The 288358-nt window shown below is 40.1% G+C and overlaps 1 protein-coding gene and 1 long non-coding RNA gene across 6 annotated transcripts; both read left to right on the top strand.

Moving 5' to 3' along the window:
• The first annotated feature begins 21146 nt into the window (after positions 1 to 21146).
• LOC138739914 (uncharacterized) lies at positions 21147 to 39884 on the top strand. The gene is made up of 3 exons (XR_011342553.1): positions 21147 to 21518; positions 23593 to 23695; positions 39795 to 39884. It is a non-coding gene; the product is annotated as an uncharacterized lncRNA (long non-coding RNA).
• Positions 39885 to 174469: 134585 nt separating this feature from the next.
• Positions 174470 to 271477, top strand: cnmd (chondromodulin). Of its 5 annotated transcripts, XM_069890644.1 has the most exons (11): positions 174470 to 174681; positions 198688 to 198770; positions 206703 to 206782; positions 211822 to 211992; positions 232472 to 232535; positions 233604 to 233741; positions 240280 to 240420; positions 248096 to 248209; positions 257777 to 257930; positions 259329 to 259573; positions 270913 to 271477. In XM_069890644.1, the coding sequence occupies exons 4-11, from the start codon at positions 211838 to 211840 to the stop codon at positions 271135 to 271137; spliced, it is 1236 nt and encodes a 411-aa protein (XP_069746745.1). In that variant the 5' UTR covers positions 174470 to 174681; positions 198688 to 198770; positions 206703 to 206782; positions 211822 to 211837; the 3' UTR covers positions 271138 to 271477. The 5 variants fall into 5 exon arrangements, 3 of the variants coding, with proteins under 3 accessions (XP_069746745.1, XP_069746744.1, XP_069746746.1); XM_069890643.1 differs by lacking the exon at positions 198688 to 198770; XM_069890645.1 differs by lacking the exons at positions 174470 to 174681; positions 198688 to 198770; positions 206703 to 206782; positions 211822 to 211992; positions 232472 to 232535 and adding an exon at positions 233024 to 233142.
• The last annotated feature ends 16881 nt before the right edge of the window (positions 271478 to 288358 follow it).

Raw genomic sequence — 288358 nt, 5'->3', positions numbered from 1 at the left:
TTGACCAAGCAAAATGAACTACTTTCCACTTTTCTGGATTAAACTCCATCTGCCATTTTTCAACCTTTGGATCATTAATCCAGAGATAGAAAGTTGAAATCTGCTATTCAAATAATTAAATAAATATAGATCTAAACATTACTGTCAGTGTTGGTAATGATGAAACTGTCAGGTTGTTGATGTAAACCCACCAGGTTAATCAATGTATTTCACGGAAGAAAATCTGCAATCGTAACACAGTAGACAAATGTGGTTGATTCTTAACTATGCCCTCAATCAGGACCAATCAAGTATGATAATAAATGTTGGCATTGCTAGCAACATCCACATCCAAAGGTTGCTTTAAAAAATCTCATCTCTATGCCTTATTACATGAGCTGAGGCTGTAGCTGATATGCATGTAATGTGCTTAAGGATGTAAATGAGTTTGGGTATAACTTTGAAATGAGTGGAAATAAAAATTGAGAGGAATGTAAACAGGCTGTTGATTTGTTAACATCTGGCTTACATCATTAAATAAATCAAAATAATCCTTTTGAGCTTATATTAAACTGAGGTCCTCCATCAGCCAGCTCCCCACCATGACTACCAGCCCCCCCACATCTCCATCGGGCACACAAAACTCAAAACGGTCAACCAGTTTACCTATCTCGGCTGCACCATTTCATCAGATGCAAGGATCGACAATGAGATAAACAGACTCGCCAAGGCAAATAGCGCCTTTGGAAGACTATACAAAAGAGTCTGGAAAAACAACCAACTGAAAAACCTCACAAAGATAAGCGTATACAGAGCCATTGTCATACCCACACTCCTGTTCGGCTCCGAATCATGGGTCCTCTACCGGCATCACCTACGGCTCCTAGAACGCTTCCACCAGCGTTGTCTCCGCTCCATCCTCAACATCCATTGGAGCGCTTTCATCCCTAACGTCGAAGTACTCGAGATGGCAGAGGTCGACAGCATCGAGTCCACGCTGCTGAAGATCCAGCTGCGCTGGGTGGGTCACGTCTCCAGAATGGAGGACCATCGCCTTCCCAAGATCGTGTTATATGGCGAGCTCTCCACTGGCCACCGTGACAGAGGTGCACCAAAGAAAAGGTACAAGGACTGCCTAAAGAAATCTCTTGGTGCCTGCCACATTGACCACCGCCAGTGGGCTGATATCGCCTCAAACCGTGCATCTTGGCGCCTCACAGTTTGGCGGGCAGCAACCTCCTTTGAAGAAGACCGCAGAGCCCACCTCACTGACAAAAGGCAAAGGAGGAAAAACCCAACACCCAACCCCAACCAACCAATATTCCCCTGCAGCCGCTGCAACCGTGCCTGCCTGTCCCGCATCGGACTTGTCAGCCACAAACGAGCCTGCAGCTGACGTGGACTTTTACCCCCTCCATAAATCTTCGTCCGCGAAGCCAAGCCAAAGAAGATGCATTATTATGCATGTTTATGAGATTATTTATTAAATTGTTGTATGTGAATGAGGACATAGATTCCTGAAGATATGTTCCTGCATAAGAGACAGAAATGGCCATTAAGGAAGTTTACATGTTTTAAAATTGTGGGTGATTACATTTTGCACAATAAACTACTTTTCCACTGAGTGAAGTAATCATTTAATCCTTCATTGTCATTTGTTCAGGTTGTAACCATGCCAGGTACATCTCCCCCATTTACTGCTGTGATTGTTGCCATAGCAGCCAATCATTCGTGCTTAACTCCTTTATTTACTTGTCAATTATAGCTTGAGGTGCTTTGGATATTCAGAAACACAGGATTGATAACAAGCAACAAAATACAAAATATCATGCAAGTGCTCAGAAATACATTGAATTTTTCATTAGGTGCTACGTACTGTTACTTAAACCTATTAAGTTAGATATACAAAACAAAAATCACTGCAAACAGGGACAGTTTAAAGATTGTTGTACAATCAAGACACAAATCTCTATAATTCAGAAACAGATGAGATTTTAATGACCTTCTTACAAGCCAAAGTTTGACCATTTACTGTATGTGCTTTAATTGAAAATTAACTCTATTTCTTCAGATTGAAAGTCAGCAATATAGTAAAAAGTTAACAGGGATGAATTGCATCTGTCAGGCTTTTCTGCAATACAAATAGTGAAACTAAAGTGGATGATTCATCAACGTATCTGAGCTAAAGGAAACCAAGTGATCTGATGTTGATATTATTGACCGACACAAGGATATCTCTGTTCTCCTTAGATTACTGTACTCAGGACATCACTGACAGCCACTCTAAATTCCTCCAAATTCAAGATAAGATGGTAGGGAGAAGGACAAAGTCTTCAAATAATAAGGTGCCAAACTAGGAAAGTGACAAGGAACTTTAAGAGTGCTGTAGACAGAATGAAGTGAACCCACAATCAAAGGATCATATCAAAATTCTGCAGTTGGACAACATAGTTAAACAGCTAATAGACAATGGAATCTCCAAGGACATTCACATCCTCTATAATGGTAGGGCACAGCACGTAAGGGTTAAATAAAAGGTTGATATATATTAAGCTACCTTCGGGCAGAAGTGCAGGGAAAATAACCAATCTGGGCTTCCTCTTGAACACCCCACCATCACAGAAACCAGTCTTCACTCAATTAGATTCAACATGTCCAAAGAAGTAGCTGAAAATTGAGAACGGCAAAAGTAATGGAATAAGATGACATCCAAATGTAATATGAAAATGAGGCAATCTGTTTCAGTCTAATTATAATATTAGTACAATCTATGATATGGAAAAATGCTCACGGTAAGCCTAACCACAAAAAGTAGAGCAATTGCAATTCAACTACCGTATATACTTGGCCCAACAATCAGATGTTTTATTTGTCCCATGTAAAAATTGACCACCTCCACCTCCAATTTTTGGCCCCAGCCACTCACCCATCGAGCTCCTGACCACGGATCATCACACTGATCACCCACCCATCTGAACTCCCGACACCCTGACTGCCCACCCATCCAAGCTCCCGATTGTGGGTCCTTGCCCCAGCCACCTGCACATACTTACTCCCGATGCCCTCGTCACCTGCGCATACTAACTCCCAACCGCTGTTTCTTGGCCCAGCTGCCAAACTCCCCGATACCCTGGCTGTCAGTGCACCCAAGCTCCTGACTGCAGATCCTTGCCCTGGCTGCCCATGCATCTGAACACCCATTGCCCCAACCTAAGATTTACCACCTATTATGAGCTCCCATTTTAGTAAAATGGGATTTTCAATGTAAGGGTAAGGGTCATTCAGCGGGGATTGAATGGTCACAGTTAACATTTAACATTTCACACAAGCACTAAGCACAACAGAAGTCTCAGCCCAGCGATAATTCGATGCATTGGAAGAACTGAGGGAAGGCTTTGTCCAGAATTCAATACATTTGCAAAGACATTGTAATTTTGCAAGGGAGAACCATATGACTGCTGAAGAGGAAACAGCTTTTAGAAGCAGTTCTTGTGGCCAGCCATTTTTTTGTGAAATTCAGGGCAAAACATGCTCTGTGAATGACTGTCCCTTTTTGGTGGATTGACCTGTGCGAAGAGGGTCTTTTTGGGAAGCAAGGTGCTTCATTTTAATTATGATCAACAGCGGAGTCAGTTGGAGAGACTGCTTCATTTTAAGTGTGACTCGCAGTGAAGTTACTTGGAGAGACTGGTGTGAGGGTCTTGGAAGCTTCGTGGAGGCTGCACAGTTCGAGTCTTGCCAGGAGTGTTGTGACCACAGCTCGTATGGATGGACATGTCTTCAAAGGCAACGCAAGGAGAATTCGTGAGTCTGTAGCAACTACAACTCCCGTCTCCCCATCAGTTCATCATTACTTCTGGCCATCAAATTTCAAAATTCAACACTGAATACGAAAGTCGAAACTTTCTAGATTTTGGCCTGGACTGTAATCTCTCTCTCTCACACACACACACACACACACACACACACACACACACACACACACACACACACACACACACACACACACACACACACACACACACACACACACACACACACACACACACACACACACACACACACACACACACACACACAAACAACACCTGCTCATAGCTGGGGATAAATTTAGTTTTAAGGATAGCTTAAAAGTTAAGACTATAGAAATAAAATTAGTGTTTAAAATAGTTCATTGCCTATTGCTGGTCATTATACACAGTTGGTAACACATCAAGACCCAGCCATCTGAGCTCCTGACACCTGAATGATACAGCTATTTCACGAGGTCAAATGTTTTGCGAATGTAAAAGTTGATTTTTTTTTGTCCTGAAAATATGGTCCAAAAAATTTGATAATTACACGAGTATATATGGTAATTATTGTCCCAAATGTCAATGATCAGTCACCAGCAAAGTAATGAAAGATTCTGTTGGCAATGCTATCAAGCAATAATTACTCATCAGAAACCTGTTCTCTGATGCTCAGCTTGGGTCTTGGTCTGATTACTCAGCTTCTGCACTTATTTTGGCTTTGGTCCAAAAATGGAATGAAGGAACACATTCCAGAGACCCAGAAAAAGTCTTAAACATTAAGACAGTATTGGACAGAGAAACTCCAGTAATCTTGAAGTCAATGTGCACCAAAGGGAAAACATTCTCAAGCTTGGAGTCATATCAAGCTCAAAGGAAGATCGGTGTAGTTCTGGGAGGTTTGTCTCCCAGCCCCAAGACATAGAGCAGTGCCTGAGGCCCAACTATCATTAGGATTATGTTTAGAGTCCCCATTTCCAATTTATCTTACCCAGAATGTGATTGCTGATGTCTAGTTATATAGGTTTTGGAAGCTGGTGTTACTCTGTAGCATTATCTTACTGGACCAACAGGAAGAATGAACCAAAGACATGGTTTTAAGAAGAGCACAAGTAACACACCAAAGCAGTTTACTGAGTTTTATATTCAATTGCTATCATATTTCCCTGAATCCCTCATTGAGGTTATTACATTTTCAATGCCATTTGACAAAATTTACTCATGTAAATGTTGATTTTTATCAGTCATTGGAACAAAATCTAAGTATCGCAGATCCATTTATGCAGAACATAATTTATTGCCTAACACTCGAAACATGCCAAATTGAAAACAATTTTCTCCGTTACATTGATGGTGAGTAGTCCTATTCAGCCATTTTTAAAGTTCTGCAGATGTATTTTTAATGCATGCAGATTAATTGGTTAAATCTGTATCTTAATTCCATTTATCACTTTGGAGACATTACTTTCACTGCTCCTACCTGACAAAAATCATCCAATTTTGAGTTTTGAAATTGACAAATAGCTCACACTAAATAGGCTTTTGCTTAAGAAAATTTCAAACTTTCACCACCTTTTTGTGAATAAATGCTCCTTAACAACTCTTGAATGACCCAATTCTAATTTTAAGATTAAATTCCCATGTTTTGAACTTCCCTACGAGAGGAAATAGTTTCTAAATGAACTCATCTAACAAATCCTTTAATCATCTTAAACTTCACAGATAGATCAACCGCTAATCTTCTATATTCAAGGAAATACAAATTTACTTTTATAATTTAATCCTTTTGGCATCAGTGCCACTCTCGTGAATTTGTACAATATGGCTAGAATATCCTTCCTAATGTTCAATGCCAAATGTGAATGCCATTTACTATTTACAAATTACCTAACTTTATCTTTTCTGCACCGAATTCCATTTATTTGCTGACTGCGTTTATCTAGTAAGATTTCTTTGCAACTTTCTGCTTTCTGCAACTGACGTTTAAACTTCATTCGCTTCTCCCAGCCTCACTATTCTGTTCTGATGATGCCATCTTCCAACCAATGTCTTCACTTTTTCCAAGTTCTGTTTTCCACTGCCACACAGTTGACAAGCTTGGAGCCATGTCTCTCTAAATCCCACATTTCTGCTCATCCCTCTCCTCCCAGCCAGAATGCAAATAGTGCTCTACATATCATCCCTTTGCACTCCTTCAACTTCCACATTCAATGGAGTACTTCCATAGCCTCCAAAATGATTGCACAAAAAGACATACATGAATCATTGTTCAATCTCTGTTACTACCCATTCTCACTTGCAAAGTATATTTTCCATAGAACTACATAAGGAAACACTTACCCTTGTGTCATAGTGTTGTAGAATCATGCAGCTTGGAAACAGATCATTCATCCCACCATCTTCAGGCCAACCAGTGAGCCTCCATCTGGGATAGTGTCTTCTTTCAGCACTTAGAATGTTTTGAATGTTCATCTCGAGAAATGTTATCAGATGGTGAATTCCAGGTAGTCATCATTTACCCAGAATCAATATCCACCATGTAGCCTAAGTCTCCTCATTTCCCGCTGATCAGAGTTCCAAGTATACTTCTTAGATGAGCTAATGAATTGCTTGTACTGTTTCCAGTTCTATATATACTTGGGAAATAAATGCAGATTGGATGAATGCTTTGCAGATGAGATCTGTGAAAGTGACACTGAGCACTCAACTGCCAGTTGCAATTAATTCTCCACCACTCCCACTCTTTTTTTGCCTCTTGTACTGCTTCAACAGAGCTCATTTGGAACTTAAGAAATAGCATCTCATCTTCTGACTGAAATGTTACAGATTTCCAAATCAAAACTGAATTCAGCAATTTCAGATAATTAGCTATTCAAGCTTTGCATCCTTTGTCCATGCATTTAGTTTCCCCAACCCATCTTCTGATATTTATATTTCCATTTGTCTCCTTCTAGTTACACCTATCTGAACATACAGTAAATTTTTGTTATTCAGAAGCTTTACCACCAGCTTTCAGCTTTACCATCAGTACTGTTCAATCATTTCTGGTCTCCATAAGTCACAGACTTTTGTTATCTTTTATTCTCTGAGTCCTGTTAAAGTGGACTGAGTTGTTTGAAAACCAGCATGAATACAGCTGCAACACAAATTTTAATCACTTTTTAAAGCATGAGAACTCCGTTACAACAAGAAGCGCTGCCACAAGCAGATGTTCTCACCTCAAGGGAGACTGTCTCGTGGCTCACAGGTTGCATATCTATGGTTACAGATTAATTTTAAGCCCTCCACAACATTCAAACAAACTTTTCCATATAAGTGCATGCTTCTTAGAACTCTTGCAATTCATTAATCAGGGTCGTGTTCCTTATCCAATTATTAATAGTCTTTTACTGTTTTAGCCAAATATGGGGTTGTTGTTATTCTTCAACCTTTCTGCATTATCAAAATATTATTTTGTTTGCTCCTTTAAAACTTATTCTCAGGCCCTCATCCCACTTTAAACAATTTAAGTTTATTTGTCGTATGAGACTTAATACAGTGAGAAAGGATCTTCTGTGAACAGATTATCTCTAACATTCATATTGCCATGGAAAGAGCACAATTTACAGAGTATATCTGGGAAGAAATGGTCTTTAAGCCTGTTGGTGCATGCTTTCACATGCCTTATTCCTGATGCGAGGAGGGAGAAGAGATCATGACTGGGGTCTAATGGGTCCTTCAGTATTGTTGGCTGCCCTTCCTAGTGAAAGATGTATTGGAGTCCATAGAGGGAGGGGAGTCTAAACAATGTTCTGAGCTGTATTCAATAGCTATAATTTCGGCAGCTTCTGCTGATCTTGATGTAATGTAAGATTTAAACTGTGTCTTTTACTTCTGATGCTGCAAGGCTGAGAACCTGCTTGTTTATTAGAATCAGCAGACATAATCTAATTTACACCATGGGGCCCAGGATGCAGTTGAATCAGAAGACATTATCTAATTTACACTATGGGGCCCAGGATGCATTTGAATCAGAAGACATTATCTAATTTACACTATGGGGCCCAGGGATGCATATGAATCAGTAGACATTATCCAACTTCCACCATGAGGCCCAGGGATGCAGTTTTCTTTTGTTGGTCTCCGACTGTCAGGAGACCTTGAAGATAATTAAATCATTTGTTCAAAGAGATGAGATCTGAAGTAAACAACTTTTGGGTAATATAAGCCATGGTCTCACTGCTGAAGTTTGAGACTCTCCAAGAGGTGGCAACATCTCTCAGCAAGAAGAAAAACTTCAAGGTTCCAACCAACGTCCCGGTCCGGGGAGGTGGAGAAGCTGCTACTGGCGCCCAGACAGCCTATTACAAGTGTGCAGTTGTTGCCTTGCTTCGGCAGTTGGGACCAGTCCAGGCATTGATAAGTATAATTGGGAAGGGCTTGCATATTGTAGTGTGAATTCAGCTTTAGATTTAGTAATAAAGACTTGTATTAACTGAACTGCTCTCGTTGTGTGTGTCTATTTTCTTTCGGTAGCTCAAACACTGTGACCAATCTAAAATGAACAAAATGAGAGGTATAAGTTTACCAAGACAATTGGCGCTGCGAGCAGGGTTTGCCTCAAGATGTTTCGCCAAAAGAAAGAGGTGAGCCCTGAGCAGTTCTTGATTCCGGGATGGACTATTAAAGACGATGGGTTTGGCATGTTGGCCAGTACCCTGTCTTTGTTGGGACCACCCATTAGTTGGGATGAGAAGTTAGACCCATCAAGTGCACCTCTGGGAGATCGGGTTGCCCTGGTAAAAAGTCGACACTGACAGACGGTTTTTGGCTGCTGGCCACAGTCTTATGCCACTCCATTCAGCGTGAAGCAGTATCAGTTCAGTGAGAAGTAGAATCTCAACTTAAGAGAGAGCAACTAGAGGAGGAGCTAGAAGCCCTGCGACAACGCTGTTCCATGATGAGTGAGATTGTTTGCACCAGTCAGGACTGACCCAAAGAATGGGAGGATAAGCATGTCCAAACGATTTGCCGTAATATTAAACTCCGGAAGCAGCTCTGTGCAGATAAAGAAAGGCATGGAGTAGAACCTGATCCACATCGTATTCGTGCCATGATAAGGAATGGCAACGATCCTGATGTAATTGATGAATGGGACGGGAATATCTGGAATGATGACCATGGTAATAATGCAGATACACTTCAGCATGTGCCTAACATATTGTCCTCTCCACCTGCTGTTCATGCCCACCCCATAAGACAGCAGACTTCCCAAACAGACAGAAGGGGGGGATGATGCAAGGGTAGAGATTGAAGGGATAGATAGCCCAATCTCCCAAGCGGACCCAGGGGAAAATACCCGAACGCCTGCTTATACTCTATGGCCCACCCCCTCTACAGGATGGCCTAGGCCTCATCCCGTCCACTGGGCAAAGGAGCCTGTGGGCCAAAGTGGGAGCAGAGGTCAAGAGCCGTCAATGATACGTGACTTCTCTATAAAAGAGCTGGCTGCCATTGGAGATCGATTTAGGCCAAAGGCGGGAGAAACTCTGGCAGCCTGGCTCCTGCGTGTTTGGGAGCAAGGAGGGGTTAATGTATATTTAACTCCTGAGGAATTGTTGGGATTAGGAACATTGACTACTGATATCCAGGTCACTGCTGAGCTGCAGGGTAGAGGAAGAGAGGTGGATTACTTACTTGCCACTCTGGGGGATGCCCTGCTACGAGTATACCCATCACCAGTAGATTGGGATTTACATTTACAGAACAATTGGGGCATGCCAGAGGAGGGTATAGCAGTAATTCGTCAACAAGCCCTGGCCTCTGCCTTGTATGCAGGATGTTTGAGGCTGTGGGTACATGGGGGGAGCCCTGATGAAGAGATATTCATGGCCGGAATGCATACCAGATTGGTTCGTTCCACCCAACCCACTGTGCGGGGACTGGTTCTGTCCGTAACTAGTCCGCTAATTGGGCACCCTGTGTCTGAGGCGGTGCACGCCTTATCTGGGCTTAGAGAATTAGAGTTGGGAGGTAAAATCCACTCACATACAACTTAGGTTACATCAGACAAGGAGGATGAAAAGAGAGGGGCTGCTGCTAATAACGGACTGACAAAAAAGGACCTTTTTCTAACCTTGTTAAAGTTAGGCGTACCTAAAAGTGATATTGATGGGAAACCTACTGCGGTCCTTTATGCCCTTTATAAGAGGAAGGCAGGGGAACATCATCCCCAGCTGTTGAGGCCTCCTGGCCCAGCTGTGCCTTCTGCTCCACTGCTGCTCCTATCGAGCCAGCTTCTCTTGCTCCAATTATCCGTGATGAGATACAACAAATGGTTAAAAAGGCTCTTATGGATTATAGTGGCATGTGGGCCTGGAAGTCCCCGAACCCTACTAAAGCATGAGGGTGTGGGCAGGGTCCCCGTGTCTACTCTATTGATACATGGGGACCCGCGGCCCTACATACTGTTAACAATCCATTGGGGTGGAGGTAATGACTGCCAATATTTGGCCTTGGTCGATACCGGTGCGCAGCACTCGGTGATTCCGGGTAACCCTGACCTCTGGACTGGACCAACATTTCGAATAGAGGGGATGGGAGGAGTGATCACCCTGGCAAAGGAAATAAAACTCCGCACCACAGTGGTTGATGGCCCTTCCCCTATATGGTTACATGCCCTGGTGGCTCCCACTGACGAGTGTATCCTGGGTATTAATACGTTGGCCGGTACAGCCCTTAATACTAGCCAAGGGGGATTTGCATTTGGAATTCGGACTATTACTAAAAGATTAGTGGTGGGTCGGGCTAAGTGGGATCCTGGGATGGTCCCTCCCCACTGAAACCAGTATGCATTCCACAATATCGCCTCCCTGGGGGGCAGGAAGAGATTACTGCCACCAACGATGCTCTGCAAGAAGAAGGGGTAGTGAGGCCCGCAACGTTGCCTTTTAATAGCCTTGTTTGGCCAGTCCAGAAGCCAGATGGCTCCTGGAGAATGACAGTTGACTATCGTTTTTTGAACAAACATACCCCACCACTGGCTTCGGCAGTTCCAGACATTGTTACCCTTATTGAAAACGTTGCTACTGGGAACTCAGGAACATGGAATGCTGTCATTGATCTCGCTAATGCCTTCTTCAATATTCTTATAGCTGAAGTCTCACAGGATCAGTTCGCCTTTACCTGGAGGGGGCGCCAATATACCTTCACCTGCCTCCCTCAGGGCTGTGTACACTCTCCCACTATTTACCACAGCTTAATTGTCCATGATTTGGAGACGGTGCCAGTATCGCCTTCCCTCTCAATTCACCATTATATTGATGATGTGATGATCCAAGGGGCCACGGAAGAGATGGTACAGAAAGCAGAACAAGTGGACGCCTGGTTTACTGATGGTAGCAGCCGGTGGGTACAAGTAAAGCAGAAGTGGAAAGCAGTGGCTTACCATCCCAGGTCAGGAACTCACTTATTGGAGGAGGGGGATGGTGGCTCCAGTCAGTATGCTGAGTTGAAGGTGGTCACTTTACCACTAGATCCCTATGATCACCCTCTTCGCTTGTTTACTGATTCCTGGTCTGTGGCTAATGGACTACTGGTATGGATGCCTGATTGGCAAAAGAACGACTGGCTGATACATGACCGCCCTGTATAGAGCAAACAGTTGTTGCAGCTGTTGTGGGATGCTTCCCATCATTCTGAGATAACCGTATATCACGTTGACGCCCATACCAATGCGACAACGAACATGGCACAATATAATGCAGTAACAGATCAGCTTGCCACTATCAGCCGCGTTGATATCGTCCCCCTGGCTCAATGGGCACATGAACAGAGTGGCCATTTGGGGGAGAAGGGATCAGCTCTGTGGGCCCGTACACATGCCTTACCCATCCATCAGGACGACGTCCGCATGGTCGTGTGGACATGCCCAGCATGCCAGCTTGTGAAGTTCCGCACCATTCCTCCTGGACCGCATGGCCGAATAAGATGGGGAGCTCGCTGTACCAGACTGTATAGGTAAATGTTACGTCCTAGTAATGGTTGACACCTTTTCAGCCCTGGTTTTTGCTTTTCCCACAAAGACGGCTGACCAAGCTAGCACTATCCAAGGACTAAACCATTTAATTTCTTGTTATGATGTACCAGAGGAAATCCAGTCTGATAATGGCTCGCACTTCTCTGGGAAGGCAATCTGTGATTGGGCAGCTGACAACAGTATTTTATGGGTCCACCATATTCCTTATTTCCTGCAGGCTGCCGGGTTTGTTGAACGAATGAACGGCTTACTGAAGGAACAAATTCGTTTGTTAACACCATTGGAGACCTTGAAGGGGTGGTGCCATGTGCTGCAGCAGGCAGTCGACAATTTGAATCATCGCCCTTCAAAGGGAGGCACACCTTTCCACCGACTTCTTCATACTTCTGAACTACACCCTATTCCAGAGGAAAAACAGTAATTGCCCCCCATTCCCGAGCTAGAGAATGTCGGACAAAAGGGATGGGTGGCACCAACAGGTAGTGGCCCTCGTGTAAATGGTGAAATAGTGACGCCTGCCCAGGGTAACACTCGGTGGGTAGCTATTGAGAGACAAGATGGTTTAGTTTGTTTAAATACTGAATGCTTACGGCATCGTGAGTGACATATGTCAGGCTTCTTTGTTCCAGGTCCTCCATCTTGTGCTCCTGCTGATCTGGCTTAACCGCTGCTTTGATGCCAGCAATTGGATTTGTAATGTCGAGGACGTTCCGAGGGAGTTGCCCGTGGGGGACACGGACCGATGTATCCACTAATATATCTGATATTGTTCAGCATGTTTCAAAATCTGTTCATGAGCTTCAGTGTCTGGGTATTGTGGCCCACAAGGATAGTTTGAATACTTTTTTATGGTGAAATGGTACATTTAGGGGAGTGGACCACACTATTCTCCACTGGTTGCTTGCATTATTGCTTATTTTTGTGCTTATTATAGTTTTAGTTTCTCTTTTTTGCTCCTTCTGTACTAAAATGCTTGTAGGGTCTCGTAAGTGACAGGCTGCGATTAAGGGGTGGAATGTAATGGAGGATTTAAACTGTGTCTTTTACTTCTGATGCTGCAAGGCTGAGAACCTGCTTGTTTATTAGAATCAGCAGACAATCTAATTTACACTATGGGGCCCAGGGATTCATATGAATCAGTAGACATTATCCAACTTCCACCATGAGGCCCAGAGATGCAGTTTTCTTTTGTTGGTCGCAGACTGTCAGGAGACCTTGAAGATAATTAAATCATTTGTTCAAAGAGTAAGATCTGAAGTAAACAACTTTTGGGTAATATAAGCCACTGCTGAAGTTCGAGACTCTCCAAGAGGTGGCAACATCTCTCAGCAAGAAGAAAAACTTCAATTTTCCAACCAACATCCTGGTCCGGGGAGGTGGAGAAGCTGCTACCGGTGCCCAGACAACCTACTACAAGTGTGCATTCGTTGCCTCGCTTCGGCAGTTGGGACCAGTCCAGGCGTTGATAAGTATAATTGGGAAGGGCTTGCATTTCTTTTTTTTTTGGCTTGGCTTCGCGGACGATTTATGGAGGGGGTAAAAAGTCCACGTCAGCTGCAGGCTCGTTTGTGGCTGACAAGTCCGATGCGGGACAGGCAGACACGATTGCAGCGGTTGCAAGGGAAAATTGGTTGGTTGGGGTTGGGTGTTGGGTTTTTCCTCCTTTGCCTTTTGTCAGTGAGGTGGGCTCTGCGGTCTTCTTCAAAGGAGGTTGCTGCCCGCCAAACTGTGAGGCGCCAAGATGCACGGTTTGAGGCGTTATCAGCCCACTGGCGGTGGTCAATGTGGCAGGCACCAAGAGATTTCTTTAGGCAGTCCTTGTACCTTTTCTTTGGTGCACCTCTGTCACGGTGGCCAGTGGAGAGCTCGCCATATAACACGATCTTGGGAAGGCGATGGTCCTCCATTCTGGAGACGTGACCCATCCAGCGCAGCTGGATCTTCAACAGCGTGGACTCGATGCTGTCGACCTCTGCCATCTCGAGTACTTCGACGTTAGGGGTGTAAGCGCTCCAATGGATGTTGAGGATGGAGCGGAGACAACGCTGGTGGAAGCGTTCTAGGAGCCGTAGGTGGTGCCGGTAGAGGACCCATGATTCGGAGCCGTACAGGAGTGTGGGTATGACAACGGCTCTGTATACGCTTATCTTTGTGAGGTTTTTCATTTGGTTGTTTTTCCAGACTCTTTTGTGTAGTCTTCCAAAGGCGCTATTTGCCTTGGCGAGTCTGTTGTCTATCTCATTGTCGATCCTTGCATCTGATGAAATGGTGCAGCCGAGATAGGTAAACTGGTTGACCGTTTTGAGTTTTGTGTGCCCGATGGAGATGTGGGGGGGCTGGTAGTCATGGTGGGGAGCTGGCTGATGGAGGACCTCAGTTTTCTTCAGGCTGACTTCCAGGCCAAACATTTTGGCAGTTTCCGCAAAGCAGGACGTCAAGCGCTGAAGAGCTGGCTCTGAATGGGCAACTAAAGCGGCATCATCTGCAAAGAGTAGTTCACGGACAAGTTTCTCTTGTGTCTTGGTGTGAGCTTGCAGGCGCCTCAGATTGAAGAGACTGCCATCCGTGCGGTACCGGATGTAAACAGCGTCTTCATTGTTGAAGGGAAGGGCTTGCATATTGTAGTGTGAATTCAGCTTTAGATTTAGTAATAAAGACTTGTATAAACTGAACTGCTCTTGGTGTGTGTGTGTCTATTTTCTTTTGGTAGCTCAAACACTGTGACCAATCTAAAATGAACAAAATGAGAGGTATAAGTTTACCCAAGAAACTTGAGCAGACCATTCTATATCTATAAGCTATAGCTTCTATGGCTTCTGATCTTGAGCAGAGCAGCTCCCATACATCTATCTGCTACAATACATCTAGCAGGTATGCTTTTGATGTTCACCTGTAGAAAATGTTGAGGGAAAAGGGGGGGGGGGGGGGGGGGGGGGGGATGTCAAACTTCCCTTGTCTCCTTAGAAAGTAAAGGTATATGTGGACTTTCATGACCATCATGTCAATGTACTTGTCCCAGGTCAAGTCATTGGAAATGTTTATTTACAGGAACCTGATGCTATCTGTTCTTTCCACTTCAGTGCAATCGATGTGGACTGAAGTGTTGTCTCTAGTCCCTTCTCCTGAAATCAATAAACATTTCCTTTGTCTTATTTATGTTGAGAGAGAGATTGTTATCTTGGCACCATATCACTAAACTTTCAATCTACTTCTTTTATGTTGACAGTGTTATTTGATATCCAGCCTACTACTGTGGTAGCACCAGAAAATTTGAGGATGGAGGTGGAACACTAGTTGTGGGTGTAGAAGGAGTATAGATCCTCTTGGAGTGGTGGTGTTGAGTGTAATCGTGGACAAAATGTTGTTATCCATCTTTACGGATTGTTGTCTGTTGGACATCAATTCTAGAATCTATTTGCAAAGGGAAGCGACACTGAGGGTTAGGATTTGGGAGTGAATTTGCTCTCTCTCTCTCTCTCCCTCTCTCTTACACACACAAACACACACACATGCACTCTCTCAGGGATTCATTTTCTCTCTGACCTCTTGGATTCTTTCTCTTTCACTCAGACTCTATCTTTACTGTTCATCTGCATTAATAGAGCAGCTTACCTTACCAACAATCCTCCAGTTTGTTAGAGAATGATCCTGATTTATGGCATCAGAAATGCTAGTAGATGAAACATGGTGTACCTAAATACTGAAACATTGGGTATAATCCTTAACAATCCTCAACATTTAAGTTAACACGTGGGCCAGACCATAAAGCTTTAAACTTAGAAATCAAATTGTGTCAAGAACACTTCAACCACATTTCGAGGAAAACATTTTTTAATAAAAAGTGGAAAGAATTCAGAGAAAATTTTTGCACTAGATATTCAGCGGCTAATGCAAGATACTTCAGAACCATTAAAGTAAATGTGCTGCAAAATCTCATTGACTGCAAAAGTAGGGAATTACACCCCACAATAAACCTGGAGAATCCATTTGATGCATTGCATTCCAACTAGACTCAAAACCATGACAGATTATTTACTCCTAATTTGAAACAACAATAAATCCTTTGATACTTTCATTGTTGGGCTAAAACTGTTAGTAAATAATTGCAGTTTTGCTCATTTAATTGACTCACTCATCAAAGATTCTAGGAGTCCATCTTGAGGGAAAGAACAACTGAGAGAAATAGAGGTTTTTTTTAAATGAGTGCCTATAGCCCTAGGCCAGGCTAGAAATGTTGAATGGCTAGTGGAAGACACATGGAGAACAAGAAAAATGATAGGACAGGGAATGTATATCCAAGGCTGCTTCCACATGTGCATTGTGCATGATTGGTTGTTCTGGGTTTATCTCTGCTCCTGTCGTCACTATTTCATCACAAGATTCAATGCTTTGTGGCATTGCCCATATGTTAGGTTAGTTGAAGGGGATTGTTGGGGATTATGCCCAGTGTTCCAGCAAATGGCATCCAAATGTAATTGTTGTATCCACTATCATTTCTGACAGATCAGAAAAGAAATGCTTAACAAAAGAATTAAATTGTTTGTATAATGGGCAGAAAAATAATTTCTACAAGCATTAAACATAGTAAAGGACATTGAGAGGCAATGGTGCGGTTAAAATGAGCCTCATATGGACCAATAAAGAAGACCAGACAAACACAATGTACCTGGGTCCAAACTTGGAAGGAACATGTACTATTTCCTCCAGTTTGTAGGGCAATTAGCCCTACAAAGTTCAAACTTAGAATCATCAAACCAGAGATCATCACAGCACAGAGGAAACAGGCCCTTCAGACCTTCTCATCTGTGCTGAACTACAAGTCTGTCCAGTCTCACTGACCTGCACCCAGTTCATATCACTCCATCTCCTCTCATCAACCTACCTGTCCGTATGTTAAAATTGAACCAATATTTGCCTTTTCAGCTGACAGCTTGTCCCATCACTCTTTATGTGAAGTTCCCCTCCAATTTTCCCTATAATTTTGTCCCCTTTCACCCTTAACCCATGTCCTCGGTTAAAAAAAAAGCCTGTTTGCATTTAATCTACTTAGTTGGCATTGATCTATCAAATCTCCCCTCATTCTTCTATGCTCCAGGGAATAAAGTCCTAGCATGTTTAACCTTTCCTTGTAACTCAATTCCTGAAATCACAGCAATATCCTAGTAAGTCTTCTCTGCACTCTTTCAATCTTATTGATATCTTTCCTGTAGTTAGGTGACCAAAACTGCACACAATACTCCAAATTTGGCCTCACCTATGTTTTATACAACTTTACTATAACATCACAACTCCTATATGCAATACTTTGATATTTGAAGGCCAATGTGCCAAAAGCTCTCTTTATGACCTTATCTACTTGTGATGCCAATTTCAGGGAATTATATATTTGTATTCCTGGATCCCTCTGCCCTACCACACTTCTCTGTGCCTTACCATTTAACACATATGCCCTACCTTAGTTTGTCCTTACAAAATGAAACACTTGTTTGCATTGTCTCCCTGGAGCATGTGTGTATCCTCTGAAAACAAACCATCAACCTGAAGGCACTGCAGTTAAAGCCAACAAAACATATGCTGTCTTGTACGACAAGGGCACACTGAACCCAGCTGGGATATGGTTTCTGAAACATGTGAATCAAAAGAATTAAGAGCATCATGTGGCTTTTATTTTAAAGGACCAGAAAGGTGCTAAACATGTTCTTGAAATAGTATATTTCAGTAGGTGGGACTGATCAAGGAACAACATAACAGGATCATGAAGATTGCTTCATTTTAAGTAGTGCCTTTAGCCACACAACTCATGCAGGCATATGTCTTTTGCAGAATGTGGAAGTAAGTATCAAATACCATTTCTTTCTGAATGCCATGAAGTAGCTGGTGATAGACTCCGTAAGGTTGCTCTCAAAGAGAAACTTGAAGTTGAATTGGAGACACTAAATACAGCCTGAATAATTACACTAGTGGACACCGCTACTCCTTAGGTACCCAGCCTGACACACGAGGAGGCAAGCTACAATTTTTTTTGTATTTATAAGACCTTTATGGAACTCAAAAGAGCAGTCACTATTCTAAGAAGGTGGTAGATATTTTGTCAGACCTGAGAAGTGTGCTGGATTCAAAAATTAGGTTGGAAACATAGCGCTTGATGAGGGGAATTTGTACTCACCATTAACCTCCAATTTTAAAAATGCAGACAATGGAAATCTGCAATTCAAGCAGAAAATGCAGGGAATTCACAGCAGTCCACAGCGATATTCCTGAGTTTTCAGCTGTTGTAATTTTAATTCTCCATCCCCCTCCCATTCTAATCGCTTGAGCCACTTATAGTATTTCAGTAAAACCCAACAAAAGCTCATGAAGCAGCATCTCATTTAAATAAGATGAAATGAGCCTGGCTAAATCATAGTAGTTAAAATGGGAGAATATTCTGGGAACTGAGATCACAAGTCTGTAGGTTTTATGATAGCTACTGAAAAGCATTCCCAGGGAAAATGCAAAATAGTGTGAGGGCTAATTTATAAAAGCATTATAGAGGTACTGCGAAGAGTTGATTGGGAACATCTGTTATTGGGTAAATACACCTCTGACATGAGTGGGTTGTTAATGACCAGCTGGTTAGAACTCCAGGCCAGCATAAAGATAGAAGATCAGGACGGAAATGTTCCGGAACCTTGAATAACAAAAAAGAAAATTCATGTTTAAGTCAAAAACAAATAGAGTGCATGGATAAGGATTAGGAAGCTGAAATCAGACCCTTGAGCAATACAAAGCAAACAGAAAAGAAAAACAAGTGGTTAATACACAAAGGTAATGGAGCAATTCAGCAGGCCCCGCAGCATCCATCTGAGGGAAAGATATGCAACGTTTCGGACCTGAGCTCTTGGTCAAGATATGAGCATAAGGTAGGCATCTGAATAAAAAGGTTGTGTAGGAGGGAATTAAGGGCAGGGGAAAGAGTACAGACCAACAGCTAGGAGGCCATAGGTGGACATGCATAGGAAGGCCAGAGAGTAAGATGCAAATTGATTGTGGGAAGGTGGGATAAATTAATTTTAAATTTAAACATACAGCACAGTAACAAACCCTTCTGACCCCACAAGCCTGTGTCCCCAAATACACCAATTTACCTATTATTCTCATACATTTTTAAAATGTTTTGTTATTTTAAATCATATAACATTCATTATAACAAATTCATATAGATATTAATTAATTAATTTCTTAATCCTATAAGTCTGAATTGAAATACACTTTTTTATTTATCAATTCTAACTTTTTTTCCAGATTTTATTTTGTAATTTTTTTCTAAAATTACAATTTCCTTCTCTAATTTATCTACTTCCTTGAAATAAGTTTTCTTAATTTTAGTAAAATAATTTATTATTTGGCCTTGTAAATAAGCTTTTAATGCATCCCATAAAGCAAATTTATTATCAACTAAACTAACGTTTGTATCGAAATACATCTGTATTTGACTGCTCATAAAATCACAAAATTCTACATTTATTAATAATGATGAATTAAATCTCCACCTATAAATTGATTCAATTCTATCAGAATTTAAGCATGGCATCAATAATGGTGAATGGACTGATACAATTTTAGGTTTATATTGTACATACTCAATCCTTCCTTGTAGATGAGCCAAAATTAAAAAAAAAATCTATTCTAGAATAAGAATCAAACTAATAAGAATAAAATGAATAATCTCTCCCTTTAGGATTCAATTTCCTCCAAATATCAACCAAATTTAAATCTTCCATTAACATCAATATTCTTTTAGCCATTTTTGTTTTCATTAAAGATTTTGTAGATTTATCCAAACAACAATTAAAATCTCCATTAATTATTATATTCCCATTTATTTGTACCAAATTAAGAAAAACATCTTGAATAAATTTTTCATCAACTATATTAGAAACATACACATTCATAAAAATCCAAGATTCTGAATAAATTTGACAATTTACCAGCACAAATCTACAAACAGGATCAATAACTGTTGATTTTAATTTAAATTGCTACTCCTCATGCTTTTGAATTAAAAGATGAAGCTATAACTTGACCAACCCATTTTCTCTTTAACTTTTGATGTTCTTTTCAGTTAAATGAGTTTCCTGCAAAAAGCAATATCGACATTCAACTTCTTAATCTGAGCTAAAACACACTTCCTTTTAATTGGATTATTGAGCCCATCCACATCAAATGTTACATAATTGAAACCATGTGTTTCCATAATATTAGAAAAATACTAATGACCCCCAGGTCATCCCAGCTCCACAGCAAACTGTTAAACATAACATCTCCAAAGATAGAAAGCAAGAAACCCCAAAAATAATAAAAATAAAAAAAAGAAAAAGAAGAAAAAAAATCCCCAGAAGTGTTGATTAGGTCAGCAACTAACTCTCTTAATTATAAGAAGTGGCTCTCGCCACTAGTGGCATGGGGCCTCAGAAGAGGAAAGCGGGAAGAAAAGAGTTTGCCTCACCCAGAATCATTTCGCTATCTTGATAACATAAACATTTAGTCAAAATAGAGCATGGCAGCGTCCTGGATACATTTTTTTCTTAAGAGCTCTATGTGCTCTATCAAGTTCCAAACCATTTTGAACATTCTCTGATCCCAAAATTTCAGGAATCCAATTTTGAAAAGATTGTACTGGATTAGTACCCTCAAAGTCCTCAGGCAAACCAACAATTTTTATATTATTTCTTCTACTCTGATTTTCCAATATATCAACTTATTGCAATGTCTTTCTTCTGAACTTCCCACGCCTTAAAATAATCTTCTATCTTGTTAACTTAATCTTTACATTCTTCTTCCTCCATATGACATTCTTGAAATTTTCAAATTTTTAAACTTTAATTTTAATTTTGTCAACAGTTTTTTTACACTTTGCCATATCACTGTTGAAGTCATGGGGTCCTTATGAGGTATGTAGGTAGGGAAGGAATGGACTAGCAGGGAGAAAAAAGGAGTTGAGGTAAGCAGACAAGGAACATCTCGTATTCTGTCGTGCCACCTTCCAATCAAATGGCATTATTATTTACTTCTCCAGTTTCCATTAGCACCCCCTCCCATCCTGACTCTCCTTTTTCCTATCCCTCTGTCTCCTTTCCTCCAGCCCTGATTCACAGTAGGCTTGAGAGTAGATTCTATGCCCTTACATTGGGTGAATTACCCCCACGAATGCTCCCTGGCTGGCTCCCTCTCTGGGGAAGGGTCAATGGCAGAGCATTGTGCTCTACCACCTAGCATGAATGCAAGCAGCTGGCTAGGGGCAGGCTGATGATGTCATAGTGTCATTGTCACCCCTCTCCCTCCATGGCCCCCTCAGGACAGTGGCGGGGGATGGGGGCCATCAGAGCAGGGGGTGCTGGGCCATCAGGGGATGGCTGCAGTGGACTGTGACAGTCCCGCCGGTGCTCCAGCCTCCGGCACCTTACTGGGCGACTTCAGCCTTTGGGGCCACTTGTCGGCACAATACGCTACTGAGCAATGCTTGTCTACCCTACCCATAACCCCCCATGCAGCGGAAACCATTCTGGGAAATGCAGAGCAGTTCCAGCTGCATGGGGGATTATGGGTATTAAAGTAGGCATTGCTCTGCGCATATATATGGTGTCATGGTACCAGAAGCCATGCCTCCTGAACGCCACATCAATGTTCCCCAGCCACCTCCAGGTTGAAAGGGGACATCAAAGAATCTTTTCTGGGCCCACATAAAAAAGGTAAGAAATACCTTTTAATTTGGCTTTTAGCCGGCCTTCATGCGGAGAATGACTATGAAAATGCCTAGAGCTACTCCCCCCCCCCCCCACCCAATTCTCAGGTTTTCTCTCCTGGCCTCCTATTCATGTTGACTATGGCTTCTTGGCTATACTCCTCTATCTCCTCTCTTTCCTTATCTTTTCCACCTTTTTATTCACATGCCTTCCAGTCTGCTTTTTGCTCATGCCTTGACAAAAGGCACAGGCCCGTAATATTGGTTATATATCTTTGCCTCCCATGGACACTGCAGGACTTGCTAAGTTTGTCCAGCACTTTTGTGAGTTAACCACAACAAAAGCATCTGCCAGCATTATTGTTTCATTCCAATTTAAACAAGTAATCAACCGTGCTAAAATGGGCCATGAAATGCCTTTGGCAAGTAGTATTACAGAGAATCCCAAGGTACTTTTACATATATTCTGTAAAGGCTCAATCCACTCGATATATGCCTGGAGCCAGAGAAGATAATAAATTAGTACCTTGCATCAGTATTCATCAAAGAAAAGGACATGAATGATAATAGGATCAGGGAGGCATATGTTGATATTCTAGGGCATATTGATATTAAAAAGAAGGACATTAAAGTACCCAGGACCTGGTGGGATTTATCCCAAGATTCTTAGGAACTAAGGGAAAAAAATTATTGGGGCTTGACGAGAGATCGTTGTTTCTTTTCTAGCCAGGCAAGGTGCCAGACAACTGGAAAATAGCCAATGTTGTTCCTTTGTGTAAAAAGGAAATTTGCGATAACACAGAAAACCATAGGCAGTTGAGCCATGCATTTTAAGGACAGGTTTTATTTATATTCGGTAAATCATGGAAGTAAAATGCAAGTGTATAGCAGATGGTAGCTCATTCAGAAGCATTGCTGAAGAGAGGGATCTTGGGGTGTTAATCCATAGATTCCCAAAAGTGAATAGCATAGTCAAGAAGGCATACAGTATACTTGCCTTCATTGGCCATGCACTGGTTAAAAAAAAGTTGTCAAAAATTTGTAAGTAAAATCCTGGTGTCTGGCACCTATGGGGATTGGTAGATGCTGGACAAGCAAATTTTCCTGTTGCTTGATTATGTGATGTGATCGGTGAACTGACTTCTAGAGGGCACCAATTTTAAACTTTTGTATTATTTACCTATTTAATTTTTGCTATCCTTTTTGTTTGTCAGTTGCTTGAGGCTGCTGTTCGCTTGAATTCCAGATAATGGTGATCTTACTCTATAAAGCTTTTGTTCAGCCACATTTGGAGTATTTTCCCGTTCTGATTGCCACACATCAGGAAGAAGGCAAAGGAGAGGGTGCAAAAGAGATTCCAAACAAATTGCCGGATTGGAGTGTTTAGCTATAAGGAAAGGTTAGACAAACAACCTGGGTTGTTTTTACTGGAGCATAGGAGACAGCCTGATCTGATGGAAGTCGTTAAAATTCTGAGATGCATAAATGGGTAGAAGCCCAGAGTCTTTTTCTCAGGGTGAAAATGTCAAATACAAGAGACCATAAATTTAAAGCAAAATGGGAAAAATTTAAAGAGGATTTGTGAAGAAAGTTTTTAAACACAGAGATGATAATTGCCCAGAACATGTTGCCAGGGGAGATGGTAAAAGCAGATATGATAATATCTTTTTAAGAAATATTTTGACCAACACTTGAACAAGCAGTGAATAGAAGGATTTGGACCTTGTATTAACAAATAGGATACATTTAGACTGGCATCATGCTCGGACCTGCATTCTTCCAAATTCTAGAAGCAGAAAATGTTGGAGACAATTAGGTCAGGCAAAATATGTGGAAAGAGAAATAGTTACTGTTTCAAACTGAAGACCCCTCAACAGAACAGAACTTCTTCAAGGCGGGCAATCTTGGAAGAAAAGTGGCAAAGACATTTCATTTGCCAATCAATCATTTTGCACCCTTTAGAACTGAACATTGAATGCAACAAAATCACATAACAAACCTTTCCACTTTGTGTCTAAAGTAGCCAGTTCCAACAAAAGGTCATCAGTCTGTAATGTTAACCCAATTTTCTCTTTTCACAGATGCTGCTTGGACTACTGGCTATTTCCAGCATTTTCTTCCCTCTGTCCTCATTCATCTGCCTTTAATCTCTTCAGCTGTGCATAACAAGCCAGCACCATCATGGTTTGTGACATTCAGTCTCTCTTTGCTCCTTTATAAGAAATTATTTTTTCAATGAATTACATTGTTGGTTTAGCATAACAGATATCATCCAATATCTCCAAAAGTGACTCTGAAACTATCCTTTCCCCTGCACCTAAAAATATAGAGGTAAAACTTTGCTGAGAGAGAGCGACTGATTTTAAAACTGATCAATTTTTCACCATATGTTAAATGTTCTTTTTTTAAAATTATTCACTAATTAAGTGCTAAGTGTAAAAGAGGGTTAATTGTTAAGTGCTAAGTGTAACAGGGTTAATTGTTTCAGAACTGAACTTTGGCATGAATCTATAGCACTCCTAGTGGTAAATTCTATTATAATTATCCTTGGTCTAATTTGAGCCGCAGCCACGACTACCATTGGAATTCTCTTTTCTCCTTTGATTGTGTTTAACCACTCCCCAATACTCGAAGTGGATGGAACAGTTTGCTCCAGCAGCATGCCCTTTCTCAGGTGGAGGATAAAGATAAGCAGGGCAGTTTCGCGCTGAATAATTATTTTTGTGGCATTGTAAATAGCCTGAGATTGAGAGATACCATTCGCACTGGCACGTCATTGAGGTCAATGTGATATTCTGAGTGTGAAATTAAAATACATGCTGTAATTTCTGTAAAACTAGACATTTTAATAGCATATTTTCATTGGGACAGCTTTCTAACAAAGTGAGGGACAATATATTTTAGAAGATTGGAAGTAGCTGCACTATATTGTCATTATGCTTGACAGAATTGAAAATTGATAAGCCTTAAAAATATATGCTATTAGTTTAAGATAGCATACGATAATGCAGTGATTCTCTTTTCATGTTGAAATAAATATTAATAAATTCTAGTTTTACATATGCATCAATTGTTCTGGAGCATCTCCCCTAAAATAAGCTTTCATTTTTTGTGCTAATTTTTTTAAAAGCGAGATGCGTTACATTAACATTTTCTAATTTAAACTGTACTTACTTTCTGCTCCAATATGTGCAGTGGTGATGGGGAAGGGAGAAACAATGAGAAAGAATATGAGTCTTCCTGATAACCATTAGGCCAATGGTTCTCAACTTTTTCTTTCCACTCAGACACCACTTTAAGTTTTCCCTATGCAATAGGTGCTCTGTGATTAGTAAGGGATTGCTTAAGGTGGTATGTGGGTGGAAAGAAACAGTTTGAAAACCACTTTTAATTACACCAAATTGACTATGTGCACCAACATGCACAGTTTTATAACTCTAAAGGAAATGGGCCAAAAAAAAATTTCTCAAGCAAAATATTTCAGTAACAATTGGGTCAAGAGCAGTGATTCTCAACCTTCCCTTCCCATTCACATGCCACCTTCTTCACACAGAGAGTGGTGGAAGTGTGGAATGAGCTGTAAGCTGAATGTGTGCTCAATTTAAAATTTAAGAAGAATTTGGACAAGAACATGGATGGGAGAGGGAGAGGTATGAAGGGTTACACACTGTGTCCAGGTCAGTGGGACTAGACTACAAAAAATGGTTTGGCACAGACTAGAAGGGCCGAAGGGGCCTGTTTCTGTGCTGTAGTGTTCTATAGTTCTATAGTTCTATATTATGTATAGTGTTTTCGTACAAAATTGCTGTGTTTAGATTTTTTCATAAATTAATTTATACTTTGCAGTCTCTTGTTATTCCCTCTTGCAACTTTGGATTTACTTACTATTTTCCAACTAAACATTTCCCTGTTTTAGGCTAAAGTCTATAAAAAGTGTTAGGTTTCTCATTGGCAAGTTTTAAAATGGTAAATTAATGTATCTTAATTTAATTGGATAGTTTAAGTTACTGCAGTAAGTTACATTGCTGAATGTGGTCAGTTACGAACTAGTATATAATTTCCTGCTAAATATTGGAAGTAATTTGTATCCTCATTTTTAAAAAAAATCCAAGAAGTTGAATTTCATGACACACAACTAGAGACAGGTTTATACAATTTAAACTTGGAAGTGGTGTCTGCCTTGGAAAATTGGTAAGGTGAGTAGGTCAAGAATGTGATAGGGAGAGCTTTGGGAGATCATGGAAAAAAGAATTTTGAAATATCTGGCCACATTTAACTGCAGGTCAACTTTAATTAGTAGACTTTTATATTTGAATACTTCATTTATTTTTTTTTCCATAAATGTAATTACTAAACATTTAAATAAAACAGTAATGATTAAATTTATGAAGTTACAATGATTACATGATGGTTTTTACCTCGCCCTCATCCTCCTGCCCATCCATCCCTCCCTATACCCCCCCCCCCCCCACCCGGCACAAAAACTATATGGAAAAATATAAATGAGATAAATATTTATAGGAGGTATAGAAAAGAAAGAAGAAGAAAATAGTTTCTGGATTGCTCGAAGGATCAATTCACACACTGCAATCCCACAGTGTTTGTACAGTCATTTTAGGGAAGAAGATTAATACAGGTCTCAAGAAGCTGGAAGTATGTTTTCATATTTTTACCCCTAAACTCTACATGTATGGGCTCCAAATTTGCAAAAAAAAGTAACATTTATTTCTTGAATTTTATGTTATTTTCTCCAAAGGAATACAACTTTGAATTTCTGCATTCTATTTCTCCATACCAAAATATGCATCTGATTTCCAAGTCATTATAATATACTTCCTTGCCACAGCTAATGCTACTTTGACAAATCACTATAAAGTAACAAGTCCCTGAGAGAAGATGGCTTCCCACATGAATTTTAGAAAGACTTTAAAGATGTATTGATTCCCATTTTTATTGAAATGTTAGATCAAGCATCAACAACTCATACTCTTCCAGATTCATTTTTGACAGCAGTAATTATTGTAATACCAAAAAAAGAAAGAGCTCCTCCTCACAGATTATCAACACAGGAGCAGTCCAAGGATGGATGCTCAGCCTACTGTTCTACTCGCTATACACCCATAATTGTGTGGTCAGGTACAATTCCAATGTCATCTACAAGTTTCCTTTTGCAGTTCCTTTAAAACCCTCATCATATCTCAGTATTAAATGCAGGCTAAAAAATTCTTGCAAACCTATTGGCAAATAGTTTCTGAATTATTGCCTAAATTAATAAACGTATCATATAGGATTCATGAAAAAAAGTCAATCGACAGACAATGTACTAGGCTAATTAGTATTACATCCTTAGCACAAAGAAGGAAAGATCTGAGTGTAGGAAAGATCTGAGTGTAGCAATGGATCTAGATGCAGAAAAAGTGTTCAATAGACTGGAGTGGGACTTATTGTTTAAAGTGCTAGATAAATTTGGGCTTGGTCAAACCTTTATAAACTGGATTAAGGCACTCTATAATAACCCTAAAGCAAAAGCAGTAGCTAATGGGCAAATGTCCACTTCATTTCAATTGGCGAGATCCAGCAGACAAGGTTGTCCCTTATCCACAGCTCTATTTATTTTAATTAGTATTCTTAAGCAATTTATGACAATTAAGTTAAAAAAATTGAAGGAAAGCAACATTGCAAAATGTGATAAATGAGTGGAAATGTTCTTGCCAATATTTAGGTCAGTGTGACTAGATCATAGTGACCATTTTCACTTTCATTTCTGAGGGTCAGAGTGCACTAGAAATAGCAACAAGCATGCAGGAAGGAGGAAATAGTGTGGAGGTTAATCAGTAACAAGAATGAAGGTGAGATCATAATCATTTGCTGCTGCATTAGAATTGTACATTTGCATTGGCTGGAATAACTGATTTTATGTAGAAGATAAACCAGATAGTGAGACCCCAGTTGCTGTAAAACCTAGGAGCTCAACTGGACAATTCATCACATAGAGTCTGCTCTGCCATTCAAATCGAAGCTGATGGACCCTCACAAGGCAACAGGCCCTGAAGGTGTTCTTGGCATGCTACTGAAAATTTGCACCAACCAACCACCCGAAGTGTTCACAGACATTTTCAACCTCTCATTACAATATTTGGAGGTCCCAACCTGTTTCAAAAGACCATCAATCATCCTGGTACCCAAGAAGAGTAGTTGGGTGGCCTCAATGACTACCACCCAGTAACACTAACTTCTACAGTGATGACATGCTTTGAGAGGCTGGTCATGGCCAGAACTAAAACGTACCTAAGCAAAGATCTTGACAAACTGCAATTTGCCTATCATCACAATTACTTCACAACAGAAGCAAAATCGCTGGCTCTCCACTCAGCTCTGGATCATTTAGAAAACAACCACTCATACATAAAGCTGCTCTTCATTGACTACAGCTCAGCCTTCAATACCATTATTCCCTCAGTGCTGGTGAAGAAGCAACAAACTCTAGGCCTCTGTACCCTACTCTGCAACTGGATCCTTGACTTTCAGAAGACTAATTGGAAATAATGTCTCCTCCTCACAGATTATCAACACAGGAGCACTCCAAGGATGGATGCTCAGCCTACTGTTCTACTCGCTATACACCCATAATTGTGTGGTCAGGTACAATTCCAATGTCATCTACAAGTTTGCTGATGACACCACAGTACTTGGCAGAATCACAGATGGCAATGAGGAAGCAGACAGAAGGGAGATAGATCAGCTTGTTGAATAATGCAATAAAAACAACCTTGCACTCAATGTCAACAAAACCAAGGAGATGATTGTGGATTTCCGGAGGAAGTCAATAGTGGAGACGGTCAAGTGCTTCAAATTTCTGGGAGTCAACATCTCCAAGAATCTCTCCTGGAGCCATCCCATTGATGCAATCACAAGGAAGGCTATATTTTGTTGGGTGTCTGATGAGATTTAGCATGTCACTGGAGACTCTTGTAAACATCTACAGATGTACCATGGAGAGTATTCTGACCGGTTGCATCACTGCCTGGTATGGAGGCATCAGCTCTCAAGACAAGAGTAAACTGCAAAGAGATGTTAACTTGGTCTGCACATTACAGGCACCAGATTTCACTCTATCAAGAATATCTACACGAGGAGGTATCTTAAGAAAGCAGCCTCTATCCTCAAACACCCCCCCAACACCTCTTCCATTTGCTACCATTGGGGAAAAGGTACTGGAGCCTAGAAAAGAGCACTCAGCGGCACAATAATTAATAATTATTTCTCAAATACTATTTTTTTTTTACAGTGATGCAGTAAGATGGTATAAAATGAATGTTACAAGTTGGATGCTGCTGCAAAACACCAAATTTCATGATTTTTTTAATGTCAATAAATTCTGATTCTGATATATTTTTCCTCATAACCATTCTCATGCCTTCTCCATATAACTTTTGACAACCTTATTCATCAAGAGCCTATCAACTTCCACTTTAAATATATTCAATGATGACCAGCACAGCCATCCATGGCCACAAATTCCACAGATTTACCTTCATCTGTCTTAAAAAAAGTTCTCCTTATCTCTGTTCTATAGGGACATCCATTTGTTCTGAGGCTGAGCACTCAGGTCCTAGAATCTCATATCACTGGAAACATCTTCTCTATGTCCACTCTATCCAGTCCTTTCATTATTCATTAAGTTTCAATTAAACTTGCCCCATCCTTCTAAAGTCCAGTAAGTATAGTCACAGAGCTATCAAAGACTCCTCATACAATAACCCTCCATCTGCAGAATCGTTCTCGTAAAAACACAGCCTATCCTTCCCTAGAAATCAGGCCAAGATCCCCCAAAAATGCACCAAATGTGGTCTGATTCATGCCTCATAAAACCTCAGCATTTCATCCATGCATTCATATTCTAATCTAATCTAAATTAATGCTAACATTGCATTTGCCTTCCTTATGCCAACTCAACCTGCATGTTAAACCTGCAGAGAATCCTGCACCTAAACTTCTAAATCCTTTTGGATCTCCAATCACCTAAGATAGCTGTGGCTCTTGATCGTGGAAAGAAGTTGTCGAATTGGGAAAGCCAGTCCAAATTTCAAGGCATCTGGAGTTATGAAATTAAAATATGATGGTTGCTAAAGTGGAGCATATGGGAATGCGAACAGCAAAAAAGTCCATGGGGGAATATGTTGTAGGGAATCTTCAAGACATAGAGGAAAATCTCCTAATCCTCATGAGCAATATACAATGGTGAAAAGACCTATTCCTCATGGATTCAGTTCAGCCCACTCTCTTTCTTTCTTGAGGCATGTGAACCAACTTGTCTGTGGCTAAAAAAATAGTTAAGATGTGAGTATCTTAGGGTTTGGGTAAGCACAAGTTTGGCACAGATGAGTTGGCTGAACTCAATGAAACGATTTCAGATAAAGGGACCAAGTGTGAGTTATTTCATTTCATTGCCTGGATTCCTTCATATTTTCTCAATCTGCCCCTGCAGCTAAAATGAATGTTATATTTTTCCTATGTGCTCTGAGGGAAATTATTTTTTTCACTTTGGCTGTTACATTTTTTTACGTGGTAATTTTTTAAGTTTATAGGTTATGTTCAAATAACATTAATAGTGACGGGAGTTGGGTTGGGAGAATGAAAAGTGGCGCATGTGAAACTTAGTCTTTGCTGAAAGTACAAAACAAAATACAGATGAAATTAGTTTAAACAAGAAAGTCTGCAGATGCTGTGATTGTAGTTTAATAAACAAAAGTGTTGGAGAAACTCAACAGAGACCTATCTCCTCCATTTTTAATTCCCAGCCTTTTTTTGGTCTTCTCACCACCTCTGACCATTTCTCTGTTGCTCTGTGGTATCGGGGAGTTGGTGATCCTCCTGACCACTAGAGAGAGTTAAAGACAAATGTTCTATCTGGGTTTAGATTCAAAATGAACACCCCAATGGGGTTGTGAATTGTTAATAAAATATAATGAGTACAGAAGAACCCATTTCTTTATTACAAGAAAAGAAACATCATATGATACCAGAAGTCAGTATCAGTAGGAGATATTAAATGTGTGAAGCCCTCTGATGGTGTGAATTGGACTGGGAATGTTGATCATAAGTGGCAGTTGTTAAAACAATGATTCATGCTGTATCTGCAAGTCAGTGGACTCAATAGTAAACCGGATGCAGGGAATATTGCACTGGTAATTTCAGTGATGGGACCTCAAGCACTAAATGTTTTCAACATATTTGTTTTTGTCAAGGCAGATGACCAGGGCAAGTTCCGCAAGGTTATCGAAATATTTGATGAGCACAGCTCACCAAAGAAAAATGAAACTTTCAAGAGGTACATGCTTTGCTCATGCATGCAGCAGGAGGCAGAGAGCTACGATACTTTTTTTTAAACAGATTGGAAGTGAAAGCAAGAATGTGCAATTTTGGATTGCCCAAAGATTCAATGAACCATGATCAAATTGTGTTTGAATTATTGACAAGAAACTGAAAGAGAGTTTGCTATGAGTGATGGAGCTTACCTTAGCTAGAGTAGTGAAGATATGCCATGCCAATGAATTAGCTCTGCAGCACATGTAAACATTCAGTGAGAGGGCACGGGCTAGTGAAAATGAAGGCATAACTGCTGTTACAGTGTCTAGATGCACACATAAACAGACAATGAAATATTATTTTTCTCTTTGGCTTGGCTTCACGGACGAAGATTTATGGAGGGGGTAAATGTCCACGTCAGCTGCAGGCTCGTTTGTGGCATAACTGCTGTTACAGTGTCTAGATGCACACATAAACAGACAATGAAATATAGGAAACAACAAAAAGACAGAGAGACATTTAATTGTAAACAATGTGGCACAATATACTCCAAAACAATGCCCAGCCTATGGAAAAGTCTGTAACAAGTGCAAAGGACAGAATCAGTATGAAAAGCAATGTTTTTCCAAAGGGAAATAAAACAGAAGTGAACACACTATAGAAGAAACTGCCATCAGTGATGAATTATTTGTGAACAGGTAACACAGGAAGTTTTCAATCCAACAGGCACTGAACAGCCAAGCAGGACAAGTTGACGAAGCCATTGGATGTAAATGGAGCATATATTCCTTTCATGCTGGACACAGGGGCAAAGGCCAATTTGATCTGTGAGTGCAACATCAGGACAATGAAGGTAAAGCCATTCATCCATCTAAATCCGGTTCAGCTCAAGGCCTACAATGGACAGTGCATTGACATGAAAGGCACATGTAGACTCAAGGTGAAAATTAAGATAAAGAGTACCACCTCATATCTGTAGTATTCCCAAGTGTTCATCACTCACTGCTTGGTGACAAAGCATGTGAAAACCAAGGCCTAGTAAAGAGGGTGTACTGCATTAACAGCACCTATGCACAAGAGAATGTAGAGGAAATACTGGATTAATTTCCCAATCACCTATAAAATACAGTTAAAGGGCACACGGCCAGTAGTGCATGCCCGAAGTCGGGTTCCAGGACCACTAAAAGAAATGCTCAAGCAGGAACTCAACCAAATGACATCACAAGGGGTATTAAAGAAAGTAGAGGAGCCCACAGAATGGGTGAATTCAATGGTATGTGGCCAAAAGAAAAACGGTGACCTACCATGTTCATGAACCCAAAAGACTTAAATGCTCATATAAAGAAAGAAAATTATCAGATTCCAACCAGGGATGAAATTACAAGTGAGATGGCTGGTGCAAAGTTTTTCACTAAATTGGATACATCACATGTTTCTAGCAAATAAAACTGCACAAAGAGAACACAAAATATTTTACATTCAATACATTGTTTTGGAATTTCCTCAGCTCCTGGAGTTGTCCACAGGACAATGTAGCACATCTTAGAAGGCATAAATGGGGTGTATGTACACATGCATGACATGATCCTCTGGGGATCCACACAGGAGCAACACAATGAAAGGCTCATCAATGTGCTACAACACATTCAGAAATATGGATTAAAATTAAACATAGCAAAATATCAGTTTGTTGTGAAGGAAATCACCTTTCCAGGAGATAAACTTTCAGAGGCAGGTATGGAACTAGACAAGAGCAAGGTGAAAGCAATTCTAGAGATGCCCAGACCCACTGACAAAAAGGGCATATTGAGAGTGCTGGGAATAATCAATTTCATTGGTAAATTCATAGTTAAACAGCTGCTTAAGGAAGCACAGGACAGTGAATCAGATCCTTACCTAGCTCTATTGAGTTACAGAACTTCACCATTTGAACATGTCATGTCACCTGCTGAGCTCCTGATGAGATGAAAACTACACACCACATTTCCCTACTCTGCAGACCCAAACAAGGACAGAGATGTCAAATGGAAACAAAAGCATCTGCAAAGGAGACAAAAAGCAAACTATGACAAGTCAGCAAGAAGCTTCAGGCCACTGGCACAATATGACACAGTGAGACACGGAGATTCCATCACCTGGGGCAAGGAGGCTACTGTTCTGGAGGAAGTAAATCCAAGACCCTACACTGTCAGTACAGAAGATGGTCAAATACTGAGGAGGAATCGAAAGAGTCTGCTGAAAACGCAAGTGACGCTGAAAGAACAGGCAAATGAAAAATATCTAGCCTGTACACCACCAGTGCTAGACAGAAGTGGACCAGTGGAGCTGGCACATGAGAAGATCCAAACACATTTGCAAAGTACCCGACAGACTGAATCTCTAAAAGAAAAAGAAATGCACACTTAAAAGTTTGTGCTGCTGACATTGGTGTTTATGTCTGTGTTTAACATTAAATTGAAATTAATACAATATTACCATGTAATGTTGCTAGATTGAACATCTTAAGGAAAGGGGATGTGGTGATTGGGAGTTGGTAAACCTCCTGACCACTAGAGGGAGTCGGAGATGAATGTTCTACCTTGGGTTAGATGCAAAATGGATGCCCCACAGGTCATGGGTTATTAATAAAATATAATTAATACAAAAGGATCCAAGTTTCTTTTTTCCAGTAAAAGAAACATCACAATCCCCCTCCCCCTCACACCTCACATTTATATTCAGGCACCTGCCTGTTTTTTGCTCATACTTTGAAGAGAGGCTCAGGACTGAAACTTTGGTTATATATCTTTGCTACAAAGAATGCTGTGTTACAGTTGATTTTTCCTAGCACTTGTGCATTAAGATGAAATGGAAACTTGTTTTTTTTTTTAATATGATCCAATAAATTCATTAGAAGTGAAAATTGTGAAGTATGTAAAACTTCTGCCATGTTATTGAGCACCAATTCTGTCTCTACTGAATTCTTAAGCATAAGATGTGCTGTAAAGATTCAGACTGAATGGTTGTTGACTGATGTTTCATGAAGACATATGCCCCAAACGTTTGCTAGATAGTGATGCTTCATGGAGCCCAAGCAATTCTTTTAACTTTTCACACTGGCACTTCCACATCTATATCAAGGTTAGCTTGAAGAACTGAATTGCAAAGAAATAATAGAACCGCTCCAAGGGACATTGAGCTGTCCTGTAGAATAAATCACCCAAGTGGGCCAGGGTAGAAGCAAAAGCCCAAAGTGTTAAATCTCTCAGGGCATAATATATGCCACTAAAACAAAAACATTTCCCAACAGATAGGAGCTAACTTCATTAAAAATATAAATAGAAGAATACATTGTCTATCTTTTTTCCTTCCCTGAAGGGAATACTGTTGTGAATGTATGTGCCAATTACTGTAGTGTGAGTAATTACTCATTCATCCTGACAGATTCTGGCCTAAGTAGGTGGTTTCAGGGAATAGAATTAGCTGGTGCTGCTACCTTTGAAATTAACTAAGATAATATGCTTTCTTAATTCTGTCTCTTTCCTTGTAATGTCTGCTTGTTATTATTATAAAGCCAATAACTAAAGGATGTGAATCCAGAGCTAAATCACCAAACTGGAACTCCAGAGAGAGAGGTGAGAGGGGGGGGGGGGAGGGGGGGAATAGGAGCAAAGATTCACAATCATGGAGACAGTTGATACACCTGCAATCGTACATTGCATTTTAGCTTTCAATTTTATAGACCAAAGATCATTATGTAAGTGTAATAGGATGTGAAAATATTTACAATGCACATCAGCATTTTCTTGGTTCATTGCCACCCTAAATGCTAAGAGAAAAATTAGTAGTCCTGGCATGCCACCTTCCTGTTAAACCATGGCAGCAGTAACTCCTTTACATTCTTCCTTGACCACCTTAATTGAATATATGAGTATATTCTCATAATATTTACAATGTCATGAGTCATAAAGCTGGAAAGTTAAACTATGCACATGACAAATGATTGAAATATTGCTGACAGTGCAGTCCTGGCTCAAGTAAATCTCTGGACAGACTGGAAACTATGAAGAAACTAGAATTTAATACACAGCATCAGTTGAAATAAGACATGAAAAGAATCAAACATGCTTTCACTCCATGTTTGTGACCCAGTCATACCAGATCAAACCATCACAAAGAATCTGCAATATTTCTGTAAAAGAGTTGATATCAAACTGTTAATAGGGGCCTGATAACTAAAACATGTAAAATATTCCATTTAATTATTAAAGTGTTGATATTTTGTTCAATGTTGAACTCTTTCGTCCAATAGGGCTTTTTTCTTTATGGAGCAACAAAGGATAAGAGGAGACTTAATTGAGGTGTACAAGATTATGAGAAGCATAGATAGGGCAGACAGTCAGCACCCTTTACCTAGGGTGAATAGGCCAATTCCAGAGGACATCTGTTTAAGGTGAGTGGAGGAAAGTTTAGGGGAGATGTCAAAGGTAGGTTTTTTATATATACAGAGAGTGGTGGGTCCCTAGAATGCATTGGCAGGGATGGTGGTGGAGGCTGATACAAAAGGGGCATTCAAATACTTTGATAGAACATGATGTATGAAAAATGGGTTATAGACTTAAAGGTTGGGAAGTGTTAGGCGGAGGAATAATATGCCTATATAGGGCTGTACTGTTACATTTTTTTAATTTTTACTGTGTTTTTTTAACGTTAAGGTTAGTTTCTTTTGACTGTGAACCTGTTGGCAGTGTAGTCCATATTATGGAAAGATTTGCATGCCTAGAAACCATCCATTTCATGGTTTTCTATAACGCATGCCTCTTTTTTCATTGAATTGCATGTTGTGTGTAGAGATGTGTACCTATGAAAAGTTTTTCTCTTAATAATAATGCCCCGCTGTATGCGCAGTCTATTAGCTATGGAATTCTGATTATATTGTAGACAGAAGAGAAAAAAGTTCTTGCTTTAATAAACTACAAATGTATGTTAATTTGTTTGATGAAGTTGAACAAGTATCAATGGAAGAAATTACTTTGTCAAGTTTCCAAAACAAATCCCTTAAGCGATGTCCCAACTGTGAACTAACATCCGGCATTCTTTGTTGTTGGCAAACTCATACTCTGAATACAGATTGGATTTATAATTTTATATAAACTCTGCGAGAGTGAACTTCTACCGAATACCTCAAATTTTTGGTAGTTATTTATGTATTCAATAAGGATGAATTTCCATTTCTCAAAATACTGCAATGAGACTTTTACTGTAATATTAATACAAGCACTTGAACATGGTTCCTTGCAATAAGCAATGTACTCGTTGAAATGAAATGTTTAATATATCAATAAAAATAGCAAGAAAGGAATTGTCTATTACTATTCAAAATAGTCACTCCCAAGCCAGTGGTGCTTGTTTTCAGGTGCTGTAATGATATTAAGACTTCAATATGAAGAGCATGCCAAGTCATGTTTCAGATTACTTGAAGAAACAGAAGGGCAGGAGAACATACTCAAAAGAATGCTAGAAAGTTCAACCACAGTTCCTACAGTGATATGGTAATGAAAATAAAGGAGAAATGAAGAAAAGTCCTGAATCATGGAGTTAGTTTATGGATGAGGTGCAGGCCAAGTTAGATGAAAGAATTCCAAATGTCATGCATGTAAAATAATGGCTTGTATCATTTATAAGGATTCATCCCCAATAAGTAGGTTCAGGATGAGAATATTACTTTGAAAGCACAAAATTATTCAAGATAGCTTAAAATAAGGATAAATATTTAGAAAAGAAATGATTAAGCATAATGGATTGGAAATTTAAATTAAAATAGATTTAAAGTAGCTGCCTAGAATTAGAAGAGAGATTGGACTGCATTCGGTATTTGGGACATAGAGCAGGAATTAGTGGAAGGAGAAGGCTAGTGGTGGGAACAATGTGGGGAAAGTCGAAGAAATGTTGGGGCAGGTAAGGAGTGGGAGCAATGTTGGCCAGTCAAGAGGTGGAGCAATGTTGGGGAAAGCCTAGGAGTGGGAGCAATGTTAGGGCTGGATTTGCTTGCTTGGGTAGGAGATGAGGGATGAAGTTGTGCTAGATTGGCAAGCAGGCTACAGAGAGGGTAGATAGGTGGTCTTGTGGATGGATTAGTGGGTTAAAGGAATTTTAATGAAGATGGTGAACTGGGGATAGTGGTCTTGAATAGAGGTCTCTAACTAAGGAGGGGTGTTAGATTTTTGTGGAGGAGCTGGTTGTGTATATTATTTAAAGGATTTTTCCTTTAGTTCCTCACTTTCATTAGATTCATGGTTCTCTAACATTTATGAGAAATTTAGCCTTTTTTGAATTATTTTTTTCAATTGTTATTCTATTCCAGTGGTTCTCACCCTTTTTTCTTTCCACTCGCATACCACTTTAAGTAATCCCTATGCCATTGGTAGTATGTGAGTGGAAAGGGAAGGTTGAGAATCACTGCTCTGGACCCAGTTGTTGCTGAAATATTTTGCTTGAGAAAAATTGTCATTGGCCCATTTTCTTTGGAGTTATGAAACCAAGCACATAATGAGTCAATTAGGTACAAATAAAAGAGTGGTTTTCAAACTTTTTCTTTCCACCCACATACCACCTTAAGCAATCCCTTACCCTTAATGATCTCAGAGCACCTATGGCATAGGGGATACTTAAAGTGGTATGCGAGTGGAAACAAAAAGGTTGAGAACCATTGGTCTATTTTCTTATCCTTCAAGTTTTCCCATTTTTGATTGTCGGAGACCTGCACTTAAATTCACGCATATTTGCAGAAACATTTACTGTTCACTCTTATTTTTCCGACCATGTTTGCTCTCATAATTTGTTTTTGGCCTCATTATTAATTTATTTGTCATACTTTGATGAGAACAGCTCAAAATCCTCAGGTTTATAACATTGCTAGGAAATCTTTTAATATCTTGCCCTTTATGTTACTTCACTACAGAATCTTTCATACATGAGAAAGGATTTTGCTCATATAATAAGTAGTGCTTAGCAATTTCCAGATCTGAGGGTACCCTTTGATCTCAAGGCTTTCCACTTTGGATTCACTTACACTATAAATGTATTTTGATTGCACTGAGGATTGATGTGTTTCATGTAATGCTGTATGAACCATGTCATGCTGTGATCACAGAGCTTTCATGCTGATTACTTCAAATAGCTGCATAACACATGAAGTTAGTTGATTGCCTGGATAGCTATCCTGTTTTGTTTGTAATGCCAAAGTTCTGAAGTACATGTGTTTCACCACAAAAGCTTCCAATATTCACAAAACATAGAACAGTACATCCCCTCATCATATTTGTCTATGTTGCACATGATGTCCAAATCAAATTCAAAATCTGCTGTGTGCACTTGATAGATAACTTCCACCCCCTTCATATTCTTGTGTTTATCCAGCACCCTCTTTAACACTTCTATTGTATCTGCTACCACTATTTATTCTGCAGCCTATTTCACACAACTATCACTCTCTGTGTAAAATATTTGCCCTTCACATCTCCCCTTAAACTTTTGCCCATCTTAAATGCATGCCATCTAGTGTATAATGATTTTGCCCTGGGGAAGAGTTCTGAACCTATTAATGCCTTTCCTAATTTTATGCACCTCCATCAGGTTACCCTCCACCCTTGTAGCCTCTCGAAAAAGCAATTCAAGTTTGTCCATACCCTATGTGACTAACCTTATAAAATACTCAGGATCCTGGTAAACTTCTATAACCTTTCCAAAGCCTCCACATCCCTCCTTCAATTATGTTCTCGATTTTTTTCATGCTGACTAAAATATTGATTATCTGTCATATTAGCTATCCCTTCTGTATACACACAAATATATTTTGTGCAAATTGTATGAAGTCAGCAATATATCAGTTATTAAGTGTGGCTTTGCTCCATAGTTTCAAAGGAAATGGTTACCTTCTTCATTCCGTAATTATGCATCACAGTGCACTGCAGGGATTTCTTCCATATTTACATATTTCCAGTCTCCTTTGGTTTAAAGGCAGTGAGGTACGATTTTGTGATACAGGTACTCTCTGATTTATGACCATAATTCAGACCGAAGGGTCAGTTGTATCTCAAAATGGATGGAAGTTGGAATTTTTCCTGTGTGCATGGAGTACCAAAGTCTTAGAGCAAACATTTTAATCAAATTTTTTTTCCATCATACATTTGCCGATAACACCTTAAAGCTTTCTGAATTTGTCAATCAACCTTTCTACATTCAGGTCCATGCTTCCCATGTTGCGAGGTCCCAGGGTCCATAAGCTGGGTGCGCCCATCTTGATTCCTCTATGCTTGCACGAGTGTTCGGTTGGCACATGCACAGTGGATTCGCGTCTTGGAGTTTGGATGCCACATGTGTGAGAGTAATGCACCCTAATAATATTGAATTTGTGCATGTGCCAACCAAACTCCAATATGCTAACCCACTGTGCATATGCCAACCGAAGACTCGCACATGTCTGCATGAATCAAGATGGCTGCACCCAGCCTATGGACCTGGGACACTGACTAACAGGGTAAGTACACACATTTTGGCTCTTATATGGCCTGTATCTGTGCTATCATTTGTCAAATACAACATAATCCATGTAAATTTTATATTTTTTCTTTATTTTTCGGTGGTATGTGCGGATGGTCAAGTTGCATAGGTCGCAAGTCAGGGAGTAGCTGTGTTTGAAATCTATATAAATTTCAAACTTCCTGAGGGCATAACTTTTGAACAATAATTCATTATCCATCCTCACTATTTGCTGAACACTAAAAAAATTATTTAAGTTTGTAATTGGAGTTTTCAAGGATCTTTCCCAGAAAGGGGTAATTCACTATGGTCATCAACAACAAGAAAGGAATGCTCATCATTACGTGGATTCACTTTCAATGGTTCTTGCATCTTTAACATTATTGTTGCTTAACCATGAGATATTGGTTGATTTTTTTGAAATAAGGATATTTTCCTTTGTATCTCCCTTCAGCTTTACCTTCTCCCATACCTTTTGGTTACATGATTGTATTTGGGCAGTGTCTGCTCATGGGCTGGAAGGACTTGTCTCCATAATGTATCTTTAAACTAAAACTAAACTAAACAGTTGTCTATTTTTAATGATTCCTTAATGATCTTTGTGGCAATAACCTCAAATCATTCAAATGCATAATGAATTATATATGTATAAGAAAATTCATGGGTATATAAATCTAATCTTTCCCTTCCTTCCCTCCCTCCCAAGTACTCCTAAGAAAGAACAAAGAAAAGGAAATTATCAAATAAATATATAAATTCAAATAAACTGCTGTGAAACTGAGAACCACCACCAGTACGAGCTATTGAGAGGTTAAATTTTCAAACCAACATATTGTAAATATGGGCTCCATATTTTTTTTAAAGTATTTATCACCTAAACTATGTTACTTTTTCAAGAAGAATACAAGATCTCATTTTGTTATGCCATCTTTACATCCCCAAATCCATACCTGACTTCCAAGTAATAGCTACACATTTCTTTGAAACAGCTAAAGCCAATCATAAAAATTCTATTTGATAGATAGCTAATTTTAATTTTAAACTAAACATCTTATATTTCCCAACAAAAATAACATTGGATCAAGTGGAAGTTTAACCTCTAATATTTTCTCCAAAAATACTTTAATTTGTATCCAAAACGACTTAATTTTATTACACTGCCAAGTCAAATGAAAAAAAAATAACCTATCTCTTTATCACATCAAAAACATAACTTTGAAGATATTAAATTAAATCTTTTTCATTTTTGAGGCATTAAATATAATTGATGCAAAAAATATATTGTACTAATATACATCTTACATAAATAATTTTAGTCATATTATCTTTACATAACATTCTCCAATCATTTTGATCTATTGTTCTACCTAAATCAGTTTCCTATCTTAATCTTGATTTATGAATACTTGTTTTGGACATTTTCCTTTCAAGTAATTTATACATTTCTGAAATAAATTTATTTATACCTCCTTTAGTAACCAAGATTTTTATTTCAGACTGTCTAAGTAATCTTAAACTTTGACCTAATTTATCAATTAAAAAGGCTTTAACTGGATAATAACAAAAAAAAATCTATTATTTGGAAGGTGCAGGATAGATACTTACCAAAAAGAGAAAATATTCAAATGGAAAAATGTCACAACTGTAGCTGTCAAGGGAAGTCAAAGCCAATGTAAAAACTAAAGAGATGGCATACAAGGAAACAAAACAATAGTGTCAAGATAGAGGATCAGGAAGTTTTTAAAAACTTGTAAATGGCAGCTAAAAAATCATAAGGAGGGAAAATATTAAGTTTGAAAGTAGGCTAGCAAATAATATCAAAGAGGATACAAAAAAACCAAGTATATAAAGTTTAAAAGAGAGGTAAGAGTAGATATAGGACCACTAGAAAATGACACTGGATAAATAATAATGGGAGACAAGGAAATGGAAGAGGAGCTGAATGAGTATTTTGCATATGTCTTTCCTGTGAACCACATTAGCAGGGTGCCAGATGTCCAAGGGGATCAGGGAGGGAAGTAAGTGAAGTTACTATTTCAAGGGGGAAGTTGCTCAGAAAGCAACTACTGGACTAGATTGATTGCACCCTTGGGTTCTGAAAGAAGTAGCTGTAGAGATGGTGGAGGCATTGGTAACAATATTTCAAGGATCAATAGATTTTAGCATGATTCTGCAGGATTGGAAAACTCACATATGTCATTCCATCATTCAAGAAGAAAGGGAGACAGCAAAAAGGAAATTATAGCCAGATGTTGGAGTTGATTATCAAGGATGCTTGCCAGGGAGTTCTTGGAGGCACATGACTAGATAGGCCAAAGCCAGCATGGTTTCCTTAAGGGAAAATCTTGCTTGACAAATCCATTGAAATTCTTTGAAAGCTGGACAAAAGAAAGGCAGGGCATGTTGTGCATTGGATTTTCAGATGGTTTTTAAGAAGGTGCCATCACACATAAGGGAACTTAACAAAATAAGAGCCCATGGAATATTCTAACGTGGATAGAGCATTGGGTGATTGGGAAAAATCAGAGAATCAGAATGCAGGGCTTATATTCTGGTTGGCTTGGTAGGTGCCCTGTTTTTTATGTTTTATAATGTTATGGGCCGAGAGGACCCCAAAACCCAGCAGCAATAGAAATTCACCAAGACAAATAGTTTCTTAAACAAAAGTTGTTTTTAATTTTCTTTAAACATAAAACAGGATCAAATGTAAATTTATTACTATTAACTTAATTCCTTTCTAATTCTAAATGCACATGTATGTAATGTGTATATGTTCAGAAAAGTTCTTTGATTCATAGTCCAATCTCACTTCTCATTCCTCCAAGTTCACCGGTGTCAGGCAATTCTTAAACTGTGAACAGAATTTAACATTTATGAATTTTCATCAAGCTCTGGAAAAATTAAGAAGTTGGTTTGAGACAAGAGGGAGGCCTATGCTAAATATTAAAAACAGGAGATTGAGGAGATGTATGATTGTTACTTAGATTGCAGGAAGAATCTTATGAGGGAAATTAGAAAGGCAAAAAGAAGGTATGAGGAGTCCATAACTAAGAAAGTGATGGTGAATCCTCAGGGATTTAACAGATACGTGAACAGTAAGAGGGGGGTTGGGATAGAATAGGTCCACTGGATGATGGGACCAGTGAACTATGTAAGGAACCATATGAGATGGGAGAGATATTGAACAATTTTTTTTCTTGTCTGTATTCACGAGGGAAGGGGACATTGCGCTATATGAGATAAGTGAGGCAAAGAGTTTAGTTATGGTGAGGATAGGAATTAGTAAAGTGAGGGTTTTGGAGCTTCTAGGGTCACTAAAGGTGGATAAGTCTCCTGGACCTGATGGGATTTTCCCTAGGACTTTAAGGGAGGTCAGGGAGCAAATAGCAGGGGCACTGACAGTGACTTTTCAAAGATCACTAGAGGAGGGTGTGGTACTGTGGGATTGGAAGGTTGTGAATGCAGTTCCATTGTTTAAAAAAGGCAAATAGGTGTAGGCCAAGTAATTACTGACCAGTAAGTTTGACTTCGGTGGTGGGGAAGGTTATGGAGGGTATTCTTTGAGATAGCATATATGCATATCTGGATAGGCAGGGATTGATTAGGGGCACCCAGTATGGGTTTGTAAAAGGAAAGTCATGTTTGACGAACCTTGTTGAGATTTTTGAGGAGGTGACAAAAAAAGTGAATGAAGGTAGGGCGGTTGATGTGATCTATTTGGATTTTAGTAAGGCTTTCTATAAGGTTCCACATGGAAGGTTAATAAGGAAGGTTCAGTCACTAGGGATTAGTAGAGAGATTGTGACACGGGTTCAGAGATGGCTGGAAGATAGACAGCAGAGAGTAATGGTGGACAACTGTATGTCAGGTTGGAAGCCTGTGACAAGCAGGGTGCCTCAGGGATTGGTGCTGGGTCCCTTGTTGTTTATCATTTATATTAATGATTTAGAGGAGGGTGTGGTTAACTGGGTAAGCAAATATGTGGATGATACAAAAATAAGGGGAGTGGTGGTAATGAGGAAGGTTTTCTTGGATTACAGAAGGATTTGGCTTGTTTGGAAGAGTGGGCTGAAAGATGGCAGATGGAATTCAATGTAGACAAGTGCAAGGTGCTGCATTTCGGTAAAAATAACCAGAATAGGACATAGGCAGTTAAGGGGAGGGCATTGAGGTATGCAGAAGAACAGAGGGACCTGGGTGTTATGGTACAAAATTAATTGAAGGTGGAATCCCATGTAGACAGGATGGTTAACAAGGCATAAGGTATGCTGGCCTTCATAAATAGAGTATAGGAGCTAGGAAGTGATGCTGCGGCTTTTAGGCATTGGTGAGGCCAGGTTTGGAGTACTGTGCTCAGTTCTGGTCTCCAAATTATAGAAAGGATATAGATAAGGTGGAGAGGGTGCAGAGAAAATTTACAAGAATGTTACCTGTCTTACAGCATCTGGATTACAGGGAGAGATTAAGGAGATGGGGACATTATTCATTGGAACGTAGAAGGCTGAGAGGGGACTTGATAGAGGTATTTAAAATTATGAAAGGAATATATAGACTAGACATAAACATATTTTTTCCCTTGAGGGCAGGGGAGGTTGGAACAAGAGGGCATGAGTTAAGGGTAAGGGGGCAAAACTTTAGGAGAAATATTAGAGGATGCTTTTTCACTCAGTGAGTGGTGGCAGAATGGAATGATCTTCTGAAAGAGATAGTTGTGGCAGGGTCCCTTCTGTCATTTAAGAGAAGGTTGGAGGTGAGGGGGTTGGAGGGTTATGGGCGGAGAGCGGGAGGGTTGAGCTAGTGGAGTTGTTCAAGTAAACCAGTGTGGACTCAAAGGGCCGACATGACCTGTTTCCATGCTGTAAACAGTTATATGGTTAAAGGTAATTAGTTATCACTGGGAGATTCTGGTTGGTTTCAGAGAGAGAGATTTGTTGCTCATTGGACACACAGAAACTGATTCCCTCCAATCAGCCACTTCAGGGTCTTGCCAAAGAAACTTGCCCCATCAGGGTTTTCCAAATGATAACCTCTTCTTCTGCAGGTAACCACAGAGTTCCTCTTGTTTCCCTTATTTCAAGTGAAACACTCTAGCCAGCCATTTCCTCTTATAAGAACCACAAGGGTTTGTCAACAGATTGAACACAGAACTCACAACCTGTCTTAAAAATGGGGTTTAAACAAGCTGCCAACTTGCCATGACTGCAGAAACCAGTTCTCTCTCTCTCTCTCCCTCTTAGAGAAAGCCTGTTTGGTCTCTTCTTTCTCTGCTTGTAAAAGCCAGAACCTCTCTTAAAACTGCAACCAGACAGATTGTGGCACCGGACCCAATCTTCTGAGTCCATTCATCTGTTGCTTTCAAAACAATAATCCATTTACACCTGCTTGTGAAATTCTTTAGCAATGCAGTCTCCTTGTTTTATTGTCTTTGCAATCGTTCTCAGTACCTGTATGGTTCACTTTCAGCCAAGCTCTTGCATTTAAGTGAGATCTGTTTTGTGAAGTGTTTGTGTTTGTTTGTGACTAACATGACCCCATATTCTATCTTCTTCAAAAACATATCTATATACAATATAAAATATGATATAATCGGTCATAATATCAATGATTTTGATTATGAAATGAATGGCCTTGCGACCATGTTTGCAGATGATAGGAAGATAGATGGAGGAGTAAGTAGTATTGAGGAAATAGAAAGGCTGCAGAAAGACTTAGATAGGTTCAGAGAATGTGTTGAGAAGTGATAAATGAAATACAATGTTGGAAAGTGTATGGTCATGCACTTTGGTAGAAGAAATAGATGGGCAGACTATTTTCTGAATAGAGAGAAAATTGAAAATTCCCGGATGCAAAGGGATCTGGGAGTTATCATACAGTATAACCTGAAGGTGAACTTGAGTCAGTGAGTGATGAAGAAAAAAAAACTTTATACATCATTTCTAATTGATTACATAATTCAATTCAATTCATAGTATATAAATAAAACGTATAGATATTGTAATACAGAACATAAACCATCATTATTAGACAACATATTTTGCTCAAAATCTTGGAAATAAGATAGAATTAAGAATCCCATAGAGGAACCAGAAATTTTCATCCTATTCTATAATGTGATCATCATTAATCATCCTCGATAGCCTGGTTTTCTCCAGAAATAAAACAAAATAAAAATATGAAAGAGAATAAAGAAAAAAAAACCCAACCCACTAACCATACCCTTCTCACTCAACAAGATTAACCTGCATATAGTAAGTTGATATGAATCAAATCATGAATCTTGGATATCATACAACTGAATCTTCAAGTGTGATAGTAAATCCATGAACAGGCCCCACATCTTGTCAAATTCAACCTTGACATCTTTAATGCTAGATCTAATTTTATTCAAACTTGGGTAAATCATAATGTCATGCAACCATTTCATATGAGTAGGTGAAGAATTATCTTTCCATTTCATCAGACTTGCTCATCTCACTATCAACAAGGTAAAAGGTAGGATTCGTTTTTTTGTGGTTGAGGTCATGGGTGTAACCTCTTCTTCAGAGAAATCAAACAAAGCAATTAAGAAGCATAGTTAGAATTTGATCTCAACAATCACTGATAATGTTTGGAAAATTTGTTCCCAAATAATTATTTAATTTGTTGCACTCCCAAAACATATGAATCTGTGAAACTTCAAAGATTTTACATTTATCACATAGTGGATCAATATCAGAGGAATAGAATATAAGAGCAGGGATGTGATGTGCATCTTTATAAGGCACTGATGAGACCTCACTTGACATATTGAGCACTTTTGGGCTCCTCATTTAAAAAAAAAGATGTGCTGATGTTAGAGATGGTACAGAGGAGGTTCATAAGGATAATTTCAGGAATGAAATGGTTATCTTATGAGGTTTATTTGATGGGCCTTGGCCTGAACTCATTGTAATTTAGGAGAATGAGGGGGCATTTTATTGAAACATTTTGAATGTTGAGAGGCACAGACAGAATAGATGTAGAAAGGGTGTTTCTCATGTTGGGAGAGTAAAGGACAAGAGGACACAACTTCAAGATTGAAGAATGTCCACTTAGAACAGAGGTGTGGAGAAATTTCTTTAGCCAGAGGGTGGTGCATCTGTAGAATTTGTTGCCACTGGATGTGGAAGCCAAATCATTTGGTATATTTAAAGTAGAGATTGATAGGTTCTTGATTAGCTGGGCATAAAAGGGCATGGAGAGAAAGTCAGGGAGTAGGGCTGAGTGGGAGAATGGCCAGCTCATAATTGAATTGCAGGTCAGACTCAATGGGCTGAATAGGTTGTTTCTGTTCCTGTCTTAAGGTCTCCTTATTTTATAGTCATAGAGTCATACAGCACAGGACATCTTTGGCCAACATCTATGCCAACTAATTGGGTACACTAGGCTAGACCATTGGTCAATATCCTTCTAAGCCCATCCTATCTGTATTTCTGTCTGAGTCTTTCAATCATTATATTTATATCCATTTTCATTGCTTCCTTTGATCCAGATACACTCTGAGTGAAAATAAATATGCTCAGTTCCCTTCTAAATCTCTCCTCTCTCCACTAAAAACCATGCCTTCTACTTCTAACATTGTCTTTCCTTGGAAATAGACTGTGAGCATTCACTTTTTCCATGCCCCTCATCAGGAAAAAAGACTATGCTCTCAGTAATAAAGGGCAAGCCTATCTAACCTCTCTTTTGCTAAAGACTATATACACAACATCCAGTCCCCTGCTCTGGTCATTCCTCTTAGTTATCTCTTTAAAAAACTGTCAGATTCATGAGACATGATCTCCATGGACAAAGCCACGATGTCTATCTCCAATCAGTCCTGTTAATCCAAACACTGTTGGATCCTATACCTCAAAATATCCTCCAGCAACATTCCTCCCATTGACATCAGGACCACTGACCTATGATTCTCTAGCTTATTTATCCTTGCAGCCATTTTTTTAAATAATGGCACAACATTAGCCTTCCTTTGGCACTTTACCTAAGGTCAAAGATGATGTAAATATCTCTCCAAGAGCCTCTGCACTTCTCTCCCTAGCCTCCCACAGTGTGTAAGGATGCATTTGATAAGGCACTAGCAATTTGTCCTCCTTAGTGCACCCCAAGGCCACCAACACCTCTTCCCTGATTCTTCATACATGGTCCAGTGTATTACAATTTGTTTGCTTCATTTTCTTTTCTTCCATGCTCTTTCATTCAGTAAAGAAATGTTCACTTAAAATCTTATCCATTTCCTATAGCTCCACGCAATGATAGATAGATATGTTAATCTTTAATGAGATCAGTTCTTTCCCTGGCCACTCTTAATATACCTGTAGAATCTCTTGGGATTTTCATTTATTTTGCTTGTCTGATTCATCTCATCTTTTTTTTTCTTCTTTTGATTTCCCTCTGCACTAAATTCACAGCACAAGATATGAAGTTGATTCATGAATCATGAATTGATTGCAAATTTTATGCAAATTGTGCAGTGAGTAATGGCATTACAGGAGGGTGTAGCTTTACACTTTAGTGATCAACTTACTGTTATACAGAGTGAAAATCCAACACCCTGCCTATTTGTAGCTTTGATTTCACTTGTTTGGCTCTACATTCAAGGTAATTTAACCAATATATTGTTTTATATTCTTGGAGATCAATTTGAGTGAATGGTTTACTGCAAGGAATGTCAAATTGAGTAACTAGTGGGCAACAATGATCAGTTGGCTTACAGAAAGTAAGTTGGAAGGCTCATAAAATGATGTGAAACAACAACCTGAGTCACAACATGGGCAAGACAAATGAAATGATTGTGTTCTTCAGGAGGATGAAGGTCAACCATTCTTCACTACGGTTGATGGTTCCATCGTGGAGAGCACTAAGTTTCTCCGTGTTCATATGAAGGACCCACATCTCCTTAATCAGTAAGGCGCAGTGGCATTTACACTTTCTAAGGAGAAAGAGGAGGGCTGTATCAGTGTGTGGTATGATAGCTGCAAAGCCTTGAAGGAGTCAATGCAAGGGATCACTAAAATGGCCGAGAATGTCACTGGGGTCTCCCTTTCCTCTATTGATGACCTTTACCTGAAGTGTTGCATAAATAGGGGTCAAAGAATTATAGATGACCCTATCCATCCAGCACACAGTATCGTTGACCCACTACTATCAAGAGGAACAAGAGCATCGAAATCAGGATTGTCAAACTGGGAAATAGCTTATTCCCACAGGTTGTGAGATTGATGAACAATATCCTGCAGCCAAGTATGTGTGTGTGTGTGTGTGTGTATATATATTAAAAAAAATATATAAATTCTATCTTATTATTTTATACTGTAAATTGTATGTGTATGCAGCATGGTATGGAGAAATTATGTTTCCTGAGGGTTCTACATACACAGTCAGATGATAATACATTTGAACATGATAATTTACAAATTCAAAGTTGTTCCTATACAAGCACAGATATCTTTGTCTCTTATAGATGTTGAATAGACCAGCCAAGTTCTTCCAGCATTTTGGTGTATTAACTACAGATGAAAACATCTCAAGTGGTGGTGACATTGGAGAAGAAGGCAGGATCCATAGTTACTCAGTGTCCATGGAGTGTAATGGAGAGATTGTGATTGCCACATGGAGGCACTGCCGGGTTCCTATTCGGAGGATACATCGCATGCCAATCAAGGCCAGACTCATCCCAAGCCATCAAGGTGACCCTTGTGATTGGCCCATTCAAATAATCAGCTATTAACCTGCCTGGACTTAGCCCTGACCTTCACCTAATTGGTCCAGCTGAATCTCTGCCAAGCCCCTGAACTTTGCTTCGAGCCATTGGTGACAGCAGCCAACGGGGCCCAGCCTGCCCCCAAATGATTGGCCTCCCAGTACCTGCTGCAGGATTATAAATGACTGTGGTGGTGTGAGCAGTGGAAGAAACACAACCACCACGTTGAGAATCGATAATGACTGTTTTTATTCAAATTCAGCACGCCCATTTAAAGGCAGCATGAGCTCAGTCACCTGGTGCATTGTGACATCATAATCGCTGCCCAGGGTGCACGCGCATGTCTGCTCACGTTCCCCCTCCAGAAGGGTGTGGACTTGATTAGACACATCCCTGACCCCTGGAAGGCAACATACTAGACAGAATCTCCAATTTCATCCAGAAAACTTAGCTGCTTCTCTTACCAGCAAGTCCCCAACTACAAGACCCTTACTCTTATTCTCCCTTCCCTTCTGAGCCAAGGGTCCAGCCCCTGCACCAGAGACCCAAACACCTTGACTTGTCCCCTGTAGATCATCCCCCAACAATATCCAAATCAGTATACTTGTTGAGGGGAACTCTGCATTGGCTGTCTTTCCCCCCCCCCCTGCTTTCCCTTTCCTCACAGTCACCCATTTCCCTAATTGTTGGGGGGTGACTACCTCCCCATAACTTTTATCTATCACTGTCTCTGCCTCCCTTAGGCTCCACCATTCATCTAGCTGCAATTCCAGTTCTTTAACCCAGTCTTCCATGAGTTGCAACTGGATGTGCCTTTTGCAGGTATCACCATCAGGAACATCTGTACTGTCTCTGACCTCCCACATCCTGCAGTCAAGCACTCAACTGCCCTAACCATCTCCATCACCTGCTCTTTAATTTAGATGAATTTAAAAAATAAACTTACCAAACCTGACCTCAACCTTTACTCACTAAAGCCTTAAAGTCCCACTCATTTACTAGGCCACCCATTTAGCAAGCTCTCCTTTTTATTGGTTCCTGCTAATTTTCTTAATTTCCAAATTAATCCCTGCCACAATATAAATTATCAACAATAATTACCAATATTTGAAGGCTCCTCACCAAGTGAAAAGCAAGGTAAGTTATCCTTCCCTTTTTAAATTTTACCACCTGACCAAAATCACATGCCAGTGCACTAGGTCCCCACCTGACTTTCAATGTCGGTTTGCAAAATTAAATAAATAAATTGACCCATACGATTAGATAAATAAATAAATTGACTACCAATAAATAAATAAACATCAATGACTATTCATGGCTAACCAGTGGCTCTCATGGCTGAAGGCTCCTTGCCAAGTGAACTACAAGGTAAGCAAAATTTTCCAGAACAGTTCCAGCTGGGTGGGAGAGATGGTCATTGTTCTACTGTATTTTGAGCTACTGATGAGCAGTCCCAAAGACTGAGGCAGCCTGGTGAGGTGCCAGAATGGCTGGCAGGGCTGTCATTGGTCCCTGCTAGCCACCCCTGTCATGAGGGGTAATGGAGGTAGAGAGGAGTGAGTGGGTGGGAGAGAGGGAAAATGGGTTGCTGGCTGATGGTGCCATCGTGACATCATCAGACCATCCTAGCCAGCCACTTACAGTGGCTGTACATTCATATGAGGCGGTGGAGCGCTGCAATCTGCCGATTATCCTTCCCCGAGAGGGCTTGCAGTTGGCTCCTTGGAGCTGGCTACGGTGCATTCATAGAGGTAAGTCTCCTGATGTAAGGGCATTTACAGTTTACAGTTGGGCTTTTTCACTGTATAAAAGGGCCTAGAGGGAGAGAGAGATTGGGGTGGGAGAATATATCCAAAATATGAAAAATCAACATTTGTGCCATTTGGCTTAAGATTGTCCAGGAAGAATATGTTGTTGTTCCTCAAGTTTACATTAAGCCTCAACCTGACAATGGATGAGGTCAAAGACATAGGTTCAGTGTAGGAATGGTTGGGGAAGCTCAAATTATTTAGTTTAAACTTAACCATCAAGAACAGAAACAGAAAAACAAGAAAATGAATTAAGCAATTAAGAATTATTGTGCAGTAGTATTTCCTCTATTTCTGCCAAACTTTAGCAGAATTCCTTTCAAAAAAATTATAACATCTATTGTTTTCAATTTACCCTTAAACAGTTTGTGGAGAACTGTTCATTGGCTGAATTTCATGAGGTAATTTTTGCCATGTCTTTTTTGTTATAAAAGTAAATGGTTGAATTAATTAAAACATATTTCAGTTGGTTGTTTCTTTATGATGTTACAACCTTCATTTTGACTTTATACCAAACACATTATTTTTATCATCTCTTGGTTGTGTTAAATACATGTTAACACATTAATAAAGTATTAATAATAAGACTCAACTATTTTAAAAGCAATACACTGTTCATTACTTCAAGTTGTTTGCAAGTTTCTTAATGATTTAAAGATTACCCATTTTGTCAAACATTTAAATGTAATATCTTAATGGAAGGTTGATGCAAATAAATTATGTAATGTAACCAAATGTTTGTAAATGGGGTTTCCATTTACATTTGCAGTCACCGATGGTGGAAAATGTTTCATAATGTTATCCAAATGAAACTGGAAAAATTAAGGCATAGGGGGAAACACTAAAGTCTGCAAAGCTTTGTAGTTAAAAATACATCAAAATGCTGGGCCTGACCCCTTTTTAAATTTTTTTAAATTTTTCACACTATGAACCATATTAACCAAAATACACACAAAAATTTCCCTCTTGAATATACAGTGTCATTTTCTCCCTTTTTTCCTCCTCCCTTCCCTCCTTCCCACCCCCCTCCAAACCCATTAAATGTTCAACATATACAATACAATAAACCCATTAAACAATGTCATCACACAATGAAAATAAACTTTTACACACTGGGTCAGTTCATTTTGTCTTCTTCTCATTCTATCATTTTAGGGGGTGGAGGTCCATGGTAGGCCCTCTCTGTTGTGTTCCATGTACGGTTCCCAAATTTGTTTGAATAATGTGACTTTAATTTTTAAATTATGTTATTTTTTTTCCAATGGAATACATTTATTCATTTCTATGTACCATTGATACAATATAATTGGTTACACAGGCTATATATCACGCCCCAAAAATAAAATAAATGGGACTCAACAGTATCAGATAGATGTTTTTGCTGTAAGGAGGAAAAAGGAACAACAGTACATGCAATTTGGGTATGTGAGAAAGTGGAAAAGTTTTGGGAAGATCTAAATTTGGTATTAAATAAAATCACAAAAAGCAACATACCAAAAAATCCAGAGATCTTTCTTCTAAGTAATATAAGAAGTAAAGACTTAGGCTTCAAACTGAATGAAGCACAAAAAAGATTTATTATGATAGCCTTAGCTGTAGCAAAAAAAATGTATAATGTCAACCTGGAAATCAGAAGAGAGCCTGAGAGCATGGCCTGAGCTGTTCTTTAACGAATAAGCAGCTTATTCCTTGAAGGGCTCAGGCCTGAATCATTCGCAATATATCTTTAACTCCTGTGGAGTTGCAAGGTCAGCTGATTTCCTCCACCATTCTAGACAATTAAGGCAAAAACAAGTTATACATTTTGTACTAATCTCAGTTAATCTGATGCTAATTTTTTTGTTTGTTTTTTGAACATGATCTATTAATTTTGAAAAATATTTAATAGTTGGATTTTTGATTGTTTCAAAGAATTTGGTTTTTTTTGAGTCTGAATATCAGGGATATTAAGCAGCACCTCTGGCTAAACCAGTTGTCAATGCTTTGTATAGCTGTTTCGTATTAATATTTGTTGTGCCCACCCACTTGATGGTCTGATGTCATAAAAGATTTTTCTGCTGAACACCACCACATTATTTAAGATCAGAGCGGCTTCAAGCTCCATGTCAAGACCATTGAATTCAGTGAAGTAAACACTAGCTTAACAAGCATCAAGATTGGGTAACTCAGCATTGGTAAATCGGTTTAAACCTAAAATTTTATGCACAGATTTGTTTTCAATCTCTAGATTCAACATCATATCCTACTGATGGACTCCCTATTAATTCCAAGAATGGTTCTGAATCATTATACAACCATATAAACTGTTTATGGCATGGAAACAGGCCATCTCAGCCCTTCAAATCCACGCTGGTTCACTCAAACAACTCCGCTATTCTCCATCCATAACCCTCCAACCCCCTCCTATCCATGTATATATCCAGCCTCCTCTTAAATGGAAGAATTGACTCTGCCTCAACTATTTCCTCCGGAAGATTATTCCATTCAGCCACCACTCTCTGAGTGAAGAAGCATCCTCTAATGTTTCTCCTAAAATTTTGCCTCTGTGGTGATATGGCTGTATGTACTGGCTGGCCTGCCCTCCGAGGGTCTCCCTACTTTAGCTCCTCCTTTGATCCTTCCCATGTGACCCCTGGCCATAAAGGTCGAGTCCCTTCTCCTTCCCGCTCATTTTCCTAGCCTAGACCCAGGCCAGCAGTCTCTTGCTTAATAAAGACTATCATTCCCCTCAATCTTCTGTCTGCATCATTGTTGGGCTACCGATAGCGCCCAACAGCCCCCTTACCCTCAATTTGAATCCTCTTGTTTCAACCTCCCCTGCTTTCAGGGGGGAAGAGTCTACTTGCAACTAGTCTATCTATTTCCTTCATAATTTTAAATACCTCTATCAAATCCCCTCTCAACTGTCTATGTTCCAATGAATAAAGTCCTAACCTCTTCAATCTTTCTCTGTAGGTATTTTAAACCAGACAACATCCTTGTAAATCTTCTCTGCACCCTCTCCACCTTATTTATATCTTTCCTATAATTTGGAGACCAGAACTGAACACAATACTCCAAACCTGGCCTCACCAACACCTTTAACAGTCACAGCATCACTTCCCAGCTCCTATACTCTATGCTATGATTTATGAAGGCTAACATACCAAATGTAGGTTAATGTTTGATTTTTTTTTTAAATTCATTTTATTAATGTTTTAAATAATCTGCATGCAGAATTTGGACTGAAATTGTGTTTTAAAAATAAAATTTTCATTATTATTTGAAAGCATTTTAAAAATTATAACAGTTTGCAAATTACTGATTATTTGAAAGATATATGAGAGGTCAGGTTCTGGCGAGTGTAGCCAGTTGAGTTGCTGCTATAGCAGTAGTGACCACATCCAATCCTAACCTTAGATGTTGTTCATATGGAGTTTACACATTCTTCCTGTGACTACTTCACTTTCACCTCATTGTGGGTTAGTGGGTTCACAGAAACACAAGTAGGCCATTTGGCCCATCGAGTCTGCTCCACAAATCCACCCTGAGCTAAACTGTTCTTGTATTTCATTTCCCTTGATGCCTTGACTAATTAGATACCTATCAATCTCCCCCAATAATCTGGCTACAGCTGTATGTCACAACAAATTCCACAAATCCACGACCCTCTGGCTAAAGGAATTTCTCTTAATCTATTTTAAATGGGTACCTTCTAAGAGTGTGCCCTCTCTCCTGGATTCACTCACCTCTTTAAATTAACAAACCACTATAAATTGCCTCCTGTAAAATCTCAAGAAAGCTGAAAGGAATGGAAAGGAAGAACAGATTACTGTGAGCTAGCATGTACTTGATGGGCCAAATTGTCTCTTTTTTTAATGGAAATGTAGAGGCAGCTGAACTGGTATTTTAAAATTGAGCACATAATCTAGATTTGACAGTGTTCACTACTGCAGAATTACTTCAATGTCAGAATATCTTTGAGAAAAAGACTTTTTGTTTGGTAAGTTAGATACAAAAAGATTCTGTGTCCTTACCAGAGAAAATCAGAGGAATTCACATGGTATATTCAGTTCACAACTAAAGATTATTTATTTCATTTGTGTGTAAAAGACCTTGTTGTGGACAAAATGGCTGCAGCATTTTCTTCTGTCATGGGAGTAGCTATCATTCAATGTCGAGTTATTTTGAGTAAAACATTTCTTGAGGTATTTGCAGGTTATGTAAGATGCCTCAGAAATTTTTGTTCCTTTTTAGCAGTGAACAATCTTTTTGAGATCATATTAGATAAATTCAAACATCAAACTGTTTCTAAAGCTTGTCAAAATGATTAACTCATTGTTGTGTGTTTAGATAAATAAAATCAAGTGGATTCATTTCAAACCTAGTTTATTAACTAGGGGTAAAACATAGGATTCTGTTGACACTATGGCTAAGTGGGGGAAAAAAAATACAAATGCTGGAGAAACTCAGCAGGTCAAACAATGCATTTATATAGCAAATGTAAAGATACATCACCAATGTTTCAGACTTGAGCCCTTCATCATTATTAACTATGTACATTAGGATGCAAAGTAACAGAATATGACCACTGGAGTGTGCCAGCATAAAGAATCCCCACAGAACCCCAGTAACCCAGATATATATGATCACAGTGACTGATCTACATCCCTTTCCTTAGCTCATGCTCCATACCATGACTAAATTACCTTGTTAAACTTCAGTGCTTACAAAATGTCACAGAATTACCAATATTTAGCAGATACATTCAGTAACTGAAATGACAACCATATTAGGTGAGAAAAATAAGAAAATGCTCTGCTACATACAAGCAATATGAATATCAATTACTGTTGCCAAAACAAATATATTTGCTGTAAAACATGATTTTCAGTTGTTTGAGGGTGGCTCAGCTGGAGGCACCTCAACCTGAAACTGTTCAGTGTCCATCCTTTCTGGTCCTACTCTTGTGGGAGTGTTTATAGTCTTTTGACTCAGGTCCAGCATCCTTATAGTGTCACTTAGGCTGGGCTGGCAGCTTTTCATCTGAGTGAACAAGATGAGATCTGGGCTCCTTGCAAATTTCCATTACTGTGCCTGTCAGGTTGTAACCTCATTTGGGTCTGCAACCTGTCTGTCCATTAAAGATTGAAGTGCTTGATCTGTCATAGCACAACTTTTGTGACAGTCTCTTATTGAGAAGCTGGGATTTTTACCTCTTGTGACTTATGCATATGAGGTTCATGTAGCTTCCTTGAGACAGGGAATGTGGTATGTGTTTGCCTCAGCATTAGCCTTTGTGCAGGAGAACCAGACGTTGAATCTCGTGGCACGTTTCTGAGATTTAGGAGGTTGAGGAAAATATCAGTTCTAACTCTTGTGAGATTGCCTGCTGCTGCGGACAGCTCTTTCAGCTAGCCCATTAGATTGGGGGTACTCTGGGCTGCTGGTGACATGAGTCCTTGAATTGCTGGCTTGTAAGCTGTCCCGTGTTGTCTGAGCACGTGTGGTGCTCCATGAACTGAAAAGTGTCTCTTGAGTTTTGTGATGACCGTTGCTGAGCTAACATCATGAAGCAGGTCAATCTCATACCAGTCTGAACACGATTTCATTAGCACCAAATACTGCTGACAATGCCACTTAAAGATATGTTGCCACGGGCGATCAATGCAGGTCCAGACTGGATGAAGGAGAAGTGGTTTCTTTTGCTGGTGTGGATTTGTGCTGTTACAGACAGAGCATGACTGTATCTCCTTGTTGATGTCATCTGTCATTGTAGACCACTAAGCTTTGCATCTTGCTCTCCGCACCAGGATGCCCCTCTGCGCATAATGCTTTTGTAATGACCCAGGAATGATGGCTTCCTGGCCTTTCATGATGACCCCGTCTTCGATAGTCAATTCGTCTCTGAATGGAAAATAAGGAGGAACTGCAAGTTGAAGACTACACTGTTTGCTGGGCCACTCATGCCTGAGGATAGTGCTGAGTGTCTGCAGGAATGTGTAATCTGCTGTGTGTCTCTTTAACTCCTCCGAGTGAGAAGAGGATATGTAGTTGACTGTCATCACATCAAAGTTGACTCCCTCATCAGCTTGCTGAACTGTGGAACTCCTGGGAACTCAAGACAGTGTCAGCCAGGTACATTTGTTTTCTATGTTTATGAGGGGATGCTGTACTTTGGAAGTTGTGACATCATCCTTTGTAATCTTGCTGGTGCTATATTTATGGGTATCTTCTGTATAGTGACCAGGGACTGGTGGTCCGTTTCTATGGTCACTGGCTTGCTATCAATATATTCATTGAATGTTGAACATGCAAAAACCATTGCCAACAGCTCTTTTTCAATCTGAGTATAACTGGCTTCTGGATCAGTTAGTGCTTGTGAAGTATAGGCTATGGGATTTCCTTCCTGAAAAGAGGCTGCCTCTAGTCCATACTGTGAAGTACCACTGCTAAGTGTCATCAGCTTACTGATGTCGTATTAAGACAGAACAGATGGACAAGGCATGTGCTCCTTTAGGGCTTCATTTTGCTGCTGTTCATGTCAAGTCCATTCAATGTCCTTGGGTAGTAGTTGTTGCAGTGGAGCTGTCAGCTGACTAGAATTTGGAATACATTTTCCAAGATAGATGACCATCCCCAGGAATCTTTGCAGAGCTGGGACATCTCCTGGTACTGACATTTCACTGATTGCTTTTGTTTTGGAGGCTTTGAAGCCTTCACTTGTGAAAACATGACCGAAATAGCTGAGCTGGTTCAGCCTGAACCTGCACTTGTGGGAATTAAGCCTCACATTCATCTCTCTAGCATGGTTGAGCACTTTTCTCAAGTTGGTATTAAGTTCTTCCATGTTTTTTTTCTTCAATGATTGTTGTCAACTATGAATGCACAGGGATATCCAGCAAAAAAAAAATCTGTTTCATGGAGTGCTGGAACACTTCATTGGCAGAGTTGAGTCTGAATTGCATCTGTAGAAATCTGTAGTGACCAAAACAAGTGCTGAAGGTAGTTAGCAATGACAATTTGTGATCAAGTGAAATCTGCCAAAAAGAGTTCCACACATCTGTCACAGAAAACACAGTTCCATTTGACATTTGTGCAGCCACTTATTCCACTGTTCACATAGGGTGATGTTGTAGCGACTGATCACAGCAGCATTACTGAATGAAGTACGTCCACAAAACATGAGGGTGAACCAGTAAATGACTTTATTTGAATCTCTCACACTGCATTTAGGTGATGATCCACTTTCTGTCTGGGGCGTGCTGGTCTAAGAGAGTGACGTCAGCGCATTAGAGAGTCACTGCCTGCCCAGCAATGTGCAACAAAGAAGTAGCGACATCTCCCGGGGGAGATGCTACCAAACGCAGGCTTCTCCTGAGAAGGGAAGGGGGGTCCCACGCCATCTTGTACCAACTGACTGGGGTGGTGATTTGGCCCATCTAACCACACAGTCACTAGGCCCACTACACAACACCCCCCCCCTCCCAGAATCGCTGCCACCCTTTGAGCAGGTCAGAGTACTGTCTTTAGGTGGGCGAACTCTGTGTCTGACCTGGGAAGCCTGGTCTGACCTGAAGTGGTTAATGATAAATGTGTCCTGTGGTCTCTCAAGGTCCAGGGTGAAAAATACATTGTTGCACTGCAACACCCTGAATGGGCCTTTGTAGGGGCATTTGAGGTATTCCTTACTGTCCTCTGTGAATGAAAACAAAAGTCTCTTTACTGCAGATTCCCAGGGATATGGCAGGGCGGAGAGCTGAGTCAGGAAGATGGCAGAGGTTTCAGCTTACCCATTTGTTCCCTCAAGCATTGGAGGATATCTAGAGCACTGGGTTGTGGCCTGCGAGGGTTGAAGTGAATGTCCCCTGGGATGGTAAGTGGGGAGCAGTACACTATCTAGGTGGAAAATCCTGGAAGGTTTTCTTTTGATGCTATGCAAATTCCTAACAGCACCCATGGGAGTTAGTCCATCCAATTCAGGCCTTGTAGTCGAGTTTTCAGGGCTGCTTTCAGATGGTAGTGGAAACATTCAACAAGTTAGTATGCTTGAGGATGGTAGGCAGTGGTGTGGGGCAACTGGCTACCACAGAACTTGGCTAGGTTGGCCCAGAGCAAGGACGTAAACTGGGCCCCTCTGTCCAAGGTGATATGGGTCAGTACTCCAAAGCTTGCAACTCAAATGGACAAGAAAGCTCTGGGACAAGTCTCTGTCACATGTGGGCAGGGGTATCACTTCCAGCCAATGAGTAAAATGGTCAATTATTGTGAATAAATACCGCATACCTTGGCTCACGGGGAGCAGGCCGACTATGTCCACATGCACACTGGTCAAAATGGTGCTGTGCTGGGTCGAAACTCTGGAGCGGGGCCTTGGTGTGTCTGTGCACTTTGGTGCATTGACAGTCCATGTAAATCTTAGCTCACAGGGTTACATCATAGCAGAGGCCGTGCCACATGAACTTGTCAGACAGTAGGTGGACCGTGGACTTTATTGAAGCATGTGACAGACCGTGTATTTGGTTGAACACCAGCCATCACCAGGTCACGGGTAGGATGGGTTTGGGAAAACCTGTGGACATGTTGCACAGTAAAGTCAGGCTCCCCAGTGGAGGACAGAAGTCACTAACCTTCAGGTCCTGTGGTGATGGTGGTCCAGTAGGCCTGGATGACTGCATCCTCTGTGGCTAAGTGAGCAACCTTGAGTCCTCCTGAGATATCGGAATTGGCCAGTCTGGACAAGGCATCATCCACCACGTTAGATTTGCTTGCCGTGTGGCAAATGTCCATTGTATACTTGGAAATGTAGGAGAGGTGTCATTGTTGCCTCATCGTCCACAGGTCCAAATTCTTGCTGAGTGAATGGTTTGTGATCTGTGTAGGTGATGAAAACCCTTCCTTCTAACATGTACTGGAAATTTTGTGGTCGAACGCACTGTACTTGAGTTCTGGTGTCCAGAAATGCTTGTTGAAGAAGGTGGACGTGACTGTTCACCGACCCAGTGTTCCAGCATTGCACCAACCGCTCTGTCCGATGCATCTGTGGTAAGGGCCAGGGGAAGGAAGAGTCTGGATCAGCCAAAAATGTGGCCTCTGCTAGTGTTGCTTTGGTTGCCTGGAATGCTTCAACGATTTTACATGTTCACTGGAGCACCTCGTTGCTGATTTTGATGAGGTCGAATAGGGGTTGCATGAGGGTAGCTGCTCCTGGGAGGAAACGATGATAGAAGTTCACCATCCCTGGGAATTACTGTAGGTCTTTGATCGAGCTCATCCTGGGGAATCATTGGATGGCTTCTACCTTATCCAGCAGTGGTGTGGCTCCCTCGCAGGTGATACGGTGTCCTAGGAAATCAACAGTTTCCAGGCCGAACTGGCACTAAGATGGATTCACTGTGAGTTTGAATTCCTGCAACCTGTCAAAAAGGCAAGTCATGTGCATCCTATGTGTGCTGAAGTCAGGTCTGGCGATGAGAATGTCATCCAGATAGATGAAGATGAAATCGAGGTTCCTACCAACCATGTCCATGAGAAGCTGAAATGTCTGGGCTGTTATCTTTAGTCCAAAAGGCATCCAGAGGAACTTGAAAAGGCTGAAAGGTGTAATAATGGCCATTTTTGGACATCATTAGGATGCACCAGAATCACTTGGTACCCTTTGAGGTCCACCTTTGGAAAAAATCCAGCAGCCCTGGAGCCTTGTAGTGAAATCCTGGTCATGTGGGATGGGGTATCTATCTGGGATTGTGCTGTCATTGAGTGGTCTGAGGTCACGACACAGATGCCAACCGCCGGAATTCTCCTGGGCCATGTGAAGTGGGGATAACCAGGGGCTGTTTGAATGGTGGACAATATCCAACTCCTCTATGGCAGCAGACTCTGTCTTGGCTTGGAGAAGTTTGTCCTGTGGGAGACTCTGTGTCTATGCATACATTGGTGGTCTGGTAGTTTCTATATGGAACTCCACACCATGTGCTAGTTTAGCATCATGTAAATTGGGTGCCAACAGTGACAGGTAACATACTTCATACCTGGGTGCTAATAGCGACAGGATATTTATTATGGTCCAGAGTGTGGATTCCTAACAGCAGAAAGGAATGCTGCCATAGAGTGAGGGGATATGACTGAAATGTGGTAGCATTGACCAAATGGCATCTGTTCATGACCATCAGGAGCTCATGTACCCAGAGGAAATCTGCTCCGAGTAGGGTTTGTCCCATGCACGCAATCATACATATCCATGGAAAATAGTTCCAGTGGCATGGAACAGAGGAGTCATTGGGCTGCCTGTAAGGGGATGCCCTTGGGATTGTCCTCGAGCTTGAAGTACATTAGCAGTATCTCTGCACCTGTGTTAATGAGGAAATCCCTCCTTGTCCACTGGTCCCTGAGGTAGAATAGGCAATTAGTGGCCTTGGCAGTTGGCACACATCATTGGTCCACCTGTTCATTTCCTGTCATCGTGCAGGACTTGGCATTGGGGTACAAGCATGGAGGCACGCATCACTGGGTGTCATGGTCCCAACTATGGTGGTATAAACTGTAATCGATCTGTCTGAGCGCTTGTTACATTCCGGTTGGGCTGTGGCTACTGCTGGAGTGGTGAGCCGGGCACTGACAGCATAGATCGGTTGTACTTGTATCAAGCTCTGCTGTGGGGTGCGGAATAGTCCGTCTGTTTCCTTGGCTACCAGGTGTAGGGTGCTGAAATCCATGTCGGATTTTGCTGAGGAAATGTGCACTGGTAGCTTGGAGAAGACAGCCGCAAACAAAAAGCAGTTTGTGTGTCCGTCTGCTAAGGCACCATTTCATGCACGAGATCAGAGGGGTTTCTCTCGTCCAGGCCTTGCATATTCAGAACGAGGACATGAGTAGTGCTCGTGTTGGCTGAGTTCCAGGGAATTGTGGATGAAATGCTGAAATTGTTCGTACTTGCACTCTATAGGAGGATTTTTCACGAAGGAGCTTTTTTGGCTGCGGTAGCAGCATGCAGGGCTCTGATAATGTACCAGAACTTGGTATTTTCCGAGACAATGCCTCTGATCTGGAACTGGGACTCGGCCAGTTGTAACCAATTCCTGGGCTGATTTGCCCAGAAGAGTGGAAAATGCGCACCCACAGTGTTGGTTGCAGCCGTTGCGACTAGTAGTAGCAGCATCCTGAATTTTGTGTTCGAGATGAATTCCAAAGATGTTGCGTTACGGAGTCCGGAGGACCCCAAAAACCAGCAGCAATAGATATGCCCCACAACACAGGGTTACTTAAACAAAAGTAGTTTTTAATTATATTTGAACAAGAAAACAGAATTAAACTTTAACTTATTACTATTGACTTACTTAACCTACCTAACCTACTTAATCCTTCCTCTAATACCAAGTGCAGGTGTGTGTATTGTATATTTAAGATTAGAAAAGTTCTTTGGATCACAGTCCAATCTCACTGGTTGCAGGCAATTCTTGTACTATGCACAGAAGTTAGCATTAACAAAGTTCATCAGTCTCTGGTGCTAGACAGGCAAATGGTTACCATTCAGGAGGGTTCTTGCTGGCTTTCAGAGAGATTCTTTTCCAGGTCGTCCACAACTGATTCCTTCTCAATCAGTCTTGCTGACGAAACTTTCCCCCTTCAGGGTTCTCCAGGTGATCCTCTTTCTTTCAGGTCACCTTTCAGATCACCAGTCTTCTCCTTCAACCAGGCAGCCTTCCAAAGTTTGCTAGCTTTGTCCTTCTGGAACTAATTTCTGTGTCTCTCCTCTCTGTTTCACTCCCTCCCTCTCTGAGAGCAAAACTGTTCTCTTTTGCCTTCAAATATCACATGCTCTCCCAGGCAAGCTGCTGTTGATACTTTGTTGTCTCCTGCAAAAAGCATTCTGCAAAAGTCCTGTAAATATTTAGTTTTAAAAACCAAACCACCTCTAAATTCTCTGTCACATCTTCCCCTTTAAAGGGAATTTTTACTCTAGTTAGAATTCAGTTATAACTAAACCATCTTAAAAATTACTAAAGAGATAAGCATACACAATATAAAACATGTTATAATACAGTAATTCAATTTTAAAGTATTTTTATACATGATCAATTTTAACATCTTAACAAACAATCGGCAATCACATTATTTAATTTGCAGATCATATTCTTGTAATATCAAACTCCAGTTTAACAATCTTCTGTTTTTATTTTTAATGTTTATTTAAAAAAACACCAGAGGATTGTGGTCAATGAATATAACAGTTGGTTCATGAGAGGTACCAAGATACACGTCAAAATTCTGCAGAGCAAATATGATAGCTAACAGTTCTTTTTCAATAGTGGAATAGTTTTTTTGATGAACATTGATTTTTTTTTTTAATTAGGCAACTGGATGGTCAAATTGTTTTTGCAATAAAACTGCACCTGCTGCTCCCTCACTGGCATCTACTGTTACAAAAAATGGTCTGTCAAAATCAGGAGATTTTAACACAGGGAAATGGCATAGCATCTCCTTTAAATTTGCTAATGCTGTCTGAGAATCTTTAGTCCACACAAATTTCTCCCCTTTGTTCAAAAGATTGGTTAAAGGAAGAGCAATCTGAGCAAAAATTCTACAAATTTCCTGTAATATCCTGCCATTCCTAAAAACTTTCTCACTGCTTTCTTGCCATTGGGAGTATGAAACTCAAAAATTGCATTCACCTTAGCTTGAATAGGTGCAACTTTGCCATTGCCAACTATATAACCCAAGTATGTTACCGTGGTATTTGCAAATTGACTCTTTGTTAAATTAACAGTTAAGTTTGCTTTGGATAATCTTGCAAACAATTTGTCCAATTGCCTTAGATATTCTTCCCATGTGTAACTTTTTGTGAGCAAGTCATCAATATAAGCATCTGTATGAGTTAACCAAATTAATCATCCTCTGGAATGTTGCAGAGGATTATACTTCTATAAACTGCATGGAGTTACAAAAACTGAAATATTCTTTCCTCTCTCAGTTAAAGGCACACACCAGTAACTCATCAACAAATCCAACTTAGTAAGAAATTTAGCTTTGCTAATTTTATCAATACAGTCTTCTATTCTTGGAATAGAATAAGCATTTGTTTTAGTGACTGAATTAACCTTCCTATAATCATACAGAACCTAACAGTTCCATTTGGTTTTGGTACCAGAATACAAGGAGAGCTTCCATTCTGAGTTTGAAGGCCTAATGATGTCATTCCTCAACATAAATTCCACCTCCTGATCCATGATTTTACTCTTTTGAATGTTTATTCTACATGAATGCTGTTTTATGTGATTTGCTTCTCCAACATCTACATCATGGTAAATCATTGTCCTTTTTGGAAGATCAGGGAACAAATTTGTGTATTTCAAAAGTAATTATTTCAACTTCATCTGCTCTTGTACCTTAAGATGGCCTAACTTTTCTTCCAAATTTTCCAAAATTGTTGAGTTAGACAGGCGCACAGGAACCATGGTTTATTTAAGGTTACCCTCACAAGATTGTTTCCATAATATTATGATCCACCACTTCCTCCACTCTGTTAGCAGCCAACACCTCTGATACAGATTGTTCTCCACTACCCTTATTCTCTAAATAAGGTTTCATTAACAATTCACCCTCCGAGTCATATCCACAAGCCATTTCTTTAATCTCCTGTTCAGTTACTGATTTCTCCCTTAAGGTAACAAGATCTGCATCTATTTTCTGTTGCTCAATTAACTTTTTCTTTGACAAATAAATCCTTACTCTCACACTGACCCTGCTCTCTCAAAAGTACTTCAGAAGTACTGGGCAAATCTCTATCAACTGGATCTTCGTCAGCTGTCATTATTTTTTTAGTCACAGATCTAGTTACCGCACGTGCAGGATCTATCTCACCATTCTCTCTAACCACATCTTTACTAGGCCGATTTGTCAATCTTAAAACTGACCCAATTTTATCCTCTGCCAAATAATTCCCCAACAAAAATGAGACACCTTGCATGGTAACTTTGGAATTACTCATACTACAACAAGTCCTTTGACTAATTCTGAATTCAGTACAACCTTGTGAAGCAATATTAACTCTACCTCCCCTCCAACACTTTTAATCAAGTTGTCTCCCCTGTGTCAATCCTTTGAGCCACATTGACCACCGCCAGTGGGCTGATAACGCCTCAAACCGTGCATCTTGGCGCCTCACAGTTTGGCGGGCAGCAACCTCCTTTGAAGAAGACCGCAGAGCCCACCTCACTGACAAAAGGCAAAGGAGGAAAAACCCAACACCCAACCCCAACCAACCAATTTTCCCCTGCAACTGCTGCAATCGTGTCTGCCTGTCCCACATCGGACTTGTCAGCCACAAACGAGCCTGCAGCTGACGTGGACTTTTTACCCCCTCCATAAATCTTCGTCCGCGAAGCCAAGCCAAAGAAGAAAGAAGAAGAAGAAGAAAACACTTTCTAACAACAATGATTGAGCAGCCCCAGTATATCTAAGAATTTTAACTGAAACCTGTGGTTGTCCCTCATCAAAAGGAGGTGCTAGATTTACTTCTCTACTAGCCAAAAACCCCTCCCCAGGAGGTACAGCCTCAGTTTTTTGGCTTTGTCTAATTCCTATTTTCTCGGTTTTTCTGCTTCTTCTGCCTCATATATCCTCTGTCTCTCAACCTCTGCTCTTTGCTTTTCAGCTTCATATTGTTGTCTCTGCAACTCAAAATTACGTTTCTCTTTCTTCTTGCATGCTCAAATTCGCAATGGCACGCTCAAATTCGCAATGGCACGCTCAAATTCGCAATGGCACGCTCAAATTCGCAATGGCACGCTCAAATTCGCAATGGCACGCTCAAATTCGCAATGGCACGCTCAAATTCGCAATGGCACGCTCAAATTCGCAATGGCACGCTCAAATTCGCAATGGCACGCTCAAATTCGCAATGGCACGCTCAAATTCGCAATGGCACGCTCAAATTCGCAATGGCACGCTCAAATTCGCAATGGCACGCTCAAATTCGCAATGGCACGCTCAAATTCGCAATGGCACGCTCAAATTCGCAATGGCACGCTCAAATTCGCAATGGCACGCTCAAATTCGCAATGGCACGCTCAAATTCGCAATGGCACGCTCAAATTTGCAATGGCACGCTCAAATTTGCAATGGCACGCTCAAATTTGCAATGGCACGCTCAAATTCGCAATGGCACGCTCAAATTCGCAATGGCACGCTCAAATTCGCAATGGCACGCTCAAATTCGCAATGGCACGCTCAAATTCGCAATGGCACGCTCAAATTCGCAATGGCACGCTCAAATTCGCAATGGCACGCTCAAATTCGCAATGGCACGCTCAAATTCGCAATGGCACGCTCAAATTCGCAATGGCACGCTCAAATTCGCAATGGCACGCTCAAATTCGCAATGGCACGCTCAAATTCGCAATGGCACGCTCAAATTCGCAATGGCACGATAAAAAACTGCAATGTATGTAGGTGTCCTTCTAGGTAGCCCGGCAACTTAAGCATACCAACCATTTGGATTTTGCTATAAGACTGGTGGATTTAATTCCTGCTCTTATTTGTTCTTCACTCTTTACTCATTCAAATGCCTTTTTTGACAAAACATTACACTTGACTTTCATTTTAACTGACATGCCATTAACTTGTACAGAGACAAAAGCTTCATCATTTTCTTTTATCTGTGCATCAGTTGAATTAACAGCCATTTGCAGAGTTATACCACCAACATAGCATGCCTCATCTCCATCGCTATCAGCTTGGTCTGGTACTATCTGGTGAACAGTTCTCCTAGGTCTCCATCTATTGTGGGTCTGTTGCTTGGACTTGCAGCATTTGTAAAAAAAAAAAAAAAAAATTCCATTTGTTACTGGCATGGCACTGTTGAACAAATGCTGGACATTTGTCTCTTTTAGCTGCATGATCACCATTTCCCAGTTACTGCAGTTAGCAATAAACTGTCACAATTTATTTTTCTGGCTGGTTCTTCATTTATGTCCAATACTTTTGTCTTCTCATGAATCTAGCCTAGACTGCATCAACATTTGTGACTGAGTGTTGTGGAGAAACCAGAGTTTTGTGCTGTTCAGTCATCTCATGAATTTGACAGATGGAGATCACCTTAGCTAATCACACAGTAACACCTTTCTCATATTGTCATTATTAATACCACAGACTAGTCTATCCCTAATAAGGTGCTCACAGAGAACTCCAAAACTGCAGCTTTTCGTTTTGATTCTTAGTCAATCGTTTCACCAGCTTTCTGATTTTGTGTGTTGAACTTGAGTCTTTCCATAGTAATGCTGGTTTGAGCATTGCACGTCTCTCTAAATTTTCTCTTGAGGCATTCAGGATTCTCTTTGGAATGAGGATTGGTCCTCTCTTGCCGAGATCTCTCACTTCTCCCACATATGCAAAGACTGTTCACGTTCAATGACCTCCGGTACCACTAAATTGAGGAGAATATATGCTCGAGTATGGGCTGGTTTATCAGAGTGTGCCACCGCCATGAAAATATCATACTCTTGTTCAAAGATCCTCCAGTTATTGACAATGTTACCATCAAAGACAAGTTGGTCGGGCCTCTGGAATCCATTCCCCATATTCACCATTTAGCTGTGCTGCCAAAACACATCCCGGACAAAAAACATTAACCTTAAAATCAGGGACATCCCACTTCTGACACCATTTTGTGTGTTTAGATAAATAAAAGGAAGTGGATTAACTTCAAACCTAGTTTATTAACTATATAAATCGAGGATGCAAAGTAGCCACATGGCCAGTGAAATACACTAGCATAAAGAATCCTATGGAAACCCAGTAACCTGGATATTCAGGATATGATCACATTGACTGATCTACACTCATATCAAATTTAAAGGAAAGTAAAATTAAAACTTCACACCAAATAAATAATTTTATGAATGGGATCATGAAAACTGTTGCCATTACTTAACAATATACTGATCTTTGGAGGTGCAAAGTGTGACATTATTAATCCGTCATCTATAATTTAAAAAAAACATGCAGCTCTTTAGACTTGGCAATCAAGTTCTTTGATCAAATACTTAATGCCGGTGGCATTTTACAAATCGTTTCAAAGATATGGAAAGTGAACTATTTAATTAGAACATTCTTCTGAGATTAAAGTGCTATGCATTTCACTACAAAAAAACCCAGAAAATTAAAAGTCATGGTTTCATTCGCTTACCCATAATCTGTAACCAATTAAGTGAGGATGCAATGTTGGCAAAATTTAAATGTGGAGCAAAATTTGAATATTGAGTGTAATGGTTTTTAATTTACTCTCTGATCCATGTGCATATACTTGTCATGTAAACCACCCCCACTGATTTATGAAAAGGTGACTAGAACCTGCAATATCAATAGGAAGAGTGGACAGATTAGGAAGCCAATACTTGGGAATGCTGATTTAATATGATTACCTCAAAACTGGATCAGAACAAAACCATCAATAATTCCAGTGGGCAGCTTGTTTTGAAACATGAGGGACCACCCAGATTCCCACCTTATACACTATTGAAACACTCATCATTTATCTGTACGTTCTTTACATAAGAACATAAAGAAAAGAGCAGGAGTAGATTATTCAATCTTTCATTTCTCCTCTGCTCTTCACAGAAGACTTTCTCCAGGTCTCCAATCTTCTTCTGCCTAGGCTCCTCATTGTCCTCTGTTCTTTAAATTTTCAAAAATTGATCCACTTGATCCAATTGATCCTTAAATCATTCACCTATCTAGCTTCCAGAAAAGTTCAAAGTTCAGATTTGTTTTGAATACTTATAAATTTTAAACCACAATATAATCACATTACATTCAATTGTTAACAATTTTTTTTAAGTTATTACATATGCTAATATACTCCCATCCCCCTCAACCCACCCTCCCAAACCCCCACCCCTAAAAAAGAAAAAAACTGGAAAATGCCAAGAAATAAAACATTTATACAGAAGTGAGTTCTTCAGAGAATTAATAATTCTTACAAACTAAAATTTTGTAAGATACTTATCTTGCAAATTATGTAATTTTCTCCAATGGTATACATCTACGAATTTCTGCATGCCATCTTCCAAGTCAAAATCTCTTTCTGATTTTTTAGTTATGAACCAACCAGCTGACTGGAAGTAGAATGCTGTTAACCTCTGGTTTGAACATGGTTGATGAGCAAATAATGTTAATTTTATTACTATTGTGTCATCAACAGACCCCACACTAGTTCTGCTGCCTTGCACCATGACCAGCCTGCCATCAGGCTGAAGTGCCATTTGATGAAGTAGACAAAGACGATGTGGTCAAACAATAATCATGGCTTTTATTAGCAGAAACTCAAGGTACAATAATGAAAGACAATTGATGCATATACAGTTATATCCAAGGGGAGTGTCCTTAACAGTAGAGATAATGCACAGCCAATGTTAGTATAGCAAGGCCCGCCAGAGGGGAGAAAATGGCTGCCGCTCTTCCCCACAAAATGGCCACTGTTCGGCCTTAAAATATTATTACCACCATTATTATTATATACTGTGTACTGACAATAACCACACCAGCAGTGCGAGTATAAGAAAGCTATGGTAAACTAATAAGTACACTAAGAGGTCTTGTTTCTCTGCAAGACGAACCTGGAAGGCTAGACTCTAGCTCTGCTTTATATACAAGGTCACCGGGATGACCTCTGGTGACCTAGTGGTGTAATTACATATCACCACACACTGTATTATATTTAAGATGTTTTAGTGTATTGGGAAGTGTTTTATATGCATATAAAGGTAAAATATATACTATATTATACACTAAGATAAACATTTGGCTAAGACTATGTACTGGTTCTGAATTAAATACAAATTTGAGTTAAAGACCCTGAGTAATGGAACTCGTATTTAATCGGGGAACACTTGTATTGCAAAAAAACTACTCAAAAAAAGATGCATATACAAATGAAGGTTAATGTAAACAAAATGACTGCAATACAAAAAAAATTCAGTAATAAATAATGTGTAAACTAAGAATCCATGACAGTGTCAGATTGAGTTTGTTATTTTATAGTCTGATGGTGGAGGAGTAGCAACTCTTCCTGAACCTGGTAGTAGGTGTCTTGTGGCACCTATACCCCTTTCCTGACAACAGCAGTGAGAAGACAGCTGAGTGGTATGGATCCCAGATGATTTCTGCCACTCTCTGACAGTAGCATTCCATTTGGATTTTCTCAATTGTTTTGCATGTGAGGTACTGGACAAACATTTGCAGGGCTTTGTGCTCCTACAAATAGGTGTCCATATTCCAGGTCATGATGCAGCTTCTACAACACAGCTGTAGAAGTTTAGCAAGGTTCACCCCTAACCTCTGTTGTCTATTTCAAATTTAAACTTTTCCTTCTGCTGCTCCAATTTCTTTCATCATCTCAAAGATGTAGGTAAATTGACCGACCTCTGTGCTTGATCAACTTTGTAGGGAATTGATTGAAATTGTGGGGAGCGAGAATAGATGGATATTAGATGGTATAAAATTAGATTGATGCAAGAGTGTAAATTAGCTATAAATGGCTGTTTCACCATTGTTAGACTAGTCTGTTTCCATGCTGTCTGACTTTTTGAGCTTTTTCATTTCAAATCTCCCAGGTAGTGGAGCCAGGGAGGATTGAGCTGTTTTGGGAGTTAAGATGCTGGGAGCTGAAAACTGAAGCTGGCCAGGCTAATAACACAAAGAAGGATGAGGGAAAGGGGATGAATAAATGCTAATTGGGGAGAAGGTAGTGGTGATCAAAGAGGGGCAGGAGGATGCTCTAGAAATATTTGCCAGAGATTGGGGTGTTTACAGCAGTGTGAAGTAATCCCAGGAAGTTAGTGGGTAGAGATAGCTCCACCCTTTGCATGTACAGGTGGAACAAGCATGATAATCCCACACTTCCATATAAGAATCTCAAATGCTGGTCTTGTTGGAACCATATAGCCTAATGTTTTGATTTACAGACTAGTGCCATCTACCTTGGGATACACTACTCATAAATCACAGAAAGATAGCAGTCAGGTGGAAAGAGTAGTTAAGGGAGCAAACATCCTATTGGTCTTCATCATAAGAGGGTTGGATTAGGGAAGTATAATTATAATTGTGATGCCACATCTGGAGTTTTGGTTTCCTTATTTAAGAAAGGAAAACATTGGAGTCTGTTGAAAAGAGATCCTCCAGGCCAAGAAATGAGAGGACTGTCCCATCAAGAGAATCTAAACAGATTGTATTATATTCAACTTCATTTATTATCACTTGACTGTACATATACAACCAGATGAAATAGCATTTTTCTGGACCATGGTTCACACAAATATGCATATATGCACATTTGATATATTTCTCACAAATTCAGTACATATGTAACAAAAATATAAAGTATTTAAATGTTAAATATCATTTTATTTATAAGAGATCTAAAGTTACAGCATAGCATTCATCAATCTCAGAGCCTACGAAAGAAGTTATTTTCTATCCTGGCAGTCCTGATTTTGATGCTTCTGTACCTCCTTCAGATCTTTAAATGTCATCGATTGGGGAAAGGGAGACCTGTACTGACTTCTGGCCCGATGTTTTACAGCTACCAATACCACACAATGATGCAGCCAGGCAGGACACTCTCAAATCCAGAAGTTTTAAAAATAAAATGAGGGATGATCTGTTGAAAAAATATAAGATTCTAATGGAGAATGACAAGGTAGATGTTGATATGTTTTCACTTGTGAGAGGGTCTTGAATGAGGGGGGGGGGGGCAATATTTTAAGTAAAAGGGACAGTCATTCAAAACCAAGGCAGATGGAAATTTCTTGCAGAATAATTTACCCAAGAGAGTTCTGAAAGATGGATTTTTGAAACACCGGTGGATTCAAGGCTAATGGCATAGTGGAGAGGCTGAAGACTGAGGCAGATCAACTGTTATTGCATTGAATAGCAGGACTGGCTTGAGACAAAAATTCCTTTTTTTTTATTTGCTACTTATGGCATTTTAAAGATGAGATGCAGCTTTCTTCACTCTATCACCATTCCGGACCTCATTGTGAAGTAATAGAAAAATAAATCCCAGAAAATTCATGTCCAGAATAAGTCACATCTGGATATTGAACGTGCTGAACATCTCCTGGATGGAATGTTTGAAGCTTGACGAATCAGGATACTTCTACCATTCACACTATTACACTAGTACTTCAAAAGTAATAATGTGGCAATGGAGATACAATGTCAGTAACTTGGTGAGGTCTGACAGCAGTGATAAAATGCAATGAATCATCTGGTCCATTGCCAAATCTTACGGACAATAGCCAATTGTAACAAAAGACATGAATTTTTTGCAGCAGGTAAGAGTGTGCCCTTTAAATCATGGGTTAATGTCCAAGAAAGAATGATAGAACTACCTTAGAGACCTATGTGAAATTATGAAATAAAGACAAAATGCCAAGAACATTTTAGTAAATCAGGCAACATCTGTGGAAATAATAGCAGAGATAATATTTCATGGCAAAAATCTTTATTCGGTTTATTTCTGTGATCCAATTTAAAACAAACAACCTGTAATTTATCATTAATTCTGGTGGCTGGTACAAACAGGTTAATTGTCACAATGATCCAGTCCCAGTGGGAGAATGATCCTTCAAGGTAGTTTTGTTTAAAATCCATGAGTTGATGTTAACCCATTCACACCTGGCAGGAAGGAAGTGGTTAAAACTAGTTTCACTTCAAGTTCTACTTGTGAGCATGCTGCATTATTTTAACTTCTGATTTAATTTGGATACCCTCTGGATGCTCAATAGATCACCATTAAGTTTGTGAGGCCAGGCCACAGATGATACAACACTTCCAGTGATCCAGCCCTGAGAAAGTTAAAGGAACCTATTTGTATCAACAGTTTTTATTTCACAAAGCCATTCTGTTTTCATTTATATGTGAATGGTGTACAGATGATGTAGTCAAAAGACACTGCAGGCCAAAGTGCCAAATGTGATAATAGTGATTAATTTAATACAAAACAATAATTATCTCTCTCAAATGTCAATCCAAAGTGTTCTTCTTAAAAGGTTTATTAACTCCACCAATGCCACAGGGAACACTCACTGGTGTCTTCAGAAGGCAAAAGGCTGCCATTACTTACTGAGGTTAACAGTTTTGAGTGCTGTGGTGATAAAATCACTGGACTGTCTGTGACTACCTGCACCTGTCCACACTCCTGCCCTGCCTACAGCAGGGGACTACCTATTGTACCTGCTGGGAGGTAACCTGGGAGACTGGCTCCACCTACTCCCTGCCAATCACTGGCCCCATATAAAGGCTCACACTGGCCCTTGGGCAGGAGCGGAGCACACGGAGCCAGAGAGGATACAGAACCTTGTGTGCATGTTTGAAGCTAATTAAAGCCTTTTGTTGTTTGTGCTTGGTTTGTCTGAACTGCAGCACATCACAATTTAATTAGATTAAATTTGAAAGAACCATGGAAAAGTTTCAGTATAGAGAATTTGGATATCAACCAACTCGCCCCCCCCCCCCCCCCCCCCCACCTCCCCAAGCCCGGAATTTCCAGCCCACTGAGATCTGGAAGCATGTGATCGGGGCAATCTTTCGCACTCAGGCGGAGGTCATATACTCAGACCAAAAGAAACTTGTGGTACTGTACACGAAACTGGGCCCATTCGCATTTCAGGTGATCGGCGATGGAACAGAGTTTGAACTGGCGATGGCCATCTTGGAAATCATCTACCAGTCACCAGTGAATGTACTCTACTCCAGGTACCTGCTTAGCACCAGGCTACAACAACCGTGTGAGAGAGTAGAGCCATCCCCCAGACTGTGCACTTATCACACCCCATGCCAACATACCAACCCACTGTGCTGCACAGATGATAATGCCTCCACCATGCTGGCTAATCAGGACTGCATCTACAAACTGCTGTCACCGCCACCACCTTGGAGCAATGAATCAGACCCCGAGATGGTCCTAGCATCCACCACGCTGTTGGACAACATCCCCCCCATGGACTCGGGTGCTCAATGATGGACATCGCTGTCAATGGGAAGGTAATAAAATGCCTGTTTGATAGTAGTAGTACTGAGAGCATCGTGCTCCTGCAAATGGTCCATTAGCTGGTGCTTAAAGTACACCCAGTGAACTTTTGCAACCCAGGAGCACTCCATCACAGTGCTAGGTGCTGTTCTGTAAATTTGACTGTGGTGGGGGGAGGAAAAACGACAAAGGATTCAGGATCCTGGTCATGCCAGAGCTCTACACCCCGATTATCCTGTGTTTTGATTTCCAGTGCCATCTCCGCAGTGTCATGCTGGCCTTCGGTGGCCCACTCCCCCCCACACATCGTCCCTCCCCTTCAATCACCTGATGCCAGACTGCAAGCCCATTACAGCCAAGAGCAGGTGCTACTATGCAGCTGACAGGGCCTAGCAGCTTCTAGCAGAAGGGATTATAGAGCCCAGCACTAGCCCCTGGCGAGCCCAGATCCTGGTGGTCAAAGGAGGAAGTAAACTGAGAATGGTCATCGACTATAGTCAGATCATCAACCAGTACACCCAGCTGGATGCCAGCTCACTATCTCATATTGTCGACGTGGTCAATGACATAGCCCAGTATAGGGTTTTCTCCATCAGTGACCTGAAGTCAGCCTATCATCAACTCCCCATCCATGTCTGGGATATGCCCTATAGTGCCTTAGAGGCTGACAGGAGCCTTCACATGTTCCGCTGGGTCCCTTTTGGGATCATCATCAGTGTTCCAGAGGATGATGGATAATATGGTAAACCAACATAACATGAGAGCAACCTTCCCATACCTGGACAATGTCACCATCTACGGCCATGACTAGCAGGATCATGATGCTGACCTGGAGAATTTCCTCTGGATGGAAGAGGCATTAAATCTTACCTACAATAGGTGGAAATGCGTGTTTAGCACCACCTGCCTCGCCATCTATGTGTGCACCATAGAACATGGTGTCATGGTCCCGACCCTGAACACATGTGCCCCCTGATGGAATTTCCACTCCCCCACATGCTTGAGGCCCTGAGCAGGTGCCTAGGAGTGTTTTCTTACTATTCCCAGTGAGACCCCCAGTTCTCAGATAAGATCCGCCCACTGACGAATGCCACCACCTTTCCCCTCCCCGCAAAAGTGCAAGCAGCCTTGGCGTGCATCAGAAAGGGTATCACCAATGCCACAATGAATGCCGTGGATGAAAACACCCCATTCCAAGTGGAGTGCGATGCCTCTGAATTTGCCCTCGCTGCCACCCTCAACCAAGGGGGCAGACCCGTGGTTTTTTTCTCCTGAACCCTCCCAGCTCAGGCACTCCTCCATCAAAAAGGAGGCCCAGGTGATCATGGTCGCAGTCCGCCACTGGCACCACTACCTGGCAGGCAGGAGGTTCACCCTCCTCACAGACCAGCATGTGGTGGTATTCATGTTCAGCGCCACCCACAGAGGAGCGATCAAAAATGATAAGATATTGCACTGGAGAGTCGAGCTGGCCATATTCAACCATAGCATCCTGTATAGGCTGGGAAAGCTCTCCTGTGGGTGGGGCTGCACCTTTTTGTGAAATCCCTGAATCTCCCCTTCACTGTCCAGGAAGTCCAGACCACAACTGAGTGTAAAGATTAAAACCTTGTGTTTTTAACTCTTAGTTAATTGTGTGTCTATTTAAGTGACTATCGTAGTGTTACCATAGTAATCATGATGTAATATGTCATAATATCCACCCAGATTAACGACTTGCTCATTATTCAACATGTAAAGGAAGTGTGAGCACAAGAAATTTTTCTATGTATCTCTTTAAAGTTTGTGTATTTCTTTAAAAAACTTTATATCTTCATAATACAATAAATGCTTTATTATTCATTGTTATGAAAGTCTTAATGTGAAGCTATGCAAAATGTTTATCCATTTTATCAACAAATTAAAGCTACATATAGTCACAGCCACAGAGTTTCATTTATTGGATTAAAGAGATCGAAATTTGGAATATCATATCTCACGCCTTGAAAGAAGACATTTTGAAATTAGGTTATATTAGAATAAGGGAAATGTCTTCTATATTTTGATTCAAAGAAATATTTAATTATGAACTTAGTTTGGAAGAAAGGCTTGTAAAATTTAAAGGAAGAGCTATCTACACTATAATAATAGGATATTCCAGAAACCATGAGAACCTGTCTGAATTGTGCAGATTGAAATTGAGCCAAGGTCTGGCCAGACACCTGCGTCCTTGAAAAGATAAACCAGAGTTTTGGCAGCAAAATTGGGAGGAAGCCCAGAATGTGTTCTTATAAACAATAAAAATCCAAATTTTTTTTTAACAAAAGCTTGTGTGCAGAATCACAAAGAAAATTCAGCCTGCTGCAACTCTCTTAAAGGGAATAAGATACAAAATGTGTTTACAGTTCCCAGGAAGATAGGGCAGAAGTCAGGTTGCAGTGAGAAGAAACCAAGATGGATAAGAAGTCTCATTGGGCTAAAGATCACAAGCAAACAGCTCCTATCAAAGAACTGTTTGGTTATGAGATAAGCCAGCAAGGTGGACTGACAACGCTTGGCAGATGGTTGGATCCAGTAGCCAAAGAAGAAACAGCTTCAATTACCAAGCAAGAAGAGGACTCTGTCAAGGCACAGCAGGCCTCATTAGCTCATTTAAAAGTTAGTGGTACTGGAACTGATGAATGTATGTTGCAAAGTCCCACTGGTGCTGCACCAAGTGAAATGCAGAAGATAGAGATTCAGAGGTATTGGAATATTCAGGAGTGAATCCTGATGATAGAATTTCCAAAGTTATGAGCTTAGGGAGATCTTCAAAGGCATCTAGACCAAATACAACTTCTTGAGCTTCAAGCACATCAGCTATGCATGCTAAGGCGCAAGCAGACTTGGCTACTGTCTGTGCACAACAACAGTGGTTGGAGAAAAGAAAGGCTTTAGAGGTTAGGGAGGTTCAAATGAAGAATCAGCAACTGAGGCAAGAAGAGCAACTTAAAAGGTTAAAAATAGCTAGTGAAGAACAAAATAGATTATTGAATAGAGAAAAGAAAAGACTAGAGGTTGAGGAACCATATGCTATCAATATGGCCAAAGTGAAAGCATTAGCTCAGGCTTCTGCAAGATTTGTCACTCAAAGTGACATCCCAAAGGGCTCGCACCTAACAATCCAGCAGAGCGATGGGCAACACAGCCACAAGAAACCAATATACCTGAGCAAGGAGCCACGGGTGTCACTGCTAGTGCTCAAATGACAATGACCAATCCCATGGAGAAAACTAGGAACGTTCAATCTCTCCAGAGCACATGATATGTCGATCATTCCAAAAGGAGGGTATTTCAAAAAAAATTCAACCTTGCGAGTTGATCATACTCAACCATCAATGTCTCTTCATGTTGCTGGAAAACCAGTCAAAGATTTTAGTTTTCCTAGGAAGGAAATACCAATTTTCAATAGTGTGGCGGCCTGCTGCCACGGCAATAGTGCTCAGGGCAACAAGCGCAACCAAAGGCCAACAGCCCATGCAGCAGCATTGGCCCCAACAAGTGAATCGGTAGGTGAATGGCAAGAGCAGCTTAAAGGCTAGTGACCCCAAAAATGATGCTGGCCTTGCTGTGGAGCCAACAGACAGGAACAACACATAGGGAAGAAGGGCACTGTTATGCAGGAAAGTACCTGTGCGTGGGAAATCCACATTTGTTATGCATGTTGTGACGTCAACCAAGGGCAGCCACAGCGGGTATAGGGCAAGTATAAAAGTTGAGACTGGGCCCTAATAAAGCTGAGAACTTAACCTGACTACACTGCATGTGTGTCTTTCAAGTAGCATGCAGCTACAATTGGTGACCCTAATAGTTTAGATGGCATCTAAACCCAGCAATGAGCGAACAGATAGCAATCAACGTGATCGCTCTCAAGCTGCTAACCTTCTGGACAAATCAACTACACATATGGTTTGACCAGACTGAGTTACACTTCCAGATCTGGCAGATTACAGCAGAATCCACCTGGTACTACCACGTGGTGAGCACCTGGACGACATCCTGGTGGCGAGCAGAAACCAACAGGAGCATGTGGCACACCTCCATGACCTCTACACCCGACTGAGCAAGTTCAGCCTGCCAATCAACCCAGCCAAATGCCAGTTCAGATAGGAGGCCATCAGCTTCCTGGGCCACACCGCTACCCAGTAAAGTAGAAGTTCCCCAGACCCAACAGACTACAGAAGTTTGTGGGGATGATCAATTTCTATCAGAGGCTCATCCCCTCAGCTACCAGGATCATATGGTCCTTGATTGCCCAGATCAGGCAAGGCAAAGGACGTCACCTGAGATGAGGAGTGAGCAGAAACTTTTGTGATGGCCAAGGAATCCCTGGCGGATGTCGCTTTCCTAGTATATCCCAGCTCAGACACTCCATCGGGCTTGATGGTGGATGACTCAGGAACGGCAATTAGCGGAGTTCTGGAGCAGCAGATCGAAGGAAGTTGCTGGCCATTGGCTTTCTTCAGCAAACATCTGCAGCCTCCAGAACTCAATTACAGCCTAGAGGGCAGATCCTTCGTGGCTTTCACAGATCACAAACCCCTGACTTTCACCTTGGCTAAGATCTCTGACCCCTGGTCAGCTTGTCAGCAACAACACCTGTCTTAAATCTCTGAGTACACCACAGACATAAGGCACATCTCTGGCAAGGTGGCCAACACACTGTACAGGCAAAGTATCCATGCACTATCAGGGAGTGGACTTTGTAGCACTGGTAGAGGAGCAGCAGAAAGATGAGATGCCCCAATACAGGATTGCCATATCGGACTGCAGCTCTACTTATTCTTACTCAGTCGGCACAAGTAACACCACCCTCTTGTGCGACGTGGCTGTTGGTTAGACCTATCGACCTGGTGACTTGGAGACTATAGATTTTTGACTCCATCCACAGACTGGCTCACTCATTCATCAGGATCATGGTCCGGCTGGCCAGAAAATACATGTGGCATGGATTGCAGAAACCGGTCAGTGGGTGGGCGAAGACAAGCTCACAGTGCCAAACAACCAAGGTACAGCAGCACATCAAAACCCCACTTCAGCACTTCGAGTCCAAAGAACAAAAGTTTGACCATGTCCATGTGAACATAGTAGGACCCTTGCCGGTACACCAATGTCTCCATTATCTGTTCACGATGGTTGACTGTTTCACCAGGTGGCCAGAAGCAGTCTCGCTGGCAGATATGTCCACAATCACGTGTGTCAGGGCCCTCCTCTCATCCTGAGTTGCACACTTCTGGTTAGTGTCCCATATGACATCCAACAGTGGGTTCCAATTCAGCTCCAGTCTATGGTCTGACCATGCCAGCCTGTGGGGACCCAGCTGCATCACACAACAGCTTACCACCCAATGGTTGGTGTAGCTCTTCCACAGGCAACTCAAAACCATGCTCATGACCAGACTCCAAGGACTCAACTGGGTAAATAAGCTACCATTGGGCATTGTTGGGCATCTGCATGGCATCCAAGGAGGACCTCAAAACCAGCTGAACTCATCCACGGAGCTCCACTGGTGATCCTGGGAGAATTTGTAGAATCCCCAGGTGGACAGCAGGATGACTCTGCAGCATTCTTCAGCAGGCTAAGGGAAAGAGTCAGCAACCTGGCCCCGATTCCACCTTCCAGGCATGGACATGTGAGGACCAACATACCCAAAGACCTGCAGGTCTGTGAGCATGTTTTCATTCGCAGGAGGCCACATCATTCATCGCTTCAGAGTCCATACGAGGGTCCATTCCAGGTATACTGCAACAATGGGGCCACGTTCGAGCTGGAGGGAGGAAGAAAAAATGGAGGTTTTCACCACAGACAGGCCAAAGCTGGCACACCTGGACCTAATCAAGACACCAGCATCATCCCAAAGAGGCAGTCCACTGAAGGCTGCAGAGACTTTGCCTCTGGGTACCAAAGACATAACAAGGACAATACTGCCAATTCTGCAGGGGTTGGGGGGGTGGGGAAGGACATGTGGTGGCCTGCTGCAGCAATCAAGTTGGTGCTCTGGCTGGTGAGTGCAACCAAAGGCCAGCAGCACTGCCCCAACAAATGAACCGACAGGTGAACGACACGGGCAGCTTAAAGGCGAGAAACCCTAAAATGGCTCTGGCCTTGCTGACAGGGACAGCCATCAGACAGGGACAGTGCGTAGGGAAGAAGGGCATTGTTATGCAGGAAAGTACCCTCACGGGTGAAACCCGCTTTTGTTACGCATGTTGTGACATCAGCCAAGGGGGGCCACGGTGGGAACAGTGCAAGTATAAAAGTCAGGCCTGAGCCCTATTAAAACTCAGAGGTTATCCTGACTATACTACGTGTGTACATCTACTTTCGAGTTGCACACACCTACAAGAGATCCATTACGATATCTGACGTTCATGAAATCCTTTGAACATCACATTGAAAGTAATACTAAAAACGTTAAAGATAATCTGTATTACCTGGAACAGTAAACTGGAGGACAGGTGAAGGAGTTAGTGAAAAGTTGCCAATATATGAATCCAGAACAAGATTTTAAAAGGGGAAAAGAATTATTGCATTATCATTATGGCAAAAACATAAAATCACCAGATTATTTCTTGGTCAGCAATATAATCAGAGGACATAAAGGCTTTGCAAGCATGTGCACTCATTCTGAGAGGGTGTTGTAATACAATATTTGTAAGAGTTGAATTTGCTTGCTGATTTGTCAATTATTATAAATATATTGCCTTATAAGCTGAAGGATTTATGGAGAACCAAGGATGCAGAGCTGAAAATGATTCCCGATTGGACACTACCTTTGGAATGCCATGTGCATGTTAACACTGTACTAGTATTTGGAAATATTAAGGATACTTCAATAGTTCCTAAAGATGTAAAGAAATCTAAGTTATTGTCTCAACCGAAACCAAAGGGAAGAAAACTTTGATACTGTGTCAGATAAAAGCACAAGAAAGAACAAGGAGACAAAGGAAAAGGAAGATCAGACTGTTCAGGAAAGCTATTTGTATTGCAAAGATGAGCATGCTTTAGAAAAATGTTCATGATTGGAGAAAAAATTTGTATGACGATAAATTAAACTTTTTAAAGAAGAATGGAATATGTTTTAGCTGCTTGTGTAAAGGACACAGCAAAACTTGTAATAAGTGACTCAGTTGTGATACATACAGTTTAAAGCATCCCAAGTTACTGCATACTCAACGAAGTTGAGAAGGATGCCAAACAATCTGAATTCAAGACTATCAATCCAGTCAGAGAGTATACTTCAGCTTTGGTTCAGACAAACAGTCCCCCTGGGGACAGAGACAAAGCTCTCTCAATAGATTCTGAGCAGATTAAAGCTAAAATGGGGAGCTTCATACTGAAGACCTACATATTTCTTGATCCAGGACGTACTGTTGAATTAATGAATAAAGTTAATCTTCATGGAAAATCTTCATGAAGACAATGCATGAGGAAAGGAACATTGAACTTGTGTAGTTTCAGGTTTAGAGATTTCTGGGTTGAATAGCAATGAATTTTGTGATCTTCCAAGTGCATATACTCAGAAGTCTATGCCTGTGAATAAGGAGAATATTCAACATCAGGATGATATCAAACAGTGGGCTTATCTAAAAGATATTTGCTTACCCAAGATTGATGCCAAGATTAAGATGTTAATTGGATTAGATGTACCAAAAGCTCTCAAACCTCTAGAAGTACTTAGGAATCAAAATTACAGACCATATGCTGTGAGAATGTTGCTTGAATGGACGATTAACAGACCATTAGGAGGAAAAATGAATAATGATCAGGAGACGCTGAACGTGAATGTCAACAGAATTTCAATTGTCAATGATTAATGATCAGTTTAAAATTGATTTTCCTGAATGTCTGTCTCAACAATATTCAAGAACCTTCAAAGGAGGATAAGCAGTTTCTCGATTTAGTTTCAAATTCTGTGAAACATGTTGATGGTCATTACTGTATAGCATTATCTTTGAAGAAAAGGGAAATTTGTATGCCAGATAATAAAATAATTGCAGAACAACATATGGTGAATTTAAAGAGAAAATTCAAGATAAATTCTTCCTTTCATTTGGAATATACAAATGTCATGTTAGACATGATAACCAAGGGTTACATAGAAAAGGTATCAGGAGATGATTTGGAACATAAAGATGGTTAAAAATGGTATTTACCTCATCGTTGGAGATATTCATCCACAAAAAAAACTACGTGTAGTATTTGATTGTGGAGCATCATTTCAAGAAGTTTCCTTGAATTCTCAACTTCTACGAGGTCCAGACTTAACCAATACTTTAATAGGTGTTCTGATAAGATTTTGTAAAGAGTCTATCGTGATTGCTGCAGATATTGAAGCAATGTTTCTTCAAGTGAAAGTACCATATGGAGATTGTGATTTTTTTTTTTTTACAATTCTTATGGTGGCCTAATGGCGATTACAGTAAAGATGTGATTGAATACATAATGACAGTTCATCTATTTGGAGCAACTTCATCACTGAGTTGTGCAAATTTTGCTCTCAGGAAATGTGCTGAAGATAATGAAGAGCAATTTAGTTCTCAAGCTATAATCCTTATCAGAAATAATTTCTATGTTGATGATTATCTTACTTCAGTAGTTTCAGAAAAAAGAACAGTAGTTTTTTATCACAAGTTAAGAGATTTGTAATAAAGGAGGTTTCTTCCTCACAAAATGGTTTTGTAACAGTTGATGTGTTGGCTGTTATTGCTGAGGCAGAAAGAGCAAAGGAAATTAAACATCTTGACTTGGATTGTGACCTTCTACCTATTGAAAGAATTCTAGGAGTGCAATGGTGTATTTAATCTGATGTTTTCAAATTCAAATTTGTTTTTAAAGAATGGCCTTTAACATGAAGTATTCGATCAATTATAAGATCAATATACGATTCTTTGGGAATATTTGCACCAGTAGTATTAATTGCCAAGAAAATTTTGCAAGGATTATGCAGAAGAAAATTTGGATGGGGTGAAACTATACCAGATTCCATTGCACAAGATTGAGAGTCTTAAAATATTAAAAATTTGAAGACAACAGATGTTTTAAACCAACAAACTTTGTAATTCCTACATTTGCTCAATTACTTTTCTGATGTAATCGAAGGTAATTTTGGTTTCGTTGGTTACTTAGTACTACGAAATAACTAAGAGCAAGTACATTGTGGATTTGTAATGGGAAAAGCCAGAGTGACTCCATTAAAGCCAGGCACCATGCCTCGAATGGAATTGACTGCCGCTGCTATGGCCAGCAAAATGGATACTATGTTAAGAAAAGAATTACAGATGGAATTAGCAGACTGTTTTGGACTGCTAGTACATCAGTGCTTAAATACATTAATAACAAAACCACAAGGTTTCATACTTTTGTACTAACAATGAAATCGAAGGCTTTGCATGCTAATCAATGGAGCAAAGGAAATTAAACATCTTGACTTGGATTTTGACCTTCTACCTATTGAAAGAATTCTAGGAGTGCAATGGTGTATTTAATCTGATGTTTTCAAATTCAACAACAGTGGATGATCCATCTGACATGGCTTCACGAGGATCAAAAGTTCAATCTTTTCAGAAAAGAACCAACACATGGGTGTTTGATTCTCAATTTCTTTCACAATCTCAAGAAGTGTAGCCTCAAAATCCAGAAGAGTTCAAAGAAATTTCAATGGATGATCCTGAAATCCAAAACACTAATGTAAATGATCTAATCACAATCAATTTGCTATCACTCTTCATGGCTTTTTTGAAAAGGGCTGTAGCATGGTTTCTTAGGTTAAAAATTGTTTTTAAGTTGTATTAATAAAGAGAATCTGAAGACTCAAAATAACTGTTGTTAACAGTTGATGAGTTGGTGAATGATAAATAGTCAGAAAAAGGTGTTTGATAACAAGATGCCAAAATTGAAGAAGAATCTGAATATTACAAAATGTCTGTTTACAAGCTAAATCCTATTCTGGTAAGTGATGTATTGAGAGTAGAAAGAAGAATGGAAAAAGCAATAATGCCAGAAGAAGTGAAGCATTCAATTATATAAGCTAAGGAAGTTTTTATTCACAATTTGATAGTTTGACATATACATGAGATAACAGGTCATGGTGGTTATAATCACGTGTTATTAGAACTGCAGCAGAAATATTGGATACTTGGTGCTTCAACATTGACCAAAAGGAATATAGCAAAATGTGTTCATTGTCAACATGCAAATGCTTAACCTGGACAACAACAAATGGCAGATTTGCCACAAGACAGAGTTTCACCTATGAACCCCCAGTCACATACGTGGGAGTTGATTATTTTGCTCCTTTACAAGTAAAACATGGAAGAAGTGTTGAAAAATGATGTGGAACTCTTTTTATTTGTTTGACTATGAGAGCAATTCACATTGAATTAGTGTCATCACTTGATACAGACTCTTTTATCAATGTTCTTCCATGTTTTATCACCAACATGATTCATTACTTCAGAAAAAATTAATTGGATATTTAATCCACCCACAGCATCACATCATGGAGAAAGAATGATTAGATCAATCAGAAAAATTCTTAATTCCATTTTGAATAGTCAAAAACTCAATGATGACCACCTTCAGAGAGTTTTGTGCAAAATCAAAGCTATTTTAAGTAGTCATCCAATAACAAAATTATCTGTTGATTCAAATGACATTGATGCACTTACACCAAATCATCTCCTATTTCTAAAATCTAAACCTTTGATGCCTCCAGGTCAATTTTAGAAAGAAGAAATCTATACAAGATGCAGATGGAAACAAGTGCTATTAATTGCAGATTTATTTTGGAAAAGATGGATTAAAGAATATATTTTATTGTTACAAGAATGACAAAAATGCTCTAAAGCTAAATGCAATTTTGTATGCGAAGATATTGTCATTATCATGAGAAATTCTTCACTAAGAAATTCTTGGTTGCTGGGGAAATCATGGATACAATTCCAGACAAGAAAAGTTTTGTTTGACAAGTGCAGATTAAAACCAAGACTAGTTATTTAAATAGACCTATTACTAAAATCTGTCTTTTACAAGAAGCTGAAAGTTTTGATTTCTAATCTTATACTTACTATATTTACTTTGTGTATCTGTAATTGTAACATGTATATTAGCCATTAATGTCTATCATAATAATTAGGGGCTGGAAAGTAAAGGTTAAAACCTTTATTTTTAACTCTTAGTTAATTTTGTGTGTATCTCTTTAAGAGAGCTATTGCTTGTAGTGTTACCATAGTGACTAAGATGTAATATGTCATAATATATGCCCAATCTAATGGCTTGCTCATTATTCAACAAAATGTAAAGGAAGCATAAGAAATTTGTCTTTGAATTTTTCTATGTATCTCTTTAAAATTTGTGTATTTCTTTAAAAGCATTTTTATTTCTTATTATATCATTATACAGTAAATGCTTTATTTATGCAAAATGTTTATCTGGTTTATCAACAAATTAGAGCTACAAAAATAACAGCCACAATTTCATTTGTTGGATTAAGGAGATTGGAATATCGTAGCTAACGTCTTGGAAGAAAACTCTTTGAAATTAGGATATATAAGAAGAGAAGTATCATCTATACTAAGTCCTGCTGTGTCTGTGTGGAGTGCAAACCGCACTTCTTCCGTCCGGCATAGGCGCAAGTAATAAAGGCCACTTGGCCCTTCAAGCACCTCAGCATCAACTTTAACGGACAACTGCCTTCCATGAACAAGAACATCCATTTCCTCTCAGTTATAGGTGAATGGACCCATTTCCCATGTGCCATCCCTTGTTCCAATACATCCACTGCCTCCATTATAAAGGTGGCTGGCACAGATCTTTACCATGTTCGGATACCCAGCATTCATCCACAGTGACTGGGGGGTCCAACTTCATGAGTGAGGAGTTGCACCAGTACCTGACAATGCAGGCCATCACATCTAGTCACAGGACTAGTTACAACCCCAGGGGCAATGGGCAGGTAAAACAGGAGAATGGGGTAATCTGGAAGGCAGTTCTCCTGGTACTTAGATCAAAAGGATGGTCCACTAACAGCTGGCAGGAGTCCCTTCCTGATGTGCTCCATGACATATGGCCACTCTTATGTACAGCTACCAACCAGACCCCTCATGAATGCCTCTTTTCCTTCCCCAGGAAATTGGTGACATAGCTGATGTCTCCGGGACCAGTCCTCTTCCATAGATATTGGAGAATTCAGTCTCAACTTGGGACCTGACACCAGAAGGAGCCTATCCTCCCATCCCAAGCACCCCTGTCTCCTCCAGAACCCTCCCAGAGCTGACACCCTCCCCCCACCTACTATCAACCATGGGACCCTGCTGCTCACGGACACATCCCAGACCTACATCCCCTCACTACCATGCACCACTTCATCTGCACTGCTGGCAGCCCCGACCAAGCCAACTTTCAGGCGGTCTCGTCTCCACCGACCATTGACCAGGAGCCTGTCCTGCGACATTCCTAGAGGCAATGGCAACCACCAGATTGCCTGAGTTTGTAAACTTGTAAATATGTTTTTTTTTCCCCTTCCATCTACTCTGCATCTAGCAGGCACTCAGCACAATGACGTTGGTGGACGCTCATTTTAAGAAGGGGGTAATACAACTACTGGACTGTCTATGACTGCCGGGTACCTGTCTGCACTCCTGTACCTGCAGGGAGGTAACCTGGGAGACAGGCTCAGTATTCCTAATGACGATAAAAGAATCTGAAAAATTCCATCTCTCTGCTCTTTCTCAACTCTTCTAACAGCATATCTCTTTTTTTTAAAAAAAAAGGTAAATTGGGGATTTGGGGGAGTAGGAAGGAGGGGTGTTGTTTGGAACTTACTTGACACAAAAAAACTCTTCGGAAAATCTTCCAGAAGAAAATTGAATATCTCTTTGAAAACATTTCCATTGTTATCAAGTCTCAGGATTTATTTTTATTTTTAATAAAAAAATATTCAAACACGTATGATCAAATCCAACATATTAATACAAAATATGAACAAATAGCAATCTAAAACTAAATATGTGATTATTATACCCCTCCACCTAAACCCCCCTCCTCAGAATAATCAATATAAGAATAATATATAATATAGTTATCTTTTCTTTGGCTTGGCTTCGCGGACGAAGATTTATGGAGGGGGTAAAAGTCCACGTCAGCTGCAGGCTCGTTTGTGGCTGACAAGTCCGATGCGGGACAGGCAGACACGGTTGCAGCGGCTGCAAGGGAAAATTGGTTGGTTGGGGTTGGGTGTTGGGTTTTTCCTCCTTTGCCTTTTGTCAGTGAGGTGGGCTCTGCGGTCTTCTTCAAAGGAGGTTGCTGCCCGCCAAACTGTGAGGCGCCAAGATGCACGGTTTGAGGCGATATCAGCCCACTGGCGGTGGTCAATGTGGCAGGCACCAAGAGATTTCTTTAGGCAGTCCTTGTACCTTTTCTTTGGTGCACCTCTGTCACGGTGGCCAGTGGAGAGCTCGCCATATAACACGATCTTGGGAAGGCGATGGTCCTCCATTCTGTTATACAGAAGGATAAAAAGGAAAGTCTTTCAGGATTGAACAGAGGAATCATCTTCCAACATACCCACTTTATCAAAATCTTTTAATACATTCTAGGGATTTCTCATGTGTTCAAATGTACAGGCAGCCCAACATTATAGATTTAACCTAATAACTAGGTATTCGGGTGCCAAATTGTAGAAACAAAGCATATTTATATTTTATGTTATATATATTTTTTTCCTAAAGAGATACAACTTTGAATTTTTGCATTCCATTGTGTCATACTCAAACACATATCTGATTTCCAAGTAACTGAAATACATTTTCTTGCCACTGCTAATGCAATTTTAACAAACTCTCATTGGTATATTGATAATTTTAACTTAGGTCTTATTCCTTCAACATTTTCAAATAAAAATAAATCTGGATTTTGCTAATTCCAACAAAAAAGCTCATACTTTGGAACAGGACCAAGTTGAATGTAAAAAAAGTTCCTATTTCTTCAATTTTTGTGATGTAAGATATATGTAAGATATAATTGATGTAGGAAATTATACTGAACTGATCTATATCTTATGTTAAAAGTATTAGTCATACAACCTCTACAAAGATCCATCTAATCCTCACTCATCAAATGTTACATTTAAATCCAATTCCCACTTCTGTCTAGACTTGTGGACTCCACGATTGTAGTAAAAAATATATTGCAGAAGTAAATTTCTTAACAATTCCTCTTCTAATAAAAGAAATTCCACTTCACTGCAGACGGTTAGCAACATGGTTTGTCCTAATGTGTTTCTCAAATATGCTCTCAACTGAAAGTAACAAATGAGAGTATTTTGAAGTATTCCATAATTACTTTTCAGTTGTTCAAATGTCATTCATAAATCTCTTTCATAACAATGCTCAACATTCATAATCCCCTTATGAAACCAAATATCTAAAACTTGATTGTCTTTTGAAAAAGATATAAGGAACTTTGAGTCAGAGGCATCTTATGTGATATATACTCTCTAATACCAATTTCATCATTTATTTTATTCTACTTATGTTTCAACAATGGTGTTACTTTTTCTCCAACCATCAATCTTGCATTCCATTTATATACAAATTCTTCTGATTTTCTCTCTTCAATTTTATTCATTTCTATTTTAACCCATGCTGATTTTAATTCTCTTTTGAAAAAAAATAAGAAATTTCATTTGTGCCACACGATAGAATTTTTTGAAATTAGTAAGTTGTAAGCCTTCTAATTCATATGTCCATGTTAACATCTACATAAATTGTTGATATTTTACCTTTCAAGAGGAATTTTCTTATATTTATTCAGTTCTTGATTTTTTACAGTATTAAAATAGGTAATGTTTGGAAAATATGCTGTATTCTTGGAAATTTATTCATCTTTATACAATTAACTCTTCCTACTATAGTTATAGGTAAATTAATCCATTTTTTAAAATCTTCCTCAACTTTTTAAAATAACGGTAAATAGTTCAATTTATATTATAGATTCTTCAGAACTCTAAATAATACCATCTTTTGGCCATTTGGTATTGAGTATAATCTCTTTTCATTAATGGCATAATTTTACTTTTATCCCAATTTATTTTGTATCCTGAAATTTTCCCATAATCTTCCAATTTAATATTTAATTTCTGTAAAGAAGTTTCAGGTTCAGTCAAATAGATCAAAACGTCATCCACAAATAAACTAATCTTATGCTCTTCTTGACCAATCATAAATCCCTTAATTTCCAAATCACTACGAATTGCTTCTGCAGGTGGTTCAATTGCTAAAATAAACATTGCTGGAGATAAAGGACATCCTTGTCTACTTGACCTTGTTAGCTGGAATGGTGCAGATATTTGTTCATTAGTTATTAATTTAGCCTTAGAATTATTATACAATGCCTTAATCCATTTTAAATACATCAATCAAAATTTATCCAACACCTTAAACAAAAATTCCCATTCCAGTCCTATCAATTGCTTTGTCTGCATCTACAGCCACTGCAATACTTAAATTTCCCTTTTTTTTTGGCTAAATGAATTATACTATGTAATCTAGCCACATTCTCATCCAACTGTCTCTTTTTCACAAAACCTGTTTGATCCATATTTATTAATTTAGGTAACAATTTTGTCACCAACATTTTTGCATCAATTTTGTAATCTATATTTAATAGCAAAATTGATCTATAGGATGAAGGCTTTAAAGGGTATCTATCATTTTTTGGTATTAGTGTAATTATTGCCATCAAAAATGTTTCAGGGAGACTATGTGTTTCCAAACCCTATTCTAATACTCCCATAAAGATAAGGATTAATAAATCTTTAAATTCTTTATAAAATTCAGGCAGAAATCCATGCTCTCATGGAGATTTATTATTTTGTATTGATCTCAAGGCTTCCTTTACTTCTAACTGAGTAAAAGAACTCAACTCAGTTTGCTCTTCTAAACTCAATCTAAGCAAAGTCAACTGTGATAAGTTTCTATTTTATTTTCAACTTTCAAAGATTATGAACTACACAATTTCATATAAAATTTCCTAAAGGATTCATTTATTTCCTTAGGCTTATAAGTAATAATATTAATATTGTTTTTAATTGCATTAATTGTTCTCAATATTTGCTCTGTTAATTGCCAAGGAAATAATTTATGTGATCTCTCATCTTATTTGTAATATCTATACTTTGTTCTCATGATCACTTTCTCTGTCCTATAAGCTTGTAATGTATTGCAATTAAGTTTTTTATTAATTAATTGTCTTCAATTATCTTCAGAACCCCGTTTTTGAAGATTGTTTTCTAAAACTCTTATCTCTCTTCTAAGTGATCTCTTATCTCTCTCATATACACCTTTTTAATTTTTGACTAAAACATAATTTGTCCCCTCAACTATGCTTTCAAAGCATCCCATATGATAAATTTATAATTTGCAGCATTCAGATTAATGTCACAGAATGTCTGAATTTGTCTTCTAATAAATTCATAGAAATATTTTATTTTCCATAATATCAAATTCAGTCTCCATCTATAGATCTCTTTAACAGGCATTTTGGTTGTCATTACTAAAGGTGAGTGATCTGATAAAATCTTCGCTTTATTTTCAGCTTCAAGAATTCTAACTTGCATTTGTGCTGAAATTAAAAATAAATTAATTCTAGAATAAGATTCATGCCAGCTCGAGTAAAATGAATAATCTTTCTCTCAAGGATGAATCCTCATCCAGGCATCTATTAATTTCAAATCTCTCATTAACACCAATGTAGCTTTTGCTGCTTTTATTTTAGTCACTACTCATGTAGATCTATCTACCAATGGATCCAAAGAAAAATTAAAATCTCCTCCTAGTAAAATATTTTCATGTGCTTCTGCTAGATTTACAAATGCTTCTTGAATAAATTTCTCATCATCAGTATTTTGATCCAATTAACATTATTAAAAAATACATTTGCATGATCATGTGTAAGTAACTGAATTATAGCTTGTTTGCTTTGATCCTGATGCAGGGTCTCAACCCAAAATCTCTACTATCCCTTTGCTTCCACAGATGCTGCTCAATCCCCTAGCTCAACAGTTTGTTTTTTTTTATTGTAATTTTTCATGTGACAGGAAGTTACTTGATTATGTATGTTCAAAAAATGAACAAGAGAGCTTCTGGATTGGAGTTGTAAATGGCATTAAGGAGATGATTTTTCAACATTTGTACTTATCGGACTTGTGGAATAGTAAGGAAAGATGTAAGAGTATTGTTTTCTTTTTTTCTTAACCTGTATGTGCCTGGATTTGTTATGCAACTTCAGCTCTGGCTGCAATTGCAGATGAATGTTGTCAAGGACTATTAAATACTCACACATTTGCTGTTGACAGGAACAGATGAATATAATTGGATATGTTTATAGAACATTGGCAACTGTTTACTTTTGTTACTAATTATCCAATTAAAATCGTTTTTTCTGATTATTTTATTTATAAATTTTAAACCACAGTAATAGTTACATTACATTCAATTTCAAAAATTATTCCTGTGGTATATATATAATCCCACCCCACCATCCCATCCTCCCACCTCCATTACCCCAACCCCTAAAGGAAAGAAAATGAAAAAAACAGAGGATGCCAAGAGAATAAAACATTTGTACCATAAAGTCTATATTGGAGGTCAATGAGGCCTTCAGAGAGTCAAAGCATGCAAACCCAAATTTTGTAAATATAAGCACAATATTTTCCAAAAGAAATGATATTTATCTTGCTCATTATAAGTAATCTTCTCAACTACGAAGTTCTGTGTGCCATCTTTCCAAAAAAACATTTTTGGCCATATTGTTTGGATCAAATATGTTTTTTTAAAATTGGCTATCTGAAACATAAATCAGCCTGTAATATTCTTCAGTCAAAATACAAAAATGTTTTACCTTACCATACTTTATAATTTCATGAATTTAAATTGATTAAAAAAATATTGATCAGGAAATTGGAGGTGCACGTAACAAAGTTATTCCAGTGCTTTAATGTACATATGGACTGAGTAAACCTAAATAGCAGTGGTGCATGGTGGATGAAGCCATAGATTAAATAACAAAGGGTTTACTGAATCAATATGTTGAGAAAACAATAGGTTGCACAGATAGGGTCTCTGTATCATCCTGAATATTGAATAGCATGGTGAAAATTAAAACTGAGAATTAGTAAAGGGGGTTTCCAAAACTTACTACTCACAATAATTCCAAGTCAGTCATGTTAAAAGTCATACAGCAACCAAAATTTTATTCTATTAACTTCAGTGAGAGGTGGGACAAGCGGTCGAAGCAGAGGTTCAAGAATTTGTCCATCAATAATCTCACTAGCCTGAGGCAGTTTAAACATCAGTAAATACCAAAGCCTTCGACACCGTGAGCAGGAAAGGGCTTTGGAAAATACTAGAGTGCATCGGATGCCCCCCAAAGTTCCTCAACATGGTTATCCAACTGCACGAAAACCAACAAGGTCGGGTCAGATACAGCAATGAGCTCTCTGAACCCTTCTCCATTAACAATGGCGTGAAGCAAGGCTGTGTTCTCGCACCAACCCTCTTTTCAATCTTCTTCAGCATGATGCTGAACCAAGCCATGAAAGACCTCAACAATGAAGACGCTGTTTACATCCGGTACTGCACGGATGGCAGTCTCTTCAATCTGAGGCGCCTGCAAGCTCACACCAAGACACAAGAAAAACTTGTCTGTGAACTACTCTTTGCAGACGATGCCGCTTTAGTTGCCCATTCAGAGCCAGCTCTTCAGCGCTTGACGTCCTGTTTTGCGGAAACTGCCAAAATGTTTGGCCTGGAAGTCAGCCTGAAGAAAACGGAGGTCCTCCATCAGCCAGCTCCCCACCATGACTACCAGCCCCCCCACATCTCCATCGGGCACACAAAACTCAAAACGGTCAACCAGTTTACCTATCTCGGCTGCACCATTTCATCAGATGCAAGGATCGACAACGAGATAGACAACAGACTCGCCAAGGCAAATAGCGCCTTTGGAAGACTACACAAAAGAGTCTGGAAAAACAACCAACTGAAAAACCTCACAAAGATTAGCGTATACAGAGCCGTTGTCATACCCACACTCCTGTTCGGCTCCGAATCATGGGTCCTCTACCGGCATCACCTACGGCTTCTAGAACGCTTCAACCAGCGTTGTCTCCGCTCCATCCTCAACATTCATTGGAGCGCTTTCATCCCTAACGTCGAAGTACTCAAGATGGCAGAGGTCAACAGCATCGAGTCCACGCTGCTGAAGATCCAGCTGCGCTGGGTAGGTCACATCTCCAGAATGGAGGACCAAGATCGTGTTATATGGCGAGCTCTCCACTGGCCACCGTGACAGAGGTGCACCAAAGAAAAGGTACAAGGACTGCCTAAAGAAATCTCTTGGTGCCTGCCACATTGACCACCGCCAGTGGGCTGATATCGCCTCAAACCGTGCATCTTGGCACCTCACAGTTTGGCGGGCAGCAACCTCCTTTGCAGAGCCCACCTCACTGACAAAAGGCAAAGGAGGAAAAACCCAACACCCAACCCCAACCAACCAATTTTCCCCTGCAACCGCTGCAACCGTGTCTGGCTGTCCCGCATCGGACTTGTCAGCCACAAACGAGCCTGCAGATGACGTGGACATTTACCCCCTCCATTAATCTTCGTCCGCGAAGCCAAGCCAAAGAAGAAATACATTTTCAATTAAAGGCAGTGAAAGCTAAAAATACTTATAAGATTGGGCAGAGTCTGTGGAAATATTTTATGTTGATGACCTTTCATCAGAACTAGATAAAGTTAGAAATTGAACATTTATAAAGTTGTGGAGAAGAGGTGGTGTGAAAAAAATGGACTGAATGACACAAGTTGTGCTGGCTGAGGCTGGTGAACTGTTGTTGATCGTAGTTGAATGCTTTGAGGAAATGTAATTGGAAGATGTAATGTAAACAGAGAAGGTAAGGGAAAGAAAATCAAATCAATATTGAAACAGTGAGATCAAAAAGAGGGGAGCGAGTTACTGTAGCTGAAATCAGAAAATTTGGCATTTATACCATTGTTGGTATGTCACGGTTAGCATAGCAGTTAATGCAACATAGTTAGTGTCAGTGATAGCGATTGGGGTTTGAATGCCACATTGTGTCCATGTCTACAGAGAAGTGGAAACAGAGGACTAGAAACAGAGTGGCTGGAAGCAGAGGGGTGGTAAAAGAGAGGTGAAAACAGGGGCACAGAAACCGAGTAGTGAATCAGGGGCGGAAACAGAGTGGTGGATAAAGAGAGGAGGAAACAGAGGCATGGAAATGGAGTGTTGGAAACAGAAGGGTGGAAAAATGGGTGGAAACCAGAGGGGTGGAAACACAGGGGTGAAAAAAGAGGACATAATAAAATAATGATTATTTTGTTTTGGGGAGCTTGTGTTATTGTATTAATCTGTTTCAGAGAGCTCACGCTGTTGTATATTCAAAATGAGCAGACCATGCAAGAAAAAGATTCAGCAGTATTCATTGAAGTTTGGGTTTACACGTGTTGTAAACAATGAACATACACATTTTTGCCTATTATGTCAACAGACTTTAAAAAATTAATCAATGAAAGCAGGCCTTCTAAGCTCATTTGAAGTAAAACATCCTAACCACCTCAATTCAAAATTGGGATATTTTAAATCACTGTAAGAGAAGTTTGAAAATACATAAAAAATCACTTCATTATTCACTGTGCAAAATATAGCCCTAAATCGTACCCTTGAAACTAGCTTTGAAATTTCTCTGCTGATAGCAAAACATGGGGAGAATCATACGATTGGGGAGGAACTGATTAAACCCACAATATCATTGTTCCACAAAACAGTTCAGCAAAATGATGACAAAGATGTCCAAATAATGCCATTGAGTAATAGTACCGTTTGCAACAGAATAGATGAGATGGGTCAAGATGTTGAAAAACATCTTATTGAGAAGTTGAAATCACAAATGTTCTCAATACAACTGGATGAATTTACCATACAGGACAGTGAAGCTCTGTAATTGGCATATGTGAGATATATTGATCAGGAAGAATTTCAAGAGATGTTGTTTTATGAATCATTAGAAACAACCACGACTGCAGTCGACATCTACAGCAAGCTCAAAAATTATTTGGATGAAAATGAAATACCAAAAGGAAACATTTTATTTTGTAAAGCAGATGGTACACCTGCTAGGATGGGTAAAAATCAGGATGTTTAAAATTAATGAAGGGCATTGTGTTATCCACTGAGAAAACTTAGTTGCCAAGAAAATTTCCCCTTTTCTAAATGAGATACTGCATTCTGTGATCAAGTGTATTAATGCCATCAAAGCTAATGCCAAACATAAATGTCTGTTTAAGCAATTTTGTGTCGATAAAAATGCAGAACATGTGAGATTATTGCTTCACACTGAAGAAAGGTGGTTGTCAAAGGGGAACTGCTTCAAAAGAGTTATTGAATTGTTTGATCTCCTCAGGGAGTTTTTGAAGGTCAAACCTGAAATTAAGATCTTGCTAACAATAGGGGAAAAGCCTATGTGATGGACATTTTTGAGAAACCTAGATTTATCAAGCAACTCCAAGTACCAAATATGATGCTTGTTGACGCAAAAACAAAAAAATATTTGGATTCATGACACTTCTGGAATTATGTCTACGGAATATTTCTGCAAGAAATTTCAGTCAGTCAACCCTATCAAAAGCTTTTTCAGCATCTAATGATACTACCATTGGTAGGTAGGGTTGCTGACATGAAGCATTGATCAATGAAACCACTCTAAGAATATTATCCGAAGCATACCTGTCTTTAATAAACCCAGCCTGGTCAGAATGTACTAATTGTGGTAAATACTTTGCTAATCTATTTGCTAATAATTTCACTATTATTTTATACTCCACATTTAATAAAGAAATTGGTCGATAAGAAGAAACCTTCAAAGGGGCTCTGTCTTTTTTTGGTATAACTATTATTATTGCACTCAAACATGAGTCTGGCAAATCTTGATCCTGAGCTACCTGAATAAGAACATCCATAAATACAGAGGACAAATCATCATTAAAAAAAACTTTATAAAATTCAGCAGTGAACCCATCATCTCCTGGTGACTTCCCATTAGGCATTTGTTGAATAGCATCCTTTATTTTGAAATCTGTAAAAGGAGAATCCAACTTTCTCACATCCTCCTCCTTCAATATTGGTAAATTTAACTCTGACAAAAATGCTTCAATTGAACCATCATCTAGCACTCCCTCAAAAGCATATACTTTCTGGTAAAATGACAAAAATTGGTCATTTATTTTCTGAGGTTTAAAAGTAACTAAATTGTCCTTCCTTACAGCATTAATAATCCTTAAAGCTTGTTCAGTTTTCAATTGCCATACCAAAACTTTATGTGCTCTGTCCCCTAACTCATAGTAACGTTACTTAGATCTTTGAATCAAACATTCAAATTGATAATTTTGCATTATATTTTAGCTTCAATTTTGTGAAAAAAAGCCTTATTATCTCCTGTACCATTCTTCTGGAATTCTTTTTCCAACTCTGCTATTTGTTTTTCCAACAACTGAGACTCTACTAAAAATTTCTTCTTTTCCTTTGATGCATTACTAATGGTTTGAACACGTAAAAATGCCTTTAAAGCATCCAATACAATAAAATTATTCCTGACTGTATTTTTATTCAAATCTAAATAAATAGCAATTTGATCCTTAATAAATTTTACAAATTCTGTTTTTTTCAATAACATTTCATCGAACCTCCAGCGAAAAATTGATTGAATTACTTCCGGCACCACACAGGAGATAAACGGCAAAGAATGGTCAGAAATGATCCTACTCTTATATTCAGCTTGAATAATACGTGCTTGCAAATGTGCTGATGCTAAAACAAAATCAATCTTAGAAAATGAATCATGACGTGAAGAATAAAATTAAAAATCTTTTTCAGTAGGATTTAATCTTCTCCAGACCTCTATCAAATTCAGGTCTTTCATCAAGGAAACCAATTGAACCGCTGCTTTCGATTTTTTCACAACTTTCAGAAATTTATCCAATAATGGGTCTAACACACAATTAAAGTCTCCCCCAATCAAATATTCTCCTTAGCTTGACTTAAAGTTAAGAAAGTTTCAGACACAAACTGTTCATCATCAACATTAGGTGCATACACATTTAATAAGGACCATGACTCAGCAAACAATTTACAATTAATCATTAAAATATGACCAACTGATTCTGACAAAGAAATAAGTTCAAGTGGTATTTTTTTATGAATCAAAATTGCCACTCCTCTTCCTTTTGAGATAAAGGAAGATGAAAATGCATGTCCAACCCAGTCCCTCTTCAATTTCAAATGTTCTTTTTTGGTTAAATGAATCTCCTGTAAAAAAGCAATGTCAACTTTCATCTTTTTTATATAAGCTAAAACGTGTTTTATCTTAATCGGATTATTTAAACCCTGAGTATTAAACATTGCAAAGTTTATATTAGACATTATTATCAAAGTAAAACTCAAACAACAAATACAAAAAAAATCCTTAACTTTCTATCCCTTCTCTTTTCTTTGGCTTGGCTTCGCGGATGAATATTTATGGAGGGATATGTCCACGTCTGCTGCAGGCTCGTTGGTGACTGACATGTCCGATGTGGGACAGGCAGGCATGGTTGCTGCGGTTGCAAGGGAAAATTGGTTGGTTGGGGTTGGGTTTTGGGTTTTTCCTCCTTTGTCTTTTGTCAGTGAGGTGGGCTCTGCAGTCTTCTTCAAAGGAGATTGCAGCCCACCAAACTGTGAGGCACTAAGATGCACAGTTGTAGGTAATATCAGCCCACTGGCGGTGGTCAATGTAGCAGGGACCAAGAGATTTCTTTAAGCAGTCCTTGTACCTCTTCTTTGGTGCACCTCTGTTTCGGTGACCAGTGGAGAGCTCGCCATATAACACGATCTTGGGAAGTGATGGTCCTCCATTCTGGAGATGTGACCCACCCAACGCTGACCCATCTTTGTTGACCTCACCAAAGCCTTTGACACCGTGAGCAGGAAAGGGCTTTGGCAAATACTAGAGTGCCTCGGATGCCCCCCCAAGTTCCTCAACATGGTTATCCAACTGCACGAAAACCAACAAGGTCGGGTCAGATACAGCAATGAGCTCTCCGAACCCTTCTCCATTGACAACGGCGTGAAGCAAGGCTGCGTCCTCGCACCAACCCTCTTTACTATCTTCTTCAGCATGATGCTGAAACAAGCCATGAAAGACCTCAACAATGTTTACATCCAGTACCGCACGGATGGCAGTCTCTTCAATCTGAGGTGCCTGCAAGCTCACACCAAGACACAAGAGCAACTTGTCTGTGAAGTACTCATTGCAGACGATGCCACTTTAGTTGCCCAATCAGAACCAGCTCTCCAGCGCATGACTTCCTGTTTTGCGGAAACTGCCAAAATGTTTGGCCTGGAAGTCAGCCTGAAGAAAACTGAGGTCCTCCATCAGCCAGCTCCCCACCATGACCACCAGCCCCCCCACATCTCCATCGGGCACACAGATCTCAAAATGGTCAACCACTTTACCTACCTCGGCTGCACCATTTCATCTGATGCAAGGATCGACAAAGAGATAGACAACAGACTCGCCAAGGCAAATAGCGCCTTTGGAAGACTACACAAAAGAGTCTGGAAAAACAACCACCTGAAGAAACACACAAAGATCAGCGTGTACAGAGCCATTGTCATACCCACGCTCCTGTTTGGGTCCGAATCATGGGTCCTCTATCGGCATCACCTACGGCTCCTAGAACACTTCCATTAGCGCTGTCTCCACTTCATCCTCAACATTCATTGGAATGACTTCATCACCAACATCGAAGTACTCAAGATGCAAGAATCCGCAAGCATCGAATCCATGCTGCTGAAGACCCAACTGCGCTGGGTGAGTCACGTCTCTAGAATGGAGGACCATCGCCTTCCCAAGATCGTGTTCTATGGTGAGTTCTCCACTGGCCACCGAGACAGAGGTGCACCAAAGAAGAGGTACAAGGACTGCTTAAAGAAATCTCTTGGTGCCTGCCACATTGACCACCGCCAGTGGCCTGATATCGCCTCCAACTATGCATCTTGGCGCCTCACAGTTCGGCGGGCAGCAACCTCCTTTGAAGAAGACTGCAGAGCCCACCTCACTGACAAAAGACAAAGGAGGAAAAACCCAACACCCAACCCCAACCAACTAATTTTCCCTTGCAACCGCTACAACCGTGCCTGCCTGTCCCGCATTTGACTTGTCAGTCACCAACGAGCCTGCAGCAGACATGGACATATCCTTCCATAAATCTTCGTCCACGAAGCCAAGCCAAAGAAAAGAAAGATTAAAACTCCCATTAAAAGCCCACCTTTCTTTCTATCTCTTCTAATAATTCAAAAAAATATTTAATCTTAAAACTTCCCTTGATAAATGATCACTAAACAAAACAGCACTACAAATTAGTAACTCCACACTTAGTTGGGTTTGCACAGAAATAGTAATTTCCCCCCACCCCCCCCCCCCCCACAGGTGGCAGATGACTTTGGAAAGCTTCAGCAACCTCTCTTCCCCCAATCAGACTTGTAAAATGGTGTCTAAATCAGCTCACAGCCCCATTGATTTTAATCCCAGAACTTGCTCCAGATCATCAATATCAATCAAACTCTTTGAGAGATTCCCATTCCCCGATTCAATTCTTCTTATCAGATATCTACCTCTTAGGTGAAGAATGCCTTCCAACAGCCCTATCAGGCAGAGAATTACCAAAGATGAAAGCATCATAATCATTCTCAAAAAATTGTGATTGAAAATTGCCATAAAAACTTTTCAATACTGCAGGATATGTAAAAGAAAGTTTATAACCCTTTCTCCAAACGACCTCTTCAGCAAAATTAAACTCTTTACATCCTCTAATAATTTCTTGACTCAGATCTGGATAGAAAAGAACCTTATTTCCCTGTACCATCAACAGGGATTGATATCTATGTGCATTCTGGACTGCTACTCTCAAAATAGTTTCTCTATCTTGATATTTTAGACAGTGAATCAAAACAACTCGTGGTGGTTGATCTAGATATGGTTTACTCCTTAAAACCATCTGAACCCTATCCAACTCCAAACCTTCTGGAAAGAACTCCAATCCCAATGTCTCAGGAATCAATTTTTTAAAATATTTGGATTCATGACACTTGTAGAATTATGTCTAAGGAATATTTCTGCAAGAAATTTCAGTCAGTCCTATTGTGAGGTAACTAATCCTGGTATAAACTTAATTGTTGACCATTTGAAAATGTTGGTTTCTGACTTTGTGATTTAAAGGCAATGGAATTTCCCTCTTGGTTAACTCAGTCATTGCTGGTGGACTTATCTACAATATCAAGAGGAATTATCTGAGTTACAATATGGTGAAACTGTGAAAACTGTTCAAAGTGAAAGGAACCATGATGTGGCTGTCTAGTGAGATACTTTAGCGAGGGAACTATTGATACATTTTCCATCATCTTATTTAGTAGAATGTGGCTTCAGTGCTGTTAGTGATTTGCTACAAGCTAAGAGAAATCAACTGGAAATTACAAAACGTATACATTTAAGGTTGAAACTAACAACATTAGTCCCTCAAATCACTGTCAGGGGCAGGGTTCCCATTGAAGTGATGACAATTGTTCAATGTGTGTTTGAGTAGTTGAATATGAAATATGTGTTCCCAGTATATTCCTGACCTTAATTGCATTAAAATGCACTTGAAGTAAATTATTTTATTAAAACTTCTTTTGAATATATAACTTTTTTTCCACTAATGATGGGCCGTACATTTTTTTGAAAAACATCAAATAGGTTCTAAGGCAAAAAATTTATATTTACATATAGATTGGACTAGCCAAATTAGTAAAAATACTGAGGAAGAGGAATTCCTTTAATGTTTACGGGACGGTTATCTAGACCAATATGTCGAGGAACCAACTCAGGAGCAGGCCATTTTCGACTGGGTATTAGGTAATGAAAAGGGGCTAATCAGCAATCTTGTTGTACGAGGCCCTTTGGGTTGGAGCAATCACAATATGATCGAATTCTCACTCGACATGGAGAGTGAAGAAATTAAAACTGAGACTAAGGTCCTGAATTTAAATAAAGGGAATTATGATGGTATGAGACGGGACTTGAGTAAGATTGATTGGGTGGTGTTTATGGTGGGGGGAGGGGGTTGACGGTGGATAGACATTGGAAAGCATTCAAAGATCTAATGGAAGAATTGCAGAAATCGTTTATACCGGTTTGGCATAAAAATGAGCCAATAAAGATGACTCAACCATGGATAACAAGGGAAATTAGAGACAGCATTAGGTCCAAAGAGAGAGCATATCAATTGGCCAAAAAAAAGTACCAAATTCGAAGACTGGGAACAGCAAAGGAGGACAAAGGGATTATTCAAGAGGGCAATAATAAATTACGAAAGTAAGCTTGCGGGAAACATAAAAACGAACTGCAAAAGTTTTCTAGATATGTCAAGAGGAAAAGATTGGTGAAATCCAGAGTAGGTCCCTTGCAGTCAGAATCAGGGGAATATATAATGGGGAATAAGGAAATGGCAGACCAATTAAATTCTTACTTTAGTTCTGTTTTCACAAGAGAGGATACAAATAACCTCCCAAGGATGTTGGGAAACATAGAGACTAATGCAAGGGAGGAACTGAAAGAAATCAGTATCTCTAAGGACATGGTCTTGGGGAAGTTGAAGGGATTGAAGGCCGATAAATCCCAAGGGCCTGATAATCTACATTCTAGGGTACTTAAAGAAGTGGACATTCAGATAGCAGATGCTTTAAGAATTATTTTCCAGAACTCGATAGACTCAGGATTAGTACCCATGGATTGGAGGGTAGCTAATGTTACCCCACTATTTAAAAAGGGGGGGGGGGGTAGAAAAAAAGCAGGGAATTATAGGCCGGTGAGCCTTACATCAGTAGTGGGCAAAATGATGGAATCCATTATTAAGGATGTAATAGCGGAGCATATGACTAGCAGAGAAGGGATCGGACAGAGTCAACATAGATTTACAAAAGGTAAATCGTGCTTGACAAATCTATTGGAATTCTTTGAGATGGTGACAGGTAAAATAGATAGGGGAGAGCCAGTGGATGTGTGTACCTGGATTTCCAAAAGGCCTTCGATAAGGTTCCAGATAAACGACTGGCATGCAAAATCAAGGCTCATAGGATTGGGGGCAAGGTATTGATGTGGATTGAGAACTGGCTGGCAGATAGAAGACAGAGAATTGGGATAAACGCCTCATTTTCTGAGTGGCAGGCGGTGACCAATGGGGTGCCACAGGGATCTGTACTGGGACCCCAGCTGTTCACAATTTACATTAATGATCTAGATGAGGGGATTGGATGTAATATCTCCAAATTTGCAGACAACATTAAGCTAGGAGGGGTTATGTGCACTGAAGAGGCGGTCAGGAAGCTCCAGTGTGATTTGGATAAATTGGGGGACTGGGCAGATACATGGCAAATGCACTACAGTGTGGATAAATGTGAGGTTATCCACTTTGGTAATACAAACCGGAGGGCAGATTACTATTTGAATGGCAATAGATTGGGAGATGGGGAAGTGCAGAGAGACCTAGGGGTTCTTGTGCACCAGTCACTGAAGGCAAGCATGCAGGTACAGCAGGCGGTTAAAAAGGCAAATGGTATGTTGACCTTCATATCAAGTGGGTTTGCGTATAGGAATAAGGATACCTTACTGCAGCTGTACAGAGCCTTGGTGAGACCACACCTAGAATATGGTGTGCAGTTTTGGTCACCTTATCTGAGGAAGGATGTTCTTGCAATGGAGGGAGTGCAAAGGTGATTCACCAGGCTGATACCTAGAATGGCAGGAATAACTAATGAGGAAAGATTGCGCAATTTGGGATTGCACTCGCTGGAGTTTAGAAGATTGAGAGGGGATCTCATAGAGACATATAAAATTCTGGCAGGACTGGACAGAATGGTTGCGGAAGGGATGTTTCCAATGGTGGGGGAGTCCAGAACCCGGGGCCATGGTTCGAGGATAATAGGCAAACCATTTAGGACTGAGATGAGAAGGAATTTCTTTACCCAGAGGGTAGTGAATCTGTGGAATTCATTGCCACAGAGAGCAGTAGAGTCAGGTTAAATGAATATATTTAAGAGGGAATTAGATATATTTCTTCAGTATAAGGGAATTAGGCGTTACAGAGGGAAGGCAGGGACGGGGTACTGAACTTTAAGTTCAGCCATGATCTCATTGAATGGCGGAGCAGGCTCGAAGAGCCGAATGACCTTCTCCTGCTCCTATCTTCTATGTTTCTACGTAAAAAAGATTGAGAACCACTGATATAAACAGAGGGGTGGAAACAAAGGGATGGCTGTTGTATAGCAATATTAATGAATGCTGCTGAATTGCATGCTCAAAATATCAAGTAAGAGCTTTCTTACTCCTGGGATGGACAGTCAACAAACTGCAAACATAATATTTACTGTGCAAACCAGCTCTGCAATATAGTTTATAGGATGGATCAATGAAATATTATAAATCAACACAAACTTGTGAAAATGATCATTGTGACATTTTAACTCCATATTTACTTTGTATATAGCGGCGGCTACACTGCTAACTGAAGGATCGCACAACCAGACGGGTTGAGTTCAGTGAGCAAAACTGATTTATTGCAGGCTGCCTGGCTTGTCATATACTCCCAGCCCGGACCTGGCTGAGAACCACGCTGGGGGGCCCCAACATCACCGGGGAGTCACATGGGTCCGCAAGCACGGGCTTCTGAGCCTGGTGCTGAGGTCGGCAGGAAACCCCTGAGGGCGCCATTTTGGCCGGCTGCCCCACCACATGCGTGATAAACAGGGCCGGTTTGCCTGCCTAATGACATACCGCCACATGTACTTGAAATTCTTTCCTCATAGCCACTTTATTTGCCCTTGTGGAAATTTATGGAAACAAAGTCTGCACTAATATCATTTGAAAATTTTATCAGTGTTACAGAAACGTTCTGCTGTTCAATCACTATTTAAGGCTTGTATATTAAGCGAGAAGGCAAAGGTAAATTTAAAAGCTAGAAAGAAATATAGCAATAGGTGCCATGAAACAAAAGACTCAGGGTTTCCTGAGGTTACAAGCAGCCTCTACTCACTGATATGCCACCCTCTTAACACGACTGGACTCCTGGAAGAACTATTTATTGAGTGAGGCTAATATTTATCGGCAATGTCATGAATAGCTGAAAGCTTCCTGGACCATAATGCTTAGAATTGTCTCAAACTTTGATTCAGATTTCAGATTTCAGGGCATCAGGAGCAAAGTGCTCGTGAGGTGAGAAACACAAAGATAATCCAGCTTAACACATGGCTAAAGAGATGTTGCAGGAGGGAGGGTTTCAGTTTTCTGGATAATTGGATTCGCTTCCAGGGAAAGTGGAACCTGTTCTGGTGGGATGATTTGCACCTGAACTGGAGGGGGACTAACATCCTTACAGGTTATTTTGCTATTGTTGTTTTGGGGATTTTAAACTAGATTTGCAGGGGGAGGGGAACCAGAGTTTTAGAGCAGATAGCAAGGTGGAGGACAATGAGACTCATGCAAGGACGGCATGTAAAGACAGGGATGTTCAGGAAAGAAATGTTCTCACATGCATCTACTTCAATGTGAGGAGTATTGACAGTAAGGCAGATGATCTCAGGGTGAGGATTGCCACGTGGGATTATGACATTATTGCTATAATTTAGACTAGGTTGCAGGAGGGTCAGGACTGGCAGCTCAAAGTTCCAGAGTTAAGTTGTTTCAGATGGGATAGAGGCCAAGGGAGGAAAGGAGGAGGTGTAGCATTGCTAGTCAGGGAAAATATCACATATGTGCATAGACAGGACAGCAATGAGGACCCATCTACAAAGGCCATATAGGTGGAACTGAGGAATGGGAAGGTTCATGAGCATGCGAATAGGGCTGTATTACAGACCACCCAATAGTCTGAGAGAATTGGAGCAGAAAATCAGTAGGGGAGATTGCAGACCAGTGTAAGAAACAAAGTTTGTGATAGTAGATTTTAATTTTCCACACAAAGACTGGGACTCTCATATGGTAAATGGACTGGATGGGTTGGAGTTTGTCAAATGTGTAAAGGAAAGTTTTCTACATCAATATGTAGAGGTACTAACTATAGATGATGCAATACATAATCTTCTTTAGGGAACCAGGCAGATCAGGTAGCAGAAGTATGTGTAAGTGAGCATTTTGGGTCCAGTGACCATAATATCATTAGTTTCAAGTTAATTATGGAGAAGGATAGGTCTGGTTCTCTAATTGAGGTTCTGAATTGGAGAAAGGCCAATTTTCTGAAAACAAGGAAGAATCTCAGAAGAGTCGATTGGAATAAGTTATTTTCTGGCAAGGACGCATCCAGCAGGTGGAAGGCCTTCAAGGACGAAATTTTGAGAGTGCAGAGATTGTTTGTTCCTACCAGGAATAAGGGCAAAGTTAATAGACATGGGAAACCTTGGTTTTATAATGATTTTGGAGAGCAGGTTAAGAAAATGAGGGGGCTATATATGCAGTATAGACAACAAGGAGCAAATGAGTATAGAAAATGTAAGAGAATGCTTAAGAAGGAAATTAGAAAAGCAAAAATGACATGAAGGTGCTTTGACAGATAATGTGAGGGAAAATCCAGAAGGTTTCTAACAAGTATATTAAAAGTAAAAGGTTAGTAATGGACAAAATTTGACCACCAGAAAATCAGAGTGGTCAACTATGAAATGGGGGCGATCTTACACAATTTTTTTTGCATCGGTATTTACACAAGAAACTGGCATAGTGAATAAGGATGGAAGGGAAATAAATAGAAGTATCATGGAACATTTGGAGTTTAAGGAGAAGGAGGTGCTTGCTGCCTTGTAACAAATAAAGGTAGACAAATCCCCTGGACCGGATATGACATTCCCCACACCTTGAGGGAGATGAGTGTTGAAATTTCAGGGTCCCTGGTGGATATATTCAAAACATCCTTGGTCCCAGGGTGGTGCCAAAGGATTGAAGGGTGACTCATGTAGTCCTGCTGTTTAAGAAGGGCTCCAAGAGTAAACTGGGCAATTATATGCTAGTGAGCTTGAAGTCAGTAGTGTGTAAATTATTTGAAGGATTTTTGAGAGATAGGATATATAGTTATTTGGACCTTTATCAGCTAATTAAGGACAGTCTACATGGATTTGTGCAAGATAGGTTGTGTTTAACAAATCTTGTAGAGTTTTTTGAGGAAGTTACTAGAAATTTTGATGGGGAAAGGCCATGGGGTTGTTGTTTATATGGACTTTAGTAAGGCCTTTCATAAGAGAGTTTGGTTCTGATGGTTAGGACACTAGGTATACATAGAGAGGTTGCAAACTGGATTCAAAATTGGCTTGGTGGATGGTTGCATCTCAGAGTGGAGGGCTGTGTTATGTGCCTCTGGGATCTGTGTTCGGACCATTATTGTTTGTTATCTATATAAATGACCTAGATGATAACATGGTGAATTGGATCAGCAAGTTTGCTAATGACACAAAGATAGGAAGCATCGCAGACTGTGAGGACAATTTTCAAAGCTTGCAGAGGGATCTGCAAGAATGGAATTTAATGAAGATAATTGTGAGGTGTTGCATTTTGGAAGAGAGAATCAGGGCAGGACATAGAGAGTAAATGGTAGGCCATTGAGGAGTGTGGAGGAGCAAAGAGATCTGAGAATGCATATACATTGTTCCCTGAAGGTGGTGTCACATGTGGATAGGGTTGCAAAGAAAGCATTTAGCATCTTAGCCTTTATAAATCAAAGTATTGAGTATAGAATTTGGAATGTTACACTGAAGTTATTCAAGTCATTGGTTAGGCCACACTGAGGATATTGTGTGCAGTTCTGGTTGCCCAGCAACAGGAAATATATCAATAAGACTGAAAGAATGCAGAGAAGATTTACAAAGATGTTGCCGGTCTTCAGGAGTTCAGTTACAGGAAACATTAAACAGGTTATGACCTTATTCCTTGGAATGAAGAAGGATGAGGGGAGACTTGATAAAGGTTTATAAGATTATGAGGGATATAGACAGAGTAGATGTGAGTAGGATGTTTCCACTTGGATTGGGGGAAATAAATATGAGAGGTCATAGCTTTAGGCTGAAAGGGAGAGGTATAAGGGGAATATTGGGGAAAGTATTTCACTTAGTAGGAGTGTAGAATGAGCTGCCATCTGATGTAGTGAATGCAGATTCAATCTTGAGTTTTAAAAATAAATTGGATAAATACATGGATGGGAGAAGACTGGAGGGTTATGGAATGAGAGTAGGTCAATGAGATTAGCACTAGGACTAGGACTAGCAAGTGTTATTGGTTGGCACAAACCAGAAGAGTCAAATGGCCTGTTTTTCTGTGTTGTAATATTCTATGATTCTATGGTTCTTTGTAAACAAATAAAAGGATAACAAATGTTAACAAACACTGCAATACTGAGAGAGTAAAAAAAAGTAATAAAGTGCAGAGTCTGATGGTGGAGGGGTAGCAACTGTTCCTGAGCCTGGTGGTGTGAGTCTTGTGGCACCTATACCTCTTTCCTGATGGCAGCAGCGAGAACAGAGCATGTGCTGGTTGATGTGGCTCCTTGATGATTGCTGCTGCTCTCCGATGGCAGTGTTCGCTTTTGATGTTCTTGATATAAGTTCTTGGGAGGGTTTAGCCTGTGTTGTCCTGGGCTGTGTCTACTACATTTTGGAGGGCTTTATGCTCAGGTGTATTGATGTTCCCATACCAGACTGTGATGCAGCTGGTCAGCACACTTTCTGCCACATACCTGTCGAAATTTGCAAGGGTTTCTCTTCTTTGGCTTGGCTTCGCGGACGAAGATTTATGGAGGGGGTAAAAAGTCCACGTCAGCTGCAGACTCGTTTGTGGCTGACAAGTCCGATGCGGGACATAGTGTCATACCAAACACCTGAAAACTTCTGAGGAAGCAGAGATGCTTTTTTCCCCCCGTTGGGTTATATGTAATTTATTTGTCCTTTTTCCTTGATGCCAATACCGTTCTTTTAGTTTGTTCTGTCTTAAGCTGCCATGCTAGTATTTTGTGCATTTTTTCTCCTAGCACATAATATTTCTGTTTTGTCTTCATTATGTTCTTCTCCACCTTGTATGTTTGTAGTGTTTCATATTTTATTTTCTTGTCTGTCAATTCTCTTCTTTTAGTTGTATCTTCCTTTATTGCTAATTCTTTTTCTGTATTTGTTAACAGTGGTATTAGTGTGTTGGGTCCAGGAAAGATTCTTCAAGATAGTGACTCCCAAGAACTTAAATTTGCTCACCCTCTCCAACTCTGATTCCCCAATGATCACTGGATTGTATACCTGTAGTTTTCTCTTCCTGAAGTCAACAATCAGCTCCTTAGTTTTGGTGACATTAAGTTGTTGGTGCACCATTCAGCCAAGTTTTTAATCTCCCTCCTGCATGCTGACTCATTGTCTTTCTTTATATTAAGCACTAATGAGGTGTCATTGACAAATTTGTAGATGATGTTATTGTTGTACCCAGCCACATACTTGTAACTGTAAAATGAGTAAAGGGCTAAGAATGCAGTCCTGTGGTGCTCTGGAACTGATGGAGATTGAGTAGTAGACTTAGACTCTTTCACACTTGCAAGTGATCCCAGGAATTAACTGCCAATCAGCCTTTAAAGTGTCTAGTGTGAAAGCAAAATCAGCTCAACGCCGACATCAGATGACATCATCTCACGACAGGGACTGACAGCCTCGAACCCTAGTACAATCCCCAGCAACTGCAGACATCGGCGTTGCAATCAGAAAAATATGAAATGGGTAATTGTATTGTGGGATTGAAATGACGTGAGTGTAGGAATGTGAACAAAGAAAATATTAAAATGAGGATGTAAACATTGCTGTGGGAAAGTCGCAGCAGGAGAAAGACAGCATGATGCTGAACCAAGCCATGAAAGACCCCAACAATGAAGACGCTGTTTACATCCGGTACCGCACGGATGGCAGTCTCTTCAATCTGAGGCGCCTGCAAGCTCACACCAAGACACAAGAGAAACTTGTCCGTGAACTACTCTTTGCAGATGATGCCGCTTTAGTTGCCCATTCAGAGCCAGCTCTTCAGCGCTTGACGTCCTGCTTTGCGGAAACTGCCAAAATGTTTGGCCTGGAAGTCAGCCTGAAGAAAACTGAGGTCCTCCATCAGCCAGCTCCCCACCATGACTACCAGCCCCCCCACATCTCCATCGGGCACACAAAACTCAAAACGGTCAACCAGTTTACCTATCTCGGCTGCACCATTTCATCAGATGCAAGGATCGACAATGAGATAGACAACAGACTCGCCAAGGCAAATAGCGCCTTTGGAAGACTACACAAAAGAGTCTGGAAAAACAACCAACTGAAAAACCTCACAAAGATAAGCGTATACAGAGCCGTTGTCATACCCACACTCCTGTTCGGCTCCGAATCATGGGTCCTCTACCGGCACCACCTACGGCTCCTAGAACGCTTCCACCAGCGTTGTCTCCGCTCCATCCTCAACATCCATTGGAGCGCTCACACCCCTAACGTCGAGGTACTCGAGATGGCAGAGGTCGACAGCATCGAGTCCACGCTGCTGAAGATCCAGCTGCGCTGGATGGGTCACGTCTCCAGAATGGAGGACCATCGCCTTCCCAAGATCGTATTATATGGCGAGCTCTCCACTGGCCACCGTGACAGAGGTGCACCAAAGAAAAGGTACAAGGACTGCCTAAAGAAATCTCTTGGTGCCTGCCACATTGACCACCGCCAGTGGGCTGATAACGCCTCAAACCGTGCATCTTGGCGCCTCACAGTTTGGCGGGCAGCAGCCTCCTTTGAAGAAGACCGCAGAGCCCACCTCACTGACAAAAGGCAAAGGAGGAAAAACCCAACACCCAACCCCAACCAACCAATTTTCCCTTGCAACCGCTGCAATCGTGTCTGCCTGTCCCGCATCGGACTGGTCAGCCACAAACGAGCCTGCAGCTGACGTGGACTTTTTTACCCCCTCCATAAATCTTCGTCCGCAAAGCCAAGCCAAAGAAATAGCAATAACGAACAATTTTTAAAGAGTGTGGGAAAGTTGGTAGCACTATAGCACACAAGCTATAAAGACCATGGGGGAAAAAGAAATGGCAGAGCTGACTTCCCTGAATGCCATGCAGCAGAGAAACACGTCCATGCAGCCGGGTATACACCCTTTCTCTGCCACATGGAATTCTGGGAGAGCTTTTTCCCAAGGCATTTATAAATTATATGCGATAGTGCTACCAACTTCCCCACCCTGTTTAAAAATTGTCCATTATCCCTATTTATTGCTTGCTCTTTCCCACAGCACCTTTATAAAGGTTTATATAGGTTGGCACAACCACAAGAACCTGAAGGGCTCATACTGTGCTGCACATGAAGCTTAATTATGTTATAATTAGGCATGATTAATTTTGCTAAAATATAAAATCCGATCAGGATTTAGGGCAGGTCCACCATCACACGATGTGTCACGATGTCACTGGCAGAAGGTAGAACAGTCCTAACCCCAGGGTTGGCTCCTTGCAAGTGTGAAAGGGTTCAGTATCCCAGGTAGGAGTGGTCAAGTGTGATAAGCCAAAACCCCATTCCTATCCCAGGACACTGAATGGCTAAAATTTAGTGGGACGCAAGCATGAAGGGGGCTTTTAGCAATAGGGCACAGAAAAGCACAGCCTAGGAACAAGTTCTTCAGCCCACATTGTCTGTGCTGACCATGATATCAAATTCTAAAATCCACACAGTCTGCATTACCTTGCTGTTTGTGTATCTGTCTATGTGTTATATGGTGAGCTCTCCACTGGCCACCGTGACAGAGGTGCACCAAAGAAAAGGTACAAGGACTGCCTAAAGAAATCTCTTGGTGCCTGCCACATTGACCACTGCCAGTGGGCTGATATCGCCTCAAACCGTGCATCTTGGCACCTCACAGTTTGGCGGGCAGCAACCTCCTTTGAAGAAGACCGCAGAGCCCACCTCACTGACAAAAGGCAAAGGAGGAAAAACCCAACACCCAACCCCAACCAACCAATTTTCCCCTGCAACCACTGCAACCGTGTCTGGCTGTCCCGCATCGGACTTGTCAGCCACAAACGAGCCTGCAGCTGACGTGGACATTTACCCCCTCCATAAATCTTCGTCCGCGAAGCCAAGCCAAAGAAGAAGACCTGTCTAAAAACCTCAAAAGTTGCTTCCATCTATTTCTACCAACTCCCCAGAAATACTCCAGGCATTACGTGTGTTTTTATTTTCTCTTTCCTTGCAAATATTTTAACTTACTATCTCTCGCCTTAAACCTATGCCCTCCAGAATTTGATGTTTCTACCTGAGAAGTACTCTACTCACACTGCATCTTATAAGGAATCCATTCCTTCTCTCAATTTCTCTATCTCCACCAGATGTGCTCTCAAGTGGAGTTTTTCTGTTTTTGGACTTCTAAAATGTCCTCCTTCTTCTGTATACATGACTCCCTCACCTTAGTCAATGGAACTCGCGCATATTTCCTCACCTTCAGTAATGTCTGCCCTTGTTCTCCCCTCACCACCCCCCCCTACCCAAGACAATACAGAGTTTTCCGATCCTCACATTTTGTTAGCCTCTGCATTAGCACATCATCCTTCACTACTTGTCAAATCCAATGGGATCCAACTACAAACCATATCTACCCTTCCACAATCCTTTTCTTTTTTTTCTGCAGGGACTATTCTCTCCATGACTCCCTGGTCTGCTCCTCACTTCCCACTCATCCCTCCCCATCCCCTGGTGCTCTCCTTTGCAACTGTTAGAGATGCCACACTTGTCCCTACATCTCCTGCCTCACCATCATCCAGGGGCCTAAACAGCCCTTCCAGTGAGGCAGAGATTCACTCCATAACCTACTCTATTGCATTTTGTGCTTGCAATGTGGTCTCCTGTACATTTGTAAGACCAAGTGTAAACTAAGCGACCATTTTGCAGAGTGCCTCGTTCTATCTGCAGTGGCCATCCTGTGCTCCCATTCACGTCATTTCAAGTTCCCTTCCTATTCCCACACCAACAATCCATCTCAAAATTTTCTGTTGCCATGGCAAAGCCAAACAGCAACTAAAAGTATGCCACTTGCCTAGCCCACAGAACAATGGCATAAATGTCAACTTTTCCAATTTAAGTTAACTCACTTGCCCTGAGTTCCTTTCCCACTGCCACTAATCCACAACATGATCTCTCAAATTTTGTATTTTTATATACTTTCCCCCCTTCAACTCATCTCATCCCCAATCTGGTTCCACCATCCCATCTTTCACATACCTTGTATTTACCTGGGATTTTTCCCTTGGTTCTTCTCTCCCATTCCTTCTGCCAAATGGTTCCATCAGCCCATCACATCCACCCAAACAAGTTTTACATCAGCTTTCAGTCCTGATGCATGGTCTTGACCCAAAATATTGACCATCCTTTTTTTTTCTCCATAGATGCTGCTTAACCTGCTGAGTTCTTCACTCAATTTTTTTTTCATCTGGAAAAATTACACTATGTACCTGATCTATGACCCTCATAATTTTTGTCTTCCATCCGGTTGTCCCTCAGACTCCAATGCTCGAGTGAAAACAGTTCAAGTTTGTTCAACCTTTCTTGATATACGCCAATCCAAGCAACATCCTAGTAAGCCTTTCCTTCACTCTTTTGAAAGGCTCCACAGTCTTTCTGTGGTACAGTGGCAAGGACTGCCCAATGCTTCAAATCTTGCTGAAGCAAAGTTTATACAACTGTAACTCTTATACTCAGTATGTTGACCAATGAAGACAAACATATCATATGCCTTCTTTCCCTTATTAGACAGAATTGAATTATACAGTGTGGACCAGACCCTTTAGCCCAGTGATTTTCAATCTGCCTCTCTAAACTCACATTCCACTTTCAGCAATCCCTATGCAGTTGGTGCTCTGTGGTTGGTAAGGGATTGATGAAGGTGGTATGTGAGTGGGAAGCGAAGGCTGAGAATCACTGCTCTGGACCCAATTTTTACTGAAATATTTTGCTTGAGAAAAATTGTCATTGGCCCATTTTCTTTGGAGTTGCAAATCCGAGTACATACTGAATCAATTGGGTACAATTAAAACAATAACTTTCAAACCTTTTTCTTTCCACTCATGTACCACCTTGAGCAATCCCTTACTAATCACAGTGGCACCTATGGCATAGGGATTGCTTATGGTGGAATGTGAGTTGAGAGGGGACAGTTTGAAATACACTGCTTTAGCTCAACTCATCCCTGCTGAATAAGGTGCTTGCCATTCAAATGTTGTAATTGTACTCACCTCCAACACTGCCTTTAGCTGCTTGTTTCATATCTCACCACTCTGAGGAAATATTTATCCCTAAAGTCCCCTTTAAATTTTTCCTCCCTACCCTGTTCATTTGTGTCACCACTTTTATGGAGCTATTAACTTGCACCCCAAGATTTCTCTGTGCATTAACTGTATTCTTTTCTCTTGCATTTAACCTCCCAAAAATGCAATACCTCACACTTGTTCAGATTAAACTCCCGAAATGTAAAGAAGAATGATTGATGGTGAACTTAATACACTTCTCAGTGTATCCAGTTGTCAAAAATATTCAAAGTCTACTAAAAAATCACAAACTATTCTAAATTCTCATTTTAATACTTTCAAATGCATAAGTACATATTTAAATAATGTCAAAGGCATTGTCCAATAATATTCTAAACCTTGCAGACTTCTTTATGGAGTTGTTCCCATACTAGGTTTGACTGAAAGCAAGTGAATCAGATAGATTGCATACCATGATATCAGGGGAACTTCAAAAAATTCTTTATCTGCAAGACTAACAGGAGTGTGCAGCCACCAAGCTGTTGCAAACACAAGAGGCTCCTAAATCTCCTGGTACTTACAAGGCAAATGCACCAAGTTCAATGCAGCCATTTTTTTTCAGTAAGTCCAGGCTTACAGGTTAATTCAACAGCAGATTTATTGTTGGTTAACGTCATATTCAGATCTTGTACCAGACTCTTTCATCTCTGCCACATCCTAGTATTGATTCCATAAACCTCTTCTCCTCACTAAATTATTAATCTATTGCCTAACTGAATGTTTCAACAATGTTTATGTTCCTCTCTCAGCTGTCAGTTAATTCCAGAACATAAAATTATCTGAAGTGGTCTGGACCGGACCCATTTCGGATGACTGAATTTTTTCGGATAACTGGTCTTTTTTTTAAAAATAACAGCCCAGTACCAACAGCAAATCACTTGTATCAATGTTTAAACAACAATAAACAACAAGGGAAGCTTTTAAAGCATTAAAATAATATTTAATTCTCACAAAAAAAAATGCTGGCCACAACGCTGATCCCTGACATGTCCCTAATGCCAACACCAATGATCGACACCTCCCACCACCGCCACCAATCACTGAGACCTCCCAACTACCGCTGCCGATCCCTGACATATCCCTTCTGCTGCCGCCAATCCACAGGGAGGTTTCCCAAGCTGGTGGAGCACTCACTGGCGAATTGGCGGCTCCTCTCTCCCCATGGGCTCATTCCGGCAAGGGCTGTTCTGGCTTGGAGCCCAGACCCAGTCTTTTCCTGTGCATACTCCCCCTCCCAATTACTGCCAATGACCACTGAGTCTTGCTCCTGCTTGGGAGCCCGAGATCCCCACTGCTGCTGCTCTCCTTGATGACACCAGGACAAGGGATTCTTCTGACCGCTTGCAGCTCGACGACAGTGGCACACAGTTCGAGAGGGACATTTGGAGAGAAAAGTAAATTGGGGAAGATAAAAAATAAATGGAAAAATAGAGGGGAGGGAGTTACCTAAAATGAAGACAATCGTTCTAATTTCATGTTGGGTGAATTTTTTTCTCAACTTCTGAGGTAAGTTTGGCTATAAAAACTTTTCGGATAACTGATTGTTTCAGATATCCTCATTTATCTGACTTTTTTTTCGGAAGTGGACAGATGTCACTTCCGGGTCCAAACAATTTCAGATAAATGAGGATTTTGGATAATCCGATTATGAATAACGAGAGTTGTACGGTACCTCCAATTGCTTCCTTTACATTTAATTTTGTGTTTGCTGAATTTATAGTTATGTTTCCAGTTCAACAGTTCGGCATTATAGCAATTTAGTACTCAAGTGAAGTACTAAGTTGTAGAAATGAAGCAGAGTTTTTAATGATTCTCTCAACTAGGTGGAGAAGTCTTGCCTCTCTCGTGGTCTATTCCAGATATTAGAATTTACAATCTACACAGGGTGTACTCCATTGTTCAGAGGGTTTTATTTTAATTGGACGCTGAGCCAAAGCTCTATCTGACTAAGCAGCTGATGTTGAAAATTTCATAACAGTATTCAAAAGAGAGAAGGGAATTTTTCCCACATTTCTGCGGTTGAGGGCATGATTTCTCTTTCAGCCAATATCACCAACACAAAATTATGTGGTCACTATATCCTTATCGCCCAATGGGACTTTGCACAAACGGACTGTCATGCTTCATTGCAATACTCTGGTAATGCATTTTTTAAAAACTTAATTGGTTGTAAAACATTTTGGGATTAGAAGGATGTTAATTCTTTCTGTCTTTTCATATCTTAAGCTGCCTATGATACAGGAACTTTCTTTGGAATAGAAATAAATGTCTTAATAAAAAAATGATTCAGTATAAAAATGTGACAGTCCCCAAGGTAGCCTTTCATCACATCACAGACTATATACCAAGCAATCTGAAATTAATCTAATAAGCGCAATATGTTTAAGATAATTTGGCAATGCATTGTCACATAAACAATAACCTTCCCATACTTAAATAACTTCCAAATGCAATTTGAATGGTATGAAGGTGAGAATCAAGGGACTACTTTCATCCCTCATTCACAGAATAGGACAAATGTTTGGAAAAATGATCTATTCATCCATACATGGATAGAATTGAAGAATGTTCGATATGTGGCGGCGCACATCCTCATGGCAGAACTGGCCTCGCGTGTATCACCACATGGCAAGGCTGCCATGGGGAGATGGCATCATCAAGGGGTTCTCTCTGACTCCAGCCTCCCATCCAGTGTGCACCCTGGGCAGCGATTATGACATCACCACGCACGTGGTAACTGAGCCCCAGCTGCCCTTAAAGGGGCACACGCTGAGTTTGAATAAACAGTCGTTAACGATCTTCGGTGTGGTGACTGTGTTTGTCTTCTGCTGTTTCAAGCGTCACAGTGATGACCCCGACAGGTCCAGATGTCTATCTGGACCAAGTTAATCATGGACGCAGCCGAGGTAAACGCTGTAACCCTCAGACTTCCTCCTTTCTGGTCCCATCGTCCATGGATGTGGTTTGAGCAAGTGGAGGCACAATTTCACCTGTGCAACATCTCAGCCGACACCACAAAGTTTTACCATATTGTGGGCACGCTGGATCAGGACACAGCGGCAAGGGTGGACAACATCATTCATCGACCACCAACAGTGGGCAAGTACACCGCCCTCAAAAACCTGCTCCTGGGGAAGTTTGGCCTCACTCCCCAGCAGCGACTTCCGGGCTCTTACACCTGGATGGGTTGAGGGACCACAGCCCTTCAGCTCTCATGGATGAGATGCTGGTCCTGGCAGAGGATCATGAGCCATTCCTCTTCCGCCAGATATTCCTTGAACAGATGCCAGAAGATATCGGGCTACATCTGTCTGAAGAAGACTTCTCTGAATCCCACAAGGCCACAGCCCAGGCAGATGCCCTCTTGCATGAAAAGCAGGAAAACAAAGTGGCCCTCAGCCAGGTTTCCAAGCTGGGGCCCCATCGACCGCAGGTGTCCCCAAGCACAAGCCAGAGGAAACCCAGTCAACATAGTACTTTTACCACCAGCACTGGGGAGCGAAAGCCCACAAGTGCTGCCAACCCTGCAATTTTCAGGGAAACGTCCAGGCCAACCTCCATTGATGGCTGCGATGGTTGGCTATATGAACAACATCAATTACATCACAGACAAATCCATGGGCTGCTGGTTCCTGGTGGACACAGGGGCCGAGTGAGTGCCCTCACCCCTACAGTGCTGGCGTTTTGAACCTGGACCCCCTGGCCCAACCCTGTGGGCTGCCAATGGCTCTTCAATCAAGACCTATGGCACCCATAGTACGCAGATACAAATCGGGGAAGAAAAGTTCACATGGAGGTTCATCCTGGCCTCGGTGGGCACTGCGCAGTTGGGGGCTGACTTCCTGAGGGCTCATGGCCTGCTGATAGATGGGAGGAGTAGGAGTAGGAGGCTGCTCAACGCCTGCATTTTTCACTCAGTGCAACTGGGCACGGCGGATGTCGACAGACCCAAAATTGCCACAGTAGCCGCCTCAGCGAGTTTCCTGCCATCCTGGAGCCACATTTTGACGTTGCTTTCCCCCGACATGGAGTTTTCCACCACATCTCCACACAAGGACCCACATTACATGCCAGAGCTAGAAGCCTGCCACCAGAGAAACTGAAACAGACAATGGAGGAATTCTCCAGGTTCCAGGAGTTGGGCATCGTCCGGCAGTCGGACAGCACCTGGGCGGCGCCTCTGCACCTGGTCCCGAAGTCATCTGGTGGTTGGAGGCCCTGCGGAGACTACAGGTGGTTAAACAACTCCAGACAGGTACCCAGTCCCCCATATCCAGGACTTGGCGGCCAACCTCCATGGCACGCGGTTCTTCTCTAAGTCTATCTGGAGCATGGATACCACCAGATCCCGGTTCACCCCGACGACGTTGGAAAGACCACCATTATCACCCCTTTCGGCTTATTTGAGTTCCTCCTTTTGCCGTTCAGGTTGAAGAACGCAGCCCAGATGTTCCAGCGCCTCATGGATGCAATGGGTAGGGATTTGGACTTTGTCTTTACTACCTAAATGATATCCTGGTAGCCAGCCGCAGCCGCGAAAAGCACAAGTTCCATTTACGTACCCTTTTCGCCCATCTGACAGAGTTCGGCCTCACGGTCAACAAGGCCAAATGCCAGTTTGGGAAACAAACATTGCAGTTCCTGGGGCACACCATCTCGGCGTCTGGGGCAGCTCCGGCACCGGAGAAAGTGGCAGCCGTCCAGCATTTCCCCAAATCCTCCAACCTTAAGGGCCTACAAGAATTTGTGCGGATGGTAAATTTTTACCATAGATTCATCCCCAACGCCTCCCGCACCATGCGCCCTCTATTCGCGCTGATCACAGCAAAAGACCCTGGCTTTGTCGGAGGAGGTGAACGAGGCCTTCGCTGCAATGAAATAGGTTCATGTGTTGGTACACCCACGCCTGGAAGCACACACGGCGTTCTCAGTCGATGCTTCCGCTATGGCAGTCAGGGGATTACTGGAACAGTAGCTGGATGGACAGTGGAACCCACTGGCCTTTATCAGTAAGCAGTTGTCGCCACCGGAACTTAAATATAGTGTGTTCGACCGAGAGCTCCTGACGCTCTACCTTGACATCCGCCTCTTTCGATATTTCTTGGAGGGCAGAACTTTCACTGTTTTTACTGATCACAAACCCCTCACTCAAGCATCGGTGGTTGGCCAGGCAACAGCGCCACCTTTCTTATGTGTCCGAATACATCACAGACATCCAGCACAGGGCGGGCAAGGACAATTTGGCCACGGATGCGCTCTCCCGCCCGGCCATCAACACGTTAGCTCCAAGCCGAGACTATGCACAACTAGCACAGGCCCAACAAGGCAATGCCGAAACACAAGCTCTCTGGACCACCATCTTGGGTCTGCCCTTCAAGGATATCTGGTTTCCTGACACTGCCCAGCTGCTGTTCTGCGACATCGCCACTGGTTCACCGCACCCAGCAATTCCACAAGAGTGGAGGGCAAGGGTCATCAGCTCCATCCATGATCTCGCCAACCCCTCAGTGAAGGCAACCATGAGGATAGTGGCACAACGATTCGTCTGGCATGGCCTCAAGAAAGAGGTGGCACCTCTGGCCTGCAATTGCATCAGGTGCCAGATGTCTAAAATCCACAGGCACATGCAGGCCCCTGTTCAACGTTTCAACTCGACAGCGCGGAGGTTCCAGCATATCCACGTAGATGTCATGGGCCCTTTGCCGTTGTCCAGGGAGTCACAGTACCTGTTAACCATAGTGGACAGATCAACGCAATGGCCTGAGCCATCCCGGTCTGTGAGGCATCAGCAGAGACATGTGCCAGAGCCCTGTTCAGCCAGTGGATCGCTTGTTTCGGCGTGCCGACGCACATCACAAGCAACAGAGCGCCCAGTTTGCCTCCGCACTATGGTTTCAGCTGGCAAGGCTTCTAGGGGTAACACTTCACCACACCATGGCCTACCACCCACAGTCTAACGGGTTGGTAGAGAAGTTCCACCGGCACTTTAAGTCCACTCTGATGGCAAGACGTTCTGGCCCCGACTGGGATCCCGACTGGGTCCTCCTCGGGATCAGAATGGTGTCTAAGGAGGATCTGCAAGCCTCGTCGGCAGAGCTGGTTTACAGCACGCCACTCTCCCTGCTAGGTGAATTCTTCGGCCCGGAGGCTGAGGCAATGCACAATGAAGGCGAGGGGCTCGAGGACCTCCACAAAAGACTGGCCAACCTAACCCCGCCACCCCCATCACACCACGGCACTCGACCATCCCATCGACCCAAAGAATTGGATGTGGCGCAGTTTCTATTTGTCAGGAGAGAACCACAGAGGGCCCCGTTGCAGCGCCCATACAAAGGGCTGTATAATTCTCCAGCAGTCAGGTGGGACTTTAACCTTAGATATGGGGGGGAAGGAAGAACTTTTTATGGTGGACCACTTCAAAGCCATTCATTTGGACTTATCCCAGCCAGTGCAGATGGCCATGTCCAAGCGCCGAGGCCGGCCGCCAAAGCGACAGGACGTGTACCCGGTTCTGGGAGGGTTGCGTGGCAGCGCACATCCTCATGGTGAACCGGCCCCGCATGTATCGCCACGTGGCAGGGCAGCCATGGGGAGATGGCATCGTAAGGGGTTTCTTTCCGACTCCCTTCCAGCGCCCGCCCTGGGCACGATTATGATGTCACCACATGCGTGGTGACTGAGCCTGAGCTGCCCTTAAAGGGGCATGCACTGAGTTTGAATAAACAGTCGTTAATGAACTTCAGTGTGGTGGCTTCAAATGCCACAGATAATTCTTTAAGTGTAAATCTTCAACTGGTTTAAGCACAGGCAACATTCTGAAATGCAGTTTTATTCTGGCTACATTCACAATTATGTGTATGTTAATTAATCGTGATATTAGTAAGACATGCTCAAGGAGCAGTTCTCGGTGCTTTTGTCTCTATGGAGCTATTCTCTGTTACCTGATAAGGAGCTTGATCAATGATAATGGATAAAAATAAAGACTGAAAATGCAATAAATGGAACAGCCTGCTATAGAAATATCATTGGAAATATCATCCCTCATTTTGTTCAGTTTCTGATGAATGGCTGCATTGTTAATTCAATAAAACAAAGATTATCCTGGGGCTGAAAATTACTATGTATAATACCATTATTCCCCAAAGATAGGTCAATGGACCTCTTACCAATATGTTTTTCATAAAGAAAAGGTTTACAGGTTTGGACAGAGGAAGTCTATTTTCTCATTAACTGAATTAATATGTAAATGAAGTCTAATTAACAGGAATGAATGTGCGCAGAGTGATAGCATAATAACTATAAAGTCTATTTTTAATTAATGAAACATCCAATCTTAATTTCCATTTAATCAGTATAATGCAATAATCAGTTATTCCTAATATCTAGTAATCCTGCTTTCAACATTATAAAAGGTAGAATTCCAAGGGATTTTCAGGTTCAGCACAGACATTCCTATTAAATCTAATTTGCATGTGAATATTAGGTTGAATGAGCACAAGCTATGTGTTAATTATCCCTAATACCATAAAACTTTAATGTTATGCAAAGAGCAAAATATGCAGTTAGTGGTATGAAAATATAAAGATTTTTTTTACATCAGTTTCTCACTTCATTGGCCATCCTTGGTAGATTTTAATATACAAAAAAAAAGCTTAATGATTTTTTTCCCCCAATTCTGCTACAGTTCTTGATGAAAATTAAATATATCAATTTCATTGTTAGATTTATTTTTTTGTCTCATGTGTCAAGATATTTGAAAATTCAAAGTATTCCTATCTCAAAATATAATTTTTATTTTCTCTTACTTATTTAGCTACAAAATTAGTGGAAATTTACTGATCATTTGGAAAGGACAGGATTGTAATGAATTATCCACCAAAGTCAATGTGATGGATTAAATTAAAATCCATAAATTGAATACTCAAAAGCATTTTTTGCCAATCAGCTAATGTTTTAGAAAGGACCCTAATTATCTTCTATTGTTTCAGATTATTTGCATGTTCTATGGCCTCTTCATGCTGCATAAATACAACAAACAAGAAGGCTTGGACCATTTGTCGATGGAACTCCCAGCCCGATGCAAGAACACCACAAAATGCAGAGAAAGTTTTCTCACTCACAGTCTTACAATTATCCTATTAGCTTCCCATCAAAACTGTGATTGTGGTCAAAACTGAGTGGAATCATCGGGAAGACACACATAATCACGGTGCAATTCATCAGTACCCACATTTTTATTTCACTTTGTCCGAGATTAAAATAAGCAACACCAGAATAATATAATTTGACAGAATTAGTGTGAATTTATGAAACTGATTCATATTTGGTTGTTCTAATGGAGTTCTTTAACAATATCTGGAAGAGTAAATGATCAGGAATACAAAAGTTTCATATTTTTAGAAAGTTTTCTTCTAGGTGCCTCACAAGACCTGCTTGGGCCCCAACTGTTCAGAATGGATATCAATGATTTTCCTGAGGGGAACAAGCTCTCTCTTGACATGAATCAAAGTAGGAAGCTAAATACCAAAGTCTTCAAGAGATTGTAGTCCATCTGATTGAATGAGCAGCAGTATAGCAAATGGAAACCCATGTGGAAATATGTGAAGTTATGCAAATGGTGAGATATTGTGATGTGTTCATTTTCTGAAGGATCTTTGTGACCCTGCACACAATCACTAAGAGTTAACCTGCAGTGCCGTCAGCTATTAGGAAGGCAAATGCTAAAATGTAAAGTATTTGAGTAGAAAGTGTAATGGATCTGTGTTAATAGAAACATTTAGGTTAAGTTATATTTCTTATAAATATGTCTTAAGTAATGTAATGGGTTTGGTACAGGGTTACTCATAGATCACAGCATGTTTTCAAAGACATCATTGCACTCAGAGTAAAGTGTCAGTTTGGAGTCACAGTACCGAGAAGGACAATCCCATAATGAACAGAAGTGTTCTTAATTGAAACTCAAATACCAGGTGTTGTTCTTAAAAGCAATTAAGGCCTCTGAACTAGAGAAATGAAACTCAGAGCTATTTGAAATATATTCTTAAGCCTCTTGAAACAGAATTGAGGTCGTCTTTCGGAGTCATGACGTCTGCAAGCCAGAGATAGAAGATCACATGGTTTACAAGAAACTGGGGTTGGCAGCTGTTTAAAATTCCAATAACTGATCACATGTTTTCCAGGAATTAAGACTGACCTCAATGGTGATTAATTTAATATGATTTTTAAGAGAATATATATCCAAAGGCAGAGGAACCTTCAAACCAGTAGAAGAAGAAACCAGAATAAGATGAAAACAGGATTAAAACAATAATCTCTAGAAAGAGAGGAAGATACTGGACTGTATTGTATTATCCTGACAACAATAGTGGCTTTTAAATAAATAGAGCCACTTCTGACTGCTCTTTTGAAAATAAAAGGTGCAGCCTCATCATGGAAAGAAGCTCCAGGACTCTGAAGAAGCTAAGAGGGAGTAAAGAAAACCAGTGTGAGAGTTTAAGAAGAAATCAACTCAACAAGATTTGTGAGTTTGAACAGTCTAAGGACTGAATCAGTATTAACAAACACTTCATTACTGCTTTAAGCAACAATTTAAAAGAACTTAATGTTTCATAATCACCTCTGAACTACAATTTAATAGACGAAGTTCAACAAAACTTTAAAATACTGGCTCTTCAGATTCAAGTTTAAACTGAAATAGTTTGAAGTTTAATACACACACTTATACAATTACATTTGTGCATGGGGGGGTAAGCTTAATGATAAGTAAGTTCAGAGTTAAGTGAGAACTGTGATGTGATTAATACTTTAATAAAAATTATTATTTTCAATTTACCACTGTTCCGTTGTTAGTACTTATGAGGATAGGTTAGTTCATTACAAAAGGTAAAATGCTTCACTGCAATTATTCTGGGCTTGGTGAGACACTACATGATTTATTGTGTGCAATTTTTGTATTCTTATCTGATAAGTACTTTCTGTAGTGGGAATGCTGCAAAGTTTCCCCAAACTGGCATTTGAATCTGCCACATGGCAAAAGGCTAGGTTAAACAGGGCTAGCATTAGGGTTTAGGGCCTCAAAGAATGGAAGATGACCTTACTGAAGTGTGGAAAATGAGGACATAATAGGATAAATACAGAGATAATATTTCCTCTGGCCAAGGAGTCACAGTTTCAAAATAAGATGATATTTAAATTAATTTTCTGACATTTGACTGGGATTTATTACTTGAGATGCTGATAGTGAACCACCTGCTTAAAGGAAGTGAAACAGAAAGTCCATAAATGTTGTAATTGTACACACAAAATTGCCTGAGAAACTCAGCAGGTCTAGCAGCATCCAGAGGAAGCAAAGATGTACAGGTAGTCCTTGACTTACGAACATAATTGGGATCGAAGGATTGGTCATATCTCAAAATATACGCAAGTCAGAATTTTACCCTCACACGTGGAGTGCTAATCTTAAAGCAAACTTTTTAAATCAAATCTTTTTTCATCATAGATTTGATAACATCTTAAAGCCTCCTGAATTTGTCAATCAACTTTGGTGAATCTTTCCATATTCTGGTTCATGCTTACCTTTGCAATCAGTCTCCCAGGTTGGCTGAGTGCGGCCATCTTGATTCCTGTGCATATGCGCGAGACCAGTTGGCGCATGCACAGTAGGTTTGCATATTGAAGTTTGGTTGGCACATGCACGAGAGTTGAGCACCCTGGCAATACTGAATTTCCGCACTTAACTCTTGTAAGTGCACCAACCGAACTCCAATATGCTAACCCACCGTACATTTCTGGCCTGAACTGTTGTCAAGGTACAAGGAAAAAGCAAGAAGGCAGACACCTGATTAAAAATATATGGAGAAGAGGTAAGAAAGGGCAGGGGAAGAGGCTGTGGACATGGACATGAAGGCAGAAGAGAAAAAGTGAAACTTGATCAGGGATAAAGACAGCATTGTTGATGCAGAACTGGAGGAAAGGAGACATTGGAAAAGAGAGAGAGAGAGAGAGGGAGAGGGACAAGGTGTAGGGAGCTGGAAGAAAGGGGACATATGGCTATGGAGCGAGAGATGGTGGGGGAATAATGAAAACCAGAGAAGTCCAGAGAAGGAGTAGTTACCCCAGTGCCACTCTTGCCTCCCTCACCACCATTCAGGTCCTCAGATAGTTCTTCCAAGTGAAGCAACACTTCACTTGTGAATCTGCAAGGGTCATCTACTGCATCTGGTGCTCTCACTGAGCCTTTCTCTACATTGGAGAGACTGGATGCAGGCTAAGAGATCATTTTGTAAGCACCTTCACTCTGTCCACTGTAATAGCAGGGATCTCCCAGTGGAAATTCATTACCATTTCCCAGCCCCATTCCCATTCCAACACATCTGTTCATGGTCTAATGTACTGCCAAAATGAGACCACCCACAAATTAAAGGAATAACACCTCATGTTCTATCTGGGCCCCATCCAACAAGATGGCATTAATATGGACCTCTCCAGTTTCCGTTGGTTCCCAACTTCCCCATATCTCTCTCACTCCTGGTTGCTATATCCCTTTTCCTTCAGCTCCCTCTCCCTTCTCTTTATCTTTTCCTCCAGCTCTGCATTCACTCAGCTGCCCCTCTCCCCTGATCAATTCTCAGCTTTTATCTCTTGCCCTATCCATGTTCATCTATTGGTCTGTTGGCTGGTGTTTCCCCACCCGCACCCCCTCACCCACTGCCCTTTCTTTCCTCCCCTTCTTTCCTTTTTCTTCAGGCTTCTGTCTGCTTTTTATTCATAGTTTGATGATGGACTAAGGCCAAAAATGATGGTTATACATCTTTATTTCATATGGACGCTGTGTAAACTGTTGAGTTTCTCCAGCATTTTGTGTATTTACCATTTGCTTGAAATGCTATTTTTTTTCAGGTGCAGGTACTTCCATGATGATGCTAGATTGGGAATCCTAGGATTTTGATAAAATAATGATGAAAGACAGGTAGTAGACAGTACATCTAATTCACTATGGTGATACAGATAAAAAGGGTGGTGAAGAAGGCAATTGGCATCATTGGCCAGAGATTGAGTACAGGAGCAGAGGCCATCATATTAAAATTGTAGGAGTCATTGCTGAAGTCACACTTAGAGTATTGCATGCAATTCTCATCATCAAGCTATTGGAAACATAATCAGGAAACTGGAAAAGGTTCAGAAAATATTCACAAGAATGTTACCTAGAATGGTAAGATTGAATTATAAGGAGAGACTGAATAGATTTGGATATTTCTCTCTGATATTTAGATGGTTAAAGGGTAAGGGGGGGTGGACTTTATGTAGGTTTAGTTTAGTTGTCCTAGCCCTTTTCCCAGTGTGGGAGAATCTAAAAATAGAGAACATCAATTCAGGGGGAGAATGGAAATATTTTTAAAGAGATCTAAGGAGCATCTTAACACAGAGGGTAGTGGATATATGGAATGAATTACCAGAGAAGTGGTAGAGCCGGAGACAATTGTAATGGTTAGAACACATTTAGACAGGTGCATGGATAGGAAAGGTTAAGATAGATGTGGTGTGAATGCCAGCAAATGGGATTTGCTTAGTCAGTATAGACAGGTTGTCAGAAGGGTCTTTTCCCATGTTGTAGAGCTCTAAGACTTTGTGTGGTTTGGAGAATAATATTGGTAGTGCCATTTAGTGGATAAGAGTAAAGAGGTGTTGATGAGGCTCTATGGGACACTGGTGAGACCTCACTGGAGTACTGTGTGCAGTTTTGGGCCCCCTATCTTAGAAAGGATGTGATGTTGTTGGAGAGGGTGCAGGGGAGATTTATTAGGATGATTCCCGGAATGAAAGGGCTAACATATGAGGAGTGTTTGCCAGCTCTTGGGTTGTATTCATTGGAGTATAGGAGAATGAGAGATCTCAGAGGCATTTAGTATTTTGAAAGATTTAGATAGGGTAGATGTGGGTAAGATGTTTCTCTTGATGGGTGAATGAAGGACAAGGGGTCATAGTCTGAAAATTAGAAGTCATCCATTTAAAAAAGAGATTAGGAAGAACTTCTTTAGTCAGAGGGTCGTAGATCTGTGGAACTCACTGCCACATACAGCAGTGGACACCAGATCACTGGGAGTATTTAAACAAGAAATAGACAAGTATCTCATTAGTGAGGGCATCGAGGGATATGGGGAAAAGGCCAGAAATTGGAACTAGTGTAGAATAGCATAGTGTAGATTTACGGAACAGACTTGATGGGCCTAGTGGCCTGCTTCTGTTCCTTTATCTTGTGAATCTTGTGAAGATAATAGCATTGAAAAATGCTTTTGAAGTGGCCTGAGTGAGGACTACAGTGTATTTTGCACATTGTACATATTGCAGCCATTGTGCATGTTGGTTCTGTCCTTGATGGTGTCAAGCATCTTGATAATTTTTGGAGTTGCATTGATCAATGTAAATGGACAAAATTTCATCATAGTACGAACTTCTGCTTTGTAGATTCTGAGAAGACTTGGGGTGTTGGTAGGTGTTAGAACATTCTCAGCCTCTGACTTCCCCTTGTAGCAATGGTATTTATGTCAGATAAGCCTAGTCATTGAGGACACTCAAGATATTGGTTGATGGGAGATTTGGCAATGGTAATCAAATCGACATCAAGGGTAAGTGGTTAGACAGTCTGGCTGGAGATGGTCATTATTTGTCCCTCATGTGGTTTAAATTTACTTCCAACATCAGCCCAAGATTGAAAGCTTTCCAGCTTTTGCTACATGCAGACATGGGCTGTTTCATATTGCTACGTAATGGTGAATGAAATTGAAATTGTGCAACTATCCCCAATTCCAACCTAATGATAGAAGGAAGTTCCGTGATGAAGCCCTCGCAAAGTTCTGTACCAATGTTCTGGTGATGGAATGATTTACAAACCATAAACTATGATTTCAACCACTGCAGACATCTTTTGACACCATTGGTGAAATTTTGCGTTGAAGTAGAGGAGACTCTCTCTTTCCCTTGTGATGATATCTGGAACAGAGCGGTCCTAGGAAAACCTGGACATTGATGAGCGAATTAATTGTAAATAAATGTTGCTTGATATTCTGATTAATCATAGATTCCATTACTTTGTTGAGAATGGAGAGCAGTCTGATCAACCAGATTGAACTTATCCTTTTGTTTTTATGAACAGGACATATTTGCCTATTTTTCCAGATAGGTAGATTCTAGTGCTGTAACCGTGCTGAAATAGTTTAACTCGAGGTGCAGCAAATTCTGGTGCTCTGGTCTTCATTATTACACGTGGGATGGTGACTGGTCCCATCATTCTTTCTGTTTCTAGTCCTTCAGTTGTTTTTTCATATCATCTGGACTAAAATAAATGGCTAATGATAAGTTTCTGTCAGGGTAAGAATCTTAGGAGGAAGACTAGATTGGTCACCTAGGAATGAAATAGGATTTAATTTTACTTATAAAGGTTCGTGAATCTTCAGAATTATTCAATGCAGTAAGTGGTGGAGGCTCAGGCACTAATTTTGCTTGATGTTAAGATTGATGGACTTTAGAAAGTGAGGGGAACAAAGGATTTATGGACAAGGCATGAAAACAGTACGGTGAAAGAGTTGCCATGGTTGTGCTGAATAGCAGAACGGACTCAAATGTCAGAATCTACTTCCCGTCGTAAGAGTATCAAAAACAAGAGTTTATAGAGTTACGGTGTAAGGAAGAGGTTTTAAAGCAGATCTAAGAGAAACAATTTTTACTCTGAGTATGGTTGAAAGGGGCTACTACAGGAGGTAGTAGAGTTGGACAAAGTCATGGTGTTTAAGAGAATCTAGAGACATGGTGTCAAGACAACATCTTCTCCTTCAGTGTAAGCAAAATGAAGGAAATGGTCCTTGACTTCAGAATGCAGGGTAAAGCACAAGCTCTTGTCCATATCAATGGTGCTGAAGTGGAGATGATGGACAGCTTTATATTTTGAGGAGTAAATATAACCTGTCCTTGTCCACCTATCCTGATGCTACAGCAAAGAAAGTGTACCAATGCCTCAACTTTGACAGAGATTTAAGAAAATTTGGCATATCTCTGAGGTCTCTTGGCAATTTTTATAGATGCACCAATGCAAGTATTCTGTCCAGATGCATTACAGTTTGGTATAGGACTGCTCTGCCAAAGACTGCAAGAAATAGTGGAGTATAGTGGACAAAGTTTAGGTCAGGAGTGCAACTTTTTACCATGCATGAGCCAGATGGGACATGATGGGGGCTGCACTGATTTTTTGGTGACATGGTAGAGGCAGTGTTGGACCATGGGATATGGCAGCATCGTCAGATCGCAGGGAGAGAGGGTGGCGGCAGCTTCGGATTGGGGGTTGGTGTCAGACCGGGGAGGGGCACCTTCAGACTCGGGGTGGCAAAGGCATTAGATGTTGAGGGTGGCATTGGACTGGAGGGGTGGTGGTGGCGGCAGAGCTGGACTGGGAGGCTGATGGCAGAGCTGTACAGATTAATTTGGAGCACGGGCCAGATCTGGAGGCTTGCAGGCCAGAAAATGGCGACACTTCCAGAGCTACTGTAGCGGCAGAACTGGCACTGGTGCGGGGGGCCCGCCGGGTGCGGGGGGCCCGCCGGGTGCGGGGGGCCCGCCGGGTGCGGGGGGCCCGCCGGGTGCGGGGGGCCCGCCGGGTGCGGGGGGCCCGCCGGGTGCGGGGGGCCCGCCGGGTGCGGGGGGCCCGCCGGGTGCGGGGGGCCCGCCGGGTGCGGGGGGCCCGCCGGGTGCGGGGGGCCCAGAGATGCAGTGCTCCTGCAGGGTCTAGCCACCTAGTCAACTCCCATCGGCTCCACATAGGCTAAGAACAGCTGTTGAGGGAGCCAACATGATTTTTATTTGAAATCCCATGACCGTGGGGTCTGCACCCAAGATAGTAGTGTCTATTAATCGGCAGCAACTATGAGGGGCTGCGGATCCCAAGGAAGTAGAGAACTAGATCAGTGCACCAGTGTATAGGAAGACCATCCCCTGTCTGAGAGGGAGAAATAAGGAGATGGCCCACGGGGACGGTGACCAGTGAGGGAGCTCTGCGGCTGAGGGACCAGTGCATAAGGTGGGCTGCTGGTGACTCGAGGCGAGGAACCCACAGAAACTGTGGGATGCTGGAGACTGGCTCGAAACTGGCTGAAGGGGTACCAGGTATTGGAACCAAGATGCGAGGAGGGGTCGAGGGTTCCGAAAGGTTCCTGATTGTGTTGGAGGTCTGGACCTGGACCTCAGGCTCCCAATGATTTGAACGACTCTGTGTGGGTGGGGGGGCTACAGAAGCTCTGGACATGTATCAATGGTGACTCTGGGGTGACTTTCTAAGTCTGATTGTAAGACCCGTTTAGGCAATTCCTGCCAGTGGCAAATCTGCTTACCTTACAGCAGGCAAAAAGAAATTTGATGTAATACAACACTGTCTTTTTCCTATAATAATAAATTAAATACTGATACTAGATATATTTGGATTGCGGGCTAGATATCCAGCCCTTGGATAGTAGGTTACCCACCCCTGGTTTGGGCCCCCATGCAAACAAACCTCAACTAATACAAGTTCAAGCCAGAAGGATTAAACCATACCCTTTAAGGAAACATCAAAATTACACTTCTTGTAGTGAAAGAAATCCTAAGTTCAAGTCAGTCTGATTGATCAGTGTGAATTCAGTACTCTGAAACCAAACCACACATTTTACTGTTTTTCTAAAAAAAAATTGGATTTCTAGAACTGTGCTATTTGGGAACTCAAGCCTTTTCTTTGCAGAGGTGGTCTTATAAGGAAGGTTTAACAAGACTTAACAGCTGTACATCCATGTATGCAACCAGGTCTTCTCACACCATTGCTTATAACTTCCATAGAAATTTGCTTCTATTTTCTTTGGAAAATTTTGAACTTAAATTGTAAGTGGGCTCTCCACCAAAGAACAAACATTCAGGCTAAAATTGGACATCCCTGCCACGATGACTTTCCCTGTCAATTGATCTTCAAATTTAATTTTAAGCTGGAGTTTCAGTGGGAAGGATCATGGAGAGTACTGCAATTTATTTTGAAAGAGATGTTCCTCATTCCAATACACATCAATATTACCACATTTTTTCCTCCAAGACATGCCTGCAAATGTCCAAAATGGCTTAAAAGTTTCGGCCACTTGTCATTTTTCAAAATATAACATGCTACTAGAATGTTAATCTTGAATGAGAGATTATTGTCATATACTGTCATAAATACAATGTAAAAGACTGAATGTTAACTAGTAGATTAAGAGATCACATAGTGTTTGGAATATACTTGGTTTCTTCCTTTTGGCTTGGCCTCATATATCCTAATTCAAAATATAGTATTGGTCTATCTTAAGACCTGATGTTCTCTTTTCTGATTAACAATGCACTGCTTGGGAGCAAGTCGTTTTTGTTTAAAATACAGTTTGAGTGGCCAATTGCCCAATTATACAGAAAAGTAGGAAGTCTCACTTCGATAAAACAAAAAATTCTGCCTCTCAAAATAAAATACTGGAAATATTCAGTCAGGCAGCAGCCATGGAAAGCGAAAGATCTACGGCTATGATCAATTATAGCATGGATTGTATAGATTTCCTTTCCCTTTCTATATATTTCAGCAACATGTAAAGGCTTAAAAAGAATATTTTTTTTAATGGGAAAATACTAGTTTGTTAAAGAAGTTTTCTTTTAGTACCGCAGCTGCAAGTCGTGGGAATTAAGGCTGTACTATTCTTGAAACTCGTGATAGATATTTGGCTGAAGTCTGCAGATTACAGGTCAAGTGAATAGTCACAAACAGGCCGGAGAATGGGAAGCTAAACCATATGAAAAGGCTTGTCCCCATCTGTGTTTGGCCTTTCTTGCAGAAAGACCCTGTTGTAAGTTGCAACAGGTCTTTTCATGTAACCAAGCACTCATTTTACAAAGCTAATACATTTGTGTTGTACTTTCATTATATTTGATTTAAGTTAACAACTATTCATCATAAGCATGAATTATCTTTCTCTCCACTGATGCTGTCCCATCTGCTACATACTTACAAAAGTCTGCTTTTATAATCAAGTTTCCAGTAGTTGTCTTTCTATTTTCTACCCCTAGATCTTGTCTACAAAGCTCACAGGTAAGTTGATAAATTTCTTTGTTCACAGCCTTCTATTCAGTGGGTGCCCTTCTCTTTCTCTCTCCGTGCAGAAGTTCCAGGGTAGGCATTTTGTCAGACAACCCTTGGCAGAGAAATTTGATTTGGTGATACTGCAGAAAAACAATAGGATTAACCTGTCCCCTATCCCCTATGCAAATTAGATGAGATGCATTTGACTTCCAAGATCCAATTTAACACAAGTGTTTCCCTTCTCTCTGAATCTCACACTCTTCAGAAGACTGCCTTTTGCTTACCATTCATCTCTTTTTATTGCCTCTGGCTATTGTTCATGGACTCATTCTTTCACTCAAAAAGAAGAATTGTATTCTTCATTGATGTGTCAGTGTCCAATCCAATGCAGTATGGCATGTGGTATCTCAAAGCAAAGATGATCTTGGGACTTGTAAGAGACTGATTGTGTTACCTTTGTAAATCCCATTAATTGGATTTCTGTTTTGACTTTTTTCCCCCATTAGTAGTCCAGAAATAATAGGACCATGGCGATATATTGCACTGCCAGTACTGTTGTACACACTATGGACTAAGTCTCTTAAGATGATAAAAGAAATGTAAAATTGTAAGTGAGAAAACAACAATTCTTTCATTTACACAGGACCATACAACAGGAGCAGACAATTTGCAATCTTTAATTTTGTTTCCACTCTGAAAATGCTGTAAATGAGGCCTATTCTTTTCTTTCTTCTTTTCTTTGGCTTGGCTTCGCGGACGAAGATTTATGGAGGGGGTAAAAGTCCACGTCAGCTGCAGGCTCGATTGTGGCTGACAAGTCCGATGCGGGACAGCCAGACACGGTTGCAGCGGTTGCAGGGGAAAATTGGTTGGTTGGGGTTGGATGTTGGGTTTTTCCTCCTTTGTCTTTTGTCAGTGAGGTGGGCTCTGCGGTCTTCTTCAAAGGAGGTTGCTGCCCACCGAACTGTGAGGTGCCAAGATGCACGGTTTGAGGCGATATCAGCCCACTGGCGGTGGTCAATGTGGCAGGCACCAAGAGATTTCTTTAGGCAGTCCTTGTACCTCTTCTTTGGTGCACCTCTGTCACAGTGGCCAGTGGAGAGCTCGCCATATAACACGATCTTGGGAAGGCGATGGTCCTCCATTCTGGAGACGTGACCCACCCAGCGCAGCTGGATCTTCATCAGTGTGGACTCGATGCTGTTGGCCTCTGCCATCTCGAGTACTTCGATGTTAGGGATGAAGTCGCTCCAATGAATTTTGAGGATGGAGTGGAGACAACGCTGGTGGAAGCATTCTAGGAGCCGTAGGTGATGCCGGTAGAGGACCCATGATTTGGAGCCGAACAGGAGTGTGGGTATGACAACGGCTCTGTATACGCTAATCTTTGTGAGGTTTTTCAGTTGGTCGTTTTTCCAGACTCTTTTGTGTAGTCTTCCAAAGGCGCTATTTGCCTTGGCGAGTCTGTTGTCTATCTCGTTGTCGATCCTTGCATCTGATGAAATGGTGCAGCCGAGATAGATAAACTGGTTGACCGTTTTGAGTTCTGTGTGCCCGATGGAGATGTGGGGGGGCTGGTAGTCATGGTGGGGAGCTGGCTGATGGAGGACCTCAGTTTTCTTCAGGCTGACTTCCAGGCCAAACATTTTGGCAGTCTCCGCAAAACAGGACGTCAAGCGCTGAAGAGCTGGCTCTGAATGGGCAACTAAAGTGGCATCGTCAGCAAAGAGTAGTTCACGGACAAGTTTCTCTTGTGTCTTGGTGTGAGCTTGCAGGCGCCTCAGATTGAAGAGACTGCCATCCGTGCAGTACCGGATATAAACAGCGTCTTCATTGTTGAGGTCCTTCATGGCTTGGTTCAGCATCATGCTGAAGAAGATTGAAAAGAGGGTTGGTGCGAGAACACAGCCTTGCTTCACGCCATTGTTAATGGAGAAGGGTTCAGAGAGCTCATTGCTGTATCTGACCCGACCTTGTTGGTTTTCGTGCAGTTGGATAACCATGTTGAGGAACTTTGGGGGGCATCTGAGGTGCTCTAGTATTTGCCAAAGCCCTTTCCTGCTCACGGTGTCGAAGACTTTGGTGAGATCAACAATGGTGATGTAGAGTCCTTTGTTTTGTTCTCTGCACTTTTCTTGGAGCTGTCTGAGGGCAAAGACCATGTCAGTAGTTCCTCTGTTTGCGCGAAAGCTGCACTGTGATTCTGGGAGAATATTCTCGGCGTCACTAGGGATTATTCTATTTAGGAGAATCCTAGCGAAGATTTTGCCTGCAATGGAGAGCAGCGTGATTCCCCTGTAGTTTGAGCAGTCTGATTTCTCGCCTTTGTTTTTGTACAGGGTGATGATGATGGCATCACGAAGGTCCTGAGGCAGTTTTCCTTGGTCCCAACAAAGCTTGAAAAACTCATGCAGTTTGACATGCAGAGTTTTGCCGCCAGCCTTCCAGATCTCTGGGGGGATTCCATCCATACCTGCTGCTTTGCCACTTTTCAGTTGTTCAATTGCCTTATATGTCTCATCCTGGGTGAGGACCTCATCCAGCTCTAGCCTTAAAAGACCAATTATTGGAAGTATATTGATTTAGCATTCATGTTGTCTTTTAGTCAACATAATCAATTGTTCCATCCTTGTCACCATCCTCTTTGAATAAGGGCTCAGGCCCAAGACATCAGTAATATTTTTTTTCCCTATGGACACTGCAAGACTGGTGGAGGACCTCCAACACTACCATATCAGCATCTGCAGACTTTTGTTTCAGACCATCCTCCAAGCCTTGTGTAAATTATAAATCATTGTAATTCAGGTAGTAAGTCAGTAGAAGGAAAAAAAAAATCCCTCAATATTTACTAACAGTTTATAAACTAGGTATACTTGAATGTCAATGAGAAAGATTGGCTACTTAGTGCTATATTATGCCATTATGGGAGATTTTGTACTTTGAACCCTTGTGCATTAAGTCTTGAATTGATGCTGCCTCTTTTTCATTCAGAAGATTTAGGGCCAGAGCAGGTTTACCCTCTAACAATATAGAGTGCGAAAAGGAAAATATATTACTTCATGTTAATTTTTATTTTAATAGCATTACAGTTAATCATAATGTTTACAAACCGGCATATCATTTTATGTGGTTCAACTTTCAGCTTCAGCACTGATTATAAAAGATTTTCACTGCCACTGAAAATAGTTGCCAAACTCACTGGAGTCTGAATGCTCTTCTGTGTCACACATTACATTGTTTACATTATAGTTCCATGTCTCTGAGAGGATTTTTTTTTAATGTAAAATTTCTAGTGAGACCTCACCAAAAAAAGTAGCATCTTGGATTTGTAACAGCAACTCCAGCATTCCCAGTTGTCCCTATGACAGCGCACAACAGGAGCAGGCTATTTTAGGAACTCAGCTAGTCCGAAAGCCTCTTTAACATCGAAGTGTAGAAATGGACTAGCTATCAAAGAAAAGCAGACAAGTGGAGGACAGATAAAGTAGGAGTTTTTCCCTAGACTGCACCAAATTATACTTGCTTTCATGAAGTAGAGCACAAATTAAAATTTGCCTTGACACAGATTGAATTCTTTCCCTTTCGCCATCTGTCTCAGAGCACATGAAAATCACGACCATCCACTTTCCACCTATCCAGTGTGAAATTAAATTGATTTGAAGCCACATGCATACACATATTTTAAAAAGTCATAACTCCAAGAATACTAAGTTAGAAGGCTTTTGTTTATTTATTGAGTCAGTTTGCTTTCAATGTTATTTCTTTGCTGATGGGGTTCTTATTGTCTCTTTCTCTTTCCCTTGTTGTGATAATTTATTATCACAAACATAAGTACAATATTAGAAACAGATTTATTGCCATGAACATGTCACAATATTCATTGTTTACAGATGGAATGAACCTTTTGCTCGCTGCAGCCTCACAGATATATAAAATACACTTACAAACATTAAATATAAATCAAAATAACACAATGTGCCAGTAACCTTTCCCCAGTGACGAGTAATTTGTCCTTGCCATTAATCCAGTTTGTCAGACTCCTTATATAAAAAAAAAGTAAACCTCAAATGTTAGGAAATCAATGTCAATGCTTTTGCAGTATTTGAATGCAAGAATTGAACCAAACCACTAGGATGTACAAATCATAATTTTTGTATTTTGCATGTTAATTAGACATTTTTTTCCATGAGATACAAACATTTCCCCATCAAACAGCGTAATTTATCATGTTAAAGAGAAGTAAAACGTAGAATATAAACACGTAAATAAGCAAATGGATTATGCAAACTCATTTGAGAAAATTAGTATAAATGTTAAGTATAAATCAAAATAATGTTATTTACAAGGTTCAAAATCTGTTTTCCAGTGTGCAAATGTTAATAGCAGCAGACTTTGAATGTACTGGATGGAATTCTATCACAATCAATTTTTTTTAAAGATGTGTCAGACATAATGCCTTTTTCAACAGCATAAAATTGATGAAAATGAAATAAAAGTCTACTTTACATTGTTGTTCCAGGTGAAGATCTGACCCTCTTCACAAGGTATTGAAAGCTTAGACTAATATCTAAGCTTAGTGTAAACTTTAAAACTAGATTCTGTGCTTAGTAAGCAATTTTCCTTCTCTTTCTTTCCAATAATTTCTAAAAATAATTTCCATTCACACCCATCCTTCAACATGTAGTACAGCATAGAAACAGTCCCTTTGGCTCACCAAGTCTACAATGGCCAGCATGCCTATAATAATCCCACTTGCTTATAGTAATTCCATACTTAGACATTCTGGCCAAAATCATTCAATTTAAGAAATGTAGTTTGCTTTATTAGACAGGTGAACAGCGATAGATGATCATTGAAGCATAATTAAAATGTTGATTCATTCATTACTGATGCAATCTATTTATGGCAGAATGACGCTTTCCAGGATGTAGTTCAAGTGCCTCAGAGCAATGCAGAGTATAATGGTATCCTAGCAAAATGTTAACAAAGTACACAACCCTCATTTATGAAATGCTGTCATTACTGGTTTCTCTTATGCTTCACTCTAAACCTAGAGCCATTTGGTTGACTCTTTACTGCTCTCTGACTTCAGTTGGATCATAAGCGAATAGTTTTAACATTGCATTCAAACTCAGCAAAATTACTTTGTCTAGTTGCCTTGCAAATTCCGCTCATAAATATGTGGAAATTGGTATCTAAATTGGAAGAGCTATTCCACAAACTAGTTGTGCATCAACCTGGCCTAATGGTCCTGACCACAGAATAGGAAGAAGCAACTCTGGTGGGGGGAAGAGGGGATTCAATGTTGACCCACCACATGGCACCAGGTCAAACATAACACTGAAACCATCAGCTATCATTTCCCCAGACCTGATAAAGCAGTGATCTTTCATATTGAACAACAGTTAAAAGTAGTACTGAAAGTAGCAAGGTCTAGAAATATTCTCATGATGAGGAAATTCGAAGTCACTCAACACTTAGTTGTACCAGCATTGACCAATCTGGTAACTATCTAAAGGACATGACTAACAGATTGGGTCTGTGGCAGATAGTGAGAAAGTGAACATAAATACTGGACCACTTTCTCACCAATCTGTCTGTAACAGATGTATCTGTTGATGCCTAGCAACATTCCTTGTCGAGACACCAATACTGAGGACTTTATTCATCATATCATAAAGTGAAACTGGTAAGAAGAGTAATCAACAGTGCACCCTTCCCTGACATGCTCAGTGCTTTGCAGGAGGCCAGTGGCACTCTATCCTCAGGCTCACCTGCACCTGCAGACATCAAATAGGGCTTCCAAAGAATGAACCCACAGAAAATTACTGGTCTTGATGTTGCGACAGTGTCATCAAACATGCATTGCGAACCTGCAGTGCACTCAGTAGTTTCTGTGCGCAGCCACATCACTAACAGGGTAGCTTAGAGATTAGTTTCCCAACTCTGTACATGTATAAGTACCATATCTTTTCAATTTTGCAATTCCATTTAACCTAAAATTATTGTAATTGTAGACTGCAGGTGGAATCAATGACAAGGACCAGTGGTGCAGTGCTACTGGAGCGCCACTCCGGCATCTTATCAGGCTGCTTCAGGGCCACTCTGGCATCTTATCAGGCTGCTTCAGGGCCACTCTGGCACCTCTTGGGCCTGCTCAGGGCAGCAGCGGCTCAATGCGGGATCAATGGCCGTCTTAGTTACCCATAATCCCCTATGCAGCTGGAACTGCTGTGCCAGTGCCAGGAAATCACTAAAGTTGTTTCAACGGCTGCCTACCCGCACCTCCTGTTGAGTCCTGATTTCTATTCTGGCCATTCCTGTTTCTTCCACAATTGATCGTCCTACTTCATAGTCTTACATTTTGATGTCAATTATACAATGCCAAATACACATGGCAGCCACCAAGCCCAGGTCTCACAAGACCTCCTTGACACTGTTTCGGTCAGCTCCAGCACCTAGAAAATTTGCACCTCCCCTCCCCCCCCCCCCCCCCCCCACTGAGAACACATTAAATCTAAATTCTGCTTCATATGCACCTTACCCCATTTCCTTTGAATCTTTCTTAAAGCAGGTCAAAAACAAACCCAGTTACAGAATGCGAAAGCACATTATGATCCAGGATTTTGAACAACCTGTTCCCAGTGACCCCAGGGTAGTGTGATGTAGTGCAACAATGTATGTGGCTGGTAAAGCAGAAATGGTAAAATGAAGAGCATCCAACAGTGAAAGCTTGCCCTCTACTGACAGCAACATATTACAAATATTCCCAGTCATAATCTGGTTTGGATATTTTGATTTCAATTAAACAAAATTCAAAAGTTAATCAAATATGAAGCAACACTGCAGGTCCTCCCACAAAGATCATTACATGTTCAAACAGGGGAGTTCTCAGGGATTTAAATGTTGCTATTTTTGGAGTGGTGCATTAAGCATGCAGTTATTATAATTGAGCCACAAAAATACACAATGTTTTAGATGATTTCTAAATAGTGGCTGTATTCCTGCCAACCTCACCTTAAATGCACAACCCTGCATTTTGGGTGTTTTTCTACAATACATTCAGGAGACTGGATTAAATCTTCCTGATAGATAATACTTGGGAAGAAACATGTTTATCTTTTCCTTTAATGCATTCAACAACTTTACCTCTACAGCCCTCTGTGATGAAGAACTTTGCAAATTCACCTCCCTTTGCGTGAAGTCATCTTTTCTTTTCTCAGTTCTAATTGACCCTCAACATATTCTGAGATTATGACCCCTGGTTCTAGACAACTGTGGAAATGTCCTTCTTGCATCCATTCTATCTAGCCCTGCTAGAATTTGGTGGTTTTCATTTAGATCCCCAATTTTTTGTTAGTCTTGCTCTATGGTAACAGAATAGTTGCTATCTAGCTTTTATATTTATTTTCTTGTTTTAAGTTAATTTAATAGATCATATTGTAGATTTTTTGAGATATACAGGCATTCCCCAGTTAAAACTGAGTTCTGTTACATAGGTCCGTGTTTAACTACAATTTGTATTTAAGTTGGAACAGGTGCATGCAGTCCTTATTTAGGATCAGTTAGTCAAATGTTTATCTTCGTATATAGCATGTATAGTATATATTTTACCTTTCTATGCATGTAAAACATTTAAGAAACTTCCAAATACACATCTTAAACATAATAAGACAGTACATAATTGGATAATGTAGGAGAAGCTGATGGAGAGATGGCTACAGTTGGAGAGGATGGACCTGGTACTGCAGAGTTAGGGCTTGATTCTGCTGTAGGAGTTTAGAAACAGTTATTATTTTAATTAAAGGAGTTTAGAAATGGTTATTATTTTAATTGCAGAAGTTAAGAAACAGTTATTATTTTAATGTTAGGAGTTCTGAAAATTATAGAAGGTAGAAAGAAAAAGCAAGAAAAAAGCTAAAATGTTCTTTGTGTAAAATGGCGCATGAAAAACAGCAGAACGGAGTAAACAAGATAACAGAGGAATTTAAGAAATATGCACGTACACACACAAAGAGCTTGTTTAATAGGGGGTGGGGAAAGGAGGTGTGAGTACGGGATCGGAGTCAGTCAAGAGTCAGGCGAATAGGGAAAAGAGCCAAACCAATCCAAGAAGGAAAATGTAAGAAAAATGTAAGGGGAGGTGAATTGAAAAATGTATAAAAACAAAGCTTCCCGCCCTCGGTGTACTTTCCCGAGGTAGGGGGAGAGTACCCAACCTTGCAATGTTGTAAATGTAAATAAATGTTCTTTGTTCTCAACTTTTGTCTCGAGCATATTTTGTGAACGTGAAGGCACTTCTCACATGCTACTGGAGAGTGGGGGAAGGGGTTGGGACAGGTTTACTACTGGAGTCAATTTCTTGAAATAGGCATCAAGGGAAGTTTGTTCAGAGCTTTTCTTTTTCTCGTCATAAATGGCCTTAAATCCCCTGGTAGATTTGGTACAGTACAAATACTACACAGGAGTATTAGGATTTTTGACACATGAAACTTGGAGGTTGAATCAGCTGCAAAGAAGCATCTGTTCATTTCTAGCTCCTGTTAACCCAAGGAGGCAGTAAAGAGTCACCAAGCTGTGGTTTCACGCGTCCTTTGTAAACCAAAAGAAAGAAGAGTATACAGTACTGTACAGGTGTGATGTTCGAATCGGTACTTTTCAATTTCAAATCTGTCCCTGCGCTTGCAATATGCAGTATGCTTCTCTCGAGCAATACTGGACGGTGGCAGCATCGTGCATAATACAGCATACTCTCTCACAATGCTGAGCAGCAAGCTCGAACCGGAAGTTGATGGCATTCTACTTCCAGCCAGCCTGTCGGTTAGTCAGGATGAGTTGTTTGCAAATCAGATGTTTTTAACCCCAGGACTGCCTGTACTTATTTGGCTGCAGCAAGTAAGAATTTCATTGCATATGTTCATGGTACAATGTCTATGGCAATAAACACATTATCATTATTATAATAATCAGTATCATTCTTGTAAATTTCAGAGAATATGGGGCTGGTTGGCCCAATTTCTTCTCGTACAGCTGTCTCATAATTCCAGGAACCAGTCTGGTGAACCTTCATTGAATTCATTCTATGACACGCAATCCCTTTTATTGTTACAGACTCCAAAACTACATACAATTCTCCAGGTAGAGTCTCAATAAGAGTGGAGCAAGACAACCATACACTTGTGCTTGAGTTCTGTACATCTTCATTGCATGAACATTCATTATCTTAGCACATTGCTGTTTTGGGGGGAGGGGGGGATTTCAGTGATTCGTGTACAAGGTCACCAAGGAATTGCACAGAACTATAGAACACCAGAGCACAGAAACAGGCCGTTCAGCCCATCTAGTATGTGGCAAATGTTTCTCAATCTATCACAACTGAAATTGCACACTGTCATTTTGTTGATTCTGTCAAGTGGATAACTTCATCTTTATATCCATCTTCCTTGTCCTTGCCCATTTGCATAATGTCAAAATCACCATGAAGCCTCTTTACATCCTTCTCACAATGTAGAGTCTAACATGTTGTCATCATTTAGAAATGTAGTAGCTCACTATCTGATAATTCACCATTTTCTACTTGAAAATAACTATAGATTCCATCTGTCGAACAATTGTTAGTCCATACTAGTACTGTATATTATTCCTAATTGTATTTATTTTTATTTTGTGAACTAACCTCTTTTGAAGTTGATCAAAAGCTGCCTTAAAATCCAAATGCACCAAATCCATTGTTCTTCTTGATCTATTTCACCAGTTACATTCTCATAAAACTTCAATTGGTTTGTTAAACTTTATTTATCTTTTTAAATTCATGTTGACTTTGTCTAATCCTGTTGATATTTTTTGAAGTAGCCTGTTGTCACATCATTTATAACACTAATTTCCTTAATTCCTCATTTTCATTTATTTCCCTATCAGTTCTGAAAAGTTGCTTGTGGATAATGTAGGAGAAGCTGATGGAGAGATGGCTACAGTTGGAGAGGATGGACCTGGTGCTGCAGAGTTAGGGTTTGATTCTGCTACTGGAGGGTGGGGGAAGGGGTTGGGACAGGTTTACTACTGGAGTAAATTTCTTGAAATAGGCATCAAGGGAAGTTTGTTCAGAGCTTTTCTTTTTCTCGTCATAAATCTATGAAGGCAGAACTAAAGTATTTGTTTAATTACTCTGCCATTTCCTTATTCCCCATTTTGAATCATTTTAAATTTGCATGTTTCTGACTGTAACCTGTTTTTATCATCATTAATCATTTTTCTTTTCATGTACGTAAAAATTTTTACAATCTGCCTTTGCATTCCTTGCAAGTTTACTCTTTTTGTTCTCTTTAATTACTGTAAAATCCCTGTAATCAGAAATTCAAGCAACTGGCAAAACTAAAAGTAAATAAGTTAAAAATACAAAATTAAAAAGAGTGTTCCCTCCCCCACCAATCATGCAACATGCAATCTCATGCATCCAGAAAATGCAATTATCCGGCATATGCCAATCCCCATAAGTTCAGAATACCTGGAGTTTTACTTCTTCACTGAAGTCTAAATTGTTTCTCAGGTTTTTTTCTAGATGTTCTGGCAACATTATCCCACTCCCCTTTGGATCTACCATCGTCCTCAATTTTCTTTGTTAGGCGTGGTTAGATCACTTTTCCTTTCATGGTTTGGCAGTCACTGCATTCATTCTTTAAATGTTAGCTATTGCCTATCTACCATTACGCTTTTCACTGAAGATCCCCTGCCCATATATCACAGCCAGCTGAATCCTCACACCTTGGAAGTTTCACTTGTTTAAACTTAGAACTTTGGCTTCTCACTGAAATACAGTAAAACCCTTGGTATCCAGCACCTATGGGGAATGGTAGATGCTGGGTAAGTGTATTTTCCAGTTGTTTACTCTTACAATGCCCAATACATCTGCATCAAGAATAAACAGTTTAAAGACAAAAAATACTGTACTTAACAATAACATTATAATAACTGCCCCTCCCCCTCCCTCATGTATACAGATAAAGCCACTAACTTACTAAGCAGGAATGAGACACTTTAAGAGAGTCATGCCAATGGTGAGCAGCTTCAACCACCTCTTCATCCTGGGTGACACCATTGCTGTTTCACACAACTTTATTCAAACACCTGCTATGAACAAAGCACTAGTACCACCAAGGAACTCCATTGGCTGAATATTTGCTCCCATCTTCACCAAAGATTTACTTCCAAAAACATCTCCTTTTGCAATTTTAAACGTGGTATTTTCACCTATTATTTTATTCTTATTTATTTTAATTTTTAAAATTTATTTTACTCTTTTTTTTTGCCGGCTGCTTCATGCTGCTGGTTGCTTGAATTCTGGATACCAAGGGTTTTAATGTTTTACAATTTTCAAGAATGTTTTAATATTATGGTTACTCTTTCCAAAGGATCTTGGAAACAGGTTGTTTTTTTTAAATAAGCCTCTTCTCATTAAACAATACAGTGTTAATTTTACCCTGTTCTCTAATTTGTTCCATAATTTATTAATTCAAAAAAAGTATCTGATACATACTCCAAGAATCCCAAAATGTCACTACAAATTTGGTTTCACAAGCCTATTAGTAGGTTAAAGCTACTTGTGATTGCTGGCAGATCAATGCTATTTACTTCTCTAATGTCCTTTTTGAAGACTCCTGAGACATTAGCCCAACAGTTTGGAGGCCCATGGACAATTCCTAGGAATGTCAGCATCCTTGAGGTTTCTTAGCTTCACACAGACGGATTCTAAATCTTGATTTTCTGCCCCAAGTTCATCATTTACAAACAATGTCCTTCTTAAATATTGTACATCCTTGGATTTCAATTCCCAGTCTTGATAAACCTACAGGCATGGTTTTGTGGTGGAAGATGTATCTATTTATTTTTATTTGCATTGTTGTCCATATTTTAATAAATGCTTCATGCATTCGAATACATTGCATTTATGTCATCATAATATTTGAAGATACCTTGGCATTTTTTTTAATGTCTGCCTTGTTTATCCAATCGTCTTTTTTATCTTATTTGGACCTGATTTGTTATGTTACTCTTTTGTTTGTATGCTCCATTTCTTCCTATCACTATGAATACTCCAATTAATTTCAATTTTTCTCCATTTTGACTCTAGCCACTGCTGATTCATTTTATTTTTGAGCTCTAGTTATTCAATTCACTAGAACTCTAGCCCCAATATGAGCTCAGATGTAAATCACCCTAACAGAACTGTTCTGCCTTTCCTTGGTACCAAAACTAACACCCCACAAACCACCACCCCCCACTTCCCCCCCTACCTTTGTTTCAATTTGCTTAAATCTCAGGTAATAATGCTAGTATTTGTTGTTATGCTTTGTAGTTCAGCCTCTTGCTATTCAAATTCTCTTTGCAGAGCCATGTTCTTAGTCCTATCTGTCATGGACCATGATAGTGAGATGCTTTGTCTCCAAGTTCCTCTCCAGCCCAGAGGAGATGCCTCTTATCCTGGTGCTTTATAGGAAATACAACTTTCAGGTTTAATGCTCCATGTTGCCAAAGGCAGTTTGTACTTCCTAACTCTCCTGCCCCATCTTCCACCTTCCTTTTTTACCTTCCCCTCTTCCATCACCATAACAGAGTGAATTTTGTATCTACTGCTCTCTCAAACTCCATTCAGTCTTGTATCTCTGGAATTTGTATCATCTGGTTACTGACACTCCTGCTGATGGAAATTGTTTCTTTCGTTCCATTCCTTCCATCACAATTCATAATACTGAATACAATACAGGTACCTCTAATAAATCCTCCTTTAGCCTTCTCCACTCAGTACTTCGGCAATTTCACAACATTTCCTTCTCCCTCCCCCACCTACATTAAATTACCATGCAGACCAGGATAGTTCATAACATATTTTAAAACCCTAGGATTACCATTGTCACACAGTGGATTGTAAACTAATCATAATGACAAAACTCTTTCCACTGTCTTGCAATTTTAGTGGCAAACTACAGCTCCAAAAGCAAGAGGCAACAAATGACAGGAATCCTGTAAAAGATATGGTAGTCTGAAAAATGAGTGGTGGTAAAATACCCTTGCTGTGCTATTTGACAGTTCACCATTGCATTCTCCATGGGGATACAAATTCCCATTGGAAAGTGAGATTGAGGCTTTGTCACAAGCAAAAGAGGAGAGGCTTTAGCTGTGCGGAAGGACATTATCAGAACATTATACTTAAACCCAGAGGAGAAAGCAACAGTCTGGAAAACTTTGATGGTTCCTCATTTGGTAGCAAAAGATAGTGAAACTCTTATAATGAGATACCCCCTAGAGCATGAGAGGCAAATTGAAAAATGTCTTTGGAGAATGATGAATGAATCCCACTGTTTTAACTCTAGGTGCCTCTGCCACACAAGCTGAGTTCTTTTCTCATCCTATCACACATGATTCACGACATGTCCTGATAACTCTTAAAAGGATCACTGTACATTTTCATTGCAATTAAAAGCATAAAATCTTAGCAAAGAAGAATGAAAGGGAAGGCTTAGAGAGAGAGAGAGTGGTGGGAGATTGGAACAAGCTGCCAGCTGAAGTGGTGAATGCCGGCTCACTTTTAACATTTAAGAAAAATTTGGACAGGTACACAGATGGAAGGGGAATGGAGGGATATGGAATGGGTGCGGGTTAGTGGGACTAGGCAGATTAATAATTCGGAACAGACTAGAAGGACAGAAGAATCTGTTTTCTTTACTGTTCTTTAATATTCTCACATTAAAACAAGGCTGAAACTCCACTCATAAATGCTTCAGTGTGCAAGGCCAACCAATAATTTTGCATGTTCTTTGGCTGACACTTGATATTATTGTGGCATCTGTTGTCTTCCATGAAAATGCATAGAAGACACAAAACTCGAGGTCTACTGTTGCTGCACTAAGTCCCTTTGGTAAAAGTTTCATTGCAAAAATATTGCTCAGTGCAAAAGAATTTCAAGGCTTACCATTGATCTCAAGTTGCTGAAACCAACAAGTCTTGATGTTTTTATTGAGATTATATTTTGGCATTTTAAGAATTGATTAATCAAATCTAGTTGCCACTGTTTACTGATTTTCTTTTCAGTGATATTCTCAAGGATGGCTACAAGATAGTAAATTCAGCCATAATATTTCTAATGAGGATGAGATTACAATGATCAAAGCAAAGACTCAAATGCTATTTACTGTAAACAATTTGTATTATTAATGCTATAAATTTGCATTAAAAATGAACAACGATAATATATAGTAATAATAATTCTTTAGGTTCTATGTGACCTTTAAATTGAAACAATGTGAGGATTAAGTTCTAATTAGAATTGTACTGCCCAGCAGATGCAGAAAGGTGGTTGCACCTTCAGCAGGACCAAACTTCAGGACTGTTCATCAGTTATTTCCCTTATTTATTTATCACTTTTTCACAGCTCTTTCCAAACGTTCTAAAGTTTGTGGTTTGTTCATCTCCTCCTCAACTTGCACAACAAAATTTGTCATTAATTGGCAAGAAGCATGAACTGACTTGAATCTAAAGCCAAGAGAAGTAGAGGAGTCTCTCCTGACCCAAAGTAAACAATAACATGCATGTATAAAGTTATATAGAGTAATATTAATTCAATGGCACAATCCCAACAATTTTCACCGTTAGATAAAATTGCTACATGATACAATACAAGCCAAAGAGTAAGGAATTAATTGGAAAATAAGGAAAGATTGTGGAGCTGGCCACAGCCAAGAAAGACACAACCATCACAATGAATATCATTAACAACTGTTTTATTCTAATTCAGCGGGCGCCCCTTTAAGGGCAGCGTGGACTCAGTCACTGCGTGTATGGTGACATCATAATTGCTGCCCCAGGTGCACACTGGGCAGGAGACTTGAGGCGGGAAGAAACCCTGTCAGTGCCATCTTCCCGTGGCTGCCCCGCCACATGGTGTTAAACGCGGGGCCGGTTCGCCATGAAAGAGTGTGCGGCCACACAACCCCCCCCCCCCCACCAGAACCGGCTACGCATCCTGCCGCTTGGGCAGACAGCCCGGCGTTTGGGCATGGCCATTTGCACTGGCCGTGATAGATTCAAATGGTCCATGGTGAAAAGTTCAGTTTTTTTCCCCCCTATGTCCAAAGTGAAAGACTGGCTGGACTGCTGGAGGACCCTCGTACGGGCTTTGCAAAGATGCTGTATGTCGTCCTCGCCAAACAAACACTAATTCTGCCGAGACCAGCTCTTTGGGACAATGTGTCAGCTGGGCACCATGATGTGAGGGAGGTGGGGGGGGGCGCTAGCGAGGAGAGCTTCTTGTGGAGATCCACCAACAGGTTCGCATGCTCGAACATGGCGTTGAGCTCTGGGTCAATGAACTCACTGGGCAGAAAGAGTGGCACACTGTATGGAAAGTGTGAGCGTTGACCAGTCTCTTGCCCTTCATGTTGACCAACAGGCCATGTGCCCTCAGGAAGTTGGCCCTCAACAACGCAGTACCCACTGAGGCTAACACAAACTTCCAGCAGAATTTCTCTTTCCCGATGTGGATCTGCGCCCAGCAGAAGGTCTTAATGGTGGAACAGTTGGCTGCCCGCAGGGTGGGACCATGAGATCGGGTGCATATCTTGAGGGCAGTGGGGGGCATGATGCTCAGCTCCACTCCTGTGTCCACCAGAAAATGCCGGCCGGTAGACTTGTCGGTAACGTGAAGGAGGCTGTTCACGTGACCAGCCATTGCAGCCATCAACGGCGGCTGGCCAGGTCATTTCCCTGGTAGTTACACAGTTGTTGGCTTGCACTCCCCAGCACTAATAGTAAAAGCACTAAGTGGGATGGTGCTCCTCCGGCTTGTGCTTGTGGGAGTGTTGCGGCCAGCTGACTGAGGGCTGCTTCATTCTCCCTCTTGGTGCGCCAGAGGGGGTCTGTTCGGGCTGTGACTCAGCACGGATCCATTAAGTCATCATCTGCCAGGAGTAGTTGGATGTCCTCTGGCATCTGCTTGAGGAAGATCTGACGGAATAGGAAATAAGGTTTGTGATCTTCCACCAGTGCCTGCATCTCGTCCATGAGGGCTGATGGTGTGGGATCTCAAAGCCATCCAGGTGCAGGAGTCTGGAGGCATGCTTCTGAGGGGAGAGCCCATAAGTGCCTAGGAGCAGGTTCTTGAGGCCAGGATATTTACCCTCGGCTGGTGGGTTATGTATTAGATCATCCACCCTGGCTGCCGTTTCTTTGTCCATCACACTCATAACATGTTAGAACATCATGGTGTCTGCTGAAATGTACCTCAGTCGAAACTGCGCTTCCACCTGCCCGAACCCGCCTGCAGGTGATGGGTCCAGAAGAGTGCAGTTTAATGGCAACAGCATTGAACTCAGCCAGATCTATGTTCTTGAGACCAGAGAGGTGCCTGGGCTCATTGAGGTCACCAATTTGGAGCTGGTCACAGCCAAAAGAGACACAATGATCATGTTGAATGTCGTTAATGACTGTTTTATTCTAATTCAGTGCACACCCCTTTAAGGGCAGCATGAACTCAGTCATCGTGTGCGTGATGACATCATAATCGCTACTCCAGGTGCATGCTGGGCAGGAGACTTGAGGCAGGGAGAAATCCTGATGGCGCCATCTTCCCATGGCTGTCCTGCCACATGGCGTTACACATGGGGCCAGTTTGCCATGAGAGAGTGCGCCAGTACAAGATAAACAAAATGGTTCAAGATAGGAATTGCAGATTTAGGATCTTGATAGCTGAAAAAAACTTCCATCATTGAAGTAATTTAGATAAATCTGGTGGACTAAGTTAGAGTGAGGAGATCATGGAAAGTTACAGAGCTAACAGATATTGTAGGGAGAGAGGCGTGAAATCATCCAGAAATCTGAATGCATAAGAACTTCCAATTTTGCTGAATGCTATATGGAATTGCATATAGCACCAAAAGACGCCATTCTTGTTGAATTCAAAACACATGAACAAAAATCAGGTACATATTTTTCTGTTACGTTAGCATTAAGGTACATTCAGTTTTCTTTGGCTTGGCTTCGCAGACAAAGATTTATGGAGAGGGTAAAAGTCCACGTCAGCTGCAGGCTCGTTTGTGGCTGACAAGTCCGATGCGGGACATTCTGTTACGTTAGCATTAAGGTACATTCAGTTTTAACTGGACAGTAAATATATATTTCATCTTAAGCCATGAGATTTCCTCTTTTCTAATTAAATGCATGGTATTCAGTACTGAAAATGTCAAGCCACATTATGGTGTTCCTTCAGACTTATGAAAAGCATTTTGTGGACTTGACCTTCGCAGATTTACTGGCTCAGGATACTGTGACAGTGAAGGACAAAGGACAAAGTAATTGCAATTCCCATTGAAGCCACAAAGGAATGAGAACATAATGCTGCTGCAAAAGAGAGCTGCACTATTGAACAAACTAGTTTTGTTTTGCACATGACATGAAATCAGGGTTTCCCCTATACTCCCAGATGGAGGTAAAAGATTCCTTGGCATTATTTCAAAGCAAAAGAGGAGCATTCTCACCTATTTTCTAGCCAATAGTTACAGTATTGTAAGTAGATCAGACCTCAGGCCAAATGTGTGTTGGTCTGATCTTCAGAAGGCCCAAGAGTGTGCTAGGACACTGAAGGTGATGGTAACTTTTATCATCTGTCTTCACTGAGAGTGGACACTGTAAAGATGGGAAATTGTCCGTGCATTCCAGAGTTTCACTGTGGACTTGATTGGCAGAGTTTAATGTTGTACAGTGGAAGAATGTTGTTTGAAGATTGTTTTATATACTGTATGTTTTGATGTATAAGTCAAGTCTTGAAACCCTCAAAAGGCACTCAAAAATCAGGGGTTGACATATATCCCAGATACAAAAATTAGACCTTAAATTCAACTCAAAAATAAAACCACTCGATGCAGATTCAGCTTATAAGATGACTTAAAACACCAAAAGAAGAACCCAACCTACAACAAATTTTCATGTCACCAGTATACTTTTATCATTTTGTTGGAGGCTCCATTGTAACAATCACCTTCCATCTATGCCCAACAGCTCAGTCAATGCAATTTTTTTTGGAGGGGGTCAACTTATACAACCAATATATGACAAAACCATGAAAATGAGGCTGAAAATGGGGACTACACTTATCTGAGGGTCGATTTATACTGTGAAAGAAACAGTATTTATTGTAAAAAAAAATTCTCTTTTATGCTTCAGTGAATGAGTTTGCAATGACTTGGAGCCTGACTTCTGAATATATACAGACAGAAGGTTTTAAACAACTAATTTTCATTTTATTTACTGTTGAGGTCATGGAAGCTAGAGAGAGAATAGTGAGGTTTTGGACCTTAAAGTATATTCAGGTGGATAAATCTCCAAAGTCCACCAAGTGCATCCTAGGATATTGTGGAAAGCTGGGGAAAAAATGTTGTCTGGTAGAAATATTTGTACCATTGTAAGCTACGGGTCAGGTATGGAAGACTGAACAGTAGTTTATGTTATGACTTTAGATGAGAAGGACAGAGCAGCAAACTTAATGTCACTGGTGGGAAACCTGGAGAGGATTCTGAAAGACTGAATTGACCTGCAAAAGCAAAGATTAAATAAAGATAATCAGCAAAGATTTGTGCTTGTGTCTCATGAATTTAATTGAGAAACTTTCTCCACATAGAGTGGTGGTTATCACAAGATCATGACATAAAGAAATAGAATTAAACCATTTGGCCCATCAAGTCTGCTCAGCAAATCCACCTTGAGCTAAACTGTTCTCATATCTAGTTCCAAATTCCAGCATTTTCCCTATAAACCATGACTAATTAGATAACTATCAATCTCCCCCAAAGATCGGGCCTCCACAGCTGTATGTGACAATGAATGCCATAAATCTATGACTGTCTAGCTAAAGAAATTTCTCATCTCAGTTTTAAATGGGTACCTTCTAATTCTAAGACTGTGCCTTCTTGTCCTGGATTCATCCACCAAGGGAAAAATCTTATTCACATCTACTCTATCCAATCCTTTCAGCATTCAAAATGTTTCTATGAGATCTCCTCTCATTCATCTATATTCTGATGAATACAGTCCAAAAGCTGATAAATATTCTTCATATGTTAGCCCTTGCATTCCAGGAATCATCCTGGTAAATTTCTCTGTACTCTCTCTCTCCAAAATTATTACATCCCTTCTATGAGAAGGGGCCAAAAGCTGAACACAGTACTCCAAATGAGGTCTCACCAATGCCCATAGAGCCTCATCAACACCTCCTTACTCTTATACACTATTCCTCTTGAAATGAATGCCAACATAGCATTCTCTTTCTTCACTGCAAATCCAACTTGATGGTTAACATTTAGGTTTTCCTGCATGAGGATCACCAAATCGCTTTGCATTTACGAATTTTGAATTTTCTCCCCATCCAAATAAAAATTTGCCCATTTATTTCCTCTTCCAAAATATACAACCATATATTGCTTAACATTGCATCTCATCTGCCTTTTTTTTGCTCACTCTCCTAAGCTGACAAAGTCTCTCTGCAACCTTTTGGTTTCTTCAACACTTGCTACTCCACTACCCATCTTAGTTTCATCTGAAAACATTCAATCCATAATTGAAACCATCTATATACATTGTAAAAAGAAGCGCCCCCCACCCCCAACACCAACCCTTGCGGAGCACCACTAGTAACTGGCAACCAGTCAGAACAGGATCCCTTTATTCCTACTCTTTGCTTTCTACTTATCAGCCAATTTAATATCTTTCCTGCAATTCCATGGGCTCTCATCTTATTAAACAGCCTCTTATGTGGCACCTTATTGAAGGCTTTTTGAAAATCCAAGTACATAACATCTACAGCCTCTCCCTTGTCCATCCTACTTGAGATTTCATGATAAAAATTCCATTGGTTGGTCAGACAGGGTCTTCCCTTCATGAAACCTCAAGGTGCATGGACCTATCATACAATGCACCTTGAGGTATTTCATAACCTAATCCTTCAGGATCGACTCCATAACTTTCCAACTATTGACATCAGACTAAGAGGCCTATATTTTTCTTTTTTTTTCCTCCCTCCTTTTTTAAACAGAGGAACTACATTTGTGACCTTCCAATCCTCCAGAACCATGCCAAAGTCTATGGATTTGTGGAAATGCAATTCCAATGCCTCCACATCTCCAAAGCCATCTCCTTCAGAACCCATGGGTGCACCTCATCCAGCCTAAAAGACTTTAGTCCATTCAGTTTACTAAGCACCATCTCTCTAGTAAACCTGTCTGTACTTAATTCTATTCCCTGAGACCACTGATTATCAGGTATATCGCTATTGTACTCCTCAGTGAAGACTAACACAAAATACTCATTTAGTTCCCCTGCCATCTCTTTGTTACCCATTATTTCTCCAGCATCATTTTTAATTGGTCATATATCTACCCATGTCTCTCTTTTACTCTTTATATATTTTTTAAAAACTCTTAATATCCTTTTATGTTATTTCCCAAGTTCATCTTAACTCATCTTTTCTTTCCTAATGACTTTCCTTGTCTCTTTCTGCAAGATTTTAAAGTTTCCCAGTCCTGTGTTTTTCCACTAACTTTTGCTTCCTTGTAGCCCTCCCTTTTGCTTTTATTTTAGCCTTAACCTCTTTTATTAGCCACATTTGTGCCATTTTTTTTTATTCATAATTTACTTTTAACTTGGAATATATCTATCCTGCACTTTATTTCTTATAGAAATATCATCCAATTCTTCTCTGCTGTCCCTCCATCTACCTTACTTTTCCAGTAATCTTGGGCCATTTCCTCTCTCATGCCACTGTAATTTCCTTTGCTCCATTGAAATATTGACAACCTGATATCAGCTTTTCCTTTCAACTTTGAAACAGAACTCAATCATGTTGTGCTCACTACTTCCTAAGGATTCCATTACTTTTAATTCCCTAATTACACATCACCCAATCCAAAACCGCTGATCCCCTGGTGTGCTTATCGACAAGCTGCTCCAAAACACCATCCCATAGGCATTCTACAAATTCTCTCTTCTTAGATCCAGTACCCTCCTGACTTTCCCAATCCCCTTTCATGTTAAAATTCCCCATAATTATTTTGACATTCTTCTTATCACACACTTTTTCTATTTCTAGCTGTAATGTAGTCCACTTCCCAGCTGCTGTTTAGGGGCCTGTACTTAACAGTTAATAGGGTCCTTTTACCCTTTGCCATTTCTTAACTCAACCCATAAGGAATCTACCATTTATGTCCTTTATTTCTAGTGATTTAATGTCATTGCTTACCATCAGGGCCTCTCCATCCCTCCACCTACCTGCCTTTCTTTCCTTTACACTGTGTATCCTTAGACATTCATCTCCCAATCACATCCATCATTAAGCCATGTCTCAGTGATGGCCTGACAGTCACCCAGCTACCTGCCCCCCTGATACTCCTGTCTGCAACCATCTCTGCCTCCCTCATGATCCACAGTTCATCCAACTCCCGCCCCTGTCCCTTAACTCAGTTTGTAAGGAACTGCAGCTGAATGCATTTTCTGCAGGTATAGTCATTTGGGACAAGTACACTGTCCCAAATTTCCCTCATCCCACAACCAGAGCAATCCACTGCCCCAGATGTCTCCATTATCTAAATTTAATTAAAGGATTTGAACTACCTTGCAAGCAAGCTCCACTCCTTGCCTGTGCCACTTGCACACTGACCACTCCTTTTATTAATCCCTGCCAATTAACTCATTTATTCAATTATTCACTCCCACAAATCAACACTCATCTTAACTATTTGCCCTCCACACCCTTTTTAAACAGTCCAAAACACCTGTACTCACCAATCACCTGTCAATCACCCCTCCTCTGATGCTGACGACTGGAAATGAATGATATATGGAACAAATTTCCAGAGGAAGTGTAGAGGCAGTACAATTAAAACTTTGAAGAGTCATTTAAGTTAGTATATGGACAGGAAATGCAGGTCAATGGAGACTAACTCAGGTAGATAACATGGATGGCATCCCGAGGTGGGTTGAGATGCTTGGTTCCATGGTGTAAAACTCTAGCTCCAACAATTGAATGTCAATGACTGTGGTGGAGTGACCTTGCTTTTGGAGCAATGGTGACATTGGTAGAAAAATTTCTCTCTTGTCCATCAAATTTCTTCACTGCAGCAGGAAAATCTTTGAAGACAAGATGCAATGTTGCAGCAAGAAAGACTGAGAAAGGAATTGAGGGAATGATATCTGTTTGCCTGGCACTCACTTTCAATGCGTTTGGATCACTTATAGATTTGTTGATTAAGATCACAGCTGGCATGTCATAATAATGTAACAAGGTTCTGAAGTCCATAGAGCAGAAGTAAGCTATTTGGCCCATCAAGTCCATTCCACTATTCCATCATAATTTGAGAGGAATTTCTAATCTTCCTTCATAATGGATGGTTGGGAATTCCTGTCAAATTATGATGGTAGATGAGCCAACTCTTTGCATCTGCTAATTATTGTGGACATTAGAGGAGCCAAGACATAGTGGACCCTCTGTGCCTCCTTGAAGATTGGGAGACATCAGATTGTATGTCTGTAAAGAGCTATTTTTATGGGATCTTTCAGTTTCAACATTAATTTTCTTGTGGCAATGTTTCCATTGTCATTTTTATTTTGAAATTTGATGGATGAAGATAATAAAGCAATGTCTACAGTGTCTGTCATGTGATAGGTGATACAGATATCCTGCAGTCTTCTCTCGTGAGGTGATTTAATACAACGGATGCTTCCTCAATCAGATCATTGCCATTAAGTTTGACTTTATCTCTGCAAAACACAGTGTTGGTTATGAAAAGGCTGCGTTCAAAGCATCTTGTCAGGAAGAAGACTCAATTGGAGTTCACTCTCTCGCCAATCATGCCTTTCCAGAGGATTATGTCTTTTTACATTCCCAGTGCTGAAGTAAAAATTTCAGTGCATATGTACATTATACAATGTACATGACAAGGAACTCATTATCATTTGGCAGTGTTGGCGTCCTTCCAGAGAATCAATTTATCTCTCTCTTGGATGAGCTCCACAATATTTTTCAAGGTTGCAGTAGAAGTCCTTGTAGAGTTAGAGAATATCTTTAGAGAATATTTTTATTGCACTTGGGACTTCAACACAACAGTAATAAAGCAAGTTACAGCAGAACCTAAGCCTCCACCACGTTAAACAAGTCAGGAATGTTGACAATACAAATAATAACACTTCATCAGAACACTCTCTTAATGATAACAAGATCGCAGATATCTTTGCAGTGACATTCATGGAGACGTATGGAAATGACGAAATTGACCTGTTGCCTTCTGATAGGCAAACTGCAGAGCAGTAAATGAAATGTTTTTAAAAAGCAATATGTTTGTTCCAATAACAATGAAATTCTGCCGGAATGAAGTGAGTTTTCAAAAATAAATGGTCAGCTGACATTATGTGGCAACTTAAAAAAATGATCTGTTGAATACAAATGAAGAAATGTGACATTGATGAATCAAAAGCATGTTTTATTATGACTGGATACTGATCAAGGGTAAGTTTTCATTGAAGATAGCTGCATTTTTGTACATTGATTGCAAACATATTCATCTCTGATGCTTAACCTGGATGACACAATCACATTACTATGTTGTGATATAATGATTGTTGTATGTACTGGCTGGGACTTCTAAGTCTTTCCATATCTGTCCATGGGTACCTTCCTTGTATATGCATGAATAAATCAGTGAACAAGAGAAACTTGAGACATGTCTAATTACTATGGTTCTGGAGGGTGACAGACTCTCACCACATCCTCCTTCATCACATCCTCCTTTATCCCAGGTTGGGATAAAATTCACCAGCGACTGTGATCGTTCCATGTCTGAGCAACGCGGAGAATCGTGAGATGCTAACTTACTTCAGAGGGAGTTAATGAGATGCCGAACATGGTGTTACTTCCTTCTTCTAGACCCAATAACTTGATTTGTGCTTTGTGTGTAGTTCTGGTCATCACATTACAGGAAAAATATGATTGCATCCAGAAAGGCTGCAAAGAAGTATTGCTGGATTTAGAAATATTAAAACAATTTATTGCTGACTAGGTTGTAAATTTTCCATAACTCGACAATGCTGTAAGGTTTGAAGGTAGGATGGAGTGATTAACATGAGAGGCAAAGTGCAACATGCTGTGATGTGGGCAGTTCAGAGAAGGGTGTGTGGGAAGCTTCAAAATCCCAACTTACAGATCCACATAGTATAAGGACTGTGCTTGTCCCCAACCCTGACTCTTCATTAACATGGTGGTCAATGTGCTTAAAATTCAGGATGAGACATGCACATGGCCCAGTTATGTCAAATTTTTAGCTGTTAATGCAACAAGTAACTTGTGTACCTAAAACTGATTAACATGGTGGTAAGAATCACTTTGTAAGTTATGCCTCTCATAATTTTGTAGACCTTTATTAAGTCACCTCTCATCCTTCTCTCCAAGAGGTGTTAACCTTGGCTCACATGACAGGTTCTCCAATCCAAGCAACATCCAGCTAAATCACCTCTGCAGTAAAAGCACACAACTGCTGGAGGAACTCAGCAGGTTTTGCAGCATCCATAGGAGGTTATGATATATTACCAACATTTCAGACTTGAGCCCTTCCTCACGGTACAAGTAAAAAGCAGGCAAGTGCCTATACTATAAGGATGGTGTAAAGGGAAGAATGGGAGGGGGAGGAGTACAGACCAGCAGACAAAGTTTTAATTTGATATGGTAAGAGGACTTAAGAGAGGAAAGTTGGGAATTGATTTGGGAATTGTTTTTGGCAGTGTGAAAGGAGATAGAGAGAAATGGGAAGAGGGAGAGAGACAAAGCTAGAGAAATGGGTAGGGGCTAACGGAATCCAGAAACTGAAATGGACTTCTCCAGCTATTTGGGAGCCAGTAGACTACTCCCAATACAGAGATGATTCCCTTCCTGTTTTTGACTTTAACCCACACTGACTCAGTCAGCAATCCCTCCACAAATCCTCCCTTTCTGCAGCTATGATACTATCCCTGATTAGTTATGCTACTCCCTCTACCTTTTTTTACAAGATTCAATTGATTGTCATGTAATAAAGAGAGTGAAAAATTACACAAAATTTGTTTTCATCTGCTTTAAGGCAGACCAATTCACCACTGACACAAGTTGCCTGAATGTCTCTTACAGTCAGAGAAAGTAAAAGAGTCACTGTGGGTCCATGGATTTGGGTTCCAGTGCTCCTGCAGACACACAGAGTCCAGTCCAAACCATCAGCAGCCTGAGCTCCAGATTTGAACCTCCAACATGATTAAGAACCATTCAATGCCTTCAGCACTCTCTCGCAGCCCAGTACCAAAACTCAATACCTGGTATGCCTTCAGCCAGTCTTGAGCCAGGGTCCAGCTGTCCACAGCCCAATGTGAATCCCTTGACCGCAGTTGCCAGCAGCCCACAACCTATATGGGTTCCTCACTTTGAGTCACTAAAAGCCCGTCGCCTGTATATTCTTCAGCCTCACTTGTCTGATGCCATGGTCACTGTCCCATGGGTTGTCTCCTCTGCTTCTCCTTCTCAAACAGTTGGTTTTCTGGAAATCTTAACCAGTCCTCTTCTTCCACAGATTCTGTAACCCTTTGTGGCTGTTTCCGATCATTGGTGCCATCATCTTGGGTGCAGGCCCACGGTTGCAGTATTTTTAAATAAAACCAGCGTCAGCTCCAATTACAGGCCATTTAAACCCTGTATGGAGATACCAGCCAGACTGGGTGATTGGACCCCTGTGGGAGTGCTGTGATTCTGGTCATCAATGGTCTGCACCAGTGGACTTCCCTTCTATTTACTATCCCTTTTGAAACATCTAAAGCCCAATATGAGCATCAGACAATCCTTGTGACAGCCAAGTCTCCGTAACTGCTACAACATCAGAATTCCGTGTACTGATCCATGCTTTAAGTTCATCTTCTTTATTCCTCATACATCTTGCATTTAAATAAACTAGAAACCCTGCCCCCTGCACCAACTATACAGACACCCATTCATCTGCCATATCATTCTTCTTTTACTGTCATATGGCTCAGGCAGTAATCCTGAGATTACTACCTGTCTTTCAGCTTCCCATCTAGTCTCTTTATTCTCTCTTCAATAGCTTATTCATTTTCCTTACCTAGGTCATTGATACCAATATCTACCATGACTTCTGGCTGCTCACCATTCCTTTTCAGGATGCCATAACCCCAATCAGAGACATCCCTGACACTGACATTTGGGAGGCAACAAACCATCCGGTTGTCTTTCTCCCTTCAATAGAATCTTCTGATTGTCTCTGTCCATCATCTCTCCTGTCTGTCCATTAATATTCCAGGTCAAGGTGTTTTGCATTTGGATTGAGATTTCTCAACTACCTCAGAGTGAATGCGCTTTTGTACCGCATCTCATTAGCTGTTATAAATGTCTACCATCCTACTTAGATTTGTGATTTTTATTGATTTATAGACATTGCTCTAGAAATACTTTCAGTCCATAAGTTCTGTGCCCAAGTTGTGAGGTCATCACTTGGAGATCTTTTGTTAAATTAATTGATCATTTACTTACAGGATGGAACAAAACTGATTATTGTTGAATCAAATCTCATTAATCCAAAACTTTAAGCAGGCATTTCCATTTGTAGCTCAGGAAATTAGGTTGTTTGGTTCCAAAGGAGATCTACTGTTGACTTATCTCAGATTTTGAAATGTACTGGTGCTTGAATCAGGAAATTATTAATCTGTTGTAGTCAGTTGTCTTTGAACGATGATGTTCAGCCACATCCGTGAACTTGACAAACTAGATTTATGCAACTAATTGGCTCTTAAGGCCATTTAAGGGGCCATTAAGTGTTAGGTTGGTGTGAGGCTTGAATGGTTGTGAAGTAAACACACTTGAGAAAAACAGACATGATGAATTTAAAAAAAACAATTTTTGCTGCCAGATCCAAGGTCTAAGTCAGTTGAACATGACCTCATGTTCTCATAAGATTGCCAGCAATTTGTTAGTCAAGTGGAAAACCTAGGATGCACTCTTGATGGGCCACAAATAAATGGTCTCCAGACTCATCTTTAAAATGGCCCTTGAGCACTCTCCCAATAAAACATAGCTAATCTCTGTGCTTCCTGCATTTTACCAGCCCTGGACCACTGTGATCACCCTTGAAAAATCTACAGAATAAGCACAGATCTCATTCACCGAGACTTTTGCAATCGATGGAAAAAAATCTCTTACAGTTGCTGCACATCTCATCATTGAAAACGTGGCCTGAAATTTTTCTGTGAGAGGGAGGGGAGTGGGACAGAACAACAGGTGATACACACAGATGTAAAGTCTTTGAGGTCCTCTTGAACAAATCTTGAATTTCTCATTTAAATACATCTAATAATAACTTAGGGTGCAACTTCTCAATCATAAACTTTCATTCTACTGACCATAAGTGTTATGTCTCATTCAGTGCCTGAAATGCCCTTGGTTAATTTTACAATGGCAACAAATGTAGCTAGTTAGAGTTAGGATTATCTTTTTGGATTTTAACCCCTCAGCCTTTCCCTTGCTGCCAATTAATTAATGGGAACTTGAAAATCAGGGCTACTTGTGGGTAGTTGTCGCCAGTTGTGTTAGTTTGGAATGCACATATTCCAAAACAGGCAGATGAAGGATAGCTAGCAACAGCACTGCTTACTGAGTTTATCAACCCAATTTTGAGGCTGTTACCTCTGCATGTCCTACATTTGAAGACAGTGAAAATTAATTCAAATTGGTGAGTGTGGGAAACCACTGTATATACATTTGGATGGCATGAGGTTCTCCCCGATGCACTTCACTCGATAAGATTGCTCCTGTGTACCGCCACTAATGCCACTCTGCATGAAAGGATGCTTCCCTTCTCCAGGAACACTGCCTCAGGGACCACACTGTCATCCTGGCTGATGCCCCCAGAGCCAGTCCTACTCTGAAAGCAGGGTGGCCGGCAATGGTTTCAGGAGCTCCTGAGAGTACTAGGTCCCGAAAAGAAAGTGATGCGCCTGACTTCAGCTTGGTCACCACCCTTAACCAAGCGGGCAGAATTGCAGCCTTTTATCTTGCATCATTCAGGGCTCTAAAATTCGATACTCCTGTGTCAAGGGGGCCCAGGCCATTGTCAAGGTGGTACGGCACTGGAGACACCACTTCGCTGACAAACGATTTACTTGGCTGACTGACCAATATATAGTTGCCTTCATGTTAGAACCATAGAATGCTATGGCACAGAAAACAGGACATTCAGCCCTTCTAGTCTGTGCTGACAATTGTTCAGCTAGTCCCAATAACCTGCTTCCATTCCATATCCTCCAGACCCCTCTCATCCATGTATCTATCCAATTTATTTTAAAACACAAGATTGAGTCAACACTCACCACATCAGATGGCAGCTCATTCCACACTCCCACCGCTCTGAGTGGTTCCCCTTAATGCTCCCCCTAAACCTTTCCACTTTCACCCTAAAACCATGTCCTCTCATATTTATCTCTCCTAATCTCAGTGTAAAGAGCCTACTCACATTTGCTCTGTTTATACATCTCATGATTCTGTAAACCTCTATCAAATCTCTCCTCATTCTTCTTCGTTCCAAGGAATAAACTCCTAACCCATTTAATCTTTCCCTGTAACTCAACTCCTGAAGACCTGGCAACATCCTAGTAAATCTTCTCTGCATTCTTTCAATCTTATTGATATCCTTCCTGTGGGTACCCAACCAGAACTGCACACAATATTCCAAATTTGGCTTTATCAATATCTTATCGAACTTCACCATAACATCCCAACTCCTAAACTCAATTGATTTATAAAGGCCAAGAGGCCAACCACGTTCTTTACAACCCTGTCCACGTATGACGCCACCTTCGGGGAACAATGTACCCCAGGTCTCTTTGCTCCTCCGCACTCCTCAGTACCCTACCATTTACAACGTACATCCTTCCTTGATTTTCTCTTCCAAAATGCAACACCTCACACTTGTCTGTATTAAACTCCATCATCCATTTAAAGAGCCAGTCTCCCAGTTGGTCTAGATCCCTCTGCAAGCTTTGAAAATCTTCTTCACAGTCCACTATGCCTCTTACCTTTGTGTCATCAGCAAACTTGCTGATCCAATTTACCACATCATCATCATGTTCATTGATATAGGCAACAAACAATAATGGTTCCAACACAGATCCCTAAGGTACACCACTCATCCCAGGCCTCCAATCTGGGAAGCAACCATCCTCTACCAGTCTCCCACACAGACAATTTTGAATCCAGTTCACAACCATCTATGAATACCTAGTGTCTTAACTTTCTGAACCAACCTCCCATGTAGGACCATGTCAAAGACCTTACTAAAGTCCATGTAGACCACATCCACGGCCTTTCCTTCATCTACCTTCTTGGTAACCTCCTCAAAAGACTCTACAAGATCTATTAAACATGACCTACTATACACAAAGCCATGTTGACTGGCTATAATCAGCCCATGGCTGTCCAAATACCTATATATCCTATCTCTCAGAACTCCTTTCTATAATTTACTTATTACTGACATCAGGCTCACTGATCTATAGTTACCTGGTTTAATCTTGGAGCCTTTCTTAAAACAGCAGGACAACATGAGCTGTTCTCCAATCCTCTACCATCTGTCCTGTGGCTAACGACATTTTGAATATATCAGTCAGGGCCCCTGAAATTTCAACACATCTCCTTCAAGGACCAAGGGAATATCATATCCAGCCCAGGGGATTTGTCTACCTTTATTCACTATAAGGCACCAATGACCTCCTCCATAATCTCCATATGTTTCATGACACTTCTATTTGTTTCCCTTCCATCCACATACTCTATGCCAGTTTCCTGAGTAAATTCTGATGCAAAAAAAAACTGTTTAAGATCTCCCCATTTCTTGGGGCCCCACACATAGCTGACCACTCTGATCCTCTAGTGGACCAATTTTGTCCCTTGTTATCCTCTTACTTTTAATATACTTGCAGAAACCCTTCAGATTTACCTTGACATTATCTGCCATAGCACCCTCATGCCTTCTTTTTGCCTTCCTGATTTCCTTCTTTAGTATTCTATTACATTTTCTATATTCTGCAAGTACCTAATTTGCTCCTTATACTGGTTATGCACCTCTCTCTTCTTCTTGAGACCAAGGATCCCTAGGCTTGTTAATTTTGCTTTTAATCCTGGTAGGAACATGCTAACTCTGCATCCTCAAAATCTCACCCTTGAATGCCTTCCACTTGCCAAACACATCCTTGCCAGACAACAGCTTATTCCAATCGACTCCTCTGAGATCCCTTCTAATTTCCACAAAATTGGCCTTTCTCCAATTTAGAACCTCAACTTGAGGACCAGACCTATCCTTATCCATAAGTTACTTGAACCTAATGGCATGGTGGTCACTGGACTCTAAATGCTCACCTACACAGACTTCTGCCACCTGATCTGCCTGGTTCCTTAATAGAAGATCACATTTGAAGCTCAAGCCAATCTCCTGTTCCCCTGACAGCATTGAAAGTCTCTTGTTGGAACCTCCACATATTGATTTAGAAAACTTTCCTGTTCACATTTGACAAACTCTAAGCCAGCCATTCTTTTTACAGTATGCAAAATGTTAAAATCTCCTATTACCACCATCACACTCCCCAGCAGCAATTGAGAGACACATAAATGAATGGGTTAATTTTAACACAAAAGTTATTAATAAACAAACAATAATACAATTAACCCAATAAACTTAACACACCTACACAAGCCTTAATGGCAACACTATACAAACAACAGATTATTATACATCATATGTGGGGAAAAAAACCAGACCATAACAGTCTAAGCTCAAATCCCCCCCCAAAAAAATCAATAATTCCCAAAATAAAACCCCCAAGTCAGTCACGTCAAGTATGTCAGTCAAGAAGGAACAGCTCACAGATCTGGTCATCAGGCTTGGGATTATTTGTTTTCTTGTCCACTGGTCTTTTAGTATGAGTCTGTATCCAGATGACTGTGGTTCCTATAGACTTTCAATGCTGTCAGGGGAACAGGAGATTGGCTTGAGCTTCGAATGTGGCAATGACCACCTTTACTTCCTTCACCTGGGAATTTTCACAGTGTCCTCCTGGTCACTACGAGGTTCACACCTCAGAAGCTCTCTTTTGGGTTACCAAGTGACCTTCTGTCACATATATCCTCTCCTTTGGACACCCTGGCTTGAGAGGTCCTGTGTCTCCTGTCATACAACGCCCTCCTCTTGAAAGGGAGAAGAGAGGCACTGGTCAGTCCCACACACACTCTGGGTATCAGATTTCCCCCAAACTGCTGTCAGAAACAATAGTGCTGGCATCCATTGACAAAGCAGCTCAGTTTTCCTTCTTCCACTGAAGCTACTGGACGAGCACATTGACATACAGCTCCAGACAGCAGTGGTTGCACCCGTGAAAAAAGTAACTCAGCATGTGGCTTGTTGAAGCTGTCGGGTGAGCACGCACTCTCAGACCGACTGTCTGGCTGCCTGCAGTCCAATCCACCAACTAACCTCTTTGAAACCAGTGTGCTGGGCTTTTTAAACTGCCCAGCACGTGCCTCCAGCTCTCCCAATTGGTGGAGAGAGGTTAACAGCCACAGGCTTGCTCTCCTGTAAGCCCACGGACTTCCAGTGCATGGTTCCCATGCTTTGTCAGCTGTCAAAGTTCCCTAGCAGTAGCCCAGCACTACCACTGCACGCATCAGCTATCAAATTCCCTGCAGTAGGTTCAGTACTGTCCTCAGTCAAAAATAAAATTGCCCAAGATCCATAACACCACAACTTTCTGTTTCTTACAATGGTCTGCTATCTCTTGACAGATTTGCACCTCCAATTCTCTCGGACTATTGGGCAGTCTATAATACAGGCCTATCAGTGTGTTCACACCTTTCCCGTTTCTTAGCTCCACCCATATGACCCTGTAAGTAAGTCCACAGTGCTGTCCTGTCTAAGCACAGCTGTGAAATTTTCCTTGACTAGCAATGCCACTCCTCACCCTTTCATCCCACCCCCCCTCTATCATGTGTGAAACATCAGAACCCCAGACTGTTGCCTCTCCTGCAACAAAGTCTCACTAATAGCAATAATGTCATAATCCTATGTGCAAATCCACACCCTAAGCTCATCTGCCTTACTGACAAATACTCCTCTCATTGAAATAGATATATCTGAGATCATTTCTATCATTTACAAACCTCTGCTTTCTGTCTTTACATCCAGTCATTGCATAACCCTAGCTGTCCTCCACCTCACTATCTGCTCTAACACTCTGGTTCCCCAGCAAATCCAGTTTAAACCCCTGTAGCAGCACTAGCAAACCTACCCGCAAGGATGCTAGTTGCCCTCCAGTTCAGGGGCAAACAGTCCTGTCAGAACATGTCCCACCTTTCCAGGAACAAAGTCCAATTATCCAGAAACATGAAGCCCTCCCTCCTGCAACATCCTTTAGACACATTTAGCTGCATTATCTTCCTGTTTCTAGCCTCACCAGCACATGGCACAGGTAGCAATCCTGAGATTACCATCCTGAGTCCTTCAACTTTGCACCTAACTCCTTAAACTCTCCTTGCAGGACCTCCTCACCCTTCCTACCCTCGTCATTGGTCCCTACATGGACCATGACATTTGGCTCCTCACCCTCTCTTCCTAGAATCAGGAGAACTCAATCCAAGATATCTCAGACTCTGGCACCAGATAGGCAAAAGACCATCCGAGCGAGATACTTAATCTCTTTCACAATCAGCGGTGAGGTAAAATCAAAAACAACAAGATGTTGAGGTGGAGAATCGAACTTTCCTCCTCCAATCATGATATCTCCAGATGTTCTATCCTACGGAACATGTTCCAGTGCACAAATGGACCAATTACAAGCCCTTAACAATGACCTATGCCACCCTGGAGTCACCAAATTCTTCCACTTGATCAAAGCCCACAACCTACTTTACTCCATTGAAGAGATCAGGTCCATGACCAGAAATTGCCAGGTCTGAGCAGAGTGCAAATTACACTTCTATCGAAATAAGGAAGACCATTTCACTGTCTATTGGGTCTATTTTTGTTTGGTCACTTCGTTTAACCCTTGTCTGGGTTTGTGAATTCATCGTGTAAGAAAATAGCCACATTGTGATTAAAGAGACTTGAAAATATAATGTTTAAATGCTCTCTATAGTTATTTCTGAACTGAACTGAGAATTTAAGACCTTCGAGCAATTCCAAAATTATGCTGAACTTTTAGAGATTAACTTTTCAAATTGGGACTTTAATTATATATATATATATATATATATATACACACACACACACACACACACACACACACACACACACACACACACACACACACACACACACACACACACACACACACTTGTGCATAGTGAGGTTAAATTTAGAGTTAAGTAAGTTTAGAGACAAGTAAGAAATGTTATGTTGCTAATAATTTAATTCAGTGATTCTCAACCTTTTTTCTTTCCACTCACTTAGCACATGAAATATTTCCTATGCTATAGATGCTCTGTGTTTAGTAAGCGATTGCTTAAGGTGGTGTATGGGTGGAAAGAAAGGTTTGAAAACAACTGTTTTAATTGTACCTAATTGACTTGTTAAGTGCACACTTTCATAACTCCAAAGGAAATGGACCAATGACAAATTTTCTCAAGCAAAATATTTCAGTAACAATTGGGTCTAGAGCAATTACTCTCAACCTTCCCTTCCCACTCACATACCACTTAAGCAATCCCTTACTAATCACAGAGCACCGATGGCACAGGGATTGCTTAAAGTGGTATGTGAGTGGAAAGAAAAAGGTTGAGAATCACTGATTTAATTTTAAAAATTATTATTTTGAATTTACCATTGTCTGGTGAATTTTCCATTGCTCTTCCTGTTTTAGTGCAAAGAAAGTCCCTTTAGTCCCAAAAATAATTGAAAGGGTTGTTAGTTCATAACAGTGGGAAGCCATTGTGGCTGGCATGTCACTGCGATCAAAAGAAACGTGCTAAGTTGAGCAGTTTCAGTTCAACTGATTTGCTAATTCAAAATCGCATGCTTAAGAGGCCCACGCTTCCCAGCGACTCTCAAGTCCTGTGGGGCGAAAGTGGGATCAGCTTCTGGGCCAAAGCTTTGCCCCACACTGAGAGTCCCTGTGGATGCTGCTGGCTGCTGACCTACCCGCGACTGCTGGAGCCAGTTCGTTTGCCGCATGGGTGAGACGCCACACCATTTTCCTAGCCCTGAGGTCTAGTGACCTTCCAGTCTCCCACTGCCAAGAGGTCCTCCCTGACCTCCACTCAATCAGATTGTTCCTACGAACCACCACCAATGCCACTCTGCATGAAAGGATGTTTTCCTTCCCCAGGAAGTCCACTTCAGGAACCACACTGCCGTCCTGGCTAATGTCTCTAGGGCCGATCTTTCTCAGGTAGCACATGAGGAACCACAAGTCTGACCCACTGGTCAAAAGGATCCACCTCCTCCATTCCAACCCCCAATACGCCCATGTGGTGTACCCCAGTGGGCATGAGGATATAGTCTCTGTTCAGGACCTGATGCCCTCTGGAACTCAGATCATTGCCAACCACACTACACCCCCTTCATCTACTACTATCCACAGTACACCAGTGTCATGGCATGTTACCCCTGTTCCAGTGGATGACATGTCAAATCCGGCACCAAGCCAAAGGCAACAACAGCATACAGGTGACCAGACAAACCAAGATCCAACATCTGCACCATAACCAGTACTACAACGGTTGCAGCGAAAGACCAGACCACCCAAAAGACTCAACTTGTGGGAACATTTAATTCTCTCACCACACCAGATTCTCTCTAAAAACAAGGGGTGAATGTGGTAAACCACTGTATATATGTTTGGATGTGTTAGGACACACCCGTTGCCGCCTCTTCCTGAGCCTCTTCCCACTGACCCCTGAATAAAGGCAACTGTGTCACATCCGCCTCCATTGGACAGTTGACCAACATGGACATCCCTCCATTCTGTTGTGAATAAAAGCCTATCAGTTTCTCCACAGCTTCTTTGTCTTTGAAGTTATTGATGGTGCAACAGAGAGAACAAGAATGTCTGTGAAGTTGCCTTCTTGAAATAGTCCATCCATACTCACTCTCACACCTCAGGTATGAGAACAGCCAATGTAGACTAGGTGTTTAAGGATAACAGAAATTCTGTAGAATTGTCCACCATCAAGGAGTTAACAAATAAATAGAAAAACAAGGCTTTTTATTCACATATTCGGAGATCTTTGTGCATTTTCCCACTGTCCAATTTTCTTTAATCTGTCCATTTTGCCCATGTTATTGAAAACTCTCTTGATTTCATTACCATGTTCAGCATTTTTTTTCTCGCTTGGCTGAACAATTTGCTATCTGCTTACTCACCTTGAGTTATCAGTTGATAGCAGTGACCAATTATAATTATTATTCAGATGCCATTATCATTACTTATTTCTATGCAAATTCTTCCATAATCTTTTTCTACTGTTTTTCTCACCCTTTTGATAGCTGCTATATGAAGATTCACCAACTACGCCGCTCCTTTCTAACTTAATGGATCCATATTTGCACAAGTATTGTGTACCATCTCAAATCCACTTTATTTTCAGCTGGCTGGTATGAGTCAGATTAATAATATCAATATTTACATTCACTCTGTAAACTTTAAATTCAAATAATTTATTTCAAATCACCCTTGCATTAGAATAAAAGAGCTTTAATCATCTTAACCCCTACTAAACTTTTTATTAAGTTTATATTATTTTCTTTCAGTTTGATTTTTTTTTGGTCTCTTCATTAGCAACTAAAATATTAACTAATGTCAAAGATCCTTTCTGAAAAAAAATGGATTAACATTATTGCATTTCAGATTTAAAACTGATCAATTTACCTTCCACAAGCTTTGTTAATGTTGCTGTAGCTGGAGGTGAAAGCACTTTATGGTTCATCATGAAATGGATCAACCTGGAAGCTTCAACACTTCAACTTTTAATCAAATAGAGAGGGATGAGAGTATGTAGCAGTGACGAACTGAAGAAGTACACTTGAATTCAGAAGCAGGAAAGTAGACATTGTGTCATATTTCCTTTCAGATTATCATTCAGCATATTATGTGTGGCAATATCTTTCCTTTAAGATCTGTAATAAGAAGCCTGTAACCATTTTGGATCATCAAGGAGGGAAACATCACAAACACATCAATAGCCAGGCAGGAAAGATGACCAGTTCAGATCCATGCTGCCTCTGGTTCGCATCTATCCAACCATCCATTTAGTTTCTCATCAATCAAAGGGCCAAATGAGAAGACTGTCCCTCTATCACCTCCCCCATCCCCGCAACCAATTTCAAAGGCATCTGGCAAGAGATTTGGCTCTGAGCTTCAAATAGGCCTTGGCTGTGCACTCCAGCACCCAGTTCCTTAAAATAATGGATGTTGGGGAGAGGGAGGGGGAAAGATTGGAGGAAGGTTCTGTTAGTCATACAGGGTGAAGCTGAGGAAGGCTAGATGGGGGGTGTTCAGTGGAGACTTGCCTGAAGGAAGACTCAAGCCCAAATCATCAACTGCCTATTGCTTCCCATTGATACTGCATGGCCTGCTGAGTTTCTCCAGCACTTTTGTGTACTGCAATAACCCCACAGCATCTGCAGACTTCTTGTTTAGCAGAAGGTATTGTCTACTTAGCTGTGGGGTCAGTGGATTTGTCATAAATGTTAACAGATAGCTTGTCACCAGAGATCAAATCAGTGGATAGGAAGGTGTTCTAATCTGACCATCATCATCCTGTAGCCTGTCATTTTGAGACACGAAATTTAGTGGGCACAGAGCCTTCAGAGATATTATAGATAGGTTAAGTGAATGGGCAAGGGTCTGGGAAAAGGAGTTTAATGTTGGCAAATACAAGGTAATCGACTATGGAAGAAAAATAGTATATTGGATTTTTATTAAAATGAGTAAAGATTGCAGCAGGTGGTTGGACAAAGAAATTTGGGAGTGCTTGTGTATGAATTGCAAAAATTTAGTCATTAGGAGCAGTACATAATCAAAAAGGCAAAGAGAATGTTGGCCTTTTTTGCTAGAGAGATTGAATTTAAGAGCAGGGGGGGTTCTGCTAATCAGGATATTGGTGAAACCATACCAGAGTACCACATACAGTTCTGGTCTCCTTCTTTGAGAAAAGGAAAATTGGCTTTGGGTGTAGGGCAGAGGAAGTTACCAAATTAATTCCAAAAATGAGGAGATTAGCCTATGAGGAGAGATGAAGTTGCCTAGAACTATACTCACTGGAATTTGAATGAGAGGTCATCTTATAGAAACATATAAAATCAAGTAATAAACAGATCAGATAGAAGCAGGAAAGTTATTTCCACTCGGAAGTGAGATTAGAACTAGAAAACATTTCCTCAAGAAGTCAATTTAATACAGAAATCAGGGGGAATCATTTCTCCTCGAGAGTCTTGTGTCCGTGGAATTCTAGCCGAAGGAAGCAATAAAGGCTGCCTCATTAAATGTATTTACGACACTGGTGAACAGATTTTTGTATTGTTGAGGAATTAAAGGATATGAAGATAAGGTAGGTGACTAGAGCAGAGTCCATTACCAAATCAGCCATGATCTGATTGAATGGCAGAGCAGGCTCGATGGGCTAGTTGGCTGACTCCTGTGACTCCTGCCCCTATTTCTTATGATTGATAGGCTCAGGAGATATGGAGGAAGTAGCCATTAATACATATGAGAACCAGTCATCAGGAAGTATTTCAAAACATAAATTGCAAGAACAGTAAAATCCCTGGTATCTGGAACTGGCAACCGGCATTAAAAAAAAACAAAGAAAATAAATTTTAAAAATTAAAAAAATAAAATAATAGGTAAATATATGTAAGTTTACAATTGTAAAAGTAAATGTTCTCTGAACACATGCACCTTTGATGAAGATGGGAGTAAATATTCAGCCAGTCTTTATAGTGCTTTGCTCATCACAGCTGTTGAATAAAGTTTGAATAAAGTTGTGTTTGAATAAAATAGTGTTGCCCAGGAAGAACTGGTTGATGCCGCTCACCATTGGAGTGAGTGTCATAAGGCATCTCCTTATCCCTGCTTAGAACATTGCAGTCCAGAAACAGGCCTCTTCGACCCTTCTAATCTGTGCCTAACCACTTTTTAACATAGTTCCACTGACCTAGTCCTAGTCCATTGCCCCCATGTCTTTCCCATCCATGTGCCTGTCCAAATTCCTCTCAAATGTTAAAATTGAGCCCATATTCACCACTTCAGCTGGAAGCTCATTCCACAACCCCACCATTCTCTATGTGAAGAGGTTCCCCCCTCATATTTCTCTTAAACTTTTCCCCTTTTACACTTCATTTGTGTCCTCTAGTATGTATCTCACCTACTCTCAGTGGAAAAAGACTATCTACATTTACTCTGTCTATCCCCTCATAATTTTAAATACCTCTAGAAAATCTCCCCTCATTCTTCTATGTTCCAGGGAATAAAGTCTTAACCTGTTTAACCTTTCCCTTCAACTCAGTTCCTGAAGTCTGGGTAATTTCCTAGTAAATCTTCTGCACTCTTTCTATTTTATTGATGTCCTTCATGGAGTTAGGTGACCAAACCCACACACGATTGTCCAAATTTGGCATCATCAATTTCTTAGACAACTTTAACATAACATCCCAACTCCTATTCAATATTTTGAAGGCCAATATGCCAAAAAGCTTTCTTTACAACTCTATCTACCTGTGATGCCATGTTTAGGGAATTATATATCTGCATTCCCAGATCCCTCTGTTCTACCACCCTTCTCAGTGACCTACAATTTACCATGCACGTCCTTTCTTGGTTTGTTCATCTAAAGTGCATCATCTCACACTTATCTGCATTAAATTCCATCTGTCATTTTTCAACCCATTTTTCCAGCTGGTCTAGATCCTTCTACAAGCTTTGAAAACCTTTTTTGCTGTCCACAACATGTCCAATCTTAGTGTCATCTTCAAACTTGCTGATCTTATTTACCACATTATCACCCAGATAATTGCTATAGATGACAAATAACAAAGATGCCAGCACTGATCCTTGAGGCACACCACTAGTCACATGCCTCCAATCTGAGAAGTAATCATTCACCACTACTCTCTGGCTTTTCCCATCCAGCTATTGTTGAATCGAGTTCACTACTTCACCGTGAATACCTAGCATCAGAATCTTCCTGACAAATCTCCCATGTGGGACCTTGTCAAAGCCTTTAATAAAGTCCATGTAGACAACATCCACAGCCTTTCCTCATCAACTTTCCTGGTAACCTTGAAAATCTCTATAAGATTGGTTAAACATGACCTGCCATGCACAAAGCCATGTTGACTTTTCCTAATCAGTCTATGGCTATCCAGATAATTATATATCCGATCTCTTAGAACACCTTCCAGTAATTTTCCTACTACTGACAGGCTCGCAAGCTTAGCAAGAGTCACCCCAGTCACAGGTTTTATCTGTAAACTTGGGGAAGGGGGAGGTTAATTATATATAATGATATTGTTCGTCTTTCAGGCAAATCTATGGAGGGGGATGAACCTGCAGATGCAGGGACCATGAAATATTTTGAATGAATGCACCTGAAAATAATGCAAAATGTTTTAAGGTTTACATAATCATACAAGAAAAGTTTGTTCAGTGTCAATGCAGCATAGTATTTTTGTCTTTTAAACTGTTTATTCTTAATACAGCTGTATTAGTTAGGCATTGTAAGAGCCACCAGAAAATATACTTAACTGGCATCTATCAACCCCCATAAATGCCAAAGACCAGGGGTTTTTACTGTAGAAGTTAGTTTGAAATTAGGAGCACAGCTACACAAATAAACATAGAGCTGTCTACTGGCATACAATAGGAGCCATTTAAGAGATACAGTCTGGAAACTGGCATGACCAGGAGACATTCCTGTATACATTGACCAAATGTACTGACTATAAACCAATGTTAATTGGCCTACATGAAACCAAGCATCAGATATCTTTAGCTGTTATTATGACATCCCTGTCTTTGTCAAATAAAAGGGAATTGAGCATTACATCACAAAACTCTATATCCAAGGACAGTTTCTTTTCAACTAATATCAAACTATTGAATGGACCTCTCATTTCTAAAAGATGATGCCCTTGCATTATTTCATTGTACTTTACTCCATATGCTCCGCATTGTCCTACTCACATTATTTCATGCCCTTCTCAGATTGACTGTAACACTTTACCCAATACACTTTTTTAAAAATAATAAGTATTGCCCCACTTGCTGGCCTTGCCTGGATAGCATGCAAAAATCATTTCCCAGATCTTGCAACATGTGCAAATAAATAATTCAATTCAATTTCAGCATTGTGTCAGAAATCAAGGAAGGTTCCAAACTGGACTTTATTTTTAAATAATTTACCACACAAAGCACAGCCATAACATATTTGTTCAGTCAATCAATATTTGGGGTATTTGTGTACTCAGCAAGTCAACCCTCCAAACACAAGTTCTGAGTGTCTGATGTTTCTGTCTTCAAATAATTTTGTACTATTTATTTGAACCTCCTTACCTCAACAAAGATCTTGTCAGTTAAAATGTGCTCTCATTGGAAAAATGTAATTCAACAGAACCATTTATCTACACCCAAAATATCAAAGTAAACTATATACTGTAATAGTAATTATTCTTCTTTTCTTTGGCTTGGCGGATGAAGATTTATGGAGGGGTAAATGTCCACGTCAGCTGCAGGCTCGTTTGTGGCTGACAAGTCCGATGCGGGACAGAAAGACACGGTTACAGCGGTTGCAAGGGAAAATTGGTTGGTTGGGGTTGGGTGTTGGGTTTTTCCTCCTTTGTCTTTTGTCAGTGAGGTGGGCTCTGCGGTCTTCCTCAAAGGAGGTTGCTGCCCGCCGAACTGTGAGGCACCAAGATGCACGGTTTGAGGCGATATCAGCCCACTGGCGGTGGTCAATGTGGCAGGCACCAAGAGATTTCTTTAGGCAGTAATTATTACAACTGTACTTAATCATCTGATGTTATCTTTTCTCTTAAGAATATACAATCTTAATGTATTCAGAGTTCAAATAAATTCTACCAATCGATTCTTGCAGGAGACAATCTTCCGCTAAACTACCTTGAATAAAAACCTGTTATATCCATATTCTGTTCTCTGTGTGGCTCATTCAAATTACAACATTTGGCATAAGGTAATGTTCACTTATGCATAATTTATCTGATATGAACAAATTCAACTGAGTTCAATCCATTGAAACACATCCTAAAATGTCAGAGTCACATAGCTAGAGTAGATGCTCTTGGTTTATGGATAAACAAGGGAATGTCCCTGGGAAATGTAACATGGAGCATTCTAAGCTGAACAATTCAAAATTCTGTCATGCTAATCCAGGAAAAGTAGGTTTCATGAGCTGTCATTATCATTTTAGACTTACTTGAAATGACACACTTGCATCTCCTCCCTCTTCTCAACATTTCATTTTTTCACATTTATTCCTAATTGCTTTTTTATAGATGATCTCCAAGTTTGATCCATGTATCTTATATAATGCTGTTTAAAGAGATATCACACTCACATGTCAACATCTGTGTCCTTTTATCAAACATTTTAACTGCACTTAGAAAATAGAGAACATTTTCATTTCATTTCATTTCAATGATATTCTCATTTACATTTGAATTTTGAGAAAGGTGATTTTAACATGAAGTCAATCATTAGCTCAGAGATCTGCCAAGAGCAGAGTTCTGTGGCATAGGCCTCAGAAACATTTTCTGTGAAGTCGAAGCAAGGAAAAACCACCTACTAGTCATGAAGGCAAATGTAAAGCAGCCCGAATGGTCAGGAATGAGGCCTTGGCTGAGGGCTTGAGCCTTAACTCAAGTATGGCCTACTGTATTGTACAGTGTTAGTCAAAAAATAACTGGCTGACTTTGAGAATGCTCACTAGTTTTGAACATTTCACAACTTCAGCATAAGTTAGACTAATTTATCAATTTATACAGTTTCCTTCAGAGGTGGGACACAGAACCTGGAAGCTTTTTTTGCAACTCAATTTCAAAATACACACAAATCTACTTGGAAATCTCAAAACATTGAGATCACTCTTAACTGCTGTATTCCTTTCTTTCTTCCCAATTCTGTCTAATTCAAAAAGGGGCACAGTCATTGGGAAAGGAACAAGAGAAATAATGGTGAGCCATTTATTAAGGAATTAACAGTGTTTGAAGAGCAGGCACGGAATCTGCAGATTCTCGATTACAATCTGTCAACCGGTTATCAGTGGTGTTTGGCAGTGGTCAGTGTTAGGGCTACTTCCATTTATGTTCTATGTTAATGATTTGGATTGTGGAATAAATGCCTTTGTGGCTAAATTTGCAGATGCCACAAAGGTAGGTGGAGGGGCAAATGGTAATAAGGAAACAGAGAGGCTGCAGAAATTAGGAAAATGGGCAAATGAAATGTAATGTTGGAAAGTGTACAGTCAGACACTTTGGTAGAAGGAATAAAAGGACAGTGTAGCACTGCTAAAGGCAAGGGTCCAGGGCACTGACCACGTGCCAGAACTTTGTGTCCTCGGCTGTTATTCCTTGCAGGGTGAACTGTGATTCTGTAAGTTGCAGCCAGCTGTGTGCCTGGTTTGCCCAGAATGGTGGCAAGTGGACGCTTTCGGCATAAACTGCCACGGGGGATCCGTTGGTGGCAGCTGCTTAGGCTGTGGATGAGTCAGCAGGATTCATCTTGCTGCGTGCTGAAGGCAGAGCTGCTGAAATAAATGCTTTCCACACCAAGCAAGTAAACCAGTGGCTGCCATTTATTCAAACCACACATGTTCATTTTTAAGGGAGGGGACAGGCTCACAGGAGTGATGTCATAATGCTGCTGTGAGGTCTGGCCATTCCCCTGGCAACATGCTCCTGCAGTCTGAAACTTCTGCCCGTGCCCCGCCATGCAGGCTGTTCACTACAGCGATTTAGCCCATCGTGTGCCGGGTTGACCCAGCCCGCCACACCAGACTATTATTTGGATAGGGAGAAAATTTAAAATTTAGAGGTGCAAAGGGACTTTGGAGTCCTCATAAATGTTAACCTCTAGGGTGTTGGAGATGAAGAAGGTGAGTACAATGTTGGCATTCATAACTGGAGGAATTGGATACAAAAGCAAGGATGTGATGTAAAGGCTTTGTAAGGCACTGGTAAGCATACATACAGTTTTTGGCTCCTTATTGAAGCAAGGAAAGACTGGGATTAGAGTGGGTTCAGAGAAGATATACAAGAATGATTCCTGGAACATATGAAGAATGTTGGCTCTTGGACTGCACATCTTCGTACTTATAAGAATGAGGGGGACCTCATAGAAGGATTTTGAATGTTGGAAGGATTGGACAGAGTCGATGTAGCAAAGTTATTTCCCATGGGATGAGAGTTAAGGATAGGAAGGCACAACTTCAGGATTGAAGGGGACACATTTAAACAGAGATGCAAAGGAATTTATTTAGCCAGAGAGTGGTGAACCTCTGGAATTTCCTCCCAATGGCAGCTTTGGAGGCTAGGTCCTTGGGTGTATTAAAGGTAGGGATTACTAGCTATCTGAATAGTCATGGTATCAAAAATTAGGCGGAGAAAGCAGAGGGAGAATTGATTTGGTAATGATGGAATTATGGAGCAGACTCGATGGGATGAATATCCCACTTCTTTTCCTACATCTTGTGATCTTATGATGAATGGTCCATTTCATGTAAGACTTTTGAAACCTGGTTTGAATGTAGTGCTTGAACTTGTTACAAGATTACTGGAAAAGGGGGAGGGTAGCGAAGTATGTTCCATTGTGACTGTGCTTGACCTGGAGTCAGTTGAAGATGTGATGGCATAGGTACTGAAACTAAGGGGAAGGGAAACTTTCTTTGAGTGTACAATTCCAATGATACCAACTTCCCAAAGCATGATGACAGGATATTCACGTCAGGGATCCATCACTCCATCTCTAACCAATTGCACCATCAGTTTTGAGAGCAAATAATCATCAACAACACAAATGTGAATGACAATACTGAAAAAAGGGACAATGAAACCATGTTGCCAGGATAGATGGTCTAGGGCAGACACAATGGGACTTACTAAACAGGCTGTGACAGACATCTATGTGAATTTTTTTTTTAATCTGCAGATGCTGGAAATGTAAAACAAAACCAGAGGGTGCAAGATATCTTCAGGTTAGGCTACATTTGTGGGAAGGGAATATCATCCATGTTACAGGGCAGAAACACTTTACCAGAACTATAAAGGAGACAAAAAAGTCCATAAAGCTGAAAGGAGTATGGGAGAGGGAATTTCCCTGATAGGATAAAACTAAGGTGATCATGGGGATGATTAAACTAAATAGAAATCAAAAAATTCAAAGTTTTAATCTTTTCTTGGCTAAAGAAAGACTACTGCCCCAATTCATGGGTAAATGTACAATGTTACCTCTGATCTATAGAACCATGTCCTCACCATCCTAGCTGACTCTCCAACATACTGGATGCATTTTTATATCTTCCATGAGATGGACTGCTAGTCTGACAGTGATGTGCTCTCAATCACCATACTGCATGAACTTAGCACTGCATATACCACAAGGCTATTGTACAGGTCTTGCTGTCTGCTCATCATGCCCACTTGGCATGGAGGAACTGAAGCAGCATCACATAAAGTAATTCCATTGAGTGAGTAGTAGCCTTTCTTGTTTACAAAACCAACAAACTCATGCATGTTAGTGTAGCAATTAGCTCACCACTATTACAGCGCCAATGACCCAAGTTCGACTACTGTACTGTCTGTGTCTGCGTTGGTTTACTCTGGGTGTCCAGTTTCCTCCCACCTTCCTAAAACATATGGTGTTTGTTTTGGGTCTATTTGTGTGGGACAGACTAGTGGGTTGGAAGGATCTGTTGCGGTGCTGTATTTTTTTAATTTTAAAATTAAATTATCAAGTGACTTAAGTATGATATGTGGACAAGCCATTTCACCAATCACTTTGGGAAATGCTTCTTTCTATATCCTTATCACTCAGTGCTGCAAGTGTCAGATCCAGTCCAAGGAACTGTGCCACACAGCTGAATATCGCATCAGGTACCTGGGACTCCCTTCACTGCAATCTGTGAAAAGCTGCATTATTTCCAAGGCTGGTCTCTTTAGACCATGATGCAAAGAAACTGTCATCACATTCAAGATCATTCTCCATGCAGTCTATGCCATTGAAGGTGGCTGGAGGTCATTCTTGATGAGGTCAATTATTTGTTCCAGTGTCTCCTTCTCATTCACATTCCTCTAGCAACATCTTGTGGTGGTTGTTCCCCCTGTGTCATCCTCAGCATGGTGAGAACGTGCATTCCTTCAATCAGACAGATAAAAGATATTTTTTCACAAAGACAGTTCAGGGAGTAAGTTGGAAATTCATTTTTATTGCACCCAAGTTCCATGCCAGCAGAGACAGAGAAAACAAACTGATCTCATTATATAGTACCTGCACATCTAATGTTAGAGGACAGTTAAATTGCCTTTTGATCTCACGTAAAGGTACAAAGCATTATGAATTCAGAAGTACAGCAGTGATATGTATTAAAGTCTGAGTGTTTCACACAGCTTTAAAGTGAATGGCAGCAATGTTAGTAGATGAAGGAACCCATGTTTATTTACCAGTACACATTCCCTAACAGACCACGCACAGGACCAGAAAATGTGTACATATATTATCATTGAAAAAAAAAAAAAAAAAAAAAAAAAAAATTGAATGCTTCATCCAGCTTAAAAAAGAATAGCAGCTCTGTTGTCAGGAAAAGAAAATTTATTACTTTTTTTGTTTCCTGGTAGTTATAGAATCCATTTTCACAGATGACGGTTTAATCCTAGACAGAATATTCACAACAGTACTGCAATTGTTCACAGTGCATGTGTGTCAGATCCTGAAACCAAACAGTAATCTTGAGGTTTTTGTTAACTTCAGCACAGACCTGTTCTTATTCTCTTCCAGACAGTTTTTCAGGCACAGTTTCCAAAGGCATCTTTTTCGGTCTTTGAGCCAAGCAGACAATTTCTGGGCACAGTGGATCAATGTTGTTGGCAATAGCATTTAAGTGTTATGAAGGATGAAACTGCTAACTATTCTCAATGGGGAATCCAGCATTTCAGTGTTCAACATAAATACATCATTCCAAAGGTTTAGGGAAGATCAGACCATTTGCCAGCACCATCGATGGCTGCTCAAAAGGCAATTTCTGTTGTCATCTTAGCAATATTAACACAGAATTTTAAGTAACTACTCTAGTAAATTCTATCTTAAAGGCAACTAAGTCATAATATTTTCTTCTGTGTGAACACTGCCCAATGATCAATTCAACAATGTTCACCATCATGTACTGTACTCTATTCAATCGATAGGAATGATGGGTCTTTACATTCTTCCTTTAGTTCAATGGTCTTCATAATGAGTTTTAATCCAACTCATGAGTGAAAAAGTAGCAATCCCCTTAGTCATCAAGTCAAAACAATCATCTCTGAACCTGCTTCTTCCTTAATACTCCTTTACTGCTTCATCCATTCATTTGTAGCTGAAACTTAAAACTATAGAGTTCCCATCAAGCATTTCTACAGGCTGGGTATTTATTACGCCAGATGGCAGTATGTTTCATTGATGAAAATACATACCTACTTGCTCAAAGTTATTAGTTCTGCACGTCAGATATAAATTGTGACTATTTCAGTTTACGACTTCAGACTGCGCTTTTATTTCACAAAAACTCCACTGTATTCACCTTATTGATTTCTTTATTTAGATCATTGAACCATATCCACTTTAAACTTTTTGTTTGTTAATTGATTTTGCTTCCTTGGCCTTTCTTCATAGATCAATATTATAACAGTTTCAAATCATTCCCTGCACCCTCCATAAACCTTTTTATTATCTATATTCTTTTCAAATGCAGAATCATAAATATTTAAAGGCAATAAAATCTTTCGCATTTATCCATCATGAGCATTTGACATGCTATTTATTTTTTCAGCTCCTTTCAAGACATGACTTTTGCTTCATTTCCTTCATTTTAGTATGCTATTCCCTTGTGTTCAACATTGGATCTGTTCAGGGACTTCATGTAGAAAGTCAAGGTCAAGTAGAATGCTAAAGTCAAGGAGGGTCAAAGGGTGAGCAGAACTTTAGACTAGGCAGTGAAATAAGTGGAAATTGGTAGAAAGGAATGAGGGAGGAGATGAAGAGTCCAAGATGGGAGGAGGGGAAAAGAGGGAGAGTGAAGACCAGGCAGTGAAATAAGAGGAAATTGGTAGAAAGGAATGAGGGAGAAGAGGAAGAGTCCAAGATGGGAGGAGGGGAAAAGAGGGAGAGTGAAGACCAGGCAGTGAAATAAGTGGAAATTGGTAGAAAGGAATGAGGGAGAAGAGGAAGAGTCCAAGATGGGAGGAGGGGAAAAGAGGAAGAGTGAACCAGGATAGAAAAACAGAGAAAGAAAGGAAGGTGGAGATAGTGGAAGGAGAGAAAAGAAAGGGAAGAATGAGAATAGAATGGACAGAAGGAAAGGTGGCAAAATAAGAATGGATGGAGAAAGATAAAGGATAAGGGCAAAAGAGAAGGGATGAAAATATAGAAGTGCAAATTTAAGAGAGGGATGGGGAAAAGCAATGGAACAGAAAAGGAGGTAAGAAATAGAAGGTTTGGGAAGATTACAGTTCATGCAAGCAGGGAGGCAGGAGCAAGAAAAACACAGAAATAGGAGAAACAAAAGTGGGCTCTCGGGCTCCATGGGGAAATAACTGTTCTCATCAAGGCTGGGTGGATGCAATGTAGGAATGGCAGTGGAGTTGAGGAAAAGTAGATAATCAGTAGGTGAAAGTCGGCCTTGAATTTTGACTTGGAGGAGGAGTGGGAATATTTTCTCTCCTTCCTCCATGCAAGAGAAGGATGGAAATTTACAGTGTATTGATTAAATGTACAAGGAGAAGATGTCACAGATCATCCTTCCGCAAATGAATTTATTTTCAAGCTGGACTTCGTGTGATGGATGTCATAACCTTTGATTATAATGGGAACACATATCCGACCTAGAGTATTTCTCAGAAAATGTGAACACGTTACATCAAACAAAATTACATTTGAAGAAATAATGTTTCAGTGAGTGGATGGTTATTATTCACTGTATAAACAATGTCCCTAATGAGACAGGAGAAGCAGCTGCTATTAATTAATTACAATGCAAATTAAATTATTTTTTCCTGAAAAATAAAGTTGTTAGACACAACAAATTAATCTGGGACTTGGTCATTATTGGATATTGGGGAGAAAAGAGATGAAGTTGGACCTTTGAGTCTCAAAGCTTTAGGGTTCTTTCATATTATGTCTAGTCTTTACTACATTAATAGATTTCATATTTATTGTCAGAATACATGCATGACATCACATACAGCCTGAGGTTCTTTTCCGGCAGGTGAGGCAGAATAACCATTTATTGTTCACATGTAAACAAATAAAGAAATGTAAACTGACTGCAATACAGAGAGAAAAAAAAATCAAAAGGTGCACAAGAGTCCTTAAATTAGTCTCAGATTGATTTTGTCATTGAGGAGTCTGATGGTGCAGCTGCACGTGAACCTGATGGTGTGAGTCTTGTGGCACTTTTACCTTTTTCCAGATGGTAGCAGCAAGAACAGAGAGTGAGCCGGGTGGTGTGGAACCTTGATGATTGCTACTGCTCTCTGATGGCAGCATTCCCTGTAGATGTTCTCGATGGTGAGGAGGGTTTTGCCTGCAATGTCCTGGGATGGTTCCACTACATTTTGCAGGGCTTAACGCTCAGGAGTATTGGTGTCCCCATACCAGACTGTGATTCAGCCATTCAGCACACTTCCCACTACACATCTAGTTGATTTTGATTTCTATAATTAGTTAATAATTAATAATGAATCATGCAACAAACAAATTAGTCAAGAGTGAACCAAATGGACAGTGCTCTTTTTGATCTGACTTTTCCTGCTTTCATTAAGCTAGAGGTCAAGTCTAAAGCAACAGATGGGCAAGGCAATTGTTACAGTGAATGGTGCATTTCCATCAGATGTAGAGTGTCACCAAAGACCAATGCATTTTATTCCTTTTCCTTCAATCAAGTTAACAAAAGGTCATAACTCCCATCACATGGCAGGCCCTGCTTGAAAATGAAATTGTGAAGGGATGTTCTGTGACATGTCCTCACTATGCACTTAACCAAGAAGCACCTGAACTAATATAGGGTCTTAACCCAAACCATTGATAATTCCTTCCCCCACCCCACCCACACACAGTTACTGTGGGGGGGGGGGAGGAAGGAAGAGAGAGGGAGAGAGGGAGAGAGGGAGAGAGAGAGAGAGAGAGAGGGGGGGGGGCAGCATGACTTGGGCGGGTGAAGGGGGAGAGAGAGGGCAGCGCGACTCGGGCGGGTGAGGGGGTGAGAGATGGCAGCATGACTGGATACAGCAGCACAATTCAGGTGGGCTTAAGTCTGGGGCAGCTGGCTTTTGTTCTGAAATCCAGAAAATCTGGAATTCGTAACATACTGTCCCACAATGGTTCCAGATAAAGGATTGTGTACCTGTACTGTGCACAAAATATAACATTTATGAATTTCCCCAGGTTTTGGTGCTTGAAAGGTAAATGGTTACTGCTCAGGAAGGTTTTGGTCAGTTTTCAGAGAGAAATTTGTTGCTGTTTGGACACAAACTGGTTCCTTCTGATCAGCCGCTTCAGTGCCTTGCCAAAGAAACTTGCACCATAAGAGTTTTCCAGATGATAACCTCTTATTTCACATAAACCAAAGGAAATAAACAGAACATTTAGAAAGTTTTTCAAAGAATTGTACAAATCAGGATCAATGGGTATCCCGTTAAAATAGATGATTTCTTGCTTACAATGGAATTTACAAATTTGAATCAGGATGAATGGGGGGGGGGGGGCACTGAGTCCTCCCTTCTCTACAGATGAGATCAAGAAAGATTTGGGCTCATAACAGACCAACAAATAACCAAGGGAGGATGGGTTCCCCGTCAAATTTGACAGCGTTCAAAGTTACCTTAATGCCCCTTCTTATGAGGGTAGTGGATCTGACAGCGGAGACATACTCTCCTGGAGTCTTTCTCAACAGCAATTATTATGGTGATCCCAAAAAATTATAGGGATCCATAGAATTTCTCCTTCTATTGGCCAATTTCATTGCTGAATGTGGATTATAATATTACAGCAAAAGCATTAGTGCGATATTTACCAAAGTTGACAAATCCAGACCAAGCTGGATTTGGACAAAAGAGACAATCAGCAGAAAACATATGTAATATAATGCATTTGGCACAGTTGGGTGTGGATCCAGGCGTGGCCATGGCTTTGGACACGAAGGCAGTCTTTGACAGACTGGATTGTGACTTTCTGTTCAAAGTACTGTAGAAATTTAGATTGGGACAATCATGTATTAATTGGGTAAAAACAAGGTACGATAAACCCCAAGCTAAAATTATAACAAACAGGCAAATGTCTCCAGTGTTCCATCTGGGGAGATCCAGTAGGGTTGCCCACTGTCCTCATCATTGTTTATATCAGTTATAGAACAACTGGCAGATTATCTGACGGAAATAAAGGGGTTCAAGGTGGGCCAGGAGGAGCACAAAATCAATTTATTTGCCGATGATGTGCAGTATATTTGACCAAACCTGGGTGTATAATTGGCCAGGCTGAAGATCAAACTGAAAGATTATGTTAAGATCTCTGGGTACAAGATAAATTTGGATAAAAATGTAATCATGCCCTTGAAAAAGGGGATAGTCTATGGCCCTATCCATATGTAGTGACATGGAGGTTCTTAATCAAAAGGGGAATACACGTAATTTTATTTCAATGATGCATATCTTTTCCTTGTGGGTAAGGGAGAGGAGGGCAGGGGGATAAAGACCTCTGAATGTAATACGTCATTGTTGAGAAAGATTGTATTGTGCTTCTGGATTTGTGCAAGTCTTGGAAAATCAAAATTAAAATATTAAAAAAGATTGTTATGACCAGCAGAGGCAATTTATATCTTTTGAGGGATTTAAATATAATTTACCTAACACATTCATCTGCTATCTCCAATTGCAATCTTTTTTTGAGGGAAAATTGGAGACCATTAATGGTCTGACCCATGTGTTCAGACATGGAAATTGTAATTCAAAAGGGGAATGCAACCAAATTTATCTTTAATACACATGCTCTGATCCAAGATCAAAGCCCAAAATCTGGGCTACATAGATTGAGGGAGAGATGGGAATCATATTTGGGTATTATAATTAATCCACAATGCTGGACATATCTATGTGTATATAGTATGACAACCTTAATTAATTCTAGATTTCGACTGATCTATTATAATTTTCAGCACCAATTATATCTCACACCTCAAAAGATACATAAAAATCAACCAGAATTTTCCAATAGGTGTCTTAGATGTGGTATAGATGTTGGTACCTTTATATATTTCATGAAATTAAGACCCTATTGACAAAAATTTGCAGAGGTGAACTTCCCTCTAGACCCTGAATTGTTACTTCTGGAGAATTTGGCAGTTATAAAAGCCAACTTCTCCAGAAGTAAATCTAAATTTACTAAAATTGTTTGGTCAGTTGTCAGGAAATTTATAGCAGTAATATTGATCTTTGGAACATGGAAGTGCAAAGTTGTAGTCACCTTTAGAAGATTACTTATAGTCTTAGGAATAGAGATAGTATGTTCGTTGAAATTGGGCAACATTATTTAGATTACTTAATTGCTTAGATTGTACAATTTATTTTGATGTGTCTATTAGTGTACACCTTATTAGAAATTTAATACTTTTTAAATGATGCGACTAAGATGTCAAACCTTGCTCCTGTTGCTTTTTCTTTTTTTCTATTTTCACTTTTTATTTTTTTTTTCCAGACCTTATGAATGTTTTTCCATTTCATTGTATTATTGTTATTATATTAATTGAATCCTGTATTCTGTATTTTCTTAAAACTTAATTTTTTTTTTTAAAAGGTAAGACTTTGGACCCAAGTGCATCAAGCTCTCAAGTAGGTTTCCTGCTGGCCTGATCCATAAAGACATTTAAAACAGGCCTATTGCTGCACTTAGTTTCTCAGTGTGAACATTTGATGCAGCTTATATATAATTCAGTTGTGGTTATGTTCTCCTCTTCCTTGCAAACAGACAGTTTCATAGGTTCATAAAAACCAAAGATGTACCATTAACCTTAGAAGTGTGTTGAAATGACACTCTGAATGAACAATTACCATTTATTAAGAAGCAATCTGCCTTGCTCTCTATCACCATTTCATTCCTAATTTCAACAGGTGACATAGCAGCTGCAGTATAGCTGGCAATGTCAAATTGGATTAGGCCTATTTCTTCATTAGTCCAAATGACAAAATGCTGTTTAACTCTGACTCAAAAGCACATGGGAAATATCAAGCATCATTTAATTAGTAAAAGTTGTGTAGGCCTATACATGTAGACCAAAGGGCCCAAGGATTGACAAGAATTGGTCCACTTAGATACAAATGAGTCAAACTGCCACCAGCAATATCTTTCAGTAAGCTCCTGCATAGAAGGGATTTTGAAATGAATAATGAAGGAGGCCAATTGCTGTAAATGTTCACTATAGATGAATAATCTGGCTCCTCCTTTGGAGTCAGGATATACACTGGATTATTCTGGTAGTAGACAAAGTAAAACAGTTCCCATTTGCATCTGCAAGCTTCCTGAACAATAAGATAGTGTTTTAGAATGATGGCAGTTTTTTAAAAAAAATCAGTATAAATTAGAGCCCAACCACACTTCAGGAGGAGCAGCCAAAATGTACAATAAATAGCAAAATATTACTAAATGACACACACACTTGGCAGGTCATGACTACTGCAATAGAGCAAAACACTTGACAGTCATAGTCAGCCTCTTTTATATGTCTCCAAATGTATACTTTCATTGGTTTCTTAGTCCACCTAACTTCAGGACAAAGTAGAATCAAGATCTGATTTAACATGAAATTTGTTCTCTAAACTGATCAGTATCTGCAGAGATTTCAATTAATATTTTACATTTTCAATTGGGTGCATAAACAAAGTGAGAAGTTTCAATGAGTGAACTGTTTCTTTTGAAGCTATTTCAATTGAGGAAGATAGAGATTTACGTAACTAGCTAATGATCTAATACATCATCAGATTTTCAATACCTGGAGCTGGTAGATTTCATTCCTTTGATGCATGTTGATGAACACTGCAAGTGCCAAATCATTCCTAAACAACAGGCATTACATGTGACTACTTTTGTCACACCAACTCCACCATTCAGAATGCTGAAAGCATGTTAGTTGCAAAGGTCTGGCTGGATTACACCATAGACAGATCATGAGATCAATCAATGTTCACTACTGATAAAATGGAGCTCGACACTCCCATCTAATGCTCTCTCTTAACCTTGCACTGCTGAACACATGTTCAGCAGCAGGAATAACTGTTTGAAATGACCATTAATGATTGCAGGTTAATTGCTGATTGATACCTACCAGCTTTTTGTCATATCTCTCTAAATGAGTTGATGTTTTTCAAGGTCCTTAAGAATAAAAGACTTGAGGGAGGTTTCAAGTAGCTCTGGGCTTGGATATTTTAGGCTGCAACATCCTGCTTTGGACAGTGGAACTCTGGTCTGGCTAGCTTACTGATTACAAAAATTAAATGACAGTGGTGGGAGAGAGTGAGAGGAGAGCAAACTCAGTCGACAGAGCTGTTACCATCCCCTCAGAGCAAGATCTGTCTTGAGATCATCAAGGCACATTTACCCAGAGCCATAATAGCACTAATCTGAGGTTGCATGACAAGAACATAAATAGCATGACAGTATTCTAAGCTACCATTGGAATGTGCCAACGTCTGATTGTTCCTGCCAATGCTGCAATGGAATCTGGGAGTTTTGCACCCAAATGATGCAGGTTAGGTTTGCAAGTATGGTGATGGAACAGCTCATTATTTTCATGCAAGAATTAATAGCTTCCAAGGTCTGTACAACATTGCTTCCAGATCTCTGCCTTGCTCCTGAGATTGCAATGAAGTTTTCTGGAAAGTTCGTCAATACTGGATGCATTTTCATTTGCAAATCCAACAGCTTCTTTTGTAGCTACAACAGACTGCACATAGTTCAATCTGGAACAGAAAAAAAAACATACCACTGAAGGAACTCAGAGGAGATGACACCAACTGCAGCAAATGCAGTCAATTAGGTTGGACAAGATTCATGTGAAACACTGCTTTATCTGGAAACTTTCAAGTGCTCATTTTGAACTTAGCCCTTTGGATGTTTATGATTATGTTTGCATAAAAGGGCAAATTTATAAGTTACAACTTGAGTACATATCACCCTCTTGGACAATTTGCCATGAAACTAGCACTGTGCTACCTACAATTTTCAAATAAGAATAATAATAATGAGGAAAATGCATCTAAGTTCTCAGAAATCACTTGAGCATTCAAAGAATTGGTCCTTGAGTTGTAACTCAAAGTTTCTTCTGTGCATGTAGATTCCTACTGAAAGCAAAATAGAACTCTGAACAAACTGATGGAGGAACTAATCAGGTTGAGCAGCATCCGTGGAGGCAAATGGATAGTTTGACGGAGTCTCATCCAGAAACACTGATTATCCCTCTGCCTCCACAGACACTATTTGACCTGCTGAGTTCTTGCTCCAGCATCTGTAGTCTCTCACGTTTCCAATATAAACCTGAAGACGGGGTTCGCCAAGCTTTTTCCAGAACTAAATGAGGTCTTATTTTTCCAATTTGCTTTACATTTCAAAACACAAATAGCTTAATGTTAGCAGTGAATTTTCAAGGAATGACCACATGCATTAAAGAAAATCTGCAAGAGGGTGGACAAGATTGGGCCACGTTGAATCTAGAAGTATGTACAATACAGTATTTAATACAAGTAAATAAAATCTTTCTGAATGCAGCTGAAATAGTTAAGCTCGTAGCTAAAAGAGATTTAGGGATGTTAATAGATTGAACTTCAACCCTTATCAGCATGCAGCAAAGCAAAGGGAATAGTGGATAGAAATAAATCATAAATGATAAATTCATGAAGGTTATAACCTACCAATTTAACAGAGGTGCTTTTTTGAAAAGTGAAAATGGTAAGGCAATGGATTCCCATAAGGAAACCTGGTATTAAAACTAGCTTGAAAAATAATTTACAAAGAGTATGTTGTTGAATGACTCATGGAACTGAGGTCATTGAGCAGAAAATGTCCTCTTCTCAGGAAAGTGATGTTAGTGGGATCCATAGCAGTCTCTTTTGTTTGACAAATTTATAAGGGGTTAAGAGACATGAAGATTGTGGCTAAATTTGTGTATGGTAGGAACAATAACTCAATTATCATTGTTACCACAAGATCATCAGGTTATTGGAAAACAAATTAGCTGGACTTTGATATTTTTAGCTGACGGTTCCAGTGCTCTAATATTAATAATACTCATTATTCATGAAGATATGGGTGAGAAAGTCATATTTGATCCATATTGTATTATAGTTATCACGTACTATGTTCGCTTCTCCTTTCTAGAAAATAACAATAAAATCTTAGATGCAGAGAAAAGAGAAATTTCATTTGCAGTAACTTACTACTGAGAAAATTATGACATTGCAGAGTTGATAACAAAACTTTCTGTCAAACTACTGAATTGTCCAGATTGAAAGTAAAAGTATAGGTTTAACATCAATAAAGTGCTTTGTCTGACTATTTACTGTTAATTGCTAATTTTGTCACCAAAGTTACATAAAATTAACATCACACATATTTTATTGGTATAATCAAAAGGGTTCTGCAGGATGAGTTAAAAGTCTCAGCGAGCATATCAGAATGAAAATGTTTCACCTAATCTAGCTAACCACCATGGCAAAATGTGGAAGTACTGCAATTTTAACATTTCATTGTATTTAGGCAGAATGAAATTGAACGATATAGATCAATGAGCCTATCTATGGAAAGGAATGAGTGCTAATGTTATCAGCTCTTCCAAGACCTGTGCAAGGTTTGATGAGAAGAACAGGATGATGCCAAAGAAGGCTCCATGTCCACATGATGAACTGGCCCTCTGCATAGCCAAGGTGAAACCACATAAGGCGGTGGGACCATAAAACATTCCAGGTCAGGTACTGAAGGACTGCACAGACAAATTAATAGAGGTCTTTATGGACATCTTCAACATCTCAGTGCAGCAGTCCATAGGGTTCAAGACAGCCACCATCATCCCAGTACCCAAGAGGGTAACAACAACAGGACTCAATCACTACCATCCTGTGGCATTGACTTATGAAATGCTTTGAGTGTCTGGTAATGGAATGCTTCAAAGCACACTTCCCAGTGATGCTGGATCCATTTCAGTTTGCCAATAGAAGAAACCATTCCACAGATGATGCTAAGGCCTTGTTGCTTCACTCCATGCTAGTTCATCTGGAGTATGATGCCTCATACACCAGGCTGCTGTTCATTGACTTCAGCTCAGCATTTAATACGATCATTCCCCAGAGGCTGGTGGAGGAGGCATCATACTCCAGATGAACTAGCACGGAGTGAAGCAACAAGGCCTTAGTATCATCTGTGGAATGGTTTCTTGCTGGGACTCAATGCCCCTTTCTGTAATTGGATTCTAACAGAAAGACCACAGTCTGTCCAGATTGGTAGCAGAATATTAAACACCATCACGATGAACACTGGCACACCTCAGGGCTCTGTGCTCAGCCTGCTCCTGTTCATGCTACTGACCCACGACTGCATCACCAGATCCAGCTCCAACATTATCATCGTGTGCAGATGACACACACAGTATTTGGCCTCATCAGCAACAACAATGAGTCACGCTACATAGAAGAGGTGGAAAATCTCATGAAATGGTGCGAAAGTAAAAACGTGAGTCTCAACAAGACAAAGGAAGTGATCGTGAACTACAGAAGGACCAGGATCGACCACCCTCCTCTACACATCCTCAACTCTGGAGAGAGTGGAAAGCACCAAGTTCCTGGAGTTCACTTAACTAGTGACCTATCGTGGACACTCAACATCTCTTCACTTGTCAACAGTGACTACACTTCGTGAGAAGACTGAAGTGGGCAAGGCTATTGACCACTATTATGTAAACCTTCTATAGGAGCTCTATCAAGAGCATCCTGGTCGGCTGCCTCACAGTGTGGTATGGTTGCTGCATAGAAATGGATCAGAGATCAATCCACAGGACCATTAGAGTGGCAGAGAGGATAACAGGAGTCTCTCTTCCCCTCCCCCCACCCTTCCCCCCCCCCCCACCCCACCAACATGATCTACTAGTATCGATGCCTGAAGACAGCATGCAAAATTATTGACAACCCCTTCCACTCTGCACACAGCATCTTTCAGCTGCTCCCATTGAGGAAGAGATTCCGGTCAGATGTATCAGAGCCAGCACGACCAGGGTGAGGAACAGCTTCTTCCCACGGGCAGTGAGAATGATCAAAGGAACTGCTCACACTAACTATCCACAACTCTCATTTGTACAAAATAATACTTATTTATTTAATAGATAAAATACTTGGCCTCCATATATATTTGTCTGAATGTGTGTTATATTTGGTTGTGAGTCTACAAGTTTTGCATCGAGGACCGGAAAACGCTATTTCATCAGATTGTGCAATCAAATGACAATAAACATGACTTGACAATTTACTGATAATAGAATCTCTCTCTCTATCCTTTCAAATGCATTGAAAACCCATAGCCTCTCCCATCCACCAGGGTAAGGCACAAAGGTGAAACACCATAAGCACCTAGACATAGTGTCCTTTGGGCTCGTAACAATAGATACTGTTTAAACTACATTTTTTTTCACAGCACTGTCGAAATACCTTTACAATATTGTAATTCCCAGCAATATCCACACTCTGAGAACAGCTTTTTAAGAAATAATTGGCTTACAATGACATGCAGAGTGATTTCACATTACAATTTTGTATTACTAACTAGCAGCATAGTGTGTGTGGAACAATTGGCTGACCAGTGAAACACTTATTAAAGGATGATATTCCTTAGCACACAATGGACCAACTGACCAATCCAATCGCTTTGCACTCAGATGCAAACCACTTGTCTGCTCGTGCCTTTTAGAAGTCCCAACTATTGGAATTTGACATTTGCCAACTAGATGGAAACATTTAAAAAAAACCAAACCCCTTCCACAAATGAATCATGGAATGAGGAAGAGGAAGGAATACAAAAGATTTTGTCAGTTCATTCACAGGCTCTGACTATCACTGGCAATGCCAGCATTTATGGACGATACAAAACTTGGCAGTGGTAGAGTGATAAATGACAAAAGAATATGAATACTGTAGTCTGGAGAAATGAGCATACGTGAAGAAGATGAAGCTTAATGTGAAGAAGTGTTTTGCAATATATTTTGATAGGGGAAATGAAAGAGCTATTATGAAAAAAAGGAAAATCAAAAGAAACTGTAGACACTAGAAATCTGAAAGGAAAATGCTGGAAAAACACGAAAAGAGAAACAATTGATGTTTCAGGTCCAACACCTTTCATCAAACAGAGAAATAGGGAAGCAAGTTCATCTGAATAGCAGAGAAGTTTCTGTTAACCCCAATCCCCATCTTTGTCTCCCATTTCCTTTAGTTCTTTCTCTCTCTTCCCTTTTTCCTTTCAGAGCCAAAATCAGTTCTCTCCTTCCCGCTGATCATATCCAATTAACACCTTTTGTCTGTTGGTCTGGACTCCTCTTTCTCCCAGTCTTCAATTCCAATGCCTGCCTGCTTTTTGCTTATACCTTGAAGAAGGGCTCAGGCCCGAAACCTTCGTTATATATCTTTACCTCTCATGGACACTGCTAGACTGGCTGAGTTCCTCTAGGATTTCTGTGTGTTTTTTTTTCTACAATCACAATGTCTGCAGACTTTTGTGTTTCATTTACAGCAGCGAAGATGGAGAGGACATTGGGTAAAACAAATGGAATTGCTCTGATAAGATTAAATAATGTGAATGTGAAATGACTGTTATGCTCCAGATATAGTGGAGAATAAAATGGACCTGTAGACCCTGTCAGCTTTGATTTAGAGTGAGCTGGCGTTATTGCAGACAAAGATCAAGAGCAGGTGTCAATGCAAGGCCTTAAGAGTGGATCTCAATGTATAAAGAGAGCAATGCCTTAAGAAATGTTGAATGTTTGAACAAATATGTAACCTTGAGTGGGTCCAAATTGTGACAGGTGGAATGTGAGTAAAGTCCTTGTGATTTAAGTTGGAATAAAGGGCATTGTTCTAAAAGGAGTGCAAGAACAAAGGACCTCTCTCTCTCTCTCTCTCTCTCTCTCTCTCTCTCTCTCTTTCTATTCCTGGCTTAATCCATGGACGTTTAGAGCCTAAAAGTGGGAAAGTCATGCTGAATCTTTATAAAGCCTCAAACAGAGAATTGTGCTGAATTCTGGTCTCAGAGATATTAAGGAAATAAAATGGGTCCAGAGCAGATATGCAAGAATGGCTCCTGGAATAAATGACCACAGACACAAAGATGAATTGGAGAGGTTGCAAAAGTTTTCTTTAGAAAAGGAAGGAAGGTTTGGTCAAAACATCTGAAATGATAAGGGGTCCGCACAAAGTGAATAAGGGTAGTTGTTCCTGATGGTGGAAGGCTGAGGACAAAATAAGTTCTCAGGATGGTGCTGAGAACTTCATGGCCATGCATCAGGATCACATAAAAGCCCTGGTGAGCAATGGTAGAAATTCACCACAAGATAGGCTATCAGTCACTTCCTGCACTATCTCGAAGAGTTTGAGGCTCCAATACTGGCTTTGTCCACCACCTCACAATGCACAAAATTGAAGTGTAAGCAAGTCATTCTCTATCCTGAAAGTTATTCTCTGTAACTTTCTTCCTCAGTAACTTCTTCTGCAGATTCAACATGTATCTTTTATTCATCGTCTCCAGTTCACCATTTAAAGTTGTGATAACATGGTTTTTTTTTGCTGTGAAATCATTTCTACTCTATTACAAGATAACATAAAGCTAGTGTAAAGGTCCTGATCTAATTTCAGAGAAAATTTGCAAGAGCTTACCTCAAATTCCTTAATTTAAATTGCACATGTAATTTTACACCAAGACTGTCATTGATGAGGTTGACAAAGTCTCTCATGGTGACGGTCAGAATGTGTATGTCTCTATCCTATTGATTCAAAGATTAAAACGTAATTGACTGATTAAATAGAGAAGTTCAAATTCACTGCAAGATAAAAATCAGGAAGAAATTGTCTCTTCCAAATTGAGATCGGGAGCTGAAGTATATCTACACCACAATTGTCTTTACAATAAGTTTGCTTTTGTGCACCAGCTTTATCCTCTTGCTATGACAAATCGCTGAATATTTTCCAATATCATTTGAATTTGTAGGCCTTTCTTGACTGTTATTAATATTCTAAATTAGATATTCTCATTGATTAACTTAGAGACTTATTGGTTCAAAAAGTGCACAGTTAACTTTTCTCAGGTAGCATGAGTTCCTCACTGGGATGCAGCATGTAATTTGTCTTGAAACAGTGGTACCAACAGCTGCACTGCTGCCTCTCTGCCCCAATAACCCAGGATTAATCCTAGCCTCTGCTGGGGTTTAGCATTCTCTCTGTGAGCCCATGAATTTCCCTTGGGTGGTTTGGTTCCCTTCCAATGATGTGCTGGTTGTTAGTCTAATTGGCAAGTGTATATTGCCCCAGTGAAGGTGGAGTAGACCAGGGTGCCAGAAAAAAAATATAAGTGTAGATGATATTTAATGGTAAATGAAGACATAGCCAGTGGGCCTATTACCATGCTGTATGAATCTGTGACTTCAGTGAGGTGCCATGGCAGGGCTCTGTGTAGATGTGTTTTCCTTTGAATGAGAATTTAAGCAATGATGTGACAGAAAAAGATCCTTGCTACAATTTTAAAGAGATCAGAACATTTCTTTGGATGGTTTGGCCAACACTTTTACTGCCTACCAAAAAAACCCAGCTTGTTTAGTACTTATTTATCTGCTGCTAATTTATTGCATGCAGAATTCTTGCCTGATAATGGTGACTTCATTTCAGAAGTACCTTATTGGCTCTTCACTACTTAAAGGAATTTAATGTTTTGAAAGGTGCAGTAGAGGTGAACATATTTCATCTCTTTTATTCTGATCATATCTTCATGGTATACAGATGTTTGAAATTAACATGACTCATTATAAAGTTTACTTCTCTGTGTGTGATGCACAGCTTTCTTGTCACATTTGATAAACCTTGCATTGCAATGTCCCAAGAGCTAACATAGCTTCAAAATCATTCTCAAAAGAATTTTAGTTGCCAGATTGTTTTCATTGATACTTTGATTACAGCTATCTTACCCAAGGTGGGTGTTAATTTAATCCCAATACTCTTAATTCCAGAACCTTTCTTTTTCCTACATCTCCCTCCTGAACATTACAGTTGGGCTTGCTTATTCAGCATTAAACCGTGCTTAGAGACTGAAGAAGATAATTGCAAAGTTTAATTTGTAGTGGTAATGTTTAAACATCCCAAATCTGAAAGAAAATTAATGATAATTGTTCTACAGTTATTTTTGGCATGCTATATCCAGTCTGTTGGAGATCTATTTCCATACTCTAACCTGACTAATTAAAGTTTCTCTCTCTTTGCCAGTCGCTTTCCCTCCCAAAAATGAAACATCTATCCTTATACAATTATTCCAATGTTTTATTAATTTGATGCTAAATTGCATTCTTACTCATTTTATTTGCTGGGATTCTATTAAACTTATGATACTTATCTGAATATAATTGTTCCCTCTAAACATGACGTGAATCAATTTATTCTTCTTAATGAAGCCCAATGTTTATCAGCTTAAATTGGAATTCATGATTGTAAATAAGATTTGCTGGTCTGAATTATTTGGATCAATAGTGCCACGTGATGAAAAGGAGTCACAGTCCTCAATTTGCCCTAGACATGAGCTAACCCAATCTGCAACACCATTTTGTTTAAAGAAGTAGGTACGTGTTTTATCAGTGGTATTTACCTGATTGTCCACTCTATGGAGAAGTGAAGAAATGGTGGCATATAATGTGTGGGTTCCTGGCTACTCCTTTAACAGGTGGGCATTCAGACCAAGGACAATTAGAAGTAAAAGATGTTTTGAACTTTTGTCTTTCCTGTCGGTAATTGAATGCTTTACAATTAAAAAAAGTCAAGTACTTTTGCCTTAAAACCATAAAGCAGTTTTTTTTTAATGAAATACAATGTGAGTTTCAAATGAAGTGCCATTAATTTACCTGTCCTGCCTTCACTTCTGGTATTTTGACTGATATGGGTTATATTATTAAAATATATAAATATGTTTTTAAAAAAGATTATGGGGGGTTATTATAGTTCACCACAAACAGATACTTACATTTCACATCTTATTTAAAATGCAAGAGCTTTGCTGAAACTAGACATTCAGGCTCTGTGACTTTGCAGAGACAATGGAACTACTTTGGAAAAACATTCAAAAGCAGGTGCTGATAAAGATCTTTCAAGGATTGGATTTGGAGCCTTGAAGGGGTTTTGCTTTTTACAAGCAGAGAAAGGCAAGAGAGAGAGAGAGAGAGAGATCAGTTCTGCAGTAGCTTTTGAAGCTGCAACATAGCAAGCTTGTTGAAAACCCCATTTTGAAGAATGATTGTGAGTTCTGAATTCAGCCTGTTGAAAATCCTTGTTGTCCTCACAAGAGAAAATGGCGAGCTAGAGTGTTTGACCTGAAATAAGGGATAAGGGAAACAAGGGGAACTCTGTGGAGACCTGGAAGAAGAGGTTATCATTTGGAAAACCCATGATGGGGCAAGTTTCTTAAGCAAGGCACTGAATTGACTGATCGGAGAAAATCAGTTTGTGTGTGTCCAACGAGCAACAAATTTCTCTCTGAAACCAATAAGAACTTCCCTGAATGGTAACCATTTACCTTTAAGCACCAGAGCCTGATGAAAATTCATAAATGTTAAATTCTGTGCACAGTATACGAATTGCTTGATGCTGGTAAACTTGGAGAAATGAATGATTGGACTATTAAAGCAAAGAACCTTCCTGAACATATATACATTACATACACGGGTGCTTAGAATTAGAAGGGGGTTAATTAGGTTAAGTTAATAGTAATGTTGAAGTTTGATCCAGTTTTTATGTTTAAAGAAAATTAAAAGCAACTTCTGTTCAAGTAACGATTTGTCTTGGTGAATTTCTATTGCTGCTGGATTTTGGGGTCTTCTGGGCTTGTAACATGACACTCTTGACACTTCAAATTCTTCAACCATTAACAGTGCAGCAGTCAGAAGAATAATGAAATCTCGCCAATTGCCTGAATAAGTTCAGCACCAACAATGCTGAAGAAACTTAAAGGCAAATCAGCCTATTCACCATCCAAAGTAATAGAGGCAGATAGAATTAAAATTTATTTAGATGGGTAATGGATATGAAAGGTTTAGAGAGACATGGACTAAATTAGAGGTGATTTAATACTAGCTTTGAGAGAAAGCTGAGTCAGCATGAACTGGTTGGGCCAAAGGCCTTATTTCCATACTGTAAAACTTTATGACTAAATTGACAAAATATGTTGCATTTACTTGTCAATCACTTTAAATTAATCTCCCAAATCTGCATCCTTTACAATGGGTGACAGGAGTATTAAAATACAAGCATTTTTAGGTTGCAAGTCATACGCCAGTGTGCCACAGGGTCCAAATCCTGAACTCCCCACACATCACCAGAAAGGAAGTACCTTCACCAAAACTGCAGCAGTTTGAGAAGGCAGCTTAAGTGCAATTGGAGAATGAGAAATAAAATGGTGGCTTGCTGAGAATGCCCATATATTGACAAATTATTAAGTAATAAAAGGATATCTGTATCCTCCCATCTTAGAAGCTTCTTGTTCAGAAAGATTTATTCGGAACTGCCATAAATTTACCAATTATTTGAGGGAGTAATGCATTCAATTTTAATTCCTTACTCTTTTCTGAAGCTTGATGAGTCATTCCTGTTCAAGTTTCTTCAGCTATTCCTTGCATGAGCTGTTGTCATAACTGGATGTACTATTCTAACAGGCTCCTGACAGCTGTTTACATAGGTGATGTCATCTCAAATAGATGCCTATGTTTTAAATTGCATCAAATTGTTATGCCTTCACCACTATGTCTGTTGACTCAGAATTACTTCTGATTTAGATATTCAGATCCATTTTGAAACCTTCCCTGGTTTTGTTCCTCCCCATTTCAGAAATGGCTCCCATCCTAATAATCTTTTGAGATATCCACAGTTTTTTATTTTTGGCCTAAATCCCTGAATTTGATGCTATGACCAGCTACAGCCACGCATTCAAATGCAAAGGCCTTGCGCTCTGCAATATCCTTTTTAATCAATTCACCTCTATTTCCTCGTTTCTTTTTAAACTTGCAGTCATCCATCCCATTACCTCTTGTATCAAATTTTGTTTGGTAGCAGTGAACACCTTGGGATGTTTTACTACATTAAATGCGCTGCATTAATGCAAGTTGTTCATGTTGTTGTCTACCCATTTAACTTTTGAAATTTCTAGATAACAACAAATTGCCGTAGGAAAATACAAGAGGGTCTTTGCCACGTTTGGTAGCAGTGAACACCTTGGGATGTTTTACTACATTAAATGCGCTGCATTAATGCAAGTTGTTCATGTGGTTGTCTACCCATTTAACTTTTGAAATTTCTAGATAACAACAAATTGCCGTAGGAAAATACAAGAGGGTCTTTGCCACTTCAAGCCCTCCTCCTTGCCATTCTCCTTCCCATTCCCACAACATTCTGAATCATTTTCTCTTGTCCCGGATAAGATTTAATAAACCATGACTGTCTAATTCACAAGTATCCCTCCTTCTCCTTTGTACATTTTGGAATCCACTTTCACTCAAAAATGTTTTCCATTTGCAAATATATTTTAATGTGAAAGCCTCAGTAATGGGTGCCTGAACACCTTTTGCAATCTAAACCCAGGATTGTCCCTTGAAACCACAATGCATGGACATGACAGCATGCAGTGAAGATAAATGTTAGTTAATGAGTCCATTTAATCTATCCTGCAGACCTTATTCCACCTTTATTAATGGTTGATACAAATTGTTTCATTTATTCTGGCACCATCAATATTAAAAGGGCAATTATATTTTAAGTTGTAAACAAGCATTGTGGTAACAGTCACCTCTGGATAAGTGTGCTCATTTGTATTGACAACAAATTTATTTGAGTGTGACGGTGTGGGTGTCAATAGGCTTGCTCACCTCTTTTGAGATGTTTGTTGCTGCATGTTAAAAAATGTCTCCACCATAAATGAATTAAAGTCAGCTCTGATTCCTGCTCCAGAAGCTAATCTATCTACTGAATAAAACTAATTATCCAATTTTCTCAAACTTATTACTGAGAAAGGCTATCAGATTTAATAATAAGTACATCTCATGTAAATGATCTTGAAGCCCTTCAGTTCATTTTACGTGGACTACAGAATTCTTGATTAATATTTTTCACTAACACTAGAAACCAATGCTTACCTGTAAAGCTACAATTGTTAACTCATTTCTATTCCCATAACAAACACCAAATGTTAAATCCATTGGAAGATGTGGTCCCTTTTCTTATTTATAACTCTGTTGCCCGGAAATTATTTTCAACCATTGATAATGCAAAACTGGCAATATTGATCTAGTCACATATTATATCCCTCTTTCTAATCAGAAGAATGCTTGGTACTTCACTGGTCAAATGATGCACCTTTCATATTAACGTGTGCTTCTATAATGGACAATTTGTGTTTTTAGTGGAGTATATCTTATTAACGTGTTTACATTGTTCTGCATCCCTCCTTCAGCAGCTAAATAGCTTTTTCTAAATTTGAAGGACAAAATTTAATGCAAAATTGGATCAATTTATGTCTGACTTTTACATGTAAATCATGCCTGGTAATCATAATTCATCTTATTTGATGTATTTTCACCCATTAATTCCTACCTATTGGGAAATTGGACTGAATAATTCTGACCTACAGTTACCTCAACACAGGTTTAATTTCCCTATCATATTTCTCACGTATGATCACTTAATCAACACAAATAGTACATTTTAATTATTTAATGACAGAACCTGGATCTGAAGATGATAACCATCGTCACAATGAATTCAATAAAATGAAGAGTACATCATGTAGTTACTAGCGAATTATGTATAATTTTGTGTGTTCTCAGTCCCCCAGCACATAACTTTTAATGTTCAAAGTTCCTCCTGTAAGATATTTATTAGAGAACCTTTGATGCCAGCAGATCTCTGAATAAGTCAGGATTTTTTTTTTATATAAATGAATAGGGGAGAATCATTTACTCTTTGATCTGTGGACCCAAAGGCTGCATCTAAGCAGAGGTTCCTGATCTCTTCTGCAAACTTGGGAATCATTGGAGCTTCCTCAAAGTAAGAGTAGTTTCCTCATGGAGACCCTATGCCATTGCTCCCCATTGTCATTTTTCCCACCCTCCCCATATTCCACAATCACCTCCACCATTCACCTTCTTCCCATGATAACCATAAGCTGCATTAAGGTACTATATTTTAACGCCCCAGCCCATTTCCCATTGGTCTTTTTTGTCAACTGCCAAGAGTTTTCCAACCGCATGTAACCATGCTAATTCTTCCTTACCCAAACCTAGTTCCTTCTTAAAAACTGGATCACAATCCTGTAGGTCACTGCCAAACTGCATTGTGAGAGAATTTTGTCTCATAGGCAACTCAAATGAAGGCAAGTGGACTTGCCAAAAATGTTTGCTCTTCCTAGCAAAGCCCAGAAGCCCAGAATGATTTCCTTTTCATACATTCTTATGTTGTTCAAACGTACTATTCGCTTTCTTTAAATTCTTGCCCTTTATTGCCCGATCTGAGATTCATTTGAGATCAACTAACCTGAAATTTAAAAAATAGATTTGGCCACCCAAAGAAAATTGGAATAAGAATTTGTTTCTTAACAGTACATTTTTCGCCCGTGGTGATATTAAAGACCAATTAAAGACCTTAAAGGAACATGGCAACTGCTGGAAGTGAAAAGGTCAAGGTGCGTGAATTTGTTCTCTCCTCTCCTAGCAATTTGCGGTGCATGTTGACAATGCAGTGCATAATGATGAATCTCTGAAAGCTTGGCTCAGAGATGAATGAAAAGTTTCTAAATGATGGAGAGTATTCTCCTTCCAAGCATGATGCACCAACTACATGCTATGCTTTCGAAAAGGAGTTGTGAATATTTGAACAATAATTTCATTTCTGGCAACTCAGATCATTGGGCATCACTTCCACTATAATTAGAAGTCAGGGATGCAGCTAAATATATGAACCACAGCACAGAAACAGGCCCTTCAGCGCTCAAGTCTGAAATGTTGGTTATGTATCTTTAACTTTGCTCTGTTAAGTACACAGTTTGCCCATTAGAGTTTTTCCAGCATTGTGTTTTTATTAGTCTGCCTAGTCCCACAAACCTGCACCGAGCCTATATCCCTCCATACACCTCTCATCCATGTTCCTGTCTAAATTTTTTTTAAATGTTAAAACTGAGCCTTCATTCACCACTTTAGCTGGCAATTTATTTCACACTCCCACCACTCTCTGCATGAAGAAGTTCCTCTGAATGTTCCCCCTAAACCTCTCCCTTTTGACCCTTAATCCATGTCCTTTGGTTTGTATCTCAACTACCCTCAGTGGAAAAAGCCTTCTTGTATTTACTCTATCCATACCCCTCATAATTTTATATACCTCTATAAAATCTCCCCTCATTCTTCTATGTTCCAGGTAATAAAGTTCAAACCTGTTTAACCTTTCCCTGTTGTTCAAGTCCTGGAAACATCCTAATAAATCTTTTCTATATTCTCTCAATCTTATTGATATATTTTCTGCAGGTAAGTGACCAAAGCTGCCCACAGTACTCCAAACTTGGCATCACCAGTGTGTTATTCATCTTTACCATGACAGCCCAATTCTTATATTCAATACTTTGATTTATGAAGGGCAATGTGTCAAAAGCTCTCTTTACAACCCTATCTACCTACAATGCCACTTTCAGAGAATTATGCATCTGTATTTGCAGATCCCTCTGTTCTACCACATTCCACTGTTCTCTTCCATTTACCAAGCATGTCCTACCTTAGTTTTTCTTTCCAAAAAGCAACACCTCAAAGCAAGAAATGAAAGAGAAAGAATTTAAAAAAATAAACAGTAGAAGAACACAAAGGAGAAGAAAATAAAAGAAATCGTATCGTCCAAAATTTTGTTTTTAATTATTTTCTGACTTGAATCTTTGGGAGGGTGGAGTGAAGGGGAGGAAAAAAATGAAAATATCACTGTGTATATTTTAAATGATGAATGTTTGCATATATTGTTACTAATATGGTTCACGGTGAAGTATTAAATTAAAAAAATTATTTAAAAAAGCAACACCTCACATTTGGCTGCATTAAATGCAATCTGCTATTTTTCAGCCTATTTTTACAGTTGGTCCAAATTCCTCCAAGTTTTGAAATCCTCCTTTCCTGTCCCCTTTACCTCCAATCTTTATGCCATTTGCAAACTTGTTTATCCAATTTATCACATTATTATCCAGATCAGAGATGTAGATGACAAACAACTACCAACCCAGCACTGATCCATGAGGCACACCACTAATCTCAGGTCTCCAATCGAAGAGGCGATTATCCAGTTCCACTCTCTAGCCTCTCTTGTAAAGCCAAGGTCAAATCCAGTTTACTACTTCATCTATACCAAACCACTGAACCTTCCTGACAAACCTCCCATTTGGAAACCTTGTTAAAGACCTGACTAAAGTTCATGTAGACAACATCCAAAGTCTTTCCTTCATCAGTGTTTCTGTTAACCTCCTCAAAGATTTATCAAACATGACACACCACACACAAAGCTATGTTGACTAACGCTAATCAATCTCTGTCCATCCAAATATTTGTATATTTGATCTCTTAAAATACCTTCCAATAACTTACCTACTACTGACGTCAGGCTCACGAACCTATAATTTCCTGGGGTATTTTTAGAACATTTTTTAAACAACAGAACAACATGAGCTACCTCCAATTACAGTATAGAAAAAGAAATCAAGTCAAGTTGCGTTTATTTGTCATTCACATCATAAACTTTGCAGTGTACAGTGAAAGTGAGATAGCGTTTCTCTGGACTGTGGAACTGGTTAATTACATGGATAAATTACCTTAGAAACCTTTTATAAATAACATAACATCAATAACATTTTACTTATAAATATCATGTTACATATGCTAGCCCTGTGTCCCTGGAGTTCAGAAGCCTCAAGGTTTAAGGGACTAAAGCTGTTTCACAATCTGGTCATGAGCACGTTGAAACCTCTTCCTGATGGCAGGAGGGAGATCTGTGTGCAGCCCTTCACAATGTTTATGGCTTTCTGAAAACAATGGTCATTATAAATGTCTATCATGGCAGGAAGCGAGACCCCAATAAGCCCCTCAGCGGTCTTTACTATCCGCTGCAGGGACTTGTGTTCTGAGATGGTACAGTTCCCGAACCAGGCAGTGATGTGGTTACATAGAATGCTCTCAATGCATCCCCTGTAGAATGTAGTGAGAGTGGAGGGTGGAAACTGTACTTTCCTCAAACCTCCACACGAAGTTGAGGCACGTTGGGCCTTCTTGGCAATGGATCTTATGTTGGGGACCAGGAGAGATCCTCTGCCAGGTGCACAGCAAGAAATTTGGTGCTCTGAACCATCTCGACGGTGGAGGCATCAATGGACAGCAGAGAGTGACTCCCCAATCTCTCTTGAAGTTAACCATCATTAGATATTTTAAATTATTTTTCCGAATTAATCCACATGATGCATACATTGCTGGTGAGGCCAGAGTAAAATGCTCATCTCCAATTTCCCCTGAACTAAAAAGCTATTTATATCAGTTTAGAGGACAATTAAGTGACAACAGCATCATTGTGTATTTGGAGATTGGGAAGAGTGGCTGATTCATTTTCTCGAAGGAGATATGTTGAGCCAAATGGGCTTTTGTAGCAATGACATTGACAAATATTCTCAGTAATATTGGATTTTTTTTAATTGAATTTTTAATTTTTTTAATTAAATGGAAAGTTGAGTTCCAGAATAGGTTTGTCGGGTTCAAAGAGAATCAAGGCTGGACACATTATCAACAAGCAGTGAGCTTGATTTATACATAGCACCCAGGCATGGTATACCAATAAATGAGGGTTTAACTTCTTCAGCACCCACCACCACAGGCATGGTATATCGAGAAATTAGGGTTTAACTTCTTCAGCACCCACCACCCACAGGCACGGTATATGGAGAAATGAGGGTTTAACTTCTTCAGCACCCACCACCCACTGGCACGGTATATCGAGAAATGAGGGTTTAACTTCTTCAGCACCCACCACCCATAGGCACGATATATCGAGAAATTAGGGTTTAACTTCAGCACCCACCACCCACAGGCATGGTATATCGAGAAATGAGGGCTTAATTTCAGCACCCACCACCCACAGGCACGGTATATCGAGAAATTAAGGTTTAACTTCTTCAGCACCCACCTCCCACAGGCACGGTATATTGAGAAATTAAGGTTTAACTTCTTCAACACCCACCACCCACAGGCACGGTATATCGATAAATGAGGGTTTAACTTCAGCACCCACCACCCACAGGCATGGTATATCTAGAATTTAGGGTTTAACTTCTTCAGCACCCACCACCCACAGGCACGGTATATCGAGAAATTAAGGTTTAACTTCTTCAGCACCCACCACCCACAGGCACGGTATATTGAGAAATTAAGGTTTAACTTCTTCAGCACCCACCACCCACAGGCATAGTATACCCAGAAACAAGGGTTTAACTTCTTCAGCACCCATCACCCACAGGCACGACATACCCAGATACAAGGGTTTAACTTCTTCAGCACCCACCACCCACAGGCAAGATACACCCAGAAACAAGGGTTTAACTTCTTCAGCACTCACCACCCACAGGCAAGATATGCCCAGGAACAAGGGTTTCACTTCTTCAGCACCCACCACCCACAAGCACGATATACCCAGAAACAAGGGTTTAACTTCTTCAGCACCCACCACCCACAGGCAAGATATGCCCAGAAACAAGGGTTTCACTTCTTCAGCACCCACCACCCACAGGCACGATATACCCAGAAACAAGGGTTTAACTTCTTCAGTACACCCTACTCATGGGCACAGTATAACATGTAACTAGAAGTACATACACATGAATCTGATCTCCAATATCATCATTGTTCGGGATCCTGGACAGGCCCATCAATTTAATTTAATTTAGACAAACAGGCTATTTTAGGTCATGAACCCATACCACCCAATTTAAAACCAATTAACCTACAACCCCAGTACTTTTTGAACAGTGGAAGGAAACCAGAGCCCCAGGGGATAACCCACACAGACATGGGGAAAACATACAAACTCCTCACAGACAGTGTGGGATTAGGACCCCGGTCCCAATCACTGATACTGTAAAGGCATTGCACTAACCACTATGCCACCCATGTTGCCCTCTCGAGATGCCTGTGGGTTTCAGTCTGGAGTTCAGCAATGGTCACAACTAACAAACACATATATACCAATAATCCAACAAATAACTACACATTGGATGCAAATAAATCACTACTAAACATTCTCAACTTTCAACTGGGAACACAAGAGTTAAATACACAGTACCATCAACTCTCTCTACCTTTAACAAGCACAGAACACTAACAAACAGTTAATTAATTACAAAGATAAGTTTTTTAAATGTACCTTGTCTGCAGCATTGTCCATGGCTTGGGGCAAGGATAGGCCCATTGCATTTGGCCCTCTGGAGCTGCTCAAGACCTGCAGCCTGGAGTTCAGTGATGGTCTCCATGCAGCAACAGGAAACAAAGAGAGAGAGCAGAGACTGCATGTGCCCAGCTTTTTCAATACAAGGCCAATCCACAAGGAGGTCACATGATTCTCCACAATCCCACCAGATTCCAGGAAGAGAAACTACATTATCCTTACAATCCACACTCCCACCAAGTGCCAGACAGTGAGGACACATGACCTCCACAATCCTCTCTTCTTCTTTGGCTTGGCTTTGCGGACAAAGATTTATGGAGGGGTATGTCCACATCTGCTGCAGGCTCGTTGGTGACTGACAAGTCCGATGTGGGACAGGCAGGCACAGTTGCAGCAGTTGCAAGGGAAAATTGGTTGGTTGGGGTTGGGTGTTAGGTTTTTCCTCCTTTGTCTTTTATCAGTGAGGTGGGCTCTGCGGTCTTCTTCAAATGAGGTTGCTGCCCGCCGAACTGTGAGGTGCCAAGATGCACGGTTGGACGCGATATCAGCCCACTGGTGGTGGTCAATGTGGCAGGAACCAAGAGATTTTTTAAGCAGTCCTTGTACCTCTTCTTTGGTGCACCTCTGTCTCAGTGGCCAGTGGAGAGCTCACCATAGAACACGATCTTGGGAAGGCGATGGTCCTCCATTCTGGGGACGTGACCCACCCAGCGCAGTTGGGTGTTCAGCAGCATGGATTCGATGCTTGCGGACTCTGCCAGCTCCACTACTTCGATGTTGGTGATGAAGTCATTCCAATGAATGTTGAGGATGGAGCGGACACAGCGCTGATGGAAGCATTCTAGGAGCCATAGGTGATGACGGTAGATGACCCATGATTCGGAGCCGAACAGGAGCATGGGTATGACAACGGCTCTGTACACGCTGAACTTTGTGTGTTTCTTCAGGTGGTTGTTTTTCCAGACTCTTTTGTGCAGTCTTCCAAAGGCACTATTTGCCTTGGCGAGTCTGTTGTCTATCTCTTTGTCGATCCTTGCATCAGATGAAATGGTGCAGCCGAGATGGGTAAACTGGTAGACCGTTTTGAGTTCAGTGTGCCCGATGGAGATGTGGGGGAGCTGGCTGATGGAGGACCTTAGTTTTCTTCAGGCTGACTTCCAGGCCAAACATTTTGGCAGTTTCCGCAAAACAGGACGTCATGCGCTGGAGAGCTGGCTCTGAATGGGCAACTAAAGCGGCATCATCTGCAAAGAGTAGTTCATGGACAAGTTGCTCTTGTGTCTTGGTGTGAGCTTGCAGGCACCTCAGATTGAAGAGACTGCCATCCGTGCGGTACAGGATGTAAACAGCGTCTTCATTGTTGAGGTCTTTATTGGCTTGTTTCAGCATCATGCTGAAGAAGATAGTAAAGAGGGTTGGTGCAAGGACGCAGCCTTGCTTCACGCCGTTGTCAATGGAGAAGGGTTCGGAGAGCTCATTGCTGTATCTGACCCGACCTTGTTGGTTTTTGTGCAGTTGGATAACCATGTTGAGGAACTTGGGGGGGGGGGGGGGGCATCCAAGGTGCTCTAGTATTTTCCAAAGCCCTTTCCTGCTCACGGTGTCAAAGGCTTTGTTGAGGTCAACAAAGGTGATGTAGAGTCCTTTGTTTTGTTCTCTGCACTTTTCTTGGAGCTGTCTGAGGGCAAAGACCATGTCAGTAGTTCCTCTGTTTGCGCAAAATCCACACTGTGATTCTGGGAGGACATTTTCAGCGACACTAGGTATTAGTCTATTAAGGAGAATCCTAGCGAAGATTTTGCCTGCAATGGGGAGCAGTGTGATTCCCCTGTAATTTGAGCAGTCTGATTTCTCATGGCCAGTGGAGAGCTCGCCATAGAATACGATCTTGGGAAGGCGATGGTCCTCTATTCTGGAGACGTGACCCACCCAGCACAGTTGGGTCTTCAGCAGCATGGATTCGATGCTTGCGGACTCTGCCAGTTCCACTACTTCAATGTTGGTGATGAAGTCATTCCAATGAATGTTGAGGATGGAGTAGAGACAGCGCTGATGGAAGCGTTCTAGGAGCCGTAGGTGAAGCCGGTAGAGGACCCATGATTCAGAGCCGAACAGGAGCGTGAGTATGACAACGGCTCTGTACACACTGATCTTTGTGTGTTTCTTCAGGTGGTTGTTTTTCCAGACTCTTTTGTGTAGTCTTCCAAAGGCACTATTTGCCTTGTCGAGTCTGTTGTCTATCTCTTTGTCGATCCTTGCATCAGATGAAATGGTGCAGCCGAGGTAGGTAAACTGGTTGACCGTTTTGAGTTCAGTGTGCCCGATGGAGATGTGGATGCCATTGTGAGATTCAAATCTATTGATTCAATAATCCAGGCCTTAAAGTTGGAATTCAGAATTTCAACCACTGTGCTACCACATTCCTCTGATCTGTTTCACATTGTCAAGCCAATAGGTCTGGTGCATTGAGTGAGCAGCAACCAAGCACAAAACTCAAAAGACTGTAGAACAGGCTTTATTCCAGTAAAAGTCTGAACCTTGCTGGCTCCCATGTGACTGGTTCAGGAGGGGCCGGCTCAGGTTTATATTCAGGTTGGCTGAATGACAGCTGGCCAGGTGGAGTCAGCCCCTTAGGTGGTCTTCCTGCAAGTACAGAGATCGCCCCTTGTAGTAGATTCGTGGTTGTATCACCTCAATAGGGTCATATGAAATGTGTTGGGAAAAGCCAAAAACCTTATTGTGGATGCAAGAATTGAATCCTTTTGCAAAGGCCTGTTACAAAAGTAAGCTTTGGAGTTAAAGAAATAAATTTGGAGCAAAGCAGTTTTTTCTTATAGGATCCTATTTGGACAGTCGTGTCCAACAACATTTTCCAGTGGCAATAGGTTTTAAAACATTTCTAAGTATTGGAAGTACAGTTTTTAAATTAAATAATTATGTTGAATAACATGAGAAAAAATATTAATATAAATGAAGTTAAAGTTCAAAGTGTCTCACTACAACTAGCCAGATTATAATGTACAACATTAATCAGAGGAAGGAACTACGCATTTGTGACAAAAGTCTGAGTCACATGCTGTGAGTAAGTTTTAGATATAAATATTCAATACCAGTCCATGGTCAATAAATGTTCTTCTAATCCTTCTCATATCTTTAAATACTGCAGGCTGGTGTTGCAACACTGTTTGGGGATTGAAGATTCCAGAGGAGACTGCTGGAAAAGAAAGTAAAATGCATTGCCTTCAGGTTCTGTAATATGCTTCATTAATCAACTATCATTGTTTCTAGTTTAAATTACCAACTCTTATCCAATATCACAGAAAACAAATAAAAGATACCATGGCAATACTTCAGAAAGGGAATGATGAAATTAGGAAGTTTAGCCACTGAGTCTGAATTAAGCTATTGCACCCAGTAGCTCATTTCATCAAAAAATCCCCCTCCACGACTTCTACCCCTGTATTATCCCAGCCTAGCACAGCTTCTATCCCCTTCCCAAAATCAGCAAAACCATTGTTTCAGCCTTCACTTGCCTAATCTCCCTTGACTCTTGTTAGAAACAGAAGTACCTTTAAAGAAATTGCTCGAGACAAAAATTGAGAACATAGAACATTTATTACAACAACAATGCAAAGTTGGGTGCTTCCCCTTACCCTGGGAATACACACATACACTGGGGCTCACCCAACTTTTATACAGTAAATTTCAGTATCAGAATACCCTCCCCCTTACATTCTTCAGCCCCCTGGATGGGTTTGGCATAGGCAATCCTTCCTGCCTACGTGCAGTTTCAGTATACTTGGAGGACCAAGTATCCTGTCGGTGTCTTCTCATGCCATTATTCCCATTGTCCTTATTCACAACCTTGCCCTTGTCCCCATTCACACCTTTCCGACTCTCAGGGCTACAGTCCCTTCATATGCACGGTTCGTTAATCTTGTCTAGGGTTTACTAGTTAAATATGCATAACTTGAAAAATCTGTGTATGGCTTACTAATTATATATATATAACTTGCTAATACTGTCTAAGGTTTTCTAATTATTTATGCAAGCCTTGCTAATTCTATCTGGGGCTTGGCAACCCTTATCTCGTTCAGACTAACTCTACTTCTATTCTCAATTGTCTGTCCTTATCTCCTTCATTCAGTGAACTTGCTGCTTCTTTCTGAAGGGCTAGGAGATTCTTATCTTACTCAGACAGTGTCAGCTTCCTGCCTTCTAATATCCATGTCTCATGTTGGTTGTACTGGCTTCATTCATTTACTTATGTATCTATTTTATTTTCTTCATGTTCATATTGCAATATCAGTTTTTCTCATCTCTCACACTCTTATCCTTTCTCATCTGGTCCTCTCTTTCCACTTATATTTCTGACACCTCTGATGGCCTCCCCGAATGTGGCTGTTGTCTATTCCCTGGTTGTAGCAGGCTTATATTTACCATGGACATGCCTCCATCCAAATCCGAATGATTTGAGGCTTCTCTGCTTTTCCTGAAGCAGAGTTACAACCAGTTCACTTCTCCCAACATACCCACTCACCTGACTGAACTTGTCCTCACCTTGAACAGCTTCACCATCAACTCTACTCATTTATTCCAGATCAAAGTTGTAGCTATGTTATTCATGTGGGCTCAAGCTATGCCTTTTTGTGGAATATGTGGAAAACATTGGTTTCAGTGAACCATAGCTCACTCCCTCTAACTTTTTATCCATTAAATTTATATCTATGTTGTGCTGCCTCCTTATACACAAGCAAAACTTGTAGATTTCATTATTTTTGCTGCAAATTTCTACCATGCCTCTCATTTTCACAAATCTTCTCTGGGTTTCTCTATTTGCATCTAATGGAAATAGGCTCACTACCAACATTTGTAGCATACTGACCAACTCCCACTGCTATCTTAACTACTCATCATCCCACCCTGCTCACTGGAAGGACTGTGTTCCATTCTCCCTGCTGCTGTCTCCCTTGTACTTGCTCCCATTATGGCGCCTTCTGTGCATGTGATTCTGAAATATCTACCTTCTTCCTGAACCTGCTAACCCTCTACCAATATTAACAAAGCCCTTCAACTTTTTGTGCCTCTATTCCATGGGTTCCCAACCTTTTGGCTCCTCTCTACCCCTTGGGCATTTTTATAGGTTCCCATGTACCCCCAAAAATTAAGGATAAAAAAAAACCCACCACATTGTCCAATCTGACTGCAGATTACAACACCATGTATTGTACAGTAGTGGTTATTCTCTCAGACCCAATGTACCCCCTGAAAAGTGTAAATGTACCACTGGGGGTAAATGTTCACCAGATTGGGAACCCCTGCTCTGCTCTAACCTCCTCTCTGATGAGACAGAACAAGGAAAGAATTCCCCAGGTCATTATTATACACCATACCATCCTTCACATTCAACAAATCATTCTTCACAAGTTTAACCACATTCAAAAATAAAATCCACCACCTGACACATCTTCTCTCTCCTTTCAGCTTTTCGCAGCAATAATTCCCTTTGTGACATTTCCTGGTCCGCTCTTCTCATGATACTTTCCCTTCCAAATGCAGGCAATCCAACATAATGATTGTGAGCAAATTGTTCAACCTAATGGGCTGCATCCCAGGGTGCTTAGAGAGGTTGGTCTGGAAATTGTGAAGCACTGGTTGACATTTTCCTAAATTCTTTAGATTCGGGGGAAGTGCCTGCAAATTGGAGAATGGCTGATGTAGTACCACTTTTTAAAAAGGGAGGGAGAGAGAATACAGTAAATCATAGACCAGTCAGCCTGATGTCGGTGGTGGGGAAGATGCTGGAATCCATCATTAAAGGAGAAATAGCAGAACACTTAGGAAGGAATAATAGTATCGGTACTAGTTAACATGGGTTCCTTAAAGGAAAATGTTGCTTGACTAATCTCCTGGAATTTTTTGAGGGTGTAACAAGAATGGTGGACTCGGGAGTCCCAGTGGATGTGGTGTACTTGGACTTCCAGAAAGCCTTTGATAAGGTCCCACACAGGAGGCTAGTTTGCAAAATCAAGGAGCATGGTAGCGGGGGTAGGGTGTTGTCATGGATAGATAGTTGGTTGAGAAATAGGAAATAAAGGGTTGGGATAAATGGATCATTTTCTGGATGGCAGAATGTGACAAGTGGGGTCCCGTAGGGATCGGTGTTGGGTCCTCAGTTTTTTACCATTTATGTAAATGACTTGGATGAGGGGATTAATAACTACATATGCTAATTCCCAGATGACACTAAACTGGGTGGTAGTGTGAAGTACGAGGACGATGTCAGGAAATTGCAAAGGGACTTGGACAGATTAGGGGAGTGGGCAGAGAAATGGCAGATGAAGTTTAATGTGAATAAATGCGAGGTTGTCCATTGTGGAGGCAGAAACAAGAGAGCAGAATATTATTTAAATGGAGTTAAGGTAGGGAGTGGGGTAATGCAAAGGGATCTGGGCCTACTTGTTCACCAGTCCTTGAAAACTAACGTGCAGGTTCAGCAAGTGGTGAAGAAGGGGAACAGTATGTTGGCTTTCATAAAGAGGGGAATGGAGTATGGGAGTAGAGAAGCCCTCTTGTAGTTGTACAGGGCCCTAGTGAGACTTCACCTGGAATATTGTGTCCAGTTCTGGTCCCCCTATTTAAGAAAGGACATACTTGCTATAGAGGGAGTGCAGTGCAGATTTATGAGGTTAGTTCCCGGGATGGCAGGATTGTCATATGTTAGATAGGTTAGAAATATTTTGATAATATGCGATGAAGTTTAGAAGGATGAGGGGAGACATGATTGAGGTACTTAGGATTATCAAGGGCTTGACAGGGTGAAATCAGAGTACATGTTCCTAATGATGGGAGAGACTAGGGCATAGTTTAAGAATACAGGGAAGGTCATTTAAGACAGAAATTAGGAGAATTTTTTTACCCAGAGAGTTGTGGATCTGTGGATTGCAACAGAGGGTATTGGGGGTGGATTCGCTGGATAGATTTAAGAGAGAGTTAGATAAGGCTCTTGTGGGCGGAGGAGTTAAGGGTATGGGGATAAGGCTGGGATTGGTCATTGAAAGAGAAAGATCAGCCATTATCCGATAAATAGCAGTGCTGGCTCGACGGGCCAATTGGCCTACTCCAGCACCTATTGTCTATAACCTTCTGGACTCAACAATGAATTCTACAAGCAAAACACAGAGACTGCCGAATCTGGAGTCAAAAGCAAACTGCTGGAGGAACTCATTGGGACCAACAGTATCTGTGAAGATTGATGGATGGCCAACATTTCAGTCCTGTTGCAGGGTCTCTACCTGAACCATCAACCATTTCTCCATTACCACAGATGCTGCCTGACCTACTGAGCTCCTCCAACAATTTTATTTTGGTTCCAGATTCGGCAGTCTCTGAAATTACCTGAAGTTACGACTTGGTTAACTTAATTTCTCTGTACCAGTAATCTCAGTTTTGTGAGATTAGCTTTATTTTTCCTCTGGTAGTGAAGATCATGTCCTGCCTAACTTGCCAAACATGTGTACCACCTGCTCTGCATTTTCCAACTCCTACATTCTTTTAACTTTAATCTACATTCTCACTTTAACTTACAGTTTATCCTCATGGTCATCTCAATTTTGCACTATCAATTACATGGCCCGCCCTCCCTGCAGCTTATCTTCCTTGCTGTTCTGACTAAGGAACTCCAACTTGAAATGTTAACTCTGTTTCTCTTCCAACAGTTGTGGTCAGACTTGCTGGGAATTCCAGCATTTTCTCTTTTTATTGTACAATGAAGAAGACATTGAAAGCCCATGATGAGGATGGGAGGAACTCTATGGAGAAAAGAGCAGGGTCAAATTCACAGAAACAAAAAAATGAACCCACTGCCAGATAAAATTATTTCTGTGGAAGTAATATCTTCTCGATTCATACAAACTAAGATATTGTTAAAAGAGGAACCTGTGACATTTCAATTTCCCCTTAGACCAATATTGTAGGTTTTCTTGAAGCAAGCCATCAATATCAAGGTGATTGATTACCTATGTTGTATCAATCTTTATTTGGAATCAAATTAAATGTTAAATCGACAAACAAGATTACACCGAGGCCTGAAATTAACACAGAAAATAATGGAAATACTTGGCAGGCAAACTGTATACTCAAAATGAGAAATAGAACTAAGTTTTAGTAAAATATAGCTTTAAGCTTTCTATAAGTTTCTATATCAATGGCATTTCATTGAACTCTTTCACTTTTCTTCGTTAAACCCCACTGATCGATGCTATCTGAAAATGGCAAATCCAAAGAATTGAGAAAGATAAGATGTGGATAACCCTTGTGCTCCCAGTCCTCCATGGCACCTTTGTGCTCTCATTTACTGAGAATGACATGCAAAGAATCATCAAGAAGGTAAACCGTCGGAAAGCATCCAGCCCAGCTGATGTACCTGGCCTCGCTCACAAAACATTGTATATAACGTGAGTTTACTTTATACATACACACACAAATGCATATCAAAACTAAATATCAGCTTTAAGCTTTCTTATCAATTAATAAAATTAATAAAATGGATGTTAATAATTAAATTGTTTCAAATGGGAATAATACTAACAAAAATATCACAATGTTTTCATTTTTACATTGTTCCTTGCATGTAGAAAGAGATGTTAAAATATTTTGTATTGAGGAGAAAAGCTGATATCTTTTCCAAAAATAGCACCTCATTTAATGCACCCACTGGCATCAATCTGTGAATCAGCCAGAAACTTGTATTTCTGCACGTTGTTTTACTTTTCCCAATGTTCTGCCATCCATGTCATAGAAAGATCAATTTGCTCTCAGCCTCAACATTAGCTTTAAGAACATGTTAGATTTACATTTTGACTTAAATTTCAGTTCCTGCCAAAAGAAAAAGCTTGTACTTCAGGGTATAATTACCCTTTCAACAATGTGGTCATTGTTAATTCAATATATCAACCTCTCCTGCTCAGAGAACAATGTTTTAAATTGTACTTTAAAGGAAAGAGCAGAAATTAAAGCATACAGGTTTGGAAGAGACAGAAGTAGAGAGGCTGAACTTTGAGAATTTTAAAGTTTGCAAGTTCAAGGAGCAGAAGCAGGCCATTAGGTCCATCGAGTTTGTTCCATGACTAATACTAAGCTGGTGGTCTAGGAAAAAAAAATACTCAATGCATTGGTCTGCAAAATAGCACTTACGTTGAATAGGAAAAGTCCAATGGAGTTTCAAATTTTTTTGAAGATTGAGACAGTTGGAGATGAACTAGGCGTTGTCAGCTTACATGTGAAATTCACTGTCATTTTTCACTGGTTAGATTAGCTTTTCAGAGGGAAATAGGAACATTGGAAGACAGGAATAGGAGTGGGCAATTGTATTTTCCCCATCATTCAAATACATCTGTGCTGTGTGTTTCAAATCAGTTTATTTGCCTTTTGCTCAATACCATTACCCTACCCAACACTGGTACAAGTCTAACTTCGATTTTCCATTCTAAATACAAATATCACCTCTCAAGATTTAATTGAAGGTGGCAGAAATGCAACAAGAATGGATGAGAGCAAGCACAAGTAATTTGCAGCAAACAAATGTGAAATGAGATAAAATCTTGTAACGCATGGCTGAGTTTCACTAGTGGAGTTCATTGAAAAGTTTAAAGCACTTTATTATGATACAGGGAGTCCTTAAGTTACAAACGTCCGAGGACAACTTGTACCTACGAAAAAATTTTGCCCCCAATTCGTGTTAGCTCAATAATGTTAGCTCACGAATGTCCCTTCCACTATGCAAGACATCGATGGAATGAGAGTGTCAACTTTTAATCATGATCTTTTTTCTCTATCTATACTGTTTTAAAATGTTTCTTTAATTTTTTTTAACAGTACTAAGACAAACATTTGATTAACTGACGCTAAATAAGAACCACATGTACCTGTTCTGAATTATCTACAAATTCGACTTAAGGCCCTTTTATAGACAGAGATTCTTCGTCATTACATCACTGCCCTCATCTCCATAAAATGTTCGAAGCCGAACAGAGTGCTCGAATATGGTGCAGCTTCAATCCGCTTGGGGGGTATATTTTCTGAAATAATAAATAGAGAAGTTCTGTAATGAGGTGGTGAAACTCATAAAATCATCTTGGGTTGTAAGGTAGATGGGAATTTTTGAAGAAATATTGAGGTTACTGCGTATTCACATCGAGTTCATTGACCCACAGCAGAAAATTAGTTGTAGCTGAGGGGTTTTTTTTGCACTGATCATTGTGTGCAAGTGCCATGGGAAAGTTTTGTCAAACTCCACAGGGATAGCTTTTAGCTACCATAGCAACTAGAAACATAGAAGATAGGAACAGGAGTAGGTCATTCGACCCTTCGAGCCTGCTCTGCCATTCAACGAGATCATGGCTGATCTTAAAGTTCAGTACCCCGTCCCCGCCTTCTCTCCGTAACCTTTAATACCCTCATACTGAAGAAATATATCTAATTCCCTCTTAAATATATTTAATGAACCTGCCTCTACTGCCCTCTGTGGCAATGAATTCCACAGATTCACCACCCTCTGGGTAAAGAAATTCCTCCTCATCTCGGTCCTAAATGGTTTGCCTATTGTCCTCAAACCATGGCCCCGGGTTCTGGATTTTCCCATCATTGGAAACATCCCATCTGCATCCATTCTGTCCAGTCCTGCCAGAATTTTATATGTCTCTATGAGATCCCCTCTCAATCTTCTAAACTCCAGCGAGTACAATCCCAATTTGCGCAATCTTTCCTCATAAGTCATTCCTGCCATTCCAGGTATCAGCCTGGTGAATCGCCTCTGCACTCCCTCCATTGCAAGAACATCCTTCCTTAGATAAGGTGACCAAAACTGCACACAATACTCGAGGTGGGGTCTCACCAAGGCCCTGTACAGCTGCAGTAAGGTATCCTTGTTCCTATACTCAAACCCTCTTGATATGAAGGCCAACATACCATTTGCCTTTTCCCATCTCAGCCTATAAATGTCATTAATAATATTTGCGGTCCTGGATTTGTTTTGGATGGCTATCTAAAAGGAACGTAAAAGTTTGCTTTATTTTGATTAAAATACAAAGCAAAGCAGTGTCGTCTGTTTCGGCAAACATACACACAGAAATTACAAAACCAGTATGATCAATTAACTCTTTAGTGTTTGCTGATACTGTGATACAGGAGATATTTTTCAAGGGGGAAAGGAAGATATGAGCAATTCACATTCCACAATACTGGTAAAGGCAGAAATTTAGGCTTCTAAAGTCTGAATTAGTTCATTGCTCTTACATTGCCAAACAGGCTCCGATACATTGTTTTAGGCTCCCTATGTGCTGCTCAGGATGCAGTCTTGAAGCTTAAAGCTGGAAAACCACTGCTACACCTGGCTATTGACCTCTCCTTCTACCTGTTGATCATCCTTGAACCTCCTACAATAAATACTGGAAATACTCAAACAGGTATGGCACCGTCTGTGGAGAGAGGGCCAGAATGAATGTCAATGGCCATTGATCTACTTATAACTCTGAAGGTATAGACCTGCTGGAAGTTTTTATTTCAGATGTCCAACATCTGCAGTTTTTTTTCCCAACCTTCACTCCCAGTCTTCCACCCATCCTCTTATTTCCACACCATGACCTCTCTTGTAAACTTCTCTTCCTTCTGGATCATATAGTTTCTCACAGAATCTATCCCAGGGCTACACAATATGGTACAGTACAACTTCGATTATCCACAACTGGATTATCCGAAATCCTCAGTTATCCACAATTTTTATCTCTTTAGGAGAGTAAAGTTTGTTCTGAAGTGAATAAACAGGATATTTGGGTTTTCATATAGCTTTTATCTTTTTGGATTTAAGAAATTGTAATTATTGAATTACTGAATATTTTGGCATACAAGTCGATCCTTGAAACTCTCAAAAAGCACTCAAACATCAGGGGTTGTCTTATATGCCAGATGCAAAAATTAGACCTTCAATTCAACTGAAAAAAAAAATTGACATAGAATCGGCATATAAGATGACCCTGGAAACATCTCCCCACGGCCGGTACTGCCACTCTCTGACACCTCCCCACCACCGCCATAACCCACCCAGACAATTATAGAGCCTGAGGTCCCCACTCCTACCTGGGATCCCGAGGACCTCACTCCTGCCCGGGAACCAGTGCCCCCGAACAAGTAGCCATGATTCTTGCATCGAGTACACTTGGGCAGTAAGGTGACTTACTTGATGCATATGGCACCACACCAAATGTTGAGAATGGAGTCGCTGTCGCCAACTCCAGCTGCATCTAATGCTTTTTACTATTTAATTTTACTTGCTTGCTTAATTTACAGATTTGTTACTTGGTGATTGGGATGTTGTAACAAAGTTTAGGTCGTTGCTGGGAGGCCCAAACACCATTCTCCCACACATTCCTTGAAGAAAATTGGGGGGGTTGACTTATACATCCAATATATGATAAAAACATGAAAGTGAGCCTGAAAATGGGTACCCATCTTACCTGAAGGCTGACTTACATGCCAAAATATACGGTAATTTTAAGATAGTTCTGAATTGAACTTCTCATATTCCATTTTTATACTACCGTATTTAATCATTATGTTTCTAAACATATAGCTCAGTGGTTCTCAACCTTTTTCTTTCCACTGACATACCACTTTAAATATTCTCTATGCCATAGGTGCTCTGTATTAGTATGGGATTACTTAAAGTGGTATGTCAGTGGAAAGAAAATGATTGAGGTTTCCAAATTTCTGCGTATAAAATAAATATTTTAAATGAATCTTTGAGTGTCATTAGATCCAATAAATTCCAGTGTTCTTCAAGCAACTATTTATTTCTGAACCCTTCAGTTTAGGTACTGAACTGAAAATTAGTCATAATGTCATGATGCCTGCTTAAGAAAATGTATCACTTCAGCTGGCCATTTTATTTTATTTTCTGGTAATAACCACACCAGCGGTGCGAGTATAAGACAGCTTTAATAAACTAATGTGTACACTAAGAGGTCTTGTCTGCAAGACGAACCTGGAAGGCGAGACTGTAGCTCTGGACTGCTTGATAGACAAGGTCACTGGGATGACCCCTGCTGGCCTAGTAGTGTAATTACATATCACCAGAATGATCACATTGCAACAGGGGACAATTATAGCACTAACCTAAATCTCTTCAGCCCTTTTGAGTAAACATAAATGATCCTGTGCCATTATTTGAAGAACACTGAGTACTCCTTGTACTCCTGACCAAAATGGGCTTCTCAGGTATCATTAATGGCTGGTTAATTCTGATTGTGGAACCATAAAAAATGGAATAAACCTGCATTCAAACAGTGATGAGACTGCATAGTACTCAGTTGAATGTGATGCATGCTTGCTTGACAAATTTGTAAACAGAGATTCTCTTGAAGGTTCTAGTTCATGACTGATGGATTTCCCTGCAGTGACATGCCTAAATGCATGATACAGGAGCTAACTGAATCTAGAATTCTCTCTGCTAACAATTAATCTTTATAAGTGTTGACAGTGCAGATTCATAGGCCAAGAAATTTTAATACACGTTTCAAAATATCCCATGGAGTGCTGCATTCCCTCCATTGATTTTCTCATGTACAGTGTGGCAGATGTCAATAACACCTTAGACCCAGGCCTGAATCAGATGACTGTAGATTCTGCAAAGGAAAATACAGTGTCAGTCTTGGAGGTCAGATCTCAGGCTTTGGGGTCATAGAAGGGGACATAGAGGCCTGGAGATGTTATTGGGTGGACTATCTGAAACCCTGGACCTGGATATTTGTCTTAGGCATTCGAAATGTGTTTGGGCCCTGAGGCATGGTGGGAGATAGAAGTTGGAACAGGAGTTACAAGAAAACTTGGGTAAAGGATTATCTAGGGTATAAGATAAAAAGGAATCTAGTTTGGAAATGTTCAGGGAGTTTGCAGGCAGGATATCAAAGACAGAGGCAATTAGGGAATCTTGGCCGGGACCATCAGATAATCAGAACGAGGGCATATCAAGGTCATTCTTGAGAAGAAAACTGAAGCCAAAGGAAATTATGCCATGCAATTAAGATTCTAGCCCAGGGTTTTGGAGGCCTTGAATGAAAGGATCACTACCATCTAACATTTGGCAAAGTAGGGCAGAAATATTTCTTAGTTTTTGAATAGATTATTTTTTTTTCAAAAATAGTTTAAAATTATGAGGTGCTTAAATTTTTAGAAACTTCCACCACTTAATTTGATTAATCTAATTGAATTCCTATCTTTAGACAGTCTACCCAGTAATGGATAAGATATTCCAGATACATTGTAAAAGAACAGGTTTGTTTTAGAAGACTTTTTAAAATACACCTACAGCTTTCTATTTTCATGTTCATCTATTCTAGTTCAGATTTAAATTGACGTCTCCCAAAGAAGTCCAATTATGATTTATGATCCAACAAATTTCTTGATCTTTTTAATAGAAGAACATATATGTTTAAAAACCACTGAAAATCTCATACAATAATGTTTATCCATTGATATTAGTTATTAATAATGCTTTTAAAAGTTGCAATTACATGAAAAGAGAAACTAGAACTGATTGACAAGTTATTACACATACCCACAAAAAAAATAATGAAGTCTAAATAAACCAAGCATGCAAAATAGTTCCAATCAGGTAGGCCTCCCTAGATCTTTTAATATGACATAGCAAATGGGAACTAATGATAAACCTTTCCTTATTACCAGTTGCAGTAAAGAGCATTGAATGGAAAGAGAGACGGTTTATTGACCAGCAGGAAAGCCATCAATCTCTATGATATTCAGAGACAGAGCAATATTGGAAGAATTTGCATTTATATTAACACCTTATTGTATCTCTCAGGAACATCTCAGAGTCCTTCAGACATAATACATGTCTTTGAAGTGTAATCATCATTATTAGGGAAACAAATGCAGCAGCTATCCTATTCACAATCATAGCCTACAAACTGTAAAAAATGAATTCCTAAATATCACAAAATATTTACAACATATGAACTAGTTATTGGTCCCAAGAATCCATTACACTGTTTATGCCCACAGGAGCTTTCGTTCCATCCCCCTCTCCACCTCATCCCATATAAATGTCCTTTCCCCCTTATCCATGTTTCTCCTGAATATAGCACAGCGGAACAGCTAGTACAGAGCCAGAGACTCAAGTTCCAACTTCATCTTAGGTCAGAAATAATTTGCATATATTCCCTGTGACTGTGGGATTCCTCCTGGTGCTCTGGTTTTCCTTTCACATCCAAAGACATGCAGGTTGATCGGTTCATTGTTCCGTGTGTTGGTGAGTGGTCGAGTTTGGGTGGAGTTGAACAGAATAAGAATAATAGGATTTCTGTAATGTAACATTGAAATAAATAGTGGTTTAGACCTAAAAGGCCAAAATATCTCTGTTTGTGTTTCTTTCTGAAACTGAGACATATATAACACTGGACAACGTATTTTTTAAAAAGGTTTTCCTGAAAAAAATGGGAATTTTAATAGACAACTTCAAGCTGAACATAAGGATCATTTCAGATTTGCTGTATAACATAGGAAGTTGGAGAAACATTAAATTAACTTTTAGAGAACTTAGCATTTTTAATTGCTTGGTGATGTTGACACATTGCATGAGTTAATCTGACCTAAAAATGTTTTGTCACTGATTTTTATTTGCACTCAGCATTTGATGCTTCTCATGTCAGTGTCCAACAATAGTCAAGCAGCATTGATGGATTCCAGTTGCCCTCATACCGCTTTTCCCTGCTAGCAAAATCCTGATGAAACCTTTCATCATGTTCGTCACTGACTGCATCAAGATCAGCAGGGAAAGAGTCCAAGTCCAAATGCATAAAATTAATATTCAACGACATGTTGACTTCATGGTTTTGTATGGCTTGAAGTAGACTAAAATATGAATGGCCGTCACAAAAATAGGTTATATCTAAAAAAAACAGTATGTGATAAGAATTTTTTAAGGTGAACTTCATGATCAGCAGCCTAAAATCAATAAAATATGCCCAAAAGTGATCAGGAAGCAAAATCTTTGTTGTCCAGTGTAATCAATGCCTCAAATATTCCTTGTGGAAACAAGTCTCGCATTCAAAAGTATCTCTCACTAAATCAGAATTTCTTATTGGATACAATAGTAACTAACATACTTTGGACTGCAGTTTGGGTCTCAGTAGGAAGTGGATGTACATTAAAAAATAGATATAGGAAGAATCCTGAAAATTATAGACTGGGGAGTCTTACATCAGTGGTGTGCAAATTATTGGAGACTATTCTTAAGGATAAGATTTATGAGCATTTGGAGAAGTACAGTCCACTTAAGGACAGTCCGCATGGCTTTGTGAAGGGAAGGTCGTGCCTCACAAGCCTGAGATTTTTCAAGAGGTAACAAAAAATATTGATGACGGTAGGATGGTAGTTGTGGTCTATATGGATTTTAGTAAGGCGTGTAAGTCATGAGGCATGAGATTCATGGAAATTTGGCTGTGTGGATTTAAAATTGGATTGCATGTAAAAAGCAGAAAATGGTAGAGATCAGAAAGTATTTTGCTTGGAAGTCAGTGACTAGTGGAGTTCTCTAGGGATCTGCTCTGGAACCCCTGCTCTTTGTGATTTTTTATAAATGACCTCGAAGAAGAAGTGAAAGGATGGGTCAGTAAGTTTGCATGTGATACAAAAGTTGGAGGAGTTGTGGATAGTGTTGAAGGTTGTCATAGGATACAAAAGGATATAGATAGGATGCAAAGTTGGCTGGGAAAAATGGTACATAGAGTTCAATCCAGATAAGTATGAGGAAATACATTTTGGAAGATCAAACAAGAAGGCTGAGAACAGGGTTATGGTAGGTTACTTAACAGTTAGGAGGAACAGAGACATCTTGGTGTTCAAATCCAAACATCTCTCAAGGTTACCGTGCAAGTTGATAAGATAATTAAGAAGGCCTATGTGATGTTGGGCTTCATTAACAGGGAAATTCAGTTCAATAGTCAAAAGATCATGTTACAACTCTACAAGTTTCTGATGAGACCACACTTAGAGTATTGTGTTGAGTTCTGGTCACCACATTATAGGAAGGATGTGGAAGCTATGGAGAGGGTGCAGAGGAGACTTACCAGGATGTCAACTGGATTGGAAAATAAGCCTTATGAGACAAGGTTAGCAGTGCTGGGACTTTTCTTTTTGGAGTAAAGAAGAATGAGAGGAGACTTAATGGAAGTGAACAAGATTTTGAGAGGCATATATAAGTTGGGCACCCATCACCCTTTTCCCAGCACAGGAATACCAAACACCTGGGGACATCACTACAAAGTGAAGGGAAGAAAGTTTATGGGAGAACTCAGGATAAGGTTTTTTTTAGCACAGAGAGTTGTAGGTGCCTGGATTGCCTTCTCAGGCTGAAACATTGGGGACATTTAAGAGTCTCATAGATAGACATATGGATTAAAGAAAAATAGAGGGTTATGAGGTAGGAAGGGTTTTGATTTTTATTTTGGTGGAAATATATAAGTCAGCACAACGATGCGGGCAGGAGGGCTTGTACTGTGCTGTAATATTTTATGTTCTATGTTCTATAGTGAAAGGATCAAGGAGTCATATAGTACAGACCCCAAGACCTCCACACCAAACTTTTGTCACTAATCCCATTTTCTTGCATTAAGACCATATCATTCAATGCCAATCTATTTTAGTGTCTTTATCACAATAGTTTCTGTTTCCAACACTATATCTGGCTGTGTTTTCCAGAGATCACCCACTTTCTCCATACAAAACTTACTCTTCAGTTCCTTTTTAAAACAGTTCTCCTTAAACCTTTGCTGCCTTCTTTTTAATGCTCCTACTATGCAAAACAGATATTTCTACCCTCTCTAACTTAAATGCTTTTGACAGGGAACTCTTCCGCCTCCTTCACTCCAGGGAAACTAACCCAGCCTGTCCGATTTCTCCCCAACACTGAAGTTCTCCAATCCAGGCACCATCTTGGGGATCTTGTCTGCATTTCCTATGATATGATGCTCAGAACTGCACACATTAACCAAATATGGTGTAACGTGTTTGTAAAATTTCAACATAATGTCCCATGTCTAATGTTCTCTATCCTCACTCATTAAGGCAAGCATGTCATAAATATCACTGATACCAAAGGTGGTGTCAGCAATTTTGTCACTTCCAAATCAAAAGTATCCTTCCACCACTACCTTCCACCTTTCACTAAGCACTATTTGCCTATGCTTGGCCTATTTCCCTCTAATTCTTTCCTGTTAATGTTCCTGTCCAAACATATTTTATCATTTCAATTGTGCCTGCCACTGTTACTTTCTCAGCAATTCATTACAAATGCTGTGAGTAAAGGGTGCCTCTTAACAGAATTGGCCTGTTCTGTGCTGTATATGGTTATATGGTTATACGTCCCTTTTAAATCATTCCCTTCTCATTTTATCCTCCCCTACCCAGGGAAAAAGACTACCTATGAAGATGTTGTCCGTGCTCCTCATAATTTTACATATTATATGTGTGTGTGTGTGTGTGTGTGTGTGTGTGTGTGTGTGTGTGTGTGTGTGTGTGTGTGTGTGTGTGTGTGTGTGTGTGTGTGTGTATCACAGCTTAGGACATCACAGGCAAAACTCGCCTCATCATCAAGAACATCCACAGGGACCGCTGCCATCAGAGAGCAGCAACAATCATCAAGGATCCATACCACCCAGCACACACTCTTCTTGTTGATGCCATCAGGCAAGAGGTAAAGGTGCCACAAGACTCATACTACCAGGTTCAAAAACAGTTGCTCCCCTTCAACCATCAGACTCCTAAACAACAGACTCAATCACGGACTCATTTAAGGAGTCTTACTCCGCACATTATTTATTAATTTCCTACATTGCAGGACAGTTTGTTTATATTTTCTTTGCTCACATTTCTGTCTTTTGTATGATATCCTCTTCTTGAGTACACTTTCCAGTTACCAATAAGTAGAAATTCTGCCTGGCCTGCAGAAAAAAAAATAATCTCAGCGCTATCTGTGATGTCATGTATGTACTCTGACAATAAATTGGAAATTGGAAATTTTAAGGTACCCATTGGCATCCTGTGTTGATCCTCTCCTTCCACTGCTTATAATTTAACCTAACAGTCTCAGTAATATTCCCATGAATCTCTCATGTACCTTTTCCAGTTTGATGATATCTTTCCTATAGTTCGATAACTAGAACGCTGTTCAGTTCCAAGAGTGGTTTCATCAGCGTTTTGATCATCTGTAAAATGAGATCGACGTTCCTCCACTCAGTGCCCTGACCAATAAAAGCACACAACTTCTTCACATCCTGTTCACCTGTTTCACTGCTTTCATGGGTCTATGTACCTGTATTCTATGTCTGTTCGATAATACTCTCTTACTTTGTAGGTCCTACTCTGGTTTAACCTACTGAAGTGTAACTCCTTACACTTGTCCACGTAAAATTCCACTTGCTATTCCTTGGTCCTTTTGCCTGTCATCTTCTTCCTTTGGGGGTCAATGATCATCCTGCATAATCTTTCCTGAAGGGTATTAATTCACTGTTCTGAGTATCATTTTCTACAAAACATCACTTGCACTTTCTCAGTACATCTAAATATGGACAGTTGGAAGATTGTTATTTAAACATATAATCGGCTGTAAATTCTATTGCACAGAATGAAATTACATATTTTGTCATTTTTTTTTGTAAAAGGAGGAACTAAATGATCAGCAACTTCATGTGTGTTTAATGTCCACCAAGGAATTCCTCTCCTGTCTCTGTGCTTACAACTTCTTTACACATTCTAATTACACCAACATTGTAAAAGAGAAGAATGTGTCCTTCACAACCAGCATTCAGCTCAACTACAGGTTCACGCTTACCTGTACTGTTGACCTGATAACTCCTAGAAAGCTCAGAGGTTTGGCTAATGTAAGGTATAATGTATTGGTGGAAGGCTTCAACTTCCAGGATCCCTGCCAAGGATCTCTACTTCTAATAATCTAATTTTCTATCAGCCACAGAATCTAGTTGTGCCTGTTCCCTTGTTGACCTTCCACTTGAGGTCAAATCTTTTCCAATCAGGCCCACTATTAAACATGGCATAAAGATTTTTCACACACTCCCAGGGCCAGACACAGAGTGAAGCTCCCTCCACACTGTCCCATCACTATCTCCCAGGGTCAGACTGAAGTTGATGATTTGCCATGAAATTTGGCATTAAATTTCACTTTGAAGTTCAAGTTTTAGTGTATGTTTGGTTCAAAAGCAGTCAAGTAGACATCAAGTTAGACTCAGAATGAAAGTCCAGAGTTATAGGTGGATATCAGTTAGTACACCTTTTTCACCTCATGGGGCAGAGTTCAATACCCTCTAAGACAGTGGTTCTCAACCTTTATCCTTCTACTTACGTACCACTTTAAGTAATACCTATACCATCAGTGCTCTGTGATTAGTAAGAGATCCTTAAGATGGTATGTGAGTGGGAAGGGAAGGTTGAGAATCACTGCTCTAGACCCAATTGTTACTGAAATATTTTGCTTGAGAATAATTGTAATTGGCCCATTTCCTTTGGAGTTATGAAACCATGCACATAACGAGTCAATTAGGTACGATTAAAACAGTGGTTTTCAAATCTTTTCTTTCCAACCACATACCACCTTGAGCAATCCCTTACTAATCACAGAGCACTGATGGCATAGGGAATACTTAAAGTGGTATGTGAGTGGAAAGAAAAAGGTTGAGAACCACTGCATTAAATAGATCTAATCATCTGGCCTCCACTGCCCTCATGGGCAGAGTTTCTTATCCTCAGAGAAACATCAGACCGAGAGTTAGGAAAGATCCCCTAGACTTTCACAATATCAATCATCAAATCCCTCTCATCATCATTGTGAGGAGTACCATTGACAACAAATTTATTCTTCAATATGATTGGCTACTGTCCCTTATCACATCCCCTTCTCCTGATGCCTTATATAAGAAGAGCTCCAGGCCACAGGAATCAACAGATCTTTCCGGAAAATTTAATTCCAGGTCCATCTCACTAGCACCACAAGATCCAAATCAATACAATTTCTGCCTTTCCATCCTTCAATTAGCATGAATGCTTCTTTTCTAATTTAATGATTTAATCAACCTATATGATAAATTGCATTATTTATTTGATAGCACTTTACAGCTCCATTCAATCTTCCTTCACCCATTTGGATGTTAGTTTCTAAGGGCTGTGAGGCCTTTTTAGGTCAAAACATATTCTCTCATGTTTTGTTTGCCAATTGAATGACAATTCTGCAGTTATTAATATCTCTTCATATTTGGATTCTCTCCTCAACCATATTATTTAACATCTTCCATCTCTTTCTCTAACTTTCAAACCTACCATTCCCCCTTAAATGCTGTAGATAACAGTTCAACTAATTGTTTTTGATGTGGCTTGCTGAGGAAAACTGCTGATTGGTATAATGGGAGAAAGTTCTGCCATTCTATCAAATATAGGGGGAGATTTTCAATTGTCCCATTCCCTGGAACAGCAATTCTTCCCTTATGATCCGAAGTCCTCTGCTCTGATGAAGACCCAGCCGCAGCACTGATGTGACAGAATGCAGTGTGAGGCTGCTTCACATAGCCACCTGGCTGTACTCACAGCTTCTACAGTCCTCATGAACCTCCTACCCTGTGGTTTACTGGTTTTCAAACTGTTCTTGAATATTTGTGAGTGTTACAATCTGTTTATAAATGAAATTAATGCAGAATAGAGTTTGTGTAAGTTTTAAAAAAGCACAAGCATGCACACTACACACCTGTGCAAATATGTACACATCTTTGGCTTGGCTTCGCGGACGAAGATTTATGGAGGGGGTAAAAAGTCCACGTCAGCTGCAGGCTCGTTTGTGGCTGACAAGTCCGATGCGGGACAGGCAGACACGGTTGCAGCGGCTGCAGGGGAAAATTGGTTGGTTGGGGTTGGGTGTTGGGTTTTTCCTCCTTTGCCTTTTGTCAGTGAGGTGGGCTCTGCGGTCTTCTTCAAAGGAGGTTGCTGCCCGCCAAACTGTGAGGCGCCAAGATGCACGGTTTGAGGCGTTATCAGCCCACTGGCGGTGGTCAATGTGGCAGGCACCAAGAGATTTCTTTAGGCAGTCCTTGTACCTTTTCTTTGGTGCACCTCTGTCACGGTGGCCAGTGGAGAGCTCGCCATATAACACGATCTTGGGAAGGCGATGGTCCTCCATTCTGGAGACGTGACCCATCCAGCTCAGCTGGATCTTCAGCAGCGTGGACTCGATGCTGTCGACCTCTGCCATCTCAAGTACTTCGACGTTAGGGATGAAAGCGCTCCAATGGATGTTGAGGATGGAGCGGAGACAACGCTGGTGGAAGCATTCTAGGAGCCGTAGGTGGTGCCGGTAGAGGACCCATGATTCGGAGCCGAACAGGAGTGTGGGTATGACAACGGCTCTGTATACGCTTATCTTTGTGAGGTTTTTCAGTTGGTTGTTTTTCCAGACTCTTTTGTGTAGTCTTCCAAAGGCGCTATTTGCCTTGGCGAGTCTGTTGTCTATCTCATTGTCGATCCTTGCATCTGATGAAATGGTGCAGCCGAGATAGGTAAACTGGTTGACCGTTTTGAGTTTTGTGTGCCCGATGGAGATGTGGGGGGGCTGGTAGTCATGGTGGGGAGCTGGCTGATGGAGGACCTCAGTTTTCTTCAGGCTGACTTCCAGGCCAAACATTTTGGCAGTTTCCGCAAAGCAGGACGTCAAGCGCTGAAGAGCTGGCTCTGAATGGGCAACTAAAGCGGCATCGTCTGCAAAGAGTAGTTCACGGACAAGTTTCTCTTGTGTCTTGGTGTGAGCTTGCAGGCGCCTCAGATTGAAGAGACTGCCATCCGTGCGGTACTGGATGTAAACAGCGTCTTCATTGTTGGGGTCTTTCATGGCTTGGTTCAGCATCATGCTGAAGAAGATTGAAAAGAGGGTTGGTGCGAGAACACAGCCTTGCTTCACGCCATTGTTAATGGAGAAGGGTTCAGAGAGCTCATTGCTGTATCTGACCCGACCTTGTTGGTTTTCGTGCAGTTGGATAATCATGTTGAGGAACTTTGGGGGACATCCGATGCGCTCTAGTATTTGCCAAAGCCCTTTCCTGCTCACGGTGTCGAAGGCTTTGGTGAGGTCAACAAAGGTGATGTAGAGTCCTTTGTTTTGTTCTCTGCACTTTTCATAAATACACGTACACATGCACATAGACATAAATTTAAATATTCAAACTGCACTTCAAAAATATCTTTACTTGCCTTTCTCCTGAGAGCGAATTTCCCCTTCCAGCTGAAGCAGGCCACTGTTCTTGTGTTAGTTTTAATTTGGCACAGGCTCAGCAGGGAAGAGTGAGCTGGAAAGTCTGTGGGTTCAAACTGTCCCGGATACCAGGAGTCCAAGTATGCAGCACAGGTAGCAGGGAAGGAAATGTCTCCACCAATTCAATAACTCCAATACAGAAAAAAATGCAGTAGCCAAACAATATACCAGCATGTCTGTGGGATTTAGGAAAAAGAATAGAGAACCTGCAAGAAATTCTGGCAGTCTCAGGAAGAATATGCAAACTTCACAAAGACAGCATTCAAGATCAGAATCAAACTCAGGTTCCCGGAGACCTGAGGCAACAGCATTGACGGGTGCATCACTGTGTCTCCCAGACTTTTACATCTGGGATTTGTCTTGTACTGCGATGCAAAGTGATCTCCACACATCTTCATAATATGTGTGATATATGTATGAAATAAAAGAAGTGAAACAATATCATAAATGATTTCATTACTCAACCTAAGCTTCAGAATTAGCCCTGACATTGACTTGGAAGTCACCCTTGAAAGCAGATCAACCAAATCCTTGAAAAAAGGCAAGCAACATGTTTAAAGAGTAGTCGAAAAGATGAACACTCTGATAATGGAGCATTTTGTCTCTACTGGACTAAAACATACTCTGCAAGTGGGTATAGACAGAGCAAATGAGATCCTTCCAGCATTTCAGTATCAGTAATTAGATTTTACAATCACTCTAGTTGGATCGAGAAAAGAAATAATTTCTGACGTGTTTCTCTTTGGTGTATATCTATGTGGTAAGCCACTGTTGTGCTGTGATTGGCTGCTGCCGGCTGGACACGCCTCCCGAGACTGACCCTACCCATAGTCCTTTCTATGTTCCCCATTCCACTCTGCCTTGATCAATCAATGAGGTTGACTGGCTGTTCCAGTCTATAGTTAATAAAAGTCTATCAGTTTCACAACTTCAATCTTTTGTGATTATTGATGGTGCATCAGTCTATATACAGTATGCAGCTGTATGGAGAATGTTTTACATAGTGTCAGTGCATGGACCAAGCATAGATACGGACATAGCATTGTCTATTTATTTATCTTCCTTCACCTGACTTCACACCAAATTTGTCCAATCTAATTCATTCTCACCTTAATTCACCCTCCAATCATTTCTCAGTCCTTAACTTCAACAGTAAAGAAGCCATGTTGAGAAATTATTTGAGGTATTTAATTCTATCATTGCCTCTCTAGTGAGCCTCTACTATGATCCCTTCCCAAAATTAGAGCCCTTAAAGTAGCACTTTGCTACCTGGGCCACACTAGGATAGAGTTGACCTCTAGTTGTAAGGTTAGGCTAATGCTTGGGTTGGGACACTGGCATGAAGAAAAAAAGATCAAAACTTGACAAATCTCAATCTGAAGGAGATCATCCTTGCTTTTCAAGTTAAGCATACAAATCGTTGCAAAGAAGCATTGCACTCAGTTTTTAAAATTCAATTTGATTGATGTTAATAGGTGCATGATTAAATGTGGAAATGCAGTTTTCTTTGGAAATTCATTAATCTGTTATTAGCTCCATGAAAGCTTCAGCTACTAATTGAGTCCCCATTCAAATGCACTGATGGACAAGGAGGTCCCTGCACTTGAATTGTAAATATGAAAGATGTTCTCCTGAAGATAAATCAAGTCTTTTCAATTCTAAGTACCCTTCAACAATATGATAAAGTATTATTAAACCGCCTTTCAACTTCTTGAGGACTGAACATTAATGCTGATAGTGTGGGGTTCATTCATAGAACATGGAACATAGACCCTTCTGCCCTTGGAGCTGTGCCATCCTATATATTCAATAAAAAAAGTACTAAGCCGTCCCTTCCTAGTTACCCTCTATGTTTCTTCCATCCATGTGCCTGTCTAAGAATCTTTTATACCTCTAATGTTTCAGCCTCCACCACCATCCCTGGCAAGGCATTCCAGGCATCCACAACTCTCTGTGTTAAAATCTGATGTCTCCCCAAAACTTCCTTCCCTTCACTTTGTGCCATAAGCCTCTGGTGTTTGCTATTCCTGCCCTGGAAAAAAAAAGATGCCAGCCGTCCACCCTGTCTATGTAACCTCTCATCCTTCTATGCTCCGAAGAGAAAAGTCCCAGTTCTGTTAACCTTGCTCATTAGACTTATTTTCCAATCCAGGCAACATCCTGGTAAATCTTCTCTGCACCCTTTCCATAGCTTCAACATCCTTCCTATAATGAGTTTATCAAAACTGAACACAATGCTCTAATTGTGATCTCACCAGAGATTTTATGAATTGCAACGTGACATCTTGATTCTTAAACTTAATCCCCCTATTAATGAAGCTCAACATCCCATAGGCCTTCTTACTTTGGCTTGGCTTCGCGGACGAAGATTTATGGAGGGGGTAAAAGTCCACGTCAGCTGCAGGCTCGTTTGTGGCTGACAAGTCCGATGCGGGACAGGCAGACACGGTTGCAGCGGCTGCAGGGGAAAATTGGTTGGTTGGGGTTGGGTGTTGGGTTTTTCCTCCTTTGCCTTTTGTCAGTGAGGTGGGCTCTGCGGTCTTCTTCAAAGGAGGTTGCTGCCCGCCAAACTGTAAGGCGCCAAGATGCACGGTTTGAGGCGATATCAGCCCACTGGCGGTGGTCAATGTGGCAGGCACCAAGAGATTTCTTTAGGCAGTCCTTGTACCTTTTCTTAAATATCATACCAAACTCTGCAGTGACCTTGAAGGATGTATCGATTTAGACCCCAAAGTCCCTCTGTTCATCCACACTCAAGTAACCAACCATTTACCCTATACTCAGCCTTTAGGTTTGACCTTCCAAAGTGCATCACCTCACACTTATCCAGATAGAACTCCATCTGCCACTCTTCTGCCCAACTCTGCGTCATTTCTATATCCTTTTGGAACCAACGACAACATTCAGCACCATCTACAACTCCTCCAACTTTTGAATAATCCACACATTTACTAACCCGTTCTTTCTCCTCTTCATCAAGGTCATTTATAAAAATCACAAAGACCAGGGGTCTGTCTTGGGTAAACCTATACCTCTCATTTTGTTCGTTTTAGATTGGTCACAGTGTTTGAGCTACCGAAAGAAAATAGACACACACACCGAGAGCAGTTCAGTTTATACAAATGTTTATTACAAATTCAAAAGCTGATTTCACACTACAATATGCAAGCCCTTCCCAACTATACTTATCAACGCTTGGACTGGTCCCAATTGCCGAAGCGAGGCAACGACTGCACACTTGCAGTAGGTTGTCAGGGCGCTGGTAGCAGCTTCTCCACCTCCCCTGACTGGGACGTTGCTCGGACTCTGGCTGTTCTTCCTTCTTGACAAGGGGTGTTCCCACCTCTCGGAGAGTCTAAACTTCAGCAGCAGGACCACAGGCTTATATACCCCAAAAACAATTAATCATGCGCCTACTCCTTCTAACATTTGTCAGTCAAAATCAAAACTGAACATACTATTCTACAATTTAGAAGATTAATTATTATGGAACCAGGATGTTACGATTTCCTGGTTTATCTCGTAGATACAAAGACTTATTAAAACTTCTCGAGCAAGACAGGTTGTGACCAATTCGTCAATTTCAGAGTGTTGCATTTGACAACTGCTTTCCCTGGGCCTCACAGTGGAATTCCATTTCAAAGTGTATCTTCAGATAAATCCCCATGGCTAAGTTTAATTACATCTGCTAGTTCTGAAAGTAAGGTGACCTGAATGTGGACCCAGTGTCGTCAGTTCCACATAAGCAAAAAGCATCTGGGCACATGATTTTAATCCTCCATTATAGGGTTCCAGAACAGATCCCTGTGGAACTCCACCAGCCACTGTCCTCCAGGCCAAATACTTTCCTTCCACTACGACTCTCTTCTTTCTCCATGCAAGCCAAATTTATTTTATCCACACAGCTAAGATTCCATGGATTCCAATGCTCATGTCTTTCTGAACTAGTCTCTCATGGGAACCTTGTCAAATGCCTTACTAAAATCCATATAGTTTACATCTACTGCCCTACCCTCATCAATTTCTTTTGTTACCTCCTAAAAAGCTCAATTAGGCTCTTGAGGCACGACCTTCCCTTCACAAAGCCATGTTGACTATCCTTGAGTAGACTGTACTTCTCCAAATCCTTACAAATCCTATCCTTAAGAATCCTCTCCAATAGTTTGCCCACCACTGTATAAGACTCAATAGTATATAATTCACAGGATTCTCCATATTACCATTTTTTTAAACAAAGGGACCACATTTACCATTCTCCAATCCTCTGGCACCTCCTCTGTGGCCAAAGAGGACTCAATGATCATAGCCAGTGCCCCAGCATCTCTTCCCACACTTCCCACAGCAACCTGGGGTATAATGCTTCTGGCCCCAGGGACATTCCTTCAAATTTTGCTTTTGTTGAGGATATTAAATCGTACAACACAAAAATGCTGGAGGAACTCAGTAGGTCAGGCAGCATCCATGGAAGGCCATTAAAAACATACATTTTATTTTACTTATTCTTTGTACATTTTCTCTCATCGGTGTTGTGCCATCCTTACTTTGTTACTCCAGAAACTTGCAAAACATTTTTTAAAATCTCAAACAGGTAAAATTATAGTTCATCTCGTCCAGCACATTTTAGCACTTTTCCTCCTGAACAAGACTTAAAACACAAAAGAAACACTTTCATGTAAATCAGTGGGAGATATTGTTATTCAGAAAACTAAAGCCAAGTGCCACAAATCAGCCAGCATCCTGGCCCATATTTTGTTGACTAATTAGCACATTATTAAAATTGCACATCGGTTCAATTGTTTTTTTTTGCAAATTTCTGCCCAAAACATTTTAGCCCTTGTTACCATTTAAATGCAACAAATGTGACCATCTGGAAAAGATAAACGAGACTGAAATTTGACATGGTAATATAATTAATCATGAAGGAAAACAGATTATAAGCAAAAAAAAAACACTTGCACATAAAAAAATTATTATCATAATTAAACTAGGTTCCAAATGCAACGTGGTCATTGAAGCAATTAAAATATTGTTGGGACATACCGCAGCAAACGCAATAGTCAATTTACACAAAGCAGCATCTTATAACATCTATTATGCAAAAGGTTTGTGCTATTTGCTTTAGGAATTGGTTCGGAGTAAATTTCGGACAAAGATCATCATTTCCTTTGATAATGATAGCATATACTTTCAATCTGCCTGAGAGACTAATTACAAGCAATGTGTCAAGCAAAGTACAGCTGCTCAGACAGTGCAGTACCACTTGTGTACCCATTGAAGTGGGAGCAAAAATTGTGTGCTTACTTTATTTGGAATTTGAACCCACAAACCTCTGATTTTAAGAGTGATGTAAACAAGATTTTCTTCCACCCCCTTTCCTCTGGTGAAAATACTTTTAATGCTGAAATTCTCCATTTTTATGTGGTGCACAAAGTGTGTGAAATTTGGTTTACAAAAACAAATTATTCACTTGTGACAACAATTTCACATTGCACAGTCATTAGGATCTCTGAATTGCAATAAAAATGGAAAGCTCTGATTGGTTTTATTTATTGTATTAGATCATTTTCCCCGGTGCTTAAATCAGGATGCAAAATTTCAGTGATGACCTCTAAGTCTCCAAAGGTAATCACATCCTAGGTATTCGACTTTACAAGCCATCTTCAGCCATGCTCTTGTTCCGCTGGAATTTAAAGAGAATGTAAGTAAGGACACCTTCCTAGATCGGATGAAATAAACTGCCCTGAACTACTGGTGTGTCTTACCTCTATCAAATTAGACTGTAAAAAAGTGTCAGCAAAAAAAATTCTCAATTCAATATTTATTTTGCATCACATTCACATTTTATTATATTAGTTGTTTATTTCACATAATTCTGTTCTGTCAGACTATCATAGATGTGGTATTAGACATTGATTTATCCATTTCAACTCCCTTAAAGTATGCAATGTCTGAATAAAATACACTCATCAAATTCCTAAACCACTGAGATTGTCCAAGAAAAATGACGGGAATGAGGTGTGTGTGAATTAGAGAGAGCAGGGGTGGGGGGGGGGGGTGCAGGCAGTGATTAATAGATGTTCAGAACACGTTGCTGCCCTACTGCGGCAGAGACCGGGGTTTTAGACGGACGCAGAGGGTCAGTGCAGCGCAGAACACCATGGGAGAAACTTCAGACAAAGCGCCCATTGCCCTGGCAGGGCCAGCTGACGTGGAGCAGTGCCTACCACCTGTAAGTAGATTAGACAGGGACTAAAGCGTCTTCGTCCTCTCAATCCCTGCAACTTTCAAATAATGTTTAGACCCATTTCTGAACAATTTTTTTAAAAAGAAAGTGTCAAAGAGTTAAGTATTTGTTTGCTAATAACAAAACGAGATGGCAAATTATTCCAAACCACTTTCTTCTCTCTCTATAACGTGTATGTATGTTTTAAAACCCTGCAAAGATCCGGATTTCAAAGAAATGTCCCTGCGGCGGAATTGAAGTGATGTCTCTTGAGACCAGAAGTGATGAGGAATTTTTGGTGCCTATCGTTGAATTGGGTTGTGTCAGTTCGTTTCTCGTGGCCAAATTCCATTCGAGAAAGTTTTCCAACGTTAAAGTTTGTGCGCTGAGCCGAGAGGCGCGTTGGTTCGGAGTTCATGCTCGGACATCGCTGCTCGTTAAGAGTTGCTTTCTGTCTCCATTTCCAGGCTTACGCCGTGGCCGTCAACCCCTCGAGCAGCGGCCGCTTGCTGAAGATCGGCGCCGCGGTTCTCGTCATCGGCTCTGCCCTCCTGGTCCTCGGGGCGATTGGGGCTTTTTACTTCTGGAAGATCAATAGCAAAAGTGTAAGCCACCCGTGCCCAAGATGTGTTAAGTTGTTGCCCCCTGCAAAAGAAAGACGTGAAGTACACGGAGATCTGAGTCAGAGGCTGGAGGTGCAATGCCACCGACCAGGCTCTCTCTGAAACTTCAGTGGTCTCTTGGCTGCACCAGGGCCGGCTGGTGTGCGGCATCTCCCTGGACGTGGATCACCGCCGACTGACTCCCCTTTCCTGGAGATTGCAATTCAATGCGGGGTCGGGGTCCTAGTTGCATCGTCCTCTTTTGCAAAAGAAAGGGAACGGTTAAATATTTTGACAATCCCGTTCAGGTTTAATATAATCGACCGCGAAAAAAAAATGTCAATCAACTTTTGATACAGTTTGTATGGTAAAATTGCGGCAATGTGAATGGGTAAAACGTTCGCTTTAAAAAATATATTGAACTCAATGACTATTCAAGTGAGGGCGAAAGAAACATCGATTTTCCTCCCCTCCCTCCCATTTGTAACTAACTGTTAAGTGAAGTTTTGACGTAAACCTTGGGGGAACCAACTTTCCTGACTGGCTTTTTGCGATTCCCAAATATTGGGGTGGAATGTCCCTGTCCCCTTCTAACCCCACCTTCCCCGTTGCTATCCCATTCTGACACTCCCCAAACCCTTCTCCCAGTTTTGGTCATAGGAAATAAAAGAGGATTTTCACCAGCTGCTAAAAAGTCTCTTTGGAGCCAAGTCTGTAGCTTTTCCTGCAGAGGAATCCAGGTTTCCAGTTTGGGACAAGGCCTTCCTTATGTTGTGGAATTCCACTGAGCAAAGAGGCTGCTCTGTTGGCCCTGCAGAAAGAATCTGCCTGACAGGCATTTTCACACCGTGCAAGATGAATAGGGCGGCACGGTTTGCGTAGCAGTTAGTGCAACACCAGCGATCGGGACCGGGGTCCGAATCCCACACAGTCTGTAAGGAGTTTATACTTCCCGTGTCTGCATGGGTTTTCTCCAGGGACTCCGCTTTCCTCCCACCCAGGGTGTAGGTTAATGGGGTGTAATTTGGGCTGCAGGAATTCATAGGGCCAAATTGGCCTGTTTAATTTTTTTTTAAAGTTGTTAATTTTTCAGAGCCACGAAGCAGCTATTTTCTATTCTGTTGTCAGTAAAATACCTTGAACAACGAAATGGTTGTCTACCCCTTCTGTACTGTGGAAGATAGGGTCCAGCAAACTAAGGAGCTGTAAACAAAGGCTTTGGGATTTTGTTTGAAACAAAGAGATAATTTCAAAAGCCTCTGTCTTTTTTCCACTAGAAAGTAAAGCAGTTGACAATATAAAAATGAACAAAGTGACTTCTTCCTAGCCACTTAGCATGAGTACATTCACCCACCAAAAAGCTGAGCTGATAAAATGTTCGCCCAATATGTTGCCTATCTGAAAATCAATCCAAAGCCTTTGTCCTTGGCAGACATTCAAACGTTTCATTCCCGTCGTATTTGTTCATTTCCTTTCCTATGCCCTAAGTTTGAAGATATAATTACTTGGGCAAAATTTCTGAGAGAATATTTGATTATAAGAAAACTGTGAGATGGTAGTTCCACTGTGTGGCCCAATGCTCCTATGGTAACTAATAGGATTTGGTTCGGACCCCGTCCTGTTTCTTTTTATTTCCTTCATTCTATGTATTCAATAAACCCCTCTAATCTCTCAATCTTTTCTCCTACCTTGATTCTCTATCCCCTCTCAATCCACAGCCAAAATTGCTTCTTCCATTAGCCCCACTAGTGGCTTGTAGACAGTAGGCCTTTTCAAGCTGATGCAGCTTACTCTAATGTATGGCTCAGAATGTTGCACGTGGTGGGGGGGGGGGGGGGGGGAAATTTGCCCAAAACTGGCATCTCTCTAAATTGCAGTCCCAGCTTCCCATTGACATCTTAAACTTGTCACCTTCATGTTGCTTTCCAAGCACATTCAAATTTTACCAAACCTTTTGAAAAATTAAGTTTAGCTTAAAAGAATGTTTTTAAATAAAAAGCTGAAATCAGAAAAGAAGCGGGTGCACCATTGGGGGAAGCTCAGTTAAACAAGAAAGTCTGCAGACACTGTGGTTGTAGTTCACACAAAACTCAACAAATTACAGAAAGAATGCATGCCAATCTTACCCATGCCATTCCATGTGACTCCATTTCCTAGCCAGCATGCTCATCACCTCTATCTTATGATAATCGGGGAGGACAAGAAGTTCAGGCTTTGAAAATTTTGCCTATTAAGGGTGGAGAATAACAATTTTTTTTAAATTCTAGCTTTCAAATTCTGTAATATAACATTTCAGTCTTATATTACCTACATGCACTGATCTTGGTCATGTGATGGAAGTTTATCTAAAATTAGATTGCTAATCATGATCCAGAACCTTAGTTGTTCCATGTGATTGTGAAAATCATATTGTTTGAAGTCCATTTGAAGAATGGAATGACAAGCATCTTGTAAAACACGATTGATGCCAGTTTTCTGATTTTTCTACCATGAAAGAGCAATATGCAACTGGTTCAGGTGCTGACTCTTGGACCAATTCATATCTGGAATGGGAAGCCTCCTCCAACTTTAAAGTGCTGGACACCACCTGGACACCTGCAGTGAAGTTGCTTCAAGGTGGTCCTGCGATCATCCATTTGAAAGTTACTGTTCCCTCTTGTTTGTCAAATGACCACCTCCAAAAGCAAAAAGAATCCTAGTGGTAGTCTGAGGTGCATGGCCAAACCTGTCTGCCACTTGAAGCAGATCTTCCCAAAACAGCCTCATTAAGTTCAAGGGATGGATCTGGTTGTCACTTTCTTGCACATTGGACACTACTTGAAACACATTACTGTGCCTGAGTTGGATCAAGAGATGGATATGAACTCGGGCTAAGAACATTAGACAAAGCCCAAAATCATTCCTGGATGTCTCATCCCTGGAATATTGCCAATTCTAATCAATTTATTGTGTTAAATTGGGCCCTGACACCTTTCATCAGAAGCTTTCTAAGTCTGTGCAAGGAGGATTGCCAATTGTGTAGACTACAAACACATGCTACATGGATCCCACCCTAGATATAGATGTCACCATGTCTTGAGCAGAGCTCTACATTTTGAAGCTACCAGAAGATTGAAAAAAATTAGATAATACTCTCCCTGTACCCAATATGTCAAAATTACACAGGTAATTATAGACCTGCTCATCATCTATTCCATTGCAAAATAATGGAACTGATGTCCATAAGTGCACTTTCAGAGCACAGTCTGAAAATTTCAGGAAGTCTGTCTCCTGTCTATGTTATGTGCCCTTTGGCAAGTCACCTGACCAATAAGTAAGTGCTAAAAGAGACCACTCAGAAAAAAATTAAGGTAGAGAACCTCATGTGGTGGAATAATTCAAGGAAAATTTGATATCAAATTTACTCCACATTAAAATAGTATTGAAACTGAAATCTTAGTTGATTCAACACAGTCATGAAATGAATAAGAAGTTAAACTGCACAAATAAAATAATAGATTCTCAGCTAGAGGGTCATTGGTCCAACTTTATAGTAATTACATGAGCTGAATCTTAAATATTGCTTCAACTCCAGTCACCAAATCAGAAAAGAGGTTGTCTTGGTGGAGGAGGTACCAACAAAAGGTTCAGTCCCACTGTCTCAGGTCTGGGTTCAAGGAATTATTGGATAACCTTGGGCTTATCTCAGGTGACCGACCTTACATGGATGGGTCATCTTTTAACTGTTGATAAAAAAAGTCAGACAAAATCTTCATTTGCCACTGGTAAGGAGCTATAAGAATATTACTTTAATATCTACGTGAAAAAGACAGACCTTTATAATTTAGATGTATACCATATAATGCATTGAAGTGGATTTTGATAAAGCAAAATGAATGATGGAAATCAGCCATCTGATATTTACTGTCATAGAAACAAAATATTGGGAGAAATGTGAAATGCCTAGTAGTTTGCTATTGCTCATTTACACCATCGGAATTGACTCCAAATTGTGGTTAACAAATGGAAGAATTTTACAGATAGAGGAAGATGACAGCCAATACATTTGTCATCTGTATAGAGCAATCAGGATGAAAGCAAATACATTTGTCCAATTGCAATCTTCTTATGTCATTCTTGAAGGACATAATGAACTAAATGCAAGCCATATTAAATCCTCTAAAAATGCTTTGAATTAAATTACAATTCAATTTTCATGAGGAAAATCTTCATACTAAAAATGTAATATAATAAAACAAGAAGCCTGTCATATTTACTTAATATATATTTTGATGAATTAGAATTGCCGTATACAGGCAGACCCCAGGTTGAAAATGTCCAGCGTACGAACAACCAGTAGTTATGACCAACAAGTCGACTGGAAGGAGAATGACATCTATTTCTGGTTCACATGGAGTTCGCTTTCCATTGACTTGCTGCCCCATTGATCATCGGGCAGCTGGTGACGTACATTAGCTATCAGCTATGCCACACATGGGCGGGTGAGGGCAAGTGGGTAGAGGAGAAGAAGAAGCAAAGTGCGCCATCGCAATGCCTCTGGTACCATCAAGGCTCAGGGTGGGGATGCTGATCAGCCCCGCAAAATGACTGCTGCTTGCCCCCTCAAAATGGTGGGGGAAGGGAAAGGGGAGAGAAAGAGAGTGAGGTGGGAGAGAGGGAGGGGGAATGAAGAAGGGAAGGAGGGGAGAGGGAGGTAGGGGAAGAGGGGAGAGAGGAAGGTGGGAGGAAAAGGGAAGAGAGGGAGATAGGGGAGAGAGAAGGAAGAAGAAGGAGAGGGTAGGCGGTGGGGGGGAGGGAGTGAAGGAGCCAGGTGCAAAATTTGGAATTTGAAATTGAAAGTACCTGTAATGTAGCCTTTTCTCTTGTTAACTTCTAATCATGATCTTATGATCATATGTAGTTACTTTTATGATTACTAGGTGCAGTACCGTACCTGTACAAAGTATTATGTGCTGCATTATAATGTTTAAGATGTTCTAGTGTATTTGGAAGTGTTTTATATACTATATACTAAGATAAACCTTTGACTGACTGACACTAAATAAGGACTGTATGTATTTGTTCTGACTTAAATACAAATTTGGGTTAAAGACAGTCCTAGGTAACGGAACTTGTATTTAACCTGGGGTCTGCATGTAGTGCTAATATTTCTAAATGCAGTGGTTTTGCGTCAGCTTCTAAATGAGCCACTAACTAATTTCATGCGTGTGTGATATTTTTCTTTAGCAAGTCAGCATTTCAGTGCTCATACGTAAATTTCAGATCAATTCCAATGGATGATGCCTCATCCATTGTCATTGCCTCAATACTCATTCACTGAGATGCTATGTTGAGTGAAATGGAAGTATGCAGCTGTGCCAACTTCCACTATATTACTTGAAAAATTGTACAGTTCTACAGTCAATTGTAGAAATTATGGTTCTAGACATATTGCAATGAATCAAAGCAATTGCTTAATAAAGCAAACTGAGAAAGGAATTAATTTTGGTGATGTTTGTTCGATCAACTTTGCTGACATGTTGAACCTGAGGCCATTGAGTTGGCAGCTTAACAAGTGGGAAAAATATTCGAGTGTACCTAACCTGCATGCCTGATAAATCATGCCTTACATAGAATGTAGTGTCCATATTACAACCTTTTCTCTGTATCAGTATGGCAGTTAAAAGGTTAGCTTTCTCCTTCATTGCATTTAAAATTATTTGTTAGATGACAGCTAACTGTGCAGCATAAAGCCCTCCAGTAGAGATGCTGCCTGACAGCACCAGTGAACTGGTTTCACTCCTCACCTCGGGTGCAGTCAGCATGGAGTTCGAGGTTCTCCCTGTAACAACATATTTCCTCCAAGTGTTCTGATTTCCTCCCACATCTCAAAGACATGCAGGTTAGGAGGTTGATTGGCCTGTGCAAATTGCCCTCATGTGTAGATAAATGGAAAAGTCTGGGAGGAATTGATGAGAAAATGGGGAGAGTAAAATGAAATGGGATTGTTGTAGGATTAGAGTAAATGGACCAGATTGGTTGAAGATTGGGCTTATCAGAGCTTATCATTCTCTCTTGTTTCCACCTGTTTTATTTGGCACATATAAATATTGATACGTAAATAGAGGGTATAGAGTAAAATTAGATATGAATGTGTTGTCGGGACCATAACATGGAAACCAGCAATAAACTGAGTGCCACATCTATGATTCTATATCATTGAATTTTCAGCACCTTTCATTGTCTCTGCACACACTGATGAATCTTGTATTTCAAATAAATTTGAATTTGAATTTGAAAGTTCTCCTCTCAGTACTGGTTAAAGAGAACCTGATGTATTAATTTTGATTTTTTTTTCTCTCTCTCTGTAGATGATGCCTGCTCTACCTGAATATTTCTAGTATTTTGTATTTTTATTTTGCTAAATGAAAATCTGTCTTATGTTTTCCTCACATTTGACCAAAAGCTGAAATTGTGGACATCTCACACAGAATACTAATTGGGAAATGTTCTGCTCTTAGAATATTACCATTTTCCAATAGTATTACTGGTTTCATTACAGGTGTACAATATGCATTATAGCATGAGCATCAATGGGAAGGTAAAGGATGGATCACTGGAAATTGATACAGAGAACAACCTTGAGACTTTCAGAACCGGAAGTGGCCATGAAGAGGCAGTGGAAGTTCATGATTTTCAAACTGTAAGTCAAACAGTGAATTAAATCTTGAGTAAGGTACAAGGACTGCCTAAAGAAATCTCTTGGTGCCTGCCACATTGACCACCGCCAGTGGGCTGATAACGCCTCAAACCGTGCATCTTGGCGCCTCACAGTTTGGCGGGCAGCAGCCTCCTTTGAAGAAGACCGCAGAGCCCACCTCACTGACAAAAGGCAAAGGAGGAAAAACCCAACACCCAACCCCAACCAACCAATTTTCCCTTGCAACCGCTGCAATCGTGTCTGCCTGTCCCGCATCAGACTTGTCAGCCACAAACGAGCCTGCAGCTGACGTGGACTTTTTACCCCCTCCATAAATCTTCGTCCGCGAAGTCAAGCCAAAGAAAAGAAAAAAGAAAGTTTCCAGAGTTAATATCTTTAGAATGGCAGACATGGCTAGCAACTAGTTCACCCATTAACCATTATATCCAATTCAACCATTTAAAAAAAACCCTACCAATCCCTGTGTTTCTCCGCCAAAATAATTCACAGAAAAATTGCCATTATGATCTCTGCAAACATGGTCAGCCGACCCGAACCCAACCATCAAACCCAACACTACATTTCTATAGATTGCTGATGACCCAAAATCCCCTCCTAGATGATACTGCCAATTCTTAGCTACTGTGTCCTTCTCTTCTAATCTTCCATGATCATTCCTCTCCTCAAAATACCAACCCATCACCCTAAACTACTGCTCCTCTCTAATATTTCTATCATCTCCATATGCTTAAACATGTTGTAACCTCACAGAAGTCTGCAAATGCTGTGATTGTAGTAAAACATAGAAATGATGGGGGAACTCATCAGGTCTGAGGTCTCCATAGGAGGTACAGATAAAGAAGGCCTGAACCCTTCTTCAAGGTAAATTACTCATTTAGTTATATTCTCATCTGTTTGGTAATAGTCAGTGAATCATCAGCTAACGTTTCCTACAATTAGGAACCTACTTCCCATTTCTCTGCTTCCCCTCAACTGTATCATCCCAAAACATGCTATCACCTTCTAGATGAGTGATGAAGACTTTAGCTCACCACTTCATTTGAGCCCCATCCAACATCCCCAAAATCTAAGAGCATTTGCCAAATATCCAATACTGGATCAGAAGAACTACATTTTGGACAGATCCGAGTGATCATTTCTGGACATTTTCTAAGCTACTTGATCTCTCTTCCAGTCTGTTATCTATCTTGACGCTGGTACTTTTTATCCAAATTTAAGTTTCAGATCCTATATTCATGTGATCACAAATAATCACTAATTCCAACTTTGTCTGATTCACTCTGGCCTCGGTGAACCCTCAGAATTTGCCGTTGATACCCGTGGATGACGATCCCAAGAAAGTCCTGGCTGGGTTGAGTCATTTTACTATGTGAACACCCAAACCTGCCTGTGTCCTGAGTTGCACCATTCCATTAACCCACACCACCTCTGCCTGATTACACCAGAGCAGTCTGAAAATTCTATTCCTTGTTTTGAACTCACTCATGGCCACGTTTCTTCCTTTCTCTGCAATCTCACCAGCTCATAACCTTCTGCAGTTTCTTCTCTCTTCTTATTCCAGTTATCGTCATGACTGAATTTAATTATTCAACCATTGGCAGCTTTGGTTCAGCTTCAAAAGCACAGCTCTACAAAACTTTTCCCCCTCTACCCATCTTCTTAAGCGACCCTTTAAAATCTAGCTCTTTGTCTGATATTGAGATATCTGTCTTATGTCTGTATATTTTTGCTTTTATTTAATTACTCTCTCAGCTCACATTGTTTAGCCATTGTCTTATTAGATACATTGGGATATTTTTGCTATCTTATAAGTTTGTATGTATTTCTAAGTTGTATAGTTTCCCTCATTTGTTTTACACCAAACTATTTTCATCTGAACCCGTTTTTATATTCAAGTGTTTGATTTTGAATTTAATTACCCAACATTCAGCCAGATCTCAAACTTTAAGGCAGAATATCTGATCTGAAAGGGGGAGAGCAACAGAGATTCAGTCAGTGGCTGGCAGCTAATCACAGGATTTGAAAGGTGTTGGCAAATCACGCCTGTCTCTCTTGACCAGCTAAGCATCCTGTACCTCCTGACCAGTAAAGCATGTCTGCACCTCCTGATTCCAAGATTCTAGTTGCACTGCAGTTTCTATTGTCCCTTTAAGAGCTGGAGGGAAAGTTGCTTTCCATCTGGAGCCCTTGGAGAGAGCCTACTCTGCCTTTTGCTTCTTGCACGTGGCTTTAGAATTCTCCAACTAGTATTGGCTTCTATATTTTTTTGTTCCATATCATTTCGCTCCATATTGGGTGAGAGAGACAGTTGTCTACATTGTAATCCACACTGTTGAACCATGGGCAGGCAGGATTCAGATGATCTTTGTCACATTTGTGGCCCGAAATGTGAAGTTAATAAAACATCAAACACAAGTTTTATCAGGTAAACTTCTCAGTGGTTTTATTTTCCAGTTTCCTTTGTTCTCCTGCTTGTGCTCTTATCTCTCTCTCATACCACGTGACTTCCAGTACATCTCATACATATTCATTATCATGACATCCCTCCTTTAATCAGAAATAAACTTTACCTTCACTTACCAATATCCCTCGGAAACATACAAACATCGTAACTAATGGTAATACTATAACTCAACTACATAAAATTTACTTCCTACAGCACTCATACATGCACTTTATGATGGTGGATACCTGTGGTCCTCATGTATTCCGCAAATGTCTCTGAAATGAATTGTGGACCATTGTCAGAGTATAATGTAACAGGTAATCCATATCTTGCGAATATCTCTGCTAATGCATGTATTGTTTTTTCAGTGGTTGTGGACTTCAACACCACATACTCATAGTATCTGCTGTAGTAATCTATCACTACCATAATTGATTCACCCGTCAGTAAAGGTCCAAGAAAATCAACATCTACGTCGATCCATGGTCCCGTCGGGAGTTGCATACTCCGGATCGATTCTGGCGGATTACTCCTACTTGTGATTTGACATCCGTGACAAGTTTTAACAAATTTCTCTGCGTCTTTATCACAACCTGGCCACCATACCTTGGTCCTGAGGTTTTGCTTGGTACCAACAATACCTAGGTGTCCTTCATGCGCTAAGGATACGATCTTCGGTCTCAATCTTTGCGGTATCACCAATCTGCAACCTCTTAATACACACTGTCCGATGCAACAAAGTTAATCTCTAATGGGAATGTAAGCCTTGTGAGTACACTTGTCCCATTGTCCACTCTGTATGCATTCTCTTACTTCCATGAGTTCTGGATCACGTTCGGATTCTCTCTCGACTTCCTTCGTAGTCACAGCTTTCGGTGTCGACTGAATAGCTACGAAGCGTACAAAGCTCTCTATTTCTGTTCCCAATTCTGACTTGGATTGTGGACCACCAACCTTCACCAATCTGGACAACGGATCTGCAATGTTTGTTTTCCCTGCAATGTGGATTACTTTATATTTGTAGGGTTGTAGTCTGAGTACCCATCTCTCTATTCTGGCACATGGTTTGGATCTAGGTGCATAGATCACCTCTAATGGCTTATGATCTGTGATGAGTTCAAATTCAATGCCGTATAAATATGCATGGAACCTCTCACAGGCCCATACAAGTCCGAGTGCTTCTTTCTCTGTCTGAGAGTATCTTCTTTCCACATCTGATAATGATCTGCTGGCATAGGCAATGATTCTTGGTCCTCCATCCTGCATCTGGACCAACACGGCTCCTAAACCAACCGGGCTGGCATCCGCTATGACTTTGGTTGATGCCGCTGGATCGTAATATCCAAGAGTTTTTGCATCTGTCAGGCTTTGCTTCAGCGCTGTGAACGCTTTCTTCTGCTCAGATCCAAAATGAAATGGTACACCTTTCCTGGTTAGTTTCCTTAGTGGTTCTGCCACTGTAGCGAAATTAGGAATGAACTTTGCACAAAAATTGACCAATCCCAGGAAACTCCTCACCTCTGTTGCGTTCTGAGGTGCACGTGCCTCTGCGATAGCTTTCACCTTGGCCTCTGCAGGGTTTAGTCCTTCCCGTGTAAGTCTGTGTCCCTTGAAGTCCATTTCTGACACATCGAACTGGCACTTGTTTCCATTCACGGTAAGGCCTGCCTCCTGTAGTCTAGATAGTACACGCCTCAACCGTTTGTCATGCTCTTCCTTCGTTGGTGCATGGACTATGATGTCGTCAGAAATGTTGGCAACTCCAGGAATGCCTTGAATCACTCGATGGATTTCATACTGGTAGATCTCCGAAGCTGCATTAATTCCAAATGATAGTCTCTTGTAACGATACAATCCACAGTGAGTCACAAATGTTACATCTCGGGAACCTGGATCCAGCTCTAATTGATGATAGCCCCATTTCAGATCAATTTTTGAGAATACCTTGCTGGTAGTTAGTTCTTGAAGTATTTCCTCCACTGTTGGTATAGGGTGTCGTTCTCTAATTATAGCTTCATTGGCCATTCTCATGTCAACATATAGTCTTATATCACCCTTTGGTTTGGGCACAATCACTACAGGACTGACCCATTGTGTCGAATGTTCCACCGGTTCAATAATGTCTTGTTCGATCAATTCTTTAATTTTGGCTTCGACTTTCCCACGAAGTCCAAACGGAGTTTGGTGCATTGGTTGTGCCTTGGGCTTGACCGTTTCATCTACCGCTAGCTTCAATTGTCGACCTTTCAGCTTTCCTACTCCTTGAAAGACTGCGGGGAATTCTTGCTTCATATCCTCGTATGACTGAATTGAATTGACACAAGCTCCAATATGAAGTATTGCCAGGTCTTGCGCTGTGCTTCTACTCAGCAATGGTTCTCCCCTCTCTTCTATGACCATAAACTCTGCTTCGGTGTACTTATCTCCAGCTTCAACAGTTGCAGTAAAACATCCAATGGTCTGCAATGGCTTGGTTGCTGTGTATGGATACAGTTTCTTAGAACACTTCTTTGAGGTACAGATGATCTTTTCCCTTTTCAACTTCTCCCATAAATGTCGATCAATCACATTACTGTCACTGCCTGAGTCTACAATGACCTGCACTGTCACTCCACCAATGATCACTGGGACCTTCTCATGATGTACTTCATTCAACGTAAATTGGTAACAATTCTGTTCCTCCTGGGTATCATCATCGTCACCGTCTATCTGGCAAATGGTGTCTTTCTTTCCAGGATACTTTCCTTTCCCCCAGGCTTTGCCTTTGGAAGTTGTACTCTTCCTCTTCTGGTCTGCATTGGACTTGCTTTTGCACTTCTTTGCAAAGTGGTCCTTACCTCCACACTTTCTGCAAACTTTGCCTTTGGCCGGCAATATGGGTCTTTTCCAAAGTGACCTCAGTTTCCACATCGATAACACTCCACGTCTTGTGTCGACGTATATCTTGGCTGGTTATGGCGATGTGAGAGCCTCTTAATTTGCTGGCTTGAGTTGTCTTTCAGGGTCATGGTATGAAATTGCCCTTCAACAGCCTCTAATGCAGCAGCAATGGCTAAAGCATCGGTGAGTTCCAACTCACTCCCTCTTTCCAGTAGACGTCTTCTGAGTTTATCTGATCTGCAGTGCTGTACGACTTGATCCAGTAATTGGTTGTCCAAATCAGCTGGCATGTAATTGCATCCAACAGCTAGCTGGCGTAGTCTCGTCACGTACTGAGCAATTGTCTGGCCATCTTCTTGTCTCGTTCTCCGAAACAAATGGCGTTGAAATGTAGCATTCGGTGTCACTACATAGTGTGCATTTAATGCATCTACCGCTTTCTGGTACTCATCCTTTCTTCCAGTATTCAAAAGTGTCTTAAATGTTTCCCGAACTGCGGGTCCAGCTGTGAAAAGAAGTAACGCCCTTCTCTGCGCTTTTTGTTCCACTGTACTGGTATCTGGAAATAGGCCACGACTGTCGGCGTAGGATTCAAATTCTTCCAGCCATGCCTTCCACTTCACACTTACAGTGCTTGCATCACCAGTCGGGTCAAAATGAGCAATTCCACTATGTGTTAGAAAGTCACCGTTTGCACCAGCCATGAGGAAATATTCCAGCCCCAAAAGTACTGAGTCAAAGAGAAAATTCTTATCACCTTGAAGTTCTCTGTAATCTTCTTTAGTCTTTAATTTTCTTCAAGCATATCCCATCCTCGTCGCCAATGTCATATTTGTGGCCCGAAATGTGAAGTTAATAAAACATCAAACACAAGTTTTATCAGGTAAACTTCTCAGTGGCTTTATTTTCCAGTTTCCTTTGTTCTCCTGCTTATGCTCTTATCTCTCTCTCATACCACGTGACTTCCGGTACATCTCATACATATTCATTATCATGACAATCTTATATTAAAAAAATCTTAAATTTTGCCTGACTAGAAATGAATGAAAATTGCCTCCTCGTTATTTCACATAAAATAGCTGGATACATTGGAATTAATGCATGCTCTTAATAAAATAGATATGAATGCAAGCAAAGAACAAAATGGATCAGAGCTATAAAGAGAATTTACATTAGCATAATATCTACTATAATCTCAGGTGTTTCAGACAAGTGTAGCAACTACTGTGGTGTAGGACATGTAGTTGCCATTCTGGACACAACAATCTCTCAATATAGCAATGTGACCATGGCTTGATAAATCATAATTTATTAGTATCTGACCTGGAAGATATTGGTCTTCCTCAAATAGTGCCTGGAATATTTGTATCCACCTAAGAGAGCAGACAGGAATCTAGTTTAAAATCATGTCCTCAAACAATCCTCGATTAGGTGTACCCTTTGGAGAAGAGGAAAAACCACAAGCTCTGCTTCTCCACTTCTACCCTGGCTACTTATTCCTTGAAAATCTGACAACAGCACTGTAGTTTTATTTCAGTTGTTTTACTTGCTTTGTGTCATTCTTCTCAGTAATGTCAGGAATTAATGTCAGGAGTCACTATCTCAGAGGCTCTTTCCTGGACCCAACACACTAATGGCATCATGAAGAAAACACGTCAGTGCCTCTACTCCCTCAGGAGTTTGCAGAAGTTTGGTATGACTCCAGAAACCCTGGAAAATTTCGACAGAGATATGGTGGAAGTGTGCTGACCGACTGCATCACAGTCTGGTATGGGGACACCAATATCCCTGAGGGTAAAGCCCTCCAAAAGGTAGTGGACACAGCCCAACAGGCAAAACCCTCCCCACTATTGAGTACATCTACAGGGAGCTCTGCAGTCAGAGGGCAGCAGCAATCATCAAAAACCCACACTACCCAGCAAATATTCTGTTCTCACTGCCATCAGGAAAGAGGTGTAGGTGCCACAGGACTCACACCATCAGGTTCAGGAACAGATGCTACTCCTCCACTTCCAGACTCCTCAACAACAAACTCAGTCTGAGCCTCATTTAAGGACTCATACTTGTGCACTTTATTTATTTTATTTTTTATTCTCTTTGCATTGCAATTTGTTTACATTGGTTATCTGTTTATCGTTCTTTGTTTACATGTATATGCTGTGTACAGTTTTTTTTTGCATGTCCAATTAGTCTTAATTCTACTATGCCTCCTGGAAAAAAGAATCTCAGGGTTGTATATGATATTATGTATGTACTCTGACAATATATCTGAAATCTGAAATTAGGGACCTGCTTGCAGATTATTGACTGAATACAATTTCTATTGCACAGGGAATCACAGGAATTCACTTCGCTGGAGGACAGAAGTGTTACATCAAAGTGCAAGCAAAAGCGCACTTGCCGGATATCGAGAATCTCAAAGCAGAAGCAGTTTCATTTGAGCTTGTAGGTGTTAAATGGATTTGAATTTCTAATGACTTTAGATCTACAAGACCCAGGTCACAAAATCTTTAAAAGGAGAAAGAAACCTGGTAATGCTATTTGGAGCTGTGGTTTACAGCATCTTTCAACTGAATGCATGCATAATTTGTATTCCCATAACTCATTGCCATGCCAATCAGTCAAAGAATCATCTTGCTGTAGGGTAAAATTTTCCCCTTGAGTGGTACAATCAGATTCATAAGGGATTCTGGTCTAGTTGCCTGATATTACAAATTTCACACTCTAGGATAGTTGAATAAAAACATATGAAGCCTACTGGTCTCCTGTCCCAGTGGGAAGGCAAGAGGTGAAAAACAAAGACATTGTTTCAATTGCACAAATAATCTAAACAGGTTAATCTCTGCTACTGGAGAAGGCAAATAAATGACTCATAGTTTATAGAGCAAGTTCAGCTCATGTCTTTTTTTAAAATCCAAACAATTTGCACATGAGTGTTGCAGTAAATCTATGATAAATGAGTAGCCACAGTGCATTATACCTTCCCCCTTGTTGATTTTTCATAGCCTGAGCCCACCTGGGCTAATTAATGAGATTACAGATATGCAAATTAGATTTAGATGAGACAGAAATATGTGGCATCTCAAATAATGTCTGTGACAGATGGGAAATTTGAAATAATGAGGAGTCTATACATGTACTCATCTGTAGAAAGTGATGTTCAATTAGACTTTAAATTTTGACCGATCACTGAACAACTTTTCAAATTGGGATTTTGCAAAAAATTGCAATTTGAAGGGCTATGTTCAATTAAGATTTTAATTGAAAATTTAATATGATTTTTATTAAACTCAATAGATTGTAAAAAAAACATGGGTGAGAATTCCTGGCCTGTGGGTAAAGAAAACATTTTAGTTAAGGTTGTATTACTATCTCTGATAACCCGTGTTTAGTATAATATATATGTGATCCCAATAAAAGTGTGCAGCTAAATAACTTTACAGGAAAATTGATCCATGACTCCTTCAAATCACCAGATAAAAGTTGCCTCAGCCTGTGTGTATGTGGTTAAATTAAAGGGCAAAACAGTTGTTGCGATGCAGGCATGGCCACTATATATGGTGTAGAAAACTGAGGGGTGATCTTATAGAGGTTTGTAAAATCATGAGGGGTATGGATAAAATGATCCTTCACCATCTTTTTTTCCCAGGTTGGTTGATTCTAGAACTAGAAGCATAGGTTTAAGTGAGGGAGAGAGACTTAAGAGGGACTTGAGGAGCAACCTTTCCTACAGACAGAGGTTTATGTCTGGAACGAACTGCCAGATGAAACTGAAGCCGCGGATGCCATTGTAATATTCAAAAGATGTTTGGATAAATTAGATAGATAGATATGTAGGTAGGAAGAATGAGATTAGACCAAATGCAGCAAATTGGACGAGCCCAGAATTCCAATTTGGTTGGCATTTGACCTTTACTGTACTGTGTAATTTTATGACTATGTGACTGTATGGCTGAATGAAAGTTGCAACAAACTGCCTATTAATCTGAAGTGAAAGAGGAGCATGACAGAAAAGGACACAGCGTTAACAACAAAGGCAAAAAAGAACACAAACTGCATTTAACCAACAGATGAGAAAAGCTAAAAAAAAAAGGTGAATAGAAACAGCAAGGTTCACCATCAGAAGCAGGGAAGAATGTTCCAAGTCAGTTCTGCCTCGAATTATCAGAAATGCAGAGGAGCGAAGACATGGATTGGAAAACTGACTCTGGTAAGAGTCTCTTTATTGTTATAGATTCAATGACACAATGGCAATTGAAAAATTGGAAATTTAATTCACACGTAATGTCATGCAAAAATTATTTATCCTTTATCATACGTTGACTATATTGTCACAAAAGATTATGTGATAGATGGTTAATATGGATCTTTCTTCTTTCTGCAGATGGATCCAATGTCTAGGAATCTACAATGCAACATTTAAATTAAATTTTGGGACCCAAAGAAAAGTCATTTTTGGTAGTTAAATATACAGGTCTTGTTGATCAAAAAAATTGTCTAGAAGAAACCAAAGTTACAAGCCGAAGGACACAAGAAATACACCTTTAAAACAATTTTCTACAACTTTAAGCAATCTAGCCAATAAATATAGATTGAGATCATGGATTAATATGAATAGGACCCCATTATTTGGGTATTCCCATTACTAAGAGAGCAATGTATCAATATCAAAGAGAGGTTGAAATGGCAATATCAGGGCTCATTAGCATTGCAAAATAAAGTTGTTGGTAGAAGAGTAGATTAAGTGTGAATTTCATCAACTTGGCCATTTGGAGTTATCCTCTTTGCAGAAAAAATAAAATTCTGAGAAGATAAAAAGGAAAGTAAGCTTGATCAACACACATTCTGTGCTTGGCCGGTGTCAGAAAACCAGTTAAAAATCAGGGACGGTGCAAATGGTCAGTCTTTTACCTCAGGGAGGAAATGTTAAATACTGGAGGCCAAAACTTTAAAATGTGATGGAAGGAGATTTGCCAGGCATTATTTTTTACATAGAGACTACTGGGGGCCTAGAATACGCTGCCAGGAGAGGTGGTGGTGGCAGATATTGACGGCATTTCATTGCGTTGGAATTTAGACAGGCACGAGGATAGGCAGAAAATGGAAGATGTAGACAATGTGCAGGCACATGGGATTAGTTTAAATTAACATCATGGTCATGGATGAATGACTTGTTCCTGTTCTGCTGTTTCTAGGTTCCATGTTCTTAGACATCACTGTCATTTAGTTGATTTGCCATTAGACAACTGACCCCACAATTTTATGGAAGATTATTAGAACTGGAAATTATACTAAAGTCATTTTTGTTCAGTTTTTCTCTCTTGTGTAAACAGATGCTGAGAATTCAATTCAGAGCATACAGTGGAGGGTGTCCAGAATGCATTGCCAGGGATGGTGGAAGAGGCTGAAAGCTGAAACAATAGGGATATTTAAGCGACTCGAGCTAACTCGAGAAGTTTATGGATTGTGTGAAAGGAAAGGGTTAGATTGATCATGGAGTATGTTTATATGGGTTAGTATAATATTGTGGACTGAAGGACCTGCATGATGAAAAAAAAAACAGGCTTTGAATGGCCTGTTAAAGGAGCTGACAGTGTTTGTAAGTAAAGTCCTGCAACTGTGAGATCTGTGCCAAAGACTGCGGTACCTGTGCTCAGCAGTAGACTCAGGGAGTTGCAGATTGCAGGAAGCCGTGGGCTGGCGCAGCTTACCTGAAACAGGGAGAACATCCCCACCAGCCCCCACCCCCGCCCCCCATGAAGAAGGAAAAGCAGGGGAGACGGCCCTACAGGATGGTGACAATGACAGCAGGCCAGTGAGGGGCTCAGGACCTGAGGGATTCACATAAGCTGTGGGCGACATACGGGCAGGGGACCTGCACAGGTTGCGGATTGCTGGAGACTGGCTCGTGAGAACCAAGTATCAAAGTTAGTATTCGAGAGGGTGCTGAGGACAAGAAGGGCTCCGGAAGGGCCTCAGCAATGAAGATTTTCTAATCGTATTGGAGGTTTAGATCTGAAGCTCGTATTCCTGATGAATTGAACAGGAGTCTGTGTGGCTGCAGAGGCTATGGAAACAATGGAGGCAAGTCCACTGACACACACAGTGACTCTGAAGGAACTCTCTTTTGCTTCTCTCTTGCTCTGGTATTATAAAGGGGGCCAGGCAATATCAATGGCGACTGTTTGACTGCTTTACATCAGTATAAGTTAAAGTATGTCATGCATGTTTCATTTTAAATGTACTATTACTTGACAATAAAGGGAACCTTGAACTGTTTTATATCGAAGATCCAATAGTCTAGAAAGTTTTTGCATAGCGTATTACAGGATCCAATTCAAAAGTAAAGAAATGGATCATTAACTATGATTGGCATGTGCAGTAATGCAAAGTGTGCAGGGACCCTAGTCCCTCTGTGGATGGCATGTCCTTAGTCACCTAAGAAGCTGGGCATATCCTTTGAATTTTCAAGAGTGTTGTAGTTCAGAGGTTTTCTTTGAGTGTTCGCTCAATCACTTTGATGTTTTGCCCCAGGTGCACATTGCAATATCACATTGAATGTTGTGATCCTATCTCTGAACCACTATTGATGGAAAATCTGCTTCAAGAGAGCTCAACTACTTGATGCAGTGGTTCGCATGAATGACCTTTGCTTTTGGAGCTAGTTCCTTCTCTGTGAAAGATCACATCTTTTAAATTCATGCTTCTTGCACAACTTCAGAATTAACTGTTTTTGCTACATTTGTGTTTTCCAAAATGAAGACAGGTACATGTGCACTTGATATCTTTTTTTCCATAATTATTTATCCTACCTCTGTCTCGAAGAGGCGCATATTTATGTTTACGTCTTCCTTTCTTTTACTAGTTGCAGAAGTTCTTAAATGCTTTAAGGATGCAGGTTTTGTAGCTTGTTGGGTAAAAGTGTCTACAGTGATTTTTTGGGACCTTGACCTTTGTACTGTGGTAAGCCCTCTGACGCACAGAGGGATGTCAAACTTGAGACCACTTCACATCCTCGATGTTTCTTTCTGCCCCTTATTTGAAAGGCTGAGACAAATGATAGGAAGAAATGTCTACATGCACTGGTAGGCACCAGAAAATCAGAATCAGAATTCAGTCACCTGTAATAAGAAATACAGCCAACTGACCGTTGAGAAAAAGAATAGCTCTTTACCTACTGTACACCAAGATCTGAATAATTAGGTGGGTGCAAGTAATGCACCTCCTCCAGAGTATCAGCAAATTAGTAGTTAAAGTCTTCTTGCTGTTTATAAAAATAAAGCTTGACTAAATATTAATTCCAATTCCCATGGATCAAGGGAGAGAAATGTCATCAATGTTAGAGCTAGTTTGGAAGGATTTGGAAGCTTAAAATGAAGAATATAGCTCCACTGATAGATTGTTAGCAATGCCACATGGGTATTCAATTTGCCTGGGGGTTACATATGAGAACTCTCACAGCTGTCACTGCTTCCAAGTTGAACATCATCCAGTAGGCACTGATCTTTGGATACTGAATAGTGCATAAGATGGGAAGAACAGAAGTGGAACAATATTGCACAAATCACACACTATCTAACATTCTGGAAGCCCTTTTCCATTTTTGTGAGCCCTCTCAAACTAATTCCATTGATTTTAGAACACTAAATAAATTACCCATTTTAAGTAATGCTCAGCATCCTGAAACAGATATAAACTGAGATATAAATTTGGCTAATCACTAAAAAAAATCCAGCAAAAATGCTGCTTTTGCAATATCTGAGGCTTGAAAATCTGGTATGTCTTCTGCTTTTTTGGCCAATATCCCAATGAGAGCAACACATTCAACTAGTAGTGGGGCATGGAGATGTTTTCCATGAACTAGAGTTTGGAAGAAATATTTTGTATTGCTTGATAGCAAACACCTCATAGAAAATAGTAGAAAATATAACCTGGAATCCCAGATGTCATCCAATTTGGAATGTTTTGGCTAGATCAGAAGGAATAACCACCTCTCTCTCTCTCTCTCTCTCTCTCTCTCTCTCTCTCTCTCTCTCTCACTCTTTCTCTCTCTCTCTCTTTCTTAAAGATGTTTTTTGAACTTCATTTCAGAATTCTGATGCATACTGGGAAAACTTAAAAGTAAAGGGAAACTTATGAGTCAAGGCCTGAACAATTAATGATCAATATCAGATATTACTATCTGGGAAATAAACATACTTGTTCTAGCTACAGGACTATCCAAAGGAACTGACCCCCAAATATTTGAAGATATCTGTTCCAAGGGACCTTCAGTTCAGGTTTAACACTTAATATTATGCAAAGGGAAGTCGCCAAATTACAAAAGTGATTCTCTGAATATAGAACAGTACAGCACATTACAGGTCTTTGGCTGATGATGTTGTGCCAACCTATATAAATCAATCTAACTTTTTCCTGCCTCCCACTCATAGCTCTCCATTTTTCTAACATCCATGTGCCTATCTAAGAGTCTCTTAAACATCCCTATTGTACCAGACTGCACCACTACTCTTGGCAATACATTGCAGCAACTCACCATTCACTGTGTAAACAAAATACCTCTGACATCTCCCCTAAACTTTCTTACACTCATCTTAAGTGGATGTCCTCTGGTACTAGCCATTGCCACCCTGGGAAAAGGTGTTATGTGCCACTCTCTCTTAATCTAAATTAATCTATGAAGTCACCTGTCATCCCCCATCACTCCAAAGAGAAAAGCCTGAGCTTGCTCAACCTTTCTTCATTAGACATGGTCTCCAATCCAAAATGAAGTTCGAAAACATGCTATTTCATCACAGTGTAGCATTTGTATTGTCTGTGGAACTGACAGGGAACAAGGAAAGTGTCTTGCTTCTAAGATGATGCTGCAACATTTTGATGGATATAACGAGAGTGGTGAAAAGGGAGATGGGATGGATTGTACTTTGTAAACAAATCTCACCATATCTGCAGGAAGCTCAAACCAGAACATTTGTAAGAAATCCCACCAGACATGGTGAAATAAACATCCAGGTGTTTTTTCAGGATTATATTTAATTGCTGTTATCTTAATATTTTTGGTGATGATGTTGATAATTGTTCAAATATGTTAACTTCAAGACTTTGCTTTCACGCAAATTGTTCTATTAAACAATTAGCTATATTCAGATTATCAAAATAATTCATTCAGAAACACTTTTGTTTTTGGTCTTAGTGAATGGACAAGCCAGCAATGAGAAGACTACTGACATTAGTCTATTTTTGCCATTTGCTTTATGGAATCAGCATCAAATCCAAGTGGCTGCACATTACTGTAACAAAATAAACATAGAGAATGTTGGAAATACCCAGCTTTTCAGGCTGCATCTGCACATAGAGAAACAGAGTTACTGTTTCAGAAAGATCTTCAGCCAGAAATGTTTGCTGTGCTTCGATTTCCACAGATGCTGCTTAAACTGTTTCCAAATCTATAGTTCTATAAATTTTCATTTAGCACAGAATATGAAAGCTGGGTATTTGATTTCACATTTTTCTATCAGAAATGAACTGTTCTTCCATTATTATAACAATCATCCATTAGACCAAGGGCAGTAAAATGAGGAATATAATGAAGTGTGGAACTTGAGAATCACACAATGGCACAATAAGACCATGCAAAAGGGTGGATCAGTGTTAGTCAGAGCCCACTGATCATTGTCTGTTGCAGTATCTAGAATGAAGAAAGGACAGAGTTGATCTGAAAATAAGTGGAGGACAAAAAGATAATTTGATGAACTCGTTGAGATGTGAAGGAAGTTAAATGTTGATGATATTTTGGTAACCAGGTTTGTTATTTTTTTTCTTAACTTTTCTGTGGCTATATTCTTTCTTTCTATTTTTTTTTTCTTTTCTCTTACTTTTGTTTTTTTCCCTTTCTTTGGGGATTATTATTTGAGAGGGAAGGAGGTTGGTGGGATTTCATTGGGGTGTAATTAATTTGGAATATATGACTGTTAATTTCTGTATTTGGAATATTAATACACATACAGAAATTCAAAAGAAAGAGATGTGAAAGGAAGCGACAGGCTGGAAAAATAATGAAACTTGGCCAGGTGGAATTCTTGTGACAGGAGTGAGTATTCTCCAGACTTCAAAATTGCAATCGAATGAATAATTCCCACACCAATATGATTAAAAGATATATTTCAATCCAAGGGATGGTATTGGATGATGGATGAAGGGGTGTGAGGAAGAGGAAGAGGGGGATAACAGAGAGGATAGTGGGGAAAAAGGGAGAGAAGATAACAAGGAAGAGAGAGTTGTGAGAACAAGCTTAGCAAAATCACTGCATATTTGAGAAATCTGGCAGAAAAAAAATCTGGTAATCAGCCTCTATGTTACTCTCAAGCATCAGTTTTAATTAAAGTGAAAATATATGTCATCATCTTGAGGGGAATTGCAACATGATAACAAAAGACAATATTGCTGTTCCTACAATATATCTAAATGCTTTGAAGTATTATATACCTCATTATAAAAATTGTGGTAATATGTGAATATGGGCAATTATAAATTGTTCCTTTAACCTACAAAGGCTTGATTTTTCTGATGGTTAGTATAAAATATTTTATAATATACTTAATGGTCATACTTTATTAAAGTATGGCCATTAAGAAAACCAAGAAGTTAATCCCTTTTGACAGTTCTAACCTTTTGTACCTGTTCTAGGAAACATGAAGTATGTACACTGTCATTAAATGCATTAATCCTCTAGATTCTTTTGTCCTTTTAATTGGATGTTTTTTTGCTTTTAACTGTCTGACTATCAATTTTCAAGCCTTCCATTGAATCCTAATAATTGGAATAGCAATGTGTATGCATAATTGATTGTACTGAATATATAAATATCTATACTCATAACATTGGAATAGATTTGTGAAAAAAGTGGTAAAAGTACCACTCTGCTTAAATTTTGTTTACATGGAGTTGCCCAAATAAATTGTCAACAGCTGACAATGCTCTTCTGGATACTAGAGTACAAGACATTTACGCAAGAGCGGAACGTGTCTTTATGCTTATCTAAGCAATTTAAGGTGCCCTTTTCACAAGATGTACCACCAATCTTTTTTCAGAGATGCCTAAAAGTGAATACTGTACTCAGAAATCTCTCTTTAGACCATTAGATTTTTTTCTTGAATTTTCCTTGACAAAGTGGCTTAACAAGAGTTGAAGTTTTCTCTATTAATACAATTTATATACACTTGTGGAGGGAAGGTATCTCCAATAAGTTCAGCCTGTCCCAGAGCAGTGCAGTATGTTTGCCGAAATTTAATGAGGGTTTTAAACCATCATTTTCACAAGTGTGCCAATTTCGCCATCTTGTGGTAATGTCAGGGTAATTCCAGCTATTTCTGGCACAAATATTTGAAGAGGGAAAAATAATTTTAGGTCCATATTGTTGGGTGTTCTGTTCTCAGGTTATCTAAGGCAGGCCAAAGATCTCTTTGTGTCCATCCTAGTATTTGCGAAGATTACTGATCTGACCAGGAACAGCAACACACCTCAGGTTGAAGAGATGATTTTAATCATTGCTGGCCATAAGGGCCATCATTAGTTATTTGTTCAGCTTTGCTTTAATGAAGTGCCAGACACCATACAGGATTGGCTTTATATAAACAGAAAATGTTACTTTTTCAGTGATAACTTTGAGTGACCTTTAACAAAATAGAATTTGACAAAAATGTCACAAAAGGTTTTGGAAATGTACAAAGTTATAAATTTTACAGTGATATAAAATATTCCTGTTAAATTATTCCACAAATATTTTCAATAATATAAACAAAATTGGTATAACAAAGGGTTTTTGTTCTGTAAATGTAGATCTATAAAATAGAAAGTCACCATTTTATCAAGAATTCCTTGAAACATTGACAGTCAGGTTCCCTTTAGCATTCCATGTGTCCAATTACATTGCGCAGTTGAAAACCACATTCTTTTCTGAATAATCAATCACCAAATACAATGTGCATTTTTTTTACCATTCTCTATTTTAAGGAGGATGAAATCATGTCTGCAAAATTTGAAGAAGAATCTCTTATCTGGGTGGCAGCTGACCAACCAATCAAAGATAATGGCTTCCTCAGCCCTAAACTTTTGGAACTGTGTGGCAACCTCCCTATATACTGGCTTCGTCCAACCTACAGCAAAGGTAACTGTGACAACCATGTTTATTGCCACATTTCTAATGACAAGCGCTACATTAGAATATTGTCCATTCTCCTAACAAGTTGTGAAACCTTGAAGAAAATCTTCTGAATACAAATAAAAAATAATTAATACTTAATCAATCTAAAGACACAACATTTATTTTTCAGCTCCATGCTCTCAACCTTGAACTGATTCCTATGACGCTGTAAAGATGACACAATGCTTCACTTAACCAAAGATTAGATTAAGCGCATTTGTTAGCATGTCTTATTTTTCTGCAATTAAAATTAATGCATTAAAAAGTCAATTATGAATAAAATAAAACTCATGGCTAGAGGGCTTCAAATGTCTGTATTTCTAATTTAGTTTTGGGCTATTTAACTTGTGGATTCATCAGTCCCTGGGTGAGTGCAAGTAGACAGTGCAGTTCAGAATAATTCATGACAACTGTTAAATAATTCTATATGCAGTTGGTTGTTAGGTGTGGATGAGCTTGGACCAACTGTTCCTGTAAGTCATTAAACTCCATAATGTTTCTTCAATCCATCCCCATCAAATGGATTCTTGCACCAGTTGATAACACTTCATAAAGCTTATCCTTGCCTCTCTTGTTCAGTTCATGTGTGTTCTTTTCAGATTTTTCAGTTATTTGCAGTTATTAGAAACAAACCAATCAAATGGTGCATCAACTTTCAGTCTCTTTTAAAGTATGTTGCAATCAAAATCATCTTTGATAACAATTGGATAATGCAGGTCTTCCCTTAATTGATTCTGTCTTCAACACAATCTTTGCTTTCACTCACGTAATCATCAACCAAGACCTGTTTGATCTTTGCCCATTTCCATCTCCTACTTTGATTCCTCTGAGTTTTTCATCACCTTCACTCCACTGTTAACCAGTAGACGAAATCTGAATTTTGAAAGCAATGTATGATGATCTTAACTTAAAATAGATGAAAATGTGAGGTCTGGTTGACATTTATTGTCACCATAGAATTTTTTCTTTTTAATAAAGTGCCTTGTATCACAAGGATTCTTACTTGTGCACTTTATCGATTTCTTTTGTTCTCTCTATTGCACAATCATTTTGTTTACATTAGTTATCTGTTCACAGTTCTTTACGTTGTATTCAGTTTATTTTTTTCCCTACCCATTCGTGCCCACAGGAAAAAGGAATCACAGGATTGTATGTGATCTCAGGTATGTACTCTAACAATAAATCTGAAATCTAAACAAAGATGAGCTCAATCATTTCCTCACTCTTTTTCACATAGTTTTGTACCATCAAACTATATAGCAAGGAAATGCTGCTAAGTGCTGAAAATAACACTAATTTTAACATTTAGAAGCAAAATATAAAGCTAGTCAAGTTGCAAAGTAATTATTCTTGTCTTCACAGAGGGTCAAAGGAAGAAAAGATCAGTGAATCGTGAGAGACCTCAGATACCTGACCCTTACTACTATGATTTTGAGTTTAACACTGGTCCAGTGGATGACTACGGGCAAATTGTGGGTGTTCCTGCTGTGGTTGATATTGAAACAACTGATGTACAAGCTCAAGATGCAAGACAGGAACCAAAGGCAAATGACACTGTTCCAGAAGAAGGGAGTCCACCTCCCTTCAATGCAGAAAATCCCTATCATGTACGTATTGAACTGTCATGCAAGTATTCATGATTATTTTTCACAAGCCATGGATAACACGGATAATCAGCTAAGATGAGATGAGCTTCGGCCCCAATGCCATGTAACTGGCATAAAATGTCAAAAAAACACACAAATGCCTTCCATTTTTTTTTGCATTGATTGTGGATATCAGTGGCTTGACCGGTATTTAAATTACATCTTTAATTGCCTTTGAGAAGGTTATGGAGAGCTTCCCCTTTGAACCATTGCTCTCTGTGACTACATGTACTCCCTTGGAGTTGTAGGATTTTAGACTGGTGATATATTTTTAAATGACAAAACAGTTTATGACTTGAAGGAGAAATTGTAATGGATGGTATTCTCATATTCCTGCTCCTCTTGTTGTTCTAAGTTATATAATATGGGGTTCAGAGGCCCTATCGAAGAAGCTTTCCCTGACAAACGAAGGCAAATTACAAAACTCCCCCAAGGCAAAAGCTGAATAGAATAATATGATTTTATTGTATATAGTCCAATCATTCAAAATGTTAAAGATGGAAAAATTAAATTTCCACTGCTCTGCACTCTTCAGCATCAGAAATTACTCCAATTAATTCAAGGTTTAGGGACATTGGAAAACAAAACTTGTGAAGTAGATTTGAAGAAATTGAGTAGTCCTCTCCAACACCGAACCTTCAGGATTCGGCCTGAATTGTCTGGATTGGGCGAAAAGTAACCAAAGTTCAAGAGGTCTGCTGCACAGACCTCTTGAGAAGTTCATTGAACCTCTGTACGTCCCATGTAAGATAAGTATGAACACTTTAAATATATAACAAGGTGTTTTTCAAAATTATCAGAGAAGTGATATGAGGTGTTGTGCACTGATCTAATCACCGAACGCTGTTTTAATTATTGACTGGTTTTTTAAAAATCTATAATCACTGAGCAGGTGAACATCTGTGTCTTGAGTTCTATTGCAAGTTATCTGTTAATTTCAAATATTCCTAACACTTTAACCCTGTATGATCTTGGACAGTACCCAATGCTGATGAATACTCAGTTGCTAATGTGTATTCTGAGCCCTCCTTTACAACCTAAAAGTTATATCCATGAAAATTAGAATGGCACAACCTTCACTTTCAATTCTTTCATTTTGACAACTATGCAAAATCCAATAAAGATATTCTGTAGGTTCAACCACCAATATAACAATGTTTCAATGAGGGAAAAGTTTGAGACTATAAGCATTCTGAAGGCTGGTGACATTTTGTTACTTATACTTTCAAACAGCTATTGGTGACAGAGTAAAGCATATAGTGACAACATCCTATTTTTAAGTGTTGGGGTAACCTTTGATGACATTTCCACAGAAGACAAATGTTTGTACAAGTTTCTGTGAAATGTTTAGCATTAAAGTTAGATTTTCCCAGATTCTTGCGATAGACATTTCAACTAATTTCAGTCAATCTTGGTTCTGAAGGGTTTTTTTTTAAAAATCTAGAACAATATTTATAGAACCTTTATTAGCAAGGAGATCTCCACAAATCTCCAGTGGAGATTTGTGACGTTCACAATTTAATATCTGCCGTCATTTGTTTGGAAGTCAATGTGCCAGTACAGTCTTTGGATGATTGAGGAAGAGGATATTTGAAGACAAAGACCTTGGACTCAGCACAAACTCTTAGACTACTGGGCAGCAGTGATTACTGCCCTGTTATATATTTCTGAGACCTTGTTTACCTATACCAATCCTTCTAAGATACTGATAAAATTCCACATACAGTGCCCTCCATAATACAGTTTGTTCCTTTATTTGTTTCTGTGCTCCACCGTTTTCAATTTGTAATCAAACAATTCGCGTGTTTAAAGTGCACATTCCAGATTTTATTTAAGGTTATTTGCATACATTTTGGTTTGACCATGTAGAAATCATAACACCTTTTATACATAGTTCCCCCATTTTAGGGCACCATAATCTTTGGGATATTTGGCTTCACAGGTGTTCATGATTACTCAGGTATATTTAATTGCTTCATTGGTGCAGGTATAAGAGAGCTAGGCTTGCTTTCAAGCTTTTGATCACCTCTGGAGTCTGTAGTTGTCATTTTCCAACATGAAGATCAGAGTTGTGCCAATGAAAGTCAAAGAAGCCATTATGATGCTGATAATCAAGAATAAAAGAGTAAGAGACGTTGCCCAAACCTTAGGATGACCAAAATCAACTGTTTGGAACATCATGAAGAAGCAAGAGTGTACTGGTGAGCTCAGTCATCGCAAAGAGACTATCTCCACTGCTGATGACAGAAGAATGTTCATCATAATGAAGAAAAATCCCCAAACTCCTTTAGGACAGATCAGAAACACTCTTCAGGCAGCAGGTATGGATGTGTCAATGACTACAGTCCACAGAAGACTTCATGCTCAGAAATAAAGGCTACACTGCAGGTTGCAAACCATTAATTAGCCACAGAAAAGGATGGCCAGATTACAGTTTGCCAAGAAGTATTTAAAAGAGCTAGCAGAATTCTGCAGAAAAGTCCTGTGGATGGATGAGACCATGATTAACCTGCATCAGAGTGATGTCAAGAGCAAAGCGTGGAGGCATAAAGGAACTGCCCAAGATCCAAAGCAGTCCACCTCATCTCTGAAACATAGTGGTAGGGTGCTATGGCCTGGGTATATATGGCTGCCTCAGGTACTGACACACTTATCTTCATTGATGATGTAACTGCTGATAACAGTAGCAAAATTAATCTGAGGTGTATAGAAACATCTGCTTAAGTTTGAGTAAATTCCTCCAATCTCATTGGAGAGCACTTCATCCTACAGCAAGACTATTATCCTAAACATATTGCTAAAGCAACAATTTCAAAGCTAAGAAGTGGAAAATTCTTGAATGATCAAATCAATCACCCAATATAAATCCAATTGATCTTACCTTCCATATGCTGAAGCGAAAACATGAGGGAAGAAGCTCCCGAAACAAGCAGGAGCTGAAGATCTCTGAAGTAGAGGCTTGGCAGGTCATCACCAGAGAAGATACTCAGCACCTTGTAATGTCCATGAATCACAGTCCTCAAGCAGTCATTGCAACAAAGTACATGGCTAATACACATACTAGTGCGAGGTCCCAAATATTATTGTGCACTGAAATGAGGGGACTATATATAAAAAGTGTTGTAATTTCTACATGGTCAAACCAAAATGTATGCAAATAAACTTGAATAAAATCTGGAATGTGCACTTTAACCACATATGAATTGTTTGATTTTAAAATTCTTTTAATTTTAACTAATTTAAAACTGGGGAGCACAGGAGCAAATAAAGGAAAAAAGTATATTTGTCCCAAATATTATAGAGGGCATTTTATGCTTTCTCCACAAAATACTCAGCTTCATTGGAAGGTTCAGCAATGTCAGTGCCCTCTCTCAGGCCAACAGTTCTGACATCAAGTCCTTGGTAACACTTAACAGGCCCTATTGGGTAGACAGCATCATTTCCACACAATACCAGTTTCGCAAAACAGACACTGTTTTGAACTTCTCCAAGAAAGAAAAGTACCAGGTGACAGAGAAAAGGATTCAAGGATGTACTGAAGATTTGCTTGAATAAGAGCAAAATCCCTAATGACTTCTTGAAACTTGAGCCAGTGGAATTGAGAACCTCAAACCCATGTTGTCGTGATTGTCCCTCGAGGTCAAGGATAATGGACTTTGTTCTATTTTCCACAGAGCGAAGACATCTGTGCAAATATTTGTTTAACATGTACTTAATGTCACACTCCAAGAAGTACACAATACTTCATAAATCAATCAACTAGTTCCAATGGCATGGAAACCACGATGATTCGAGTTGATGGATTTGTTGCAGCCTTCATCTGCCTTCACAGCCATTGGGTTAGAAGTTACTTCATCCACCTGTTCCTCCATTGAGGTCTTGGTTGGATTATTCATGATCTTACTGACAGGGGTGGCCCTACCAGGAGCATAGCTCCAGACGGCATCGCTTTCGGGATCTCGCGACCACACAAGCTTCTCCACCATGACAAGGTGACAGACCACGGAATTGAGAACCTCAAGCCCATGTATTGCTTACACCATTGCACAAAATACCCAACCACCCAATGTGTTGACTACCTCCTGCCTTGCCTGAGGAAGAGCTACCTCAGAATCCGCAAAATCAGAGTGCGAGCAAGTCTTCCTCATTCCTGAGGGACCGCAATGAAAAGAGAAAGCCATTTTCTAATAGGAACTATTTAAAGACATAGGCAAAGTTTGAAAATGTAGATGTGAACATACAATTTGAAATAGGTAAACCTCTTTTGCTGTCCATCCCTCAAACCCACAGGAAACAACTTTTGCAAAAGAGGCCATTGAGTGAAATGCAACAACTCTAATGTACCTGTTAATATCACATCCCACATCCCTCAACAGGCGCTATCTTCCTGACCAAGCCTCAATATCTAAAGTTGGCTAGCAACTTATCAGGTAAATTTTCAAGAGATGAGAAATGTGTTAAATTAAAGTGCAGATTAATACTGTAGCTTGTGGAATAAAACATAGTTTATCAATGTACTCAAAAAATGTGTTGAGAAGCAAAGGATTTTTTTATTTTTTTTTACACAATTTAATTAGACAGATCAATTTTAAGAATTATTGTGTCAAAATTATTCACAAAAGATATTTATAATACAAGTATACTTACAAAAACATTTGGAAATCTGTCCAGAATTTAAATTTGCACAATATCACTGAACTGACAGTTCAAGACATACATGGAAACATTTTCAAAAGCAATTTCAACAACTATAAACATCAAAATACCATCTTTCAAAACAAAATAACAAAAAAAAAGATTATGTAATTGAATCAGGCTCCAACACTTCAGATGATAGTACATAGAATGTTGGTGCTATCTTGTGAGCAAGGTTACAAGTAATAATGGTGATCATTATCAAAATGGTTAATGTCCATGTTACTGCATTTGAAGTGTTTTAAATACAAACAAGTGCTCCTGTGACACAATGGGTTCAGGTTAACACACAATCCATTAACCTCTGGGGCCTGCGACAAGTTACGTGAATCTTAAAGCTACTAATCAAATTTAAGGGCCAAAAGTCAGTCAAGAGCAAGAATGATAGTAGGCGAAGGTTACTTACGTAGTATGGGCATCAGTTTCATAAAGTCAACCCACTTATACTTCATCCAGAAAAGCATAAAGATGTCAGTCAAGTAAGTGGGATGCAGAAAACACACATATCTGTCAAAATAATCCTGCACGCCCAAGTTACCAAAATCATTATAATATTCAACAATAATCTTTTATTTAAATTTTAGACATACAGCATGATAATGAGCCATTCTAGCCCACAAACCTGTGCCCCCCCCCATTAAAAAGCATTTTTGGATTGCACAAAAAAATAAAATTATTTTTTAGACATAAGTACTGATAAATATAATTTTATAAATTCTATGTCAGCTGATTGAATCATTAGGATTGTATTTTAATGCAGTTTTGAATTGAGTTTATTTGTTGGTGCATATCTAAGGGGTTGTCCAATGATGGGTTAGTAATTGTTCATGCCCCCATGATGCATTAGGATTCATTTGACAACTCAGAACCAGTGATCATTGGTAATGAGGAACAATGAATATGAAACATAATTGCTGAAATATTGTTGTGAACATCTTGCATAAATTTTGTAATGTTCATGTGCATACTAACCTCGGCCCACATTATAAGAATGAAAGAAATAGGAGCAGAAGTAAGCCATCAGGCGCATGGAGCCTGCTCTGCCATTCAATTAGATCACGGTTGTTCTGATAATAGGTTATTCGCTAACTGCCTAACATCTCCCCATATCTTATAATTCCGCTACTATGTAAAAATCTATCCAACTTTGACATAAAGATAGTTTCCAAGATAGCTTCCACTGCTTCAATGGACAGCAAATTCCATAGATTCACCACCCTATGAGAAAAGCAGTTCCTCCTCATCTCCCTCCAATACCTTTTGTAATTGTATATTTCTATAAGATCCCCTCATTCTAAATTCCAGTGAGAACAGTCCCAGATGACTCAATCTCTCCTCATAGGCTAACACCCTCATCTCTGGAATCAACCTTATGAACCTCCTCTCCGAAGGCAGTACATCCTTCCTCGAGGAAGGAGACCAGAATTGTATGTTGTACTCCAGATGCGGCTTCACCAGTACCTTGTGCGTTGCAGCAAAACCTCTCTGCTCCTAAATTTCAATCCCTCGCCTTCTTGATACCCTGCTGCATCTGCAAACCAATCTTTTGTAATTCATGCACAAGCACTCCTAAGTCCTTCTGCATGGCAGCATGGTGCAATCGCTTTCCAATTAAATAATAATCTGATCTTCCATTTTTCTTTCCAAAGTGGATAACCTCACATTTACCAACATTGCCATTCACTTAAACTATCTCTATCTCTCATAGTAGATATAGTTACCTTGATAAAGGGCTCAAGCCCAAAAATGTCAGTTAAGTATCTTTCTCTTTGCTATATAAAGGACACTGTTTGATCTGCTGAGTTTCTACAGCACTGTGTTTTTACTATCTATATCTCTCTGCAGACTCTCCGTATCCTCTGCGCAAATTGCTTTTCCACTCAATTTAGTGTCTTCAACAAAGTTACCCTACACTCTGTCCTCTCTTCCAGATCATTAACAGTTGTGGGTCAAGCACGGACCCCTGTGGCACCCTGCTTATGTATACTCACACATACACATACATACACATTTTATATCTATTAAGGTATGTTGTGACTAGAATTCTAACTCCAAATTCTATCTCCAAATCCTTATAGGAGATTGTTGTCTGCCAGGTTGTCATAGGAATAATCAGAAAATTGACAGGGGGTTGAAGCTAGTGGCATATTTTAAATATGCCTCTGAAGGGAGGTTTCCTTTCTTCTAAATGTTACAAAATTGTAAACCTATTTATAAAGATTTAATAATCCAAAACCCATGGAAGAAAATATCCAGTTAATCATTTAACGATAGCCAGTTTTGACCTTATTCTATACTCCTCATGAAGAAAAGATGGATGTGAAATTAGGGCATGACAGGAAAAGAGACTGCAATATGAAGAGTTTTTTAAATGCACACACAGTGTTTTACCAATTCTGTCTATCATTCAGATTTCAAATGTGTCATGCACAATAATGGATTCACTTATAAATGATTGAATCTGACAGTTCTCAGAGTAGCCAGTGGATATCAGTGCATATCAAGAGCTAATATAGATGGCAGTGAAACTATCCTTGCTTAGAATAATGTACATTTGGTATAAAATTGACTTGAAATAAAATTAGCTATTATAATGGTGAACATTTGCATCAACTTAGTATGCATTTCCCATCTTCATTAAAATCTCTCACTATTTCTCATTTTGCCTCAAGATGCTTTTAGTTTTTTTTTTTGGCCTGTTTATTAATTCATAGCATTCAATATCCAATTTACTATATGATAATCTTGACTGAGTTGTTAGTAAGCCTTGAATAGCACTTAACCAATAATGTAATTCAATTGATCGGAATTTATATTATCTGAAAGGAAGGCTAATATATATTCCTTCTGGTGTAGGGCTCTGGCGACATTATGATAGGCAAAATGTAAAGTTCACATTTTAAAAAATAAAAGATTGCAATATTGACTAAATTTGAATAATCTGGATTCCCTTGATTGACCACGAGCTGATGAAGCTGCATTATGATCACCTGATTATACCCCAGCCAATGAGAGATTTGGCTTCTTAAGCAAGGATCTTTCTTCTTAGAAATGTTTATAGATACATCAATCATAGAAAATATGTGATGCCAAGGACTTTTTTGATACTTATTTCTGTGAGCTGCAAATGTTGTCAAGATCAGTATTTATTGGCTATTCCCAAATGCTTTTAGAAACTGGACATATATGTTCTTCTTGATCTCTGTCGTCTCAATTACTTGAGTGTTTGATACAATTAAATGGTTGAACAATTAAGGGTTTGACATTTTGGTATGAGCTAGACTAGAGTTAAACAAGAAAGTAACAGGTATATGACACTTCAATTGGGATCAAACATTTATTTCTAGATTTTTTAAATTGAATTCAAATTCTCAGGTTGCTGTATAATTTTGATTCAATAGAATGGTAGATAGAATCTAACTCAAAAAAGTTTGAAGAAATGCATTTTGGAGAGTTAAACTTGGGCAAGACCTATACTGTGAATTGCAGTACCAATGGGAACAGAAAGATCTAGGGATACCAGTACATAATTCACAGATAGTGACAACACAAATAAATGGTAAAGAAGGCATAATGGATGAGGCACTGAGTACAAGAGTTGGAACGTCAGGTTACAAAATATTGGCGAGGCCACACTTAGAATACTATGTGCAGTTCAGGACACCACATTACAGGAAAAATGTGATTCAGCTAGAGAAGGTCCAGGAAAAATTGTCATGAAGTTGCCTGGATCAGAGGGCTTGAGTTTTGAGGAGAGATTTGGTAGCCTGGGTCTCCTTTCCCTGGAGGAAAGGAGGCTGAGAGGTAGAGGTATGTAGTTATGATAGACATAGGTAGCTAGGGTCTGTTTCCTGTTGTACAGGTGTCCAAAATGTGAATGCATGGGTGCAAGGAGGGAAGGGGGGAGAGAGGGAGAGAGAGAGAGAGAGAGAGAGAGAGAGAGAGAGAGAGAGAGAGAGAGAGAGAGAGAGAATGTAAAGGAAAGTTAGGATGTAATTTTTTCACATAAATGTTTGTTGATTTCTGTAACATGTCATCAAAAGAGATGGTGGAGGTAGGATCAATAATAGCATTTAGGTGGTGTCCAGACAGGTACTTGAATGGAGGGATATATAATCCAGGCAGTATAGGTAGGCATGATGGTCATTATAGACTGTCTCTTTCTATGCTGTACAACTATCAGACTCTATGTTTGATCCTTTTAACCAGTGCACCTCAACATCATGGACAAATGTTTACTGCGACTTTGCACAAATGTTCATCGTCCTCCAAATGCCAAGGCCACTTTTAATATTGATTGAAGGTCACCTGTTATATTGGCTAATTAATAAAGAATGTCCTAAATATTTTTGAATATGACTTTTATTTTTAAAAAATACCATTGTGAAATAGTTAACACATAGTTAATAAGAAATCTAAGAAGCAAGAAGTTAATTTCTAGATAGTCATATATTTCTTGCCACAATTTCAATTATTAAGATACTTGGTCAAAATTATGACACAAGGGAGGCCAAACAGTCTTCAAAAGAGCAATCCAACATGTTCCTTTCTTATGCCTTTCACCAAAGCCCAGTAATATTTTTTGTATTCGTCCATACACCAAATTCCCTTCAGAAGATTATAGTTATATCTGCTTTTATTCTTGAAGGGCGCTGTAGATCATAATAATGTAACGACTAAACAAAACTCTTCATCTCCCCTCTAGTTCTTTTGCTAATTATCTGAAATAAGTATCTTTAGTTATTGACCTACCTGCTCATGGAAACAATTTTATCCAATCTACTCCATCAAAACACTTCATAATTTTAAAAGGTATAATTTTATCCCCATTTCAGGCTATCAGATCCCAGACAAATTGGATTGTGTATCAGGATATTATGGCATCAGTGAATATGCCCTTCAACTTTAAAATTTGACATTTTGTGTCCATTTTATGAAAAGTTAATGAGATGCATGTTAGTACACTGATGCAGTAATTGATTCAAATTTTCAGCTGAATGAACTGCATTCTCAATCTCAGGAGACGTGGCTATAAAATGTTGCCAAAGATTATGCTTTTCATGACCTTTTTAAACATTTTTGAGCCATCACATTGAAAGCAAGCTGTGCACGCAGCACCATAATTTTTTTACAGTCTAAAATGAAAAAAGTGGAAATTGCAGGAGACAGTGTTGGAACAGCAACAAAGAAGACACTATGTACAACGAGCCAGAGAAATTAATGCAGAAGATACCCCTAACACTGCGCACCCCTCCCCCCACCCCCCCCCCCCCCCCCCCCACCAGCAGAACATGCATTTTACCCATTAAATGTAATAGGTAGTTCTGTAAAAGCCACTTAGGATATTGTAAATTGTGACTGTCATCAAAACTGCTTTCTGTCCATTTAAGAGCATTTGCAATAGAAGGGCAGAAAATATTCTTGGGGTTTAGTTAAGTAGCACATCGATGAATCTGGTAACCAATTGTTGAGTACTGGTAATAACACTCAACAGAAATCTTCAAAATGTGGGAAATGAATGTCAGTCTCCCATTTATTCATAGAAGATGATGAAAAACCTCAACACTAAATTTTACAGGACAAATGAAAAATTCTCCTGCAAAATTCACTTACTGGTATTTCAAGAATGTAATATCTAAAGCACTATAATAAAGTTTAAAATTAACAATGAGTCGTACAATGAAAACAGGTCCTTCAGCTCAACACCCCAATGCTGACTATTTCACTCATCTATACTAATCCTTTTTACCAAGATTAGTCCATTGTTTTCTTTGAGTTTGTACCTGAGTGCTTGTCAAATTGCTTCTTACATGTTGTGAGAATATTTGCCTCCATCACCTCCTCAGCCAATCCAAAATTCTTAATTCCTATTGTAGAACCAAGAATATTCTGTCCCATCGTACACTTTTTTTCCATCACTATAGAATCAGCATCCAGATTGAATCGAGTGATACAGTCAGTTTAGAAAAAATAGTCTGAAATGAGGGAAGACAAAGGTTTGATCATGTAACCCATTGAATTTTCAATCTTACTGTATCCCGATGGGAGGTCCAAAATAGCATTCAGGTGTAGGCAGGGAGAGGGGTGGTTAGTGGTGTGGAGGGGATTGGGGTAGCTGTAGAAATGAGGAGAGAAGGTTTGATGAGAGATTAGAGGGAACAAAATTAACCTTTGAGCTACTCAGCTTCTTAAATCCATTGCCCAGTGAACTGAATCTTCCTGCCCTGTGAGGAATTAGAAATACCAGGTCTGTTTGAAAATCTGATGCATAAATTGTAGAAGAAATTCTGTAACACTAGAAGCCTTATCCCACATTGTTATTTACATCAAAAGGGATGTTAAAGCATTTATAAGCAGTATTTTTATTTTTACTATATACTATATTAATTTATGGCCTATAAGCCACACCTATTAACAAAAGGAATTGTGAATTCATTACATACAATTTGTTTTTGGCAAATACAATTGAGAAATCGATTGCTATTTTTCCTTTTTTAGTATAGGATGTTCTTTTGCTACGAACTTAATTATTTGGACAAAATTATTTTCAAAGGAAAAGGAATTTGAAACTCTTTTAACATTAAAATTATCTTTTGTCTTTCCAGCGGATCTTGGATGGTGAGAGTAGCTCCATGACTTTTGACCCCATGCTGGATCACCAAGGAATCTGTTGTGCTGAGTGCAGACGCAGTTATTCACATTGCCAGCGTATATGTGAACCCTTGGGTGGCTATATACCCTGGCCTTATAATTACCAAGGATGCCGTGTTGCTTGCAGACTGATTATGCCATGCTCCTGGTGGGTAGGACGTATTCTTGGTATTTTGTAAGTTGCTAGGAAGTCACATATTTTAAATAAAAAGCAGCCCACGGCAAATAAATATTGGCAATACTTTATAAACTGTTATTTTTGGAAAGAATTTTTAGATTATCATACAATTCAAAGTGCCTTTTTAACCTTACCTACTAAAACACCTCAGTCTATAAAAATATTTTTTTCTGCAGACATATTATAACTTAAGTTTGGGTTAAAGTTGAAGTGCTCCAAACCAACCAAACTGTGTAAAGCCATACATATAATGTAAAATAAAATTGCATAAAATGAGCTTGTCTATTTAGAAAATTGTGCAGTGCTTCATAAATGTGCAATAAAGCATACAGTAACATGTATGTGTGCTTAGATCTTTATTTGTACAGATAATAAACAATTGGTGGTGTACGTGTAATTCTGGAATGAAAAGACCAGATTAATACAATATTAATATTGTATATGATATACAATATCATATTGTACAGCTAGCACTATAAAATGTCTTTGGTAATTAAGCTTCCGAAGTTTTCAGTTTCCTTTTATTGAAGAAGACTGTGCATGTGTGGTTTTCTAATTATATTCAAATTCCTCAGTTGTGTGCAGCACTGAGATTTTTAAAAAACCAACAGGATTTCATAGGTTTTTCTGATAAATAAAATAAATAAAAAGTTTAAGAATTTATCCTACTGTATGTACAGCAAAATATTTTGTCATTAGTATTTGTTTTAAGTCCGTTTTGTGGACAGAATGTGGATTGGATTACCTCCCAATGCCTTGCTTAGTGCTTTATATTAGACCGGTTGGGAAAAAAAAACTGAAAGGGAGGAAGGAAATGTTGGAGGCAGTAGAAATTGAATGAATGCTTCTTGATGTTCTTTGTGTGGATTTGATGGAAGATAGGCAGGAGATAAGTAGTCCATAGCCTGTTTAACAACATTCCATGATGGTCCAGATTGGGAACTGAAGCACTGGAAAGTATACCCTTAAAACTGTCCAAATGCTTAAACAAATATATATATCTAAATTCAAGATGTGTACTGATCTGTAAGATTATATTGAACAGGTCATTCAAGCAGATTGCCTACAAGTGAAAAAGAGATGGAAACAATTATCTGGAAACAGATTTTTAAAAAATCCTAAGTTAGCATAAGTATGTTGTGATAATATATATCAACCAAGGGAGTGTTCTATCTCACTGAACTCATAGGATTTCTGGTTAAGTGTAAATTGTTGTATTATGGAATTAACGACATAGCCACCATGCACATTTGGGCAGCTTGCAGCAATTATCTTAGAAACTAATCCAAAGTCTAATGAACACAAATAAGAGAAGTCTGGTGAAATACTTGACAAGCATGTGTTCCTTATTTCAAAAACAAGAGTGTTCAAGGATGAATAAACAGATGGGGAAGTGTTGAAGTGTGAATCACATTTCTTTTTGTGATATGTTCAGAGCATTAGATGTGATCAAATGTAAATTTAAGATTAACAAGGTAATGTACACAGTTTTGATTTATAAAAAATTAAATGGCTAGAATTCAATAGATTGTTTCTACAACTGGGATAAAAAACAATTTGTTTCTTTTATAAACCAAAAATATTGGAAATACTCAGCATGTCGGTTTACATCTGTAGGGGGGGGGGGGTGGTGGGGGGGGGGAAGCATATCTAATCACTGAGATCAAAGAACTGGGAATAAGTGAAAAGAAACTTAGAAAACTACAAAGCAGGATGGGGGTGAGGATATCTTTGTTAAAGTAAAACCCAAGTGACCATGGGGATAAACTGTAAATGTTTATCTGGTCAAGGAGTGAGCATGGGCATCATATTACAATAGTATAGACACTGGTGAAATCACACTGAGAAGATTATATAACAGTTCTGGTAGTCTAGCTATAGAATACAAGTTCAAAATTGATTACCTGGAATGTGAGCTTCAAACATTACAATACAACAGGGAGGGGACGAGGTACCTGGACTGTGTTTCAGGAGGCAGTCGCACCCTTATAATAGATTCCTCACATTCGGCCTGTGGTCAAGGACAAGACAGTGTCAGTGTACGTGAGGCAGCTAGTGGGATCCAAGAGACAGTGCTCTTGGATGCTGCTACCAGAGGTCCCTCAGACCATGATCTTGCCTCACAAGTGCAAGTAAGAGTCTCACAAGTGGAAGATTTCTTACCCCTTGTGTGGGTAAGAGTGGGGTCTGAAGGAATGCTGAGCAAACTAACTGGGGTACCATGGTTTAGGAAGCCATTTAAGAGGGGGGAGAGGAGAAATGTGATAATCAGGGACAGTATCGTTATGTGAATAGACAAAGTTCTCTTGCAGCAACAGAGTGATCCAAAAGGGTGTGTGGCTTGTCTGGTGCCCAGGTTCAGGACATTGTCTTCTTTCTTTTCTTCTTTGGCTTGGCTTCACGGACAAAGATTTATGGAGGGGTATGTCCACGTCTGCTGCAGGCTCATTGGTGACTGACAAGTCCAATGCGGGACAGGCAGGCACGGTTGCAGCGGTTGCAAGGAAAATTGGTTGGTTGGGGTTGGGTGTTGGGTTTTTCCTCCTTTGTCTTTTGTCAGTGAGGTGGGCTCTGCGGTCTTCTTCAAAGGAGGTTGCTGCCCACTGAACTGTGAGGCACCAAGATGCACGGTTTGAGGCGATATCAGCCCACTGGCGGTGGTCAATGTGGCAGGCACCAAGAGATTTCTTTAAGCAGTCCTTGTACCTCTTCTTTGGTGCACCTCTGTCTCAGTGGCCAGTAGAGAGCTTGCCATATAACACGATCTTGGGAAGGCGATGGTCCTCCATTCTGGAGACATGATCCACCCAGCGCAGTCTGGAAAAACAACCACCTGAAGAAACACACAAAGATCAGCGTATACAGAGCCATTGTCATACCCACGCTCCTGTTCGGCTCCGAATCATAGGTCCTCTACCGGCATCACCTACAGCTCCTAGAACGCTTCCATCAGCGCTGTCTCTGCTCCATCCTCAACATTTATTGGAATGACTTCATCACCAACATCGAAGTACTCGAGCTGGCAGAGTCCGCAAGCATCAAATCCATGCTGCTGAAGACCCAACTGCGCTGGGTAGGTCACGTCAGGACATTGTACCTGCTGAGGAATTTGCAGTGGGAGGGGAAAAATGCAGTTGTTGTGGTCTTTGTGGGTAGAAACAAAAGCAGAAACAAAAAGATGGTAATCTCTGGATTACTACCTGAACCATGTACAAATTGGCATAGAGACTTGAAAATTAGAGAGTTAACTATGGGGCTTAAGTATTGGTGAGGGAGAAGTGGGTTCCGATTCATGGCAAATTAGCACCAGTATTGGGGAAGGAAGGAAATGTTCAAAGGGGACAAGCTCTAGCCAATCCATGATGGGACCTGAATCCTGGAAAATCACATGACTAAAACTTTGTGGACAGGGCTTTAAACTAAATAGTGGAAGTTGTGGGGGGGGGGGGGGGGGAGGTTCAACATATTTGAGAGGGAGGGATGGATGAAGTAAAAGTGAAAGTTAAAAAAGTGAAAGTAAGATTCAAGTGAAAAAAGTCAAGTGAAAAAGAGGCAAATATTACTAGGTTTTAAAAGCATAATGAGAATAGGGGCACTTTATCTGAATCCCCATAGTATTCAAAATAAGGTCAGTGAACTTATGGCACAGATCAGTACAAAGGGGTATGATTTAGCGGCCATTACAGAAATGTGGTTGGAGGGTGGGGAGGATTGTGAAATAAATATCAAAGGATATCACGTAATATGGAAGGACATGTAAGGGAGGTGGGTTAGTACACTTAGTTAGGTTGAGATCAAAGCAATAGTGAGAGATGATGTAAGATCTAAGGAGCAAAATGTTGAATCCATTTGGGTGGAGATTAGTAATCGTAAAGGGGAAAAAAAATCATTGGTCAATTTGTCTATAAGCCACCCAATTAAAACATTAGAGTGGCACAGGCAATAAATCAAGAAATATTGCTACCATGTAATGATGGAACAGTGGTTATCGTGGGGGACTTTAACATGCTCATAGACTGGGTGAATCAGATTGGTCAAGGCAACCTTGAGGAGGAATTAATAGAATCTTCAATCAGAAGCCTTAGATGAATCAGTGGATTCACAACCTACTGAGGGCAAGATCAAGGGCATTTAAGGCCGGAGATCTAGATATCTACAAGAAATCCAGATTCGACTTGTGGAAGGCCATCTCTGAAGCAAAACAAAGTGGCAATTCCGGAGAAAACTAGAGATAGAAACAGATACATGCCAGCTATGGCAGGGAATGCAGGCCATACTTCAGCAAAGGTCTGGACCCCCTGCAGTTCTCCTATTGTCACAATTGCTCCACAGCAGATGCTCTATCACTGGCTCTCCACTCACCTCTGGATCACTTCGGAAACGGCAACTCATATATACGACTGCTCCTCATTGACTTCAACACCATTATTCCCTCAGTGAGTCTCCAGAGGCTACAAACTCTGGGCCTCTTCAACCCCCTCTGCAACTGGATCCTTGACTTCCTCATCGGAAGACCACAGTCTTGGAATATGAATTGGAATTGGACCACAGAATTGGAAAGAACATCCCTCCTCACTAATTATCAACACAGGGGCACCCCAAGGATGTGTGCTCAGCCCATTGCTCTACTTATTATACACCCATGACTGTGGGGCCAGACACAATTCCAATGCCATCTACAAATTTGCTGATGACACCACAGTTGTCGGCAGAATCACAAACAGCAATGAAGAAGCGTCCAGGAAAGAGATAGATCAGCTCGTTGAGTGATGTCATGCCATCAACCTTGTGCTCAATGTTAGCAAAACCAAGGAGATGATTGTAAACTTCAGAGAGGAAGTCAGGAGAACAGGACACAGTCCTCATCGAAGGCACAGTAGTGGCGAGGGTCAAGAACTTCAAATTCATGGGTCTCAACATCTCCAAATATCTGTCCTGGAGCCTCCATGTTGATGCAATTATGAAGAAAGCTCACCAATGGCTATACTTTGTGAGGTGTCTGAGGAGATTAGGTATGTCACTTCTGCAGGTGCACCGTGGAGAGCATTCTGGCTGGTTGCATCACTGTCTGGTATGGAGGTGCCAACTCTTAAGACAAGAATATACTGCAGAGGGTTGTTAACTCAGCCTGTGACTTTACAGACACCAGACTTCACTCCATCGAGGACATCTACACAAGGCAATGTCTTTAAAAAGCAGCCTCTATTCTCAAAGACCACCACCATCTAGGCCACACATGTCAAACTCTGGCCCGCGGGCCAAATTTGGCCCGCGATCTAATTATATTTGGCCTGCAAGATCATTTCAAAAATGTATTAGAGGTGGCCCACCCTGCAGCGAGAGCCGATGCTGTTTTTTGGTAATGTCACCCCCACCATCCTCCCCCTTCATTGCACATCCTTCCCCATTGTAACATGAGAAATTGTAATACGAGAAGTCTGTCGATGTCATCAGCCGGCAAGCCAGTTGGAAGGCTCCCCGCACAACCAGTCACTTCTCCCACCTGTCGAGTGGTGCGGCGGATGGGCGAGCGCCTGTGATTTCCCGTCGGCGCGACGGACATGGCAGGCTGCGCACGGCCCCCGGGCAGCACGAGCCCCGTGCGACTGGCACCGGACGGCCCTTCCACAGCACGAGCGCACTTCTCCCGGTAGCCACGGCCTTCAGCGCTTGCACCTGCGCGGACCCCAGGGACGGCTGGTTCGGCCCTGCGCGTGAAGAGAGAGATGGTGGCTGTCCGCAAAGGCTGATCGGCAACGCGCTGGGCCTGAGTGGGTGGGTAAGCAGGGGTGGGCAGAGGGTATAGGTGAGGAGTAATGGGCAGGGGAAGTTATGGTGGTGCGAGGGGCAGTTAGAGGGAGGGATGAGTAGAAGGAAGGGTGGATAGGGAAGAGGTAAAAGGGGAGGGGCAGGGCGAGTAGGGGAGGGGTAATTAGAGGGTGAGAGATGGGTAGAGGGAGGAACAGGTTGAGGGGAGAGGCAGTAGAGGTTGGGAAGAGGACTGGTCAGGTAGAGGGATGGTGGGTCGAGGGTGAATAGAGGCCTAGAGCCTGAGGAGTGAGCAGGAAGTGCTGAGTCCTGATGCAGGCCAAAATGGACACAGCCTGTGAATGCTGACTACATGGTCCTGTGTAATGAGATGGGTAAAATTAGCAACTTTGTAGATAGGGATCGTCTTGGAAAGAATGACCACGGTAGGATTGAGTTTCGCATACAAATAGAGCATACTATAATTCAGTCTAAAACCTGTGTATTATGCTTAAACAAGGGAAACTACAAGGGGATGAGGGAGGAGTTGGCCAGGGTAGGCTGGGAACACAAACTATATGGAGGGATAAACAAGAAACAGTGAAAGACTTTCAAAGAGATATTTCATGGTGCTCAATAAAAGTGTATTCCAATTAAAAGCAAGGAGTAAGGGTGGGGACCACCAGCCTTGGATAAATAAGGAAATAAAGGAAGGCATCAAACAAAAGCTCATGCTTACAGAGTCCTCAAGAGCAGTGGGAAACTAAAAGATTGGGAAAAAAAAACCTTTAAAAAGCAACAAATAACTGCAAATCAAGCAATACAGGGAGGGAAGATATATTCTGAAAAATAAAGATTATTACAAAATATAAAAAACAGACAGTAAAAGTTTTTATAATTAAATAAATTGGGAAAGGGTGGCTCAAGTGATGGTTGGACCCTTGGAGGATGAGAAAGGGGAAATTGATTTTGGGTAATGAGAAAATGGCTGGGGCTTTGAATGACTATTTTGTGCTGGTCTTCACAGTGAAGGACGCGTTTACCATACAAAGGGCAGTGTAATGAGGGTGATGGCAGGTGGGGAATGCAATAACTATCACTAAAGAGGTAGTACTGAGCATACGAGGGTCTAAAGATAGATATGTCCCCTGGTCCCAGGGTTCTCAAATAAATAGTGGAATTTATAGTAGAGGATTTAGTGATAATTTACCAAAATTCTTTCAATTCTGGGCAGGTCCCAGCAGATTGGAAAATGGCAGATGTCATGCCACTATTTGAAAAATTATGTAGGCAAAAGGCAGTTAGCTTAGCATCTGTAATTGGGAAAATGCTTGAAGCTATCATTAAAGAAGAAATTGATGCATCAGGCAGGCGCAGCATGGATTCAGCAAAGCCAGGTCCAGTTTGACAAGTTTAATGGAGTTCTTTGAGGATATAATGGGCACGATAAATAGAAGAAAGCAGATGGATGTTGTTTACTTGGATTTCCAGAAGTCATTCAATAAGGTTCCACATTATAGACTTACACATAAGATAAGGATGCAGAGAGTTGGGGCTGATGTATTAGCATGGATGGGGGATTGATTAACTAATAGAAAGCAGTGAGCCGGGATACAGAGGTGTTTTTCTGGTTAGCAATCTGTGGTGAGCAGTGTGCCACAGGGGTCAGTGCTGCGCACACTACAGTTCACAATATACATTATTGATCTGGAAGAGGGGACAGAGCGTAGTGTATCTAAGTTTGTTGATGACACTAAATTCAGTGGAAAAGCAAATTGTGTGGAGGGTACGAACAGTCTGCAGAGAGATATAGATAGGTTAAGTGAATGGGCAAGAATCTGGCAAATAGAGTACAATTTTGGAAAATATGGAAGTTATCCACTTTATCCAAGTTAGGACCATGTAGGAAAATGGAAGATCAGATTATTATTTAAATGGCAAGTGATTGCAGTATGCTGCCATACAGAAGGACTTCAGAATCAAAATCAGAATTTATTGTCACCAACATCATGAAATTCAGTGTTTGCAACAGCATCTTAGTGTAAACATTCATATTATAACCATCTTATGACAGAACCATGAATAAGAAAAAGAAAAATAATAGTGCATGAAAAGTAGGGCAGTATCTTTGGTATATTGATTATTCAGAACTCTGGCAGCAGCGGGAATGAATGAAGCTGTCCTTGTGCCATGGAGTGCTAATCTTTAGTCTCCTGAACCTTTTTCTCAATGATAGCCGAATGAAGAGGGTGTGGCCTGGGTGGTGGTGGGGTCTTTGATGATAAAGGTTACTTTTTTAAGACACCACCTCATGATGATGTCCTCGATGGAGTGAAGACTGTGGTGTCACAGGCCGAGTTCACAACCCTCTGGAGTTTATTCTTGCCATGAGAGTTGGCGCCTCCATACCAGGTAGTGATGCAACCAGCCAGAATGCTCTCCACGGTGCACCAGAAGAAGAGTTTTTGATAAGGACTGGATAGTGTTCCCCTGATTTCCTCCTGAAGTCCACAATCATCTCCTTGGTTGGCTGATATTGAGCACAAGTTTGTTGTCATTACATCATTCAATGAGCTGATCTATCTCCCTCCTGTACACTTCCTCATTGCCATTTGTAATTCTGCCAACAACTATGATGTCATCAGTAAACTTGTAGATGCCATTGAATTGTACCTGGCCACTCAGTCATGGATGAAACCAGATAGTTCTCGACTTCTGATCTACGCGAATTATGTCCAACTGAATGTTCGTCTGAATTTTCTTTTTAACTTTATTAAAAACACTGTTCAAGTACATATTTCGTATTAAAAGTACTGTATATAGTGGTCCTCACTCCCCACGACAGCCCAAGGTACTCACTCCCCATGACAGCCCAAGGTATTCACTCCTAGTGACAGCCCAAGGTCCCCGAGGTACGAACAATCCGAGTTACACCATGAAACCTTCTCCAAAGCACACACAAATGTCTTATTCCTCAAGAGATTGGCACCTTCTTTCCTCAGCTACTCAAAGATGGGTTTTAAAAGAAAGCTGGAATTTCAAATCTCTTCATAAACTAATCTTCACAACATCAAACATTTGTAAAATATTTTGCAAATGGTAAGGTGCACCTGAAATGTTGTGATGGTGAAAATTCTGCAACCGATCTACATACAATTGGCAGTTATAATTGGTTGAGAACAAATATTGCCCAGAGCACAAGCTCAAAACTGTTATCTAGTGCCATGAAATCTCACAGTATATTCAGCTCTGAGAGATATGTTTTTGACTCAACATCTGAATCAGAAGAAAACAGGCCTGAAAATGGAACATTCACATGATCTAATATTTCCATCTCAAAGAAGCAAAGTGCAGAAGCAGAAATGTAATTTTTAAATGTTTATGACCTTAAATCAACCATTGCTGGAAAACGATGGCATTTTAGGGCACTGCATTACAAGAATAATTTCTAAGTAATGAAAAAATGTAATAAGGACTCATTTTTTTTTATGAGACACATTGTTAATGTCATAAACTATTCCTATTTTTCACTCATGCTAAGTAGATCAACAGGTGGCCTAATGGAAGCCTTAAACATTACGAAGGGTTATGAAAGGGTAAGTGTGAGAGTTTAAAAAAAAGGACACTTTGTAAAGTTAATCACAAAAAAAAGTGAGACAGAGAATGAAAGATTTCTTTATGCAGTGAATGATTAGAATGCTGAACTCTGAAGCTCAGATAAACCAGGATTTTAAAAGGTAAATTGGATAGTTGCTTAAAAGAAAGAATATTAAAAGTTGTGGGCCAAGTAGAAAAAATGGATTAGACTACATGACAACATAGAACACACATGTCAAACTCAGGCCCGCGGGCCAAATTTGGCCCATGATATAATTATATTTAGCCCGCAAGATCATATCAAATATGTATTAGAGCTGGCCCGCTGGCCGCCGCACCAGTATAGCGCATGCACAGCTAATACTACAAATCCCAGAATGCTTTGGAAATGCGTTGGTGCCGGCCCGTCAGCCCGCTAATCGCCCCCACCTCCTCTGTTTACTTACATTAGCATCTGCGACCTGTCGCCTAACTCACATGTAATAAACCCCTTACGAAAAATGGCCAAACGAAAGACAGAAAACAGGACCTTTCAAGACAGGTGGGAGGCAAACTCTGACCCCAGAGTTTGATGAACTTGCATCTAAGAAGAGATGCCAAGTATCTGGTTTAGACCCAGGTGCATCAGAGTAAATCACAGTGGAGCAAGCTAAGCTTGGATTAATATTTTCTTTGGTTAACTTTGGACTGTTCATAGTTGAAAGATTGGATTTTCATTGAAGCAAGTTGTTATTTTTTTGACTTGTTGGCTTGTGAAAAAAAATACATTTAAAAGGAGCTTAAAGGCTATAGAGAATATTTTATTTCTCATTTGTTAATGCTTCTTCTGGAAAAAGTTTAACCAAAACTATTATTAAACATTTATTTTAATAAGAAAAAGTTTAACATTACATATGATGAAAGAAGAGAAAACATGCAGATGTTGTTGAAAATTTTCAATAAATATTTAGTTTGGCCCACGACTTAGTCCAAGTTTTTAATTTTGGCCCTCTGTGAATTTGAGTTTGACACCACTGACATAGAACATCTTTTTTTTTGAATATTTTATTCGTAATTTTTCACACAGACTTGTACAGTCATATACCGCATCCTTCTAACGATGGCAGTTCACAATCTCATATACATGTACATGTACTCCTTTTCTCTATGACTGTATATACAAGCCATTACCCACCCCCTCCCCCCCACCTTAACAATTCATTCATACTACAACGTCAATAACAATAATACACATTAACATTAAGGAAATGAATAAGAGTTCAAATAATTTAAAATAAAAAAAAAGAAACAGGGACATCACGGCTCTATGGACAGCTTCTGAGTCGGTGCTCTTGACTTTCCTTAATCGGGATCAGTGCGGGAGAGAGGGAACTGCAGCAGGAGACGGTAGAACAATCACTTCCATGCACCTATGTAGTGAATGTATGGCTCCCAAATCTTCCAAAAGGAGCTGTACTTGTTTCTCAGATTGTAAGTTATTTTCTCCAGGGGAACACAACTTTTCATTTCCTTGTTCCATCGCTCGATACTAAGAATAGAGTCGGACTTCCAAGTCACCGTAATGCACTTCCTGGCCACTGCCAATTCGATTTGAAATTTGGACAGCTTCATTGCAAGCCTTTTGTCCAATATATTTCCCATCAGGAACAACTTTGTGTCCTGAGGAACTGTTTACCTATAATTTTCTCCAGGACTTCCCTAGATCAACCCAAAAGGGCCTCACCTTGGCACATGACCAGGTTACATGCACGAATGTCCCAGTTGCAACAGCACCATTGATCCGGGAGTTCTGGTTTTGATCTATTGATTTTCTGTGGTATTATGGACAATTGGTGCAAAAAGTTATACTGCACCAGCCTGTACCTTGCATTAATGACCGTGGTCATGCTTTCCCGGCACAGGTCAGACCAGCATCTCTCACCAATTGTAATGCCCAAGTCTGACTCCCATCTCTCTCTCAACCTATGAAGGCCCGGTTTGGGTCCCTCTGACTGGAACAGGTAATACATTACTGAAATAAATTTCTTGTTGATCCCCCTTCGAATCAGGGCCTCTGATGCTGCAACGAGGTAGGACCATACCTGTACGTAATAAGTCACGTAGAAAAGACTTTATTTGAAGATAGCAGTGGAATGTTCAATTCAGTAAATCATATTTATTCTTGAGCTGTTCAAACAACATTAATTGTCCTTGCTCATAACAGTCCTCTATGCACCTAACTCCCTTACAGAGCCAGGTGGCCAGAATCTTGTTACCCCCTGTCAATGGTATTTATTTATTTGGAGTCAAAGGTGTTTTTGGGTCAACCCCACTTTAATATCCAAACACTGGTTGATTTTGGCCCAGATACTAATCACCTGTTTTAATATGGGGCTGCACTTGTTCCCTGTCAACAATTTAATGTCCCATTTATGAATAAAATCTTCTACTATCTTCTTGCCCACGAAGTGCAGATCAATTTGTGCCCAAGATGGTACATCTCAACAAAAAAAGAGAGGCAATGTATCTCAATTGAGCTGCCCAAGCAATCTCAATCCGCCTGGACTATAGTCCCATGTTAATTTTTCGATAGAGACCCTTAGTACCTCACCATTCCAAAGAAACGTCCTAACCATATTTGATAACTGTTTGAAGAAACACTGGGACAATGGCACAGGCAATGTTTGGAAAAGATACTGGAATCTTGACAACACATTCATTTTGATGCAGTTGACCATGCCCACCCGTGTGATAGGCAGGGGCATTCACTTCTTTAAGTCCTCCTCGACTTTTCCCAGCAAGAGGGCATAATTTAATTTATATAAGTTATTCAGGTCACTATCAATGTTAACTCCTAGGTATTTGATCCCCTTCTGTGGCCACTTTAAATTACTAATTCCTTTAAATTGACTATAATTACCCTCAGTGAGTGGCATCACATCGCTCTTATCCCAATTGATCTTATACTCAGACAGTTGTCCACAGCTCTGGTCATGGTGCCTTTTTTATGAGCTCTCATTCCCACTAATGTTAAAACCTGTCTATGTCTCTGGGTGATGGGGGTCCTTGAGGATAAAGACTGCTTTCTTAGGACAGTACCTCTTGTAGATGTCCTTGATGGAGTGAAGACTGGTGCCTGTGATGTCACAGGTTGAGTTAACAACCATCTGGAGTTTTTTCTTGTTCTGGGCATTGGCACCTCCATACCAGACAGTGATGCAACCGGTCAGAATGCTCTCCATGGTACACCTACAGAAATTTTCGAGATTATTCATTGACATACCCGCATCTTATCAAATTCCTCACAAAGTATAGTCGCTGGTGAGCCTTCTTCATAATTGCATTAACATGAGGCTTGAGGACAGATTGTCAGAGATGTTGTCACCCATGAAGTTCTTTACCATTTCACTGCTGACCACTGCTGACTTCCTCCTGAAGTCCACAATCATCTTAATTTTGCTAACGTTGAGCACAAGGTTGTCCATGTGACACTATTCAACTCGTTTCCTCCTGTATGCTTCCTCATTGACATTTGTGATTCTGCTGACAACCATAGTGACATTGACAAATTTGTAGATAGCATTGGACTTGTGCCTAGCCACACCGTCTTGGTGCATTGTGAGTACAGCAGTGGGCTAAGGACACATCCTTGTGCTGCTCCTGTGTTGATGGTCAGCATGGAGGAGATGTTATTTCCAATTCATACTGACTGTCATCTTCTCATGATGAAATCAAGGATCCAGTTGCAGAGTGGAGTGCAGAGGCCTAGGGTTTAAAGCTTGTTGACTAGCACTGAGGGAATAATGGTGTTGAAGGCTGTGCTGTAGTTGATGAAGAGTAGCTGTATGCATGAGATGTTGTTTTCGAAGTGATCCAGAGCTGAGTGGAGAGTCAGCGATATTGCATCTGCTATTAAGTGATTGTGACGATAGGCAAATTGCATTGGGTCCTGTCCTTTGCTTAGGTACAAGTTAATTCTGGCCATGACCAGAATGGCTGTTTATCACCTATTTAGGAATCATACAGGATTGCTCAATTGTATGTATACCATAGATAAGTTACAAACTAAACTTTAGGACAAAAGTTTTAATCAGATAAATATAAAAGTTATGTAATTTTTGTGAATATTCTGCTTGAAAGCCTGAGACTGCAAAAGTATGCAGAAAAACATTATAAAGCATGTTTACATTATGTGAGATACTGAGGAGGCAGTACAATTCTACAAGTACAGCTGTGAATACAAACAAACATGAAGTCACTCAGGCAAGTCAAAGTAGCCAGACTACCCACCATTACAGTTATTAGGAAACATAACTCATTGCTTTGCTTCTGTAATTAATGAGGACTAAATATGAATTACAGGGAATGCCTATTGTATAATCAACTATATCAAAGCAGGTGATATTAGGCAATGACATTAAGAATGCACCAGTGTTTATGTCTAAATTGATAATTTTCCTCAATATTTTGATTTCTTTCAAATTAAAACTTCAAAGTGTTAATTTTTCTCTTAACATAGGTCTGAAAATGCAACATCCACATTATCCAACATTTCCACCTCTAAGGAGCAAAATGGATAAACAGCCTGTTTTACAAATCCCTTTATTTTTACTGTATGATTGTAGAACATACAATGTAACAGGCTGGAGATCTTTTATCATATACTTTATATCATCTTGCAAAGACAAAACTAACTCTGCCATGTGAAGACTTTTTAAGTAGTTATTTTCGACTAAAGAATTAATCACCAATGATTTTATTTCTGAGTACCAGCATCTACAGTATTTTGTTTTTGGTCATGTACTTGAGGAATAAAATTGACTAAAAAGCCATATTCAATCAATGTTATAAAGATTTTTTTAAAAATGGCTTCGCTAACAGGTTTTGAGATTTGGAATAAAAAAATGAAGGGCAATTATTGTGACTGATGTTATATTGAATTGAACTGTGTTGAGACTACATAAAATCTTGGGCTGACATTTGAATTTAGGAGATTGGGAATAGTTCCTGGAATTTAGAGAGAAAAACAAGCTCTTTAAAAAAAACACTGACATAAGCTCTTAACAACTGAAGAACACATAAAAATATTAACAATTATTGAGTTGTATTTTCTGTCCATTCTGAAAATAATCAACCTACTTGTCAGTCATTCTCTTACAGCTACTCTTGCCAAGACCTGGTTCAAACTAAAAGTGTACAAACTCCACTAATAAGATGTCATTGTAAATTTTTCTGCATCATTCATATTGGATTCTATTCACAAGTGTGGTCTTTTTACCCCCAAATCATTCTGACTGGCCCACTTTAAAATTGGTTTTGTTTAAATAATCATTCAGTTCTCATTTCTACTTTCATCCTGTTTCTGCATTTCATCACTTATGCTGCCATTATTCCTCCTCTCTAATCCCAAGAGACCTCATTGGTGACTACTCAAAAACATGAAGATAATGGCGAAAGAATCTAATAAAGTGAGTGTTGGAAAATGTACATTCCCCATTCTACTGCCTCTGGTTAATTGTTGTTTATTGAAGCCTAAATATTAATGGATCAATAATAATGACCAAAACAGTATTAATTTAGGAGTTAATGAAAGGAACATATTGTTTACTTCATTATATTTTTGGGTTGATATTTCTTCACTTTCTTTGGAAGGCAATCTTTTAAAAATTTTGATGGGATATTGATCATGGACTAGAACCAGACATTTAATCAATACTAATGTGCATACATCGATGTTATCCAGTCCCATCATTTCACATGATGTTTTACTGGAGCGATTTTATGACAATATAGTTAGATGCCAGCCTTAGATTAGTGGTCAAACTTTGATAAGAACATTACATCTGTTACAAATGCATATTAAATTCCTTAATTCTGGTAGAATACAGCTAGTTATGTGTGTTGACTTTTCATGTGGTGGCAGAGAGAAAAAAAAAGTTTATATATTTAAGTTTATTTGTTATAAAATACTGAGAACAATAAGAAGGGTCCTTCTGCAAGCAGACTAGCAGGTTATCTCTAACATGTTAGAGCACAATTATAGAATGTAGGATTGTAGTAAAAACAAAGATCAATTAGTACCAAGCAAAGACAGCAATGACAGCACTCTAATGGGGTTGATTCACTGACAGCTGCAGGGTATTTCACACTCTTAACCTTTCTCTTGATTGGAAGAAGAGTCCAAGGTATGAGCGGTCTTTCAGAATGTTGAATGCCTTTCCGTGCAATGAGAGATGGAGTTCAAAGAGGGAAGGGAGTTTGTGTTATGCTCTGGGCTCCATTCAGTATCTTCAGTGATCTTGACCAAATCAACTTCTGTACCACTCCGTGACGAATCCAGTAAGCATCCTTTCATTGATGAACCTGTAGAAGTTATTGAGAGCTATAGAGGGCATGCCAAATTTCCTTAATCTTCTATGAAAGTAGGTGTTGGCACATGCTTTTGACAATTGCGTCAATGTGCTTGCCCCAGGTCAGGACATGGATATAAGAATTTGAAGCTGTTTATCAACTTCCCTTGGACAAATAGTAAAGATCTCTTGATCCTAGTTGAAGAAAACTAATGGGATATTCGAGATCAGTGATTCTCAATCTTTATCCCTTCCCTTCATTCACATACCACCTTATGTAATCCCTTACTAACCACAGAACACCTACGGCATCCTATTTTTGTGTTTGTCATTCCAGTCCATTCCAGTTAGGGGATTTTATTGAATTGACACTCATATTTGTTTTTATTTCAAAAGAATTTTATTGACTAAGCATTCTAAGGCTGCGTGAGATGTAGGAGGCTGAGAAGCGATCTGAAAGAGATTTATAAAATCATGACAGGTATTAATATGGTGGACAGTCAGAATCTTTTCCCCAGGATAAAAGCATCATACCAAGGTGTAAGGAAGGAAGTTTAAGGGAGATATTTTACAGAGTGTTCGGGCCGAGTAATGGTGGAAGGATTGTTTTCTCTAGTGTCGGTGGCTAAAGGTTGACCTGATAGAAGTTTATAAAATTATGAGAGACTTTGACAGGGTAGAGAGTAAGAATTCTTTTCCCCAGGGTTAAAATGTCACAACAACATGACATGAATTTAAGGGGGGGAGGGGGGCATATCATTGGTCACAAGGCTCCAATATGTGTGAGAGGCAAAGAGAGAGAGAGTGTGTGTGTGAGAGAGAGAGAGAGAGAGAGAGAGAGAGAGAGAGGAGAATGTTAATGACCTAATAAAATATATTTTCTATGTTGTAAGGTAGTCAATGTTCATTCTAGCTGGTATTTAAGATCTTTAACTCTGCAATTATCCACAATGGATGCAATTTAAGTGAGAATTACAGACATGTAAATTATAACTGCTGTACATAATATGTGGTCTGTGATGTGGCCTGAAATAAATGAGTTTTCAAGAGCTTTGTCATATAAAAAGGAATTTAATGCAAAGCATTTTCATTTTGCTATATAAAAGGGTAATTATCTTATATGTGGGTCCCAAAATATAGTGTACTAATGTATTGGGCCTGATATGAATTTACTAACTACTATTATAAAATACACTGAGGTCCAAGTGAGTTTTTTTGTCAAATCATAATCACTGCTCAATAAATTACCTGCTCCAAAAAGTGTATATGTGGATTATAATTTCTTCACATGAAGGCTAAATACCAGTCTATTTTATTAGCGAAAAGTTTTACCAAGTTCCTGAATTTACTGGCCATTTTTCATGGGCACTTCCAATGAAGTTGGATTCCTATTGGAGTATAATATGGAAGTTAAGATTTCTAAATTATCTGAGGAATTTTCCCACCAAACCTGTGGTTTCCATTCCATTGAGAAACAAGGAGCCTAAGGTAATTTTTGTTGTTTTTACATAATTCACTTATATACTTGTCATAGACATACAACACTGA

This window comes from Narcine bancroftii, chromosome 7 (genome assembly GCF_036971445.1).
Source record: "Narcine bancroftii isolate sNarBan1 chromosome 7, sNarBan1.hap1, whole genome shotgun sequence".
Classification (NCBI taxonomy): Eukaryota; Metazoa; Chordata; class Chondrichthyes; order Torpediniformes; family Narcinidae; genus Narcine; species Narcine bancroftii.
The sequence above is the reverse complement of the archived record's forward strand: the minus strand, read 5'-3'. Positions and strand labels throughout refer to the sequence as shown.

Excerpts from the sequence above, each read along its gene's own strand:
- cnmd (XM_069890643.1), top strand. The coding sequence starts at position 211,838 with ATGTGGATAACCCTTGTGCTCCCAGTCCTCCATGGCACCTTTGTGCTC. Across the intron at positions 232,536-233,603 it reads TGACCTCTAAGTCTCCAAAG|GCTTACGCCGTGGCCGTCAA; the intron begins GTAATCACATCC and ends CTCCATTTCCAG. Across the intron at positions 233,742-240,279 it reads GGAAGATCAATAGCAAAAGT|GTGTACAATATGCATTATAG; the intron begins GTAAGCCACCCG and ends GTTTCATTACAG.